Genomic DNA, 288358 nt, shown 5'->3' on the forward strand with positions numbered 1-288358 from the left:
CAAGACCTAAAAATATGGGACCAAGCAGCACAAATTAAGAATTTTTTTTTCAAATATATTAGTTAAGTGCTTTCCTGGATAGATTGTGGCAGTGGTGTAATGCAAAATGATTGCCCCGTCCTGCAGAATGTGATGTAGGGCCCCTGAATCTCTCACATTTCACAAATATTCGTTGACCTTCGGCTGAATATGGTGCCCCCAGAAGGGTTAGGGCCCACCCTGCATGGAAGTGACTACATGGTCCTATGTTATACCCCTGGATCATGTCAGTCTGCCCAGCTTTGAAAGCTGCCCCCTGCCTGACATTTAATAAGGGAAATTCTGTGTGCCATTCTGGCTCTGCCTGTGTGCACCAAATCTTACATTCCAACAGACCAGATACAGGCGGGAGATTGCCAATTTTTAAAGCCAAAATTGCTTTACTTTAACTTTCCTCCTAAATCTGCCCCCACTTCAGTGCCAGTCAATGGAGAAAATAAATCCCTCCATTAGGTTTTAAAAATGTCCCCCTCTCTTGTTTCTATGCTGCCCTAGAGCATTACAGTGTACGCAGTTTTAGCTATTTTGCTAGGCAGGTCTTCTTTGAATCCTGTTGACTGTTCACCCTCAGACCCTACTGATAAGAAGGTGGACGCCAGCCTGAAATGTTTTTATGGGGCTGCTAATGTCGCACTATGGGCAGCCTACTATGCTGCATTAACCTCTCAGTCCTTAGTAAAGGATTTCAGTTCTCTGGCAGAAATGAGGCAAGGAGTGGATGTATCAGATATTTTTTTCCCCCAAGCCATTTTTAAAATTATTTTTCAAAGGTTAAAACATTATATGGGACTATAACATGTCCGTACGAAACAAACTTAGCAGCCAGTATGGAACCACCAACCACCCGCCTCTCCACCAGTAGATAATTGACACACACCTACTACCCCCCACCCCCAACCAGTGTCCCAGTCTCTCCGCGCCTCAGTCCACCCCTGTCTGTAAATCCACTGGACCCGCACTAAGTTCCATCCTTCTCCCAGGCCCCCCAGATCTTCTCTAATTTGTGCATCCACCCAGGACTCTCATATATCATTCCCTCCTTTACCCTGCACAGTTCTATTCGCTCCCCTACTCTGCCAACCCTGGGCAGTACAGGTTGCCCCGATGTCTTGCTATGTCCCTCTTAGCCACTATGTAGCCCAGATTGACCAAAAGCCTAGAGTACAATGAGACCTCTGAGTCTGTCCAGGCCCCCAACAACACTAGTTGCGGTCCGTAGTAAGGGCACCTCCACGGTCTCCACCAGGGCTGCCGTTATCCCCTCCCAGACGGGACGAAGAATCGGGTAGTCCTTGAGTGTATGTAATAAAGTGCCCCGCCGACCACATTGCAGAAGAAAACTATTGTCCACAGCTCTCCCTATTTTATGTATCAGGACCCAGGTTTAATATGTCCTGTGTAGGATTTTCAGTTGTATAAAATGAAAGTTGTCCCGAATGGCCCCCTGCATGGGAACTGTAGGGCATTCCTCTAGCCCTCGTTCTCCAGCTCCCCCCAAGTCAGCCTGCCAACGTTCCCATAAGTGCGTGCGCTCCCTCAGTTTGTTCATTCTCACCGCAGCATATGTGAGGGAGATAGCCATAATGGTCAGATGACCATCCAGCAGTTATAACTCCAGTGGGGGGAGTCTTCCTTCGTATCGTCCTCTCTGGGCATTCGAGCGTGTCTTTATTGCAAATATTTAAATACTTGAGAGGGGGCCATATCGTAGTCTGCCTGCAAATGCACAAACAAAATGATCCCAACCTTTGGCATCCTAAACGTCCTCCAGGGCCTAGAGACCGATCAAGTCCCATTTCTTGAACCCTGACAAGTTCAGAACAGGGTGGAGTCATGTGCCCACCAACATCAGGGTGCGCGTAGTCAGACAACGTTCCCATCCCATCTCTCTCGTCAGTTTCTGCCAAACCCATATGATTGTGGCAGTGGCCGAAGTTCCACTCTGTGGCAGTTGCCCCCCGTATAACACATGCAGATAACCCCCTGGTACCAGTACCTCCTGGTCCATACGGGACTTGGGCTCCAACAGAGGGGCGTATGCCCATTCATTACCAGTCTGCACTTGCGCTGCCTCATAATACCTTCGGACATTCGGGAGTGCTATGCCCCCCACACCCCTGTAAAAAAAAACATCTCCACAAGGTGGACATCGCTATTCTCACCGGGCCATCCTACCAGCGGAGGCATCTCAAAAGCTCATCCATGGCCTAGAAGGTGTTCGGAATACGTAGGTGAACAGTGGCAGTGCGATCATCTTAAAAAATGTCGCCCTACCCAGAAGCAAGGGCGGTAGGGCCCTCCAGTACTTTATGTCTTCCCTAGTCTATACAGGAGGGGACCCACATTATCCATGTAATGTCCTCACCCTCACTGAAGATCCATATGCTCAAGTACGGTAAATGCAGTTGTTCTACATGCAATGGCAAGGGGAGACTGCTTCCTGACTACCATCCTCCTAATGGGAATATCAGGGATTTCTCCCAATTCATTATTTGTCCTGAATAAGTGCCGTAAGTCGCAAAGATATCCCCAAAGTGCGTCAACAGGACCTCCGGGTCCAAGATATACAACAGAATGTCATCTGCGTACAGAGAGATGCTATCCTCCTACGAATCGCTCCAGCACCAGCCGCAGCCCCACACCTGAGCGTCCACCCTGATGCATTCTGATAGTGCCTCTATGGCGATGGCGAACAACAACGATGAGAGGGGGAAGCCCTGACACCTGACCCTCCCAATTGAAAAATCCCAGGAGAGGATCCTGTTAACCTTCATCATAGCCTTGGGGCAGGTGTACAGGAGGCAGATCCACCTCAGAAACTGACGTCTGAATCCCATCTTCCCCATAATAATGAACAAGAAGGGCCAATAAATGGAGTCAAAAGCCTTACGCACATCTAAGGAATCTATTGAAAGAGGGTCCCCCAGCCCACCCACTGCTACAGTTTTGTTATCGAGACGACGGAGGTTCAGCTTAGTCGACCAGTGATGGATAACCCATTTTGGTCCAGGTGGATTAGGTCTGAAATTACAACCTGCAATCTATTTAGCCTTATATGCCTCCCATTGAATCAGCGCATTTGTCTCAGAGTTGTCCTTTAAGTAGTGTTCAATTCCCTTATCAAGACTGGCCACCACTTCCTTGATTAACAGGCACCAGGCCCCTCTACCTGGCCATCACTAAAGTAACACTCAGCAGCAAAATCCCCCATACCTGAAATTCCATTATTGGAAACCTATGAAGAGTCAGTAGGACCATCAAAAAATAATTGCGGCACAAGTGAGTGGATTGGGCCCCAGAATAATAACCCACCGTGCAAGTACGGCCATATGTCTCCCATCACCATGGCCTTTTCAAATCACCCAGTCTTCCTGCATGGAGGTTGTGGGACCACGAAGGATGAGACTTATCCAAATGGGGATGCATTGTGATACTGAAGTCCTCCCCAATAATAGTGAACCTCTGTGGGAGATCTCAGAGTAGGTCGCCTAGGAGCCGCAAGGATCCACCTAGATCCCCAGAGGGACAAAAATGTTAATCAACACTAATGATTCTCCTCCCATGTGCCCGTGACCACTGTGTAGCGGTCAAGGCTGTCGGAGTGCATCCTAGTCACCTGAAATGGGAGGGACTTCTCCCCTCTAGATTCTGCCGTGCAGCCAGAGTATCCCACAACTACCTATCGTCCCCTACCCAGGGGGGGCGCAGTGGACTCCTTTAAGTGCTTTTCATGTAGAAACACAACATTCGCCGCATATCGCGTGAATGCTTTGGCTACTAGTACCCTCTTGATTGCGCAACCCAGCCCATTAACAATCCATTGAGGAAATGAAGGGCATCTGCATTGCATGGTTTCTCTGTGTATCGCACATATGGGATTTGGTCTCTCAGGAGGAGAGCGCGCCCAGATCCGCACCCCGGTTCCCACCCCAGCTGCATGCACAAAAACAAAAACCACAGCAATCCAACTCCCCACTGACCCTACCATCCCATGCTGTGGTCTTGAAACAGGCCACCATGCCAGTGCACAATATGTCTGTCGCCCAACACACACAAAAATACATAGCCACATGAAATGCAATCTTCAGACCCACACTATTGTGCGGTTGTCCAGTCGGCCCATCTCCGACCCACCAGAATTTTCATTCTTACCTGTCCTGCTTCTCCAATGCCTCCGCCCCCATGCTGATTCCATCAGCTGGGTCTGAGTCTCTCCTTGTGCCCACAAGCCCAGCAAACATCCCATTCCCACCCCGCTCCCCAGCAAGCCCTGTCACACTTTTTCCTTCAAAGTCATCGGAATACCTTTGGGGGGGAGGGGGCAGATTACCATCTGCATCACAAACCAGTGTCTCCTCTGATTAATCCCCCATATCGGTCTCTGTGACACTCCACCGGTTGGCAATCTGCAGGGAGGCTTGACAGAGATCAGCCACCATACCATCCTCGCTCTGTTCGTCAACGCTTGCTCCTTTGATGGAGTGGTTGGCGACCTCGTCTGTCGTGCCTTCCATCGTTGGTTCCGTTCCTGACATCGCAGGATCTGAAACTGTTCCTCCTACGCTGGTGGCTGGTATCCTCTCATTTCCAACCAGTCCCATACGGCATCTGCCACCAAGAACAATTGAGTTTCTTCCTGATCCACAATCGGAAGCTTCGCCTGGAATAGGAGAGTATAAAGGAGGTTTAACTTGCAGAGGTGTATCCTAATCGCCTGGAAGGATTCCCGCTGACGCTGGACTGTTGTTGTGTAGTCAGGGAAGATGTTCACCTGTGCGCCGTCCACGGTCCAGGTACTTTTGCCACCTGTAGCATGGCATCCTGAAAGTTCATCAACCGGGCCACAACTGTGACTAAGAAGGGGATCCTGTAGACAGTTTTAACTCATTACCTTCCCAATCTACACTAACAAACACCAGCTCTGCTGTAATCAGGCGTCGAAGCACACCTAGGATGCACTTGGCACCCTAGGTGGGAACCCAATGATGAAGCATGCCACCAACTAGATTGGTGGGTAAGGATTCTTTTAAAACCTATAGGTTTTGTCCACACAAATGGTTTTGAATGAGTAAACTTTTCTTGAGCCCGTTCTTTTTGTTGTATCGTATTGATTAGAGGAGAGGGACGAGCACTTTCACTCCTCGCTCTTTTCCTATTTAAAGATCTCAGAGAATATAGACACTTTTGCATGCATGTATGAAACACCTAAATGGGATTTGGATGGCCTATTCTATCTTGCAATTCACACCTTCCCTCTTTTTCTAAAACAACTAACTGATTTGTAAATAGAATAGGAAGTGCCTGGTGGTATACACTTAAAGGGAGAGTATTGCATTTCATGTTGGCGTGTGTTTTCTTTTTCTATCAGGTGACAGGATCTCCTAGTAATGGTGATTCATAATGGAACTCCGTTAATTTATTATCCTGGATTTTGCGGAAAGAAAATTGGTTCTGATTTCCCTGTCCTATCTGTTTTTTGATAGATCTTTATCCTGCCCCATGGCCACCTTTTGAAGCACAGCCATGTTGTGTGGTCCTGAAGAAGGTGGTTGGATATTATTAATGCCCACACCGTAACTTACGTTGACCATTCTTAAAAAAAGTAATCCCAGCTCTTAACGCTGCAATTGATAAAAATCAATATTGTTTTCCTCGTTGTTGTCTGTCCTATGTATGTGTAGAATGCTGGGTCACGGAATGAATGTAATGTATGATAGGGTGTGACCTTGGGTGAGTGCATGAATAAGTGGAGTGAGATGTGGGGGACTATTTTAACTTTTTGTAACACATAACAGTCATTTTTTCATTGCAAAAACAAGAGTGTAATCTTAGAAGGAAATTTTGAAATACACATGTAGACTTTTGTATAAGATGTGCTTACTAAGACCAATAAATATGAAAAAAATATCAGGGATCAATAAACATGGTCAGTAAAAAGATTCTGTATGTTAGCATAAAATTATTTGGAGAACCAAACCAATAGCATTTGTAAGATATATAAGAAGAAATACAGGTCAAGTGTGAATATTCTATTGTTTAGTTAGGAGAGAGGGAGCACAGGTAGTCCTGGTTGCTCCGGCATGGGCCCACTCTTCTTGGTTTCCTCTTCTGGTGAGGATGAGGATGGACAGAGAGAGGTTGCTGCCTAGGAGACCATCTCCTCTTATCGTCTTGATGCTTCAGAGGAGTACCTGGTTCGTCTGAAAATTGATTGACGGTTTGAGACTGAGAGGTCAGGGTTGATGGCTCTGGGCTGTTCTGCTGCTGTTTCCTCCTCTGTTTAAGGTGCCAGGAGACCTTCCACTCGGGCCTCCTATGCTAGACACTAGGTTTTCTTTGGGAAATTAGGTGGGAAGCAGCAGATTGGGCATATATCTGCTTCTCTCCCTCAGATCCTTTAGTTTCTACAGCATGGATTCTCCTTGGGGCTTTCTTCTTCCACTCTGAAGCTGCAATAGGCGGTAAACGGGTCCTTTTGGGCTCCTTGGAGTAATCTGCTAGATTCCCAGGGCCTTGTCCAGAAAACGTTTAAGAGGATTTCCAACATTCTTTCTAGACGTTCACCTGTGTGTACTTCGTGGGAGTTGCTTATTCTGCTGCAGACTTTATGTTATCCACCATTTGAGTCTCTTCTTTCCATTGACCTCATGTCCCGTACCTTGAAAGTGTTTTTTTCTGGTGGGCATTAGTTCAGGCAAGAGACTGGGCAAACTGGGGTCTCTTTCATGTAGAGCCCCTTTTCTGCGGATCTTTGAAGATTGGTTGGTTTTGAGACTGGGTCCTGGTTTTATTCCCAATGTTAATTATCTGCCTTTCATGCCTGGCGGGAGGTTATTCTGCCTGTCTTTTGTCCTGATCCTCAGTCTCCTGAGCAGGTTAGTCTTCATGCCCTGGAAGTCCAAAGAGCTGTTTTGATTTATCTGCAGAGGATTGAGGGTTTCCATCAGGATTCCTCTTTGTTTGTGAATTTAGGCCATGCCAGATAAGGTTGCAAACCTACCACACAAACTTTGAGCAAATGGGTTCATTCTCCTATTGCTTTGGCGTATTCTCCATTTGGTGTCCCATCTCCATTATGGGTTCAGGGCAGGTTGACTACGGGATTAGCAGTTTCTCTGGCTGAGCGTAACAGGGCATCCCTGGGCGATATTTGTAGGGCAGCCACCTGGGTGTTCCCATCTACATTTATTAAACACTAAAGAGTCACTCAGGGTCCTGCACCAGGGGATCTCTTTGGATCTAAGGTCTTGTCCGTGGTGAAGTAAATGTATCTTTCCTTTCGATAATGAAGGTTATTTCTGCATTACTTGAGTTGCCCTGGCTTTAGGATAGCTTTGGAATTTACATCTCACGTAGTAAGGAAGCTAAGCGAGAGGGAGGAGGAGGTAATGCTTCGATTACTTACCGGTAAGTGCCTTACTTCGAGCCCTTCTCTCGCTCGGCTTCCTTACACACTCCCTCCTGCTCTGTCGGTCTAGCCCAACTGGTTTTGGTGGAGCTTGTTGACGATACAGGAGATAAGGTGGGCCTTTTATTATCGTGGAGAAGTGTGGCTCAGGGGTTAGAGGCGGCAGACCCGGAAGCTGAGATCGGCCCTGGACCAGGGTTCAATTCCCCGCCTCGGCGGGTCTTGGGCTCAAAAATTCCACGGACACGATAATTCTCGCTCCGGTGCCTTCTCAACTCACGGGTTCACACTCTGCGACTCTGGGCAATAGCTTGCTTAATCTCCACAACGGCCCCTCGCGGCGGGATGCCTGGCTTTCACCTTGTGGATACCCTGCCGGGGTATCTCACAGGGGAATACCAGGACGGGTTCCCTAAGCAAGCGCCGGGAAACCCTTTGTGGGTAGCTGTGCGCTATATAAGCTCAAATACATATAAGCTCAAATACATTAGATTAAGAGGTTGTTGGGGAGGCAAGGGAGGTCTCACGTAGTAAGGAAGCCAAGCGAGAAAAGGACTCGGAGTCATGTAATTACCGGTAAGTAATCAAAGCATTACTTGGCATGCTGTCACATGGCATGCTCTAAGGCAGTAATACTCAAATTACAGCCCGGGGGCCGCATGCGGCCCTCCTGGCCTTCACATGGGGCCTGCAGGTTAACAGCAGCACTGAGCTGCAGTTTCTCGACTCAGCACTAAAGTTGAGAAATGTGTTAAATAAAGGGGCAATATGAGAATAACAAGGGCCCCCTGATTGAGAAATAATATAATTCCTAGGACAGGGAAAAGCAATTTGTATATAACAATCCTAGGCAATCACAATGACAATATGGGAGGAAAGGTTGCAAAAAAGGAGGACTTACAAAAATACATTATAAAAAACCTATTTTGTATTTTAATACACATTCATATTACCATCGTAAATCATACATGTTCATTTCAGAAAAATAATAATTATACAATGAAATTAAAAACTAGTATTATACTTAACAAATGAACAAGAAATCAACTTAAAAACATTTGATTTAAAAAGATTGGCAATTAATATTAAATAAAGGGGCACACATTAATTTACAGCTTAACTGAAGTTAAAGGAATTAATAATGGTATCATGCACCACTTACATTTAGGAACACCTTCATTTTTAGAGACATGTTGCAACTGTAAAAATCTGATAGTCTTCAAAATTCAAAAAGTGTATTTCATTAGCATGCAGAAGTGTTTTGTCTTAGTACTTTAGATTATATCTGTGCAATGAGATTTTTTTTCTTAAAAGTGATAGTTTGCAAAAATTAATTAAAAAAAACATTCATGCTTCCCCTCCACCCAGGCAACACTTAAAATAGTGAACTAAGAGGCAAGTCAGTTATGTATACCCTCTGAGCGGCCTGGGTTCCTATTATAAATGGATAACATTACAGTATAGCAAATAAACGCAAAAGAAGGTTTCGCACAGTGCGCATCCTGAAGTCATGTATTTGAGGTCCTCTTATATGTGATAAAAAAGAGGGCTAAGTGAAATAAAACAATTGTCTAGGATCCCACAACTTGAGCAAGTGGGGAAGCTGGCATTGATCCCAGGATTTCTTGCTTCATAATGTGCAATTCAGCCTTTATATGTACATGCTTTGCTTCCCCTATGCCCACCTTAACCCCCCTTCCTCACCTGCCATCAATGCGGCCCTCAATCACACAATACGCAAACTTTTTGGCCCCCTGAAAAATGTTTGTGAGTACCCATGCTCTAGGGCAAGGCGGCTGATGACATCTACCCCTCAAAACATAGTTTATGGAGATTTATTAAGACAGAAACAAGAGTTGTCCATTGACCACTATGTTGCAAGTAGAATATTTTATATTAAAATGAAGTGGTTTGGAGAGACTGGCACATGTCTGAGGCTACCTCAAGGATGTCACTGGAGTACACTAGAGTTGCTATTTGAGTGCTTATTACATTAGATGCCCTTGGAACAGAGCCAATAAAATCTTAAATATACAGGAACGTCTGAGTACAAAGGACATGGTGTGATGCCATGGCTGGTACAGCAAGTCATGGACTTTTGTATTTACAATAGGAATACAGGGTGGCACTTTTAGTATGGGCACACATACACATATTGTGAAGATACAGGCGATAAAAGACACAGACTCCTAGTAGCATTAAGTTGTGAAGAAACAGGGACACAAACATGTTTCCTGGACATGAAGAGATTAAGGGTCAGATGTATGAAGCCTTTTTGCAGTCATGGGGCCTGCATTTGGCAAAATCACAGGGATTGCATCATTTAAAGAGGTTTCTTCATATATACTAAGCCAATTTTGTAATTCTGTAAGTGCTTACTGTGTCGCAAACTGGGTTTAGAAATGCATACCGTATGGCAATTTGGGAGGGGTGTGTTTAGGGCGTCCATTCCAAATTGTGATTTTGAATGCTATGTATCAATGGTACCTTTCTCCCAGCTCAACAAAGTCCTTAACGTTTAATGGGGCGTGCTGGTAATACTTCCAGATTACCAGGAACTCTGCAACTCTTTGAGAATCTTTGGCTCAGTGGGTGCTGAGGACGTTCGCCTGTTCTGGGTCTACTTCTATTCCTCCCACTGAGACACTGTGGTTGAAGTGCTTGGAGCATCACAACTTGAATCTCTCAAGAGACAGCGTAGGCAAGGATCCTACCAGAGTTCCAGGACTTTCCACATCCATTGCTCATGATTTTTTGTAAACAGTTCTATCAAATCACACCCATACCTTTTTTTACAGGTTATAGTTTCAGGCAGTGTAGTAGCCTTTAGCCCTTTTCGCATCACAAGACCAGGCGTACTTAAGTGTGAATTATTATTAAATGAAAGCAGGAGTTTCAATAGATTAAAAATAAAAATCCCAAAAGAGAAAAAGATAATAGTGCAGTAGGACATTTATTTGAAGATGGGCCGCGGTGTGTGGGGTAGGTGAAAGCGCCAAACATGATTAAATATTGTGTAGTATAAAGTCGTCAGCACTTTTTTAATGTAATATGTTATAGATGTCTTTACTACCCATGTAGTGACAATGTGGTACTTAATATACCGTAGAATAAAAATGTATTTGACATGGTTTCCGTCCTCTGATGTTCTTGTCGACTTTGTTCAGGATGTTGCTGATTGCTGTAATTTCCATTCATAGTGCAAAAGTATTTACGCCTTGTCTTCGGGTGGTACCTGTGCTTTACATGAGCAGGTGCTATCAGGTACTCAGGTAATTACACTTCGTTAATTTGGAAGGGATAGTACCAGCACCTCTCAGAACTGCTCCAATGCTTTTGAAGGTAGAGTAGCAGAACTTCTCAGCTGCACACAGATACTCTGGGACAGGGAGTACCTACACTTCTATATTTCCATTTCCAGCACTGGGTGGTACTCTACCCTGAGTGTGGGAGAGGGTCCCACTGGCCCGCCACTGCTGTAGGAATATATGACGTTACAAGGCAAACATTTACAACACATGCTTTTACAACGCAGTTTTTACATCACAACTACCATGACATCGCATGATTTTACAACGCATGCCATCACTATGCATTTTTTAAAACTACCATTACAAGGCATTCCATTACAACACATACCATTACAACGCATAATACTTTTAGGGTAACAGTAGGGTAAGTGTTGGATAGTGTAGGGGTAGAAATTACTATTACTACTCCAGTGAGTGCAACAGTCGGGTAAGTGTTGGCTAGCGAAGGGGTAAAAATTACTATTCCCATCTACCCCAAAACCCATACTCACCCTAAAAGAAAAACACCATTACTTACCTTATAACGCGCTGTAATGACATTCGTTATAATGGTATGCATTGTAATGGCATGTGTTGTAGTGATATGCTCTATAATGCATGTGTTGTAATCGCATGCGGTTTAACCCCTCCCCTGCTGGTGACTGAACCACTCCGTCATCAGCCGCGGTCGCGCTGTGCTGATGACGGAGCGGTTCTGTCACGGCCCGCTCGGCACGGCTGCGCGGCGCGGATTCCACGCCTGCGCTGACCGTTCTATTGAGCGTCATGAGCAAAGCGCAACCGCGGCTGGTGACGGAGCGGTTCCGTCACCAGCATGCGCCAGCCGCGCGGCCGCCCATCCTCCCTTAGCACTGCGGCGGAATAGCCGCCGCAGTGAAGGGGTTAAAGGCAGCTGCGTTGTTAAAGCAGTGCGATTTAATGACTGTGTTGTAATGGATGTTTTCCCTGCTATAGTGGCTTGTTGGTGTCGAGTCCATCAAAAGCTGGCCTCACTGTTGAAATTCGCGGGAAAAGTTATCCTCCATTCTCTTCACTTTATCAAGGCCAGAGCTCAGATTTTCAGTGTGCCCACTCAAGAAGGGGCATATTTATGAGATGCTTTGGACCTCATGTCCCTTCTAGGTGTGGGGAGTGTAAGTGAAGTAACTCACGTGGGCGCAGATAAGTTGTGAGGTACGTTTATTTGAAAGAAGATATGTGCCTCCATTCTCGGCTCAGTGAACGGCAACTCCACTCCCAAATGACCTCACACCAACATTCTATTTGAACTTCTAGCCAACATTCTAAACGGCTCCTATGTTTAGAACACTCTAAGAGGATGGGAGGAAGTGGGGGGAGAGGAAGGTACCAATTGTATGAACATTTACAGTAAGCTTCACAGAATTGACTCCTGGGATTGGCAAAAAAAAGTTAGCAATATTCAGTAGGGAGTGACCCATACTATTCAGTTTCCAATGCTCCTATTTTATCTTACTCGGGAGGGAGGTTCTGAAAAGGGCAAAGGTAAACCCTATGCGTCTGGAATTTACATCCAAGGCACTCATGAACATTGGCACTCGTTATTCAGCCTCGGATTTCAGACTTGATGATACTGCTGGAAAAGAACCCAGTGGCACAGACACACCTGAGCCATTGGAAGGAAATAACACTACATGTTCCAGGCATTGGCTGGAACCTCATTCCACCCATGAAACTATTTAATGGTATAAACCAGATAAAGGCTAGAAATTGTCTCCAGTGGGGGCAGTATGCCCCTCTTAAATAGTTCAAAAATACAGAAAATAAATAGATACAGGTGAATTTGCCCTAGAACTTTTGGTATAGACTGGCCCTTTCCATGTACAGTTGCATTGAACTATGCAGTTTGGCATTTCCACCCATGAGGGGTACAGTCCTAAAATCTGGCACACCTGCTTGGTACAACATAGGCATCACCGTGGTGGTTCTCGTATGATTTCTAGAGGAAGCACAAACTCACACACAAACGTCCATGGGAAAAATAGGATTTAATGTCAAGTCAACTAAATTTAGCAAACACAACAGGAGTAAATTACCAATTGTAAAGGCAGAGGGGTGCCTAGGGGTCTGTGGCCGCTTGACGTGCCGTGGGAGCTAGTTATGGAGGAAAGGTATTATGACATTCTGTAAGGGCTAGCCTTGGGGACAGGAGGCAGACCTATTGCAACAGATAGTCTCAGGGCTTTAAGTGGGCCGGGTCCCTCTGGGTCTCAGACCCGGTAGCAATTTAGAGGCATTGAAACAGGCTCCTATCAGGCCCTATATTTATGTCCTTACCTTTACTGGTAAAAACACGAACAATTTCTGAACAAATGTGAAATCCATGTCAATGGTTTAGTTCCTGTTTATATTTCACGTTTTACTTAATTTTGCACTCCATACGCGTGTTAGCTATTTCCAGTCTTGTATGGAGCGTATACTTTGAACTGATTCGCCTCGAGGTGTTTATAACAGGCCACGATTGAGAGCTCTGGAGTGGAGGCTGAAGGCAGTGCGAGTTTCTTACAGTGCCTGTCAGAGTCAAAAAGAAGTTCAGAATACATGGTCATCCATTCCTTAGCCTCTTCACTGAGCACTCCATTGACAAAGTCAGTAGTCCTGGTTGGGTTTAGGTGTATGTGAATTGTTGTGTAATATATCTGGGACTGGGTGCAATAACAGAAAGCTCATAGAGACACCAATATGCCGGTCTGGTGGCACACTATGGAAATCACAAAAATGCAGTTTACGTTTTAAGCTTCGACTTTAACAACACACACTTTTTAAAACCCAGATACATTGGGGGTATGGAGGGCTGGGCTGGTTGGGGACATATGTGATAGCTAGTCCAGCGTGAAGGCGAAGGACCAAGACCCCTGACAGGAAGCGCTGTACTTTATGGACTACAGGGGGCGCTGTGACAGTGACCCTTGCATCATGCTGTCTGATGCCGTTCATGTCCAGCATCGGTTGAGCCTGGACGCCAGCTGCCCTTCACCTGTTTCCCATTCCTGTGCCCTCTCCCGCCACCACACCCTCACCTACCCCTTCCTGTACCATTATCCCCACCCCGCCCTCATACTCCGGATATTTCATTAAAAAAATAAAACTCCGAGGGAACCTTGGTAATTCCCACTGTAGGCTAAGCGGTGATGGGAAACAAAGGGGGGAGGAAAGGGAGGGACAGGAAAGAGGAAGGGAGGGAAGAGGAGCCGCTTCTGCGGCTGATGGGGACTGATGCCAGCTTCCTACCCCTCCACCCACCTCACTCCAGCTGCCCCTATACCTCCCCCCTTCAAACAAAGAGAATCTGGAAAGGGGAACCGCAGAGCTGCCCCCTCCCTCCGGAGCGCACCTTTCTCTCTGCGCACTTCATGTTCCCACGCGCGCAGCAATTCACCTTGGTGGGGGAGGGGGAAGGGTGGTTATTTTAGGGTTTGTGAAAAAAGGTTGGGTCTCCTAACCCAGCTTCAGGTCCCCCTCCCTCCTCCTGCGCAGGAGGAGGGGGTGAGGGCATCAGAGGTCTGGAATGAGGAACCGCTCCCGCCTGTACTCCCCCTGGGGGGGCTGCCAGCCAAGGACAAAGGGAGAGATACCGGATCTACCCTCTCCTTTCACAGTGCCCCATTCATCGGCACCCCCACAACGCCCCCACCGAGCTCCCCACTTCCAAACACCTGAAAACAAGGGCCATGGGGCTGAAATCAAGGTAAATGGATATCCGTGTCTCCCCGACAGAAACAGGTTCTGCCACTTTGGAAGGTAACGCAGATCCCCCGCCTTCGTCCATCTGCCTCATTAATGCCCCCGCCCGTCTAGGGTTACCATTTGACCACATATTCCAGAGTTAGGCTTTCTTTGAATTTTTTTTCTTTTGCATTCTGGTAGATTAGAATACAATTTATTTATTTGTAGAAAAAGGGCTACAACTCCCATAATGCTTCACGTTATTCAATGAACGCTCTGGAAATGGTTATGTGGCATCTGGTGACATGGAATAAGTGCCGAATCATATTGTACGTTCAGTGCCTTCCCCCACATGACTGTTTCACCTCCTCCAGATGTTTTCCTAGCTACGCCCCCGCCCCCCGGCAGTCTAATTCACTAGTCTCTGCCCTAGTGGTATTTTAATGCCCTCCATAGCCCTAGCAGTGAACCATTTCGTGTTCAAGACCCCGAATCTTAGTTGATTTGCAGATGTCGCCTGTCCTAGCAGTCTGGCTGCTCCCCACCTGTCTCCGCCACCCCACCTGTTTCTTCCATGCCCTCCCCCACCTTTCGCCGCGCCCTTCCCATCTGTCTCTTTCAGCAGTCAGTTCCCCTTGTGCGGTAATAGCACCAGTGACCTCCCACCCATTGAAGCGACAGAAGCAGAGCGCTTCTTTGTGGTGTGCAGTCGAACAGCGCCCACAAGTGGTGCGATGGAGGCAGAGCACCCTTAGTTTGTGGCTGGAGTGTGGCCACGGTAGCAGCAGAGCACCCCCTTGTGGAGCTAAATCAACACACGCAGCCAGATGCTCTGAAAGTAGGGTTGACACCTGGCCCTGTGTTTTTTTACTGACATGATCACCAGTATATTTATGTTCTGGCTAGTGCAAAAATCAAGAACATCACATAAACCCGACATTTCCCGCTATATCAATACATACTTCAAGCAGTGATCCATAACTGATAATTAAAGTTAAAAAAAAAACTCATAAAAGCAAAGAGAACAGAAACAGAATACAAATGATTTTTTTTTAATGAAGTTCTATTTAATTATAATGTCCGGTCCTTTGGAGAGTATTAAAAAGGCAACAAAGAGCCTGTATTTTTCCATATTAATGGTCCTACCTTACCGCAGCCAAAGTTCCACTTTTAAGACTAGAAAGTTACTTAATGTGGAATTGCAGCACTGAAGCGCCCTCTTGTGGTGCCATAGAAAATAGAGCGCGCTCTTAACAAAACAGGAGAAACAGAAGTGTGTGATGTCAGGAGGGAGGCATGGTCGGCTGAAGATAAGAAGGGGTCCATTTGAAACTCACAAGGAGGGCCAAGAAACGCCTAGTCCCCTCTCCCTTTTAATCAGAACCCTGTATAAAGCAATCATTATTTGGCAGTGCTACAAGAATTTCAAATTTGCTTCCTCTTAATCTCTGCTTGCTTCACAAGTTTCAAAAAGGAACTTAAACTCCTCTTGTTCCGTAGACATGTTGATTCAGGATCTGAAGCCTCTTAGATTTCCACTAGCCTCTTAATTCCCAGCTTGCTGACCCACATGTGACAGTGAGGTGACTGTGACTCTGGAGTGTTCTCACTCTCCATCTTACACAATTTGTTACCCCAGTTTTTAGGACGAGCTATTTACAGCTCTGACATATTGTAGGGGAAACAAACTCTTTGACCAAGCAGATTCCAAGCGGATTACGTCCAGTTCATGTCGTGCACTCGTGTGAGACGCCCGTGCACAAAACCCATCAGCCTCGCTCCCATTCGTCAAACCCATCAGCCTCGCAGCACCAGACTTCACGTGCACTTCATGTTATCCAGTCGTGTGAGACGCGCGTAGCCTCGCACCCATTTGCTCCCAAGGAATACCTTCCGCCCCCCCCCCCCACCTCACAAACCACCATTTGTCACACGCATCAGACCCGCCACAGCGAGAGCTTCAGACTTCAAAGGAATGCTCTCCCCCGCCCCCCTCTGCGCAATGCCAGTTGTCGCTCTTACACAACCAGACATCAAAGGCTGCTGCTCCCCCGCCCACCCACCCCCACACAGCAATGCCGCATCCAACAAGCGCAGCCTCTGCTCCTCTTCCAAAACAAATAAAACCAGTGAGTGCAGAACTTCATCAGTTCCCGACAAGAATGCTTGGCGTGTTCATTCCACTTAAGGCCCTGCCTGTACCTCTCCGACCATTATCGGGTGCTGCTTACTCTTTCGCTCTCCTGCTGCCCGTCTTCTCACGTGCCCTCTCCCTTGTCCCCTGTGTTTCTTGTGCGCACACTTTAAATGTGAAAGCATCTGGTTTCACTGGTTGACGAGCCTCTATGAGGGCTTTTAACAACTTACTTTCTTCCCTAATTTAAGTGATTGCTTTATAAAGTTCCATGTGCCGTTATATTGATTTTCACTTCACGCTTTGTTTTTATAAACATAAACCTTAGCTTAGTGCAACTCTGACAGCACGACTCTTCTCATTTAGGTGTGTTCTTTTTAACAATCTCGGCATTCACTTACTGTTGTTCCACACACCTCTATTATTTTGGAAACCTAAACTGCATTAGAGCTATTGAATGATGTTCAGAGAAAATACACAGGTTTGCTCACCTGTAACTGTTCGGAGTTATGCTTTTGTTTTGTAAAGCATAGATTTGGTATCCTTAAGCGTCATGTTCACCTACAGTACAGTTTGAATACTTTGTTTGATGCATATTGTTCTGTCTACTGCTCATGAATAACCACTTTAAATAATTCAGAGACATTCAAATATTTAAACCATATCACGTTGATACCTGCTGTTAATATGAGATGCCGGTTAATTTTCTCTCATATATCGTAGGACAAAAAGAAACAGGCATTGAAAATCACTTAATCAGAATGTGTCCGTCTGTAATGCAACTGGTGCTCATGTAAAGCGCTCTGATTACCTTTGGGTCGAGTATTCTGCATCTCCATGCCAACCCTTCTTTCACCCCTCTTCTCTCCTTTCTCTTTCCTACCCTCTATCTATCCTCCTTATTAGCTTCCCACAGCATCACTCAACGCCACAGCATCACTCAGCACCACCCAACGCAACAGCACCACTCAACGCCACAGAACCACTCAACACCACAGCACCACTCAACGCCACAGCACCACTAACTGCCACAGCATCACTCAGCGCCACAGCATCACTCAGCGCCACAGCATCACTCAGCGCCACAGCATCACTGCAGGTAAGGTGCAGATGTTCTTTCAAATGCAAGTGTTAATACCCCACTGAGCGCCCCCCTCCTGGACACAACACAGTGACGAGAGCGCTATTCACCTCCACTTGAGAACCCTTCAGCTGCTGACAGACAATACCAGGGGACGGAGGGACCCTGGAGCCTTGGAGTCCAGAAGGTGATGCCCTGCTGTCCCTCCCCACCCACATGCCTAGCTATATACCAGTGGTCTTCAAACTTTTTAATGCTGCGCCCCAGTAAAGTAATAACATTCATCGGCCCCCCTTCAGATTTTTCACAATTATTCTATTAAACTGGCAATGTTTAAATGTGTTTCGACTTATTTAAACACAAGACATATTTTTACATAGCAGTTAAATTCTGTTACCATTTTTCCCAGCTAGGATATATATGACAAAAGAAGCTAGTGAGGGCCAATTACAGAGTGGATTACTGCCACAAATGTTTCCCACAGCTTAAAACAAAGCACTGCTATCAGTATAATGCTTCATTTGGCCAGAGCTTGGCGCCCCTCCGATCACTTGAGGCCCCCCTAGGGGGCCCACCCCCCAGTTTGAAGACCTTTGCTCATTCAAGGAGGAGGAGCCCCACTAGACTCTGGGGCTTCTGGGTGAAGTGCCCTGACAACGCAACTACCAGGAAGGCACCTACCGTGGAGTGGTAAAGGCGGAGCATCAACATGTGGCATGCCAGCTAGAGAAGAGCACCAGGCAGTATGGATGGAGTGCAGCGCTCTCTTGTGGTTTAACAGAGTCATAACGCCAAATAAGAGCTTTGGAATCACCATATCCCATCAAACAACACTCACAAGCTTCTGCTAGGACACCTTTGTGGCAGATTGGCAACATAGCATCCCATATGGCTCAGTGGAATGAGAGTACTTCCCTCATGATGCAGAAGAGCACCCTCTTGTGGCTCAGGAGCAGCAGTGCAGCACCGAACAGCTATTATTCAGTAGCAAAGGAGCTCTTATGGACGACAGAAGTGGAGCTCTCTATGTGTAGGTAGGGGGAAACAGGAGAGTTCACCACCTGCTGCAGTGTATCTGAAAGCTTCTGCGTGTCAACAAGCACTGGCAAAGCCAATAGGTTGCGCCTTTGCAAGAGTTATCGGCTTTGCCAATTTTTTAGCAATGTTGTACACCAGAGTGGCTGCTGTCCAGGATGGCTAAAGGTTAATGGGGTAAAGGAGAGTGGCATGGAGTGTCCAAAAGTGGAGTAGAGTGGAGTGTTATGGAGTGGCGTAGAGTGACGTGGAGTGGCGTGCAGTAGTCAAGTCAAGTCAAGTCATAACATTTATATAGCGCACTACATACCCAGAGGGTTTCAAGGCGCTTAGGAAGGGGAGGAGGATTATTTGTCAAATATCCACGTTTTAAGCTGCTTTCTGAACGCTAGGTGATTCTGGGTGAGGCGAAGGTAAGCTGGGAGTGAGTTCCATGTTTTGGCAGCCAGGTATGAGAAGGATCTGCCTCCCATGGAGGTCTTGTTGATGCGAGGTACAGTGGCGAAGGCTTGGCTGGAAGAGCGAAGTTGGCGGGAGGGGTTATAAAAGGACAGTCGAGAGTTGAGGCACTCTGGTCCGATGTCGTAGAGTGATTTGTGTGCGTGGGTAAGCAGTCGGAAAGTAATCCTCTTATTGACGGGTAGCCAGTGGAGGTCTTTAAGGTGACCAGAGATGTGTTCGTTGCGTGGGATGTCTAATATGAGCCTGGCTGAGGCGTTTTGGATTCGTTGTAGTTTCTTCTGGAGTTTTGCGGTAGTACCTGCGTAGAGGGTGTTTCCGTAGTCCAGTCGGCTCGTGACCAGAGCGTGGGTGACTGTTTTCCTTGTTTCGGAGGGGATCCAGCGAAATGTTTTTCTGAGCATGCGAAGAATGTTAAAGCAGGAAGAGGATACGGCGCTGACTTGTCTGTTCATTGAGAGTGAAGAATCCAGGATGACGCCTAGGTTCCGTGCGTGGTCTGTCGGGGTGGGTGCTTTTCCGAGGGCTTCCGGCCACCAAGAGTCGTCCCATGCGGAGGGGGATTTACCTAAGATGAGGACTTCTGTTTTGTCTGAGTTCAGTTTCAGACGGCTTTGTTTCATCCATTCGGCGACTTCTTTCATTCCCTCGTGTATGTTAGTTTTGGCGGTGCTGGGGTCCTTGGTGAGAGATAGGATCAGTTGAGTGTCATCCGCGTAAGAGATGATGTTGAGGTTGTGTTGGCGGGCGATGGCCGCGAGGGGGCTCATGTATACGTTGAAGAGGGTGGGACTGAGTGAGGATCCTTGTGGTACGCCGCAGATGATTTCAGAGGCCTCGGACTTGAATGGTGGGAGGCGGACTCTCTGGGTTCTTCCGGTGAGGAACGAGGTGATCCATTCCAGTGCCTTTCCTTGGATTCCGATGTTTCTGAGGCGTTGTAAAAGGGTGCTGTGGCAGACTGTGTCGAAGGCTGCAGAGAGGTCGAGGAGGATGAGGGCGACTGTGTCTCCATTGTCCAGTAGAGTTCGAATGTCGTCTGTTGCTGCGATGAGGGCGGTCTCAGTGCTGTGTTTGGCTCGGAAGCCAGATTGTGAGGGGTCGAGTGATTTGTTGGCTTCGAGGAAGGTGGCGAGCTGGTTGTTGACAGCTTTCTCGATGACTTTGGCCGGGAATGGAAGAAGCGAGATGGGGCGGTAGTTTTTGAGTTCGGTGGGGTCTGCTGTTGGTTTTTTCAGAAGGGCGGTGAGTTCAGCGTGTTTCCAGTCTTCTGGGGAGTTGAGTGACATGGAGAGGAGCAAAGTGGAGTGTCATGGCGTAGTGTACAGTGTTGTGGAGCATCGTGGAGGGAGTAAAGTGTTCTAGACTAGAAGGGCGTAGAGTTGAGTGAAGTAGATAGAGTACAGTGTCAGACTTGAGTAGAGTGTTGTAAAGTGGAGTTGCATAGAGTGTCGTGGAGTGACATAGAGAGTATTGTGTAGAGTGGAGTAGGGTGTTGTAGAGTAGAGTGGCATAGAGTGGAGCACATTGTCATAGAGTCGAGTGGCATGGAGTAGAGTGGAGTGGAGTAGTGTGACATAGAATAGAGTGGAGTAAAGTGGCATGGAGTGGCGTAGAGGGAGTTGCGTAGAGCATCATAGAGTGGAGTAGTATCATAGAATAGGATAGAGTTGAGTAGAGTGCTGTAGAGTGGATTGGCATAGAGTGTAGTAGAATGTCAGTGGAGCAGAGGATCATAGAGTGAAGTGTCGTGGAGTGGAGTGTCGTAGAGTGGAAGAGAGTGGCGTAAAGTACTGTGGCACAGAGAAGATTGGCATAGAGTGCAGTGGCGTAGAGGGCATTTGTTTTTAGTAAAGTGGTGTAGAGTGCATTGGCGTAGAGTGCAGTGGCATAGAGAAGAGTGGTGTAGAGTAGATTACAGTGGCTTAGAGTGCAATGGCATAGAGTGGAGTGGCATAGAGTGAAGTGGCAAAGAGTGGACTAGTGCAGGGTAGAGTGGAGTAGTGCATGGTAGAGTGCAGTTGTGCAGAGTGCAGTGGCGTAGAATGCAGTAGAGTGGCGTAGAGTTGAGTGGTTCAGAGTAAAGTGCAGTGGCATAGAGTGCAGTCACGCAGAGTAGAGTGTCAAAGTGCAGGGTCATAGAGTGGTGCAGAGAGTAGTGACGTAGAGTACAGTGATGAAGAGTCTAATAGAGTGGGGTACAGTGCAGTGCTGCAGATTAGAATTGAATAGAGTAGAGTGCAGTGACGTAGAGTACAGTGGCGTAGCATACAGTGGCGTTGAGTGCAGTGGCACAGAGTAGAATGTTGTAAAGAATCTAGATGTAAAGAGCAGTGGTGCAAAGTAGTTGCTGTAGCTGCAGTGGAGTAGGGTGCATTGGTTTTGAGTAAAGTGATGTAGAGTACATTTACATACAGTGCAGTGGTTTAGAGTACAGTGGCATAGTGTAGTCTGAGGAGCAGCAGAGTGGCTCAGCATAGAGTGCAGTGGCGTGGAGTAGAGTGGCGTAGAGGACAGTGGCATGGTGGAGTGCAGTAGCGTAGAATAGATTATTTCAAAATAGAGTAGAGTGGTGCAGGGTAGAGTGTAGTGGTGCAGGGTAGAGCGCAGTGTTATAGAGTAGAGTGGTGTAGAGTAGATTGCAGTGGCATAGAGTGCAATGGCATAGAGTGGAGTGGCGTAGAGAGAAGTGGCAAAGAGTGGACTGGTGCAGGATAGAGTGGAGTAGTGCATGGTAGGGTGCAGTGGCATAGAGTGCAGTAGAATGGCGTAGAGTTGAGTGGTTCAGAGTAAAGTGCAATGGCATAGAGTGCAGTGGCATAGAGTGCAGTCATGCAGAGTAGAGTGTCAAAGTGCAGGGTCATAGAGTGGTGCAGAGAGCAGTGACGTAGAGTACAGTGGTGAAGAAGAGTATAATAGAGTGGGGTACAGTGCAGAGTTGCAGATTAGAATTGAATGGAGTAGAGTGCAGTGATGTAGAGTACAGTGGCGTAGCATACAGTAGCATTGAGTTCAGTGGCATAGATTCGAATGTTGTAGAGAATATAGGTGTAAAGAGCAGTGGTGCAATGTAGTTGGTGTAGCTGTAGTGGAGTAGGGTGCATTGGTTTTGAGTAAAGTGGTGTAGAGTACATTGATGTACAGTGCAGTGGTTTAGAGTACAGTGACATAGGGTAGGCTGAAGAGCAGTAGAGTGGCGCAGCATAGAGTTCAGTGGCGTGGAGTAGAGTGGCGTACAGGACAGTGGCATGGTGGAGTGCAGTAGTGTAGAATAGATTGTTTCAGAATAGAGTAGAGTGGCGCAGGGTAGAGTGTAGTGGTGCAGGGTAGAGCTCAGTGTTATAGAGTAGAGTGGTGCAGCGCTGATTGCAGTGGCGTAGAGTGGAATGGTGCAGGGTGGAGTAAAGAGGCATATAGTGCAGTGGTACAGAGTACATTGTTTCAGAGTAGAGTGAAGTGGTGTGGAGTGGTGCAGGTTAGAGTGAAGTGGCATAGGGCCAGATGTAGGTAAGTAACATTTACCGATTCTTAATTACCGAAAATTACCGAATTTTACCGATTCGGTAATTAAGAATCAGTAAATGTGAGGAGTGGGTATGTAGGGAATCCAGATGTTCCCTTTTACCGAATCAGTAAAAGTCGGTATTTACCGATTCGGTAAATACCGAATCGGTAAAGCCTATTGATTCCTATGGGCTTCAAAGCCCATAGGAATCAATAGGCTTTACCGATTCGGTATTTACCGAATCGGTAAATACCGAATTTCACAAGGGTGCAGGGGGTGTCACTTTGACACCCCCTGGCACCCCCTAAACAGGATTGGGTGCCATGTGGCAGGCATACAAGCCCTAGGGGCAGGTCTGCCTGCCACATGGCATAGGTGTGCATGCACACCGGAATCGGTATTTTACCCTGAAGTTGGATTTCATGGTAAAATACCGATTCGTTAAGGCCTTTGGAACTCAGAAGAGTCCCACCTACATATGGAATTTACAGAATCAGTAAAATTACCGATTCAGTATTTTACCGATTCGGTAATTTTACCGATTCTGTAAATGTAGATTTACCTACATGTGGCCTTGGATTTAGGCCCCTACATACCGATTGGCCATTTACCGGTCGGTAAATGGCCTGAAATGGCCACCTACATCGGGCCCATAGAGTGCAGTGTCAAAGAGTGTAGTGGTGCACAGTATATTAGAGTGGTGTAGAGTGCATCAGAGTAGAGTGCAGTAGAGTGGTGTAGAGTGCAGTGGCATAGAGTAAAGTAGTGCAAAGTAGAGTAGTATAGAGTAGAGTGGCATAGAGTAGAGTGGCCTAGAGTAGTTTGGTACAGAGTGCAGTGGCAGAGTGCATTGGTGTAGACTGTGCAGTGGCGTAGAATGGTGCAGAGTAAAGTGACAGAGTGCAATGGTGTAGAGTGACATAGAGTATAGTTGCATACAGTGCAGGGTGCAGAGTAGATTGGCATACAGTGCAGTGACGTAAAGTGTATTAAAGTGTATTGGGTTTGAGAGAAGTGGTATAGAGAGCATTGGTTTAGAGTGCAGTGGCATAGAGTGCAGCTGTGTCGAATAGATTGATGCAGAATGGAGTGGTGCAGAGTGGAACACACTGACATAGACTGCAGTGGCATAGACTAGATTGTTGAGTAGAATAAAGTGGAGTAGAGTGCAGTGTCGTAGAGTAGAGTGCAGTGGTGCAGAGTTGATTCAAGTGATTTAGAGTGGATTGGCGTAGAGCACAGAGGCAAAGAGTGGAGCGATGCAGAGTAGAGTGGCGTAGAGTTCAGTGGCGGAGAGAGCAGTGTTGCATAGTAGAGTGATGTAGAGTGAAGTGGCAGAGAGTGGATTGGTGCACAGTAGAGTGAAGTGGTGCAGGGTACAGTGCAGTGGCATAGAGTGGAGAGATGCAGAGTATAGTGGTATAGAGTGCATTGGCAAAAAGTAGAGTGGTGCAGTGATATAGAGTGAAGCGGTATAGAGTGCAGTGGCATAGATTGCAGTGGAGTAGAGAGTAGTCATGCAAAGTGCAGTGGCATAGAGTAGTGCAGAGTAGACTGGGGCAGAGAGCAGTGACATAGAGTATAGTGGTGCAGAGCAGAATCATCGAGTGGCGTAGAGTGCAGTGATGTAAGTAACAATGGTGTAGAGTGACGTAACATGCAGTGGCATAGAGTAGAATGTTGTAGAGTATAGTAGGAAAAAGTGCAGTATTGCAAGGTAGCTGGCATAGGTGCAGTGGCGTAGGGTGCATTAGTTTTGAGTAAAGTGGTGTAGAGTGAACTGTGTAGAGTGCAGTGGTTTAGAGTAGAGTGGCGTAGCATAGAATACAGTGGCATAGATTCGAGTGGTGTGCAGTGACAGAGTGCAGTGGGGTAGAGAATATTGTTGTGGTATTCCTCATAAGCATGGTTCTCTGGTAATTACAGCTGTGTCCTGAACAGGCACAGCTGTGGGGGAGTCACTATGATGTCATGTGCTGTGGGTTTCTATGGTGACGGAATGTGATTACTTGAATGTTCCTGTCAGTTGGAAGAAGCCCTGCTGATGGATGGATGGGATCTTCTGTTATTAAAGGATCTTCAATCTACAACTGCTTCCTCTATTACTTTGTGCCTCAACAACTCCTGGCAAAGTGATATCTTGAACTGTTACACTTTGGCGGCTTGGTAGATGAACGCATACCTGATCAATTCATGGTGGGTTGCATCATTGAAAAAGTGCATGATGAACTTTGGCTGAAAGACGATCCATCATTAGATGAAGTTTTGGTCAATGCGAAAAAGGTTGAGCATTTAATGGAGTGCTTTGGGGCCATAAAGAAAGCAAATGAGAAAGATGTTGCAAATGTCCATGTCATCAAAGAAAAGAGTAAAGAAAGTATAAGAAAGAAAGAAGATGATATGGCCAAGGTTATTGCTAACATAAGGAGGTGTTACAGATGTGACAAAGTTGGGCATTTAGCTAATGACAGAAATTGTCCTGCCCTAAAAGCAGTCTTTACCAAGTGTAAAAAGAAGGGACATTTCATGGTTGCATGCAAAGCTAAGATTGCAAAACCAAAATGTAAAATAAGTGTCTGTTGAAGTTGATTCTGTGCAAGATGAGGGTGATACTGACTTTGTCGGTGTTCAAATTGTGTTGCAAGTTCATGGGGATGCTATGATTAAATGCTCACCTGTGGATACCATTAGGGTTCACAGTGAGACTACCAATGTCCTTTTTGAATCTGGGGCAAAAATAACCATTGTTTCAAACACTTTTTTATCAAAAGTCTCTTCTTGGTAAGGTAAAATTATATCAACCTGATATCAAGCCATGCGCCTAGGGTGGACAGCCTATCAAATTGAAAGGTTTCTTTGATGGGGTCATTGAATACAAACAGAGGTTAATTTCAGGGAAAATGTACGTTTCTCAGAAAGGCGACCGCGTCATAAGTTGGTCACATCAAAGTGATTTGGGAGTTATCTTGGATCCTAGTGGTCCTGTTCCCATTCCTTTAAAAAACAGAGATGATGTGTGACCTGATGGAGTTCCAGATGATTCTGATTTGGTTGTGCGGATGAAGTGTGAGTTCCCTCAGGTGGTAAAAAAGGAATTGTGATGCCTGGTATATTATTAACATGAGATACGGTTGGTAGCCCATGCACAACCTGTTCACTGTAAGGTGAGAAATGGTACCATTGCTGTTCGTGATGAAATTGAAAAACTTAAGGAAGGTGGTATCATAGAGGAGGTTGAGGGCACCAAATGGCTGGCTGCTGTCGTTGCTACCAGGAAGGCCAATGGTAGCCTTCGCCTCTGTGTGGATTTGAGACACCTCAACATGTGCGTTATCGCTGATAAGTATCCACTGTCGAACATAACTAAACTTGTTCTTTTGCTAGGTGATGCTTCTGTTTTTAGTACCATCAATCTCACCTCAGCATACCACCAGATAAAATTGAAAGAGTCGTCATGGGATTTGACGGCTTTTGTGACTCCCTTTGGCACTTTCAGGTTTGTTAGACTCCCTTTTGGCCTTGTCTCAGCTGCCTCCATTTTTCAAAGAGTCATGGAACGAGTCCTCAAAGGTATTCGTGGTGTCTGTGTATACCAGGACGACATCTTGGTATTTGGTATAGGTGTGGCTGATCATGAGAGATGTTTTGAGCAGGCTGACCATGGCTAATCTCACCACTAAAGCAGAAAAATGTAAGTTTGGCGCAAGGATGGTCGACTACTTGGGTCACACCATTTCTGGTGATGGTGTGTTTCCTAAAGCAGAGTTGGTTGACACCATTTCCAAGATGGTTTCACCTACTTCACAAGAAGAATTAATGAAGTTTCTGGTTATGTTAGAGTTTTATGGCAAGTTTCTTAAAAACTTTGCTGACATGAGTGTCAACATGAGGAGCCGCTTGAGAAAAGGAATTGCTTTACTTGGGATGAGGCATGTGAGGAAGAATTCATCAATCTCAAACATTTCTGAGTGCTGCAATGAAACGAAAGCGTTTTGATACAAAAACGTTGTCTTTTGTCACCACTGATGCCAGCTTAAAGGGCCATGGTGCTGTTTTACAACAGAAGGGAGAAAATGGCTTTAATACCATTATGTTTATCGCTAATGGCCTAAAAGATGCTTAATCATGGTACTCTGTGATTGAGAGGGAGTCCTTGGCTGTGCATTGGGCTGTCAAGAAACTCAAAAAGTTATTGTGGGGATCGGAGTTTATGGTAAGAACTGACCACAAGCTACTTATTGAAGTCTTTGCAAAGAAGGGTCTGGATCTGGTTTCCAGTAGAATCAACAAGTGGGTACTTGCACTCCAAGAGTTTGTTTTCCACCTGGAGTGGCTTCCTGGGGTGAGGAACACAGTGGCTGATACCCTCTCCAGGTTGGTCTCCGTAGAGCATGAAGTGCCTAATGATGGGGAGTGTCCTGATGATGAAACCAATTTTTTGTGTCTGGTTGATTGCAAAACAATTTCAAAGGATATGTGGCATAATGCGCTATCGTTGGATGCTGTTCTCAAGGAAGTGATGTGTTTGTTGCAGTGTGGTTGGAACACAAAGAAAGCTAGTACTGCTGGGTGTGAATCCTTTTGGAAGGTTAAGGATGAATTGAGTGTCATTAAGGTTTCGCTTTTTAGAGGAACCAAGTTGATTCCTCCAGCAAAACTGAGGGAAGAGCTTATGTAAATGTAAATGTAAATGTATTTGAGCTTATATAGCGCACAGCTACCCACAAAGGGTTTCCCGGCGCTTGCTTAGGGAACCCGTCCTGGTATTCCCCTGTGAGATAACCCCGGCAGGGTATCCACAAGGTGAAAGCCAGGCATCCCGCCGCGAGGGGCCGTTGTGGAGATTAAGCAAGCTATTGCCCAGAGTCGCAGAGTGTGAACCCGTGAGTTGAGAAGGCACCGGAGCGAGAATTATCGAGTCCGTGGAATTTGTTTTTGAGCCCAAGACCCGCCGAGGCGGGGAATTGAACCCTGGTCCAGGGCCGATCTCAGCTTCCGGGTCTGCCGCCTCTAACCCCTGAGCCACACTTCTCCACAATTATTGAACTTGCTCATGTGTCTCACTAGGGAATGTCCAAATGCAAAGAAAAGCTTTGCTGCTCCTACTGGAGGCCTGCATGGATAAGAGGATTGAGAGACTGGTCAGAGAATGTTCGTTGTGTGCACTCTGTGATAAGAACAAACAAACTCGGATTTAACTCATGGAGATTAGGAAATTGCCTGAAGGTCCCTGGTGTGAGATTGCATTAGATATTTTGGGACCAATTCATGGTGAAGGCTTGCAGAGATTTGTCATTGTTCTTATTGACATGTTCTCCAGGTGGCCAGAAGTCTGTATTTCAAATTCCATTGATAGCAAAGATGTAATCAAATTCTTAGATCTTCTTTTTGGTCGTGAGGGGTTTCCTCGCACGATCCTCACTGACAATGATGTGCAGTTAGTTTCCAAAGAGATGAGTAAGTTTATTTCTGAGAGATCTATTAATCACATGAGGTCTGTATCATCCAGAGACAAATTGGATGGTGGAAAGGCTGAACAGGGTTCTTAAGGAAACAATCTCTTTGGTTAAATCTAATTAGCTTAACTGGAAGGAAGAATTGCTTAAGCAGATTGAGATGTATAGGTTCACCACTCATTGCACTACGGGGAAAACACCTTTTCAGCTCTTTAGAGGTAGGTTACCAAACATGTTTGTGGAACCTCCCTGGGCCAATTAATTTGAATGTGCAATTGGCAAAGCTTGTTGTGATGATGATAATTGGGGCTTGAGGAAAGTGAAGAAGATTGAGCAGAGGAAGAAATACTATGATGATAAACATTCTGTGAAAAAGCTTAATGTGCAGGTTTGGGATATGGTCATGGTCAAACGCCAAGGTTTGGATGGTGCTATGAAATATTCTAAACCCATTCTTGTTGTCAAGACCTTCAACAATGCTGTACGCAGGCAAGATCACCGTATCTGGAATATGAACAGGAGTGCTGTACACAAAGCGGCTGATGGTGATGCAAATAACCTACTTGAGTCATAGGGCATTGTTGTTGAAAGAAAGTCTGGCAGAGTGGTTAAAAACCAAAGCATTTGGAAGACTTTGTCTGACCTCCATTGTGGGTGTTATTATTTTAGGTATTAATCTTATTCAACATGTACTATTCTCTTGATGTTTTTTGTTTTTCTTGGTTTTCAGAGGAGTGAGGAGTGTGGTATTCCTCATAAGCATGGTTCTCGGATAATCACAGCTGTGTCCTGAACAGGCACACCTGTGGGAGAGTCACTATGATGTCATGTACTGTGGATTTCTATGGTGATGGAATGTAATTACTTGAATGTACTTGTCAGTTGGAAGCAGCCCTGCTGATGAATGGCTGGGATCTTCTGTTATTAAAGGATCTTCAATCTACAACTGATTTCTTTGTTACTTTCTGCCTCAACAACTCTTGGCAAAGTGATATCTTGAATTGTTACAATTGTTTCAGAGTAGAGTGGAGTGGTGCAGGGTAGAGTATAGTGGTGCAGGGTAGAGTGCAGTGGCATAGAGTAGTGGTATAGAGTGCAGTGGCATAGAGCGGAGTGGTGCAGCGTGGAGTAGAGTTGCGTACAGTGCAGTGCATTAGAGTGCAGTGGCATAGAGTAGATTGTTTCAGAGTAGAGTGAAGTGGCGTAGAGTGGAGTGGTCCAGGGTAGACTGGAGGGGTATAGTATAGTGGCGTAGAGTGCATTGGTGTAGAGTGCAGTGTTTCAGACTGGAGTGGCATAGAATGGTGTGGTGCAGGTTGGAGTTGACTAGACTGGAGTGGTGTAGAGTGCAGTGGTGAAGAGTGCAGTGGTGTGTAGTACAGTGGGGTAGAGTGCACTGACATAGAGCTGAGTGGTATAGATTAGAGTGGCATAGAGTGAATCAGGTAGAGTGCAGTGTCAGAATGCAGTGCGGCACAGTAGATTAGAGTGGCATCCAGGGTATTGGCGTAGAGTGCAGTAGAATGTGTAGAGAGATGCAGAGTAGAGTGCAGAGGCATAGAGTAGAGTTGCAAAGTGTAGAGTGGTGCAGAGTAAAAGTGGCGCAGAGTAGAGAGGCATAGAATAGAGTGGCATTGAGTTCAGTGGCAGAGAGATCAGTGCTGCAGAGTAGAGTGTCGTAGAGTGCAAGGAAGTGGAGTGCAGTGGCGTACAGTGGTGTAGAGTAAAGTGATGTAGAGTGGAAAGGTGTAGAGTAGAGTGGCATACATTGCAGTGGCACTGAGCAGAGTATAGTAGCGCACAGAGCAGTAGTGGAGAGCACATTGGCATATAGTGCAGTGATGCAGAGGGTATTGGTTTTGATTAAAGTGGTGGAGAGTGCAGTGGCGCACAGTGCAGTGATGCCTTGTGGAGTGGCGCAGCATGGAGTGGCATAAAGTGGAGTGACGCAGACTAGAATAGAGTGTTGTAGACTGTAGTGGCATAGATTAGATTGTTTCAGAGTAGAGTGAAGTGGCATAGAGTGCAGGGGTTATAGAGTAGAGTGGCGTAGTTAGTGTCAGTGGTGGATAACATTAGAGTGGCTCAGAGTGGATTGGTGTAGAGTGCAGTGGTGTAGTGTGGAGCCATGCAGAGTTCACGGGCATAGAGTTCAGTGGCATAGATTTGCATAAAGTAGAGTGGCAGAGAGTGCAGTGTTGCAGAGTATGCTGTCGTAGAGTGCAGTGGTTTATAGTAGAGTGGCGTAGAGTGCAGTGGCGTAGAGTGTAGTGGTGCAGAGTAGAATAGAGTGCAGTGACAGAGTACAATGGTGTAGACTGCAGTGGTGCAGAGTTGATTGGCGTAAAGTGCATTGGTTTTAAGTAAAGTGGTATAGAGTGCATTGGCATAGAGTGTAGTGGCGTAGAGTGGTGCAGAGTAGAGTGGAGTGGTGCTGAGTGCAGTGGCACCCAGTGCAGTAGCGTAGAGTAGATTGTGAAGTGGTGCAGAGTAGATTAGAGTGGCATAGAGGGTACTGGCAGAGAGTGCACTGGCGTACCTTGGAATGGTACAGAGTACAGTGCATTGGTGTAGAGCGTAGTGGCATAGAGTGCAGTGTTGCATAGTAGTGTGGCGCAGAGTTGTGTAGAGTGCAGTGGCCAAGAGTGCTGTTGTGCATAGTAGAGTAGTGTGGGGTAGAGTGCACTGGCATAGAGTAGAGTGGAATGGTGTAGAAAAGTGAAGAGTTGAGTGGTGCAGTGAAGAGTGCAGTGACACAGTGTGGAGTGGAGTGGCGTAGGTTGGAGTTGAGTGGTGCAGAATAGAGTGCAGTGGCATGGAGTGGTGCAGAGTAGAGAGGAGCGGGGTAACGTGGAGTATGCATGGGATGGTACCGTACTGTCATTACAGACAAGACATTTTCAATTGAAATGACCATTACATCCGCACTCACATACAGTTTTGCTGATAAAGGTTTACAGCAAACAAACGATACTGTGAGGAAATGGCATCACCCAATGTACTCATTTGATCCTCAGCACAGTTCATTTACAGACATTTACATTTTGTTGTGTGTTAGCAAAAAAAATAACATCCTATTTAAAGCCAATGCAATTTCACCTTGAGACTTGCCCATTTTGGCATTGAGGGTTTTGTTTTCTTTCACTTTCATGTGCTTTGCCATGAAAGCAAGTGTCTCATGATGTGAATATTTATCAATAACTCTGATTCTGTCTCCTAAAGAAACCTATAAGCGCACTCTAATGTATAAACTGAATAATTTAAAACATTTGTCATAGGGGCTGCAATTAATTTGAGTGTAGATTGTTGTAATGCAGCATATGCTTGCCTGGCTTCCAATGCAATGCACAGACACCAGTTAGTACTGAACACTGCCATTCAACAGATCTTTTCCCTGAGGAAACAAGAAGATGACCCCTCATACAGACACGCTTTACAGTAGATCTCTGTTAAACAGCATGTTCTGTTCAAAGTGTTTTGCTTGACTTTGAAATGCATCTCTAACCTGGCACCCGCCTGTCTAGCTGCAGCAGTTCATTCTATGCCCAACCCGTTCTTTAAGAATCTCTAATGATCTGCTTGTAGCAATTCCTCCTTTCAATCTGCCATCAAAGGGAGGCTGTTGCTTTTCTGTTCTTGCCGCCAAACCATGGACTAGCCTTTCCCAACAACTTAAAATATGGAGCAGTCCTTCTGAGACATTTAACCCGTTCGCTGCTTCTGTCGGCCAACGGCCGTCGCGAGGTCTACCTCCTTAGTACTGTGCACGTCCGTTGGCCGACACGGCCCCTCCCACTCTTCGAAACCGCCGCATCACGGCGGAATTTCTGCAGCGGTAAAGGGGTTAAAAAACATTCTTGTTATAAAAATCCTTATTGCTCCCACACTTTTGTCTCTGAGAGGTCGCTGACCAGTGCTTAAAAACCTTATGCACTATATAAATGTAGTTAGTTAGGCATGGATGTCGATTCACCAAAATCACAGGGGTAGCGGAAGAGACATCACATACACTTTGACCTTAAAAATGTCACAGGAAGTGACATCATATGACTTTTGACCCTGAATCATCCCAAGAAGTGATGTCACACAACCCTAATCCTGATGAAATCACACTATTTAACATTACTGAAGTTACATAATAATTGCACAATGAATATTCTTTATTCTTCTAGGGGAGAACAGCCATAGGTTCCGAAAAAAGCAATCACTTAATATTCAAGTCCTTTCATGGCGTGCCTAGCTAATGAAACCTGACGGTCCTCATTATGCTTTCAAAATGTCCTATGGGTGCCCCTTATGTCAAAAATTACCTCCATTGCTAGAACCAGCATTTTGTTATGGTATACCCTTTTGCCCAAACATTACAATATGCCAGTGCCGGAATTTTCCTAATACTGCTTCCCTCGCACTATAGACGCCCCTTATGTCAAAGGTTATGTCTAATATGTTGTGGACCACATTCTGTCATGGATGGCCCCATGACCTCGCCACAGTTGTCTTCCCATATGTCAAGAATTCCCTCCAATGTGCCATCACCAGCAATTTGCCATAGGTGCTACCTATGCCAAGGATTTCCTCCTGTAAACAGGCATTTTTTCATGGGTGCCCCATGCCAAAATGTATTTATAGTGTGCCAGCACTAGCATTTTGCTGAGGATATCCCATATACAAGTATTGTCTCCAGTATGCCAGTGCCAACATTTTGCCAAGGGTGCTTCTATACATCAAGACGCATGCCAGGCCCAACAGCAGATCTGCAAGCATAACAACACAGGTTCACTTACTCACCCTCATTCTCTCAATGGCACTCAGTTGCACTCATTCATTTTCGCCTAGTCTCTTGCTCTTACTCTCACCCTGAATCACTCATTCACAATCTCTCTGACTGACTTATACTTGCTCACTCATTTTCACACACACACTCTCACATGCAAACATACATGCTCACACATATACACACCCTCTCACACAAACTCACTCTAACCCACATACATGTACACAACATACATGTAAAGCCATTTAATTTTTCTTACCTCAGACTTTCAGATGCCAGTGAAAGTCCAGATCTTGCTGCTCCATGTTTTGCTACAATAATAGTGAATAATAAACTATTACTCACTATTAATGTAATAAAAATGAGCTGAAAACAAGATTAGCGCCTGACTCTGATAATGCGAGACACCCATGCGTTCTTGTCAATGATTTTGCCACCTCTGAGGCCAGGGGTTGCAAAGGCAGTGTCAGTGGTAGAAAGGGGCAAGCTAGGAGTTGCAACTGCAAACCCTGGGGACCCCTAAATGACGTCCATGTAATTAGGTAGACATCTTTCACTATGGAGCCCGTGGATTCTTTTTTTACCTCACATGTTCCTCAGTGGCATTCTTGGCAGACTGATGCAGCCCTGCAGACATCTCAAGAAGTGTCTTGTGGATTGTGCAGAGGGGCCTTCTTGCTGTCCATCAAGGTGTCATCTGTGCCTGTCAGATAGTGCTTCATGTTCTCTGCATGATCACTCAAGGGCCTCATGCTGTTTTGGATTTCTTGGAGGTCAGGATGAATGGCATCGGTCACACAGTCTAGGATCCTGGCTGTATGGGTTTGACACTCTGTGATTCTGTAGGATCTCATCCTCCTTGTCAAGTACACCATGCCTGTGTTGACATACAGGTTGTGTCTTTGGCCTTTGCAGAGGCGGTCATGGTTTGGTTGATGTTCCCATGACCCATGCTGTCAGTAGTTACCTGTGGTGGTACTTCAGTAACATCTTCTAGCAGCTCCATCATGGTCATCATTACGGCATGACAATGGGTGGTTCTGTGTCATGGTGACATCTAGGGGTTGTGTCGCATCATCTGCTGTTGTGGGTCCGCTTTAGCAGAAGGAGACCATGCATCAACAGGAAATGCTGGTATGTCATGCACATCATGATTAGGAGAATACACTTTTAGTCGTGTCCTGAATCGTATGATATGTAAAGAGAGGCGTGGACATGGTGAGCAATGCAATGGTCGTTTGCCATTAAATATTTGATTAATACTAGAAGTTACATTCCATGTATACAAAAGACTACACCACTGGTGCTATGCTCTTTCCTTATGCACTGCCAGGGTGTGTGTCAAGGCACATGCAGTGCTCTGTATCTGTTGTTTGGCTATGCATAGCTCAGTCTTCTATATCTTTTGAGCGATCTCGTCAAACTCAGACAGATTCTCCAACTGTGTCTTACTCCTCAGACATTTATGTAGCTGCTTGGTTCCTTAAACTGACAACAACATACACCTGAGTGTGCACCGGGTGAGGTGAGGCCAATACCACATATAGGACAGGTGTGCCAAATTCACCATGCCTGTATGGAGGTAATATGAGAATTATATATTAATTATTGTTTTTACACATGCAGTAGCTGAATATGGTCCTGAAGAAAGCTGGGGTCAGTGACCCATGAGGCTGAAACTAGTCGATTGATTTTTCATTCAAGAGCAGCGGCATATTTGTTTTCACGCCACCACTGCAACTATTTTATTAGGTTTGGGAGAGAAACCTAGAATGAAGAACCTTTTCTCCTACATATCCTTTTTAAATCACACTATCACATGCACTGCACTTTCTTTGTTTTCTTTCTCCATCACACAGCCAGTAGACTTGGTGTATAACAATTGGATGACAAAGGTGTTGACTTGAGTACCATTGATATTTCATACACCGGTTATAGATATCCATACGGATTTTGTACCCCTATCACTCCCTTTTGCATCAAGAGTGTTGAGTGCAGAGGGACAACAAGATATCCACATGATGACACTGGCCACAGGGGGCAGTTGATGGAGATATGGTTAGTCCGTACTGGTCTCTATATTGGTCATCATATAGATCTACATTGATGGTATATGGTCCGAATGAGGCATGTGATTGTCTTCTCGGTACCCTTACTAACATTATAAGGCACACGCTTGACTTAGGCTCCCTTTCTTTTCTATATTAGTGTGGACCACCAGATTTGTATGTAGTTTGATTAGTTGAGTTGGGGATTGAATCTGGTTTCTGTGGTCGGTAAACATTCCCTTAGACCCTTGTCCTTTGTGGATGTGTTGTTAATAACAACATGATTTGCACATGTGTGACACATTACAGTCACAGTATGTGACATTTCACAGGGGTTGTGGGACCTATGTTCAGTATGATTCGCCTCTCTCCTACACCTAACTTTCTCTTTGATAGGAGTGGGCAGGCCAGGGGTTGAATAATATGTTTTGAGGGGATAGGTCCTCCATTGTAGACTTGTTAAGCAACAATTTATGGTGATCTGGAGTTCTCCACATCCCTAAATAAAAGGGGATTCATTTAAATAGTGTTGGGATGTCAATGCTGCACAACAATGTCCACCAAGGGTGCTGTCCATTAACTATCTACTTCTCTAGGACCCAGTGTAAAGGGATCATAATCTCCTCCCTTTTATTTCCTCATCGCCAAATGATGGGAGAGTGTCAGGTTCCTGTTGAGAAGAACCACTGAAATCCCTGGCTGTCATTAAACCACTATGAATTTGGAAAATTGGATAACACACCATCTGTAGGAATCAAAGAGTGAGAAAGAAACACCAGGCTGAAGCTCACTCTGGGGATGGATGGATCATCACAGACTGGGAAGAGCATTGGACACACTCGATGCGGGTGGGATGGTACTTCGTTGCACCGGCTCTAGGGCAAACAGGAGACCACAGGTAAGAAAACGGTATAAACCTGATCGAACTATGTAACAGTATGAGCAAAGTGAGCTTTCTGGATATGGTAGTGGATGTTACTATGACGGGTCCTGCAAAGCTTAGCTCAGGTTAATTCCCATGGGCCAAAACCGCCAATGGTCCTACTACCATGCCTGATGTACGCTAATGAACTAGTGTTACTCGGCCGAACAAGGATCGGCCTTCAAAGGCTTTTTGCGTCACAGCTTTATATTCTACAGCCAATGCAATGGAAATGAATCTAAAGAAATAAAAAATAATGACTCTGGGAAAACTGGTGTGTAGCCCTCATGAGTGGCCCCTGGGCTCGGACAGTGTAGAGGAGGTAAGAGAGTGCCAGTACCTGGGCATGCTTCTTGAAGGGTGGCCAACTGGCATGGGTGCAAATTCAGGATAGTGAGTGTAAAAATTCAGGACAAAGGGTCAAAATTCAGGACACAGGGTACGTTTTTACAGACACATCAGAGGAGGTTGTGCAATAGTATATAGGAAAGTAAATAGACAAGCACTTAAGTATAAGTAAATGTGCAGGTCTTTTTGTGGTAACAAAACCGCCGCCCCACCCCACCTTTCCAGCTCCTAGAGAAAACACCCATCAAGAACTCCACCCGTGCTGTAGTTCCTAAAGCAAGGGTTGGGCAGGGTTCACTCTGCTCCTGCACATAGGCATTCTGAAAAAGTGGAAGGCATGAGTCGTGCATGATGCACAGTGCCTGGACGTGAGGCGACTGTGACATGGTGTTGTTTCCAGAGCTTTAAGTGGGATGAAAAAACTAGGGGGTCTTTCCAAAAGGTTGTTTGATGTAATTAAGGACGTGGCTTAAAACACCTAAGCTAAAGATCTGTGCTTAGTATAATATGCCGCCTGATTGGTATTTTTGTTGCTTCTGTCATTGCATCCAGATATATAATACAATAAGTAATGTTACACCTAGAACAGTACCTCTAACCACTACTGCACCCCTAAGAGCTTCTCTAAACGCTGCAGCGAGACTCATCACTGGGTCAAAAAAACACTCGCATATCTCCCCTGACTTGAAATCTCTGAACTGGCTGCCTTTTGAAGCCAGAATACATCTGAAAATCGCCTGCATGACACACAAGGCTCTACACCTGAGCTCACCGGATACCTCACCCAGAAGCTGACAATCTCTGGCGGCTCTAGAAACACTAGAGGCACAAACAATCTTCTGCTAAAACCTCGAAGATTCCGGAAGGAAAAAACTTATAAACGCTCCTTCTCAGGAATGGCACCCAGGATCTGGAACTCACTCCCTCCTGAAACCAGGCTCATATCATCCATCACACTCTTTAAGAAAGAAGTAAAAGCTATCCTCATGGCTAAATACACCTGAGCTATTGACGTCAAGGATAGACGTTGGTTTCTAAGTAGCTGCACCGATATGTATTATCTGGTCGATCCCTGCGATTATTTGTATTACTTGTGTTGTGGATTTACCTATCGGCCTATGCTTTCACTTTTTTGTACCACTTGCATTATTGACGTAACTGTTCTACTGTGCTTCCTCCTATGATTACCCCTCCCCACTTATTACCTACAATTACGTCATATCTAATGGCTTTTATGTATGCTCTGTAAAGCGCTCTGATATCTGCAAAGATCTGGTTCGCGCTATATAAAACGTTCAAAATAAATAAATAAATAAATAAATAAATGTTACACCTACAATAAGCCAGAACTATTGGCTTTGTCAATGGTTGTTAGTTGCATAAAATAAAAAGCAGTAACCATGGCTTACTTAAATATAATATTGAAAATGCGTCAGTTCTAAAATAAAGACACTCTGAAAGAACTATAATCCTTTCCTTTGAACTTCTTTCACTGACTTCCTTTGATGAACTGGATTCTCACATAGCAGCAGCATGGGCGTTTTTGCACTTACATGTGACAGAATGCCCTGCCCTAGACCGAGACTGGTGGAGGAGGCCACCACATGCTGTACCAGCCCAGACTGGCCCATTGACATTCTGTATGTGACAATCAGCTGCAGACAGAAAGACAATGGGCAGGGTGGGGCTGCTCTGGTGCTCAGAGGAGTGCGAGGCGGCCCCATCAGGAAGCTGAGGCCTTTCGTAGTGAAACAGCTCTGTTCCCTGAAAGGCCCAAAATTACGGACAAAAGGCGTCCGTAAAAGGGATCCTCACGGACAACAGGGATGTGAGATCCAATTTACAGAAGGTCCGTGAAACTTACAGACGGTTGGTCACCCTAGCTTCTCGACAGACACGGCTCCTTCAAACATCATCTGGAGCTTATGCGCCATAAATCAACAGCTTTCACAGAAGCCTTCAGGCGCATAAAGGCAGCCATAGCATTTTCCACATATCTCCCCCTCTAAAAATAATCCAGGCTAAATGTTTCCAACCATTTTCTGTGAAGCCTTAAGGGGTAGAGACGCTCTACACTTGTATAAAGCCATCACCAAACTCTTCAAGTCAGTCTACTCCCTGCTAGGACACTTGTCCCCAGCCCAGCTGCATTTTGAATTTGGCCTAATTAAGCAACTGATAGCAAGTCAAGGTGCTTTCATCAAACTCTGCTTCAAGATAAAACAAGCCAACAGTGGGTCTCTGAATTTTAATTTCTGGGCAGAAATCATCTGTAGAGCCCACTCTCCGGCTAGAGACTACCTCAACAACTCTGTAGCAGTCCTTGGCCTTGCAGGCCAATGGAAGACAACTTCCACCTTCTCTCAAATCAAAGCCTTGGTAAATAAGACAGTCAAAGCAAACTCGCTACTGGCAGACAAAGATGCATTTGCATTGAGGCGCCACGCCTGGCTCATAATAGCCTCTTATACCAAGCTAGCACCGCAACCGTACTTGGGCGCCGCCATCAAAGCCAGATTAAAACATCGTCCCTAACCTACTAGCTGGGCTGTCTTCCATGCGACCTGCGACCATGGAAGTGAACCGGCGCAAAGGAGCTTTGTCGACTCTGTGGAAAAGCTCCAGAGACCGTGGTTCGCCAAATCTGTATTTACGAGACAAACATAAACAAGCATTTACAATGCAATGGTCTCGGCAATATTAAAGGTAGAGCTATTGGCATTGCTCATGACATTTTTTTTGGGGTGTTTTAAAAAAAAATCATAAATAAATGGCATTGTCATTTACATTGCCGATAGCGTAATCGTTAAATAAATGGCCTTGTCATTTACAATGCCAATAGCTTAATCGCTCGCAAATGCATGACCTATTGCATTTTACACCCACACAGAGCCACACATGCAAAGCCACCCACACACACATAGTCACCCACACAATCTGCATTCTGAATCTGCACTCTGCACTCTGAATCTGCACTCTGAATCTGCACTCTGCACTCTGCACTCTGAATCTGCACTCTGAATCTGCACTCTGAATCTGCACTCTGAATCTGCATTCTGAATCTGCATTCTGCACTCTGCACCTGCACTCTGAATCTGCACTCTGAATCTGCACTCTGAATCTGCATTCTGCACTCTGAATCTGCACTCTGAATCTGCATTCTGCACTCTGCACTCTGAATCTGCACTCTGAATCTGCACTCTGAATCTGCATTCTGCACTCTGCACCTGCACTCTGCACCAGAACTCTGAATCTGCATTCTGCACTCTGCACCTGCACTCTGAATCTGCACTCTGAATCTGCACTCTGAATCTGCACTCTGCACTCTGCACCTGCACTCTGAATCTGCACTCTGAATCTGCACTCTGAATCTGCACTCTGAATCTGCTCTCTGAATCTGCACTCTGAATATGCACTCTGAATCTGCATTCTGCACTCTGAATCTGCACTCTGCACTCTGAATCTGCACTCTGCACTCTGAATCTGCACTCTGCACTCTGAATCTGCACTCTGCACTCTGAATCTGCACTCTGCACTCTGAATCTGCCCTCTGCCCTCTGCCCTCTGCCCTCTGCCCTCTGCACTCTGCACTCTGAATCTGCACTCTGAATCTGCACTCTGAATTTACATTGCCGATAGCGTAATCGTTAAATAAATGGCCTTGTCATTTACAATGCCAATAGCTTAATCGCTCGCAAATGCATGACCTATTGCATTTTACACCCACACAGAGCCACACACGCGAAGCCACCCACACACACATAGTCACCCACACAATCTGCATTCTGAATCTGCACTCTGCACTCTGAATCTGCACTCTGAATCTGCACTCTGAATCTGCATTCTGCACTCTGCACTCTGAATCTGCACTCTGAATCTGCACTCTGCACTCTGAATCTGCACTCTGAATCTGCACTCTGAATCTGCACTCTGCCCTCTGCCCTCTGAATCTGCCCTCTGCCCTCTGCCCTCTGAATCTGCCCTCTGCCCTCTGCCCTCTGAATCTGCACTCTGAATCTGCCCTCTGCCCTCTGCCCTCGCACTCTGAATCTGCACTCTGAACTCTGCACTCTGCACTCTGCACTCTGCAAGAAGCTGAAGACCTGGCTTTTCGAGTAGTCCCACAAGGCTCCAGGTGTGTCTAGACTCGCAGCTGCTCAGCGCCAGGATATCGTCCCAGGTGATACTGCACTCTACGAATCTGCATAACACAACTTAACATAACAATCATGGGCTTGTCAACAGCGGAGTAGCAAGGGTGCCATAGGGCCCACTGGAACCATGGAACATGAGCCCTCTGATCCCGTGCCGAGAAGTAAAAGCATCCATAATTGTGAAGCGGTGTGACCCTCACAGCCCTGGACCCTGGTGCCACTGCACTTGCTGTACTATGGATCGCTACACCTCTGCTTGTCAAAATGTGTTTGAATGCCTAATGAACTTTAAAAACAAATAAACTGCTTGGGGGCGAGGGGGGGGGGGGGGGTTGCAGATGCTCCTACCAGTTGTCCCTTTTAGTTATTAAATAAATGTGGCAATAAGTCTCACTTTTGATACACAATTTCAAAATAGTCCTCTCAGAATGTTGCCTTTTAAATCACCATCTCAATTTTGGGTCTAGGCTCTAGAGCTGGAAGTGGGAAACTGAGTCCTGAAAAGCCTAGATTTCATCTGGTTATAGTATACCTGTTGGAGTGTCACCAGTAGGTCCACTGAGCCGCACTCCATGCATTCTGTGGCCACAAGATAGCCCAGCGGGTTTAGCTGCTACTGCAGAGACTGTTGTACAACTAACACACAGTAAGAAGGGAGGCAGCACAGTCCCTTTGAGAAGGCATAGTCTCTTTCACCCATCCCATCCAGAGTGATAGTTTTGTGGACGCGTATGTCTGGAGACCACTGGACCTGAAGGCGGGGGTGTCCAATGCGGGCCCAGGAGGGTTGATTGAAACTGTTCTTGGAAGCCTACCTACAATTGTACCCACTACCTCTGACTATGTAAATTAGTTCACTTGAATTTCCCTGTATGTAGTTCTCTTTATATGTATAGCCTGAAAATCTGTCATAGATATGGCCCTCTGGTTCCCTATTTGGACACCCCTGCTGCAAGGGTATAAGCAGAGAGAACAAGGTGGCCGGCAGACCTCTTCGCTGCCACTTACAGCTTTCAGCAATGACTACTGTGTACTTAAGGATGTGAACTGCGTAGCAAAGAGGTGCCTCATGACGTAAAGCTACTTTATTTATTTGAGATTTTTATATAGCGCTAGCTCGACCCGAAGGCATCAGAGCGCTTTACAACAGAAAATGTTCACATCAAAGATAACAAGTCTGTTCAGAGCATTGCTGTTTATGAACATGTAGAATTTGAAAAGAGGTGGGCAGGGTGGGGTATTAAAGAGCAGAACCTATTGTGTTTTAAATTTTACAAAGTCGTTTTTAGGTCGAGCGTAGCGATGGACCTCCATGTATACTTTAGTATACATATATGGGGACACGAGTCGGAGGTGCGCATTTTCCGACTTGGATTTGGCCTCGTGGGCGCGCTTTTGCTGCTGGCTGTTTGCTGTGAATGTGTGCGAGCGCGACTCTGCCATGCGCCTTGGAAACCGAAACCTAAGAGCCGCGGGACGTGAGCTGTCTATGGTAGAAGCTCACGCGCGCGGCTCTTAGGTTTCGTTTTGACTTGTTAATTTAAGGTGTGCGTTATAAGTAGTTAATTGAAGTTGAAAGACTTAAAAACGTATTTTTGCCACGTCTTTGACCCCCACCACCTCTAGCTCACTGATCCCGCCCCCATTGCTCGCAGCATCACAGCTCACTGTTTGCACGCTGATGCAAAGCTAGACACCAACCAGCCCAAAACGCTGGTGCAGACATATCCTAAATTAGCCCTTCACATGCTCACTTTATGTGCTCGCCATTGTAGCATGAATTTTCAACCGACTGAGACCCTTGTGCATAACGCTTGCTCTAGCGACATCTTGTGGCAAATTGGTTTAATGCACTCAAATGATTATTCACTCCAGCCACTTGCTTTCGGGGCGCGAGCTCGTAAGATCTACTTGCTATAAGCCAGGCTGAAGTTAAACAAGCATATTAATTAGGATTTTGGTTGTAAGCACAGGCCTTAGTTTAAAATGTTTTAGAGATTTTGCAGGAAGATATCAACCTCTGGAGCCTCGCAGTAATCACGGCTTATGGTCCTGAAACCAACAACAAATAATATCAATGATGCAAAATATATTAAAGGGGTCACAGAATTTTGAAATAAATACGTTTTTATGAATATTGAACGGCACAACAGCTTCCCCCTCCACCTGAGAGAAAACACTGACCATACCAGCCCAGGAGATTAATGAAAGGTACAAAGTGCACACACACCGCACCCACACACATACTCTGCACCCTCACACACACACACTCTGCACCCTCACACACTCTGCACCCTCACACACAGCTTATCTGTTATTTTCTTCATTTATTAGAAAGTTTACTCCCTTTAAGATCTGAACACAGCTGCCTGGTCCTGTTTATGGCTAATAGATCATGTCTGTAGCCACACTGCACCCTCACACACACCGCACCCTCACACACCGCACACTTACACACCGCAACCTTACACACACTGCACCCTCACACACACTGCACCCTCACAGACCATGCACCCTCACACACCGCACCCTCGCACACACTATTCCCTCACGCACAAACTGCACCCTCACACACACACTGCACCTTCACACACCGCAGCCTCACATACCGCACCCTTACACACCGCACCCTCACACACATTGAACACTCACACACTGCACACTCACACACCACACACACACACCGCACCCACACCCACACACACACACACACCGCACACACACACCGCACCCACACACACACCGCACCCACACACGCACCCACACACACCGCACCCACACACACCGCACCCACACACACCGCACCCACACACACTCTGCGCCCTCACACACTCTGCGCCCTCACACACTCTGCGCCCTCACACACTATGCACCCTCACACACACTGCACCCTCACACACAGCTTATTTGTTATTTTCTTCATTCATTGGAAAGTTTGCTCCCTTTAAGATCTGAGCACAGCTGCCTGGTCCTGTTTATGGCTGATAGATCATGTCTATAGCCACACTGCACCCTCACACACACTGCACCCTCACACACACTGCACCCTCACACCACACCCTCACACACACTGCACCCTCACACACACTGCACCCTCACACACTGCACCCTCACACACTGCACCCTCACACATTGCACCCTCACACACTGCACCCTCACACACTGCACCCTCACACACTGCACCCTCACACACCGCACCCTCACACACCGCCCCCCCCCCACACACACCGCACCCTCACACACACCGCACCCTCACACACACCGCACCCTCACACACACCGCACCCTCACACACACCGCACCCTCACACACCGCACCCACACACACCGCACCCACACACACACCGCACCCTCACACAACGCACCCATACACACACACTGCACCCTCACACACACTACCCCCTCACATGCCACACCGTCACACCCCGCACACACCGCACCCTCACACCCCGCACCCTCACACCCCGCACCCTCACACACCGCACCCTCACACACCGCACCCTCACACACCGCACCCGAACACACACACTGCACCCGAACACACACACCGCACCCGAACACACACACTGCACCCGAACACACACACTGCACCCGAACACACACACTGCACCCGCACACACACTGCACCCGCACACACACTGCACCCTGACACACACTGCACCCTGACACACACTGCACCTGCACACACACTGCACCCTGACACACACTGCACCCTGACACACACTGCACCCTGACACACACTGCACCCTCACACGCCGCACCCTCACACGCCGCACCCTCACACGCCGCACCCTCACACGCCGCACCCTCACACGCCGCACCCTCACACGCCGCACCCTCACACGCCGCACCCGCACACACACTGCACCCGCACACACACTGCACCCGCACACACACTGCACCCGCACACACACTGCACCCGCACACACTCTGCACCCTCACACACACTGCACCCTCACACACTCTGCACCCTCACACACTCTGCACCCTCACACACTCTGCACCCTCACACACTCTGCACCCTCACACACTCTGCACCCTCACACACTCTGCACCCTCACACACTCTGCACCCTCACACACTCTGCAATGGAACATACACTCCAAATACCACTCAGTGCCACATAATTATATGCAACATAATTGCACACCTCATACTTACACTCTACTCAATGCAACATAAATTCACTTTATCTGTCTATCTATCTATCGCCCTCCCTCTATCTATCGCCCTCCCTCTATCTATCTATCGCACTTACTCTATCTATCGCACTCACTCTATCTAGCTAGCGCATCACTACAGCATCACTCAGGGCCACCACAGCATCACTCAGGGCCACCACAACATCACTATGCGCTACCACAGCATCACTGAATGCCACAGCATCACTCGTCACCACCACAACATCACTGAGCGCCACCACAGCATCAATATGTGCAACCATTCAACAACAACTGGTTCAAATATGTTCTCTCAATGTTTCAAGCTTTATTACAAATGTCACAAAAAGATGTTAATATTTCACTTCTGTTCTTGGATTTCCGTCACAATAAAATACAATGAACATAATCGTTAAATATTTACAAAAGCTATTGCCATTATAAATTACAATAACTTTTATTTAAGTATTAATTCTTAAAAAAATTAAAAGCCATTTTTATTTGTAATATCAATACATGTAGGTCACGTAAATACAACACATATTGCATTACAAATGCTATAGGTGTCACATTTGCGAAAGTTAAAACTATTGCCATTGTAAATGACAAAGCTATTAATTTCGCTATTTTCAAAACCAACACATAAATAAAAAATTTGTCATTTACAGTACCAATAGCTCAAACTTTCCTAATGCGAGACCTATTGCATTGCAAATGCTTGTTTTTAAAGATACCTAAAGAATTTAAGATTGGTCAATCTGGGATGGAACTCCTGCCCAAGCCTCTTTTACCTTGGAAACATTTTTTTAATGTTGTTCAGTGATTTTACCTTGCATTTGTTGTTTGGTGACAAGACATTGGTTTTAATTTGTAGATGAATTCGCACAATATAACTCAAATCCAATGTTCATCACTGCATGTGGTGCAACGTCATCCAGTGGGAGCCATTTGTTAACTGGGCAACTGGAACTCCTCTCTGAGAAATACAAGGCCCAAGAGAGGGAAAGAACCTGAGGGTCAACTGAGGGTTAAAAGAACGCGATCTTGGGAGACATGACTCCAACATGGCGTCACTGCCGATGCATTGTTTTCATGGCCGTGTGTGTGTGAAGTGACAACGGGCAGGAGATGGGGCGCCCCTCCTCCCGCCGCCTGGGCCCGAGGGAGGGCGCTCGCCAGCCGGGAGCCCCGGGTCGCCACTCCCTCCAAGCGAAGCCGAGATGCCCAGATAACTCCCGAGGGTTGTTGTGTCAACACCGTGTGTGAGAGGAACCAGTTGAGGAGATTGGGCGGTTGCTGGGACTACAAGCCACAAACAGACGTAGATAGGCGGGCACGTGCTGGGGGGTGTGGGGGGGCAGTAACCACCAACACCGGTGACGTCACGAGGAGACTCTCCCCCTGGAAACAGAAAGTAACGCAGGAGTGTCACGCAAAAAAATCTTTAAAAAGATGTGCCTCAGATGAGCTTTCTGTGCAAATAAATATGCTTCTGTTGGGGGGAGGTGTGTCTTCCAGGGAAGGAACTCCCTGGACTTTTATGTACGTCGACACTCTCAGAGATGGAGTTTGCAAAGAGAGCGCCCTGGGCGAAAGCAAATCTGGCCCCTGCCCACCTGCCGCTTTCAATTGAGGGTGTGTTGGAAAATGGGATGGGGGGGTTGGGGGGGTGAGCGGGAGAACTTGTCCCACTCACCTCCCCCCTCCCGTCTTGTCCCGGACAAGAGTGAGCAGGTAGGAGAAAGAAAACACACCAAATGTAAAGCTGTGCACGGAGCCCAGACCTTAGCAACGGCGCTGGCAAAGACAGTTACGTCACGAGAGTATTATGGGCTGCCTGTGCCACTGACGGGTGTAGGGAACGGGGCGGACATGGAGCTCTTGGCTGTTGGGGAGCGAGTGTTTGCTGCGGAGGCACTGCTCGAGCGTCGGGTGTGGAAGTGTCAGACGCGTGTGCATTTATGAGCGATGGTGGTTGCACACACATGCGACAACTTCTCAGTACATGGAAAACCAAACCTGTCTCAGTGGCAGCAGCAGAGGCGAGGACTCTGCGACTTCTTGGGGCGGCGGTCATTGCGAAATGGCATGAAGAAAAGCGCCGCCATTTTCAGATTCGGGGGCGTGTTTTTTGCGCCCTGAGTGACAGACGACGTCACAGGGCTAAAGAATGCAAAAAATCACGCCCCCGAATCCGAAAAAGACGGAGCTTCTTTGGAGGGACGGCTCTCTCCTCCAATGGCTGGCCTCCTTTTAGGAAGCCAGCCAATGGAGATGAGACGAAAAGAGAGGTGGGATAAAGGAGCCACTCTAAGTAGCATTAATTCTCCTGACTTCCGGTCTTGGCCTTCGGCCAAGCCTACAGTCCCTCGACCTAAAAAACGAAGAACCCTTTTAAGACCAGCTTGGATCGAGAGGAGCTTATGTCGCTGCAGACCTGCGATTATAGTTTGCTTTTAACTCAACTGACTTCCAGTTCTGCTGCAGGCTCACAAAACATCTGATCAGACTTGATCAAAAGATCAACCATCTAACTGAATCTACGACCTATACAGCTACTCAAGTGCCTTTATCAAGCTCTGCACACGTCTTGCTTTTACACCTGTGTTGCAACGCCACTCAAACACTTACGGACAGCTTAAGCTCAACTGCTGCACTTTCTATCCTACAGACAATCCATCACAACATGCACTTTTTCGCTGTAACATCTTGCACTATGTCTTTTTACATTAAAACTGCTTTTTTTTAAAACATCATGGGTAACTGTTTATGCTTTTGTCCCAACAAGGTTTTATCAAACTGGTTTTATATATGCAATAGTTTTAATTAACTGTGCACGTTAATACATACAACTGAAACTGAGTCTTCCACAGACCAGCACACCAGATAGGAGTCACTGGATGCCACTGCAAACCAGCAAGGAGCTGAGGAAGGGAAGAGGAGAAGATTACCCAAGGTTATCAAGCACAACAACCAAAATTAGAGGGCACCTAACGCAAAGGAACCCAAAAGGGAAAAAGCAACAAATGTTAGGGACGGGTAAGCGATTGTGAATGGAACAAAATGGAAAGTCACAACAAGTAACAACATTGTTATGATTAGGTTCCTTGTTACCCTTCTCTTCCTTTAATCTTTCTTCTCGTTGCCCTGTTCTATATTCCCCTGCCTGCCTCATTTATAGTCTGTTTCCCCTGACCCACTTTTAGAATATTGGTGTTCTGAGATGTTTTTCCTAAAGTTATTGTAAGCAACTGCTTTTCCTGTTTGATACTTGATGGGCCTCAATTTCACAATTAATTTAGAAGTTCCTTCTCTTGGCAGCAGCATTTGAAGATTGGAGAGGCAACCAGACGACCACCAACACCTCTTAAAGTACCCACTTTTGGACATTAATTTTCCTGTTGACTGTACTGGAAGCGACGTTCCCTCTCAGTGGTGTAAATGGGCTGGCCTCCTTGTTTGCCCTAGAAGTGAAGTGTGGATGGACAGTGTTATCCTTGCCTGTGACTGGTCTCAGTCACCATCACTACAGCCACACTCCACCCAGGTTGCGCTACCTTGCCCCAGCCAACTTCCTCAGGACAACAGGCTTGCCACAAGGCTTTTCAATGACAGAAACTGAAGCGGTACTTACCCTCACGCCAGCCGTGCTTCTCCTCGCCTCTACGCTGCGCTGCCTGTGCTGCCTCTCATTGGCTCACTCTTTGGGTGGGCAAGCTACAGGGACTGCAGGAGTGATGGAACAAGATCCATCCAGAATCCAGCCTGTGACCGCCGAACCGTCCCTAACGCAGTCCCTGGACCATTCTGCCAGCGAGCATCTATGGGGCCTGCTGCCACTTCAGGCCCTGCAGCAAGGTGTGTTCCCACGTGCTGGGGAACCCCTAATTTAAGGAAAGCTCTGGAAAGCACCAAGAGAGTTGAACATACAGTTGAATACATGCAAGAAAATGGAGTCCAGCAGAAGCAACCAGTTTATGGTGTAAAAGACTGAAATTGGAATTAAAAGGTTGGCAAAGGGTTGTAGTCTGGAATACTGAGTAGGGAATATTGTTATACCGTAATATCATAGCCAAAATATTGAAGGCAAACATATTGAAAGGTAAGTGCATATAGTGAAGTATGGCGTTCCTATTCTTAACTCTGGAATTAGGTATGAAAAATCTATACTTACCTGTCGAAAGTTGATCAAACTGGTGTGGGGTTGGTCACCAGTCTGGGCACACGCTGTCCAAGGTTGGAGTGAAACCTAACCTATATCGACTTGGTTGAAGCGATAAAGAAAGCCCCCCAGCCCCAGAAAACACAGATGAAGAATGATCCTTTTTAAGGATCATGGAATTCTTCTTTACATTTGTCCAGGGTTTCACCAATATTGTTTAAACTCCAAGATCGTATTAATGTCTTTAAAACGGACACAACCAGGGACAAAATCAGCACATCCCTGGTTGGGTTTGAACCAGATGTTTGAGGATGATATGGGCAATGTTATGATTAAGGTAGGAATCCACCAGATCAAGTACAAAGCCGGGAACGATAAAGACTAGCAGAAGTAATGCTAGTCAGGAACCCGAAACCCAAGGTAGTAAAGCATCTTTTTTCACTCTGCGCGCGAAATTAAATTTATCTGGGTAAGTCGTAATATAGTGCGACTTGAAAACAGACAGGCATGGGATATGGATAGAATCTGCTTTGTATATTCTAAACAAAATTGGAGAGCAAAGGGATTTTATCCACCTTGGTGGACGGAAGGGTACTCCCGATCCCCAGGTTAGGTAACTGTATAACAAAATAAGGAGTACCACCAAAGATAAGGCTAGAAACCGATATCGGTGGGATGAGACTCTAATGTAGAAAAAGAAGAAGTCCTTCTTTGTTTTTAAGGAACCCCTCACTCACCGACCTGGTCGGTGACATGCTTCATCATCGGGGCCACCTTGACAGCCGAGTGCCGTCAAGGTGTGCTGCAACACCTGGGATACAGTGGAGCGGGTATGTGAGTGATGAATGTAAAGAAAAAAAGTCAGTGAGTTAAAAATTGTCCTGGTATGACTTATCCAAAGATTATTTATTCTAAGACTACTGGACAATGCTAAAAACAGTGTATGTCGATACAATGAAGGCTTAATTAGGACCAAATGTATCTGTGATATGTGTTAGCTCTACATGTTTCAAACCAACAAGGGGATTTACTGGTTTTTCTTCAGGACCAAAAAATAAAAATAAAAAGGAATTGGGTGGTCAGGGTACACTAACACCCTGCCATACCTGCAACCCTTTTTGGACCCAAATAACAATTTGCTATGAGGGTGAAAAAATTTAACCCAGAGGTGGTTACATTAAAATGCAGAAAACTCCTCAATGGGGGATAATTGGCTGCACGGGGATTGAGGGGAGAGGTCACAAAGCTCGAAACATATTAGTTTCTGATGTTCAACATCGACCATCAACCTATGTCGCCCCTCCGCGCACTCTGCTTTGCCCAAAATGTGAAACCCTCAAGCCAAGAAGAGGGTGAGAAGAACACCAGTCATGGGGAAAAAGGTGCATAAATGGAGGTCCCTGCGGATAAGGCAACCAGAGAATTGGTTAAAGGATTTAATTTAGCATAAAGTCCCCACTTCTCTAGGTTACACCTTGTGCTGTAGTTATTCCTAATTATGGTTCTCAACTGATGTTGCTTAGTTTCACCCTTTAATGTGTGGCACATGCTTGTTACCAATTTTACGTATTGTCTCGTTTATTGTGTTTCATATGAGAGGGAAATGTGTTTAGAGTCACCCCTTCCTTCTTCCTCCCATTGCCCTCTTATGTACCCTCCTCTTTCCCGCCTCACCTGTGGTCCATTCCCCCAGCTCACATTTAGAATGTTAATGTTCTATAGTGTGTTTCTAAAGTGAGTGTCAGCAACTATGTTACCCGTTTGGCCCTTTCTAGTGCGACCTTTCACAATACATTTCGAGGTCACTATTGATCCTCTTTTTAGGTCTCGCCCTGGAATTCGCATCCGAAGGATGCGTCCAGGGTCGGAGACTTATAGTTATCGGACACGGGGGAATGAGGACAAGAAACTGTCACGAGCTTTTGAAGGCAGATTTGGGTGCGCGAACGCGCACGTTCCGTCCTGCGCCGCGCTGTGCACTTCCCTCCCATACTCCCAGCAAGTCAGCCTAACGCGCATGCATGCACACACAAGCGCACACGCACTTACACTTACACAGACACGCAGGCACCCAGACAGGCAACCCCCTCCCCCCCCCCACAGTCACACACGCATACACACAGACTCCAAGACACATACACACACACACGCACGCTCACACACATACACAGCCCGCCGCCGCACTCGCGCGCGCGCACACACATGCCCCCCGCCCTCGCAGCCCAGCAACAAGGCGAAGCCCCACTCACCGGCTTCCTTGGTGCAGCGGCTCTCACCGGCAGCAGGACTCTTCCTCCCTTCTTCGGCACCGGGGCGCAGGGTAGGCTCCTGCCTGCTCCGGTGCTCCAAACAATCGCGGCTCTTCCGTGGGAGGCGGGGTAGGCTCCCGCCCTCCTACTTCCTGTTTCCGGTTGTCCCGCCCGGCCTGCCTGACTTCCTGGTCGCAGGCCGGCGGCGGACTGCAGCACGCGCTTAAGTTATGTCAACAATCACAGATCCTGCTGTCATGCTTGGCCCGAGGTTAGTATCAGCCTCATATTTAAGGGCGTGTGGAGAAAATGTTGTGAATTATTAATAGAGGTTAAGAAATTTACATATTGGTGCCCTCCAGGTTGGTAGTTTAACCTATTGAAGCTTCTCCGGAGGCGCACCAAAATGTGAGAGTTGGAAGAATCAATTGTTCGTATGCATGGACAGCCGAGACTCAGTTTGAGGATGTTTCTAGATGACTGTGGATTGTATCTTATTAATGCGCTACGATATGCTTGTTTTAGAAGTCCACATGTTCTGCTTTTGAAGTACCTACTTTTTCCTGTCATGTTTGAGCTTGAGTTTGAGTTCTCATCCTGCTACAGAAACGAGAGCTTAGACACTTAAGCAGTGTAAACAGAATGTGGCTATGTTGTATATTATGTATAAACAAATGCAGTTGTAATAACCACTTGGAGGGAATCTCCAAGCTCTGACAACTGTGAGTGATGTTGCAAACCCAAGTTATGTCATTACTTTTATGTAAAATGCTGGGGCACCCCAGAAGGGGTCCCAGTGAAGAGCTAGATTGTCAAAGCTTTAAAAAAGGACAAGACCTCCCAAATTCTTCTCAGCAAAAAGACTGAGGGTTGGCCCAGGCACAGTGAAAGAGCACCCCGTTCCCACCCTCAGATTAAATCTAAATGTAAGGTTTTTGTGGGAATAGGACATGGTGTGAGAGGCTGAATATCTGGTACTAGCCCAGTCTTGTTGCTGGTTGTCCTCAGCTGGTTAGAGCTCCCCACACTGAGACCCCCCTCACACATTTGTGGATGGAGTCACAGAGAGCCTGGGCGGTATCCATCTTGGCAGCAGGTGTGTTCAGGATCTCACACTGATCTCGTATTATTGCGCTCTCTGATACACTGAAAATAATTTCCCAAAAGTTCTTTAGAAAAGTTTAAGCTATAGCCATTATAAATTACAATAACTTTTATTTAAGTATTAGTTATTTAAAAAAATTAAACGCCATTGTTATTTGTAATATCAATACATCTAAGTCATGTAAATACAAAACATATTGCATTACAAATGCTATAGGTATCACATTTGCGAAAGTTATAACTATTGGCATTGTAAATGACAAAGCTATTAATTTAGGTATTTAAAAAAAAAACATAAATAAAAACTTTGCCATTTACAATACCAATAGCTCAAACTTTCCTAATGCGAGACCTATTGCATTGCAAATGCTTGTTTCTTGGACTTTTGTTCATGTTGTCTGGCAATGTCTTCATGTTAAAGAAGCCTCACCTACTGTCACTGCCCCAAGTGCTCCGGAAGTGAACTATACACCAGGAAGTGAACATCGAATCGTGTCAGTCAGCCTACATGTGGTTCTCTGACCTTGCTCAGCCTGAAACCTGCCAGAGTCCTAGAAAAAAGAATCAATTAAGTTATAAAAAAAACTTGACAAGACTACAATAGGCTCAGCAGTGCAATGAGGCTGGCTCCACCTGACCAGTACCACATGCAATCCAGGAGGTAGGTTTTAGATCCTCCTCAAGAGACCTGACATCTAATGCTAGTTTACCACTGTTTAAACATATGTTAGTACTAGGCTCTTTAGAAAAAATCTGAACAGGGTTCCCAACACAGTGTTATTTCCCTGGGGAGGGCAGTCCCTGGTCCTCACCATTTGAGCCAACACACCCAAGGTGTGGTTTATGGAGCAAGCTGGAAATATTGAAATCAGAAAATGTAGGTTTTATGTTCATGTTTTTGTTGATGTTTCATCCATAGGCAGATTGTGCTTGGCAACCATTTGAAGCTCATTAGATAAGCAGGCAACATAGTGCAGCACTATGTTAACCATCATTGAACATGCTAGATGATTGTTTCAAATGAAAATGTGTGATTTCATCCGTAAAAAGACTTCTCCAAGTTGAACACTCACCGCTTATGTATATGGTTAACAGAATGTTAGAAGTTTTAATCCCAACAAGCCGTGTTTAGCCATCCATGTTTCCAAGGTTACTACATTGATTCCCATAAACTGATTTCTGGGAACATCTCTTTTTTATATCGCTTAGAAATTGCATTGAGTGACAGTCAAAATTCTTTATTCGGCTCTACTGAGCAACAAAAGTCACATCATAAATAGAAATACACAATAATTAATAAATAATTAAAAAGTCAAGAAAAAAGTGCTATTAAAATAGATTATGAAGCCTTCAATAAAATCACAGACATCACTTAAACAGTATAGGAGCAGCAAAATACAATAACATTTTCAAGATTTAGAACTGTATCTCAAATACCTTTCGATGTAGTTCAAGACAGCAATAATGACAATTTCATTTCCCATACATTGCGAGTAAGACAAAGCAGCTGTGTGGGATCTAGAATCCAGAGTACGCAGTACGGGGCGTAGGAACTGCCTGTTTTGGTAAGAATAAAGTGTACAAAATAAAATAAAGTGCAGAGTGCTTTGTTCGGGTGGGACTTCACAATGGCATGGGGGAATGAAGAAAACCAGGTGCCTTTGGTGGGAAAGGCTACCCTGAAGTGTATAGTTTGGAGTCGGAACCTTGTCAGTAAAAACATAAACTGGTTTCAGGTAACATCTCTCTCCTATAGCGCTTGGAAATTGTATTGAGAGCTATACAAAAAAATTGGAATTATTACTATTTTTTTCTAAACGCGGTCTGTTCTCTTACATTATGATCATGATCGAGCTGTGTGGAATTATGAAACATTCAAGATATCCCTTAGTGGTGGAAATTGGATTCCTGATGGTAGAAATCTGTAGTTTCCTTTTTTCACTGCCAGTAAAACTGATCACACTCAGTCTCTATGACCATCTCCTTGACTGGCCATTAACTCAAGTAGACTAATGTAAAGATTTTCAGTCAGTTCCATGCTAGTTTCTGGTTGCACTGCAGTCTTTTAATCTCATTTACCATGTATTGCAGGCAGGCGTCTTGCAAGCAGCTCTTGCTCATTGTGCGAGGAGGATTGTAGTATGGCCCCTTGAGGCTTTTCAGCTTGCTCACGCCTGACTCACATATAACCCATTGTTTGCAGCTTCCTGGTAAACACATCAGAATGCTTGCGTGGAGCCTCTAATCTATCCCTGGGTAATATCAAGCTGAAACAAGTATTGGCTAAGCCAGTAGGTCTGGCGTCACCGGCCAGTCTTTTGACTTTGTCAATGCTTGTTTTGCCTAGTCATAGTTTTGTAAAACTTTATTGTTAGTGGAACTACTGAGGCTTGTCATGGCAGCCTCACAACGGTGGTACATGCATTTGATGTGTTATCGAAATTAGACTACGGCAGCACTACACTGATTGGTCTCCTGATAACTTCACTTGCACCACTGAAGGGTACATTGAATGCAGCAGCTAGACTCATCACTGGATCAAACAAAGGGATCATATCACCCCCGACCTTCAATCACTGAAATGGCTCCCCTTTGAGGCCAGAATTCTTCCCAAAATTGCCTGTGTGGCCCACAAAGCGTTGCACCACAACACCCCCTCCTACTTGGGCCAGAAACCGACCCTATTGAGTGGAAACAGACCCTCCAGAAATACTAGTTAGGTCTCGCGACCTATCGATGTGCGCAAGCGCATCGAGCGGAGCGAGAATTCAAGTGGCGAAAACATCGTCAAACCAAAGGGCTTTCAGCCCCGCGGTTTTCATGCAGTTCACGTGTACATGCACGCGCATCGCATGCAAGCCCAGCCTCTCGCAAGCCCAGCCTCTCGCATTCCCAGGCTCTCCCGCCCCCATCCGGCATCAGGCTTCTCCTCCCCTAGCAGCACTCCTCCCACACCAGCAACTCCCCCCTCCCACACCAACACCTCCCCTCTCTCTCCCCGCAAACACAGCCTTGCCCTCTCCCACACCAGCACCTTCCCCCCTCCCACACCAGAACTTCCCCTCTCTCTCCACGCAATCACAGCCTTTCCCTAGCAGCACTCCTCCCACACCAGCACCTCCCCCACCAGCACCTCCCCCCTCCCACACCAGCACCTCCCCTCTCTCTCCACGCAATCACAGCCTTGCCGCACTGCCGAGCCTGTCCCAACAACACAACCCAGCTCCGTCACATGGCTTGCCTGTCCCAACAACACAACCCAGCTCCGTCACATGGCTTCTGCTTTGCTCTTCTTCCACCACCTCTCCTAACCACTGCTTCTTGGCGCTCGATACATCTCGCCACCCGACCCCCTCTCCTACCATTCCTAGCTACCCCACTTTCGCTCTCCTCGCACACCCCACCACTTCTCCAACCCCTGCCCCAAAACCACCGCTCCCACTTTCCACTAACCCCGCACTCTAAAAATGAGAAAGCCTGCTCCCCGCTTGAAACGGAGTATCGAACGCAATAAGTAAAATGTCAGCTCGGCTTAGCGAAATGCCTCGGCCAAAAAAAACAAGCAAGCACCGTCTTCCGAGGTCATTTGGAGCCGCAACGGTAACAGCTTTACAACAAGCGTCCTAGGTTGTTTTTAATTGTCTCCCCTTTCTCCAACAGCAGTAATTCTTGTTTATATTAGGAGGACGCTTTCCGCGCAGCAGAAGCGCGCCATACTTCGGGGTCACGTGCTTAACCCCGGCGCATGGTTACAATGCAGGAGTCCCTCTTTGTTTTCATTAATGTGTAGCGCTCCTAACCACTGCTTCTTGGCGCTCGATACATCTCGCCACCCGACCCCCTCTCCTACCATTCCTAGCTACCCCACTTTCGCTCTCCTCGCACACCCCACCACTTCTCCAACCCCTGCCCCAAAACCACCGCTCCCACTTTCCACTAACCCCGCACTCTAAAAATGAGAAAGCCTGCTCCCCGCTTGAAACGGAGTATTGAACGCAATAAGTAAAATGTCAGCTCGGCTTAGCGAAATGCCTCGGCCAAAAAAAACAAGCAAGCACCGTCTTCCGAGGTCATTTGGAGCCGCAACGGTAACAGCTGTACAACAAGCGTCCTAGGTTGTTTTTAATTGTCTCCCCTTTCTCCAACAGCAGTAATTCTTGTTTATATTAGGAGGACGCTTTCAATCGCACATCCCAAACAAACCAACGTTGGGGTCAAGTAACAAATTCCAACAAACAGTCAGTAACAAAGTAACTGTGCACACATGGTATCCTGCAGCCTGCTACCAATAGGGTGTAAGCTGATTCATGAACTAGAAAGTTCACAATCCAACAACACAAAACAAATGATACCGAAGCGTACACAAAGTGTAGTCTATGTGGTTACATGAAGAGTTGTTACAAAATTGGTTCATAAGCTCCATTAGTTTATTTCCAAATTGTCCAAAATTTTCACACAGATCTTGATTCTGAATTTGTACAACATCTGCAGCCGGTACCTGTTTCATCTAAACTCAACTTTTTCAAGGCTGCAATGATTAACAAGCACTGGCGTTGCCAATAGGTCTCGCAATAGGAAAGTTGGAGCTATTGGTTTTGTAAATGACAAAGCCCTTTATGTTTTTAAAATGAAAACAAAAATAAAAGGCATTGTTATTTGCAATTGTAATAGCTCCAACTTTCCTACTGCGAGACCTATTGGCAACGCCAGTGCTTGTTCCTTAAGCCACAAAAACAACAAAAAATACAATTGATCCTTCTCTGGAATTGCCATAAAAATGTAGAACTCTCTCCCTACTGAAACCAGATGCAACCCATCCACATCCTTCTTCAGGAAAGAAGTGCAAATCTTAATATCCAGCAAACTTCTCTATCACTGAGAACCCGCCTCTTTCGCCCCTTGACTGATTCCTCCCGACTATTTGTCCGCTGCCTCCTGTCACACTGGAATATATTTCAAGCCTGGACTTATGCTATACTATGTACTCCTATTTCTCTGTTCATCATTAATGCATGGATATATGTGTGTATATATTGTACTTTTTATCTAGTGCCATATCATTCATCCTGTCCTATCCCATGTTTTTGTACACTATCTGTAAAACGCTCTGTCACCCAAAAGGGTCTTATTCACGCTATATAAAACTCCAAAAGAAATAAAGAAATAAAAATATAGAAATCAGCTAAAAGCACAAAAAATGTTAGGTCTTGAAAAGCACACATTGCCGTAGAAGTCCCTGGCGCGGAAGGGAACTCATTTTAGTGTGGATGTGCTCCTTGTCACCTACAATGAAGTTATCCAGTGGAGAAAGTGGGCTGACCCACTGCCCCATGGTTTATGCTATAGTGGGCGGGAACAAATGTGAATGACGTAAGAACAGACTAGTTGATGAAAAGGGCTGGGTGAAAACTCCTATTAGTAAATATATTCTATATATCAATTGACTAAAATCAAAAGGTCTTGGTTAACGGCAAACCTAAATTGTTTACCTTTGGAAAAGTACAAAAGTCTGCCTGCTCGACAGTCTGAATTACTATTCCTTCATTCCGTGGACATTTTAGGCAGCCATAATGTAAAGTCCATGGTAAAGGGCCAATTCAGAAGCTGCATTTTGTAGTTGTTTAGTAGTACTGCAATAGTACCTCTAAAGTAGTACAAAATGCTTTTCACAAACCCATGAGTGTAAAGCTCCACCTCTGGTATCTTTTCAATGGGGAGATCCTCGTAGATGTAAGTTTACTATTTAGCAGTAAATGTGAAAGTGACCAGTGGGAGTGACTGAACAGGGGGGCAGCTTACTACTACATGGGAAGAGTTTAATGAGAAGAAAGAAGGTATTTAAGGTGGGTAAATAAAGGGCTTATAGAGGGACATTCACCCATCTACAAAAGAATAAGCCCACTGCTAGTCAGGAATTGCATTTCTAAATGTTCTTCAGCCAAAAAGGAACTCAAAACAGTAGTAATTACTCCATCTCAGAGCTGGAGTAAGTCAAGCAGCACACTTGGCCAATCACTTGCACTGCAACACACTCCTGAAGATAAGGGTGGTAGGAAATTAAAATAAAATTCAATATCAAATAATGTTTAATTAAATTGAAATATTTAAAATAGTTAAATATAAATAAATATAAGTGAATATTGAAAATATCTAAAACAACATGTATTGTTTAATTATAAAATATTTGAACACACTTTTTGAATTTATAAATTAATATGACATTCATTGTATTAAAATAAAATTAAATTACTTTGAATTATTTGCAAAAATCACTCTATAAAATCATTAATGCACTATAAAAATGTAATGTATTTACTGTATTTGGGAATGTATTTTTTCATTTAAACCAGAAAATATGTTTTATTAAATTTAACATATTTAAATTAAATAAAGATTTTAATCAAAATTAAGTCAACAGAACTGTAGAGTTTTTTATTTTGATTTACATTTAAAATAAATATGACATGTATTCACATTGATATTGAACAAAAAAGTATTTTTACTTTTCTTCCAATTTAAATAAACGCTTTTACTTTTCTCTACCATACGGAGATTTTACAGTCAGGGGAAAATGTTGCCTCACACATAATGAAAACTATATGGGGTCTGCATGTATGAAACATTTGACTGTATCATTGTATGGGCCTCAAGCTAACAGAATAGGCGAGAAAGTAAACAGAATTGTAAAAGAGACTATTATGTTGGCAATGAGATCAGGTTTGGATGTTTTTAAGATGATGAGATGTTTCTGTTAATATTACATCACACCTCAGTCTAATACAGAGACAACTGTTAAGAATGAAAAAGCCAGTGCCGAAGTTGCCTTTGAACTGGTTCCAAAAACGTGTGGCAATTGTAATTCAGTTAATATGCAGGCAATGGGAAAGAGAGGAGGAGTTCTCAGGAGAAGAGAAGATGTACATCCGATTTGAATCATCATGTCAAGTTTAGTCATTTTGAAGTTAGTGATTATATTAAAATGCGCCCAGCTACAACTGACTAAACACATAGACAAGTTTGATCTCCTCAATGCTCATCAGTCAGGCTTCCGTGCAGGGCACAGTACCGAAACAGCCATGACTCACATTGTGGACGACGCCCTCCAAATCCTAGACCAAAATGATACCTGCCTCCTCATACTTCTGGATCTCTCCTCAGCATTCGACACAGTTAAACATGAGAACTTACTCGAACTGCTAAACACAAGAATGGGCATATCAGGGACTGTTCTCAAGTGGTTCACCTCCTTTCTACACAACCGCTCACAAAGATTCAAAAGCAACAACCTGATGTCCTCTCCGGTACCTGTATAGCTAGGCGTCCCCCAAGGATCCTCCCTCTCCCCAACACTGTTCAACCTAGTTATGGAACCGCTCACTACTCTGTTACAGACATCCAACGTTTACTTTCACATGTATGCCGACGACACCCAACTCTATCTCAAAATACAATCCCCCAAGGACATCGTGCTTCTGAACACCACGATCAGAAACACCCAATCCTGGCTTGCAGAGAATCACCTCAAACTCAATGCTCTGAAGACTGAGTTCCTCCTAATCTCACCTCCTGCAAAAATCTCTACGGCTCAAGCATGGCTTAAGCACTTAACGGCTTTAAATGTACAACCTACCGTCGTAGACTCAGCAAAATCCTTAGGCATAACACTTGACGCCAATCTCAACATGCAGCAGCACATCAGCAAGGCAACCAAAGGAGCGAACTTCCAAATCAATACCTTGAGAAAACTTAAAGCCTTCCTTCCAGCCAAAGACTTCCAAACTGCAGTACAAGCTATAGTCATACCGCACATAGAATACGGAAGCACCGCCCTCTGCGGGCTCCCCCTAACTACAACGGCACCCCTAAGAGCGTCCCTTAATGCTGCAGCGAGACTCATCACTGGCTCCAAAAAACACTCGCATATTTCCCCTGACTTTAAATCCCTGAACTGGCTACCTTTTGAAGCCAGAATACATCTGAAAATCGCCTGCATGACTCACAAGGCTGTACACATGAACTCACCCGCCTACCTCACTCAAAAGCTGACTATCTCGGGTGGATCTAAAACTACTAGAAGCACAAACAATCTTTTGCTGAAACCTCGAAGATTCAGGAAGGAAAAAACCTATAAACGGTCCTTCTCAGGAATGGCACCCAGGATCTGGAACTCACTCCCTCCGGAAACGAGGCTCATCTCCTCCAACAAACTGTTTAAGAAAGAAGTAAAAGCGATCCTCATGGCTAAATACACATGATCTATTATCCTGTAGCGCTCATGAATCCGCTCCGTAATACCTGCCTGACCCCTTGGTCTACCGGTACTACTTGTATCATGACTTATTTGATTGTATATGTTCCCTCTTTGTATTTTGATGTATTGTTAATGCACCTGTCTGACCTTGCACACTGTACCTACACCTCCTCAACCATCCCTATTTTTTGTACTACTGATGCACCTCAACCTTCCCTACTTTTGTACTACTGATGCACCTGTGTGACTTTACATCCTGCACGCATCTACCTCAACTATGCCCACCTTGATGTTATCTCCAAAAACACTTGTAGCACGCTTAAACAAGTATATGCTTATTTTTGTACTTTTATATTATTGGCGCAACTGTTTGACTATGCACCCTGTACTACCTCACCTATTATCTACCTCCGGTTTTTTGACCTACTTATGTAACTATGCACCTTGTACCTAACTACCTCAACTATTACATGCTATTACTCCATACCCTACCTTGTAAAGCGCTCTGATATCTGCAAAGATCTTGTTCGCGCTATATAAAACTTTCAAATAAATAAAATAAATAAATATTAAAGTACGAAAACCTGAATAAAATACAATTCCTAGTTTTATCCAATACCCAGGGTGCCCAATATGTCAAAGGGATTAATTCAAGTTTTCATCAGAAAGTGGTGGGGCGAGAGAAGCGTTGCGAAAATCAAGAATAAAGGCAGTCTATCTAGATGCGATAGAGAACGAGAGAGGGGTGCTAATTCCAGCACTGTGAATGGTGATGTAATTGGTTTGAAAGTGGTGTGTGATGCTGTAGTGGCTGGCCATTCTCTGGATACAGACTTAGGCTTAGTGGTTGGGGTAGATAATGACATGAGTGGTGAGATGTGAAAAGTCAACATGTCGCTGATGATAGTGAAGCAACAACTGCAACTGTTAGATGACAGCTGTGAATAATAAAGACCTGATTTAGAGTTTTGGGGACAGGGTACTTCGTCACAAACACGAAGGAGAACCCGGCCAAGCAAACTTTCGGCCCCTCCACTCTGTATTGAATTGGGCAGCATGCCAGTTTTCCCGTGTCTGTGCTCTGCTACCTCCTCCGTTGGAAACCTTACTCTTGGAATAGAGGATGTCTCTCTAAGGCCATCAGACCAACCACTCAATTTAAAGTGTATGGTGTGTTGTTCTTTTTTCTGGCTGTCACTGTGCAAGAAAGTCTGGTGGTCACAAACAGAAAGAAAAATAACTCCCTCAACTTGGGATAAAACTCTCAGTGTATCAGGGTCATTATTTCTTTCTTTTTCAAAAACAAACTCAGTCTTTGGGTATTTATTTTTTAACTAGATGGCAGACACGCTCCAAACCTTCAGTACCTTCACTGGAGCCAACGAGGTGAGGACATCTGTGAATGCACAAATATCACACCTGGGCCGGTGATGATCACTAAATGGTGGTGAATGCAATGCCATCACCTCATCCTGATGACAGGGTACAACTGATATACTCGAAAACAAGTCCAACGTTTCCAGATCAAAGCAATTCTGAAACTTAGAGAAGGACGTCTACCAAAATAACTTGATGTTTATGTCATGTAGGGGAGAGGTGTGGTGCCACAGCCAGGGCGACTGATGCTGGGGATCAAGGTTCTGGCTCCGGCGGCAGGGGACTGCCCAGCACCATGCGACTTAGCTCGCTTAATCTTCCCAACGGCGCCGAGATGCACCTTCGGGGGTGATTTGTGCGCTATACAAGTACTGGATTTACATTTACATGTATTGAACTTAGTTCATTATTTATCATCATAGTTTTCATTATGTAACTTCTATATATGGATCTGGAGGGGCTACATCTTTAGATATCTATTGGTAGTTGATCTTTTGCTACACATTGTAAGTATGGTGTTGAGTTCCAGGGAGTTGGGGAGAGGAGTTGGCTAGGGTGGTTGACCTTGAATCTGGGGAACTGGGTTCGAGTCTCGACAATGACGCTGAACATCCTGTGATTCTGGCAAATCACTTAATCTCCCCGTGCCTAACAAAAATGAATGTGTCCTCATGTAATACAATTGGTGCTATGTAAGGCGCTCTGATACCCGATTCGGGTCAAGTTCGCGCTATATAAAACTCTGTAAAATAAAAGAATACAAAATAAGTTCTATGTTCTTTTCACTCTTGCAGTCATCTGGGTTTTGGTGCTGTGATTTTCTGGTTGGCAGCTAGAGAGTGGTGGACTCAGATATTGGACCTTCATGGTTGCGATCTGTCTTTATTCAAATAGAACTTAATACTTATACTTTATTCACTACCACTCCACAACAGAGCCCCAAAACACATAAAAATAGCAAACTGAACTACCAGTCTCCGGAGCTCCATTGCATGTATCAGACACAAAGTCAGGATATTAATGACAGTAGAAGAAGATGGAGATAAAAAGTGCAATGAGAAAGGAATAACTTACATAATGGAGCAACAATGTGTGCAATAAACCGCATACATGATGCCGAAGCAACTAAATAAGAAAACTCAAGGTGACACAAAGAAGCAAAACATGTATCAATTCAGATTGACAGAATTCAATCAAATGCAGAACTTTGATTGGTCAGGTGAACATGCAGCCCTCATGCTCAAATGGTAGCAAGCAGTGGGTAGCAAGATAACAAGGCTGGAAAACTATTTAAAGGGAACTGTGAAGACTGATGATAAAGTAACATGGTCATTGCTACTTCACCAAGCAGGATATGAACAGCGTAAACAGTTTAGATCACTGACTAACACAGGCACTACCTATGCAATTACACTGGCAGCCTCAACTATTTTGAATCACTAATAGACCCTAAATATGAATGATTTGTTAAAAGAAGTCATTCGGAGAGAAAAAGAATCAACCAATGCATCCCATGCCAGACAGAGAGCTAGCAATCATGTGTATACCCGAAGAAAGTGATGAAATCAGACCAAAACTTATACAAAACTTCCAATTCACAAACCCTCCACAACTCAAGCTATAGGAATTGTCAATCCCACTGGGGAGATCCCAAAAACTGTCAGAAGCAATAGGTTCAGATATGAAATCAGACAGACTCAACACACACATCAAAACAGAACCTTCCCAAAAAGATGCAGAAATAAGAGTCTGAGAAGAGGACACGTGCAAAACAGACCTCAATGTGTATACTGTGGAAATGCATACACACAAACACACTCTGCACATGCCCAGAAAAACATAAAAAATGCTCCATATGTAGTGTGTTGAACGATTTGGCGGAAGACTGCCAATCCATAGGCACTGGTGATCCAACATATGTGTCACACTACAAGGCGCCGGCACATTCCTCAGGCATCAAATAGCAGAACAAGCATGCATTCTATTAACCATGAGGGTAAAATGAAGTACACCTGATACGTTTTTGAAAGAATATGTGTGCTTACTCTCTGGAATGGATTGTGAAGGCCAAAGTAATAACAATTCATTTTTGGATACACATTGCGCTCCAACACAGGATTCACTGATGGCCATCACAAGGAAAATCCAAGCAGTCTGACATGTTCAGCAACCGCCTTGATATTAGGCTACCAATCTGCAGAATCCAGTGAACACCACATCAAACAGTCCACAACCAAATGGCGGAACCAGGGGAGTAGCTTCAGGGTGATGTTTGGGGTGTGACACCCCTCAAATAAATGCCTTCTCAGCTTGGCAGTTGGACTGGGGAGAGGCCCTGAGTAGGGTCCGCTATGTCTGTTTTGGTTTTTCTCATTGTCTTTGTTTCACTAAGAGGTTTTAACTTGTTCATATTTGGATCAGCAACTGTAACGTATGTATAGTTACCAGTTTACCAAAAAAGTATTACATTTGCACCCATATGAGTATTCCTTGAATGGATGCAAAGGTACTACTTTTTGGAATTCATATACGTTGGTGATAGTAGGCTTGGAAAGCTGTGCCAGTCTCAGGTCTCCTGGCATACTACTGGCAATTAGTGGGATGAATGCTTGTAAATAGTCTAACCACTGGCAATCACTCAGGGTAGGATTCCAAATTATTGTTTTTCGGCCACTGTGTCACACAGACAGAGGGCATGATTCAGGGTTTTATTGGCGCAGTAAAGCCAGACCGGGATGGGTGCAGATTTTACATCTGCCACCCTGCCTTTACTCTGCCAATAAAATGTTGAGATGTCTGCAAAACCAGCAGACATTTCCATACTCTAGCATTAATAGCCTTTATGGCAGTTCCCATCAATGTAGGAAATGTTTGACGGGCAGCTCCGTCCAACATAATGGCTGTCTGTCAAACTTTTTCAAAACAATTTATTTTTCGAAAACAAACTCCTAAAGTGGGAGTTTCTATCTGAAAAATAAAAACACTAAAGAGTTCCACAACATGGGAGGTAGGTTCCATGGTGTAGGGGTTATTTTTAATGTGTATTGTTTTACTCTATCTTACCATCTGGATATACTGGGCAGTAAAACATAGTTAAAACAAGCATTTGCAATGCAATAGGTCTCGCATTATTAAAGTTAGAGCTATTGGCATTGTAAATGGCAATACCTTTTATTTATGTTTTTGCTTTTAAAACATAAATAAAAGGCATTGTCATTTACAATGCTAATAGCTTAAACTTTTTCAAAAGTGAGACTATTGCATTGCAAATGCTTGTTTAAAGGACGCCCCAGACACTTCTTCCCCAACCTACCAACCTTCAGCGATAGGACAAAACTGCAAGCTTATCTTAGCAAGTCCATACCTGAATACAGCGTTCTTGGAAGAGCAGCACATCCGCTGCTCAGGATCGACCTAAAAAGTCTCTGTTTTAATAGCATTATACAATATGCTCGGGTATACAGGAAAGAGCTGGCAGTGTTGGATAGTTGTCAGGGGCTATTTATTTGTTTTTGTGTTAAGCGCTACACATTTAGCAAGTCCATACCTGAATACAGCGTGCTTCGAAGAGCAGCACATGCGCTGCTCAGGATTGACCAAAAAAGTCTCTGTTTTAATAGCATTATACAATATGCTCGGGTATACAGGAAAGAGCTGGCAGTGTTGGATAGTTGTCAGGGGCTATTCATTCGTTTTTGTGTTAAGCGCTACACATGGAACATTGTTTAATGTAATTGTTACCTAGTGTTAATTTGTCCTTTTTTTCAGTGACTTTGTGTGCATGCGTGCGTGTGCATATATGTATGTGTGTGTGCGTGTGTTTATGTGTTTGGGTTTGTTTGTGTGTGTTTGTATGTACGTATGTGTGTGTGTATGTATGTGTGTGTGTGTATGTATGTGTGTATGTATGTATGTATGTATGTGTGTGTGTGTGTTTCTCTGCAGATTATAGGTTCACATCTCTGCTGGGCAGCCTCTGCCTTTCATCCTTTGGTGTCATTCTCCCTCTGACACGTCATTGGTTTCACACGAGTCTCACTGTGGTGAGAGTGCTGCAGGAGAGTATCAGGGGTTCTGGGTCTCTGGATGACAGTTTGTGTGGAATAATCTTTTTACTAGAAAAGTGCTTTAGACCGATGACCCCAGAGCCTGCTCCCTTCCAGTGTGTGGTGAGATTTTTAGGATGTGGGGGCTCTGAAACGACAAGTTTTATAGCGCTTGGGAGTGCTGTATTCACCTGCCTAGCGCCATAGCTGCCAAGGTTTCAGATTGCTATGTGTGACATATTCATAATTTCAGTGTAATTATGAGTGACATTTCAATGACTGTGAGTGACACTTGCTCCGTCCCCACTGACTAGTGTCACCCGACTATCACCAGCGCGGCCCAAACATAGCATGCCAAGTTTTTAGTACACACGAGTAACATTTCTGTTTTCAAGACAGGTATAAGTGATTTTCACATATCCTGTGCAACACCTTTAGTGATACCTTATAAAGAGCAGTGGTTTAAGAAAATGTATGGTACAAAACGAAAAAATTTTTTTTTAGTAAGTGCAGTGTGGTACCTGGATTAAATACACCACTCACACCTGACGTGATTTGTGAAGTTGCCCTGACCCTTTCCAACCATACCATACCATACTTTCCTGTAAAATCTTTTAGTAGCATCTAATAAAATTCAGCTGGTAATCTATACCAAATAACAGCTGTCTTATCTCAGTGTCGGCCTGTATATACCCTTTTGATCTGTAAGTTAGAAATACATTTTGTTGTAAAAAAATGTTGCACTAGTTTGGTATTTCAATTCAGTTTCACAATTGATACCCATTACCTAAATTAATGACAGCAGTTTTGCGATCTCTGAAAAACTTAGCTGCCATCTGCCAGTGAGCACGCTGCACATTTATCACTGCTCCCAACCAAATTGTTACTGCTGGCTGGCCACATCCTCACGCTGGGTTGTATTGTCTCCCAGGTTCTACAGTACATATGTCACAAGCCTCGACTGGGGCTGTTGACAGCTTGGGCTGGTCAAGGTCAAACTTAAACGCTTGTACTGTCTGCTAACCGAAAAAGGCCCGGGATCGGGAGGATAAACAAACGCTGTGCCCCCGTTCCTGAAACAATATGTGATCGGAGGGCAAGAGTTGTGAAGCGTTTTTTTACAACAATCTGAGGTAAATCTGTGGGGGCTTAGGAAGGCATGGGCCCAGCAGGCTGCAAACCAATACCCTCCACCATGACCCTCCCCACAACACTGTAAGGGTCGGTTCAGATGGCACAAAGACTGCGGATGGCGGCGCTGCAATGAAAAACAAACATGCCGCCCGGCGTCATTCTGTCTATCTGAGGCCAATCTGTGAAGTGTGTGACACTGGTGGTTAACACCGACAAACAGGGTAGTAAGTGGCTGAAACTACTGTCTACTTACAGTGATGGTTTTCACCCAGAAGCGTGATTGGCACGTCAGTGACTCGCACTGCAATTGGGCTGCTGGGTGCTCATGCCACGAGTGAGCTACCCCTACGGCAGACTTCTGTCCAGGCTGCTGCTGCTGTCCTCACGGAGTCCTGGCAGCCGGCGCTGTAAACCGACAGTGACGCCGGTCAGTCATGGCTTTCCATTAACCCGTCCACTGCACTTATTCCCTCTGCCGGCTTGGAAATTCTAACTGAAGAATGAATGCTGCGGCGGCCTGATTATAATGGCCTACAGCACTGAGTAGTGTGTGGCCGGGCCATCACGTGCGAGCAAAAGCGCCACCGCCCCATAATTTGCGGCCGCCTTGGCGCCTTAAGTAATTAAATTCTGGAGGGAGCCTACCCCTCGTGTGTCCCCCCGCATCACCGCCGCAGCCCGGTACAAACCGAACATTGCCGCCGGCCTGCGACCAGGAAGTCAGGCAGAACGGGTGGGACAACCGGAAACAGGAAGTAGGAGGGCGGGAGCCTACCTTGCCTCCCACGGAAGAGCCGCAGCTGTTTTGAGCACCGGAGCAGGCAGGAGCCTACCCTGCGCCCCGGTGCCGAAGGAGGGAGGAAGAGTCCTGCTGCCGGGCCCTGCAGCTGCCGATGAGAGGAGAGCCGCCGCACCAAGGAAGCCGGTGAGTGGGGCTTCGCCTTGTTGCTGAGCTGCGAGGGCGGGGCATGTGTGTGTGCGCGTGCGGCGGCGGGGGGCTGTGTATGTGTGTGAGCGTGCATGCGTGTGTGTATGTGTCTTGGAGTCTGTGTGACTGTGGGGGGGGAGGGGGTGTGTGTGAGCGAGTGTCTGTCTGTCTGTGTGTGTATATGCGCGCGCATGTGCACGGCGCGGGACGGACGTGCGCGTTCGCGCACCCAAATCTGGCAGCAAAAGCTCGTAACACCCTCTTGTCCCTCATTCCCCGAGACGGGCAACTAAAAGCCTCCAGCTGGACGCATCCTTCGGATGCAGTACCAGCGAGACATAAAAATAAAAAGCCATCTGCCCATCCACTCTTAACAGGATGGACAGTCAGAAGTGTACCTCTGATGAACCCTACTCAGTCCGCTTACTGTGCTCAAAATCAGGAGGAGACAGAGTACCCTGTCAAACAAACTCTAAAGAAGCCCCAGAGGCCTACATAATACAAACCAGGACTGCCCCTGCTTCTCATGGGATCAGCCATCCCGACCTTGGTTATCTCACACATACACCTTGCATATCATTGCCTTTTTAGTTGGGAAATTTGAGATTCACGCCACCTGAATCTCATTGACTAAGCTACACCCCTGATAACCACTTACTTCAGATACAAGAGATTGAATATCAGAATATCTAGCACTGCAGAGGCATTCGAGAACAGCATCTGATACGTCCTAACTAGCCTAGTAGTGGGAGCCATAATTGACAGCATCAACATATTGGTCCATGCAACTTTCTACGACAGCCAAACCATTTGCTTTGAGCAATACAACAGATACGGAAAGATTGAGGCCTCATGCACAACTGGCAGAAGTGTGAATTATTAAGGCCTATTATTGCAATTTATAGATAATGCTTCTCAAGCACTGATGTGGCATCAACGCCCACCAAAGTGAGCAATGTCCCACACCTTAGACCATCTCAGAATCAAGGAGCTTTCTTGGAATGGTCCACTACAGGGGGAGATTTTCTTAAAGATTTGGCCACAATGACATACCCCATTCCAGAACTGCTGCTGACTCAAGTACTTTTGGTGTGGAGGACAAAGCAAACAAGTGTGTTCCTAACCATAAAAAATGCACCGTCAACCTCCATGAAATGAGGTACTTTGACAAAAACTAGCAAACTGAACTAGCCGCGGACACCAGGCCACCAGGTTAGGGACAGTCCTTCTACAATTATGACAAAGAAAAGCACTACTTTCACAAAGAGAAGAAAGCAACTTCTTCACAGTGGTATTGCCATTTCCAACGTTACCCCTATTGGTGGTGTGTTTCATATGTCTGTCAAATATAAATCACTCAATCCACTATTGTAGGGATCAGCAATGAAACCACCACCACCACACATACATTGAAAAAAACAATAGTTTCAGGTAGTATACAAGCTAGGAATACAGTATTATCAGGCAGCCTCTTATGTCATTAAAGACTGACAACAAAGATAGAAGCATCCAAAGCTGCAGAGGCCAAAGAAATCATTAGAACTTCAAAAGAAGGGTCTCAACAACTGCCCATGTCACTTGAGGTTAATAAAGGAATCAAAGCGTATGGCTACCTCTAATTGACAAGGTAAGTCACCTAGAATAACTTGTGGCGAACTCTAAGTCAGTGCCTTCGCCAACCACACTTCATGCCATCAACACACTGACAATATACAAACAGATCTCTATTTATCGACCAATGGGATACTTCTACAAGGCTAGTAACACCACCATCTCAAAAAGGTTGTGGAAGGCCTGATCAAGAGCTATAGCTCAGGCAGAGCGGGCCACCATCTTCAATAATAACCAATCAGACATCACCTATTATCCGGGCCAGAGACATTGCATTTAGTAGACCCCCAATGGAAAATACTGCCTGGTATTTGGGGATGACTTTACAAAATACCCACAGGTCGAATTTGTCAGCTCCGTAGTTGCTGAAGAAGTCATTCCAAAATATGACATTATATCCTCCTTGGCAAAAACTTTAGATGGACAACGGTCCACCTTTCCAAGGAAGGGAAGTAGCTGAACAACTGGCTTCTCTTGCCATAAAACATATCAAGATCATTCCCATGAAGGCTTCATGAGGGACAAGTCGAATACTTTATGAGAACAAAGGATAAACTGGCACATGCATCAAGCTATTTTACGATTGCAAACGTTGCGAATCGCAAAAAAGCCTGTTTGCAATCGCAAAATAGGCCTTTGCAATGCATCAACACAATTCTGCAAAATGTCAGATAATTGCAATTTTGCGAGTACCCAAATTGTGATTCCTTAATTATGAGTCGCAATTAAAGAATGGCAAAGCTATGGAAGTAAATTTGCAACTACCGATTTCCATGAAAATCACAATTTTGCAATCGCAATTTACCGAATTTTACAGGCAGGGGGTAAACAAGTGAAAACAATCCCTGCAGGTGCAGAACATTAGCAAAGTATTTAATCAGGCCCAGGAGGCCTCAGAATGTTTCACAATAGCAGCGCTCTACGTCATGGCGAGGAGGATGAGGATGTTACGAGCAGCAGCACAGAAAAGAAGGAGATTACAGGAGCGCATTTTTAGAGTGCACATAACATTGCTGGGGCAGACTGAAGAGGAGATCTATTACAAGTACAGGCTAAAGGCTGTCGTCATCCATGATCTGATTGCAGAATTGGATCCCCTACTGAAGCGCCAGACTCACAGGACACATGCCATTCTCACTCATGTGCAGGTCCTATGTTCCCTGCACTTACTAGCATCAGGCAGCTTCCAAGGTGTAGTAGCTGTAGCTGGAGGGGTCTCAAAAAGTTCCCTGTAATGTTTCTTTAATGCATTCCTTCAGGCCATGTTGACAAGGATACACCACCACATTAGCTTCTCCTAATCCCCCAAGATTTGCTTAAGACTAAACTAGAGTTCTATCAGGTAGCCCGGTTTCCCCATGTAATAGGTTGCATAGATGGGACTCATGTTGCCTTTTGTCCACTATAAGTGAATGAGTACATCTTTATGAACCGCAAATCCTATTACTCACTGAATATCCAAGTAGTCTTCAATGCCAATAATATCCTCACTGACATTGACACAATACCTGGGCAGCAAAGATGACTCGTCATATTTAGACACAGTGGCATACACACTCGTCTCCTTGAGGTGAATTTGGAGAAGGACATCTTCTTGGTAAACATATGTAAAATTTTCGCTGACACTATGGCCTAATGGAAATGCATATCTGTTACTAACGGTTTGCTTACTACCCTGTAGGTGACAGCGCATACGCTGTGCACAACTACATCCTGACACCATACCTCAACCCAACTACCCCAAGTGAGCAGCGATATAAAGCAGCGCTCATTGCAACACGAAACGTCATAGAGCACACCTTTGGCAAGCTGAAAAGTAGGTTTTGCAGTCTCCACAAGACTGGCGGGGCGTTGCAGTACCGACCAGACACCTGCTTCAGAATTGTGGCTACATGTGCCATGTTGCACGACATCGCTACTAGGAGAGGCATACCCCTGAAACTGTCAGATAGCGATTCTGTGGAGGACAACCAGCCAGGGCAACCACTACGAGCAGCAGCTGGCGCAAGCTTAGCACGCACTCCCAAACCCTTTCGGTGGCCTCATTCACGTCCCTCATGGAGGCTTCGGGAAGGTCTGGTACTCTTAGTGATGCGCCTCCTGGATGTTGTCACTGGCACCAACAGACCACTGTGGCTGGACACCTCCTCACTCCCCCCTCCCCCTGTTGCACTGCTGCCCCCAGCAGAGGCCATCTGTATTTGCTCTACAGCATTGTGACCTGGACCAGTGCCCTGGCCACATCCCCACAACAATGGCACATTTCGAGCTGCATGGCCACAGACCGACGGGACCGCAGAGCTGTGTTGTTGCTCAGGCGGTTGTTGGATCTCGTGTAGCCATCTAGGTGCACTAATAATTGGCGATGTCTTTTTGTTTGGGAATACCTGGTCCTCCTGCATCACCCTGCATAGCTCCTGCATGGACTCTTTGGACTGCCTAATACCGTCCACCACTGCTGTAGTCAGCTCTTTGACACAGTCTCTCATTTCTGCCATGTTGTTTGCCATTTTGCTAAGTTGTGCCTGCATTGGTCTCATGTGTCTTGTCTGCAGGCGCTGCACCCTCAGCATCTGGCTCGCCAGCCCACCCCAGACATTTGGACTTTCGTCCTCTTGTGATGTCCTCTGTGCTCTTGACCTACGCCTCCGGCTCTGGTTAGTGCTGCGCCGGACCTGTGACTGGGATCTTGTCATGGCTGTACCTCCAGGCTGGGATGTCTAGGTAACATGATCGCTCTCTTCCTCAAGATCCATGGCTTATAAAAGTGGTGGGGCTGTGGACCTGCGTCTCGTGGGTGCAGGGTCTGTGGTCTGTGGGGCCACAGGTGTTTCCACATCTGCCTCAGCCAGAGTCTCCTGTGTGTCTCTGCCTTCACTTTCCTCCATGCTGCATCTGTGATGTTAAACAGTGCAATTTTTTGTTATTCTTAAATGAATGTAGGGTCACATTCAGCATTTTTTTGTCTCATTAAATGACTATGTGACACACAGTGTTCACGTGTTTTACTCCCTAGTTATAATTGCCTACCAACTTGCCTTCCCTACCTGTTACTCCCATAATGCATCTGGGTGTTGCACGTAAAATGTGGACTGGAGTTTAATTCTGAACACTAGAGCTGAACTGGCCTGATGTTTCACAATTTATATTCTGCTTTAAATGGACATTTGCATGCATCTTACCTTGTGAAAGACTTGCTGCTGCTGAGTTGTCCAACTGCGTCACTCTGACTAAAGCTTCAGGCTGGAGTGTGTACTCGACTAGGTAGTCCAGGGGTATGTTCCCAGGCAGTGTTGCACTCCCCCCTCCAGTCTTCTTTGCCTCATTGAGCCTCTCCGATATCCTCTCCTAGGCACGGCTGCGCAGGTCATACCAACTTTTTTTAAGTTTGTCGGTATTGCAGTGGGTGACCCCCACTGCGTTAACTTATGATTGTATCCTGAGCCATTTTTTTTCCTCTTCTCTGACTCAGGGACATGGAGCGATAGTTTTCCAAACACCTTATCATAGCCCCTCACAACCTCCCCTATGAGGATTTCTATCTCCTTCTCACTAAATTTGATTTTTCTTTTTCTTGTAGCTGCTTTCTTCCCTGCTGCTCCTGATGCAATTTTTTGCCACAGAACAGTATTTGCAAGGCACAGATATGTAACTCCAGCTGTACTACTGCACTCTGCCTCCTCCTCTAACTCTCTCAATGCACTGAAAACAGCATGGGATGCATCACTTTCTGATTGTGATGTCATTAACATGCACCAAATGCGACGCACAATTTGCGATTTAGCTAATAGCGATTTCGCTATTTGCGATTACACTAATAGCGATATTGCAGATTGCGATTTCTTTATTAGCGATTCGGTACTATGTAATCGCTATTTGCAATTGCGAATATTACCGATTCGCAACTTTTTACAGAAAAACTTTCATGCATTGGATTTAGCGGTTTCATATTAGCGATTCCTTAAAAATCACTATTAAGGATTTGCTAAATCCAAGTTTGATGCATGTGCACGAAAGTGATTTGTATTGCTCATGTAGAAGGCACATGCCTGAAGAGTCCCTTTGACCATAATTATGAGTGTCCAATTAAATTGCGATCTGTTCCCAAACAGCAATTACAATTGGTATGATGTTTATTGCACCCGCTAATTACCAAATGCAATAAAGATAGTACCATTTGTCAGACGTGCCATAGTTAAACATGGAGAAAGGACTGGGTTTTCACTGGGACATGTACATTTTGGTGCAGCAACCACCAAAATCTGCATCTTATTCAGCAAACACTCAGAATATGCAATAAGTATTGCCTCTGATAAAATACGAATGCATTGGTGTTGGATTTTATCTGATAGAAACTTCTAGACACACATTCCTTACCTCAGAATATTCCCCAGATGTTAGAATCGATCTGAAAGGTTTTTGTGATTAGCACCCCTGTATGCAGGAAGGTGGTGTTGTTCGACTCAGTGGGGCATGATTGGTGTTGTCCATGCTGGAAGTGATGTGCGTGGTGCCTATATAGGTGCCACCCCAGCACGCTGACGCCAATTCTTTTCTTTCCGCACCAGTCAGCACAGATCTCGTGAAGCTCTACGCCTAGTCACTTTTTGACTGACCTTTTGTCGAAGATTTTTGAGACTTTTTTCTCTTAGAGAGCAGGATGTCCACCAGAAAGACAAGTTTTAAGCCATGCGGTGCCTGTCATCAGCACATGTCGGTGATTGACCTGCATTTGGTTTGTCTCTGATGTCTTGGGAGAGACCACAAAGCCAAGACATGCAGGGACTGAAATGCCAGGCACCCTAAGGCACTGAGAGAAGTGCCCCTCAAGCTCCTTGCCACCCCTCTGCAATGCTCTAGGTCTTGGGCCTGAGGAAGTTACAGGGATTGTTTTTGAAGTCGTACCAAGCGAATTTTGTCCTACTCCAAGCCATTGGGGAAGTCAGGTAACTTTCACAAGAAGAAAAAGAAGTCAAAGAGATCTTCAACTTCACAGCGCAAGTCTTTGGACGAGCCACTGGACTGTCAGCACTCAAGCCCTAGCTCAGTTGTGGAACCTGCGCCTGGGCCGTCTCCATGCCTCCCTGAATTTCTGGGAGCCGGAGCGATCCCCTGCCTAACGTAAGGAATTTTATGAGGCCATGCGCCCCATTTTTGGCTGCCTGACCACCCTTGAGGGCCCTTGGGCCCCACAAGTCTGGGAGGGGCCTCTACTGGTCTTCCGCCAGCAGGTTTGCCCTCAGCGCTAGTCTGACCCCAAGAGTCCATGGATGGATCAGGAGCCATGATGGGCGAGCGACCTTGACCTTCCCCGGCGCCCGCTCCAGTGCTGATGTCCCTAGCGCAACCAACACCCAGTGATGGCACCTCCCCATCATCATTTCTGGCTACGATACAGAGCAGACAGTTGGTGTAAAACACCGGCTCCAGCGTCGACCAGCGGTAGCCTCCCCATATTGGAGCTAGTGGCTTATTCATGTGACAGGCCTGGATTAGGTGATTATTGGGAGGGGTCTATGGACCCTTATGGATACCAGACATTAAAAGAACAAGAGGTCATCTGGTATAAGGATCTGACTGGACCCCTCCCCAGACACTGGCCTGATCTCTTTCCCTACTATGGCCACGGAGAAGGGTGCCTCATTTGCAATTGGTGTGTTGAGGGTGGTCGAGGTCCCGGACTTTACACTACTCTCAGCAGTCAAGACGAACGTCTTGACAGAAATGCTTCAGCCAAGTGTTACTCCCATCAAACCATTGCTTCCTTTCAAAGAAGCCATTACTGACATCCTACTCGGAGCCTGGTCCAACCCTGCACAGGGGCTCCTGTGTGTAGGACAATCGCCCTGCCACAGGGGACCCCAGCTTCCTAACCCAGCACCCCACCTCAAAGAGCTTGGTGGTCCAGGCCTCCACCTCCAAAGTCAGATGCTGATGAATTCCCTACCACTCTATTGGATAGGGAATCCAAAAGGTTAGATACCTATGGGAAAAGATGCTCTCTTCTGCCAGCCTGCCACTGCAGTTGGTAAACACTGTGTGCCTATTGGGCCGATACTCCCATACAATCTGGGACTTGGTTGCACAAGTGCTGCCCATGGTCCCAGAGGTGGCCTGAGTCATACTATTTCAAGCAATTGCTGAGTGGAGGGATGCAGTCAAGTTCAATTTAGATGTGAGCTGGACATAACACACTCACTGAGCAGCGCAATTTCATTGTGGGTGGCCCTTAGGCACCACAGCTGGTTGAGTACCACTGGCTTTTTGGGGGATCTCCAAGCTGCTCTCATGCACATGCCCTTTGATCGTTCTTGGTTCTTCTGAAAGAAGGCAGACTCAGAGGAGGAGTGGTTAAAGGACAGCATAGCTACAACTATTTCTATGACCACTCGTCAACCCCAGTCAGCCTTATGCCCATTTCGTGGCCACAAAGGGGCTTTCAAAAGCATCTCTACACACCCATCCACCACAGCCAGCACATTTCACAACCTTTTTGTGGCCGAGGGCCCGGTTGCCACAGACCACGTGGGACAGGTAGCCAGAAGTTGAGCCAGTTGACCACCCCCCAGCAGCCGCAGCCTCCAAACCCTTTTACTGTGCCCTCAGACCCTCATGAGCATCCAGTGGGTGGCAGGATTCACAATAACCTGTACCACTGGAGGTCAATAGCATCTGACTGTTGGGTTTTGCAGCCCGTCCAAAGGAGCCACACCCTCCCATTTGTGACCACTCCTGCACCCATTCAACCTACTTATGACAAGCAGACGGATGACCACCTCTCTGTGCTCTGTCAGGAAGTGTTAGCTTTCTTTGCCATAGAAACTAATGAGGAGGTGCCGGCATCAGAAGTAGGTCATGGTTGCTAATCACACTACTTTCTGGTTCCCAAGAAAGGCGCAGATTTTTGTCCTATTCTAGTCTGGCACCTTCTCAATCTCTTCATGAAAAAGGAGAAATTAAAGATACTCACTCTTGCACAAGTCCTGTCTGCCTTAGACCCAGGCAACTGGATGGTATTGCTGGACTTGCATGGCGCTTATTTTCACATCCCTGTTCTGCCTGACCACAGGCATTACCTATGATTCACGGTTGGCCAAGAGCACTTTCAGTTTGCCGTGCTTCCCTTTGGCCTTACTAGCACCCCTACGGTGTTCACGAAAGTGATGGTGGTGCTTGCAACTCACCTCCAGAGGTTAGGGGGTTCAGTCTTCCTCTACCTTTACAGTCAAACAACAAACATTGGTGACTTGGCATGAGTGACTGCACATCTATTAGAAGTCATGGACTGTAGTAGGAAGCACAGTGCCAATGAGTAAACAGTATTCACATGGTGCCATCGTGATAAGTACCTAGTCACCTTAGGTACTGGTTAACAAACCACACAATGTGTGCTTGCACTGTCCAAAGCAAAACCAAGCACTCAAGCACACAAAAGTTCCATCATTGGAAGTCTAACTTGTTTCAAGTGATAGGCCGTTGATAAAGAATAAATCCAGTCCACTGAAGTCTAACTCTTCCTTTACTTCAAATCCAGGATTACAGACTAGGAGATCCAAAACACCACAGCCGACGAGTGTTTTGTCCTCCTGTACTTTTTCAAGGCTAAACAGCATAGAGTAACTATGAGTATTGAAGTCTCCTCACAGCTTCCGTTTAATTACAAAGTGTGTTCGCCTGTGTGACAAACCTTTTCCAAAATATCCCAGTCATGAACATCTAAGCCATAGAAACGCCGTGTACCTTGACAGTTGGCTGTTGAAGGCGGGCTCGACACAGGCAGTCGCCTCCCACCTCCAGACTATGGCGAACCTTGTACATTCACTGAGGCTCACTATCAATGTGCCAAAGTCACACCTGACTCCCTCTCAGACTCTCCCTTTCATCTGAGCTGCTCAGGACACAGTGCAGTTTCGGGCTTATCCTACCAAGAGGCAAGTCAAGGATATTCAGGTTATGATACCAATGTTTCAGCCTCTATCCTGGATTTCGGTGAGACTGACTCTGAGGCTGCTGGTCCTCTAAGCCTCCTGTTTCTACTAGAAACACATGCCCGTTAGCATATGAGGGTGCTCTGCTATGGGACCTGAAGTTCCAGTGGGTGCAGAATCGGGGAAATCCTTCCAACATGGTCCAGATTTCAGAGGGTACTGCAAAAGAACAGCAGTGGGGGCTAATGAAACATGACTGGGTCACTGGCTGACCCTCCTCCCTTCCACAATCAGAGGTGACTTTAGTGACAGATGCGTTACTCCTGGGCTGGAGCAGCCATCTGGTAGGGATGGAGATCACAGGACTCTGGTGTCCAGCAGAATCCGAGCTCCACATCAATCTATTGGAGCTTTGGGTGATCTGATTAGCACTGAAAGCCTTTCTTCCTTCAATCAGGGGAAGCCTGGTCCAAGTGCTCAATGACAACACCACTGCCATGGTGTATTGTAACAAACAGGGTGGTGTGGGGATGTGGATCCTTTGCTAAAGGGCCTTGCACCTCTGGACTTGGCTGGAACACTAGATTATATCCCTAGTGGTTCAAAACCTGGAGGGGTCTCTGAAAGCCACTGGGGACGAACTCTGTTGTTGATGCTTAGCGGATCACAAATGGCATCTCCATCTGGAGGTGGCACAAGGTCTCTTCCAAGAGTGGGGAGAGCCTTGGTTAGATCTGTTCGCCTCTGTTGAGAAAGCGCAAAGTCAGCAGTTTTGGGTGATGGAGTTTCCAAGGCTGCCCTTGTTTGGTGATGATTTTCATCCTGAGTGGAGATCCGGTCTTCTGTATGCCTTTTCATCAATACCACTCCTGCCCAGAGTTCTAAAGAAGATCAGGAACAACCAGCCCAAAGTCATTCTTGTAATCTTGGAACAAGTAGTCACAGATAGCTATAGGGAAGACTGGCCGTCACCTACCCTTCCGGTCTTTGGGCAGACTTTCCCTTTATCTCTTATTCCATCTTTCCCCTCGTCCACTCCCTTCTCACTCCCCCTCTCCTCCGTCCCTCTCTTCTTGTTTCACATGATCTCTACCCTGACAGCGGAGTCCGAGCATTTTGTCCGACGCCCGGTGGAGCTGCTGTGTTCAGTTAATGAGGATATCGTCCTTGGTTCATCCCCTGACCATCACCTGCCTAGCCGGACCTTGGGCGCAGTTTCTCCCCTTCTCCCCCACCCCCCCATATCGTATTTCTGGCGCTCTGCTTTCTCCTCATCGTCATCTTTCTGTCCAGCTTTTGGACCGATACCCATTGGAGTCTCCTAGAGAGCTATAGACGAGGCTGGCTTTGGATTATCTCCCTGGCCGTCTCCTACCCACTCGGTCTTTGGGCTGACTTTCCCTTTATTTCTTTTCAGTCTTCTCCCTCGTCCTCTCCCCTCTCACTCCATCTCTCCCCTTCCCCTATCTATTTGTTTCTCCGGACATTGGACACAGTTCTTCCTTGTCTCCCTGCTATGGCTCCTTCCTCTCCTCCTTTCCTATAAATTCTCTTAACCTTGTTGTTTACTGTACCTTACTACGCTATTGTAACAGATGTAATTTGTAACACAATGTTCCTCTGTTATAGCGTTCTGATACCTACGGGTCTAGCCAGTGCTTTTCCTTTTGATGTACCTTCTAATCGTTCCCCTGATTATGCGCTCTGATACCCCTGGGTCTAGATAATGCTTTATAACCTTAACAAATCAAATAAACTAAAAACTGTTTTTTCGGGGCGTGGCTAGCGGCCGAACATGGCGGCAGCATAGAGGACTAGCTCCGGCAGGGAAGCGGCCTCTCAGACTATCCGTACTATAATCCGTGGCTGAATCAGACCTCAGACGGAGGCACCGAACGCCCGGGACCGGGCGGGACTGGCGGCGAGCACCCGGACGAAAATCGGAGGCCGGACGGCGGAGTTACCGTCGATTGTCGGTGTGATCGAAACACAGGCCTGAATCCGGGGAAACCAGTGACGAGTGCAGCCGACCGGAAGTGCGACCTGACCGGCAACGAAGGACCGGAAGTGGTCGGGACTGGGGAAGAATCCCGCAAAACGACCAGCGAGCAGGGTCTTTGTCCTGGGAAGCGACGTGAGCCAGAGCAGGGGGCTGTACACTGCCGGAGGGGCGAAGGGACTATCCGGTGACTGATTTCGCAGCAGTAACCCTGAGACACCGGGACGATATTGTACGGCCGGAAAGAGCGGACCATCTGGTACGGCAAGTATACTGTGGCGATAACCCCCATCCACACTGGGGCTCTTCCCTTGATCGGACTACAGGCCGCATCATATTGGTGGCCGCTCCCTTTCCTCCTGATCCCTTCGTTCCGAAGGCCTGAGCTACAACTAAGAGGACATTATGGCGGGAAAGGGCTCTAAAGGCGGCACGACCCAAACCCGTATCGAACGGTACACTAATGATAAAACCGCGTCCCCTCCGGCAGATGGACGGCACACCTCCCCGAAAACGGCGGACAACATGGGGACGAAGAAGGCGACCCTGGATGATGTAATGAGAGCACTCACGCAGGTCCAGATGACGGTGGGCTCCATCTCGACCGAAATAACTCTCATTCGGGCAGATCTCCACAAAATGGCCGAAAAAGTGGGGTCGCTTGAGCTGGTCACGAAATCGCTGGTGGAGGACGTGTCAGAACTCCAGACGGCTATGGAGGCGGTTGTCGCAGAGAACAAACTCCTAAAGGACAAGCTGGACGACCAGGAAGGGTGCTCCAGAAGAAATAATATACGAATTCTCGGAGTTCCGGAATCGGAAGGTACAAGAGCAACGGATCTTTATGTGGAGGACCTCATCAAATCGCACCTTCAACCCAAAGGAATATCAGCATTCTTCTCAGTCGAAAGGGCACACAGAGTCCTGGGCGGCCAGCCTAAACCAGGGGCATCCCCCAGACCGATCCTGGCGAGACTGTTTAATTTTCGTGATCGGGATGCCATCCTCCAAGCAGCGCGGGTTTCCCCACCTGTAAAGATTCAGAACTCCACATTGGCATTCTTCCCGGACTACACGGCGGAGGTGGCCAGAAGGCGAAAAACGTTTCTGGACGTAAAGAAGGAACTCAGGAAACGAGAGATTCAATACTCCATGATCTTTCCGGCTAAACTGCGGGTGGTGGCGGAGAACAGGACATGGTTTTTTGATAACCCAGAAACTGCCCGGGACTGGCTGGATGGCTGGCGTCCTGCCTCTCAATCTCGCCGCCCGGGACGAACTAAAAATGGCCAACAATTGAAGGATCGTGACGACGTCCGGGAGGAAGACTTAGACAACGACAGAAGCTCGCCGATGAGAGACAATGTTGATGCAGACCAGGAGGTGGATATATAACAACATGGCAGGTATGAGACATTCTTGATATGGGACTGCCGCCGGGACTGCCATGGACACTGGGCCGAAGGCCTCTGCAGAGGGTATGAGGGGTCGCTGTTTCCGGAGTATTCCTCACCCCCAACGAGCAAGTAACCTTGTGTTTTTATCTGGGTGGGTTTAAGCACTCTGCTAAGTTGGGGTGGCGGGCAGTTTCGAGTCCGTGTGGCAGGGAAGCAGGGCGGGTGGGAGTTCGGGGTATGGGGGGGTTTCTAAGGTTTATTAGTTTGTATTGTTTGGCTCTACTGTTTACAATGTCAATCATTATAGTCACATTATGCCGAATTTCACACACCGGGCATACCGGTACTGATCTGACGACACTAAATTCGTTCCAGCATGTGGATGGAGGCACATGGGGGATGGGTTTCCATCGGACACACTACTGCCTCGCCCTATGGGTCCTTGTTTGTATTCACAATCTCGCGATGGCAGGACCACCACAGCCCAGTAACGTTACGGACGGTCCCGAGGTAGGGCCTGTGCCACCGCTACAAATAATGTCGTGGAATGTCAGGGGTTTGGGAGACAAGGTGAAGAGAGGGTTGGTTCTCCAGAGTATTAGGAGGTTAAATTGCGACCTGGTACTTCTCCAAGAGACGCATTTAGTGGGTGCAGCTAGCAGGGCCTTAGATAGGCGAGGATACCGCATGGTCACACATTCAGATTTCACTTCGGGGTCCCGAGGGACAGGCATCTTAGTGAAGAAGGCGTCACGATTCATACAACAGGCTACTAAGACAGATGGCTATGGCCGCTTTGCTGCGGTCTGTGGGCAGTGGGAAGGCGTCTCCATTAATGTGGTGTCCGTGTATATCCCGCCAGCACTACATTCATCGGCACTTCCGGATCTGGGAAAGTTCCTTCTAGAACTCCCGGACGGAGACCTAGTGGTGGGAGGAGACTTTAATGCACTGGCTCATGTCACACAGGATAGGTTCCCGAATCGAACGAACTCCACAGGCCCGACCAGATTCAGTGAATTCATGGAGGCACAGGGATTGGTTGACATATGGCGGCATCTACACCCCGAGGATCGGCAGTACTCTTACTATTCGGCCACACACGATTGCCTGTCCCGTATTGACTATTTTCTTACACTGGGGGGTGGCCGACTCACAATCAATGATGTACAGATAAGACCCCGGGGTATATCAGATCACTCCCCCTTGACCATAACCATGTCCTGCACAGCGACAGCGCGTAAGAGAATTTATCCAATCTACCCTGGCTATCTCAAAATTCCTCCTGTCCGCAAAGCCTTAAAAAAAGCAACTAAACACTACTTTACTGAAAATGCCGGTTCAGTGTCTTCCCCGACGACCCTGTGGGAAGCATACAAAACAGTGTTGAGAGGGCAGGTGATTGCGACGATCACAAACCATAAACGCACACAGAAACAGGAACTACTAGCACTAGAATTGAAAGTAGAACAGGCTAATGCGGCCCATATGGCACTTCCATCGGAAGACACACGCCACTCACTCCACCTCTGCCAACAGCAACATGACGATCTTCGCAGACGGAGGACACTGGAAAATATTGAGACGACTGCGCATAGGGTCTATGATATAGGTGACAAGGCCAACAAATTGTTGGCCTGGTTGGATAAAAAAAGTGAAGGCAGTAGACACATTCTACAATTACAGGATCCGGAGGGGACATATCATACACGCCCCTCTGAGATCATAGACATCTTAGCAGGCCACTTCCAAGCAGTCTATACTACAAGAGAGGTGGTCACGGTTGAAGCGGCAGTGATGGCGCTTCAAGATGTAGAGGTTGAGACGCTATCGCCGGAGGCGGTGTCTGAATTGGAGGCAGACCTCACGGAGGAGGAGCTTCGAATGGCAATTGGTGCGCTACACACGGGTAAGGCGCTGGGCCCTAACGGGATACCGATTGAGTGGTTCCAAGCAATGTCAGACACCCTGAGCTCGCCGCTATTGGCCATGTTGGTAGAGTGTCGAGAAACGGGGGTTCTGCCCTTGGATCAACGACAGGCGACTATAGTGACCATTCCAAAGCCGGGCAAACCGCCCACAGACTGTGCATCGTATCGCCCAATCTCGCTTCTCAACGCAGAAGCAAAAATTCTGGCGAAATTGATTGCGAATAGACTGACCCCGCATTTAAAACACCTGATCCACCCGGATCAGTCAGGCTTCATGCCACATAGAAGCACGGCGTTAAACCTCCGGCGTGTGCATGGAGCATTGGCCCGCGCCCATTTGCTACAGGAGCCGGCAGTCATTCTGTCACTAGATGCCAGAATGGCTTTTGATATGGTAGAGTGGCAATATTTATTCGCAGTCCTGGTTGGCCCCAAATTTCTCTCCTGGATTAAACTCCTGTACACGGACCCGGTTGCTCATATAGCAGCCAATGGCCACATCTCCCGAGCGATCCCTCTGGCCAGAGGGACGCGTCAGGGCTGTCCGTTATCCCCTCTACTATTTGCACTGGTGTTGGAACCGCTCGCTACTGTTATTAGGACCACGCCACCGCTGAAAGGAATAACGTGGGGTGACGCCTGGGAAGATAGAATATCCTTATATGCTGATGACATGCTGATTTATCTATCTAACCCAGAGGCGAGTGTCCCAATACTGTTAGCAATTTGTGATAAGCATGGTTTGACCTCCGGATATACGATCAATTGGACAAAGTCAGTCCTTTACGTACTGAAAGGTCCTGCATCGCTCCTCCCCGAAAACTGCCCGTTGGTAGTAGCCGATACTTCCTTTAAATATCTGGGCATACACGTAACCGGTGACGCGGGTGTATTTTACGATCAGAACCTGGCACCCCCGCTCACTCGCCTGAAGGCGGATGTCCGTCACTGGAAAGCCTTGCCTCTCACGCTGCTGGGGCGCGCAGCATTGTTTAAGATGATGGCACTCCCGCGCCTCTTATATGTACTAGAGAATACCCCAGATATGATCTCGCCTTCATACTTCCGAAAAGTGACAGCAGTAGTGACCGATCTGTTATGGGGAGAACGTCCGCCCAGGATAGCACATGTTAAGCTCAATCGTGGGTGGTATGACGGAGGGATAGCTTTGCCAAACATGCAGCTTTATTATTGGGCGTCACCGCTCAAAGTAATTAATCAATGGATCCACGCCCCGCATGACGACCCGGCGTATCTAGCAGATAGGGCGCAGTTAGGAACACATAGTTTACTGGCCCCACTGTATAATCCAAGCCTACTAAAGCGATTGCTCGGTCCAACCAAACACACAGTAACAATATGGTATAGGGCGCTCACACGGCTCAAATGGAGGGGAGTCATTACCAAGCTTACTTCACTATGGGACACTAAACAATTAGGCTGTCTTAGGTCCAGTAAAGGTTTTACCCAATGGGATAATATCGGAATCTCAACGGTGGGGGACCTATGGACCACTGCAGGGGTGATCCCTTTCCTGCAACTGCAGCAACAATATGCATTAGGCCCCACTGAAACCTACAGATACATACAAATAAGACACGCACTAATGGTAGTACTTGAGCCAGGATCCACTGTTCCAGAGTCCTCACCCTTGGAAGACCGACTTCTCACAGACTTCATGCAAACACGCGCTACCTCTCTTACATACCGCAAGTTACTAAACAACCTCCCAGACCCCTTACAATGATTGAAAGAGAAATGGGAAACTGAATTGGGTGCCATGGACGAGACAGATTGGAATGCCGCACTAGCGTCACCAAGGGAGGCAGGGGTTTCAGCCCGGTTTAGGCTCATACAACTTAAAATACTGCATAGAGTGTACTACACCAGGACCTCTCTTCATAAAATGCACAGGGCGGAAACCCCATATTGTCTTAGGGGGTGTGGGGAGGAGGGAACACTACTGCATACACTGTGGGAATGTCCGGCCATATCGAGTTACTGGCAGCAAGTCATGCGAACCATTTCCCAGACCCTTGATACTTCCTTAACACCGGAACCACGAATGTGCTTGCTGAATATATGGGAGGGGACTGATTTGACACTCCGGCAACAACAGTGGGTCACTATTGGAACTATGGTGGCCAAACGTGACACTGCACAGAGGTGGGGGGTGGCGGAAACACCTACTCTAGCACTGTGGTGTAGGACGATGGATAAACTGATGTTGACCGAACGCACAGTGTATAAACTGAGAGCTAACCCCAACAAGTGGAACAAGGTATGGGAAACATGGAACAGATATAGGGGGGATTTATGTGAGCCACTGCCGGAAGATGAGGGCGACAGCTCAGACGATGAAGAGGAGATGGATGAATGAGATAGAGGGAACTGTATAGAAGTGGGTGGAGGGATAGGATTTGTCTGATGGGGACTTTACTTCGTTTGGTGCTCGGAGAGGGAAGGGTACTAGCCTGGGAACCTGGAATCGGCAACTGACATTGAACTTAATTGTGATGTTTCACTGTGACTATACATTAAGTAAGAGTCTATTTTTTCTGTTCTTGTTAATTTATAGCAAAAAATAACATAAAAGTAAGATTTCACGTATTCTGTCATGTATCCTCATTGCACTTTGCATCATGCCAAACATTTGCTGCCGGACCGGAAGGTTGTCGGCTAAATAGCTGTGTAACAGTACGGAACAGTGATTGACTGCGAAATATTTTCTTGTGAAATGATGTACTGACATTGTATTGATGGCAAATTTCAATAAAATCTTACACCAAAAAAAAAAAAAACTGTTTTTTCCTGAACGCTGAGACCTGAGCTACATGGCTGAGGACCGGTGGTGCTGCTTGACAGCTAATGAGGAGATTGGCCCTGGTTTCCCCCTTGACCGTCACCTACCCAGCCGGACATTGGGCATTGTTCCTCCTCGTCTCCCCGCTATTACTCCTTCCTCCCCTCCCTCCTACGAATTATTGAAACATTGTTTATGTGTACTGTAACTTACTATGCTCTTGTTTCTGATGTAACTTGTAACGCACCAATCCTAAATGTAAAGCGCTCTGATACCCTCTTGGGTCAAGTTCGCGCTATATAAAACTTTATAAATAAATAAATAAAATAAACATGGACCTCATTTAGAAAACAATCTGCTGCGACACAGAAGTTTCTGTGTGTATTAATCTGTATACACATTCCAACTAAACTATTTTGTCACAGAAATATTCATGTCTTGACTTAATCAACATTATTTCAAACAGAGAGAAGCCAGTATCTCGGAGTGCACTTCGATTCAGACGAACTGAGGTTTTTTTATTTTTTAGGAAAAACAAGTATGCAATCTATGACATTTGTCAAAGAAATTTTTGGTGATCAAATATATTTCTCCAAACAAAGAGAAGTGAGGCCCAGGTGAAAGAAAACCAAAACCAAACCAAAAGGAAACAAGGTGGTGAAAAATATGAATGGCAATGGTATATTGGTTATTATATCAAAGAGATAGCCAATTATATTCAGTACAATGAGAGGCACAGAGGAGTTTGTCAGTGTGCCATTTATACAAAGGTACAGTTTGTCTTTGAAATTGTGTTGACCGCGTTTTGACCCTAAATCCAGTACAAGGGTCTGATGAAGACTGTGATGACCTGGGGACTAAGGAAATGCAAGAGATTATAAGGCTAAATAACTGAATATGTTAATTGGTGGACACAAAAAGAGCGGGAAAATATAAGACAATACATACTGGGTAATTGGGTAGAAGGTTCAGTCCAACCAGTTGGGGACCAACGTGGGCAGGGGAACATCCTTTACGACGCGGATGTTACCCCGCAGTACCGTTACAACGCGTATTTTAGAACGCAAGTCGTAACCACGACTTGCGCTGGATGGCGCTAAAGGACAAGGAATAGTAGATTTACTATTCCAACACCTTCCCTACTGTACGTAGGCTGGTGTTGGAATAGTAAATTAAACTATTCCTAAGTCCGCACCCCTACAGCGCAAGTCGTGGTAAAATGAATAATTAACTAGTTACAAAAGGCAATGCTGATAAAGTGCGAAGAAGCTAAACTAGGAGAGTGCATGGGAATTTAAATTAAGGCTCATCGTGATTTTTCACAGGGTTCAGCATAGATGGGCAATTGCTTGTTTGGTGAGTAGCCTTGTTAATTTGAAAAGGAGGATACAATTTTGTAGCACTATCCAGTATTGCATGTTAAACGAGGGATACTAAGTGAAGGGGGTATTATCTCACTGTGTTTAGGATTGGAAGTTTCCAAATGAATTGTTCCATGTCCTGCCTCGGTTCCCCCTGCCTGTACCTCTTGTGCCTGGCCTAAATAACTATTTGGGCCTTGATTATTGGAATCCTCACTGGTTGGTACTCCTAGGTCGTCAGAGCTTTCAGTGCTCCCTTTGAGCCACTACACAACTGTAAAATCAGTTTTCTCACCAGAAAAACGTCCTTCCTGTTGGCAATACCATCAGCCTAGAGGGTCAGTAAGTTAAAGGCACTTTTTACACATCCTCCATATCACAACATCTACCCAGACCAGCTGGTCCTTTGAACTAGAGCATCCTTTCTACTGAAGATCGTAACTCCCTTTAATGTAGCCAATCCATCACTATGCCTACCTTTTATGCTAAGCCTCACCCCTCTAAAGAAGAGGAAAGACTCCATCGGCCCCAAAAAGTGAGTTGTCCTCATACATTGACCGGACAGAAGAGTTCCTAATGAGACGATCAACTCTTTGTTGGATACATCAGAGGAAAGAAAGGGAAGGCAAGCAGAAATGGAGCACGATGGATAGTGCTCTGCATCAAGATCAGCTACGCATTGGCAAAAAACAACCCATCTGAGGCTTGTGAGCTCATTCTACCAGAGCCAAGGGTGTGACCACTGCCTTAGCTCGTGAAGTTCCTGTCCCGGATATCTGTCAGGCAGCAACATCGACTTCCCTGCACATGTTTACAAAGCACTACTGTCTGGACAGCCAGGTCCAGCATGACGGTCACTTTGCCTATTCGGTCCTGCAGGACTTCTTAGTTTAGTCCATAATGCAGCCCCCACTTCGGGAGAGGTATTGCTTTGGTAGAGGAATCTGCAGCTCGAAGTCTCTATCAAATTAACAAGTTACTTACCTTCATTAACGCCTTATCTGGTAGAAACGCTATCTAGCCGCAGATTCCTAACCGACCCACCCATCTTCCACACTGTGTGAACGGATTTCAGAGTTAAGGATTGTTCCCCTTTTAAGGGCCCTAGCTTAAAGCACCAGTGGTCAGTGTTCCTTGTTGCTCTGCACTTCTGGCATGGAAAGTTGCAGAAAGAAGCTGATGTCAGTGCGCTGGGATAGCTCCTATCTCACTTCAGGTGCATTCAACGCCGATGATGCCATGCGGAGCCAAATGATGGCACCTACCGGCCTGCAGGGGTACTGCTCACCAAAAGTTTCTGAATCCAGTGTGACGCCTTAGGGGATATTCTATGGCAAGGAATCTGCGGCTTAATGGAGCCTCTACCAGATAAGGCCTTACCAAAGGTAAGTCACATCAAAGTGCTGGGCTACTCGTAATGAGCGCCATACACATGTTAATATTGTAACAGTTCTCATTCTACCACTCACTGCTTCCTAACAAGCTTGTGCCTGTGGCACATCATGGTTGACTTCTTCCATGACCACCCTTCCTGGAATCCCCTTTCACCTTTAATATGGAGCATATATGCAAAATGTGCAGAACGGAACGTAAAGGTAACTGAAAAGTAAAATGCTACACCCAGTGAGCTACATGTCAGGAACAAGACACTGGCGAAGGATTGTCACCTCTTATCAATGGGGAATGAATCACTTGTACCTGTGTAACCAGGGTCAGGTTTTCATACCATCTCTTAAAAACCCTCATTCATGTACATAGGCCGTCTGGTGGTATATCTTGATTCTCCGCCTGGTTACAAACTTGACAGCATCATCTTTGGGTTTGTTTGTGATATGCTATCCTCCACCCGCAGGAAGACCTGCTGGGTATAGCAGTAGTGATCAGAGATAAAAAGAAGGGGCTCTCAAGCGAGGGGAGTTTAAAATGTCCACAATGCCTGAACTGCAGCTTTATTCTGTTCGGTATGTGGAGAACTGTATAAACAGTGCGGTGCATAAGTAGACAAGTTACTGGTCTAATGCACTCTTGTGTCCATGTGTGTGGTTGACATGTTTCAGCCCCATTTAACTGCCCTGACGGGTCGGGGAGATTTCTTCAGGACTTAGGAATGTTAAGGCTGAGCAATGTCACAGCCTGGGTGAGTGTCTCATTCGCTGACCATGTTAAAGTAAGTCATTGGCCAATAAGTACCTTTAACTGTTTTGAGGAACAGGGGAGAAGAAAAGAAAAGAGATTGGGTCACCGTTCCATTTGTGAAAATATGTTGCAACAAAAGTGGTGAAAATATTTAAATAGTGATGCGTGCTGTCCTGTTGCTAATGTGTTCTAAATATGAGAATGCAACTAATATAATGGTTAAAAAGAATAAAAACGTTTTGAAAACTAAGTACACATAGTCATAAGGAAAAATGATGCAATTCGTATGTCGGCATCATCAATGATAAGCATTTCAGAAATGGCAAATCTCTACCCCCACTGATACTGATATAATGCAAGGCGTGCTAGGGAGTAAGCAGCTCTGCATGTTTGAATGTGTTGGCCGTACTGGTACAAAATGATTATGCATAGAAATAAAATATCGTAATGGGCCTAGTGGTTAGTGTCTTTTGGTTGTAGGAGGTACACAATGCCATTTTTAAGGTACTGTGCCTCAAGTAATGCCAGAGTATCATGGTTTCAACAGAGACCAGATTGGTTAGGCACCGTATGTAGGAGGTCATACATTGTTCTGACTATCGTCATTGAACGCTTGCTTAAGCTAGGCATGCGCCTGATGCCTGGCTTTGGCTCAGCTCAAGGTCCTCTAGGACCCTCAAGACCAAAACCATCCAAGCTTTCATATGACTTCTGCCTGCCACACACGCTCTACCCTCATATGGCAAGAATTGAAAACAAAGCATAAACATTTGAAGTTAAAATGAGAAAAAAAGAGATACACCTCTAGTGGCTGAATTGTAAAATGTGAAACCAAAAAACCTAAGATCAATCCTGGTTCCCCGCTTGACCATACTGTGGGATCTCAAGCAAATATATTACTTCAACTAGCCTCCTTTTTCCTCGGTTAAAACATATGACAAAACCTTTAAATACGGTGCTGTCTGGATATGTGATGTACAAAAACCTTTTGTGTTTGATTTATTAAGGGACCATCTCTCAGGGAAGCCAGGAAGGGTTTTGCAGCGGTCGAAGCGCCTTGGGACCCTCCGGGTAAGTAGTGCGCTATATAAATGCCTATACATACATATATACATACATACATACATACATACATGTGTCTTCATCTACAAAAAAAATAGCACAGATAACAAGTAACTTGCCTCTTTATCCACAAATGGCATCATAACCCGTGCACAAGAATGTTTATAAGATCATGTTAAAATTCTAACACTTTCAATAATAAATAATCAGATGTGCTAATGTGAAACACATCTTTTCGTGTGTCAAATAAGTAAACATCTTCAATTTGGGAGAGAGTTCACATCTTTTTACATGAAGTCTGTTCTATTGCATAATTTACATGGCAAATATTTTCTGTCTCCTGCGGGGGGGGTTTCCCTTTGCTCGGCTTTCTATGTTAATTTGTTAGCTCGCCCAATAAATAAATAAATAAACATCTAGAATACATCCACGCTCAGTCCTCTCGTGAATGGGGCTTTAATAAACAAGCCATCTACAAAGAAGACGGACAAGGGGAATTATGGACGCCCATTTGTGAGCTGTACTACACTAAGCGCCATCTTTCAATTGTATACTTAGCAGTTAGACTGTGAAGATTGTTAAAAAAACTAAAATATATCTCTTTATTTTGTAAAATATATCAAGTAAAATAGCAACGAAAGTAAAAACGTAAATTATTTAATAATATATGATGTTTTATAGCAATGAATCACGTTATAAATGCTTCTCTTTTGTAGATCATATAGCCATCTGTTCCTTTTACGTTTTTGTTTCTGATTTCTCTTTCATACCTCACTTCTTTTTTTCGAGAATATTGTTTTTGTTTGTTGGAAACGTTCCTTTACTTTTGTTATATTTTGTGGTGTGGTGGGGTGGGGTGGGGTAGAGGCTGATGAATATAGAGCATTCGTAGGGCTGAAGTGTCCTACCTCTGTGTTCACGACCCTTCGCTGTAGTCTTGTTTCTGCGTCTCGCGCGCTGACGTTGCTCGCTCTGCTGGTTCCGGTTACTGTCAGCACTGTGTGTGAGCGGTTTACGAAACCGGAGAGAAATGGAGCCCGCGGGGCAGGGTAAGAGGGTCACGGGATGTTTTAAGGGGAAGGAATGGGGATGTGAGAATGAGATGGTGGCATATAATCTTAAACTGTGGGCAATTGGAAATACGGGCATGAATATGGGGGAGATCGATACGTTGCCAGGATGGGAAAGGCAGGGGAGCGGGTGTGGATGACGGGAAAGGGCGAGCCTATGGAATATGATGAATTTACATGCTAGGTGTGGCGAAAGTACAACGTCATGGGGTAGGAGATCATACATTCGAGCGATAGGAGCAGTGTTAGGGTTGAGGGGGTGAAAGAGAGTGGAGGAATGTGGGTGACAGGTGGAGTAGAAGTAATAGGGAGGAGGGGAGTAATGGAGTGTGGGGGAGAGGATAGGGCGAGTGACGGGGAATGGGAGAACAATCTAAGAAAAGGGAGAGCTGACTGGAATGAATGACTGACCTATTTGAGGAATTAAATATGATTTAACTTATTACACGGCCCGATTGTCCCGTTTACGTGATTCCCGTGTGCATATGTAATAGCGGCCAAGCAAGAGTGCCATGGGCCCGAATGCATGGGACGAAAAGCTGTCCGTAATAGTTCGTTAGTACAGCAGTGCTGTTTATAAAACATTCATATTTGTACATTTTAAACTAGTTAAAGTTGGTGAACTTGGCTGGCAGACTCAATGCTGATGTCATCCTGTTTGTAAAGTAGACTCAAGTTCATGGAACTATCTGCTCTATTTAACCTCCAGTTTGTTAGGCGTAATTTCGACGTATCATCCCATCAACACCATCATGTCATACTACCACTATTTTTTTTTGTCCTCATACATGCCACCAGAAAATGCTTGCTCTAGACAGGATCTCTCTCTGTGCCTTTCACACACATAAAACTTGGTTTCCGCCCCTGGGGAGTGTGTGCGGCATACAGAGGTAGGCTGTCTCCTTGTCCAACTCCCGTTAACCTCGATGGACCGTCCTAGAAACCAGGGAGGTCCGGACCACAAACCTCTGGCATAATCATTGGACTGCAGTTATTTCCTGGACCAGAGCTCTAGTGCAGACCAGATTTTATTAGCACTCTCACCGCCACCGCCGCAAGCCATGTCTGACTGGCTGACCATCATGATATTTTTTAGACAATCAGCAAATCTAGGTGGGGCTTCCGCCTTCCACTCTCTACATATTTCTCTCCTGGCGATGACGACCACATAGAACAGAAATTGTGAAGCCATATCATTCATCGAGTACCCTGGTGGTAAGCCAAAAAAGACCAATCTAGGACAGCATGTGATTGGCGTTAACAAAACCTCATCTAAGAAACCGCAAACTGCAGCCCAATAACTAGCAATCTTTGGGCAGTCTAAAAACATACGTTGATCATCCGCTGCCGGGAATTTGCATCTTGGACAATCGTAGATCTCAGCTGTTATCTTGGATAATTTGGTCCGTGTCCAATATTCCCTATAGGCTGTAAACAGATGATTTCTTCTGAGATTAGCTGGTTTAATTATCTTCTGAGACATAGCGAATGCATCGGTCCAGATACTCTGTAACTCTTCTGCAATCCCAGTAAAAACATTGCCCCAAAGATTCGCCAATTCAGAGTCCAAGCTGTCTTTTACTCCCACAAGTGTCCTGTACCAGAAGGAGACCTCCCTTTTCCAGCTTCTCCCTCTCCCTCCCAATAAGATCTAGAAACGGGGTATCCTCTCCAGTCCCCCACGCTTGTCTTGCCCACCAGGCAGACAACTGATAATACTTAAATCTTGTAAGGGACCCATTAGTTAAATTAAAAAAAAGGACTCCCAATCCATCAGCCTAGTATTAATACTAAGTCGCCCCACGTTCTAAAACCGGCTGCTTTGAGTAGTAGTGACAATTGATCTAAAAGACATTCCAGGGTGCCAGGGGAGTCCCAAATTGGGGCTTGTAAGTTATAGTAAGGTATCCCTTACTATATTATAGTGGTAGTATTTCATACTACCACTATTGACAGTACTTTGCATTGTCCTATCTATGCATGGACTTTTCCGCTTTTTCTCTTTGGTTGCACTTCCTTTTTGATATCTTATTTTATGTAGAACCCTCCAGGTTCTGAGGTGCAGTTGATCGAGCCCAGATTTCTCTTCATGCCCATTGTTCTTCTTGGAAGCTTAACATTGGTTTATCAGAAATAATTAGTTGGCTATATAACACAACCACAGCGTGAGTTTCATCTTCTCATGCTCACCTTGATGTGCATAAAGCAAGACTTCTGTAAGGAGGTTGCTGAATATGAAACTATTTTTAAACATTTTACATAGTTTGTAATAGTACTTTTAAGAATTGTATATTTTGGTACTTTGTTAATACCAGAGTACTAACTGTTGGGGCTGATGTCCTGGTGTGGCAGTCATTAATTTTGCTGTCTTGAAAAAAGGATGTGAAAGGGAGGGGGTGGTTACAAATCCAGAGATTCCGTTTTATTTTGCAGATTTCAACTTGCTGTCCTTTGGTGCACAGCATACAATAAAAATACAAGCTATGAAATAAATATGCGTAAAAGTTTGCAAATAGACGATTAATTGACATTTGGTGTTTAACAATGGAGGAAAAATATTCAGAGGCTCATGGTAAGGTGACGGTGCTCAGGTCTGGCTTCAAAACACTTGTTAGTTTGAGTTTCACTGATAAGTTTTTGGATTGCTCACTCTTGGTTTAAAGAGGAGTTAAGAATTAGGTTAGGACTAGTGAGAGAGTACAAGATCTTCAGAGATTTGGGAAGCTGTCTCTTTCTACAGACAATATTAATTCAGTTGTGCGCTGGCTCCAGTTCTGTGTTCCAGATTATTTTTTAGAACTTCTGATTTTGCGACTAGTGTTTCCTTGGCTCCACATTTTTCTTTAACCAACCAAGAATATTTGCCCCACTTCCCAATTGTGTCTGCTAATTTTTTTGTTGAGGCCTTTGGAAAAGGCGTTGTACTCATGCCAGTAGTTTATTTGGGACTGCTATATGTCACGTTTTCCATGTTTGTGGTGTGGGAACCCAGTGAAGATACTTTCTCTCGCAGGGAGTACTAAAGTGATCTGGAAAACCTTATATACAGTATGCTTCCATCTTGTGTGTGGAATTTCTGCCCTGTCATGATACATTTCAGGTTTTGCAAACTCATAAGTACAGTAGTGGGATCATGCACAAACATTATTCCAATGTTGGCAGTGCTCTGAACGAAACATTGATGGAGCTGTGGTAGCACTATAGGAAGTTGACCTTTTTTGGACTATAACTGCAAGATTAAAAGTATTGTTATAATTGCTTGCTTTGGCTTAGATGTGCTGCTCAAGTGACTTGAAGTATTTTTTCTGCTTAACTCCTGCAGTCTTGCAAATTTCTGTCTTTTGGATTCTATTAGTGGGTGGTATTTCCTAACCCACTGTGTTAAGTTCAGTGTTGGTTGTCCACCTCTTTCTCGCTGTCTGCTGCTCTTTGTGCCTCCACCAGCCCATCCAAGGCGTCGTAGTGTACTTGCTTCTGTGGTCAACAGGGCATAGTGAGCATCTCAGTATTCCTGGGGAATGGTTAAAAGTATAGCTATATCTGCATGTCTTTTTCAAAGTTTTCCTGTCACAAATGTTCTTCTGCTTTTTTCATCCTTAGTTTGATTTCCTTAATTTGTCTTCCCTTACCTTGGAAGAAAAAATCCTCATCGGTCTCCTTGGAATTTTCCTCTTCTATTATGATTCACTATTTTAACTGTCTTACCACTTCACCTTGCCAACTGTTCGGTTTACAATTTGATGTTTGATTGACTGCTACCTTCAGGGCTATATAAGGACCACAAAAGACAGCCATGTGGCTATGAAACCTCTTGAGAGAGACTGAAAGAAAGTTGTTCTTGTCATCAAGTCCAATTTGTTCCAAGAACAACCATCTACGTCCCCCAGCCCCAGTAGAAAAATATTGAGCTACATGCACACAAACTATACCTATATGAAAATCTGTAGGCAACCTTTTTCTGCTAAATACATTGAATTCCTGTTCCACTTAACGGATAAAGTCAAAGGCATCATGGAAAATATCACATCCAATTTAACCAACAATAGTATACCTCATAACTAGAACACCTAGGATTCCTTCTTCACAATCACCAAAAACCAACACTGCAAGGTGCGAAATTCACCATTTACTACCCATAAATATTATCATCATAGCTGCTGGAATTATGCAATTTTGGGGCTGCAGCGTTTACTGCATAATTATGGAAGTCTGTATTTGTCACTTAATCCATCATCTGCTGCATAATCTGCAGATTTTAACTTAAAAGATGTCTAGGTCAAATGGATCAAAAGTACTTAAAACACAGTGAAATCTGTTTCTGTGCAGTGGAAGGCCCTTTCCAAAGTGTGACTGGTCATCTTTGTGTTACTTATTACTGTATTTGGGACTTAAACTGGTACTACTGAGGAGAAACGTTGCCCAGACAGTGTTAACATGTTTAAAAATGACAAAATAATGAACTAATACTATTGCAAAATGTACCTCATTACCCACATAGCATGCCTTTTTATTGCTGCATAATTTAGTCTTATTTAAACCTACACATGTCTCTAGAAAACAATCAAAAGGTGCGTTGCTAACCAATTTATTTGATTCCCCTCCTCCCAGTAGCCAATCAATCTGGTTTCTGTACTAACTTCTGCCCTGAAACAGCCCCTCTTAATATGCTGGGGGACATGGTCCCTCAATCCAGCAATATGTTTTTGACTAATAAATCTACTTGAAACCTTCCTCTGTCTTTGACACTGTCAACCTGCGCTCAGGCTTGTCAATAATTGAAATTTGGATGTCCTACAACTTTCTGATAAATCCACTAGAATGTGGACTTCTAGCTACCAGGCCTAGACAGAAAAACAACTTCAACCCCTCACCCGTTGACAGACTAAATGTAATAAAAATGCTTCTTCCCTTCCTCAGTAAAATCAGTGTGCTTTACTCTAGACTCCTCCCTGCCACTATGCTCTCACATTAACTTAGTAGCAAAAATTGCCAAGTATAATCTTCACTCACTAAGAAAAAAATCTGACTCGTGCCTTCCCCGCCTTAAAAGTGCAACTACCCTTTCTCATTTCTTGTCTTCACTCTGGTAAAACGTATTGGCATGATACTTCAGTCCATACGGGCATCTCTAAAAGCAGTGGTACTCTCCATGGCTAGCCGTCCAGCATACCCAAATAAATTTGATCACATCTAACCAATTTGAAGAGACCAGCACTAGTTACTCTTGGGAGCCAAAAATGAATGTAAGTTTTAGTGTCCTGGTTATTATGAGTCACTTTATCTAAAGGATACTCCCTATTTAACAGACCTGCTCACCATTTGAGGAGGTCTAAGATGATGTTGAAGCAAGGCCTTGTTTCGCCCTGAAATCTACAAGTTCGTATCCAACTAATTCAAATCATAGAATCAGACTTTGTTGTGGACGGCTACGTGCTGAATTTCTCTGGCACCTCATTGAAAAAAACACAGCTTGCTCACGAAATACTTGGAACACTCAGATTTTCAGGTTATTACAGACTTATTTAGTTACTCTTTTCAGCTCTCACTATTGTGTTCTATGCTCTTAAATCTACAATGATATCATTCTTCTCTACCATAATTAGATACTCTTTCTCTCTTTTCCTTATGCAGTCCTTTTTATGTTCGATATAAAACACTGTAATACCAACATTACACAGCAACAATATATAGAAAATGACGTAAAAAATGTAATGGATGCTGAAGCTGCTTCAGAGGTAGCATGGATATAGGAGTAATTACTTGGGTGAGTGCAGTCAACAGTTTGTACATTATCTTACTAATATTTCTTTTAAAAGTTATAAACCCCTTGAAACCTCTTGTGAAATAAAAATACCTCTACTTTTATTTACAGCTAAAGAACAACCTAGTATGAATTCACTGGGAATTGTCCAAATAAAAAGAGCTGGAATTGGCAGTACAGCCTTGCAAGTGCTGTATCTACAGCTGATTCAATTTTTGTCAATCGGAGATCACCTCTACGTTCCTTTAGAAATAATGTGTTTAAAAATAAAAAAGAAGTGTGTGTGTGTGTGGCAACAATGCACATTCGGGAGCCTAGCATGAGGTCATAAATCTCTTGGAACAACACAAAACACATCTGTGGTTTCCATGAAGGGCCTTCTTTTGCTGTGGCTCATTTTAGGGGTGCACTGCATGAAAAGGCACGTTGTGGCATTTTGTGTTGCTGATAGTTTGTGGATGTATGGGTTTGCTTTTGTCACAAAGCTCCTAGTACTGTTAGCCACCACTGCTTTATGTGTATATAGATTTCTGATTGAATTTTGGACTCCTGTGAGCTCACGGCCATTTCATCTGCTGGTTTTTATGACTGTGGGTTGTATGCTTGGATTTTCCATTGCGAGGGTTTATGACCGTATTAGCCACTGCTCCTTTTTGGGATGTGTAATATATGTTTGGGTTTTCAGCCACTTAGGTTCAAGTTTTAGTTTTCTGCTCCAGCTCTTTGTTTTTATTTTATTGGTCATTGCATACACAGACTTAGAAGTCATTACTTCATTCACGTTCATTAAGCATCTGTGACAAATGAAGTAAGTTATATCCTGGACACTATCTGCCAGTGCTTGTGCTCGTCTGTGGTCTCAACGGTGCCTTTGAGGGACAGTCCCTCGGGAGAGTAAAAGGTCCTGCCCCAGTAAGTAGGGCAGTGGGGTTGCGTCACAGCTGCCCTTACAACAGTTCTCGGATGTACGTCAGCACCTGTTTTCCCAGTGCGCTTCGAGGGGTCTTGTGAGTGAGCTGACTGATATTTGCTGTAGGCCTTGGCAGCACCTCACCTTTAATGTGGCACACGTGATAGAAGTTGTACTGCCAAATGGGGCTCAGAAGGGCATCCCTAAAGGAATAGCACCTAGCTTGTTTGTTAAACGGGACGATAATGGTGCACCCAGAGGGCGTGGGTGACGGGCAGTGACGGCCGTGCCTTGTTTTCATCTGCAGAACAGGAGATTACTGTCCCTAATCCCTTTACCCAGATGTTTGGTCTGCGTATGCTGGCATGTCTGTGCATGTGGCCGGGCTGGGAGGTGGGTTTGTGGTGATTCCTGCCAGGGCGTGTTAGCTGCAGGCCTTCTCCCCCTAACGTCCGCGCAGCCTGTGCTCGGCAGGCGCCTTCCAGCTGCCTTTTAAGCGTGGTCCCCCGAGGCCTGCGGGAGCGGTGGCGGCGAGACTCGGTATGTACGGGGCGTGGCGCATACCTGCGCGGTTTCATCACCCGCTCGCTCCCTCGGGCGGGCCTGTTGTGCTTGACCCGCAGGTATCCTTGTGTTTCCTACGCCCTCCTGCCTCTTGTGGAGGCCTCGAAGCGCTTCAGAACGGCCGGGCGTCTTGTGGGCCGCGCCCCCGGTGCATGAATGGGAGAAGGTGCTGGTTGAGGTGCCGTGACGTACTGTGCCCACAGGCCGGCTTCAGACCTGTGCTCGGGCGCAGGTAGAATTCAGGCCGCGCCGGTCACCCTCCTCAGCAGCTGAGGTGGAGCTCGACGCCTCGGGGCCGCTCTTCTGGCTTTCCTGCTCGGTAGGTAGCACACTTGGCAAGTGGGAAATGATATGTTTTCCAAGAAAATGTCGGCATGGTTTACCCGGAGACCCCTACCTGTTGAACGGGCTATATATATATAATGCGTTTCGGAAAAACGAGCTGTTTCCCAGTTGGGCGTGCCCGTGACGTAGGGTATAACATGGAGCAGATCATTAGTCTGGTGGAAGTGTTTCTAGTAAAAGGCTGAAGAATCCCAGCCGGCTTCTCGCGTTATCAGAAGCTTTGACAATGCCAGCACGTCTGACTTTAAAGCAATGTGGTATGGTGATGTGAAGCATTAAATGTAGATAGCATGGGGATGGATATGTATTTGTGTGAAAGCAAATAACTGTACACTAATGTTGCTGTGGGTTAAAAGGTTAGTTGACAAATGCACTGTCAAGCCAGGCGTAAAAATCCATGTATTTTAATGACTGCCCTCTTTCCCTCTGTGCTGCTCCCAGAGAACAGTACCATAAATGATCTAGTTATCATTCTAAGGCACTGTTGCAGTTACAGCATTACAATGTCATGTGTGTGCCACTGAAAGGTCAAGCTCAGGCATTTGGAGAAATATAATGATAACAATTGTTTGGAGGACAAGCACGTTTTTGTGGACTCAAATGCCCGCTGCTCAATCAAAACATGTATTCCTGGCTCCCAACATGTTGTCACAGCCAAAGCCCCTCTCTAGTGATGCCCACATAATTGTCTGGCGACAGCTACATTGTCAAACCAGACGTTAAAAAGGCAGGTAGAGTAGGTAACGTTCTTGCAGGAGCATAGTGTTCAACGCTTGAGCAGCAGGAATTTTGCAGAGTGGTTAAGGTTAAAGCAAGGAGACAGCTGAGACTAGCATTCCCGATACTTTTTTGCACCCACAGGCTCAGGTATACCTCTCTGTTTCTCTGTGTTGCCAGCCCTGGAGCAATTCTTTGTTCAACCGCATTTCAATAGCTAATTTGGTTAGGTCTGTAAACTGGCAGTTAAACTTGCTCCCCCGGTTGGCCAGAGACAGCTCACACATATTTAAAGGTACACTTTTGCACAGTTTTCTGTTGGCTTCATGGATAAGCCCTTACAGTTACTGATAGTTCTGTGAACTAGGGAAGAATGACTGCGTGATCAGTATCTAAGATTACACAGTTAAGTAATTTAGGAACAAACAATTTTAATGTTGGTCAGTTGATTCCACTGCTGACCGTAACCACACAACCTCTGTTTTTTGTGTGCACTGTCTTTTTGTGTAATAGGAATGTACTCCTTATTTTCCAAACATGGACAGTATCCGAACAGGCTTCTCCACAGCAGATTGAGACTTGGGTTATTGAAGGAATAAGATTGATTCATGGGTCCTTTCAAGGAACTTATTCTCTTTGTTGCTGAAATGAGAAGGTTCTATAATCAGTGGCATGTTTTTGCTGGTTAAAGGTTTGGTTGTAGATTCAGAATCAATTGTGTTGGAGGTTTTTACCCTGGCGAGCTTATCTCAGACTGTGAGATGGTCATAGTGGCCCAAGGTTAGGTGTTATTTATGTTACAGAACTTCCAATTAGTGCTCTTGCTTCGAAATAACCTTGTAGATAGAATCATTCACATGTGCACCACCACAAAGCCACAGCACTGTTCGTTCGCCAGTTCGAATCCCCTCCGAAGTGATAAAGATGTCTTTAAATTGAAATCCTATATACCATTCTAAAACGTTTTTTTTTTTAAACCAGCCCATTAATTCAATGGGGTTCCCCAATAAATCAAAGGACCTGGGTGTCAATTGGTATAAAACAGTGGTCCTCGATATATCTTCAAATATCAATGAATGTATTACTCGTTATTCATATATTAAGGAAATTAATCCACAGCAAAAGACAGGAAATATCGCTATTTGCAAGGCCAGTATTACATATCAGTATGTTGTACCCAACATCTATCAATCCAAAAGACAACCAATCTCTTTCATCAGTAAATGTATATCAAATTTATTTACAACATTCATAAAAAAAAATTGGATAATGGAGAAAGAAGGTCTGCAAGAATGCAGTAAGAACAAAAGAGGTGCTCAAGTGAATTGAAAAGGAAGGAAGGCTCAAGAAGCAAGGATCAAGTTTTATATACAATTCTGTTCGATGAACAAAATACAAGGGCCTACCCACACACTTTTATATACAATGATGGTTTAACCAAGGAGGGGAGGGAACATCAAAGATAAGGTGTAGGCCTCAAAACATGGGGTAAAAACCGTCAACGTTTCGACCCTGGCGCAATAAGGGGAAGTTTAATGCCTCTGCTGCGGGTCTTCTTCAGGACTGGAGGGGGGGGGGGGGTGTAGAACAACAGGAAGGACCAAAAACTGATAAGCCGGTCTCGTCCCAACACTATATGAATGAGGGCAAGCCGTCAATGGTGTGCGCAAGGTTAATCCATTATTTTGGTTCAAGATGTATATTCCATTCAAAATAGGGAACTAATTCCAATATTAATCCAAGCTGTTATGCAAGATAGGAGCGAGGTCAGAAGGAGGCGGTACTATTTTTGCCCCAGCGTCCTTTTAGAATGTAACTGTTCAATTATCAGTTAACGGAGCCGCAATCAAATCGGAGGGGCCACAGGAGAGCCAGCGTCTTCCCAAGAGTATCTGGCGCGTCTGCATACTCGACGGTTTTTACCCCCATGTTTTGAGGTCTACACCTTATCTTTGATGTTCCCTCCCCTCCTTGGTTAAACCATCATTGTATATAAAATTGTGTGGGTAGGCCCTTGTATTTTGTTCAACGAACAGAATTGTATATACAACTTGATCCTTGCTTCTTGAGCCTTCCTTCCTTTTCAATTCACTTGAGCACCTCTTTTGTTCTTACTGCATTCTTGCAGTCCTTCTTTCTCCATTATCCAATTGTTTTTTATGAATGTTGTAAATAAATTTGATATATATTTACTGACGAAAGAGATTGGTTGTCTTTTGGTTTGATAGATGTTGGGTACAACATACTGATATGTAATACTGGCCTTGCAAATAGCGATATTTCCTGTCTTTTGCTGTGGATTAATTTCCTTAATATATGAATAACGAGTAATACATTCATTGCTATTTGAAGATATATCGAGGACCACTGTTGTTTTATACTACTTTTTTAAACCAGCAGCTTCAGAATCGCTCCGCGTTTATGCAGGTGTTGAGGTAGTCTAATATTGGTAGAATCTTCTAGTGTATATTGAGGGGCCCCAGAAAAGTTCAGTTTTTTGGGGACTCTCTTGGCAGCACAGCTGTCTTCACATCTTGTGGGATCAACCGAAATCGCCTTAGCAACGCTACTGAGAGTTATGCTTTGGCTCTGCCCCAACCATGTTGGTTAACTCGAGTACAGTATTTGAGCTGTACTTTAGCCATTACACCAAAAACAATAACAAGTCAACCTGCTGAAATGTATCATGGAAAAATGTTTGGGGGGGAAAAAGGCAAAACATTTGCAATTTGCTGTGTTGGAAATAGATTCTGTTGTATGTTGTTTTCTTGTTGAAAAGTAGGACTAAGCGGCATTTACCAAGTATTTTAAATACCTTAACCTACCGTAATGGTTTTTTATCACCTGTAGTAAATACCCCACCCTGTCCAGCCCAACTTGTAATGACAGCTGAAGAGTACACCTCTGGTGCTCAAGCACAACCTAGAAATACTACCCAAATAGTCCACTTGGGAAGCACTTTTCATCCAAGCAATCAAATGGAGTAGCATGTTTGCCATTAGCAAATGCACTTTAGGGCCTCATTACGATATCAAGTGTTGCATATATGCAAGTACAATGGACAGCACAGCTTCTGTTTGTACTGAGCAGATGCTGCTGGTATAACTTGAGGAATTCTCACTTATCTTCTTGGCTGAGAACTGCCAACTCTGAGGCCTATGCACATGGCAGCAAGCCTGTTAAAATATTACAATGGCTTGGTGAGAAAATCTGTAAAATATGCACTTGCTGGCAATACGTTTGAGCTTGATCATTGCAACTTAGCCTTTCATTCTTTTTAGGTTGATAAACTAAGTAACACTGACTTGGTCAAAGACAGCTGAACTTACCTACAGTGCCACAGAACCACAAGACTGTCACTAAGCTCTATGTAAAATGAGCATTGACAAAGGGGATAGGGTTGACATAATATGAGAAGAGCACTTGTGCATGCCTGTTGCTCGTGCCTTAGCACATTAACCCCTCCCATGCTGGTGACGAACCCCAGCCGTCACGCCCGCAGTGGGCGTGTGCTGATGACGGCTGGTGTTCGTCACGGCCCCGCCCTGTTCTTTTGTTTATCGCACAGCGATAAAATCGCGGCCGCAGCGAAGGAGTTAGAGTCAGATAGTTTGACTCTTGTCAATTCTTGTTGTGTTTGGTGGGAGTTGAGTTTTTATTGAGTCTCTTAAGTTTTTATCCTTTGCATCTAGAGTTCGGTGATGTTTGTGCCAACACGTGAAACATGTCTACAAAAGGATGGGAAAAAGGTTTACATCAATTAATGCATTAGCAATAAATGCCATTACGATACAACTGCTGCAGCTCTGTCCTCCAGGGCTGAGGCATGGTCAGAGTTCAGTTAAATCACATGTACCAACATGTAGCAAAGAGCAAGCCCAGGATTGCAGAACTGTAAATACTTTTCAGACCCTTTGTTTACTCCTAGCAGTCTTTTCAGAAGCTGTTAGATAGCTTCTTCAGTTCATTGCTTCTACTAGTAATATTAATGAGACCAGCTATGAGTGAGTAAAAAGTGGATAAATATTACTGTACCCCTAATCAGGGGAGTGAGCAAACTACCTAGTTCTTGAAAGACGTCCCTCACAGAAGAGTTTGGAAAAACGCCTTTAAATGTAAAAATAAATAAATAAATAAAATAAAATAAAAAAAAGCTTAGTCGCGGCTCCCACCTGAGACTTGCAGTTCGACGCCTGATTTCGGTGGAGCTATATTTGTTTGGGGGGGGGGGGAGGGGTGTGTCTTTACTTCAAATGAGACGAGAGAGTGAATTAAAATTGTCTTCTGGGTTACCTACCAACGTGGTGTCTTTTTAATTTAAATTTTATTTTTTTAAGTAATGGTACTCTTAGCCAAGAGGAATATCAGTGGTGGATGTATGGCAAGGAATTTGTGACCTCTCACATCCTTCATAAAGGTAAACATGTTTCAGTCATAATGTCTATGCTGCCCCAGAGGGTCCATATGGCTTTCCTCAGGGCCAAGATTGCGTGCGCGCTAAGGCATGCAATAGTTTCTCAGTGCGTAACTTAGGATTTCTGAATTACTCCTTCTGAGTTTCACTGTGAAATAAAAAGAGATGCATCATTTTGTACTTTAGTAGACAATACAAATAAGGGCCAAAGGCTAAGTACTCACTGTGCTCTTACGCCATCATGCAAACAGTCCCATCATAAACTGAACTACCGTGTCCTTGAATTGAAATGGCACCATGTTGTTGTATGTGGTTCTGTATTAACTCTCATGCAGACTAATGAAACGTGCAGGTGGTATCCTTCAGTGTGATGCTTTCTGTGCAGTGCCTGATGACTTAACATGCACTGCATTATGTCGGCAGGCACGATGTCTGTGACATGCATCGCTTATAATAACAAGCCACATACATAGAAATTAAACAGTGATGTTATTTGTATTTTGTTTGCCACGGATGTTGCTGCGATGTTTGCAGACATGTCTTGATTTTTTTTGTAGTCATGCCAATAAAACATAAATTACATGGGCATGTTATTAAGTAAACCGCAGTGGCTGGGTTACAGTTATATTTTCTGATATGCCAAACTACCTGTCGACAAGCATGTTAACAAAGTCTTTATAATATATTGCAATACGTGTGGTTATCACTGTTATAACATTAAACACACGCCTGATTACTAAAAGCTTTGCAGGCCACAGACATTGCCGTGCCTATACATACCAGTGCATGTTGTTTTCACCTGGCACTGCGCAAAAACAGCATGATGCATGCTCCAATCCCTGCTGCTTTGTGTACACATCTCCATTTAATTTCTGTTTATAAGCCTTGTTATTATAAGTGATGCTTGCCACAGACAAGTCACGCCTGCTGATATATAGCTGTGCATGTTGAGTCACCAGGCACTGCACAGAAAGTATCACGAAGCAGGATAAGTTTGAATAGTCCGCATCCAAGTTAATGCAGAACCATGTACAGTAGCACGCTGCCGTTTCAGTTTGAGACACGATTGTTCCGTTTATGATAGGACTGTTTGCCAGATGGCGTAAGTGCGCTGAGTGCTTATCCTTTGACCCTTGTTTGTATTGTCTACTGAAGTACAAAATGTGTCGCTCTCTTTTTAATTCATACAGTACCTCAAATGTAGTAATTCATAAATCCGTAAGTTACGCTCTATAAAACGATTGCTTGCCTTAGCGCGCACGCAATCTTGGTCCTGAGGAAAGCCATACTGACCCCTTCTGGCGGCATAGACATTATGGCTGAAACATGTCGACCTTTATGAAGGAAGTGAAATGTCACTAATTCCTTGCCACAAATCAACCAAATATTTTAATCCTAGTCTAAGGGAAACATTATTCAAAAATTTTTATAAAAAAATATACACCATGTTGGTGAGCAACCCAGAAGACAATTTTAATTCACTCCCTCGTCTCATTAGAGGTAAAGAAATGCCCGCTAAAAAAGCGAATTGAAGCACACCTTTGACGTGCCAAGTGTCTTGGGTGGGACCCCGATGATGAAGCATGCCACCGCCTAGGATGGTGGGTGAGGGGTCTTTTACAAAAAAAATAACGAAAGCAGTTTTTTTTCATGCTGTGTGTGAGGAACATTCATTTATTTACTTATTTATTTAGTTTGGAGATTTATAAAGCACAGTCATGACCTGTCCGGGTACATCTTTAAGGAACTTGGTAGCTTGCTCGCTCCTCTTTGATTATTGATTTGGGAAGGTGAGCAAGCTCTCACGTCTCACTCTCCTCTTTGTTAGCCTTTCTAGTAGTAATGAATGCCGGAACCCTCAAGACCATAGATCAGGACATTTGATGACGGGCTAGCCCATCCTTGTCAACACAGACTGGGGACACATTGCAGTGGTGGTGAAAGTAGGCAAAGGTGTCCAACGAAAAGGTTGCACTTCAAAGGTACTCAAGTAAGAGTTCTTATGCAGTTGGGCTACTTGGTCCTTGTTAGTGTGCTTTAAGACCGAAAAACATAATTACGAGATAATCACTCAAACTATGGGAGAGTGCATGGGCCAGAAATGAAACCTATTCACACTGTCTCTGCAACATATGACATTTGTGCAGGTTGGGGCTGTCGAAGGATCATTGAATGTATCTGGCGAGGTGATGATCAAAAAATACTATATCTTTGCCTGAAAACTCAGAATGACTCTATTGCATCAGCAGTACCGCTGACACTAGATTTGCTCACTTTTGAAGAGTGCACATTTAGAGTGTCGTGGTGTTGTAGGTGTGCTCTATTTAAGGACGCAGCTTTCCAGTTAAAACCTGGAAAGCACTCAGTTTCCATAATTATGTATGGCTTTGTTTATTGCGATATAAGTTTTGGTTAGATTCTTCCCACAGCTATTTTATTACAACAGGATTAACTTGGATCTGTTCTTAAATCACATTTGATCTAGACAGTTGAAATAGTAGTGAAATGCTCTTAAGAGGTTATGAAGTTACATAATACCTGGTTAAATGTCACTTATGGTCATTGTCTTCACTCTGCATATTCACCATCTTTTGTGTCAAAGACGTGCCTTTAAAATTGAGTTGTCATAGGCATATTAAATTACATTACGAGCTGTTTAATAGATAATGTCCCATAATATATGTGAAATTTAATAAGAAATGTTACTTACTTAACGTGAGTCTAGCTCAGCAAATGCTCCAAATCATAACCCCTGGATCCGACTACAAAGTAGTGCTTTATATTATTCGCTGCTAGAAAAAAAATAAAGTCCAAGGTGACTTTGCACTTAGAAACAGTTTAGGAGGTATTTCTTTCATTGTGGCTCTTTTCTTAAAGTACGAGCAAAGAGGCATTTTCGTGACGGTCCATACCGGTAGCTGCAGTGCGGCAAAAAGCATGTTTGCTTTCCTTTAATATGAATGTTTTAATTGTTTGGGTCACTTCAACCTCGTTCCCACTCCTAAAATCTAATGGCGAAATCTGTTGTCTGATCAATATATGTATTTCTACAGTACTCGGTGACTAGTTGGACTCACAAGTTTTGCGTGTAGAGGAGTCTGTTGTATGCAATCTTAACACGTGTTCACAGAAGTAGCAGTTTGTCAAGTGACTTAACAGCACTGCTGCCTTTTACACCAATATGTTTTATTCGTGAGATGGTAGCTTTGCTTCATTTGTTGAACATAGAGTAGTGAATAACTTCATTGTGCGATTGCCTCTTCATTGATTCGCTTAGTTCAAGGCCATACTGTTTATGGGCACACAGGCGCACTGTCCTTTCCAGCATAACACCACGTTTGAAAACATTTCCTTTTAGCAGACGGAATGCAGCATCTGATAAGCTGTAGGAGTACCGCCTATTACTTTTTACGTCACTGATGGTTACCAGAAGACCCATAGGAGGTGAAACATGTCTCTTCCTGAAGGCACGGTTTAGTGTTCCTTCATTATTCCTGGATATTTTCTGTTTTATTGATGAACAGTCACAAATATTTCTATCCGAGAAAAAAAAGTGCGAGAGGCCTGCATCATTTGTGTTGACACCACTTTAGGTGGTGAAGATATTTGTAGATTGTGGATGGAGATGCATACAGTGGATGATATAAAAATTGCTAACAAAATACACTTTGAGTTTATCACTACACTACCGTTAATTTGCTGATCCCTTTGCCTTGCTTGGCCACTGGCGGGTTTGTGCTCAGTATGGACTTCTGCTATTTTTGTTTCCCCTTGAAGAAGGTGCTCTTTTATGGCAGCCTTGAAGAGAAGAAACAGGCTTGAAGAGAAGAAACAGGGTGTTTGCTTTGATTTTGTTGGCAAGTGAGAGCAAGTAAAAGGTAGCTAAAAGGCTGAATGATTGCTATGTGGATCTAGTTCATGGTAATTCGGGGTTGTTAAGTAGGTTATGGTTAGTAGAGCGCAAGTTGCATACAGCTGTGATTTGAGAGAGAGTAGAACCCCATTAATATTCTTCAATATTAGTGTTACAGTAGTCATGCAATTTATTAATTGATGAATAAAAGCGAAAATCAAAATGTTGTCAAATTATATACTAAAATAAAACCAATAGTAAATATTTTTTTTTTTAAATGTTGTACGTGTCACTCAAATTTCACAAACCAGCATCAACCCTGGGGGGTGTGGCAATTCAGACTAATCTTTACAACATCTTTACAACGTTTGATACCATGTGCTATGAACATAAGCAGCAACTAAAGCTTTCTCTTGCTTCATAAATGCTTATAAGAGAAAATCAGATGTAATTAATCTGGCCTTTATTGGCACAGCATCATCTCCATCCTGCTGGCCTTTAAAGGCACAGCATCATCTCCATCCTGCTCTCAAATGAAGACCATAAACTTATAATATCCTCCGTGGGGAATAAGAAAAATCATAGCCTGGTTATTTCATTCTGTAACCTTTAAGAGAAAGCAGAGGGTCGGCACTTTTTTTTATAGAGAAATTCCGGTAAGAATTCAATATAGCCTAGATTCCATTTCTTCAGGTAGTCCATAGGATGTCTTGCACTGCAACAGTTTTAGTAGGACCATGTATCAGTCCATTTAGGCTACCTGCTTATGACCCTGCGTGGGAATAAGCTTACCTCCTATAACTTTGAGAATGCGGTCAGCTATGGGATTCAACATTTTTGTTATTTTAAAGACTGAAGGCATCATATAATGAAATAGAATACGTCTTGTCAGAGACTGATTAAAATCTGGTTATGCATGTGTCATTGAGCCAAACACCTAAATAAAGGCTGTTCGTAAAATCTCCCTTTTTCAAGACTCATATGTACCTTTGCATGAAATTGCCTGCAATTTTATACCAGTATTCTAATCACCTACTTATTTCAAATATCATACCAGACAAATCCAGGTCTGGTTAAAAATAGAAAAATGGCAAGATCATCCTCTTGTTGCAAAATTTTGAATATGCACCTCCCCATTTTTTTGTGAAAACTTGTTGCCTAGTGCTGAGCTTGCCTAGTTCAGCCGCATACAGGCTAAACAGCAGAGAAGCTTACATGCACCCCTGCTTTTATCCTTTATTTATTGGCATAGTGTCTAAACTGTAGTGACCCTGCACACTCACATCCTTTCATAGAGTGACCTAAATTGCTTTTAATGGACTATGTGCAGTGCCCCATGATGAACGCTTTGTCCACACTGGCTTTATCATAATCCATAAAGCATGCTTGTAGGAAGACCCCTGATAGATTAGGGGAAATGAAGAAAAATATCCTTAGTTACATGGATTCTAAGGCTATTTTGATTAGAAAGGTTAAACACCTTTTTAGGTCTCACCTACTAAGTTCTGATGTGGAGCATTCCAAAACTTACATTGGTCTTTGGGACCCCCTAATATTTAGCTTTGGTTGGCTCTGTTGTCAGTCTTGTATGCTTTCTTCTTTGCCTGTGCTTGTTTTATTTACCGTTCCAAGATGCCGGGTACCAATCTTGGCTCGGAAAATTTAGAAAAGCAGGCTGGTAGAAAATAGCAGCTGCCCAAGCCCCCCCAGTCCCCCCACCCCCACGAAAAAAAAGCAAAAACCTATTTTGATGACCACGATTTAGGGGTGGGGAGCAGAGGACCAGCTGGTTGTAGGGAGAAGTAAATATGGAAGAAGCCACGGATGGGGTGATGTTTAGGCTGATCATTATAAAGAATAAATAAATGAAAAAGCAAACAAAAGCCAGGCATGAGGTGTAAAGGGAGCAACTCTTAGAGCGCAGGGTAACTGGGTGGTGTTTTAAGGGGAAGCAGCACATTCAGTCAAGTGTTTTAAGCTTACTTAACTGCCTTCTTACAATTGTGGCGTTTGTGTCATATTTCAGATGCCTCAGGCCCCCTCTCCGACTTAACCTCATGCGTGCTAGCGGAATTCCGCTCGCACGCTGAGATTTTCTAAAACGCATGTTACGTGACGAGCTGGGCGAGCCCAGCTCGTCATCAGCGTGGAAGGGGTTAAGATATTATACCCACTACTTCTTTTAAAGTTGTGGATCAGGCAGCTCACAGGCCCAGTGTTAGGCTATGGCTCCCATCTCTCATTACACCCCTTCAACTCCACTTGATATAGTGGGATAAGTCCTTTCATATACTGATACTCATATTAACTCTCCTTGCACTGCTTTAAACTCTTAACTCTGGGAAAGATGCCTAATTAGTCTGCGTTGATTCTGCATGCACCCAGTCGCCCCCTGGTACCTAGTATCACAAGGTCTGTTGGCTGGCATCACCACGCTCCGTTCCACACTCCTTTTTAGGTCTCGCCTATTCTATCCCACAGGGATAAATGTGTGAGGCGTGCGGCAGTGTGAGGCGTGCGGCAGTGTGAGGCGTGCGGCAGTGGGAGTGGGAGGCGTGCGGCACACTGCCGCACGCCTCACACTGCCGCACGCCTCACACTGCCGCACGCCTCACACTGCCGCACGCCTCACACTGCCGCACGCCTCACACTGTTGCACGCCTCACACTGCTGCGAGACCTATTGCATTGCAAATGCTTGTTTACCTTTGTGTTCTAACCCTCCTAATAGTGTGTGGTTCTCCAAGTTGAATAGCTACGTATGTTCTTCCCTTAACCTTTTCACCCTCTGTTAATGTAGAGGCAGACTATATAGTGAGACTTGTCTTCTTGCTGCTGTTGCTCCCCATGGACACTTCGAGAGGTGTGGGAAAGAATGTGAAGCACAAAAAAGAATGTGACACCCTGCACACCTATTTTTTATCTGTACTTAGTTTTTCAAGGTTCATTCTTAATCCTTGTGTGAAAAAACGGTGCTGCCACTCAAACTGACTGGCTCTGGTCAGTGGCAAACTATACAAACAAACAGATACTGTTTGGGAATGGTGCACTTTTCACATGCCCCTAATGGGTGCAAATATCTGAAACATCATTGTCCTTATACACATCTGCTTTTCACAAAGAAATAGCTGAAAATGTTTCCCAAATACAATGTTCCTGAAGAAGTTTGTTGTGTCCACAAAAACAAAAGTTCTGTTTCTTCAAGACGTTGTCTTTTAATAACACGCTTCTTGATTTTTCTGCACATTACATCATGTACATGTATTGATCACAGCATCATATCCAGTCACTCCCAATGCATTTCGGTGTAAAATACCTTTGTTAGGGGAATACTGTAATTGAAACCAACAAAAGCATAAATTATACAATTATAAACCTATATTGCGGGATGTCCACGACCAACCCCGTGTTCATGCTGACATGGTGTGATTTTGTCAAAATGAAACCAAAGTCAAAATCAGTGCTGCCATAACTGTGCTCCTACCATGCAAACAAAGTAGTGTACGACCTGCATTCCAAACTGCCCGATATCACTAAGGAGCCTGTTGACAACCGTAACCCAACATGCCATGTTCTCACTGAAACTATAAATGTTCATACCCGAACAGGTAAACCGTATGCATACCACTGTGTTCGTTGTGCTAAAATTCCTGTCTAAAGAAAACTGGATCATGTCAGTATTAAATAAACCTGACTCTCGTCGATACCTTGCCTACAGATGTCTGCCTACCTTTTTAATCACCGGAAAAGCCCTCTAACACTTCGCTGCTCGACCGTTGTGCACCCTCGTGTCCACTCGCTTTGTAACTCTGCAAATAACAGTAAAATAACATAACTATCCGCTCTTGAAACCATGTCACACTACGTAGCGCTCTTTACCACCACGCGACAACTTCCGCTTACCTAACTCCAAATGCACTAGAACCGGCATCCATAAGACTCGGACACCATGCTCCAAACTTCCTGCCTCATATGAACAGCCACCTCCTTCGTAATAAAAACTGAAAGCGGACTACGGAGGGAAAATGACAGGCGCCATCTTGGAGTGGGTAAACCGAATCTATGTACCGTATTTTCCGGCGTATAGGACGACCCGGCGTATAAGACGACCCCCTACTTTTCTGGATAAAATGTAGGTTTCATGCTATACTCACCGTATAAGACTACCCCCACTTCCAGCGCAGTACTGTATTGCCGACGGGAACTTTCTACAGTCCCCTTTCAATGCCCATGAACTGAGGAGATGACGTACGATACTGACGCTCCTCTCCTTCCGATGAACGGGAGATTTATGGCCACATCAGAAGGAGAGAGAGACGCCAGATCAGCGCATGTGCCCGCTGTAGCTCTACATTGAATACGCAGTTCGAAAATACTGAGCCTGCTCCCATCGGCACTACAAGACTGTAAGAGACTGTACATTTTTTTATTCATGTACCGTAACTTAACTTAAAGTTTGCTTTTGTAGTTTGTTTTGTTGTAATTTTCTCCTCGTGTATCATTACTGGACTGTTGTGAAGCGCTCTTCGGGTAAAGTCTGCGCTATATAACATTTCTTCCGGTAAATAAAGTACAGCTAGAGGGGATTGTAGTATGACTCACATACTGTACTGTAAGCACAAATATAAGGGGGATCAGTAGCAGGGCCCTACGGCACAGGGAGTGTGAAGCAAGAGCCCAGAGGCCATATTGGAGAGCTCGTGGGTGCTGACTTGGTTCTACTTGATTTTTTCTCGATATTCAAAGTCGGTGGAGCGTTGCTTCCACTCCTAAAAATTTGGTACCCGGCGTATAAGACGACCCCCGACTTTGGAGAACATTTTAAGGGGTTAAAAAGTCGTCTTATACGCCGGAAAATACGGTATGTAATGAAGAGTATTCAAAAACGCTCTGCGTGGTGCACAAGATACTACCAGTGACCAGTGTAACACTGTTATCTTACCATCTAGGTTGAAGCCTGATGAAGTATATACTGAAGGTGCTTTTATACAATAGGTACCTATGCTAAAATGTTAAGGGTTACCCAAGACCCCATTTGTATAACAATATGGTGTGATGCATACAGTTGTTCATAGTCATAACTACACTATTTGCTAATCCTGCCCTTACATTCTAGCTCATAAAAATATCAAGATTTGTTTGGTTTATATTTTGACAAAATTACATTACAAAACCAAGTACAGCAACTCATTGGTACACATCACGTCATAAAAAACATATCATTTCTATTTTTTCATTAAGACCACATGGTTCAAGCGTTTTCAAACTACGGAGCCAATAAGTTTCTCTTTGAGACAATTGGCGGTTGGTGTCAACATGTAACCTTTCATCAATACTTTCCAACACTGTGAATCGTAATTGTGGTATGGAATGCTGTCTCTCTTTCCAGTGCATAGCCAGATTAGTCTTGGGGTTACAGTTTCTGATCATGCTCTTATTCCGCATCACGGAACATAAGAGCATGATCAGAAAGTATTGATGAAAGGTTACATGTTGACACCAACCGCCAATTGTCTCAAGGAGAAACCTATTGGATCCGTAGTTTGAATACGCTTGAACCATGTGGTCTTAATGACAAAATAGAAATGATATGTTTTTTATGACTTGATGTGTACCAATGAGTTGCTGTACTTGGTTTTGTAATGTAATTTTGTCAAAATATAAACCAAACAAATCTTGCTATTTTAATGAGCTAGAATGTAAGGGCAGGTTTAGCAAATAGTGTAGTTATGACTATGAACAACTGTATGCATCACACCATATTGTTATACAAATGGGGTCTTGGGTAACCCTTAACATTTTAGCATAGGTACCTATTGTATAAAAGCACCTTCAGTATATACTTCATCAGGCTTCAACCTAGATGGTAAGATAACAGTGTTACACTGGTCACTGGTAGTATCTTGTGCACCACACAGAGCGTTTTTGTATACACTTCATTACAGTATAGATTCGGTTTACCCACTCCAAGATGGCGCCTGTCATTTTCCGTCCGTAGTCTGCTTTCAGTTTTCATTACGAAGGAGGTGGCTGTTCATATGAGGCAGGAAGTTTGGAGCATGGTGTCCGAGTTGTATGGATGCCGGTTCGAGTGCATTTGGAGTTAGGTAAGCGGCAGTTGTCGCGTGGTGGTAAAGAGCGCTACGTAGTGTGACATGGTTTCAAGAGCGGATAGTTATGTTATTTTACTGTTATTTGCAGAGTTACAAAGCGAGTGGACACGAGGGTGCACAACGGTCGAGCAGCGAAGTGTTAGAGGGCTTTTCCGGTGATTAAAAAGGTAGGCAGACATCTGTAGGCAAGGTATCGACGAGAGTCGGGTTTATTTAATACTGACATGATCCCGTTTTCTTTAGACAGGAATTTTAGCACAACGAACACATACGGTTTACCTGTTCGGGTATGAACATTTATAGTTTCAGTGAGAACATGGCATGTTGGGTTACGGTTGTCAACAGGCTCCTTAGTGATATCGGGCAGTTTGGAATGCAGGTCGTACACTACTTTGTTTGCATGGTAGGAGCACAGTTATGGCAGCACTGATTTTGACTTTGGTTTCATTTTGACAAAATCACACCATGTCAGCATGAACACGGGGTTGGTCGTGGACATCCCGCAATATAGGTTTATGATTGCATAACTTATGCTTTTGTTGGTTTCAATTACAGTATTCCCCTGACGAAGGTATTTTGCACCGAAATGCATTGGGAATGACTGGATATGATGCTGTGATCAATACATGTACATGATGTAATGTGCAGAAAAATCAAGCAAGAAGCGTGTTATTAAAAGACAACGTCTTCAAGAAACAGAACTTTTGTTTTTGTGGACACAACAAACTTCTTCAGGAATATTGTATTTGGGGAAAAAATTTCAGCTATTTCTTTGTAAAAAGCAGATGTGTATAAGGACAATGATGTTTCAGATATTTGCACCCATTAGGGGCATGTGAAAAGTGCGCCATTCCCAAACAGTATCTGTTTGTTTGTAAAGAATGTGAAGCGGCAGAGGGCACTCCATGTAACAATTCAGGCTGAAATCATGAATGCTTTAACCAGGCTTGGGTACATGAGGGTACAGTGGTTGTCCTGTAAACTGCTTACAGGAATACATATGCATGAGATTACAGTGGTACTCCTGTGGACTATCACAGTACCCTCATGCTCCCAGCCTGGTTAAAGCGTTCATGTTTACAGCCTCCATTTTATACTTTGAGTGTGCCTTCCCGCTTCACATTCTTTTCTCAGGCCCCCCCACCGAGACATTTCTAGTAATATGAGGGAGGGTCAGTTCAGTTGTTACAGTCTGCATGGTATTCCTGGCCTTCTCCAGCCCCCCATGGCTATATAATACTTGTGGGGCACTTGGGTTGACAGAGCCAGTATTGCACTTATTCTGCCACCTTCTACTAAGTTAATGTTGTGAGACGCGCAGTAGGAACCTGCATTTTAATCTAAAATCCCCTTAAAATTCTGGGTCCCATTACGTGCGGTCCAACATTTCTCTGTCCCTCTACTCCCCATGGCCACATTGTGGAACATATTGGCTCACAGACTGTGCGTTGTGCTGCTTGTCAGCTGCTTACTTCTGTCCATGTCCCGCTTCTCCCTTGTGACAGATATCAACCTTAACTCTCCCAACAAAGGTCTGCTTGCTGACACTATGACGGATGTTCCAGTGGATGCTGGTGGTGCTGCTGGTGACCCTATGAGTCCTCCCCTTCCTGAAGGACTGACTGAAGCCGAAGCTGAAGAGCTAAAGAATGAGCTGTGCAAGGTAAAGTCATACTATGGTCCCTGTCAAACTGTGGTGGCACTTAGCCTCTTTTGATTCAGTGTCTAGGAACAGTATCCACTGTAAAAAAAAAAAAATAGTGACCTTAAAAATCTTACTCTGATGCAGGGTAATGCATCGTAAGATCTTGAACCATTAGTTTTCTCTAACTTCAGTGATGCCACGTTCAGTAAAATGCAAATACCAAAATTGCCTTGTTTCTAGACTACCTTTTTGCCTTGGTCTATATAAATTTGAATTTCAGTATTGCCTTCTTGCCAGACTATCCTTGGGCCATGTAAGCACTTTGGTTGAATATTTCACTTTTCGTGAGCAGCATCTCTGGAGGCAGACATTAAGCTCTTATGATCACCCATTCAGATTGGATACTGCTGTCACCTACATGTTATATGGACTTACAGGCGATCCTATAGGTGACGCATTATGCATATTTACAGACTGCTCTGAAGATGCTGTTAAACTGGGTGTTCCACACTCTTTGATTTTATGTACACCTTTGTGTGATACTCTGAGAGCCTCAGCTACAGGAGTGCATGCAAATGAAAGCTTGCCCTGTTTGGTTTTTTTGTCAATCCTGCTAATGTCTCATTGAGCACCACATAAGGGAACGGTGTTGATGAATTTAAGTTTACCCTGTCTGTACAACTAAGACCGTTTTTCTCACCATTGGTTGTCATGTTCCCTCTGCAAAATCTCCTTCGGCCCCACGCTCTCCCCAATTTCATTTATGGGTATAATATTCCTTAAATGAGGAAGTGTAAACAAATTGTGCTCCTAACAATGTTGAGGAATTCTCTATTGTTTCCCAGCAGTTTAGTTGTGTGTGTTTTTGGGTTTTGGGCGAGGAGGGGTTCAGGAGTGAAAAACAGACCTTTCCTTTCAGGCAGTTGTGTCTTTCTGCCCAAAAGTCACAACTTCTATTGAGAATTAGGCAGCTCATCTCTGAATTCCTCATACTAACTTTGGCCAAGCTAAATCATTGCATTGCACGGTCTGCAATCTATCCTTATTCACTTGTGCACAGTCTGCTGTCATTCCATGATTTCCTGGCTTGTTCGGGCCAATACATAACACTGCGATCCTCATCACTGGAAACGTCTGCATTTGTGACCTTTTCATCAAATGCTCAACACTGGTTGCAACTCTGGTGCTGGAATGTGTTGTTCAGGCAGACTATGCTCTATAGACATCTGCAACAACTGTTTCGAAGTCTGTGTGCTAAATAAAAAATCTTTATTCCCCCCCCCCTTTTTAGGTCTCGCCTGAGACAGCGCATGCGCCGTCTCTTCGAGACATTTAGTAAGTAGTATTTAAAAGTGCCACAAGAGGCTTTTGTTGGCCTACAGCTTGCGTTCACGAGCACGTGCACATCTGCCATCTGTGTTTTTATTGCTGTAATCAGGCTCCTCTGCTTGCACTTCCCCCTTCCTCCCCCCCCCTCCTGGTCCGCTTCATTTGTGTCTTCTAGCTATGAATCGTGCTCCTCTGCTCGCACTCCCCCCTTCCTTCTCCCCCCTCCTCTTCGTCAGATTCATTTGTGTCTTCTTTCACTGTGAATGCTCCTGCTTCCACCAGGCACACACACCATCAGTTGTCGGTGCACGCTTTCACCAGGCACACACACCACCAGCTGTCAGTGCACGCTTCCACCAGGCACACTCACCACTAGCCGTCAGTGCACGCTTCCACCAGGCACACACACCACCAGCTGTCAGTGCACGCTAGCACCAGGCACACACACCACTAGCCGTCAGTGCACGCTTCCACCAGGATCACACACACACCCACCCGCCAGTGTACGCTTCCACCAGGCACACACACCACCATCCGTCAGTGCACGCTTCCACCAGGCACACACACCACTAGCCGTCGGTACACGCTTTCACCAGGCACACACTACCAGCCGGCACACACTACCAGCCGTCAGTGCACGCTTCGACCTGGCACACGCACCACCAGCAGTCCGTGCACGCTTCGACCTGGCACACGCACCACCAGCCGTCAGTGCACGCTTCCACCAGGCACACACACCACCAGCAGTCCGTGCACGCTTCCACCAGGCACACACACCACCAGCCGTCAGTGCACGCTTCCTCCAGGCACACACCACCAGCCGTCAGTGCATGATTCCACCGGGCAAACACACCACCAGCCGTCAGTGCATGCTTCCACCGGGCAAACACACCACCAGCCGTCAGTGCATGCTTCCACCGGGCACACACATCACCAGCCGTCAGTGCATGCTTCCACCGGGCACACACATCACCAGCCGTCAGTGCATGCTTCCACCGGGCACACACACCACCAGCCGTCAGTGCACGCTTCCACCAGGCGCACACACCACCAGCCGTCAGTGCACTCTTTCACCGGGCACATACACCACCAGCCGTCAGTGCACGCTTTCACCAGGCACATACACCACCAGCCGCCAGTGCACGCTTTTACCGGGCACACACACACCAACAGCCGTCAGTGCACGCTTCTGCCAGGCAGACACACCGCCAGCCATCAGTGCACTCTTCCACCAGGCACATACACCACCAGCCGTCAGTGCACGCTTTCACCGGGCACATACACCACCAGCCGTCAGTGCATGCTTTCACCGGGCACACACACCACCAGCGCACTCTTCCACCAGGCACACACACCACCAGCCGTCAGTGTACACTTTCACCAGGCACACACACCACCAGCCATCAGTGTACGCCTAAAGCCAGGCACACACAACACCCGCCGTCAATGCACACTTTCAACGGGCAAACACACCACCAGCCGTCATTGCACGCTTTCCCCGGGCACTCACACCACCAGCCGTCCGTTCACGCTTCCACCAGGCACACACACTACCAGCCGTCAGTGCCCGCTTTCACCGGGCACACACACCACCAGCCATCGGTGCACGCTTTCACCAGTCACACGCCACCAGCTGTCGGTGCAGCAGGCAGGCTCTTCTCAGAGTTTCTTGGTAAATATGTGTTCGATGCCTTGGAGGGAGTGGGTCGAGTATCCTTAAACCATGCTGAGTATGCAGGTGCAGTGCATGAACTCCTGTGTGAGTGAGTCATGCTGCCTGGGGCTCACTCACTCCACACTTTTAAATTGCGCCTGCGCCAGGCTTTTTCTCATTTGCAAAGTTCGGCGCATGCGCACAGCTAGGCAGCCCCCACACCCCTGGGAATGACTGCTTCCTACAACCAGAATGGAAACAACATTCAGAGCAATGAAAACAAGTTCATTTGATGCAAAGAACGGTTAACAAAAACCATGCCCAGCTATATTGTAGATCTGGCAACTTAAACAAAACAGCAACAAAAAACAAACCAGTATTGGCATAGCCAATAGGTCTCGCTTTTTGGACCTTATAAGTATTTAGTTATGCAGCAGAATTTCCTTGGTGTAACAACACCAACTGTTGCATGGCTAAACACTTATAAGGTCCCAAGTGCGAGACCTATTGGCTATGCCAATGCTTGTTTACATATTTGCTTAGCTGTACAGGAGGGAGACGCTGTTGGGGCCATCAAGTTAAACTCTCCTACATTTCCATTGCGGTAGGTTTAGGGAGGGCCTGTTAGTGAATGAGACACTGAGGCGTTCTTCTGAGCCCCTGCACGGACCAACTGAGTATTTGGATTTGATTTAAGCTTAGAGTGCCCCCATTGTGGAGGAGACCATAAAGACACCAGAATCAAATATCTTACCCCTGAATTGAGAGACCCTGAGGTTAAAGCCCACTTTCAGCCTAGGCTTATATTCTTCCTCTATAATAAATTATCCCATAAATGAGCATGGGTTGTTTGAAACCATTGGAGGCCTTGTTACTGGAACTTCTTTTAGTGAGACCCTAACATTTTGGATGCCTCTTTAGGTTCTTAAAAAGTTGGGCCTAAAGCCAACTCTATCCCCCCCTGCCCACTGAGATCTTTACTGTCGCACAGAACCCAAAGAGACTGCTCTAACACATTTTCTGTCTTAACAAGTTCGTTGTATGTCATGTTAGTTAAAAATGTCTATGAATTTGGAACTGTTTTAATCCTGCATTCTTTAATAGCACGCTGCACTTAAACATTATAAGAGTTTCAATGTTGCACTTTCTACTTTGCTCCAGTTGTGAGCATTGTTTTGTGGTTCGAATTATTCTTAATATAATGCCCTGATTATCTGCCTTCTTGGCGGTGGGTAGGGTGACGTTTTGGGGCCTTCCCGTTTGAGGCCATTTACATGCCGACATTCCTGCCGCTGGGTTAGAGGTGTAGTTGCTCTTTGGGAGGCGGTGCTTAAGGGGGACAAGAGGGTTATGAGTGTGCTCGCGTCGTTGATGTGCGCAGTGGGTGCAGCGCTAGTGTGCCAAAGGCAAGCCCGTCTGTGCCCGTTCAAATCCGTTCTGCTACCAGCAGGTATTCTGTCGGGTAGCAGTCAGTTGACAGGCTTCTACAGAGAACGTGGAGGTAAGACACCCTCCTGAGATAATGTAGTCGGCCTCGATCAAATTGACGGCCCTTTCTCTTGCGTTTGTTGTAAAGTCAGATTTGCTGGCATACGAGACAGTCACCCATGATAATCTCAGAGTCCCCTTACACGATATATCTCTTTCTGTTGGTGGGCTCATTAATGAACGGTCGCTTCCCAAACGCTCCCAAGAGATGCAGGACCTTATTAGCTACTGCCATCTTGATTTCATGGTCAGTGCTGTGTCCATGCTCAAAGCATGGTTGAATCTTGATATTGTAGCCACGCTCCTCCTTCGCAACACCATTCTTGGGCAGGATAGACCTTTGGGGAAATGTGGGGGGAAAGCCATTATTATTTATCGTCCGCCTGGTTCATGCTCTGGTTTCCTGCAATGCTTTGCAGTGTCTTAACAATCGCCCCCACAGCCACTTCCAATCGACAGCCAGCGGTTGCGTCTTTAAACACACGCAAGGGGAGCAGATCACTGGTTATAAGTTGACAAATCGTTTAGTCTTAGCTCCCAGCCCTCATAGGAGAGTTGTTGAATGACTTAAGTTCATTCAACCAGTGAATACTGGGGGCGGTCGATTTAGCTCTCTTAGCCCGACCCAGTAGAAAACGTGGTGCTGTTTCATCACGGTGGTTCACGCCCTCACTTGCAAACAAAACGCTCACTTATAAGCAAAAGAAGCACACATGGCGATTGGCCTATAAACCGGACGATCGGATCAAATTTAAAACTGCCTTGGAAATCTACTGTAAATCGATAAGAGAGGCAAAAAAAAGTTTTATCCTTCTCAGGCTAAGCTTGCCAATTTTGATCCTAGGAAATTCTTTCAAATTCCTAAAGCCTTGTCAAGAGAGATTCTCCCTAGCAATTCCTCTGTAACAAATTGTCTAATTTAAAATAAATGTTAAAAATCCAAAAAGGCTCTTTACAAATTAGACCGGAGACTACTCATCCTCTAGAGACCACTCGGGTAGAGCACTCACAAATTTTTGCTAGTGGACTTTTAGCCCATCTCCCATGTAAAATCGAAACAGGCTACTCTCAGCTGTAAATCTGGCTTGCTGTGAGACCGCTGCCCACCTGCAATTCTCCAGAAGGCAATTGGAAGTGGTCAATCGGGTCATTAACCACATTTTGAACAACCCTCTATCTTCAGAAGCAGTACCAGAGCCCTGGAAAGTGGCAGGGATAAAAACCCATAACAAAAAAAATGTTAGCTGATCCATCAATCTTTACGAATTTCTGGGCTATATTACTTCTTCCCGTGCTTAAAATGTCTGGAAAAACTAGTAAATGAACAACTGATGACTTTTCTAGAAAAATGGAAGGCTCTTAACCCCTTTTAATCCGGCTTTAGATTTGAACATGCGACAGAATCAGCTCTTCGAGACTATAAAAATGATGTTGTATGGCGGACATAATGCTGTCCTGATCCTGTTAGATCTTTCAGCAGCATTCAATGCCATCACTCATTCAATGCGCCTTTACATGTTCTTGGAAATTAGCATTGTCTTCAATGCCTGGTCATGGTTCCAATCTTTTCTTGCAAACAGAAAACAAATGGTATCCATTGGACATTTCTCATCTGAGGATAAAGCCTTCCCTTTTGGCGTCTTGCAGGGCTCCTCACTCAGCTCTTCGTTGTTTAACCTGTACATGGCCCCTTTCATATCCATTATTCGCTCATTTGGTATTTTAGAAACCTCTTTCCAGCTGTATTACTCACTACCTTTGCTCTTTCGTTATTGGTTTGCATACCTGAAAAATGAAAAGAGTGTATGACAAAACTGAACTTAAAATAACTACCTTAAAGAAGAATGCAGCACTCCGTGGTGGAACACTGTATCCAGAGATATTGGGGAGATTGTAGCCAATAAGTTTGGTACCTTCCATGGGGCAAATGGTTTTCCCACATGGATTCCAGAAAGTAGATATGAATGTTGAAGACTATGTTGATAGAGTGAAGACTGTGGTAGGGACGCAGATTAGAAACAAGGGGACAGCCCACTCTAGTATTTTTGGCTGTGGACCTAGATATGAGGTGAGAATTCTTGCTGTAGTTAATGTCTAGGACCACTTGTAATAAAAGGAACTACTCTTCCGGATAGAGCACCTAAGACAATGAAGAAGAGCGAGCACATGAAGTTATGGCTTGATAGTTTCAGCCCTCCAGGCTAGAAATGAAATTAAAATGGAGTGACTGTTCTTGAACCCACGACTGAGAGATGCCTTATTGGAATCTTTCCAGTACCATGAGATGAGGTGAACTAGATTATCTGACGCTTGTTTTTTTGTCTGTAAGTTAGTGTGTCTCCTGTAATGTACCTTAAGTCTTTCTCTGCTGCCCTAAAAAATATGAAACTGAGTCAAAAACATTGAGTTTGATGCCACCTCCAACTGCCATACGAGGCTAGTAGAAGAACACTCAATCAGAACTGCGGCTCCAATGCAGTATATCCTTCATCGTGGTCTCTGATAAGACACTTGGGGACTCTGAGAAGAAACTTTTCAACAAACGAACTTGATCACATGACGACCGGAACAATCAACCCTGTGATATAGTAATAGAAAAAAAAAAAAAGGACTTGTGATAAATCCAAGCCGGGGCATATTGGAGTAGGCTAAACACCTAGAAAACAATTAAATGAGTAATTCATGCAAGCTCCAATAAATAACACAAGCATTTGCAATGCAATAGGTCTCGCATTAGGAAAGTTTGAGCTATTGGTATTGTAAATGAATTTTTTTTTTATTTATATTTTGTTTTTGAAAATAACTAAATTAATAGCTTTGTCATTTACAATGCCAATAGTTATAACTTTCGCAAATGTGACACCTATAGCATTTGTAATGCAATATGTGTTGTATTTACGTGACTTACATGTATTGATATTACAAATAACAATGGCTTTTAATTTTTTTTTAATAATTAAATAAAAGTTATAGTAATTTATAATGGCAATAGCTTAAAGTTTTGTAAATAACTTTTGTGAAGATTATGTTCAGTGTATTTTATTGTGACGAAATTCCAAGAACAGAAGTGAAATATTAACATGTTTTTGTTACATTTGTAATAAAGCTTCAAACATTGAGAGAGCATATTTGAACCAGGTGGTGTTGAATGGTCGCAGAGATTGATGATGTGGTGGCGCTGAGTGATGTTGTGATGGCAAACGAGTGATGCTGTGGCGTTCAGTGATGCTGTGGTAGCACATAGTGATTTTGTGAGGGTGAGGGGGTGTGAGGGTGAGGGGTGTGTGAGGATGTGTGTGAGGGTGAGAGGGTGTGTGCGGATTTGTGTGAGGGTGAGGGTGGGTGAGGGTGAGTGAGGGTTTGTGAGGGGGTGTGAGGGTGTGTGAGGGTGTGTGAGGGTGTGTGAGGGTGAGGGAGGGTGAGTGAGGGTGTGGGTGTGTGAGGGTGAGGGCGTGTGAGGGTGAGGGCGCCCATTGGCATCCAGTTTCTGATGCCTCCCGTGCACCTGCACTATACATGTACAAAAGCTACACATTACACAGTTTTGCCACCCAGCTGCATCACTCATCTATCACCAGCGTCCAGGCCCTGATCGCCAAGCGCTCGGAAACCCCGTCTTAGGCGCTACACAAATACCTCGAACACAGGGCTGCTTGTATACAAGCAGAACTATATAGCCGGGAGGGTAAATTTTCTTGAGCCAATGCTCTTAAACTAATAAAAAATAAGTACACGCTCCAAGAAATAAATTCAACGTTCAAAACGAATACAAGAACTCATCACTGTTCTCCTAGCAAAACGGCACAGATTGGTCAAGATGAGGCACCTGGATTCAGCCCAACCGCTGCCCACACGGATCAGTGCAAGTTCTTTGTGTGTTTTATGGTTACGTTGGAAACTAATAGGCACAAAACGACAATCTAAGGGCGTCTTTCTGTAGAGTCGGGTCTGGCTCGATCACTCACTCCCAGGGCTCCGTGGGTTCTCCGTTCACACCGTAGGCCCGCCGCCACCCCCTCTGTTGAAGTCTTATAGAAAGAGGACGCGGGACCCACCTGTGTACTCTGGCAGCGCCTGGTCCGCAGCAGGAAGGAGGCGCTAGGGTCCTGGCAGCCCGCGTCCTCCGCGTCCTCCGCGCCGAGCCGCAGCCGGCTCCAGAGCTGGAATGACGGAGCTGGGAATCACACACTCACCTGCGCCGCTGCAACGCCCTGAGCAGGTACACAGCAGTCAGTGCGAGCCAGGCGCAGCGAGAAGGTGCAGCCGCCCAGGAGGCGTCACAACGGGGAGTGGTAAGCCAGCCGGTTGAGCAGCTCGGAGTGTTCATGCACCGACCGCGGGGATCTGCATCGGACCTGAAGGCCACCTGTCTCAGCCGGCAGGATGGGGTTACCTCTGGGACCGGGCACATGAGACAGTATCAGAGCGCACAACTTGAGTGGGGGAGGTGGCGGGCTGCTCTCTGGGCGAACCACAACCAGTTGTGTTCTGTGCTGGGACTGAGGCACGTCAGCCGCTGCCCGGACAATACCAGAGCACAGGGACATAGGTATCCGTGTAGCAGGTGTAGGGACGCCGGGGCAGACAGTAGAAAGGGCCACAGTCACCGTAAAAAGGAACCTGTTGCAGGAAGTGGAGTGAGGCGCTGCTTCTAACTTCCGGCCACACATTTCTCCGGACGCTGTACGCCCGCTCCCCACCCTGGGGCAGCCAAGGGCCGTGCGGGGTGTTATGGTGTCTCTTGAAAGGTTGTTTTATATCCTACAAATATACCTGTTATTTTTTTTTACATAACCGCGTTATTGTAAATATAAAAACACTAATCAAAGGAGCCCTCGCATCAAAGTCCCCCAGACCAGCCCCCGCAAAAAGAACCATTTGTGGAAAAATAGATTCCCGTGATGCCTTCACATGTGGTATTCTCATTTGAAACGCTAAACGTGAACAACTCAATCGAAACCAGTTCATATTAAGGAGTGCCGCCGCGCTGCCCGCGGCGACCCGGAAGCTCTTGGACGGCCGGCGAATCCGGTCGCGGCCGACCGGAAGTCCCGCCTCCCGAGGTCCGCGAGCCCGATTGAGAAGAGGAGACGAGACGCGCCGCGCCGTGAGGAGCCCGCCGGAAGAGCGCAGTCGGTGAGTGGGCCCCAGGGCTGAAGTGAAGTGCGTGCGTGCCTGTGTGTATGCCTGGGAGGGGTGGGGGAAGTGTGTGCGCGCGTGTGTGCGTGTGTGCGCATGCGTGACTGTGTGTGATTGAGAGAGAATGCGAGGTAGGGGATAGTGTGCCTGTATGTGTGCCTGTATGTGTGTCGTATGCCTGCGTGTGCATGCGCGCGCCTGTGTGTGTGTGTGTGTGTGTGCGTGCAGAGGGGTGGGGGCTGCCTGTGTCTGTGTGTGAGCAAGGGATTTGCTTCGCGCATGTGCAGCTACCAGACGCTCGCTCCCGAGGTGAAATCTGACCTCGTCAAAGCGCGCGTCTGGTAGCTGTCCACATTCCTAAATACGGGCCACAATAGGTCTGAAGCAGACACCCTCAATGCTCACGCATTGAGCGTAGGTCTGCTCGACCTAACAAGTCAAAAAATATATGCCTGAGATAATGAGTTACTCACCCTCCAAGACAGTTACGAGTCATTTCAAGATATGTAATATAAAAAAGTAAAAATAAATGTGAATGTGTAAAACAATTGAGTAGCTGAATCAAGCACCCACTCGAATATCATCGGTGTACTACACAGTTACATAGATCGAAATAGATTTTACATCAAAATGAAAACAGGGTTGCATAATGTAATCTGTGTAATTGCAAACTGAAGAATAACTCTAAAGGTTATCAAAATCACCCTATCAGTATGGAAGCCCTATTGTAAATCCGTATTTGAAAAGCGCAAATTACTTACCCTTACGGGTCTCAAGGCGCTGGGGGCCGTCGTGGGAATTGAGCGAGCTATTGTCCAGAGTCACATGGTGCTGAACTGCCGCTGGAGCCGGGGATCGAACCTGGAACCCAGTGGTCCACAGTCAGCTACCCTGGCTGCTGCACTACACCTCTCCACAAAGAACAATTGATAGACAGAATGCAGAACAATGTCATACATTCACCCCAGTACAGCGATCAGGGCCTAAATCCATAATTTGTTTGCTCACCATGCCATTCCAGTTTGGACCCAGCCATATGCAAATCAGTTCTGACCCCGTGCCCAATGGGACTAGTCCAACCCGAACTGCCAGGCCAGGTCCTCCCTGGACTGGAAACAAACATCCAAGGACCGGTTTCGGGCTTTCAGCCCTCATCAGCCAGGATAGCTTCCCATCTGAATACAGCTCAAGTGGGCCCACATAGGCGATCTTGACTAACAATACCAATTATTGAAGTAAAATATCTATCTATCCCCGAATCTTTAGTATGGAAACGGACACCGACACGGGGGTAGCATTTTTTCCTCCCCGCCGGGGCGCTGTCGGTGGAGCACAGGCGCTGGAAGAGAGGTCCCCCCGTGCAGCACACCACCCGGCACCCTCTGCTTCGTCCGTGAAGGAGTTCTGAGGCCCAACCGGGCAAGGGGCGTCCTCACCAGGGCTCAGTTAATGCAGGTCAGGCCCAGCGAGAGGCCGACATGGTGGGACCCATGATGGTGGCCGGACGGACTGCTAGGAAGAGGAGCCTCGGCTCCTCGTACCTCTGGTGTGGGTCCTGGTCCTCTCTGCCAAGGCCTGCCGGCCGCTGAGTGCAGTGCAGGTCAGCTGTCTGGTCGCCCCTAGAGAACACAGGATCGGGAGCTCCAAAATGGCAGCCTTGCCTCTGGCGGCCGGAGCGCTCTTTGCCGGTGACGCTCCTACCTCTGTCTGCCGACCTGGCGAAGTATTGGGTCTCCAGTCGATCGCTCAAGCTCTCTCCTGATCCAGCACCCCAGGCTGGGTCGCCCCCAAGGCTGTAGTGCCGCTTTTAAGGCTAAATTCACCGGCGGCGGCCCGGAGCTCCCACGGCTTGCGTCTCACTCCATCGATAACAAGACCACACCCTTGCAGTTAAATTTTTTAGCGCAGGTGATTGTTCCCAGTGCCAACTTGCCAGCCAAAAGGCACTATCCACTTGAGAACCGAGCTGAGGGAGAGTTTACTCTGTGCTCAAGAAAACCTGCTCTGGGCAGAACAGGAGAGAATGTGCCCTGCAAATAGCTAAATAGACTTTATGCAGTCCAGTGATACTTTACAAAAGGCCAAGTGACAGTCTAGGAGGTTATGTTGAAGTTACATTGGGAGCTTTTTTTACATTTGTTTTACACACTCTGAAGTCTACTGACCACAGGAGTTCAGAGATTTAGATAGGTACCCAATTTTGTAGTCCTGACTGGTCCACTAACTCTTTTCTTGTATGATATAGAAATGTTTGAAGGGGAAAAGATGAGCTTAATTGATCATGCAGCAGCTAACTCTTCTGTGTGCTTGTGCGTCTGACATTCTGACTGATCATGTCAGTAAAGCCCAGCATTGATCTATAGGTTACATTCATATACTGCTGCTAAGGGTTACTCTCCTACAAACATTGAAGCAACAGTTACGTTTTTCCACCTCTGCAATAAAGGGTTTCCCTGTCACGCTACCAGGTCTGCTCAGTGCCTCTGGAACATGGAGATCTGCCAGCAAGCTTCCGTGTTCCTTCCTCCCTTTATGGAAAAAAAACCGGAATGACAAAAAAAACTACCATTCCCTAGATTTTGTTATCTGCAAGTTAAAAAAAGATTAACGATTTCACTTCTGAGTCAGCCAGCATTCATTTATTTTTCAGAGTAAGGAGCTGCTTTTGTGGTATGCTCCTGAACCTGGGAATCTAGCTTGCACCATCCGAACTTGGGCAGTGGAACTTGTCTGACTAACTGCTCATTACATGATGGATCTTGTGATGTAGAATTCACCAACGCAAGCTCTTCTAAGGTTTCATATCTCTTAACTATAGATCCCCTGTCTTGTAATATACAGAGCAAATTGCAAATTACTGTGGCTTAATGCTCAAATGGTAAAATACTGCCCCCAAGTTTTGATTGGCTGTGGTCTGCAGGAATTGTAATATCCTTCTATGGCATAAGAGAACATTTCCCATTTTAAGTGGACACCCATTTCTCAATGTGCCTTCTGCTATTGATGAGAGATTATGTGTGCAGTCACCAGAAAACTACCCCCCCTTAAATGAAAAGTCACTTACTGAAGATACTTGTTGCGTGTCTGTGTGTGACTGGCTGTCCTACAGTTCACAGGTTTGAGTCTGCTGGGATGGGACTCAGCCTTTAACCCTTCCAAGGATGAGTATAACATTACATTTGGTTCTAATAACAATGACAAACGCTGATTGCAGGTGCTAAATGAACAAGCATTGTTTTCATGTGTTAATTTTTATGGACCTTTTAATTACTTCAGGAATAATCTGTTAAACTGGAAGGGATTACATTTGGAGTCCTATTTTTAAAAAAAAATTGCTTTTACATTGGCATTGGATTATTAATGTAGTTTTGGACCAATGTTCACTGGGGATATTGCTGTACCTACTCGTATCTGCCTTTTTTGTTCCTTACCTGACCTTGTCCAGTACTGTTATTATTCCCACGTGTTTGTTGCCTGCACCCTCCCTTTATTTCTTTCTATTTTATTTTTTAGCCTAATTTTGTCATTTTTTAACCACCCCCCTTTGTGCCCCACCATCTGCCCAAAAGTTTTAAGACCAAAATTAACAGACACCACTACATTGACAAAACCAATGGCTTTTTTTTGGTGTTTTGGTGTGCAGTGACACTGGTTTCTCATACGCACAAGAAGGCAACCAGAGCAGCAGCAGTGTAAGTTTCCCTCACTCTCATAACTATTAAGTCATAGCTTTGTAAGTAGCAGTGTATCCTTCACTCTTACAAAATTACTAAATGGGGCAGTTAATCCAAGTGCACAGCATTTGTGCTGTGGGCACAAAGGAAGGGAAGCGCAAAGTGGGCACACTGGCAAAGTAAGGGAGAATGCCTGAAAGGTGAAGTAGGATGTCGACATAGACAGTGTCAGTCAGTCAGTCAAAAATACTTTTATTTGATCTCGTTAAAAATCATAAAAGAATGGAGAAAGTTCAATGATACAAACATGTAAAAAAAAAAAAAAAGAAACAAGGTTACTTAATTGGATAAAATGTTGAGGGTTAAAAAGGAGCTAACAGAAAAGAAATGAAAACACAATGCTGTCATGACCTGAATAATCGTCCATAGAAAATACATTAAGTAAAACTTTCATGTTAAAAGAAGTTTTGAACAGAGAGAGGCGATGCTGTACACCGGGGACCCAGAATTTGTGTTAATGCAGGGGATGAACAAGGGTCCAAGTGGTCTAAACTGAACCACTCCAGTTCATTCTTGTTTGTTGTCTAATTCTTTGTTGCCATTTTCCAAAGCATAATGGCTTTGCAAGAAAGTTCAATGGAGTGGCCTCCAAGACAATGTATAACTGCCACTCTGCATGTCCGTAGCTCATTTTTTTTCAGCAACTTGCGGAGGACCCTTTTCCGAATTTCTAGTAGTGTAGGGCAGATGCATAGTAGGTGTAAGAGGCTCTCTTCTCCTTGTCCGCAACAGCCGGCATTCTTTTGTTGACCATACTTGTTTCCATTTTGGGGTTAGGTCCTTCGTAGGGAATGACCCCAGTCGTAGCATGGTCAGATAGTGTTTTTTATGTTGTGAAAAATGGTCTAACAAGTATGGTTGTGGTTTGAGCGACTGGTAAGAACTAATCACTGCCCAAGCGTGTTTTTTCTTTGAGAATGCAGTTTTATCCATTAGCTGTGAAATTTGTTTGGTTGCGCTGTTTACTGCCTTTTTGAAGCCAGAAAAAGGGGTGTTTGTATGCCATACCCCTTCGAGGTGTAAGTCCTTGAGTGAACCTTTTAGGACCGTGACGATGGAATTATTTAACATCGCTTGCTTTTCGATTTCTTCCCAGCAGGAGTGGGCTAATGTGTTATCTTCTGCTTGCCTCATCCGCCAGTAGTATTTAATGACCGCCCCTTGTCTGGCTGGTTTCTGATTTTTTTAACCCGTATTCCAGTCGAATCTGGGCTTGAGAAATGTGCTGGGGGATTAAGAACAACCTCTTGAAGAAGCTTGATTGGGCTTGATTAAGGGCGGCTGCGTCTATTGTATGCATTATTTCTGACCCGTATGATATGGTTGGTATAAATTTGGCTGCGATTACCTTCAACACATGGCCTGTTGAGCTGCCTTTTAATTTCCTTTGTAAGGTTTTAAAGGCGTAGAGAAGTTGTTTTGCTTTCGTTCTCACTTGATTCAGCTGGTGTTTGAAGTTAAGGTTTTGGTCAAGTTGAAACCCTAGATATTTGTAAGATTCCACCTGGGTTATTGGTTTGTCACCCAGGTTCCAGATGAATTTGCCTTTTGACCCTTTTTTATGATGTTTTGAGAAGCACAGCACCTTAGTTTTCTTGCGATTGATTGTTAATTGGGATGCAATGGTGTATGCTCCTAGTTGGGTCATTGATCGTTGAAGGCCTATCGGTGTTTGTGATAGAAGGACGATATCATCTGCGTATTGAAGGCTGGTGATTGGTATTTTGCCCAGTTTTGGGGGGTCGGTTTGGACTTGTTGAAGGTATTTCTCGAGGTCGGCGGTGTAGATGTTAAAGAGGCAGGGGGCCAGCACGCACCCCTGTTTCAGCCCGTTTTTAGTTTGGATCTTCCTTGTTATGCTGCACCCGTCTCCTTTTTTGATTTGGACCCATGTATCCGAGTAAAGGTTGATAATTGCATCCAAAAGTTTTGTTGGTGCGCCCAAGCTTTGCATTTTGGCCCATAGCTTTGCCCTCTGTACTTTATCAAATGCTGCTTTAAGGTCAATAAAGCAGGCATAGAGGGAGCGGGATTTGGCCATGGCTTGATTGGCAAGGAGTGTGACCGCAGAGATGTTGGTGAGGGTGCCCATTCCAGGCCGGAATCCTGTTTGTGTGTTTGGCATCAAGTTTGTGTGGCTCACCCAGTCTTCTAACTCTGCCAGCAGGTTGGAGGCGTAGATTTTGGCTTCGACATCGATGAGTGCGATCAATCTGTAATTGGCAGGATCTGAACGTGGACCAGATTTATGTATAGGATTAAGGATGCTTCCTCTCCAGGAGTCTGGGATCGTACCTGACAATAGTGCATGTGTGAATAATGGAGTAAGGATATCAGACCAGAATAAGGGATCATGCCGGAATAATGCGTTAGGCAATCCGTTAGGTCCTGGGGCTCCTTCAGGCCTTAGATTTTTTATGGTTTTAAGGACCCGATCTTGGGAAATCTGCAGAGGTGGTTCTGACAGTTCGATTGTTGGTGTATCATCAACTGTTTCTGCAGTGGGGATTTCCTGATTTGTAGCTCCTGAGGGTAGGGTGTCATTATATGTTTGCTCGATGTGTGCTTTCCAAGTGTCCTCCATTACGTCAGAGTTGAAGTGCCTGTTCTTGCCGTTCGATAGCTGGTTGACTATATCCCAGAAGAGCTTAGAGTCTTTTTGGTTGCTGGCATGGAGGAGTTTTGCCCAGAGTTCTTCTCTGAAGGCTTTCTTGGCTGCCTTGGAGTCTCTTTTGAGGTCTTTTCTTGCTTTTGATATTAGTGAGAGAATGTCCTGAGTAGATTCTGGGCCTCGAGTTCGCAGATGCCTTAGATGTTTATTCAATTGGTTTTTTTGTTTCCTTAAACTGGTGGTGAACCACCCTATCCCTTCTGGTCTGCCTGGTTTGCGGCCATTTTTTGAGAAATCTTTGTTTAGGTCTTGAGCAAAGATTTCCCAAGCCTTTATGCATGATGGATTGACTTTAAAACTCTCCGAAAGGGTTATGCATGTGGCCATGATGTCACCGATATTTTCCTTTTTCCAAATTAGACGTTTCAAATTGTAACATTTTGTGAATTGGGACATCTCTTTGTCTTTTGCGGGGTCGGCCATATTTACGAGTAAAGTGAAGGTTTGTGGGTGATGATCGCTTTCTGACCTATCTTTTATTTCAAAGTTTGTGATGTGGGGAAGAAGGTCTAGGTTTGATAATGAATAGTCAATGATGGAGCATGTTCTCTGCGTTACTCGGGTATATGCTTGGTGGCTCTCTGATGTCACTTGTCGGTTTAACACGCCCAATGATCTTTCTTCCAACAGAGAGGCACATCTGTTACCATGTGTGTCACGTTGTTTGCTAGGTGGAACATGGCCTGTTGGGCTATCTTTCCTTAGATTTTGTAATTTCATGTTGAAATCTCCTGATAAAATTATGTTGGAGTGTGGGTGAGCCAGTTTTAATGTATCCAGTGTTGCTGCTAGAGTGTCAATATTCAATCTCTTTTGTTTGGATGATGGGTGGATGTATATATTCAATATTAGTAGGCTACAGAAGGTCGGGGCTGTTAATTTGATACATAGCATCCATGTTGTATCTAAATCTACTTCCGTGGCCTGCCAGGAGATGTGGGTCGAGACATAGATTGAAAGCCCTCCTTTAGCTCTACCATATTTCGAGTCCTTCTGGGCCGGGTTAAGATATTCTTTGTAACCTACTATTGGTGAAGGATTTGTTTGCCATGTCTCTTGGAGAAGAATTAAATCGTGTTTTTTGAGAAATTCCATGAAGTCTGGATCTTCTAGTTTTGAGCTCAGGCCATTTATGTTCCAAGAGCAAATGTTGTCTGTTATTTTTGCTTTGAAAGGGTTTGTTCATGCCGTGCATTGGCGGGTTCCAGCTGGGTTCTGTTTCCTTTGCCCTGTGTGTTTTCCTGCTTCAGGATGAACGAAGGTTATGGTTATTTTCCTCCCGTCTTGATCTTTGCCAATTCTTGGGCTTTGGTGTTCTGGGCCTTTCGCACCTCTCAACAAGCTCTCTGATGACTTTAGTTGTTGAAGTGGGGTAGGATAGCGGGCGGGCGTTGGTTTTGTTAGTTCTATACCCCATTTGGCAAATAAAACCAGCTGCTGCCAGATTTGCTCTGTGATGGAGTTATCAGTAAAGCTTACTATGGTGATTTCTCGACCGGATGGGTCGGGATTAGGGCTGAATTCGACGCTTTCAAGGTTCTCCGTCTCAATATGACGCAGGGACGGGAGTGCTTTGAGCAGTTTTAGTATTACGCTTCTATTAAGGATGTCATGGGTTCCCCTCGATTCGAAATGAGGGATGAAATGCAGCTTTTTGTAGTAACAGTTATTGCTGTCGGAAAGGACCAGCTCTGTGTGATGGCTTTTTTTAAGTTCATTTCCCTCTGAGGGTTGTCCCGCAGTGGACGGGCGAGGATTCTGAGTGTTGCATGCGGTGTTTAGAGGAGGTATTTCATTGTTTGTTGCAGTGGTTGGAACACTGCTTTCCCTGTGAATCCTGTATATTTTGTCGGCGGTGCACCCATCCTTGCTGTCTCCCTCATTAGGCCAAATTACGTCATTTGAGCTGGTTTTGACGGTTTCTAATGTGACTAATGTGTTGCGTCTGGTAGTGTTTGTTGGGATTTGAGTGGGCTGTGATGTTACATGCCGATTCACTACCTTTTCTATGGGTTTGAATATGCTATATACGTTTGCTGGCTGCGAGTGTTCCATTTTTGGTTGCTTTTGAATTGTTGTGTTGGTAGGCTTATTGGTAGATAGAACTGTGTCGACCACCAGGCTTGCTTTCTCTGTGTTTGTTGTTGGTGTATCGTCTTCGCTTTGGGTAACATTTTGCTCCGTTGTGGTACTGATTATGGTTGGTGCATGTCTTGTTTGTTTTCCCTTTCTTGACTTTCTTAGTCGTTTCCTCTCCCGCTTTGATAGTGGGGCTTTAGTAATTGCTTCTTTTGCGAGTGGGTTGTTGCAAAGATCAACTGATGGGCTGATCGAGACGGCTACATTTTCAGAAACGGTTTTTAACTGTAATGTTTTTGTGCTTTCGGGTGTTAGAGCACTGTTGAGCCCCCCTGCTTTTACATTGTGCTCTTTTGGGGGACTTGGGTAAACCTGATCCATTTCCTGCTGGGTTTCTCTGAATTTCTTTGTTGGTGGATTAGTCTGTGCTGAGATGTCCCTGACGGCCCCCAGTAGTTCGGACATTAGATTTGGAACTACGGCTAGTTGGTCTATGATTTGCGTGCAATGGCAATGGTTTGTTAGGTAGCATGTTTCTCGGTCTTGCTGCACCCGCTCTATCATTTCATTTAGGTTTTGCAGCTTTTGTTCCACCCCCTGTACGTAGATAGCTAGAATGTTTAACAGGCCAACTTGGGTGTCTAATTTGTCTGCGTGATAGGTCATGGCTTTGCCGATAGTGTCCAAAGTGTTTAACAAATGGGACCAGACTGCAGAGGGTGGTGAGCTGGCTGCCTGTACCGGTGAAGGTGTATACTCTGGAGGCAAGGAAACCTGAGAGGCTGGAATTTCGTGTACTATCTCCCTATTTTGCGACTGCGGCATCATGGGAGAATTTTCGAGATTTTTTAGACTAAGAAATATGTCATCTTGTTGCCTTGAGGGCGGTGATTTTATACTACTTTGATAGACAGATTCCGGTGAATAATGTTTGTTGGTTATTGCTTTGACCGGGTCGTCTGTGAGTAGGGCCGGCGACAGCATGTGTGTGGTACCGAAGGGGCTTAGAGGGCTTAGAGGGCCCGTGCTTGTCTGATGTGTTGAGATAGCTTCTTTGTTACCGTTAAGACCATTATGGCTTGGTAACAGTTGTTGTTGCCCCTTCGGCTGTGATACTAGGATGAGCGGCTGATGATGTATTTCTGCTTCTATGGCGTTGACTTTATGGATGTGACCACATAGACAGTGTTCTTGTGGTGGGCATGGACACACTATGAAAAAAGCAAATATGGCGGGGTCAGGTTTGGTGCTTGAGGATGAATAGTTGAATGAGTCATTGAAAATAGGGTAGTGAAAAAGCCAAAAGATGAGGCAGTGATGTAGGAGAAGGCGGAGCATGGGTATCAGGCAGAGCTAAGAGGGAGAGTGTTGCAGGCAGAGGAGCTGTACAAGGATATGGGCAGAGGGGCGTGAAGGTGGCATGTCTGGAGGAATGGAAAACGGGTATTGAGGTCACAGAGTAGGTTGCTCATAAACTTGACACAGAATTTAAAGGCAGTATGAAGCATGGTCACAGAGGCTCAGTAGGCCAGAGGAGCTCATGTGAGGGTGCATAAGATGAGCATAACTTTACAACTACAGGGCCAAAAAAAGACACAGAAGGTCCACAGTCAAATGGACATGCACAGGGAGAAAAGGGTTTAGGATGTCACATTTGGGCACACGCATAGAGTCTCGGATGATAATGATGGTATAGCGAGAGGCAGTGGGAAGTGCAGATTAGGGCAAAAGGATGATGGGTGTGTTGGCACTGGGGAGTATTGTTAGGGTTGCCCAGGAACTGACATTCTGGCACACAGCCTAGGGCCACAGACAAGGGTAACACAACAGGGGATAGCATTAGATGAAGAGAACATTGTGGCTCTTGAAAGAAAATTATTACTTTGTTGGCAACGCAATCCATTGGTATTCTGGGCAGCCACAGAGATGGTTAGAGGTCACCGGGTGGACTGATGGGGGAATCATGGACATCAGAAGACACGAAAGGTGGCGGTCACTCAGAGTACATTTTAATTTGCAGAATAGCCCACATTTTTTTCCCCATCACAAGCAAGGTGCCTAACGCCATAATCAGTGATGGTTGAAACAGTGATCGATACATGCTAATGGGATTTGAAATGAGACCCATGATACACACAGATCTTTAGGGCAAGCTCACGGGTTAAGTCAAGAACTTTAGAAGTAGATTGCAGAACAAAGACACAAGCTCTGAGCTAGGGAACACCAGCTTCATATATTACTCCTCCTTTATCGCTAAAAAATAAAATTTCTCCTTCCTCTGTGATTCTTTGTTTACAGTTTACTTCTGCAGTCTGATTTTCTAGGTCTAACATAAAAGTGGCTGACAGGAACACCCATCAAAACAACATGCTGTGGTGACAGTCACCCCAAGCGTGCATCCTCTGGGTCTGGACATGCGTCCTTGATAAAGACAGTGAGATACGATTGTTGTAAAATCCCTGGTTTGGTGCACACCCGGATAGATTTCCTAAGTCCAAGTGGATATTGCGTATCTCGCTCCCTTCAGAGAGAAGGAAAACAGACGCATGCCTCTTACTGTTTTCTAAATTGAGTGTTAGGAGTCAAACAACCCTGACAGCGAAAATCTTTTTCTGCAGGTGTTATATGTGTTCGAGGCATATGGGCTGCAGATGGTACATTTATGAATAGATCGCCATCTGGTGTTGGGCTCAAATGATTGCACTTGTTTTTCTCTTGGAGAAGTCTTTTGTCGTCACGAGACCGATGACTCCTCCCTTGGGTGCTAGTGCGCATGGGCATCGGCTCCATCCTTAGATTGTTTTTTTCCGCCATTGGGTTCGGATGAGGATCGAAGCGCTCCGGATCGACTTCGAGAAAAGTTATATTTCGGCGCGTATTCCCTTTCCAATTCAACGGTATTGTTATCGAGCGCGAATTCATTTCCGTTTCGACGTCAACAACAAAAATTTCCAACTTCTACGTCTACGAGACCGGGAGGCCTATCTCGACGTATTCCAACCCGGAGTCCATGGAAAGGACTCCATTCAAAAGATGTCAAACGTGTGGTGCTAAGTTCCCACACAAGGACCTACACGAGGTGTGCAACCTCTATTTATCACCTGAACACAAATCCAGGGACTGTGAAGCCTGCGCAGCATTCTCCTCCAAGTTGACGATTAGAAACCGTCGAGCCCGAAGACACGAGGTGTCGAGAATGCAGTCAGAGGCAATCCCGGAGCTGTTTGAGGCCCAGCACCCCGAAGAGGGAGAAGAAGAAGAAGATGAGGACGAGTCTGGGTCAGGAGTGGATGAGTCTGACGTCCAAGAAATCGACGATCATCAAACCGGGAGGGACGGCGTCCCCTTACCAAAAAACCGACCCGCTTGGTGTCGACCCCGCCTTCGAGCCCGGTCAGACTACCGAAAAAAGTTTCAGACGCCCCGCCCTCGGGCTCGGCAACGAAACAGAAACCGAAACACTCGGGCCCCCCACCATGTCGAATCCGAGAAGCGGTCGACATCGACACCGAAGCTCCATACCAAGGAAAGCTTGCAGTCGAAACATTCCATGTCGAAACCGAAAAATGCTTCGACGTCGAAGACTTCCTCAACACTGAAAAGATCGTATTCGAGCAAAATCTCGGTGCCGAAAATACAAAACACTGACAGTCAGAAGCAAAAGCACCTTTCGGAACCAAAAACTTCAGTACCGACACAGGAGCATCAGACCGATCCAAACAAAAGACTTTGTTTATCGATCCACAAACTGGCAAGGTGGTGACAAAACTACCTATAAAGAGGAAGAATGAACAGTTGGACGACAAAGCTCCTCCTCCTAAAAAGGTGGTGACAAAACTACCTAAAAAGAGGAAGAATGAACAGTTGGACGACAAAGCTCCTCCTCCTAAAAAGAGAACAATGGGGACAAATACAACCACCGCCCTCGCCCAGACCCCCCCCCCCTGTCCCCTCAACCTAATCACACACCCTCTTCTCCTCTTCCTCACACTCTGCCAGCTATTTCTCCACCTTCTACACCACGACCATCTACACCTCAAATAGATGTAGAAAGTGACACAGGGGAGGGAGAACTTCCTAGGGATGCCGACACTGTCCCAGAAGACGCAGACCCATGGGAAGATTATAACGCAGGGTCAGATAATGATAATGACCCTGAACTGTATCCCTCAAAACCTTCACCACCTGATGATAATACAGGTTTCGCACAGTTAATTAATAGGGCTGCAAAATACCACAAGGTAGACTTACATACGGAACCTCAAATAGAGGATTTTTTTTTAGAAACACTACCTGCTGCACAAAGAACATCAGGAAAACTACCAATGCTTAAGAGTCTACTCAATCACACATGAGACATATTCAAAGATCCAGTGAGGGCTAGGGTATTAAACCCAAGAATAAACAAGCATTGGAAATGCAATAGGGCTCGCATTAGAAATGTTTGAGCTATTGGTCTTATAAATGATTTTTTTTTTATTTGTGTTTTTTTTTAAATAGCTAAATTAATAGCTTTGTCATTTACAATGCCAATAGTTATAACTTTCGCAAATGTGACACCTATAGCATTTGTAATGCAACATGTTTTGTATTTACGTGACTTAGATGTATTGATATTACAAATAACAATGGCTTTTAATTTTTGAAAATAATACTTAAATAATTTATTTAATTTGTAATGGCAATAGCTTAAACTTTTGTAAATAACTTTTCTGAAGATTATGTTCAGTGTTTTTTATTGTGACAAATTCAAGAACAGAAGTGAAATATTAACATCTTTTTGTGATTTGTAATAAAGCGTGAAAGCTTGAAACATTGAAAGAACATATTTGAACCAGTGATGCTGTGGTTGCGCGGAGTGATGCTGTGGTTGCGCTGAGTGATGCTGTGGTTGCGCTGAGTGATGCTGTGGTTGCGCTGAGTGATGCTGTGGTTGCGCTGAGTGATGCTGTGGTTGCGCTGAGTGATGCTGTGGTTGCGCTGAGTGATGCTGTGGTTGCGCTGAGTGATGCTGTGGTTGCGCTGAGTGGTGTGTGCATCTGTGGAGCTGTTTGGGGGGTGCATTGGTGGAGCTTAGTTGGAGCATCGGCGGAGCTGTGTGGTGGGTGCCTCGGCGGAGCTGTGTGGTGGGTGCATTGGCGGAGCTGTGTGGTGGGTGCATTGGCGGAGCTGTGTGGTGGGTGCATCGGCGGAGCTGTGTGGTGGGTGCATCGGCGGAGCTGTGTGGTGGGTGCATCGGCGGAGCTGTATGGTGGGTGCCTCGGTGGAGCTGTGTGTTGGGGCATCGGTGGAGCTGTGTGTTGGGGGCATCGGTGGAGCTGTGTGTTGGGGGCATCTGTAGAGCTCTGTGGTGGGGGCATCGGTGGAGCTGTGTGGTGGGTGCATCTGTGGAGCTGTGTGGTGGGTGCATCTGTGGAGCTGTGTGGTGGGTGCCTCGGTGGAGCTGTGTGGTGGGTGCCTCGGTGGAGCTGTGTGGTGGGTGCATCGGTGGAGCTGTGTGGTGGGTGCCTCGGTGGAGCTGTGTGGTGGGTGCATGGGTGGAGCTGTGTGGTGGGTGCCTCGGTGGAGCTGTGTGGTGGGTGCATGGGTGGAGCTGTGTGGTGGGTGCATGGGTGGAGCTGTGTGGTGGGTGCATGGGTGGAGCTGTGTGGTGGGTGCCTCTGTGGAGCTGTGTGGTGGGTGCATCGGTGGAGCTGTGTGGTGGGTGCCTCGGTGGAGCTGTGTGGTGGGTGCCTCGGTGGAGCTGTGTGGTGGGTGCCTCGGTGGAGCTGTGTGGTGGGTGCATAGGTGGAGCTGTGTGGTGGGTGCATAGGTGGAGCTGTGTGGTGGGTGCCTCGGTGGAGCTGTGTGGTGGGTGCCTCGGTGGAGCTGTGTGGTGGGTGCCTCGGTGGAGCTGTGTGGTGGGTGCCTCGGTGGAGCTGTGTGGTGGGTGCATCGGTGGAGCTGTGTGGTGGGTGCATCGGTGGAGCTGTGTGGTGGGGGCATCTGTGGAGCTCTGTGGTGAGTGCATCGGTGGAGCTGTTTCGGTGGAGCTGTGTGGTGGTTGCATCGGTGGAGCTGTGTGGTGGTTGCATCGGTGGAGCTGTGTGGTGGTTGCATCGGTGGAGCTGTGTGGTGGTTGCATCGGTGGAGCTGTGTGGTGGGTGCATCGGTGGAGCTGTGTGGTGGGTGCATCGGTGGAGCTGTGTGGTGGGTGCATCGGTGGAGCTGTGTGGTGGGTGCATCGGTGGAGCTGTGTGGTGGGTGCATAGGTGGAGCTGTGTGGTGGGTGCCTCGGTGGAGCTGTGTGGTGGGTGCCTCGGTGGAGCTGTGTGGTGGGTGCATCGGTGGAGCTGTGTAGGTGGAGCTGTGTGGTGGGTGCCTTGGTGGAGCTGTATGGTGGGTGCCTTGGTGGAGCTGTGTGGTGGGTGCCTTGGTGGAGCTGTGTGGTGGGTGCATCGATGGAGCTGTGTGGTGGGTGCCTCTGTGGAGCTGTGTAGTGGGTGCATTGGTGGAGCTGTGTCAGTGGAGCTGTGTGGTGGGTGCATCGGTGGAGCTGTGTGGTGGGTGCCTTGGTGGAGCTGTGTGGTGGGTGCATCGATGGAGCTGTGTGGTGGGTGCCTCTGTGGAGCTGTGTGGTGGGTGCCTCGGTGGAGCTGTGGGGTGGGTGCCTCGGTGGAGCTGTGGGGTGGGTGCCTCGGTGGAGCTGTGGGGTGGGTGCCTCGGTGGAGCTGTGGGGTGGGTGCCTCGGTGGAGCTGTGTTGTGGGTGCCTCGGTGGAACTGTGTGGTGGGTGCATCGGTGGAGCTGTGTAGGTGGAGCTGTGTGGTGGGTGCCTCAGTGGAGCTGTATGGTGGGTGCCTCGGTGGAGCTGTGTGGTGGGTGCCTCGGTGGAGCTGTGTGGTGGGTGCATCGGTGGAGCTGTGTGGTGGGTGCATCGGTGGAGCTGTGTGGTGGGTGCATCGGTGGAGCTGTGTGGTGGGTGCATCGGTGGAGCTGTGTGGTGGGTGCATCGGTGGAGCTGTGTGGTGGGTGGAGCTGTGATGCAAAATGGAAGAGGCTGTTGGGGTAAGCCTTACAGGTTAGGCAGGCGGAGTGAGTAAGAGACAGGCAGCAGTAAAGAAGACTCCCCAAGACGTTTCTCTCTTTTGGCAACACTTTGTTGGCCGAGGCACCGCTCCACTCCGGATTTAATACCCATCTCTCATTCTGAAGTTAGTTGATAAACCTTGTTTATGCACCTGTACACTTGGCTGAAGACGAGCACCATCCAAAATGCACAGGTAGATATCCACATTTATCACTTAATTCCAAGCAGAGGCAGTCTACAGGATAAATATGGTGAATGTACGGCCTGACTCTTATCTCTTCCCCAACCTCTTGAATTTATGAGCAGGAGCCAGCAAGAGGTCTGCAGTCCGAGACTCAGTGCTTGCCTCGAAATCCTCGAAATCTGAATAATAAGGGAGAAAATGTATAGCAGACGTTCCACCAACCTTGATTTCCTAAACAACAATACTATTGAGCCATGTACTATGATATCATCTCATCAAAACAATACACGGCTCAAGGCATGGGAGGACCTCAGGCGCTCATTACAAGTGCCCTGCTGTCGGAAGCCATAATTATCGAACCCAATAAAATCTTGTGCCAATATGTTTAGCATTTATTTGGTATAATAATGGTCATCTACTCTAGGTCTTTCCCTGAGGCGTAACAAGTAGATTTTGAGACTCGGAGCACCAAAACCAACAGGTCTCTGCATTTTCCTCGCAATTTCATTTGGCAGGTTTGACCTGTCAAAGTACCTGGGAAAAATTGTGGGTGTGTGGTTTGCACCAAAACGCATCATTCACGTATGTGCAGTGAAAGGAGTTACCACACATACTGGAATTTAAAGCGCCTCATTAGAGAACTAAATATCAACCGATGGCAGGGAATTTAAACAAACATACCATCAATCACCCAGCCAACCCCTTTGAAAGAGGGAAACAGATACCACGCTGTCCATAACCTTGCTATCTAATGTATTTTCGTGTCGGAAAAAAGAAACGGATTGAAAGATTTCAGATAAGTTACATAACTTCCCTATTATGTGCAGACATCTTTGTTACATACCATGAGTCTACAATCATGAGAAAGAAAATGGGTCAGGAAGTTTCTCATTCTGAAGTGCAAAATCAAAGTCTCTTGCGCGACCTCCTCCCACATACATAACCTCTATGTCGAGCAACAAACTGCAGCTTCCCGGTACATTCCATTCGTTCCTCTAGTTGGAAAAGCTTTCTCAAAGTTTCTTTTGATCATCGGAACCCAGTCAGCAAAATACAACAAGTTAAACAAGTTATAAAAGGAGACTAAACAAAGTACGGCCGGCAGGCCGTGAATAATTAGGGGCTGACAAATGCGCTGGGAGGGCTGCCTTTGATGTGGTAATGCGAGGCAGGCAGGCAGGCGGCCGGTGGCATTGTGCACGCGCTTCATGCACTGCAAGGAATCGCCAGTGGTGGTTAAACACTGGATAAACCCCTATAGAGCTTGCCAGCTGTGCGCATGCGCACAGCAGGCGAGCCCTAAAAATATAAGGCAGCACCAAAGGACCCAATATTTATCAAAGGACAAGTACCTCTGGACTCGCTAGTAGTCTCAAATGCTCGCAAGAGAGCGAACTCATTAACTACAGGAGAAGCTGCTCCTCCTGACAAGGAGTCCAAGTTAATAGATGCCTCTGGCAAAAGAGTAGCATCCCAAGCGGCAAACAACTGGCGCATAGCTAATATACAAGCGCTACTTGCACGTTATGATAGGGCTCATTATGATGAGTTAGAAAAACTCATTACACATCTCCCTAAGGAACATCAAAAAAGGGCAGATCAGCTCATACAAGAAGGGAAGATAATAACGAACACTTCCATTAAGTGCGCCTTAGACGCAGCAGACACTGCAGCAAGATCCATAAACACCAGTATCATGTTAAGAAGACCTGCATGGCTCAGAGTCTCAGGGTTCAAACAAGAGGTACAAACATCCTTATTGAACCAACCTTTTGATGAGAAAACACTTTTCGGCTCGGGTACTGATGAGACGTTAGAAAAGATGAAAAAGAACACAGAAACGGCTAAATCAATGGGAGCATTGCAACAGCCAACTCAAAGGGGTTCCTTTCGTAGGTCCACCTATAGAGGCGGATCAAAGAATACAGGCACAAGCCAGCAATCCACCTCTTTTACACCAACATCACCCAGAGGTAATTCTAGAGGCAGTTACAGAGGTAACAACAACAAGGGTAGAGGTCGCGGAAATAACAACAACCGCAACTCTCCTACCCCAAAACAGTGACTTCATACAGCTCCCCCCAGACAATATAACACCGGTCGGGGAACATCTATCACAGTTCCTACCTGTCTGGGAAAACATCACATCAGACAGGTGGGTGAGACAAATTATCCAACATGGTTATTGCCTAGAACTCACAGCTACCCCACCAAACATCCCCCCCAAACAGCGTCCAATGAGTCAAGATCATCTAACATTGTTAAAACAGGAAGTACTATCACTGCTGCAAAAGCATGCCTTAGAGAAGGTTCCACAACATCAACAGGGAACAGGGGTATACTCTCTATACTTCCTAATTCCCCAAAAAGACGGGTCTCGAAGGCCAATACTAGACCTCAGACCGCTCAATGCATACATAAATTCGGAACATTTCCACATGGTCACGCTCCAACAAGTACTTCCTTTACTGAAGAAAGGGGACTTTCTTTCTACCCTGGATCTAAAAGACGCTTACTTTTATATCCCAATTCACAAAGCCCACAGGAAATACCTCTGGTTTGTTGTAGAAGGACAACATTATCAGTTCAAAGTCCTTCCGTTTGGGGTCACAACAGCACCAAGGGTGTTCACAAAATGCCTAGCGGTGGTTGCAGCTCACCTAAGAAGACAACAAATACATGTCTTCCCTTACTTGAACGACTGGCTAATAAAGGCCAAGTCACAAAAAGAATGTCTTCAAAACACACAAAAGATAATTCAGTTGCTGCACCAGCTAGGGTTTACGGTGAACTACACAAAATCCCACCTGCAACCAAACAAAGTTCAACAATATCTAGGGGCTACTATAGACACAGAAACAGCCAGAGTATATCCCAATCCAGTCAGGATTCAAACAATGCTCACATTGATTCAAAGATTTCAACCACAACACTCACTAACAGCTCGAGTGTTCATGCAACTATTAGGGATGATGTCCTCTTGCATACTGCTAATACCAAATGCCAGACTACAAATGCGTCCGCTGCAAGAATGTCTAGCAACACAGTGGAATCAGGCTCAAGGTCAGATTACAGATCTGGTGTTGGTAGACGACCGCACACATCGCTCTCTGAAGTGGTGGAACACAACAAACATTTCCAAGGGGCGGTCGTTCCTAGAACCAATTCCACAAGTGATCCTAACAGCGGATGCATCGCTCACCGGATGGGGAGCGCATATGGAGAAATATACAGTACAGGGAAGATGGACTGTACAGCAAAAAAGACTGCACATCAATCATCCAGAACTACTAGCAGTGTTTCTAGCATTAAAAGCTTTTCAATGCAGATACTCAACAAAGCAGTCCTGATGAGAACAGACAACATGACAGCAATGTATTATATTCAAAAACAGGGGGGGACACACTCTCTACAACTATCCAGACTAGCGCAGGAGATATGGAGATGGGCCATTCCTCAAAACATCTATCTGTTAGCCGAACACCTACCAGGAGTTCAAAATCAGATAGCAGACATCTTAAACAGAGAGTCAGAACAAATACACGAATGGGAACTGCACGACCAAATACTGCAGCCATTCTTCCAAAGATGGGGACAACCAGAGATAGATCTCTTTGCCACTCATCAGAACGCAAAATGCCAAAGCTTTGCATCCAGGTACCCACACCACCTGTCGCAGGGCAATGCATTATGGATAAATTGGTCCAACAAATTTGCATACGCTTTTCCCCCTCTCCCACTAATTCCATTAGTGGTTCGAAAACTACAACAACATTCAATGACCATGATACTAGTGGCACGCACGTGGGCACGACAACCGTGGTTCACCACGCTCCTGCAACTATCACAGGTGCCACATCAAAAGTTAAGAATATTACCCATGCACCTTACACAGACCCATGGAGAAATAATGCACCCAGATCCCAAACAATTGAACCTAGCGATCTGGCTCCTGAGGTCATAGAATTTGGATACTTAAATTTACCTTCAAACTGTATGGAAATCATTAAGCAAGCAAGACATCCTACCACCAGAGCATGCTATGCAGCAAAGTGGAAAAGGTTTGTTGTATACTGTAACAGTAACAACATCAACCCTCTGGACGCATCCACAAAAAATATTATTTGCTACTTACTACACTTACAGCAATGTAACCTTGCTTATACCTCCATTAGAGTACATCTTGCAGCTATAGCAGCGTACCTGCAAAACAGGCAACATCTATCCCTGTTTAGAGTGCCAGCAATAAAAGCCTTCATTGAAGGCCTCAAAAGAGTCATTCCACCAAGACTACCGCCTTCCCCGGTTTGGAATCTCAACATAGTACTCACCAGACTAATGGGACCACCTTTCGAACCTATGCATAGGTGTGAAATACAATTCCTTACATGGAAGGTGGCCTTCCTTATAGCCATTACCTCCCTCAGAAGAGTGAGTGAATTACAGGCGTTCACAATACAAGAACCATTCCTACAGTTACACCAAAATAAAGTGGTTCTTTCAGCATTCCACATCAATCAACCAGTGGAACTACCAGTCTTCTTTCCAAAACCACAGACTGTAGCAGAAAGGGCCCTACATACATTAGATGTCAAAAGGGCAATATTGTGTTACAAAGAAAGAACACAAACTTTCAGGAAAACCAAACAACTATTTATAGCGTTTTCGCCAAAACAAAAGGGCAATCCTATCTCTAAAGCAGGCATTGCTAGGTGGATTGTAAAATGTATACAAATCTATACTACTATTATAAAGAGAGAACTGTGTCCTTTGAGCCAGGTGAACTCGAAAAGCACACCCCCAATCACAACACCCAATACAGCGTTGGAAAGGGGAGGTCCAGGAGATGGGCATAGGCTATAGAAAACCACACCATATACATTAGGGGGGGACGTTAGGGGAAAAGTAGTCCATATGGGCGTATGGATACAGTGATTGCGCGCGGCGTTCGGCGTCGTCACAACGCTTGCGAGAGGTGCAATGGCGTGTGGGCGTGACGTCACGTCAACGCGACGTTCGCTGTCTTTCCAAGACCACAGACTGTAGCAGAAAGGGCCCTACATACATTAGATGTCAAAAGGGCAATATTGTGTTACAAAGAAAGAACACAAACTTTCAGGAAAACCAAACCACTATTTATAGCGTTTTCGCCAAAACAAAAGGGCAATCCTATCTCTAAAGCAGGCATTGCTAGGTGGATTGTAAAATGTATACAAATCTATACTACTATTATAAAGAGAGAACTGTGTCCTTTGAGCCAGGTGAACTCGAAAAGCACACCCCCAATCACAACACCCAATACAGCGTTGGAAAGGGGAGGTCCAGGAGATGGGCATAGGCTATAGAAAACCACACCATATACATTAGGGGGGGACGTTAGGGGAAAAGTAGTCCATATGGGCGTATGGATACAGTGATTGCGCGCGGCGTTCGGCGTCGTCACAACGCTTGCGAGAGGTGCAATGGCGTGTGGGCGTGACGTCACGTCAACGCGACGTTCGCTGTCCGGACCGGAGCGCAGGAAGGAGCAAGGGAACAAAACAAGACATGCGGGGAGGAGCGGTGGCACGGGACCGACGCACAACATTGGAGTTCCCAGCGCGGGGAGGAGCGGCGATGCTGGTGGGAGCGCAGGAAGGAGCAAGGGACACACACCCGACATGCGGGGGTGAGCGGCGGCGCGGGAGCTGGTATGTACGCTCTGCTGCTCCCGCTAATGGCCGCTCTGCTGCACGTCTCCTGCAGTGGTGCGACCCCCAGCCCCTTCTGCCCCGGACAACGTCTGGGCGGGCTGCTAGTATGTTACATAAAAGCAAAAAGGACATTAACTGTTCCTCCTAGAGCTCATTCTACACGTAAACTAGGGATTCTTAGGAAACATTCCCCTAGATGACATATGCAAAGCAGCAATTTGGGCTACACCGCATACCTTCACAAAACACTACTGTGTTGATGTGCAGGCAACACAACAGGCTAGAGTGGGCCAGGCTGTACTAAAAACTTTATTTCAAACTGTTGCAACAGACACTGGTGACCACCGCTAGGGAGGTAACTGCTGTATAGTCTATTCATAAATGTACCATCTGCAGCCCATATGCCTCGAACGGAATATGCAACTTACCAGTATGCATCTGTTCTCGGCATAGAGGACTGCAGAGTGGTAGATGCCCTCCCTGCCTCCCCGGAAACCTGTGTCTGTTCCAACATTATCTTATTTAGACACTTACATGGGCATCTTTCTGTATTCTATCATACTACTCCATTTAACCCTACTATGGCAAAACAACCTAAGGATGGAGCCGATGCCCATGCGCACTAGCACCCAAGGGAGGAGTCATTGGTCTCGTGACGACAAAAGACTTCTCCAAGAGAAAAACAAGTGCAATCATCCGAGCCCAACACCAGATGGCGATCTATTCATAAATGTACCATTCTGCAGCCCTCTATGCCAAGAACAGATGCATACTGGTAAGTAGCATATTCCATATTTGCGAACCCTCACTCCAGTCCACGGAAACAGTAGTCGCACAGCTGTTGTGACATATTTAAAGGTTATTTATCATGTGAAATTAGTATATACGCCTTGTGTATCAGAATGATGGAAATTGTTATGGTAAACTCAGAAGTCATATTGTAGAGAGAGTCCAGGGTACTCCAATGTCTGCCCTGGAGGACCGGACCCATGCCAGATTTTTAAGATAACTATATTCATCTAAATGTAAATATGCAAAAATCTGGCACAAATCCGGCCCTCCGGGACCAACATTGGAGAACCCGGATAGACAAACCAAAAGCATTTTACATCCCAAATCCCTACAAACTGCAAGGAATTGGTCTAATCTCTACCTAATACCTGTATCTATATAGTAACAGCCTCAGAATTCTTATAAAACCTACATGATTAACTTTCTCCCGAACTAAAGTATGTCAAACCATGCACCTAATCATGCATACCTTAAACAGCCTTTGGGTCTGCAGTCAGATAATGGCCATTCAGCATCTCCCTCATGTCCCTCCCAAAGTCCTACGTCTCTTTATGCCTTTCTTCCCAGGTATGCTGTGTGAAGAGGGAGAGGAGTTGTACAGTCTTTCGTACCTGCATTGTACTGTGACTCAGTCAGATACGCCTTTGAAAGTCAAGCAAATGTATCCAACTTTGCTTCCTCCCACATTTACTCAGTGCAAGGCCAGGTGGCTTGGCACGGTCTCAAACCACATAGCTCTCTGGACAACAGAATAGAGGATTCAGCTGCACTGCGTTTTTGTTAGTGTGACTGTCAACCAGCTACTAAAATATGGCTTTATCGCTTCCACTCTCAGCCATCCACACCATTCAAAGCATTAGTTACTTAGGCTTTTAGCCTTGCACATACACACTCACTCTAAGGAGTTAGTCAGTCTGATATTTGCCAAAGAATGATGCCCGATTTGTATGTAATTTTTGTGTTTTCACGAATGTTTACTGCCCATAACAGAAGCTAACTGATCTTTCCTCATGGGCTAATGCCTTAAAATGCGGCCAGTGTTTCATATCTGGTCCTGTTTTCATAGTAGTCAACGTTGAAAAAGGAAGGTGGATCACAGTTTGTTAATGGGATTTGATTAGCTTTCGTTCCAAGACGCTAACACCCAAGAAACCTAATTCATAGCAAAGTAAGCACTCTTTGAAGCTTGTTAAAACTAAAACACATGTTGGGAAGCTTAAATTCCAACTAATATATAATGCAACGTAGCAAGCAGTATAGTAAAAGAGTCAGACAATTTTCATTTACACTGACCAGGGCTTTCACTAGAAAGGTCGGTTGAAACAGAACATAAGGAGAACATGTGGAGAAGTGTGGCTCACTGGTTAGAAGCGGCAGACACTGAAGCAGAGATCAGGCCCGGGACCAGGGTTCAATTCCCGACGCGGCAGGGTCTTGGGCTTAATGTCCGCGGACTCGATAATTCTCTCGCCTCGGCGCCTACTCTAATCATGGGTCCCACGCTGCAACTCTGGGCAATAGCTTGCTTAATCTCCACAACGGCCCCTACAACGCTGGGATGCCTGGCTTCACCTTGGGGGTGCCCAGGAGGGGCATCTCACAGGGAGAGCCAGGAAGGGTTCCACAGCGTTATACAGTGCCGGGACGCCCCGTTGCTGGGGCAGCTGTGCAATTTACAAGTATACTACATTTACATTTACATATCATTCATACACACAATACTAGGTTCATTATTCTACTGAATTCCTGCTTCCACTTAACCTGGTTCGCAACCGAGGTTGCACTTTATAATATTTCAATGTGCAAATGTACAACCTTGCGCTACACGGCTTCCGGGCCTACTTGAACCATGAAAATTAGCAAACCTATTCAATGCTACTTGAAGATTCAAGCCGCTGTAAAACATCCATATTTGATGATTATTGAACATTGTTGTGTTCTTAACCATAGGCACAATCAATAATACTGTAATACATAGAAGTAAGAGAATGATACAAATGGGATTTCATTTTACACTCTTTTCTCAACTTCCTGTCTAAGGCTGTCTTTCTCATAATACCAGTGCAATATCGTGCTCCTTTTTTATACCATCGAAACTTGTTTGTTTTTTTTCCTTTTAAAAATGCCCTGTTTTGGCTGAAGAGGGGGAAATTGAAGATTCTTCTAAAGTGGATGACATACAAAAAGGGAAGGAATTTACAGCTTTGTAAAGGTTACACATCATTGTCTTGGGTCAGGGCAGAGAGCTATTCAAGGTACCCTAATAAAACCACAAAGTTTGGCATACCCATTGAAGTGATCGAGTGCAGCCTCTCAAGCTTTCTTTACAGGTTACAAGAATGCACTTTTACTCAGACACAGGACATGGGAATCGCTTATCAGCAAATTTTGCATCTTGTTTAAGGACCTAAATAAGCTTTATTGATGTAGTGCTAATTAAGTACTATTCTGCTGAACTTTTAGAGCAGTTTGTTTTTGTGGTTTTATAGGGAGGCTGTCTTTGTTTATTTTTATATCACCAGGTTTTGGTACTTTTCTGTGCTAAAGTGGTGTTGCTGTGTTCTCATCCTGTACAGTAGCTTGTACTGTAGCGTGTACTGGTAATTGTAACCAGCCTTTTGTGTGAGTCCAGAGGCAGGATCACCTAAAGAGAGTAGGATTGCTCTCTTGAGAAGCTGGAAAAGTCCTGGGTTTTCGGTAGTGAGGGGTTTCTGTGTAAATCAACATATTGAGAAACTAGATCTTATTTAAACACCTATTTTACTACTGTATGCTGGAAACATTCCTTTTTAAAAAAACATTTTTTTTTAAGTAGTGTTGGCTCTGGAAACTTTTACTCAGTGGTTTGTAGGTGACCAGGAGTCCAACTCACCCACTAACTAGTGCCCTGCTTCAACATGGTGGCACTCCAAAAGAACACTTTCTGGATCTGTAAAAGAACAGAAGAGGGCTGGGCCTGTTATCTGTGACCTGATATTAGCCTTGAAGGATTGGACCTGCTCCCTCTTGTATCCCGGACAAAGACTTGGATCACAAGGGTCATATGGCTGACCTCCTGGTCAACTTACAGGGGTACCATAGACTGCAAGAGGCTTTTTTCCTGGAAGTACCCAGCTAACCAGTGGCAACTTGACCTGTTCTGGACCTTGCTGTTGGCTTCTGCCTGACAACCTGGAAACCTCTACGTGCCCTTCCCTGATGTCCCGGGGCCTTGAGAGTGTGCTCCTTTATTTGTTGGGCACCAGAAGAAAGTTTGGAACCTTTGCGCCTAGTGCTCCATCGCTGTTGGCCTCAAATCACACCTAGGTCCTGGGCTACCTCTTCCACAGGCTATCATTGGTGCTTTGTAGGGCTATTTCTACTTAGAATGTTTAAAATTCATATCTCTGGTTCTACTTATTTGATTTTTATCAGTTGGATTTCAATTTGTTCATGACATTTTTCTCTTTTCTAATTAGGATTAGCATTTTTATTGTTTGGGTTTTTGGTTTTTATTGCTGTTTCGATACTGCATAAATACTTACACTTATTGCCTTAAATGAAGCATGTCTGCCCTGTGCTATGACTCCCATGGGGCTGAGGTCAGGTTAATTTAGTGGCTTCAAGGGTTCACCCTGACCAGAGTCGATTATTCCTGTAGGTGGACAATCTACCACCCCAGATAATAATGTTGCAGTTTCTTAGAGTGCTCAGTTTACTGACTTGGAAGGTTGAGTTACCATTACTGGTATTGAAGTTCATGACACGGGTTGTGTGAAATGGTGTAATTATTTAGGAAATTACATAATCATTTCACAAAATTACTCTTTTCAAGCTGTATGTTGGTAGGCGTCTTCAGTGACTTGTTCGTGCAAATGCATACTTTTCATTAAAAAAAAGTCTTGCGAGATACTAGCAGAAGAAGAAAATCTCTCAGCTGGATATTTTCTGGGCAAAATACCATAAGCTTGCAAACATTTTTTTGGGGAAAGTTCAGCGTGAAATTTCCTAAATTTCACATAATGCAAAGATTTCGCCTGTGTAGTTAAAATTGCCCTATGTAGTTAAAATATCTTCCAGGCCTCCCCGTGCCCTTCTGGTCACTGCAGATAACCAGTGGCGAGTGGTACTTCAGAGTAATTTGTTCTGGTAATGATTGGAGCATTGTAATCCTGAACCTTTATCAACATTCTCATAAACTCCAGCTGCCTTTACACACTTCTTTAAACTGAGGGATCTCTCCTGTTTACTGTGTAAGCCATGGGCCATGCTGCATGGCTTTGTAAAGACTCTGCTCTGCCTTCATCAAATGTGTGCACATTGCATGAATCCTGTTTGAATGTAACACATAATCTGTGAATGCCTCTACATGAGGTTCTGAGTTGCTGAGGTTCTTATAATATCAGATGTAGGTTACTTCAAGTTCCTTTTGCTCAATTGTTCTGTGGCCTGTGAAACTATTTTAGTCCCTTAAATAGGTGTGAAAAAATATATTTAGCGTCTTTTTCCAATGATTGAGTAAATGCTAAGCACAAACTAACCATCTACTCCAGAACTAGTTTATGATGCATTGAACCCTTGTTGTGAAGCTTTGACAGTAACTGTCTGCCGTGCAGCTGATCTGTAGATTGATGCAAGACTTTGGATACCAGCGCTTATCATGTGTAGTCCTTTGTTACCTAATTAATGTAACACACTCTTTTTGTCCCACTCTGAACGAATACTTAGTCTTCCTTTTACTACATGGCTCACTATAAATATTTACTAATGTATTCTTCATACCTCAAGCACTTGGAGTGCAATTCTTGCACATGGTAAAGATGTTTCCTGTCTACAGCTCACATAACTTCCTTCTGGAAGACATCGGCATAACCCTCTGCCATTTCACATATGTGAAGTGGCCTGCAGTACTCCTTGGTAGTTCGGTATCCTCATTTGAGTGTGTGTTTTTCTTGTGTTTCTGATAGGTGGAAGAGGAGATCTCCACGTTGCGCCAGGTGCTAGCAGCTAAAGAGAGGCACGCCTGGGACCTGAAGAAGAAGCTGGGTCAGACGCCTCTTAACCAACTGAAGCAGAACTTCACCAAGGGTCTTCATGACGTGCAGATGTCCAACGCGTGGGTCTTATCTTCTGAGCTGCTGTGTTATGTGCTTTAAAATGTTCAAATGTGTAGGGCAACAGATGTTTAAATGCCACAGGTTATTCCCACCATGCTGTGACTTGCCCGTTGGGCTTAGGGTATGTCAGTCATAGTTGTTCAATGCCCTGCTTGCGCGCAAGCTACCAAACACCCTCTTGTCCAAACACTGCAGGAAACTTGAGAGCAAGCCTCTGGCATTGAGCTCCTTTACTGATTTTAGTGATTTTCAAGGGAACGTTGACTGCTTGAAGTATAAAGGTTACTAATATGAGGATGGTGGCTGGGGAAGAGCAGTCATGTAGTAACGTAATGCTTTTGGTTTTGCTACAAGTGGTGCTTTTCTTCACCATTTCGCATGAACCCGCATTCCTCTATCACTTACAAAGTCTTCATATTAATGGGGAAATAATGTTCCACCGATGGCAATCTATATTGAAAGAGGATACTCCACGGACTATTATTGCTCAATTTTTTTTAAGTACACTTACCGATTTTTTTGTTTTTTTTGGACATTTTTTATTGTCCAAGAAACCACAAATTCGGGGGGAAATGTTCAAGTCTCAATCATGAATCGCAAGTGTTTTGTTTTTACGTGTAATGCTCAATTTAAACTGTGCTCACTTGTCTAACATTTGTGCTGCCAGCAGCTTAGGTGGGGCATTTCCTCTCATTTTAGTCTGCCATATACTTTGTGACAAAAGGTCCTGCAGGCCCTGATCTCTTGCTGAGCTGACATCGCAGATTACCCACCGTGCATCTGAAAACTACTGAACATGTTGCTGAGCAGAGGTCCTTTTGACTTCCTGCTTCCGAGAACTATGAATAAAAATGAAATGCACATAAGGCATCTTGTTTTTTTTTATAAATGAAACTTCTGATCAATAGTAATCTCTCTTAATTACTCTTTGACTCACTTTCATGCCCAGTCTTCTGAGCTGATATTCACTGACTTTCGACTTTACTTTCTTCTTAGCAGGAGTGACATTAATGGAGTTTAATTTAAGCAGAGTATTCTTAATTGGTTCTCTTCTCAACATTTTTTTCCAGTGGCCAGTCATTTCATGTTAACACTTTTCTTTCTAGCTATGTGAAAACGTCAGAGACGCTGGGGGCGTGGAATGAGAAAGTAACAAAATCTGATGCGTGAGTTCTACATCTGCCTGGCTTGGTATCCTTGTAGAGTGCAAGCGAGCTGCTACCTGGACTGTGGCTGCAGAATGGCAGGAGTTTGACTTTTTGCTTAATACTAACCGCACGTGCAATAACCAAACTTAGCACACATACTTATTCAGTCAGTAATGAGTCTCCGGCTAAGCTTTTATGCCCAGTACTCTTGTGCCTGAGATGTCAAGACTTCCTACTGCCTTTTGGTTTTATGAAGTTTATTATATTAATTTCCCTACTGCACCTTTAGCTGAGGCAATTTTCTTTGGCATTATTTTGACATGACTTCATGGTGGCGAGCAGGAAAGATTCAGAGACTCTATCTCACCTGCCTCATCTTCCAGTATTTGGTGATTGAATCCATAGTCTCTGCCACAACCAGAATAAATGCCCATTTTGTGGGCAATGGACTGTGGGTGCAGTAGGAGGAGAATGTCAGTACATAGGTTCTGGTAGAAGGAACCGAGCCTAAAAGGTTGCCCCTTTCTGCATTGCATTCTAGTCTCTAACTCCTTTGTTTACTGCCTTCTTGCTTCCCCTACTGCACCCATTACCAGTAGGTGGGATGTAAGTAAATTAAGGATCTTCCTTGTTCAGTAGCTGTAGTGCATTGCGTACAGGGGTGGGACACGCAGGGCAGTAACTCTGGTGTCCACCACCCTTTAGTGCAGTTCCCAAGACACTGCCATCACCTTCCAGTGATGGAGTAGGCACAATTCCATCATTGCAGCAATAAAGGTAAAAAAATCTTTTGATACTGCATGAAACTAGTCAGAGGGAAAGGATTGTTTGCCTGTGACTCGCGCCACCTTAAGGCACGTTTTTAGTCTATATTGGTTCCTTTTTTTCCTGGGAAGAGGGTAGAATAGGGATTGCAGCTTTTTCATAGACCCACCTTCCATGTGTTTGGTGATGTTTGCCTTCCATTTGAACTAGGCTTGGTACAGTTTCTCTTTGTATATGCAGTGCACTATAAAACATAGAAGGTACTGGCATTGTACCTGGATGCTTTCAAGGTGTGTTCATCCAGGAACTGTTACAGAAACAAGAATTTGTGTGATATACATTTTGTCTGGCACGGATTAAAGATTGGCAGAGGAAATTGGTTTTAAATTTCTTGTTAAATGGTAGCCAACCGTGTTCTACATTTTTGTGAAAGTTTGTTCAGAGAATTGTTCACTTGGTAGCCAGAATATGTCCATCCCTGCAGTTTTCCAGAATTTTCAGACTATGCAGCAACTGGAATGTGAGTGTACTTTCAATAGGTTGTCTGTGGTGGAAGAGAGGTTGCTAGAGTTACATCTTAATTCTGTGAATGTTAACTTCTATTAGTGGCTTTGTAGCACTCTTGTTGTCAGTTGCTTGCGGTGTAGGGGAGGAAGAGTTCTTTGAGCTGAATCCAGTGTTTTAGCATAATGTTATCAGGAAAGCGTGGACCTCCTCAAATATTTTTAACTTGAGGTGAAATTCTTCCCTTTGTGTAGAGTCTGTTTGTCTAGTACCTTCAAACAGAAGTGGTAGTTTAGGAACATGACCGTCTTGCCTTTCTCCTTCCTGACGTACTCATTACAGCTCAGTTTCTCCTTCTCCCACGTGAGTTTTGTGTTTTGTTCAGTGTGAAAGAAAGTTTAATGTCTATAAGGGACTCGTAGATGGAATGTGCCAAAATGACTTCCCATGTTTCATTCTTTAAGTGTTTCTTAACACTTTAACAGAGGTACGATTTACCGCGGTGTGCTGAAGATTTTAAAAACCCACTTTACATGACGAGCTCAGCTAGTCATCAGGATACGTGCGCCGTAGCGGATGACGAGCTGAGCTCGTCATCAGCAGCAAAGGGGTTAAAGTTTGTAGTTTTGCATCTTTTGACTTTACAGTCTTCATTTGTGGTTGAGATAAACTGATTAAAATTAAGAAGCCGATTTCTCCTGGACCGCACTATTTGAATATGGACTATTTGCATTATGGATATTTTTATTTGAAGTTGTGTTTGGGAACACTGGTTCCTTCTTTACCCTCTCTGCAGGTGTCCAATGTGGACCAGGACAGCCCTATTTAGGGTCTTGAGGCTCGCATGTGTGCGATGACCAGAGTAATCACCTTTATAGATGTATAGTACAGACCATTTCAGTTCTGTGCATGGGAACGTGGAGCCAGATGTACTAACCTATTTTGTGGTCGCATACAGTCTTTGCGCCTGCAAAATAAGGTTTGCTTTTACATGAATCCCATTTCACAAGTCTGTAAACTTTCACAGACTCCTAAAATGGGATTCCGAATGGTTACCGAATCGCAATTTGTATGGGCGTTTTTCCTTCCAAATTTTGATTAGTTCACAAAAACCAATACAATACATGGTAGGGACACTGAATCATAATTGCAGAGAGAGATAACATGTATACGTAACTATCACAGAATTAAGAAGTTATGTTCATAGTAGGCTGATCATATACATATATATACATGATCGGGGGAAAAACAAAGGTTACAGGGACGTAGTTGGGCTCAAATTTCACTAGTACAAAACCAGTGAAATTCAGCAGTTGTATTTACCGGACCTAACTATAAATTACGCCCCCGCAATGCATTGCTTATGACTTCTCTGTTACACCACTGATGACATGGTCAGTGACATCACTGGTGACATTATCCAGTGAGTGTAAGTATTTTCCAAGAGTTTGATTGTTAAAAATATATACTACAAAAGTTAAATTAGTATACTAGGTGTACTACTAATGAGTGATACTACTACTAACATAAATTGTCTGAGTGGCTTTGTGACTGTGTATCCGTGTGTGTGTGACTGTAATGGGGTGTGCGTATGGGTGAATAAATGGGTGTGTGATTAGCTGTGTAGAGCTTGGCTTTGTAAATGGCTGTATGGGTGAGTGAGTACGTGGGTGCCAGTCGCTCTATGGGTGAGCGAGTGGCTGTATGGATGGGTGAGTGGATGTGGGAGTGACTAAGAGTGATTGGGTGTCTGAGTTGCTGTATGAGTGAGTGAAAGTGTGTAAGTGGCTGTATGGGTGAGAGAGTGGCTGTTTGAGTGGGTGCTTGCTTAATTGAGTTGGTGTTTGAGTAGCTGTGTTGGAGAGCAAGTGTCTGAATGGCTGTATGGGAGAATGAGCGGATGTGAGTGCTTGTATGGATGTGTGAATGGGTTTGTAAGTGGACATGTGGGTGTGTGAGTGACTGTTGAGAGACTATGAATGAGTGGGTATGTGAATGGCTATATGGGTGAGAATGTGGCTGTATGAGTGACTGTATGGATGACTGGTTGTGTGAATACTTGAATGGGTATGTGAGTGGTTGTGTGGGTATGTGAGTGTGTGTGTGGGAGGTTGTATAGGGGTTTGAGTGGGTGTGAGTGGTTCTGTGGATGAAGTCATCAGTGATGCCATTTGATATGTCATCAGTGATGTCACTGACCATATCTGAGTAATGTAATATGTGAGGTAATGTAATATGTGAGGTCATAAACAGTACATTGCGGGGGAGTAAGTTATATTTAGCTAAGGTAACTATAACTGCTTAATATCACTGATTTTGTGTGAGTGAAATTTGAGCCTAAATATAATGCCCCTGTAACTTTTTTCCCCAGTGAATTTCTTATTTTTTATTAATTCTTTACTGTAACCTTTGGTGTTTTTTTAAAGTAAATTTCTATGTTTTTAAAAATGTTGATTTCCTAACTGTAACACTACCCTTTGAGTACATGAGTGTCTGAATAGGTCTGTTAGTGGCTGCTTAGGTGTCTGGGTGTGTGTGTGTGTGTGTGTGTGTGTGTGTGTCTGAGTTGGTCTGTGAGTCCGTGGATGAGTCTGAGTGGGTCTGTGAGGGAGTGTGTGAGCCAGAGTAGGCCTGTGACTGGGTCAGAGTGGGTGTGTAAGGTGGTCTGTGAGTGGGTGCTGGTGTCGGAGTTGGTGTCTGCGTGAGTGCATGAGTCTGAGTGGGTTTGTGAGTGGGTGCATGTGTGTGTCATTGGGTCTGTAAGTGAGTGCCATTGAATCTATAAGTGAGTGTGTTAGTCAGAGTGGGTCTGTGAGTGTGTGTGTGTGTGTCCGACTGCTCTCTGTATTGCCATCTGTTTTGCCTTTCCTGCCTTTTTTTTACCCTATGTTTTGCCTTTTCTGCTCATTGTTTTTGCCCTCTGTTTTGCCTTTTCTGCTTGTTTTTTTTGGCCTCGTTTTGCCTCGTTTTTTATTCCCCAGGGCCCACCATAATTCAACGGGGTAGGGGGCCGAGAGGCCTTCCTCCCCAGGCCTATTTAAGCCCTGGGGATCCCATCCACTAGGGCCCGTCCGAAATTCAGTGGGGGACAGGGACAGCTTTAGGGTGGAGCGACTGGTGAAGCCGCGTCTAACGCTAAGTTTGGGGGAGGGGGCGCTGTGGTGTCAAGAGATAACTTATCGGTTTAAAAGTACCTGCTGCAGAATTCCTTGTGTCCACCAGATTTTAGACAACAATAAAAATGCCAAGATCAGGCTGGTGATTAATGTTCCTGCTGACACGAGATCAGAGTTTTGTCTAGTGGCAGTTTCTATTCATGATAAAGCATCTCAGAGGGTTAATATGCCTGCAGCAAAGAACGTTTACCATGCATATCACATTTTTTGTGTGGCTAGCTCAGTGGGTTACTGCTTAGAAGGGGGGGGGGTTGTCTCATCGGGCGGCACCAGTGTTAATGCGTGCCCTATTGGGGGCAAGCTGCCCCCTCTCCCTGCGCTGATTTCACCCTGGGGACCCCATCCTCCTGCGCCTGGCCTTAATGCAGTGGGGTCCTGGGGACAAGCCATGTGTCTCTGGGTGTCCTGGTCTTAGCCAGGGAACCCAGTGTGCATGATGGGGACGGTGGTGGGAGCCTCAAGGTCCCCGCAGTCTCAACTGACTCCTGTGGGAGCCAGCATTGCTGCTGCACACAGGAGGCTGCTGTAAATGCAGTTTCCTCTGTGCAGGAGCAATAGTTTTATCTCTTTGTCTATTGGCAGGGAAAGAGATGAAACCTCCGCTTCCAGAAGGTGGAACTGGAGTGTTTGCTTTTGCTTGGCGGGAGCTGTCCGCTTCCGGCAAGCATAACTAAACAGCTATGTCCTTGGAGTAGGTACCTCGGGACAAAGCAGGAGTTGGCCCGGGGTGGGGGGAGGGGGGGGGGGGGGTGGCATTCACCAGGGCCATATATGGCTCCAGAAAGGGGGCCATGCGCCCCCTCCCTCCTTTGTTGTTCACCGAAGAGGTGGTGGGAGGTCTGTGTGACCCGGCACAATTATTCTACTCGCCCCGGGAGGAGGGTAGGGTGGTGGCCCCTTATGCCCCCTCCTTTTTTTTTTTTTTTTTTTTTTTTTATCAAATGCCCTTGGGATCTGGCCCACCTGGGGGCCCATTTCAAAACAATCATGTGAGCCCCTGCGTGGTTCTCTTCTTCCCCCTGCTAATTTGGGAAATTTTGCTGCAATATTTTTTGTTTTAAAAAAAATCAAAAAAGCTTTTTTGCAAGACGAAGGTTGAGAGCCAGGGTATTCCTGCCTTGCCTCATTTTATTTTTTTCTCAGTTTTCTTTTTGGGACTCGGCTGAAGCAGGAGTTTGTCATCATTTGGAAAGACTTTGCGATCCCAGATAAACAAATGTGAATTTCCCATAATAGCTCCCAAACTACTGAATGGATTTACATCAAATAACAAAAAGCGTAATCTGCGAACCAAAAGCTACCTCTGCCAAATTTTGTGTAATTCTGTCCAGCAGTTCGGGCTGAAGAGGCTATGGGAAACGCACCTTTTTTTTTTTTTAACTACCACCCCACCTGCTTTTTTTTTTTTTTTTGGGGCCCTGCTTGCCGCATCACCCCCAAAACTGTCCACGTGCAACAAGAATCACCGGCACACTTTTTAAGGAAAATGTCACGAAGATTCATTAAATTACTCCAAGATATAGCCAATCAAAAAACTATTTTCCTGTAGCAAACATCCATATCCCCTCAAAACTCGAAGAAGAAAAGAACGGGTACAGACCACAGGTTGGCTCGTGAAATTAAGGTGCTGTTTTATTCTCACCACAACTACCTTTGCATGACTCGTTTCGACCGGGTCACCCCAGTCTTGATCACGTGTGTGTGTGTGTGTATATATATATATATATATATATATATATATATATATATATATTAGTCAGACTGCGCAAAGAGGAAGACATCATAAAAAAGAGGAAGGCATACAAATTTCAACGAGATAAGACTGACTACCAACAGGGCCGTATCTTTACTTTCGCGAAGAAATTTAACGCCATGAAAGCCTCAGACTTCATCTGTACTTCCCACTGTCCCAATGCTCCAACCAGCGTCTTCGCTATCGGATCTCAGCTCACTACCCGACAGTGAGTCAGACACTGAGCACAGCAGGAATGCTTCACGCTTGGGGTTTACCAGATTTTCCCTGGCGCAAGAGGTGGACGGCTTGCGTCAGGACTGGTGAGAAGCCTTGCGACCCAGAAGGCCAAACTTGAACAGCGCAAAAGAAACCACCAAAGGCGCAGAAAACGCAGACAAGCAGGCCTCAAATGGCAAACCCAAAAGATGAAATTACACCAACTGGAGATGGAACAACAAAATATGAACCTGTCTCACTGTAATGAAGAGCACAGCACTTCTGACCCGTCTGTTCTCAATCTCACTAATACTGCCTTAAGCCAAGCTGAACTACGAATCCTTTCGCTTGGTCTAACCTTTAGCCCAGCCAGTAACTTTAATTATGCAAAGACCAGGATTGATCTTTACAAGTATACTCGCAAATTAAAGTTACAGAAATTTTTGATGTGCAATAAGTTCCATCCCAAACCCAACTCAACACCAACCGCAGACATGCCACCAGGACTGTTTGTTAATGATTTAGATCTGTTGCAAGACCTACAACATCTCCACAATGAAATTCCTAGCTTTGGCAGATCAGAAGAACATCTAGTCTTAAATATCCCTGGTAATACCAAATTCAAACCTAAATCTACCTTCACCCCTCTAATGTTGCACGATAACATTGACGTTTTCCATGAACTCTCCATCTCGGAAATTAAAAAACTTTATGCAACTACCCTACGAGAAAAGCGTAAATACTCCGCACAAAATAGCTGCTATTTCCAACTTGTCAAAAAGCTACAGGAGGATGATAACATCATAACCCGCCAATCAGACAAAGGGGGAAACGTAGTTCTGTGGCCTCGATCATTATACATGGAGGAAGCCTACAACCAGTTGAATGATCCTCACTGCTACAACTGCTGTGGTGTGGTCACCGTTAAAAAAGCTCAAATGGAATTTTATTCACAACTGATGGCCTGGAGAAGCTCTGGGTTACTGAGTCTAGACGAACTGAAGTTTCTCAAGAATGAGCATCCAGTAACTCCCGTTTTCTACCTTCTCCCCAAAGTCCATAAGAACCCTGAAAAACCACCTGGCAGGCACATCATCTCTGCGCGCAATGGATTTTTGCAAAACACCACTGTGTATATTGACGCTTTTCTACAAGAACATGTCAAGGCCTTGCCATCCTATGTACAGGACACAGGTGACTTTTTAAGGAAACTAGATGGCCTGACATGGGACTCTGAATATTGGCTGATAAGATTGGATGTTTCATCCTTATATACCAGCATTCACCACCTTGACGGTTTAAAGGCAGTACAACACTATTTGGGGACGAGGCCTATCCATATGTTTGACCACAACAAAATGTTGGTTGCCATGATTTCCTACTGTTTGCACAATAATTTCTTCATGTTCTGTAATCACTATTTTCAGTAGGTCTGGGGTGTAGCCATGGGGGCCTCCATGGTGTACATCACAACATCTTTTTAGAACATGTGGTGTAATGGTACCACTATATCGATGATATTTAAAGTGCTTGATTTTGGTAATTCGGTGTAAAATTTAGGGCAATTCATGACTCGCTGTTTCCATCACACAACTAAATAGTTTTCCTGAGAAATATTGAAGAAGGTAAGAACATGGCAAACTCTGGTGTTTTTGGAAGGCATTTGAAGATCAGCTTAGCTACAATGTTAGGGGTGGAATTTTGGAATATGGGGTATTTTTCCAATGGTTTGTAATCTATGAATAATGTGCAGTATAGCCATAGTGCTCCAATCAGTAGTTTCTGTGGTTCAGTGTGCCAGCTTCACACCTTAGAACTCTTCAGAAATTATTTATTAATGTGGCTAGCCCAGTCCCCTGGTTATGCAGCCTACCGAGGATTTATGGTGGCTTTATTTCTCAAAGAGCTTGGGGATGAGTGGTGTCCTTCATTAATTGGGATTGAAGACATGCTCACAGGTCTTTCTTAATAGAAAATGTATCGCGGTCTAGACTTTCATACTCCACTTTTATGTTTGACGGTGGGGTTACTGTTACAATAATTCTCTGGCACAGGAAGCAAAAACTCCTTCAGAACATCATATTAAGGTTCATTTGGTTTATTTTGGGTAATTTGTGATGTCCTTTCAGCCGAAGCTCTGGTGCTGTGCAGCAGGCACTTTGACCCAAAGTGCTTTACACTAGTGACTTCAAGAATAGTCACAGCTGAAGCTACTCCGGAATAGCTGCTGACATCCACATTTCCTTCTTGGAAATAGCTCCTGCAGACCTTTTTAAGGTGACATCAAGTTATGGTCCGTATGCACCAGCCAACTGTGATATTAATCAGAAGCCCTTACTCTTTCTTGAGTAGGATACTTTTAAAGTTAATAATAAACAAGGTTCTGTTTTAGAAACCAGCATGGCTGCTCAAGCCAGCAAACAAACTGATTCATGCCCACAGCAGTGCTCCCTCTTTAAATGAAGATACCCATAAGTTTCCATCTTCACCACCCTGAAATTTCTGAAGGAAGTGTTAGCCACAGATGGCCCAGGATCTGGACACTATCCTTTCCTTTGTGGGAATCCAAATCTTTCCTGCACTTGCCTGCCTTCATCTTGAATTTACCTTAATTATGTTCCTTTTTTGATGTCCACAGTGGCTGGTGGGCAGCATATGAAAGAGGTGATGTTTCGATCTGTGGATAGCCTTGAAAGAGGTGATGTTTCTATCTGTGGTAGCCCCCTTGGCTACCATTGTCTCTAACTCCCCCATTTTGTCCCATTGTGTTTATAGATATGTGTCAGCCACCAGCACACTGGAGGAATGGAATGAGAAAGTTGCCCAGTCAGAAGCGTGAGTGTCTGTCTTGGTAAAACCAGCTTCTTTCAGCCACTCTGGCTACTACAACTAACTTCATGTTTTGGGCTCAGTGGTTCCATTTATTTTCCGGGCTGCACAACACAAAATGATGACTGAGGGAAACATTTTGTGACTACTCCCATCACAACAGGGAATTTACCAGCAGCAGGGCAGGCTGAATTTTTGTTTACCATCCTTTGAATATTCTCATGCTGATTCTGGTCTGTTACTCCCCCAAGCTGCTTCCCCCTTCGGTGGATTGTTTTTCGTATCTATTGCACAGATATCACAATTATCTAGGCGTGAAATGAGCAGACCTCTGTATGCATGTAAATCCATATATATTCTTTATTGCCTTAAAACAAAGCTCATTAACTACTGGAGTAGTTAGGTGTCCAAAACCAAGTGCTTGTTGTCATTTTGTTCGTTACACACATCCCTGTTGCCATCTGGCAAAAGCTTGATAAATGACATTAGTGGGGGGTATTAAAATGGCTGTAGGAACATTAATCAAGCATAGTACACGAAATGGAAGACTGAAAATTCATCACATGCAAACCAGTTATATAGAAACACTGATGCTAGGACTTCAACTTTGTTGTATACATACACCAAATTGTAAAGTCTAGTTTTTTCCATAGTTTTATTAGAATTTGTCCTTCATAACAATGTGATCTTTGCATAACAAGTTAATGTAAAATGGGTAGCCTTGCAGTGTGCTACACACACTTTGATTAGAAATACATGTAGGCGAATTTTTAAAAGTAATGAATAATTCAAAAATATGTATCCTGATGTAGACTTTACCGACTATGGGCCTGATTACGAGTTTGGTGGACAGGGTTACTCTGTCACAAATGTGACGGATATCCCGTCCGCCGTATTACAATTCCATTATATCCTGTAGAACTTGTATTGCGGTGAACAAGATATCCATCACGGTTGCGATGGAGTAACCCATCCGTCAAACTCTTAATCAGGCGCTATATGGTCAAAACACTTTCATACTTGTAAAATGCTGAATGAACATTTGATTTTCTGTTGACAACTGATATGCTCCTTACAGAGTCAGTTAAGATCAGTCGCAAAAGATTGTGGACCTTTGAAATATGTAACTTTTTCACAGATTACATGGTTGTGCACAAAGTGACTTTCATGCTTACTGCGGCATTGCATATTGCCCTCCTAAAAGTCACTCTATCACCTATGATCAGCTGGGGTGACTGTGCCTTTGACGCTTTTGAAACATTCAAAAGATTTGTTTTGTTTTTTAAGTTGTGTAATGTTTTTATCACTTACACTTGAAATTATTTAAAATATTTAGTTGTCTTTTTTTGTGTATTTGTTGTTGATGTTTTATTATTGTTCTGGAGTTTTTTTTCTTGGTGGCCTTGGCAGTTCAGGCACAACCTAAAACGGCAAAGCAAGGTCTTTGTAATTGCAAAAGGACTTTGTGGTTGAATGTTGGGAGGTATGCAGGTAAATGTTGAGGTAGGAACAGAACTTTTTTGAGTATAGTTATTGAAAGCTGAACTACAGCTTGTACTTGCCAGTGATGTGTGTAAGGAAAGTGATAGTTGAGATTAAAGTGGATCAGTGGAGTTGAATGCGGGTAACCTTTATATACAGTTTAGGAAATGGGAGCCAATTTTATAAAGATGAGTTTAGGTTCTTCTACTGAGCACCGTAAGGAGCAGAATTTAGCTGAACTTTTATCATGAGCATGCGTAATTTACTGTTTAGATCAGTTCCTGTGTCAGGAAATCTGCAACTCAAGAGCTTCCTGCCCAGACAAATGCATATATCTTAATTCTTCATATATCTGAACCCTGAAGACTTTGCTTCCAGAAATCCCTTGGAGGATTTCCTTGTTCACTGTCCTGCTTTCCCTTGGTCCCTTCTCGCAGAGTCCTGGTTGAGCTTAGGTTTTCTACACACTACCAACTACAGTGATCCATGTGTAGTGGGCCAGTAAAGTGACAATTTGTTCAGGATATCATTTGCCTTACTTGAAATCTCCAGCTCATTTGTTGCAGTGCGTGCCTTTTCATTCAATTGCATGGGCTTCTCCTTTCCTCACTCTTGAAGCAAAGGATGCTGATTGAAGGTCACAGATTATGGAATAAACACTGCCTTCCTATATAAGGAACATATGTCCTTTTCTTGTATGTTCTGCTATGTTTGATGGCCTTTAAACGGATCCCTGCAAGGCCCTCCATTCTCTGAGGTGGTTGGTTACAGTTATAGGAGGAGGGCAGGATTTAAATCAGGACACTTCTTTCCTAAAACAAAACCTTTCACCACTTAGTGCTATCATGGTCGCCAGTTTGAACTAGACGCTTGCCTTTTATTAATGTTTGTATTCATGGTTTGAATGGCTTTGTCTACTCTGCACCTGCACGTTTACTGTAATATACAAACCAAGTTGCAGGAAAATAGGAGGCCAGAAACAAAACACTAGTCTACTCGTCCTACAGCCAGTAAGATGCAGGATCACATCTCCCTGATGCAACTTAAGGGTAGAGTGGGGTATGCTATAGATGAAGTGTCTGTGTGTCCCTATACCTATCCATTTGCTTTTGGTGTGTGATGTACACATCTATTGTTTTATGTTCCTGGACATAAAATCTCAAAGGCTTCTGCCCACACTTTCCTTTTCTTTTTGTTTGACGGAGCCAGTGGCATGCACCAATCTATGTAATAGGTGGCTTCTCTTATTTTCGGCTGAGCAAAGCTGATATATTTCCCATAGTTGTTATGATGGGAGATGAGATGCATCTATAGGCTTGCTCGCTCTCGGAGGTCTGTTACTAACACTTATCCTAGCTGGACTGCCGTTTCAATCTGTGGTGGATGTGAGAAGGTGGCTTGCACTCTTTGAGACCTGGGGTATTTAGAGCTGGATGGTGGTGAATCTATTATTTTTCATTCATAACATGCTAATCTTATTTCTTTCATTTCCCCCCTGGTTGTTTCTGGGATTTACTCTGTGACCAGGTGACAAGCAAGTTTCATGTGATGTGGGTCTTGACCCTATTAAGCATTTCTTTTGGTACCTTAGTTGTGCGCTGATCCAAAATGTGAAATATATTATTATACAAAATTTAGACCAATATATTAATTGGAAATGAGAAACTGAAGCTCTGGTTCAACTCCCTCCCCATCACACAAACACTTGCTTGTCATCTCTTTACTGGAAACTCACTAGAGTGCACTCAGAGTTCTGTTTCTTTTCTCATTGCAGGTACAAGAAGACCTCGGAAACACTGTCACAGGCGGGACAGAAGACCTCTGCTGCACTTTCTACTGTGGGCACTGCCATCACCAGGAAACTTGGTGATATGAGGTAGGCCTCTCAGAAACCTGAAGTCTTTTTTCCCACCTTCAGACTGAGGTGTACATAGATTGTTTTTTTTTTTAACATCCTACCTGGGAGTCTTCCAGTACAGAGATCAGAGTGGGAGGCTTTTGATGCGTGGCCCAATGTAGCACCAGAAAATATTTTACAAAGTATCTGGGAAGCTTGGTAGCATTGGGGTGCTAGTGTCCATGGTGAGCAAACACTGCAAAGGCAGTAGCGGCAATTGAGGCCTGATTCAGTAGACTCCTTGACTCTCTCAGGACTAAGGGGAGTTGTAGAACTGCAGACCTGTGTCTCAAATACCCCTAACACTGAAGCTTGTCTGAATTAAAAGCTGTGCTGAGAAGGCTTACAGTCATTAAGCTAAGATGGTAGAAATCTAAAATGTAGCCATGGAGAGCCGCTCTGCATCAATAGCGAACAGTAGAAGTGGAAGTTAGTATTTCTTTTCTTGAAGATATAGGGGTTTGAGTATACAGGAAATTGTGTGTCTGTAATGAAAGGCAGTAACTTTGGAGTAAATGACTAATGTTTGTGTGTACTAGTTCTCATTCACGCTCGAACATGGATGATGTGGGCATATACTTGAAATGTGGAGCTATTCTCATTGTTTCTCTGTATACCTTTGTAGTGGATACATTTCATAGAAATGTGCTTCTTACAAAGGATTTGTTGCAGAATTTCAGCTGTGGGCTAACGGTGTATGCAAAGCCATAACAGCAAGGAATAGGGTAAAAAAGTACTTTCCCTCTGCCTGTGACCTAAATTGATGGTGTAATGATCATAACGTTTAATTCCTATATATTTGGAACACCCCCCCCCCCCTATGTTATTTCTCCACTCCTATATTTTGCATACAGACACTGAGTGTGTGATAATGATGGTACCCTAGTTGTGTGATGAATTGCTAACACTATCATTGGCTGGAATGCAGACTGACGACCGCACTCTTGGGCAGGAGGCCCATCCTTCAGCTGGAGGGACCTGGGTGGTAAGCATTGGCAGAAATCTCTGATCACAGGTAGCCTTACTCTCTGTAACGTCTGTCTATCCCCATGACCCACAAGATGTTCCTACAATCTTTCCCCCGCACCTGTTTAGTTATGTGCAAACTTTTAGTGGCTTTTGCCCATCTGACGCAGTCATTTGAGAGCATCTCTTACCACTGTTTGAATAGAACCTATTCCTCACTGGTGCCATATGTATGATTTATCTTCGTGCATCTTCCACAGCCTTTGTACCGTCTGCAGGCTTCCCTGTGCCACGTGTGATCAGAGATGCTTGGGTTTGCTGTGATGTGTGGCCTCTTCGGAGTATGTCCACACTCTCTATTTTTCATCCTATTACAGAGCCAAAATAACTTCTTTACACTGGGGCAATATTTGCACTTATGTACTCCTGTTAGATTCTGGTTTTTGTAGCTTTCTTTAAATGGTTCTGCCTCTGGCCTTGTTTGTTTTTCGTGTGGGATAGTGCCCTACCTACTAGATGTTTTTCAGATAGATGTGGTCTTACAAGCTCCTGTGTGGCCTGTCGAAAGGTATCCTATTCCTGTGTGCTCCCACTGATGCTATCACACACTCCTTGTTTTACTGTTTCGGTATGACTTCCACTGTGGAAAAGATCTTCTCATTCCTGTGTTTTTGTCATTGGATTCATGCTCCGTCTCCTGTCTGGATAAAGCCACCAATGCGTGTGCGCACATGCATGTGCACCTAGATATCTTCTCTGTGAGATAAAAATTCTTCCACATCGGCTCCACCTGTAGATTGTCGTTTCCCCAACCTGTGTGATCTGACTTTCTATTATGTTGTGTTTTTTCTTCAGAGTGATAAACTTGCCTTGTGGGCAAGGTCCTCCCATTTCTCTGTCTTTCTTATATGGCCTTCGCCACCCACTGTTTTCTCCTGTTCCAGGTGAACTTTCATTCCTGTGTAATTCTCATACAGGTTTCAGCCTTGCGCCCTGTTTCTTATTTTTTGTGGCACAACATCCTCTTTTTTTCCCCCCTGCAGACTCACCCTTCCAAATTTACATCGGTGTGTTGGCTGTGTGTGTTCAGCTTCCCACTTCTGTGTCCTACACAGTTGCTTGTTTTACCTTCTCCGACTTATGGGTGTTGGTCTTTGAAATGTTCGGTATGCAAGAGCGTATGTTATCACATTTATTAATGGATTCACAACCATTTAATCCCAGTTTCCATTGGGGAAGGACACTGAATTGTGTGCACTTGTAAGGCTTTGTTTCGCATGGATATAAGGTTAGGTTGTGTCCAGTGTTCCCCACACCCTCCTTCCCCCACCCAATAGATAGGACAGTGGTGCCGAACTGCACAACGTCTAGATCTGGAAGTTGGTGTTTGAAGAGATTGGAAATAAGTTCCATTATTCCATTTCCCATTCCCATGAGCCACTGAATACACATTGCCTTTCTATGCTTTTATAAACATACTAGCAAGCAGATGCACATATTCTACATTATTTGCTTGGCAATTTACAATCCCCAGCGGATTGCATCCTTCCACACTGCGCTGAACTAGCGGAGTTCGCATGCTGTATTTTGCAGTTTAAGACTAACTAAAAAAGCACCTTGACTTCAAACGTCCCTAATTATTGAGGAATACAAATTAAAGGACACTTTACTCAGTGATTTTTAAGTGCAAATCTACTCTTTTCATGCCGATTCTAAAGATGTGTTTTTGAGGCAATGTATTTCTTGTCCTCTGGGTGGTGTCTAGTACTCCACGAATATTCAACTCCCTGGGTGGATACTGGAGAATAAGGGAAACATTTGATTATGTTAAAAAGTTTGTTGTAGCCCAGCAGGTAGAAGACCTACTAATCTGAGACTTTTGCACTGTGTGTTGGCTCCCACGTCTCATAATGGGAAGGGTCTTTTGCCTGCCCTAGTCATATAAAAAAAGATATGAAAAACAGTGGTTTTGCTTCTTCTCCTCTGAATAATACTGACATGGCATTAAGTCGCCCTTCGGTAGATTTTATTCAATTGTTCATCATTCCCAAATATTACCAATAAACGTTGCTGTGGGGTATATCTATGAATATGCAACTGTGCAACTTAGCATCACTTGTGTTTACAGGCATAAGCATGCATTTACTTTCTATTTTGTCATCACACCTGTTAGGCATCTTCTGCCCTGACGGTTCTTGCCCATTACATATTCATTGCAGACATGCTAAAAAAATTAGGGGTTTCCATGTTCTGCTTTTATGAAAATACAGATTTTTGGTGGTGGAATACTTTGATTCTACCAACACACTTTTTACAAAGATACTACAGTAGGATAAGTTTCACTTTGGGTTACAGGGCCAATTTTACGTACATTTTAGAGAGTCCATTAAAACCATATTTATGCACAAATGTCTTGATGAATAATGTGAATGTTACTCTTCGTTCAGTCCAAGATGAAGAGATATTAGGAGATGTGAAATGGCAAAACAGAAGCAAATAGTAAAGTCATGAAAGGCAGCAATAAATGTTGTGTGTCCCTGGAAAGCAAATTTTCCCAGGAGCCCATTGTAAACCCTGATAATTGATCAGCAAAAAACTGTCATGGGTGGCCCTTCTGTGGGTCATCGTTCAATGTAATTGTTTAACTTAACACTCCCTTTCAAAGTTAGTCAGGATGCCTTGCTGACTCGATGAAAACTCAGTCAATAAGTCTCTCTTATGAGAATTGGTGATATTGCTGATGCAAATATTTTGCAATACCATGCCGCCAAGAATGGAATTCGCTGAGAGATGATTGTCATGGTTGCAGCCGGGCCAAGTATTCTGACCTGTCTTTCCTAAGTGCTACATATTAATCTGTCCAGGAGAACAGATCTACTATGCCAGATGGAGGGGATGGTCCTTTGATCTTGGTCCGTAATCACTGCGTTTATTGTATCGCGTAAGGATTTATATCGCATTCTCTTAATCCTCTTTCAGAATTGTTAATGGATGGCGGTACTCTTTCAGATGGAAAATATGCCAATTTAGAAGCATTTGTAGGTGATTCTTTATTCTTGGGGTATTTTACTCCATCTTGACTTAATGTGAAATCAAATCTCCAGTACTTTTTGGATACACTTTGCCAGCTATCAGAGACTATCACAGGAAGCTGGATGAACTTGACTGACACACACACACACACTCTCATACACACACTCACACTCCCTTTTCTGGCTTTTCACAGTCATTTTTCTGTTTTTGCTTCTTACTTGTAAGATTCGAGCTAAACAGTCTTTATCCTTGCACGAGTAGCTTGTTTTAAGTTACTGGAAAGCCAAATGCTGGTTTTAGGTTCTTTAGGGACCATCTCTACAAAGGTTTGCAAGAGTAAATGCTGCTGCAAGTGTAGGTGACATCCCTCACTCATGTGGTAAACTATTCAGATACTCTATCTGATGTTTCCTGCTTAGCATGTAAATGTGTAGCAGGTACTGTGCTTACAGAGAATGTGTTAAAATATTTCTGCACAATATGTACCATCTATAAATGAACACAGTCCTGTTCCTTTTCGAGAATGTACCTCAAATAGAACATTGTGATCATCATTTAATAGGCCTCATTGTAGGCAGCCTCCAGAAAACAGGTACCTTTTAGAGATGACAAACACCTACAGTTAGAATGTGTTAGAAGATCCTACATTGAGATAACAGGGAATGTCTTAGTATGTGAATCTGTAAAGAATACCCATATTGTACAAGTGCGTTATTTTTTCTACTGCACTTTGTCTGCCATTTGAGATGCAACAGAACTGGAGATATAATAATTTTTTATGTTGATAGGTTGAGGCATGACATGAATGAAGATGTGTTTAAAGTGAGCTTTACTAGACATGACACTATTACTGGGAGGCATGTTTATATTTAAAATGTGACTAAAACATCACCTACACCGAGTACGTCATAGGAAAGGCCAGCTTTCCCCATGGCTCAATAGAAGTACTTCCTTGTATTTTGGGCACTATAGAGATTCTTATGGTACAAAGCTGTGATTTTATCACCAGTCCCATTAAATGGCTTTCAGTTAGATAAAGATAGCGTGATTGGAATTTTGGATCCCGACGACTTGTTTAGATGAGAAGGAAAAGCTCTGTACAGTGATTTCAGTTAGTGTAGCACCTCGGTTTGAGATAGGTAGTCTGCATGAAGGTAAAGGGAAGCATATGGCCTGCTGTTAATATTCAAGCGTGGAATGGCTGCAAGCCTTATCAACTTTAACTGTTTCCATATGGGCAAATAGTGTCTTTTAAATGCATGCTGCCCCTATCCGTGACATGGAGAACTGCTAACCTCTCTGCTTTGTTTCTGTCTCTGCATTATGAGTTCAATTGCATGGATTATTGCTTGCTTTCTTTAAGTTATTGCCAGATTTTGTCAAGTTACTTGTTCCACTCTTTTCAGAAAATAGCCCTTTGTTGTCAAATGTGCTGTGGGTTGGCCATTGCTGCATGTCTGTGTTCTCAAGGCCAGTGTTGATGCATGTTTTGATTTACCAACATGTGGTGTGTCTGGGGTATCTTATGTTTTGGTGTTTGTCTAGTAAGGATATGGTTCACCATCAGTGTTTGTCTATTGCTGCATGTAGAGCAGGCCTGCAAAGAATTTTGAATCATGTCTTCTTGTCTATACCTCCCTGTTTTTGCCACCTCTTTCCTGCACATGGTAATGCTTCGGGTAAATGGTGTGCTTGCTGTCTAGATAACGTACATCTGTCAAGGGGTTTATCCTGCATGCTTGTCAGGCTGGGTGTGTATTTTTATTGCACACTTATTTGGAGTGGTGGGTTCTTTGTTGTGTTTTTTTTGTTGGGCTGGGGTGTATTTTGAGAGTTGCTGGTTCTCTGTTGATGTCATAGTCTCTAACCTACTTGTGTCTGTGTTCTGCTGGTGCATTTAGAGGCGTACTTGTTCGCTTATGGGATTTTTCCCTTTCTCTGTTCCACATGTGGGGTGGTCTGGGGTTGTTTTAGATGTGTGCTTGCTCTCAATGTGTGGTTTGGCAAGGTTCTTCATCCAACATTTTAAGACTTGTTGTAAGTGTAACTATAGGAGTAATTTCAAGAAATGTATCTGTCCTGCCATTGAGACTGGTTAAACATATACTTATTGTCTAGTCTGCATCCTGCATGTGGATGTTCTAGAAATGGGCAGGTTGCTGTGTATTTTTCATAATTGTTTGAGGAGATGAAATGTCTTCAAGTGGCTGCCTGGGGTGGATGTGCTTGTCTCCTTGCTGTCAAGTATGCTTTGTGATTCATACTGGGCATCTTTGGGTAGATTTGTACTTGTTTGATGTCTAGTCTTTTGGTCTGCTAAAATCACATTTTGCATGGGGAAGCCTGGGCTGGATGTGATGTGATGTGCTTTGTGTCTGGTCATTGGTCTTGTCCCATGCTGTATGTATGGCAGCCTTAACATGGATTTGTGTGTTAGCTGTCTATTTGTAGTGGGCTGTGGCCGCACCATACTGAATGTTTTTGGGGTAGGTTGGATCGTAATTGGGGAACTTATGTTGCTGCATTGTGTGGACTGAAATATTTCTTTCTCTTTTTTGCTGCTGCCTTTCTGCTTTGATCTTTTCCAGGGCTCATCCCTTCTCACATTCCTTTAGGTAAGGCATTCCGGACCTATTTTTCAGAAGAGTGACTCACTCTGTTTATCATTCATTCCCTCTGGACATTCCTGAACTCTGAGTGTCTTCGCTCTCAGCAGAAGGGTTGTGCTGTCTGCCTTGCTCTAATGTCGCCTGTTTTGCCTGCTTCCCTGTAATACGCAGTTGACTTCCTCTAAAGCAGGTATTCAAGTTAGTGACTAGAAAAGGTCTTCTCCTTTTCCGTTCGTACTGTAGGAAATTGCTTCTGTGGGTGTATGAAGAAAGGTATAGGATTTGTGTTACAAGCTGCCCTTGAAGAGACTCGAGAAACCTATTCACATTATACACTTATTTTATTTGTACTCCATTACCTTGCAGATTCTGCACATTTAATCTTCCTTAGTATCAGATGGAGTGGTTACATAGCTTGGCTAGCATGGGAAGATGGGAAACGTATCAGTGTACTGGTGGCGCTGTAATCATTGGTTGTGGATGGTTTGTGGGTATTACACGTAACCAGCATGCACCCAGCACCACGGTTCAGCCATTTTCACATAAAGTGTACTTGGGCGGTAGCTGTGTGTTTTCTTTACTTAACATACAATGGAGTTCTCTATATAAGATCACCAGAAAGAGCTCCGACATTGGAGCTCATCCAGCTGTAACTTGACATATTGGCTGTGAGAGCAAAAGACCCTATGATGAAGCATGCCACCTCGGTGAGTGAGTGTCTTGCGGTCTAATAATATGGATACTGAGCAAAATATGATTGAACCTCACACTAGAACAGAGACATATTTATTTTTCTGCCACTGTTCTTAATGAGTGGTGAGTAGTGAGGACCGTATGAGACCCTCTTACTCCCCCCTCCATTACTTGTGCTGTGGATATAATATCCAAATGTGAATGATCCGAAGCCTCTCTTTCTCAGTTACACCATAGGCTATCAGTCTCTAAAATAATTTAGATCCAGTAATATTATGGTATTGCTTTAGTGTGTAAATTAACTTGTTTGTAAAATACCTTCAATTTTATTGTCTAATTCTGTGACGTTATTACCTGAAGTCAAGAGTTGTGATTTGGCACTTTAACCGCTACCATGCGGCGCACATTTCCCCGTTGTGCGGGCGAATTCTACGCATGCGCAAATCGGACTGCCCCCAGCCGTCCGACACACACACCCCCGTGATGTCAGACGGCCGGTGGCCATTCGCACAGAAGAGGTTAATTGTTTTATGCAGCACTTATTTAGGGATAACTGCAGAATGAGGTCTAGCAAAGTTCAGTATATAATAGGTTGTACATTATTGGCTTTTTGTAGGGCGATATATCTTGCTTTTTGCAAAGTGTAGGAATTTCTACTTAATTTCCTAAACCGTAGCACGTTCCACGTTGTCCTATAGCCCTTGCTCGCCCTAGCAATAGGTCTGATTTTTGTTCTCTTTTCTCATTGAGTCTCTTGGTTCCAACTTACCACTTCAGCTCAGACCTCAACTCCATTCTTGGATTGGTAAAAAGCCTCTTCAATTCTTTGGAAGGTGCTAGTGTCCACCATTCCCCCTCTCTTAAACATTAACAATCCTGTCATTCAAAAATGAACGGTTTGGCATGAAGACTCTCGGGAGTATTTATGGATTTGAAGTGATGCTGAGATATTCATCTATATAGTGGTGAAGCACGAAGGGACTGGTGAGGTCAAAGTAAGTCGAGAACCAAACATGGGTGTGAGCAAAGACAACTAAACAATGGCTTTGGTTCAAAGGACATTGTACTACAAGGGGCCTGAAGCCATTAGCCATAGGTGGTTTGTCCCAAAATCGAATTTTGGTACAGTTTGAATCAGTAGACTGCCTCAGTATGCAAACACTTTCAAACTATAACAGACATCAAGCTGCAATACTATTGTTATTTGTACCTTTGCTTCCCTTCACTCTCTTCTAGAAAAGTATAGATGAGAGTTGCTGTGAACTGTGTTGAGCTGTGTTCCCCTACAACATTTACACACCTCTCTGTGCCTCCATAGACTTACTTTAATGGCTCCATAGGCAGCTCTGCATCATGTTGGCAGAAGTTTGGAATCGGAAGCAAAGACAGGAGGAAGGAAAATAAAGGATTGGAGAAATCGTAGTGTAAGGTCAAGTTTCTTCCCACTGTAGTTATAAAGACCGCACCAAAGGCACCTGGATGTCTGCTCTTTGTCCTCATGACCCACTTATTTGTTGCTTATGCTCGAAGTTTAGCCGCTGTACCTGCAAGTCCTGTGGCACTTAAGATCAGAACCTCTGCATTTTAAAAGGATGATCTTTGTGACTTTGGTCAAATTGCTAAAAGATACCAAGAGATGGAGAAAACATTTTTACTATGTAGTGGTGAACATCCACTCGTGAGTCATTAGTTGTATTTCTTGGAGAACAACTTACCTTTTTCCCATATCCCGTTCACCCACCTAGGATTCTTCTGCTGGGCCTCGACCTTCCTTCTCTTCCAAAAAAGGAAGTAGTTTTGAAGATCTGGTAGAATCTCAGTTTTAAAGAGGTACCCCAGACATCGCTATAATGTGACATACCAGAAAATTTTCTTTAAGTAAACCCTCAAGCCCTCTGGGGACCTTGTTAAGTACATTATTTGATTCAAAACCATGGCTTTCTATCTATAAATGGATGATTTGACCTCAGATCTTCCATCTGCAGTACTCCAGAATATCGGACTGGCTGGGGGTCTTAAGTGTTTTGCTGCGTCTTTCCTTGATTGTCACTGTACCAGAAGTAATTATCCAATTCTATAACTTTAGGATCTTCTATGGTACCCTGGCCCCTCGTGCTTCTCCTTTTCAAGAACAAGCTGTTGTACCAAGCTTTCATGTGTACCCACTACTGTATAAGCACTACCAGGCATTGAAGTACATCTTTGCTTTTGGCAGTGACGTTTGTGTTATTCATTCCATGAGGGAATCGGAGTTGGGATCAGACTGCTTTGATTGTGCAGGGCTTTACCCTGCCAAAGACACAGGCTTGACAACTTTGTGGTGCCCCAAAGCTAGGCATACCTGGCTCTTATTTCCCATCAGCTGGATATGCCAGTCTCACTTCTACATTGACAGTGTTGCTGCATTTATTTGAGTCTGTCTTGAAAGCTTCTCAAGATGAGCTTCGCTATTTCAATTTGAGCCTGCACACTCCAGATCCAAAGTAATGCACCTTCCACCCAACCTCATATTTCGTTGCAGCAATATTGGTGCATTAATGTTGGTTATTATTGTGATGAGCTATTTCAATATATACAACTGATTCCAAAGTACTGTAGAAAATGGACTGTTTAGCCATTCATACATATTTTAATTAGATATTGGCTACCTTAGCACAGGCTTATGGTGTCAAATGTGGTAATGTGCACTGTATGGAGGTGACAGTACTTCTAGGTTTTTCAACATACCCTGTGTTTCTACGATTAAGTAGTTGGTAAGAATGTGTGTTCGAGGTATGTGTGCTGTAGATACACATGCTTTGCATACTCCTGCCATCTAGTCTTGGGTCTGGATGTTTGCAAGTTGTTTTTCTTCGAAGAAGTCTTTCCTAGTCACGAGGTAAGGTGACTCCTCCTTGCGGTGATAGTGCGCGTGGGCATCGTCTCCATTGTGTGTTTTCTTTCCGCCATCTGGTTTGGACATTTATTGGTGCGCTATGGTTCGAAACAGTTCTTCGTGTTCCCCTCGGTGCGTAATCCACTCTACCATCAACGGTATTGTCATTGTACATGTTTTCCTCCCTCCACGTATCCATTAGATCGGAAAGACACTAATCTTTGGTCGGAAACATCGTGGACTCCCTTCGGGCCTGGCCACGTCGATCCACCCCTCTGCTGATGGAATGGCCCCAGTTTCATTTCTGTCCAACTCCAGGTACCCTTACAACTTGTGCTCATCACCAGAGCATAAACGATCTTCCACCAAACATAAGGCTTTGGCACCACCTCTGCCTTTGGGCCTTAGTCTGTACCGAGACGATGTTTCTGACGCCCCGCCCTCGGGCTTGGCACCGAAACAAGAGTTCAAGCCTTCCGGCTTGGGATTGAGCTGAGACAGATCACCTTCGGACCACAAACATTCTGCTCCGAAAGACCAATCTTGTTAGGAGCCAAAATCCTCTGCTTCGAAGGACTACCGGTTCTGCACTGAAAATGATGGCGTTGAAATCGAAAGAAGATGTTTCAGATTCCCAGAACTGATCTTAGATATTATGAATGAGACTAGATCCAAAGCAGAAAAAGCTTAAATCAATCCAGACATGACACATACTGGCCAAAACTCCTTCCACGAGGAACGTCAGTTCAGAGGACACTGGATACAAGATCCCTCTTAAGAAGAAGAAGAAGCACATTCCTACAAGTCCTATCCATCCTACTTTGCCATCCCCTCCACCATCTTCACCTTTACCAGTACTGCCAGGCTCAGATCCATTCCACATAACACCACAGGGGTCTCCTCATACACAGCCTGATTTAGGAGATGGAGATGATGATGATGATGACCATGTTCCTTTGCTAACAGATCCATGAGATGATTATAATATTGATTCATCCATAGAGAATGGTCCAGACCTATACCCTGCAAAACCTTCACCTCCAGACAATAATGTTTCCTATCCAAAGCTAATTTCCAGAGCAGCAGCATATCATGGCGTTACACTGCACAAAGAGGCTTTAGATGACGACCTTTTATTTGAAACACTAGGGTCTTCGCACAGAGTTAGTCCGTCACCCTATGTTAAAAGGCATGATGAGACATGCAGATGAGATTTGTAAGGGCCCTGTTCGTGCACATATTTTAACACCCAGGTTGATGAAAAATATTAACCATCACCCTCTGACCTGTTTTTATTAAAGGACAACTCCCTCTAGATGCTGTAGTAGTTTCCAACTCTCTCAAAAGAGCAAACTTGGAGACCTCTGGAGATGCACCTCCCCAAGATAAAGAATCTAAGCTTATTGATTCATCTTTTAAAAGGGTAGTTGCTCAAGCCGCTAATCACTGGCGCATTGCCAGCACGCATGGCCTACTTGCTAGGTATTACAGGGCACAGTGGGATGAGATGGAAGGCCTACTTCAGTACTTCCCAGAAGAGCACAGGAAAAAGGCACAAGATCTAGTTCAAGAAGGAAACTCATTTCTAACTCTTCTATTAGCTATGACCTTTGATGCTGCAGACACTGCAGCTAGAGAAGTTAATACCAGCATTCTCTTACGTCGGCATGGCTAGCTTAGAATTTCAGATTTTAAACCAGAAGTCCATCACTCTATTTTAAATACTCCTTTTGGACCTCAGGTTGATGAAGCTTTACAAAAGATGAAAAAAGACACTGACATGGCAAAATCCATAGAAGCACTTCAGACTCCTTCAACCAGAAGCTCCTTTTGCCGCTCATTCTATAGAGCCGGGTCTAAAAGTACATCCTCTGACCCTAATGCTTCCTCATATAAGTCCAACACGTAACCCTCTTCCGAAAGAGGCTTCTATAGAGGAGGGTACAGAGGAGCCATTTTAAAGGTAGGGTATAAGAGCAAGCCAACTCTCAACTCCCCTTCCCCCAATAAGCAGTGACTTGCCTACACTTCCCCCGATCATGTAACACTAGTCGGGGTAGGACTAAAACAATTTCTCCCCGTTTGACCATCCATAACCTCAGACAAATGGGTTTTAGACATTATCCAATATGGTTATTGCCTGGAGCTCACCAGGAATCCACCCAATATTCCACCTTGCACTCACAAACTCGTCAGAGCACCTGCAGCTTCTCAAACAAGAGGAACAAGCGCTTTTAACAAAAGGAGCTATAGAACCAGTACCAAGGTTCAGGGGTGGCTCCTTAAGACACATTTTGGATGCAAGGACGTTAAATCTGTACATACTTTCAGAACATTTCCTCATGGTCACGCTTCAACAAGTCCTTCCACTACTACAGCAAGGTGATTTTATGTCCTCACTGGACCTAAAAGATGCATACTTTTAATAATCCGGTTTACCCAACTCATCGCAAATACCTCTGTTTGTGATAGCAGGAAAACACGATCAGTTCAAGGTACTCCCGTTCGGAGTAACTACTGCTCCCATAGTCAGCGGCATAACACAGGCACCCGCAGTCCCCAAGGTGCCGGGGTGGGGGGGCCTCAGCTTAATACTCTGGTTGGCGAGCTCCTGATTTAACCTTCAGAGGGCCTGTCTACGAACCGTGCAGGGGGACCCCCTCATGTTATTTGCACCAGTGCCCAAAGTGTTCACAAAATGTCTAGCAGTGGTGGCGGCACATCTCAAAAGACAACAGCTTCATGTCTTCCCATATCAGGATGACTGTCTCATCAAAGCCATCACACACCAAAAGTGTCTACACCACACTCAGACTACTACATTAGACCTACTCCACCAATTGGGTTTCACTGTCAATGTGCAGAAGTCTCCCCTTCAACCTTCACAAATGCAGTCCTATCTGGGAGCGACTATAAACACTTGCAGAGCTCTACCCTTTCCCAATGTAGCCAGAATTCAAAATATTCAATCTCCGCTAATACAGTTTCAGGCCAATCACTACTTAGCAGTCAGGACTTTCATGCAATTGCTAGGGATAATGGCATCATGCATTGCAATAGTGCCTCATGCAAGATTGCACATGCATCCTCTACAAGATTTCTTAGTACATCAGTGGAATCCGTCTCGGGGTCAATTAACAGATCTAGTGTTGCTAAACAGCCACGCCCATCATTCTCTGCAGTGCTGGAACACACCAAACTTATCAAAAGGGCGGTCCTTCATGGACCCTGTTCGACAGATCCTGCTAACAGCAGATGCATCCCTCACAGGTTGGGGTGCCCAGCTTCACAATTCAAGGTTTAGAACAATAGATACAAAGCTCTGCACCTCAACTATCTAGAGCTTCTAGCTGTATATCTAGCACTGAAAGCTTTAGAGCCTCACCTCGTAGGGAAAGTTCTCCTAGACCGCACGAACAATAGGACCGCTATGTACTATGTACAAAAACAGTGGGGAACCCCTTCTCTGTAACTGTCACGCCTCTCTCAGACCACTTGGTGTTGGCCAATTCATCACAGAGTTCATCTTCTGGCAGAGCACCTCCCAGGAGTGGACATTCAGATTGCCAACCTCCTAAGCAGCAGGCAGCAACAAATACTCAAGTGGAACTTCATCCCTAGGTTCTCCTTCCATTCTTTCAACAATGGGGATTCAACACAAATAAATCTGTTCGCAACAGTGGACAACTCCAAATGCCCAAATTTCGCCTCCAGATTCCCACACACTCTAACTAAAGGCAATGCCCTATGGATGAATTGGTCAGAGACATTTGCCTACGCTTTTTCACCTCTCCCTCGCCTTCCATTTCTGGTTCGCAAGCTCAGGCAAACTTCTCTCACACTGATTCTAGTAGCTCCTACTTGGGCTTGTCAACCGTGGTTTACAACACTTTTAGAACTGTCAGTAGTTCCACATCAAAAGCTGCATCTCAATTTCAGTCTTCTCACGCAGAACCATGGAGAAGTCAGACACCCAAATTCCAAAAAGCTCAATTAAGCGATTTGGCTCCTGAAGTCATATAATTTGGCTATTTCAACTTGCCACCAGAATGTATGACCATTCTTAAAGAAGCTAGAAAGCCTACTACCAGAGCATGCTATGCAGAAAAATGGAAAAGATTAGTTATATATTGTACTAACAATATTGATCCTCTAGATGCATCTACTCAAAATATCATTTGTTACCTTCTGCATTTACAGTGCGCTGGTCCAGCCTACACTTCCATTCGCTTGCATCTTGCAGCAGTAACAACATATATTCGCAAAACAGACATCATCTCTCTTTGTTCAAGGTTCCAGTAATTAAAGCCTTTATGGAGGGCCTTAAGAGAATAATACCACCCAGGGTACCTCCAGCACCAGTTTGGAATATGAACATTGTGCTTACATGGCTCATGAGTCTGCCTTTTGAGCCATTACACAACTGTCTGCTACAGTTTCTTTCATGGAAAGTGGCCTTCCTCATTGCTGTCACTTCATTGAGGAGAGTTGGTGAGCTACAGGCCTTAACCTTAGACAGAGTAGTTCTTCGTACCAACCTAAAATTCCTTCCCAAAGTTTGTGGAGTTGCCTGTATTCTTTCCTAAACCTGATTTGGCAGCAGAAATGATTTTCACAAAACAATTGTTTGTTACATTTGCTACATCTCCCAAACGCAGTCCGATTTTCTAAATCTGGTATTGCAAGATGAATTGTTAAATGTATTCTAACCTGCTACACTAAAGCTAAGCAAACTTTATCTATACCTCCTAGAGCGCATTCCCCTCGTAAAATAGAAGCGTCTATGGCCTTTTTAGGTAACATCCGAGGGCTCGAAAAATCATAACAATTTTACTAGACCTGCAGGTCTAGTAACTTTAATAATCTACTCGACCTAATAGTAATGTACTTGACCCATGAACTCATATAAAATTGTGTGATACTAGGCAAATATTTTGTTTTATGGAGCCACCTTTTTCTTTATCACATAAGAGAGCACATTCCAATATGCAAGTTCACTATCTCTGCTGTACAAAAAAGAATTGAGCCCACATACAGGGTACACATGATTCCTGGCTTGCCTCTTACTTTTTCTGACATTGTGGTGGATAGAGGCTTTGCCTTATTTACAAGGCAGCGTTTAGTCACTTAACGGAACTTAACGCCACCTTGTAAATAAGGCACCCTTTAACGCTCTACGTAGCATGAAAGGGGTGGGCAATGGGTGATGCGGTGGGCGTTCCACCGCAACACCCATTGATTTTGACGCTGACCCATATTTACAAGGGTGGCGTAAATATGGGGCAGCGCCGAAATTAAGACCAGGGAAAACCTGATCTTACCCTGGCGCAACGAGGAGAAATGTTTCCTTTTTCCCCCGTTTTGGCTGTTTCCATGTGTGCTGCACAGCAAAATGCCAGGCAAGGGGGGGCCTGCGTTGCAGGGGAAGATTGTATATCTGCAGGAAGGTGTCCCTTCCTGCACATAAACAATCATTAAAAAAAAAATTAAGCATTAAGCAGCACACATAGAAGTTACAATACACCATTTCAGATTGTTTATGTACAGGAAGGGACCGAAACCGGTCCTAGGATGCTTGTTTACAGTCCAGGGAGGACCTGGCCTGGCAGTTCGTGCTGGACTGTTCCCATTGGGTGCAGGGTCAAGACTTATTTGCATATGGCTGGGTCCAAACTGGAATGGCATGGTCAGCAAAAAAAACGATGGATTTAGACCCAGATCTCTGTAAAATGTATGACATTGTTCTGCATTCTGCCATCAATTGTTGTTTTTGCATTTGTCACCCCGAATGGGACGGGTATGCCCAGATGTGGGTCCTGTGCTCTCCATGCCACTTGACTCAAGCTATCCTAGCTGAAGAAGGGTGAAACCCAGAAACTGGTCCAGGGATGCTTGTTTCCAGTCCGGGGAGGACCTGGCCTGGCAGTACGGGCTGGACTGTTCCCATCGGGCGCAGGGTCAACACTGATTTGCATATGGCAGGGTCCATACTGGAATGGCATGGTAAGCAAAAAACGATGGATTTAGGCCCAAATCTCTGTACTAGGGTGAATGTATGACATTGTTCTGCATTCTGCCCATCAATTGTTGTTTTTTGTATGAACAATCTGCAGCACCACACACTTTTACCAAACACTACTGTGTGGATGCGTTAGCAGGTCTACAAGCCAATGTAGGGCAAGCAGTGCTAAATACACTTTTCCAAACAGCTACAACCTCCACCGGTTAGCCACCACTTTGGGAGAATACTGCTATACAGTCTATGCAAAGCATGTGTATCTACAGCACACATGCGTCGAACAGATTATGCTACTTACTCTGTAAGCATCTGTTCCTGGCATGTAGAGCTTTACGTTCACATGCCCCCTCCCACCTCCACGGGCAGTTGAAGATGTTGCAGTTTTATTTACATTACATACACAAGGATATCTCTGTACTACACTTACTTACTCCATTCTCACCCTCTTGTGGAAAAACAATCTAACAATGGAGTCGATGCCCATGCGCACTATCACCGAAAGGATGAATCGCCTTACCTTGTGACTAGGAAAGACTTCTTTTAAGAAAAACCACTTACAAACATACGGACCCAACACGAGATGGCAGGAGTATGCAAAGCATGTAAATCTACAGCTCTACTTGCCAAGAACAGATGCTTACTGGATAATTAGCATAATCCATTTACCTTTTGACTTGGTGGGTGTATCCTTCTTGTCAGTCGCCTAACCTTTTTGTTTAGAAATGGCAGTTTTGCAAATGACAACGTTTATGGTGCATAGTCACGCACCATTCAAGTTGCACTGACACGTAAACGAAAGTCACAACTATTTCTGACAAGTATCCAAGTTTATTCAAAATTAATCCATGTTCAATCAGTTTATTACAATATACTTGATTTCATGAATCTCTGTACAGGCAACGAGACTCCACAATTATAATGCTGGAGATATGCCGACCCAAGCCTTTATCTACAGCATGTCAGAAATCACATTTCACTTTAAACGGGCATGCATATATTCCCCCAGTGCATTTCGAGCTACCAGCTCTTTGTCAGGGGTAACTGCATTATGAAACTAGCTTTTACAATGCAATGGTCTCGGCAGCATTAAAGGTAGAGCTATTGGCATTGCTCATCATTTTTTTTTTTTTATCATAAATAAATGGCATTGTCATTTACATTGCCAATAGCTTCATCACGTACATATGCGAGACCTATTGCATTAGCACCCACACACACAGTAAGTAGTAGAGTGAGAAGTCGATAGCGAGTAGGAGAGAGTTATTAGTAAAGAGTATTAGAGAGCGCCACAGAGCTGAGTGAATAATAACAGCTGTGAGCACCTGCCTGAGGTGCATTATCGGAGCTATGTGAATAACTGCGTCAGCCCCGTGCCCGAGGTGCATCATCAGAGCTGTGTAAATAACTGTGTCAGCCCTGTGCGTGAGGTGCATTATCAGAGCTGTGTGAATAACTGCAACAGTCCTGTGCCCGAGGTGCAACATCAGAGCTGTGTGAATAACTGCGTCAGCCCCGTGCCCGAGGTGCATCATCAGAGCTGTGTGAATAACTGTGTCAGCCCCGTGGCCGAGGTGAATCATAAGAGCTGTGTGAATAACTGCGTCATCCCCGTGGTGCATAATCAGAGCTGTGTGAATAACTGCGTCAGCCCCGTGCCCGAGGTGCATCATCAGAGCTGTGTGAATAACTGAGTCAGTCCCGTGCTGAGCTCCACTGCAGCCGATACTTGCATCCAGAAACTTACCTCTCTGTGCACCTACCCCCACCAAAATATTAACTAAAAGTGAAGCCCTGCACTCACACACCCCCAAAACAGCATTGCTCATTTAGAAGACGGACACACATTGAATTTCGAGCTTCTTCTGCGTTGATGCTAATTTCTATAAATTACTATTGAATTCTTGTTTTCTACTCCCAGTTTGATAGACCACCATCAATCACGTTGACCCAGATCGCTGTCCCCGGATAACCCCCATGTCGTCGCTTTCCCTGTGCCACCCGGCCTGAGCCTCCTCTGCAGTTACCTGGGGTGAGGCGTCGCTCCCCAACGAAGGGCAGAGGCTGTGATGTTCCATGAGGCTGTTCCTCGCCGTGGGACATCAGACCACACCGCTGCGGGGAATGTCCCCCAGGGGACCCAGGCAGCGGGCGCACCTCCTGCGCTTAGGGTACTGGGACTGGTGGCTAAGCAGGGCCTCGAACTCCATGGGCCGCTTCAGAGTGGCACCGCACGCCATGCTGCCTTCCGTGAAGCCGGCCAGGAAGAGAGCAGTTATCGGCGCGCGGCGGAGACGCTGGTGCCGTGAGCGTGCCTGCGATCAAATCTGCCCGTGGCCAGCTCTTGTCGCTCCCTCTCCCATTCACAATGCTGCGCGCGTGCTCAGCTCTTGTCTCGTTGGATTTTTCTCGGCTGAAACGATCGCTATAGTTCTCTGGCGAGAACGCGCTTTGTGCGTTTCTAGCCGAGACCTAAAAATCATAACAAAATCATATAATAATTTTTCTTATATAAAACCTAAACGTCAAAAAATCAAGTCCCCAGCTCAATCCCATCATAACTTGTTGCGACCAATTATCCCTCGAGACCTATATGTGATTTAAACCAGATCTTACTGAACATTATAAGTTAATACAATTGTGAAAACAACCAAAATCCTGTGAATGTCCAGTGCACCATGTGTGACTCAAAATCTGTGTTTAAATCTGTTGTATACAGCTTAACATCAACAAATAATTTTAAACTCTAGTTTAAAAACATTTTCTTCATCTTACAACACCACCACCAGCAGAGTAGCGGCTTAACCTCCCGCCTACGAAACCACCAGAATTAACCGACTAACGAACTGAACTAAACGCAATGGAGTGCTTCCATCACTTTATTTGAGTTTGCCATTTCTGATGTTATCTCATAAGATTCTTTGTTCCTCAAATACCTTTTAATAAAGAAGATTCACATGAAGAAGGCACTGGTGCAGTAATTCACTAAACCCTTTATAGACTCTGGCCCTACCCACGGATCATTGAGCGTATTATTACTTCCAGTTTCCTTCAATGCCATTGACAGATTCAACATTGATCCACCCACTAATGGTGAACTAGATTTTCTTTAAAAATAAAATTAAGGCTTCTTGATTGTCCTTAGTTTACAGATCCTGCCCAAGGTCAACCCAGGCGAAACAGGCTCTGAAGTGGCCTTGGTAACTTGTAGGGGATGGAACAACCAGATAAAATAATGATAGCTTTACTTAAATTGGTAATATCCTTGCTTTGTCAAAATAACTTTTCTGTGGATGCCACCGAAGCATGTTCCCTTCTACTGAAGTTGTTTTTTGTTGCACCTCCTTCACTAATTCTGCAGCCATCTCCTTTATTCCTATGTTTTACAAATTCCGTGAAACAAGCCCTGCATTCTTAATTAGAGCTATTGATTCTTTGAAGACTCTTTACAGAGTTGTTTTGCTTTCTTTAGCTTCGTTGATATACGCTTTTGTAGGCGGATGCACTGATAAGTTTCCCTTTATATATTGGCAACATTGGAGACTCGCTGACTGGTCTGACTCTGGGAGGTGGTAAGTCTTCCAAAAAAGGCTGAAGTTTGGACAGCTGACTATCCAGAAAGATCTTCTATTCTATAAAGTTGGAATCTGCCACTATAACTATGGCCACATGTTACAGAAAGAAACCGATGGGCTAGAGATTATTATCGGGTATTGGTGCCTGCTAAGACACTGGACCTGCTGTGATGTAGCTACACTGCCGTCTTCCTTTTACATGATGTGATAGAAGCCCTAATGGTGAGGGTTGGCCCAGGAGATAGTAATTTGTATACTTCATGAAACCTTAGCGATCACTTATCTAAAACTGAAATGTCTGAAAAGTTTTGGCCACGTCTCTGGTAAGCTGACCTATCTGGTGTTTTATACCCGTGTTGTTACTCCTCTTTGTTCAGATGCGATGCCATATGTACCATAGCGTTCTTGGTACTACCACACTCTAGTTATCTCTCCTACCAATTGTTTTTGTGGCCAACCTCTCCTAATTTAGTTTTCCTGCCTGGAGTTCCCTGCTCGCCATGGTACCACTCCTCTCATTTTGTCTGCCCTGTCTTCAGTGGTCCCTTTATTCATCAGGAATTTCAAAGGCCGGAGGGCTCATCTCTCCTCTGTTAATCTGTGCTGTGATTGCTGTCTATCTATACTGATATTTTCCCACCTTGTTAATGTGTTCTTACTGGTATTCCAAAGCTTTCTACTCTGTTTGTCTTGTCGCTGGCATTCCTCATAACATAACCCGTGTGGTGCAATGTAGTGGTCCTTGCATTACTTCTCCCTGCTTGTGTGTCCTGCAAGGTGTTTTCTTATTCATTTCAACTGTTTGCTTTCTGATGGCTTTTTTTCTCTCTCTTCATCCTCTCTTGCTGTCCTAACATTTCTCCACTGCACATAAGCGGCCTGGAGTTCCTTCATTGTGCTCTAGATTGTGTGTATTTAATCTGCGTTCTATCCTTGGGGGTCCTGGGAGTCCACTTGTCTGTCTATCCTGCTCTATGCAGTTCTTGCATCTGATAATGATCTGCTGGGTGCTTGCTTTAATGTAATAACTTCTGTGACTTGATTGTTAACTTTACTTCTCTACCCTCTTAATGCTTCCAAGTAGCAGCTACTCCATACGCCATTCGATAAGCATGCCGGCAATGAGGTAAAGTAACTGTCTCCCCATAAAATCTTATTTCAGCATGTTCCAGACTGAGTAACGGGTGTCGTAGAAACTTTCCCTCTCCTGTTACATCTTCGTTTGTTCTTTTGTTATAGTGTGATGCATGTCTTGCTAGGAAATAGCTGTTAGTGAGTGTCTAATAGCTGCTCAATGTTATTGGTTCTAAGTATATAAGCAGTTTTTGTGTGTGGAACTGTGGTGAGACATGCTTTGTGGTAATTAGAAGCTCCCAGCTTAAAGGAGCCGAACATTTTCATGGCCTATAATAATCTAGTGACCTATTTAACCATATGTAGATTATGCAGAATGCCAGCTCTCAGATTGCACATAAAAAGAGACACTAATGCATGTTTGTGCTCTTTTTCAACTGGAGTATCAACTGTACAATTGTAGCTTGCATTTTCCCTTACCGAATGTTCACTGCTGCGCTCTTATGATGTCCATAAGAGAAGTGACCTCCCTAGTTTTTTCGGTGTATCTAAAATTGCTGCCTGCTCTAATGGGATTGCTATCCCTGCCCAGCTTACAGAGCATATGTTTGGAAATATATTTTACATGTCGACTTAAATGTTTGCCTTTTAAATTCTACATAGAATCTCAGCCTAGTCTCCAGGTAGTTACGGTTACATGCAGGGGTGCAAGTCGAGAACTACTTGCAACCTCCCTAGGAGTTAAGATTTTTGATTGATGTTTAATGCAAGATGTTAGTATTTCAAGGCTTAAGTAAATTATGTCGTTAGGGGTCGAATGACCACCTAATGAGAATCCATGTCTTGCCAGCCCTGAGTGGAAGGGGAGGTTTGCTAAAGAAGTTGCCCAGGCCTTGGACAAACTTTTTATGACTGTAACCTGATTTGTACTACTGCTGGTCTTCGTGGGAGGAAGCCTCATGTGTCTTTTTTCCTTCGTTTTCTTTATAGGAATTCTCAAACGTTTAAGTCTTTTGAAGATCGAGTTGGCTCGCTGAAGGTAAGACAATGAGTTTGTAGTCTGGGTTGAGTCAATACTGTCTTTTCTGCTAGGTGCGATTGTGTTGTATGAGGATGAACAGCTCTTGTAGCAGATGACTGCGTTCGATTTAGTCCCCTCAAGGGAAGTAATGGGAGGACCTTGATCTTGTCTTGATATCCAGAACAGAGTCCGGCAAGGATGCATCCTTGCTCCTACCCTGTTTTCTTTATATCTAAATAATGTGGTCACTTATTTAGAGGATGAACAAAATGACGCCCTTCAACTGGCTTGTTGTAAGATTCCCCTTTTATTATTTGTTGATGACACCTTTCTGATGTCGAAGAACTCTAGTGGCCTACAACACTTGGTGGATAAGTTTGAGGATTTTAGCTCCGAATGAGGACTGGTGATTAACCATGCTAAAACGAAGTTTATTGCTGTTAGCCTTCATAAATCCTGAGATGCCCTCATCTTAGTCATCCTGGCTCTTGTCATCTCCAGGATCGACTTCGCTAACATTCTATACGTAGTGATTCCCTCTTATCAGCTCCAGAGGTTACAACTGATACAAAATCAGGCCGCCCGCTTAGTATTCCATCAGCCAAAGCACCAGCACGTTTCACCACTACTTCGGAGTCTTCATTGGCTTCCGGTGGCCAAACGTTGCACCTTCAAACTTGGATGCACTATCTTCAAAGCCCTTCACAATCTTGCACCTGCTTTCATTTCATCCAACCTTAAGCGGTATATACCAACTCGCTATCTACGCTCTTCTGCTGATAATCTCTTGTGTATCCCCCAAATTCAACGCAAGAAACACGGTGGTCTCCGTTTTTCTTTCTTAGCCCCCACCTTTTGGAATTCCCTCCCTTCCTCCTTTCGTCACTGTCTCCCCTATGAATGCTTTCGTAGGACACTGAAGACGTTCCTTTGTACAGCAGCATATGAGTGAAACTCCTGCCCGTGACCGCCGTATCTGTTATGAGCGCCAAGAAACCGTTTCGGTGAACGTGCGCAGTACAAGAATTTTTAACATAACATAACAGGGGCTCTGATGCTGGTGAGCAGTTCGTTTGACAAGGTAGCCCAGTTTGTTTACTTCGGAATCAAGTTCACTAGATCTATGTTATGGCTGCCCCATGTTCAGAAGAGCAGCTTGAATCTAACTCCGCTCTCTGTTGCCATTTTAAGACTATTGGTTTTTCAGAGTAAGGCGTCTTTCCCCTGCGTTAAAGGTGTATAGGGCCAAGGTTGAGGGTAGTGCTCGGCATGGGCTGAAGTATGGGGAAATGCAAATTTGGCTGCGCTTGGGGTGGCTAAGAATATGTTCCTGAGAGCCCTAACTAACCTTCCAAAAAACACCCTCTTAATACCATTCCAAGAGGACATGGGCATCGAGCCTATGACCCACCAGGCCCTACTTACACTGCTATTGTATTTGGCGGAAGTTGAAATATTTATTGGGCCGTGAGGATTATTACAGAGCTCTACAGGACGTGGCTTCCCTGGATAATTCCGGTAAAATTAAGTGGATAACCAATGTTACATGGGCAGAATAGTTTTAATCAGATGCTCATAAGATTATAATTGTATTTATTGTACTGTGATTTTAAATCAAGAACAATACAATGAGTTTTTGTAAACAAATCAGTAATGTATCTAATAAGAACTATCAAAATCTTGCAAAATGTGTACTTAATAGTTGTGGTCCAGATAAGTACATATATTAATACAAATCAAATGTTCCCAATACAAAATAAAAACTTTGCTCTGAAAGTTATAGTTATAAACTTTAGGCCTGTCTGACGCTATTGCAATGATTAGGAATAACAACGGACCAGTACAACATATTAAAAGCTATAAAATAGTGCTTCTGCCCTGAGATACATTTCCGGGTATCGGTATAGGTGATTGGACAATGCATGGTGCTGTATCCAATTGCTTAACGGGGTTATGTAAATTTGTTGATTTGACTCATGTGTATTTATCATATACATTTATTTGGATTTGGCCAGTACATATGTATCATTTACATAAAGTGCTTCAATCTCTGAAATATATTTTGCAAGCACAGGGCCCCTAATCTAAGAAGGCCTTCAATACATACCTGTGTCTATTGTCCAAGTTCATGCGCTTGTTATTTTAGATAAAAGTGAACCCCAAATCTTGTCAATTTTTTTTGAAGATACGTCCAACGTATCATAATAACATTTGTCTCATCTAATAATTGTCCTAATTTCTGTGTCCCAGCAGGTATTTTTGTCCTTCCATTTTTTCGCTGTTATTATCTGGGCTACTAAGGTGCCAAGAAACAGTAGATAATCCAATTTAAACCATTTGTTTTTAAATGTTAAGGGCAGTTTAGGTGTTAATATTAAGTGTCGCCCAGCTAACCGCCTCTGCCTTAACCAGTTCTGAACATCATGCTAGATATCTTGCAGAGAAAGTCTTATTCTTTGATGTTTTAATTTGATTGTTACGGCTTAAACAGTTTTTACTTGCCCCTGGGGTTCATCAGTGGATTTGGAGTGTAATACAACTCGAACAAAGTAGAACAGAACGACTGTTGGAGATTGCTCTCCTGCAGAGTGTATGCATCACAGATTTATTCAGCCTTACTAACAGTCCCATCTATTGCTACACGTTTCCATTTATCGTCTATCGGCAAATATCATGAAAACGTGAAAGTAGTGCTTCATAAATGTTGAAAAAATTATCAGTCTGAACAATTTTAATGAAATTAATTTAACCCATAATAGATCATCAGTTGTCTAAGTGACTTAATAGGCAATTTCCTAAGCAAGATCTTTGGGCTTTGTCATTTTTGCCATATCCAAATAGTGGATAGCGATATGTAGATATGTTATGTACAAAACAGCCGGAATATAGGAATACGCCCTGACCTATTTCTGGCTGCTGATAAAATGATATTGTTAATCTTCTAATGACTTTTCTTGTAGGCACTTCCAACGCCATTGTCTACATATAGTGAAGCTCCTAATAAGCAATGCTTACATCACAATTTCTAAGTCATGCCTGACCTGAACCAACCAGAAAACGGGCAGTTAAGGAGTGGGTGCAGTGCGTTACTGCCCCTCGATAAAAGGCATATTGGTTCTACCTCCGCTCTCATAAGCTGCTATTTGCATGTCAAATTCCTCTAGATCAGGCCTTTTCCTCCGGAGTATGAACGCAAGGCATAATATGGCATCCATTGGTGCGTGTACATATAGATCAAATAAAGGGTGAGTAAATTTATTTAGCAGAGGAGGAGTGAAGCAAGTTGATCTTTCCACTACATGAGACGAGGTCTCTATGAACGGATAGACAACTGGGGACAAGTTTAAGCAGTAGCAATGTTGCAGATAAACCCCACTCGTGATCACGAGCAAGCACTCCAGTTACAATCATTGGTTGTCTGTTTTGCATCAGCAAACAACATCTGATTGTCATTCTGAACCACCCAACACTCCCCCCTCTCTCACACCCACACAACCCAGATCTTTCCCCCACCACTGTCTTATCTACTTAAAACAAAGTTCCGTCCCTTGGAAGGAAGTCACTCAAAACTTTCCCAAAAACATCAACAGTGAAGTCACTGGCCTACTTTTCGTCAAAATGACAATTCCTTGTGAGGCTAAGGGGGCAAGCTACACAAGCAATGTCCGCTTTGGTAGTTTATGGCAATATATGTGTAAGAACACACCAAAATTAAACAGGCTTTTGTATGTCCCCTGCAGTAACTGCAGAGCGGGAGCCTTAATGCTTCTGCCCTGTTGTTCAGTGGCACGGCAAACACCTCTGCCCCACCCCCCAACTTCAAAACATATATCCTGCCCTGTAACATGCAGTACAGTAGAAAAGTGGTCACAATAGCGACAATTTCAGAACAAAAAGATGAAAGCATTCACAGGATCACATTCAAGAGCTCAATAGATGCTGTTTATTCTCAAAACATCAATTGATTGTTAAACACATCACAATTGTCTATGCATTTGAAAAAATGGTGCTCAGATTGGGGGGAGAGAATAAAGTGCTCAGGAGGATAAATGTGTGATTGCGAGGGTTGTAAAAGAGGGAAAGGGAATGTGCCATATATACATTATATTTACATGATGAAACCTGTCCAGCATATGACAGGCAAATTACTACAACATAAACACATAGCAGTGTGAGGACGCTGATAACAAATCTATCGTCAAAGCTGGTCTTAAAAGGAGCAAAAGTCAACGTTTCGACCCCTTCCAATAATCAAGGCTGTTAAGTCCTTAGGAGGAGGTTTTCATCAGGACAGAGAAGGGGAGCACCAGATCTGGAAATAGCGAGGGAAATCCGGCTGGAAAATGCTGTGGATGGGCTCCTTAAAGCTCTAAAATGTGAATAAAGGTGCAGTTGAGCACCTTAGCATGACCGTCCAGAACACATATGGCGGTGGGTCAAAAGATCCCACAGTGTCACAGGACAATCCTTGGGTGATAAACGTCCGGGAATCTAATGCCTCACATAAATAAATCTCCGTCTGGGTCAGGAAGAACTGGTCACACGCAGCTTACATACAGCCAGAGATAAACTGTTCAAATCAGGCATTCTCCTCATACATGCACCCTAAGATTAATACCAACAGCAAAGTCCTTAATAATTCAAGTAGCCCTGCCTGCACAAAGGAGACATCCCTGCACATCATTAGCCAAAGAATTGTGCCGTAAAGTTCTTATCTCGAAAAGATATGAGATTAAATCAGGTGATTCATAAAATGGTTGCACAAAAAGCAGCATAAAGTTCTGTTGGCAAAGTCTTCAAATTGCTCAGTTGATTAGCTTGTACACTGTGCAGCCACAGGTGTCAAATCATGACATGCAGTGCTTAATTTGATCTGGTGGTTTCTGGTGCTCAGTACTGGCACTTAATCATCACAACTAGTGTTTTTCATGAGCACCAGTTAAGGACCCATCATTTACTGGGCGATTAGGTGATTTGCCCAGAATCACAGGATGTTGAGCCGATGCAGAGACTCGAACCTAGTTCTCCAGCGCTGAATTCGGCAGCTCTGGCCATTCTGTAGTAGGGGATCTCTGTGGATAGTCATAATCTAGTGAATAGTCCCGCTCATGTGCGGGGACCTCGGAGCAATCAAAAATAATCTCTTAAGCTGTCTTCTGTGCAGTCCTGCATAGACACTTAAGAGAGAATTAAAGACAAATAATGCAGCCTATACCTGCAAGGCTACACTGTGCAGTACTTCAACTAGAAATGCAAAGGATATTCCACCAATATCATATTCAGCACAGTCTGCCAAGTTTCAACCATAGAGAAACTTCCCCCTTCACAAAATCCTTGGAATGATGGAGAGGAAGGGATGGACAGACAAGCCCCCCATAGGCTGCCATGTGGCTTAAAAAGGGATACCGGGCCTTTAAAGAAACTTTCCAGAACTTTCGGTATCCCAGAATGCACCGCAACTCCCTCCACTTTCAGTTCTTTTTTCCGGCTCCTGCTAGCAGGACCCTGGAGCATTGAGCTCTCCCTTTTTGGGTGTTTTGTGTTATTTTTTGCACTTTTCAAGTGTTTAGAATGTTTCACTCGACGTGTTTTTGTTCCTTCTTCCTTTTGCTGGAGTTTTCTGGTGAGTTTGGCCACTCTTTTGTCAGATATGCCTTCCTTATTTGACAAATGCCCTGAGTGTGCCAAGAAGAAGGCCAAATCTGATCCACACAGGGTGTGTATCCTCTGTCTCCCTTCTTCTCATGTCCCTGCGGATTGTGAGATCTGCCAGCAGTTCTCCAACAGGACCCTGAAGGACAGGGAGAAGACTCAGCTCCGAGGACTGGAGACCGCAAGATCAAGGTGGGTCTGGGCATGGAGAGGCCTCTTCCTCTGCCCATACTTCGGCCTCTGGGGGGCTCCCCAGGAAAGAGAAGGCCAGAAAACGACCCGGGTCTCCATCGACAGCATCGACGTCGAGAGGGATGACCACCGTCTCTCCCAGTCTCCCCAGGGCTCTGGGTCAAAGTGACGTCGCCGTTAGACGTCGAGGGGAGTGACGTCGAGACCTCGGACGAGGTCGACGTCGAGGACCGCTTCGTCGTCGAGACGCCATCGATGTCGTGAAGGGTCTGGAAGGCACCGGTGCTCGCCGTTGAGGCGACACCGCCGTTCGGCGTCTACTCGACGTTCGTCGTTGAGACGAAGATCATCAACGTCGAGAAGACGATCGACGCCGAGACGCTAGACGTCGAAGAGGTCAGGGTTGAGAGGGAGAAAATTGATGTCCATGGGGCGTTCTAAGACCAGGACTGAGTCCCAGGGCTCTGTAGTCCGCCTTTCCTCGGCTTCCACGAGCCCACGGTCGCGGCGGCGCCGTCGCTCGTCCATGAGGAGGTCTGCCTCTAGGTCACCCCCATCAAGGCCGGCGCAGAGAAGGAGAGTGGTAGCGTCTCCGGGCTATGAGTACTCCCAGACCTTTTCGCCCTCATGGCCTAGGATGCCTACGCCTCCCGCGTTGCCCATGGACCCTCCTCCGCGTAATCCTACGCCTCCACCGCCTCCTCCCCCTCCTCATAAACCTCCTCCTCCTCCTCCTCCTCCTCCTCCGCCAAGGTCTCTCTCTTTGCCTCCTCTCCCGACACCACCTACGGGGCTTCCACGTCCTAGGCTCCCTCCTTTACGGCCAGTGGACAAACCGAGGCCAAGGAGGTTGAGATCCCACTCCAGGCGGAGGGACAGATCCAGAAGTGACCGTCATTCTTCCACACGGTCCAGATGGTGCCACAGGATGGACAGGTCTAGGTCCCGCCACACGGACTCGTCCAGTGCCTGGGACTATTAACCTACTTTGTCCGACTCCCCTCGGACGAGGGTGTCTCCAGTAGACGACATCGACTCCTTCCAAGACCGGGCCTTATGGGAGTCCCTGGAGCAGTTCCTGGAACACCTTCCCAAAGATAGAAGGGAGGATTTCCAAGAGATCATTATTGAGGGGATGATGGTCTCCAACCAGGTGATAAGCTCGGCTGCGGATTCCTCGCTCTTGGCAGCCCACGGGTACTGCCATGGGATCAACCTGCGACGCCACGCCTGGCTGCGTCTAACGTCACTGAAGCCAGAGGCGCAGCAGAGGGTCGCCAACCTACCGTTTTCAGGAGCGACTCTGTTCGGCAAACATGCGGATGAGGAGATGGCCCGCATGAAGGCGGAGGCTGAAACACAGACGGCTGTCGGGTTGGAGAGGCCGAAGGAACACTGGAAGACCTTCCGCCCGTTCCAAAGGCGTTATGGTGCGCAGGGCAGAGGGCAAGGTCAGCAGGCTGGGCTGCAGCAACAGCAGCAGCAGTACCAGCGGCGGCCATTCCAAAAGCGCTAGAGGGGCAGAGGTGGTCAGCAGTCCTCCTCCGTGAACTAGGGCCTGGCCGGGTTTAAGGCCTGAGGTGCTACTTCCCCCTCTTCCGTTACCCACTCTGGTGGGGGGAAGCATACAAAATTACTTGGCAGAGTTAAGAAAAATTACTCTGGACAAGTGGGTGCTGAATATTGTTTGCAATGGATACAGTCTTCGTTTTCTCAGCCCGCCTCCAGCGATTACACCGTTTTGCTCGCAGTTCCAACTGCGCGAGCTCCAGCCGGAGGCGGATACCCTGTTACGAAAAAGGGCGATAGAAGTCGTCCCTCTGTCTCAAAGGGGAAAGGGTCTTTACTCACGCTTCTTTCTGGTACGCAAGAAAGACAAGAACGAGTTCAGTCACATTCTGGATTTGCGACAAGCAAACAAATGGATTCGCAGGGAAAAGTTTTGCATGCTGTCTTTGCACCAGATTTACCCTCAGCTGCAAAGGGGAGACTGGCTTTGCGCAATGGATCTGCAGGATGCGTACTTCCAAGTGCCCATTGCGCGGAAACACCGGAAGTATCAATACACAGTGCTCACGTTTGGACTGAAGTCTGCGCCCAGGACAGTGCATGGCAGTGGTGGCGGCACACCTGAGAAAGGACAAGGTGTTTGTTTACCCTTACCTGGACGATTGGTTGATCAAAGCCTCCACCTTCCAGGAAGCGCAATTGCACTTCAACAGGACGGCCGTTCTGTTGACCCAGCTGGGGTTGCACATAAACCGGTCCAGTGCCTACAGTACTTGGGAGCCTCCATCAATACGCTGTCAGCAAGCGTGTCTCCTTCAGAGGAGAGACGCTTATCGATCCTTCAGAAGGCTCAGGCTCTCATGGCTGTTCCATCTACGACAGTGAGGACTGTGTCTTCTCTACTGGGGTCGATGGCCTCTTGTATCTTCCTCACTCCACATGCACGCCTACACATGCGGTCGCTGCAGAAATGTCTGGAGGATCAGTGGGACCAGAGGCGAGGGAACTGGGACGACAGGATACAACTGTCTCTGCACGCTCAGCAGTCCCTGAGATGGTGGTGTTCAGCAGAAAACCTCCTCAAGGGGGTTCCGTTCCACAAGGACATTCCCACTCAAACTATCATGACGGATGCTTCTCTCCACGGCTGGGGAGCGCATTCCGGACAGTTACAGATCCAAGGAACGTGGTCCCCGATGGAGTCCACGTACCACATCAATTTGCTGGAACTCAGAGCTGTTCATTTGGCACTGAAGGACTTTCATCCGTCCTTCCGGACCAACTCTCTGCTTGTACAGACGGACAATACGACCACGATGTATTACCTCAACAAGCAGGGGGGCTCAAGATCGCGCGCACTGTCGCAGGAAGCGCATGCAGCGCAGGCGATCTGGCACTGGCTGCTAGCCAGAGGACTGACCATAACGGCTACCCATCTGCCAGGTGTGCAGAATGCTCAGGCGGACGCACTCAGCAGACTGATCCAGGAAAACCATGAGTGGGTTATAAACGACGAAGTGCTCGAAGATGTCTTCGCCTGGTGGGGCACTCCAGACGTGGATCTGTTTGCCACCACCAACAATTTATTTTATTAAACTTATAATGCGCACAGCTACCCACAATGGGTTTCACGGCGCTAGGGACAGACTGAAGAAGAACTAGCAGAGTGACATTTCAATAAGAGGAACCTCCGACATTACTGCTGAAAGAGCCAGGTTTTAAGACCCTTACGAAAACGGAGAAGATTACATTCCGTTTTTAGGGTCACGGGTAGGGCATTCCACATCTTAGGACCCAAATGTGAGAAAGAACGACCTCCCATTTTAGCCAACCTGAATCTGGGAATGGAAAAATCTCCATTTCCAGAGGATCGTAATTCACGGCTAGGCTTATAAGCCTGAACTAAGCCTTGTAGATATGTGGGAGCTAAGCCATGTTTAATTTTAAAAAGATGACACAAGGCTTTAGATTTAATTTGGCTAGGGATTTTAAACCAGTGAAGGTCGTGGAGTGCTGGTAGAGCAGAAACTCTCCTTGGAACATTTCGGAGAAGCCGAGCAGCCGCGGTCTGAGCAACTTGGAGTTTTTTAGTTGGTTTCTGGTCGGCTCCAAGATAAAGAACGTTACCGTAGTCCAGGCGTGGGATCACAAGTGCCTGGACCACGGTTCTCTGTGTCGAAGAAGGTAGCATCCACAAAATCTTCTGAAGCCATTTCAAGATGACAAAACACATTGAGGCTACCTTCACGGCCTGCTGTCTCATAGTAAGATCCTCATCAATGAGAAACCCGAGGTTGCGTACTACAACCATGGGCAAAGGGATGGAACCCATATCAGTAGGCCAATGATGGGGGCCCCATAGGTCCTTACCCTTGCCCAATATCACAACCTTGGTCTTGTCACCGTTAAGCTTCAAAAAATTTCTCTTCATCCATTCAAAGACTCGAGTCAGACCCACTTTCAGTGCTGAGATGTCATTGCACTCCTTGTTGGAAAGGGAGAAAATAATTTGGGTATCATCGGCGTAGGAATATAAAGTGAGACCAGCTTCTTCAATGATGGTTGCTAAAGGTCTGACATAGATATTAAATAATAGGGGACTGAGTATTGACCCCTGAGGAACTCCATACACCGACGAACAAATTTTAGAGGAGGCAGAGACAGAAAAGACCTGGAAAGTGCGACCACTTAGGAAGGAGGCTAGCCAGGCAAGAGCAGAACCCTCCACTCCCAGGAACCGTAGAGTTTCAATGAGGATGGAATGCGACAGTGTCAAACGCTGCACTTAGATCAAGTAAAATAAGGGCAGATGTTTCACCATGATCGGCACTGTGTCGCAAACTCTCGGTCACCCCCAGTAGAGTGGTTTCAGTAGAATGATGTGCTCTAAAACCTGACTGGGATGGATGTAGAAATCCCGAGCTCTCCACCAAATGGGTTAGTTGAGTGTTAATATGCCTCTCCAGGATCTTAGAAAGAATAGGGAGCAATGAGATAGGCCTGAAGTTGGAGAAATTGGCTACATCTGCTCCAGCCTTCTTCAACAAAGGGACAATCATGGCATGCTTCCATTCCTGCGGAACAGTGGATTCCAGTAGCGACCGGTTAAGAAGTTGCATTAATACACGGCGTGGGCTGAGGTCCAATTGTTTTAGGAGTTTGGCCGGTAATGGGTCGCGTGGAGAGCCAGATTTAATGCTATTAAGGCAGGAAGAGAAGGAGATGTCATCAAACAGCCAGTTAGTGAGTTTGATCGAAGAAGAAGGCAGAATCACAGAAGTCAATACGGGTCCAGATGACAATGTATCATCAGAATCCAAACGATTAAGTGATTCATAACAACAGCAAATGCCGAGACTTCGCATCCAGGTATTACCAGCAGGGGACTCTGGGGAATGCGTTATGGATCAAATGGTCGAACAGCTTTCTGTACGCTTTTCCGCCCATTCCTATGTATCCAGCGGTGCTCATCAAGCTGTCCCAGCCCAGGGCACGGATGATCCTCATTGCTCCGGAATGGCCCAGACAGTGGTGGTTCACGGACCTGCTTCACTAGTCTCTCCTTCCTCACATACGGCTGCCGTGCCGGCCGGACCTGCTCACGAAGTTGGGGGGGCAGATGGTGCACCCCAACCTCATGTCTTTGAGTTTGGCGGCATGGCTCCTGAGATAGTGCAATATGGCCATTTGAATCTTCCTGAAGATTGTATGGACATACTGAAGGAGGCTAAGCATCCTTCCACTAGGACTTCCTATGCTTACAAGTGGAAGAGGTTCTGCATCTGGTGCACGTGCAAGAACTATGATCTGACGACATGCAAGGAAGATGTCATCCTTCCATACCTCTTGCATTTGGCGCAGTCTGGCCTTAATTTCCATTCTATTAAGGTTCATCTTGCTGCGCTGACTACCTACAGGAAATTCCCTTCACAGACATCCTTCTTCCAGATTCCTGTGATAAAGTATTTTTTGGAAGGCTTGAAGAAAGTGTTTCCTCCTGTTCGGCTTCCTTCGCCTTCGTGGGAGCTGAATGTGGTGCTGTCCAGGTTGATGAAGGAGCCTTTTGAATCTATTCAGAAGGCTTCGCTGCAGCACCTGTCCTGGAAGGCGGCGTTCCTCGTGGCCATTACATCGGCCCGCAGGGTGAGTGAAATTCAGGCAATGTGTTGCCAGGAACCTTGTACTGTATTTCATGCTGCTAAGGTTGTGATGCGTACTCACCCTAAGTTCCTTCCTAAGGTGATTTCTAATTTTCATGTTAACCAGACTATAACTTTACCTACGTTTTTTCAGAATCCTTCCACTCCAGCGGAAAGGTCTCTTCATTCCCTGGATGTCAGAAGAGTGTTGAAATTCTATCTGGATAAAACCAAGGATATTCGTAGGTCAGACCAATTGTTCATCAACTATGGGTCGGTCAGGACTGGTCTTGCTACCTCTAAACAGTCCATCTCTAGGTGGATTGTGTCCTGTATCCAGTTAGACCTTAGGGGGTAAGCCTAAGGCTCATTCCACCAGGGGCAAAGCGGCTACAACAGCGTTGCTCCGTGATGTTCCCATTGCAGACATCTGCAGGGCTGCCACGTGGCAGTCGGTCCATACCTTTGCTAAGCACTACTGTCTGGACTCCGATGCCAGAGCAGATGCTCAGGTTGGGCAGGCTTCGTTACGAAATCTGTTTGCACAGTAGTGGTGTTGTCTTTTTCCTCCACCGCCGGTTTGGTTGTGGGGATGAGCTTGCCATTCTACTCACTAGATTATGACTATACACAGAGATCCCCTACTACAGAAAGAGTAGTTTCTTACCTGTAACTCCAGTTCTGTAGTAGGGGTATCTCTGTTATAGTCATAAGCGCCCGCCCTCCTCCCGGGTGGAGAAAAGGATGAAATACTGAATGCTACAGGTCTAGCTTCATACACCTCCAAAGAGAACTGAAAGTGGAGGGAGTTGCTGTACATTCTGGGATACCGAGAGTTCTGGAAAGTTTCCTTAAAGGCACGGTATCCCTTTTTAAGCCACATAATGGCAGCCTATGGGGGCTTGTCTGTCCATCCCTTCCTCTCTATCATTCCAAGGATTTTGTGAAGGGGTAAGTTTCTCTATGGGTGAAACTTGGCAGACTGTGCTGCATATGATATTGGTGGAATATCCTTTGCATTTCTAGTTGAAGTACTGGACAGTCTAGCCTTGCAGGTATAGGCTGCATTATTTGTCTTTAATTCTCTCTTAAGTGTCTATGCAGGACTGCACAGAAGACAGTTTAAGAGATTATTTTTGATTGCTCCGGGGTCCCCGCACATGAGCGGGACTATTCACTAGATTATGACTATAACAGAGATACCCCTATTACAGAACTTGAGTTACAGGTAAGAAACTACTCCTTACGTAACATCCTCCCCACACTTTACGGGTAAGTAGTTGGTTCTATTTTAGGGGGCTGACTTATGAAGAGAAATGATTTTCACAAAATCCTGTGTGAAGTTCTACAACACTAAACAGGAGAGAGTAGAAGAGGCAGTGAAGCAACAAGGCAGGAGAGGTTATAGGGGAACAATCAAAGTTCACGACTCTAGAAGAACAAAAAAAAGGTACCTCTATCCCAGCATGTACCATGGAAGGACACTACTAAAGCAATTAATCACAATCTGGTGCATGCTTCATCGAAGGGACTAACACATGAAGAGAAAGTGAAACTGGCGCGCACTGACTAAAGAGAAGCTAAGAAAGTAGTTATGATAACCCCAATGGTATGTAATGAACGAGTTCTAAGCCCCCTTTAAGTTTAAGTTAACAAAAGACCTCTTAACTGACAGCTCTGGGAAGATCTAAAAAGACTAAAGGGTGGCTGCAGCTCACCAAAGGATTTCATATTATCCTCCTCTAAATGCTCTCCAATAGGTGCGATTTCCCGCCCTTCATCCTAAATCCTTCTTTTAATCAAGCCGGAATTATTGCAGTGTCCCAGACACAGGTCCTCTCTCTCAACTCGAGGATCTTGAATTTCTTAACAATTATCAAAAGTATTCCAAGCAGATTAACATTTACTCAGACCCTCACTTTTCTTCAAGGATCTGGGATGTCCAAACGAAAATGAAAATCCACATACCTCATGTTGTCCGACCATTACATCCAGAATAGAATTATCCGTATTGCCTGACCATACTGCGCTAATTAGTCTATGTACATACCACAAGGGTGCTGCTATATAGTTCTGCTCTACACCTGGCAACACCCAGCCTTCATGAAACAGAATTGTGCTGCTCACTCAACTACTATTCAACACCCATATATATTATAATGTGGAACAGTTAAGTACATTTATTTAGACAGATCACATGATGTTAACTAAAAAAATGCATTGAAGTAGTACAATATGGACTCTTTTAGTGAAAATTGTGATCTTTCCAGGTACTATATTGCTTCTTAATTTGTTATAGTAAGTGGATGTATTTTTTTCTTGTACAGATTGCACTGTCCATACTGCTTTGTATTTGCAGGACTGTTAAGGATAGAAATTCTTTTGTCTTGATGTAGACTGTTTGCAGCAATTTTAAATAGAAGAAATTCTGTTTTAGAATTATTATTATTGTAGCCCGAGATGGTGTAAAATTGGTTTAGAAGATTTAAAGCACATTGGTCCCCTATGAGTCTAGGTGCAAGGCCACATCATCTGCATATATCTTAATATTCCACCTGCTCTCCTCCAGGAGAATACTACTAACTTCTGAATCAGGCCATATCTTTGCGTTGAAAGGTTCAATAAAAGAGGACATAATAGAGAAAATGGGTCGGCACCACTGCATGGTCAACACTCTCACAAAAATTACATCTGGTAGAATAAAAGAGAAGGCACCGTACACCATTATAATCCTGTATGTATGTATGTATGTGTGTGTATGACATGTTGTATAGCTGTTAGAGGAGAGCTTCTTAAGGGACGAGAACCCTCATCCACCCGAGGAAGACTTGTTTCATCATGGTTTTCCCTCCTCACACCCGGACTGCAAGGTCCCTGTTCTGGGATACAACTTCCCAACCGGGAGGAGAGGAGGTATTTTGAAAATGAGCGATGTTAGAGGGTCAGTGAGGGGCGGAGTGCAATTAAAATTGTGAGAAACTGTCTCCAGAGAGTCAAATCAACTGTATTTGATGGTCCTTTAGGACAGGGTTAAAGGGAGAGGACTCAGGGGATTTAATCAAATATGCTACTGTAGATTGGTCAACATGTTTTTGTCCATGGTTGACCCCTATGGGGTTTAGGAGCATTCATCAGGACCTGGAAAATTAATCACTCTGCTAAAAAGAAATTAGCAGTAATTCAGGATAAATTGGCCACAAAAAGGGTCAGCCTGGTGGGGAAGGCAATGACCCATATGAGCTCTGGGTCCACTGTCTTTCCGGAAGAAAATATGAACAATGCGGCCATCAATATTAAAAGACAAAGGAAAAGCTCTCATGACAAACCGTATTAGACAACTATGTATGGTCTCAGCTCATGCTGTTGATCAGCATGATTAATCATGGTGCCACCCAGTGAGTACTGTACTTTAATTGTACTTTAATTGTCTTACCTGCAGTGAGAAGAAGAGGGTCCCCTCTCCAGCCACTGGGTATGCCTCTCTTGCAAAACTAAAATGAAATCAGGCAAAAAAAATGGAATGGCAGGGAAACCAACACATTAACTGAACTGAGGTGGCATGCCCATTATGTCCAAAAACGTTAAGAGAAACACCCTGTTTACCAAGTTGAATGCTTTCTCATATGTTTAAAAAAGCAACTATGCCTTCTCTGAATTCATATGCAAGATCAAAGATTGTCTCTGTCCGTGTTCAAAGCCCTTGTGATTTGGAACTTTGCCAGTCATTTTATACAGGGTATGATCAAGCAGGGCATGGAGAGAGATGTTGGGGTCTAAAAGCGTTGCTCCAGCTCATACAGAATACAGAAAATGTGCTTGCCCTCTCATAGTACAGTGAAGGCAATGGTAACACACTGGGATGACTATAAATCCAGGCATTCACCCCCCTTCCACTCCCCCCACGGCCAAACTGAAGTGGAACTGGCAGTACATCAGCATCCCACCACAGGGTAGTGCCCCGGATTTAGACTAAAGACATGCGCAGTCTTGAGAAGTCTATGAAACTGCTGACCACTGAGTGTTGATGTACCCCGACCCCACAGGCTCCCTCATTAAATCGATCTTACAGGGTTGTACGCAGAGAAGGGACAAAGTACTCAATTGGTGAATGACCTGGGGGGGGCTTCTAGGATCAGCATTTTCGCCAATAGTCTGAGATAGTAAAGGCCCCATTAAACTGACAAAAGGGGCACAAGCCGCACCGGGGAAGAACCCCAATGCCTGGGTGTACATGAGCATGCCCAATGAAGTACCAACAAAAGTTAAATCTGCTATTAGAAGGTAAAACAGCCTCAGCACTTGCTGTGTAGAAGAAACTGAATAACTGTCGGAGATGAAGCAAAAAGACTTAGTTGTGACGTGTTATACAGAGTGATAAGTAAACTGACACCTCTTAGAACAGGCCAGTGGCATTGCAACCTCAATAAAAGAGGCAGCGCGGTGAGGGGAGCGCACACGTATCCTGGAAAGTGGTGTAGCACAAAGAGGCTCCACAGACTCAACACGCTACTGGAATGCAGTGCCAAAGAATAGAGGCAAGATAGAACTCAAAGTGAAGGACATGTTGGTGCAACTAGCGACGACAATGTACTGAAACATGTTTTTTTTTTAAATCACCAGAGCTCCTGGAGTGACTCCACCAGTCAACAGGGTTTCCTGACATCGTGCTCGTCTTCCATTATCATCCTAGTTTTTAAAAAAGGCCAGAGAGGGGAACCACATTGCTACAGGCCGATATCTTTAATTGACACTGCTGTAAAAATATTAGGGAGAGTGATTTTAACTAAGTTAGTGGACTTGTTGAACGAGAATGGTGTTTTAACAAACCTCCAATATGGTTTTAGACAAGGAAGGTGTACACTGGACCAGTGTTTAAATTTACACTTATTCGCAGGGAAATACACATTGGCCAAAGCGGGGACATTACAGCTGGCCTTCATGGACCTTTCCCCCGCATTCGATCTGGTAAATAGATCAAAGCTATGGTCCATTCTGATAGATATGGGAATAGATCAATGTTTAGTTCACTTCTTGGCTGACTTACATAGGGTTCTCTCCGCAAGGGTGAGAGTCAACCAAGAAGGTAATTGCACAAAACACTTTAGGTCCGAAAGAGGCGTCCGTCAGGTCTGCATTTTAGCTCCATTGCTTTTTACTCAGGATATAAACAATTTAGGAAAGATTTTAGATTCCGCCAGCTTATACATACTGCGAATAGGGGACAGGGTTATCCCTGTGCTCCTATACATGGATGATGCTGTATTATTGGCCCGTACAGATGTAGGGCTTCAGAGGCTTTTGGACTTTTTTTGGGCCTTTATGAAATCATTGGACCTAGTAGTTAACATAGCTAAATCCCATACAATGACTAAGAGTTGGAGACCAAGGAAGCCAAAAACCATCTATTGTGAAGGTGCAGAGCGGTCTAGGGTGACCTTTTCACCTATCTGGGTGTACTATTTGCGAGATGGGCTTGTGGATCCCCCAACAGAAAGCTAAAAAAAAACGTGATGGCAAGGTCTATGGGTGCCGTTCATGGTTTTGCTCAGCGATTGGTGGGCCAGGCCAATCGCATCCATGCTTAATATCTATAGGTCTAAATGTATAACCATTGCAATGTATGGATCTGTCATTTGGGGTTACAAGTCGGTTAAGGGGTTACAGACAGTCAAAAATAGGTTTCTACGCACTCTTTTGTAGGTCTCCCAAACTACCTCTACTTTTGTAATACATCAAGAGTTAGGTGTTAGTTATGTATCAGATTGGCTGAGGCTGACACCTGTGGTTTGTTGGTTTAAGACCTGGATTAATCCAGAATTCACTTTAAATCATGAGATCATTAGGGATTGTGTCTCAATGGAGCGAGTTAGCTGTATCCCGTGGCCACAACATGTTAAGCAAATCTTATATAAACTAGGGCGTCCAGATCTTTGATTTTCCGGTCAAAATAAGAAAAGAGGATTTGGTGTGGGTAAAAACACATTTTTAGGTCTCGCAGACGTAAAAAGCAGGCGTAAGCCTGCTGTCTGCGAGACATCTTTTGCTGGCGTGTTAGAAGGAATGTGAGACGGAGCTCAAGCACGAGCGTCGCTGTCTCAGATTCCTCCTCGGGGGCGCGCACGGCACCACACACGCATGCGCATACACAGACTCAATCACACACAGTCACGCATGCGCTCACACATTCCCACACGCACACACTCACCCCCCTCCCCCCTCAGGCATACACACAGGCAGGCAGGCAGGCAGGCACGCGCACACACACACACACACACACACACACCCCCCTCCCCCACCACCACCACCACTCCTCACGGGGCTCACACGCACACACACACACGCACGCGCGCGCGCACACACACATATACACATATCCCCCCTCCACTCACCGTGCTCGAGTCGCCTCGCTGAGCTCCTTTTCTCCACATGCGGGGCACTTCTGTGGATCTTCACGCTACCTCGGCGCTCTCCCTCCATGATGGGAGCCCGCATCAACGCGCAACACCGGCCTCTTCCGGCCGCGTCACAGGCCCCGCCCATGTCACGGGCAAGGATGCCTGACTTCCTGGTTTCGCCCCCGCCAGCAACTCTGCTTCCTGAAAGCGTGCAGCAACCTAGACCGGTAACTTGGGATTGCGGGCAAATTACTTGTTTTTTTCATGTGTTGTGTGCAGATGTGTTTCACAGTAGATGTTGTATTTGTACGTTTGTTGGGTGGCCGTGATACTTCAGTTTTCTGGCAGGCTTGCATGGTTGCTATACTCGCTATACTTGTTACCGACTTAAGGCAGAAGCAGCTGCATTATTTACTGGGTTGAGCTTGCATGAAGACTTGTGTGTGGGCATGCGATAATTGAAGACAAATGCATCCGTTTCACGGTGAAGCAACTTGGTGTGCGCTGAGCCGCGATCTCATAACCCAAGCTCGGCTTGTTACTATTGCAGTGGGACTTCGTGCCAATTTGCTCTACTACTGTTTACTGATTGTGGTCTTTACAACTCCAAATAGTGGGCATGTCATATCTTAAAGTTACATTTTTTTTACTCTATTTGTACATTTAGCACGTTTCCGGTGTTGTCGGTATTGCTGCTGCTTGTGGTGTCCATCGAACTGCAGTTTGATTGAAGGTGCGCTCTCTTTGTGCACCAAGTCAACAAACTATGCAGCTGCTCGTACAATATACATTCCGCTCCTACACGTAGTTTGTTCAGAAATAACCCTCCACTAGCACCGTGCCTGACCCCACTGTGTTGCACAAAAACACCAAGGGCACCAGCGGCTTAGCACGTTTTTAGTGTTGTCGGTATTGCTACTGCTTGTTTTGATTTGGGACTTAGCACTGCAAGCCCCCACGATTACACTGATGAATTGAGGCTCGTGTCTCCCATGGCTGAGTCATTACAACCACTTGTCGTGACGTCAGTCCTCAGTGGGGGCCAGTGGTGCAATGGATAACACGTCTGACTACGGGTCAGAAGATTCCAGGTTCGACTCCTGGCTGGCTCGGTGTTAAAACTGTATTTTAGAGTCTAAACCTTAATTTGTAAAGAGACACGTTTTTTACTCAAGTCCGGCCTTGAAGCTATACGTACATGTCGTATTTATTTTATGGCAAAATAAATTGTGACATAAAGAAGGAGTCATTGTCATCTAACTTTAGGTCACTTAACGTCATAAAAGTTTAATCGGCGAGAGACAGTTCAATCTCGCAGCAAGCAGTTCAGCAGTAAAACAATTAAGTAGACTTTCACAGGTGCCTCAACATCTTTAAAATAGCAAAAAGGTGTATGTAGACACAGTTGATTTGCTTGATCGGTAAACAGTTGTAGACATGTTAAAAACAATACCTGTGCATTCCATAAATGGTGAGTTAGGACGTGGCAGTAGGAAGGTGATGTGTCATGAGGGGTGAAGTCTCACAGTCCACTTATACATTTCCTTTTTTGGTCTGGCTTGACAGCTCAGATGTAGCTGACCTTAATTGTTACTTCAGAGAGGGACTGGGGCTCCATCCAGATGGTGGCTGAAGAACAGCTCTTGGGTGGGAAAAGGCTGTGTGTGTCCACAGAAAGACTGCTTACACTCCAATCAGTTGTGATGCTTTTTTTCTTCTATAAAGCTGCTTGAGCGGCCGGTTCTTTTGCCCGCCAGATAAGGCTCAGTAGCACGCAGGAGATGGAGCTGTTTCTCCCTCTAGGTCAAACACATGCTTCTGTGATACTATTAAATAACAGCTTTTGTAGTCCTAGCCCCCCCACTCCCTTTCCTTACAATCAGAAGAGTGAAGGTGTGTATTAGAGATCGGCAGTGTATGCCTGGGGCTATGCTAATCTACATGCATTTTAGGTACTTTAACTTGGCAGTCCTTGAAAGAATGGTGTTTTTTTTTCTTTATTATTGCTTTCTTATTCTTCTGCCTTTCTGTGATTGCTGGCGATAAAAGTGATATGCTGTGATGCCTGTATCTTGAAGAGTAACATGCTTTGATAATTATTAGCACAATGCCCTCACACTCGTGAGAGGAGGGTGACTGCAGTGCGAATGTTGAGTGATTTGTTGGTGAGAGGTGTATGAGTGGTGTGTAAGTGCAGGGTGAGTGGTCTGAGAAAGTGCGGGGTGAGTGGTGGATGAGTGCAGAATGAGGCGTGCGTGCGTATGAGTACAATGTGAGAGGACTGTGAGTGCAGGATGAGAGACTTGTGAGTCTGTAGGGTGAGCAGTGTGTGAATGTGTAGGGTGAGCAGTGTGTGAGTGTGCAGCGTGAGCTGTGGGTGAGTGTGCAGGGTGAACATTGTGTGAGTGTGCAGGGTGAGCACAGCACCCTCACACACACTGCACCCTCACACACACTGCAAACACTGCACCTTCACACACTGCACTCTCACACACTGCACCCTCACACACTGCACCCTCACACACTGCACCCTCACACACTGCACCCTCACACACACTGCACCCTCACACACACTGCACCCTCACACACCCTGCACCCTCATACACCCCGCACCCTCATACACCCCGCACCCTCATACACCCTGCACCCTCATACACCCTGCACCCTCATACACCCTGCACCCTTACACTCTGCACCCTTACACTCTGCACCCTCACTCTGTACCCTCACACTCTGTACCCTCACACTCTGTACCCTCACACTCTGTACCCTCACACTCTGTACCCTCACACTCTGTACCCTCACACTCTGCACCCTCACACTCTGCACCCTCACACACTCTGCAATGGAACATACAAACTAAATACTACTCAGTGCCACATAATTACATGCCCCATAATTACACTGCACTCAATGCAACATACACTCCAAATACCACTCAGTGCCACATAATTACATGCCACATAATTACACTGCACTCAATGGAACATACACTCCAAATACCACTCAGTGCCACATAATTACACGCCACATTATTACACTGTACTCAATGCAGCATACACTCCAAATTCCACTCAGTGCCACATAACTACACACCACATAATTACACAGTACTCAATGCAACATACGCTCCAAATACCACTCAGTACCACATAATTATATGCTACATAATTACACTGCACTCAATGCAACATACACTCCAAACAATACCACTCAGTGCCACATAATTACACGCCACACAATTACACTCTACTGAATACAACATACACTCCACACAACACCACTCAGTGCCACATAATTATATGCAACATAATTGCACTGCACTCAATGCAACATACACTCCAAATACCACTCAGTGCCACATAATTATACGCCACATAATTACACTGCACTCAATGCAACATACACTCCAAATACCACTCTATCTATCGCCCTCCCTCTACTATCGCCCTCACTCTATCTATCTATCACACTCATTCTTTCTATCTATCGCATCACCACAGCATCACTCAGCACCACCACAGCATCACTCAGGGGCACCACAACATCACTATGCACTACCACAGCATCACTGAACGCCACAGCATCACTCGCCGCCATCACAACATCACTCAGCACCACCACAGCATCAATCTGTGCAACCATTCAACAACAACTGGTTCAAATATGTTCTCTCAATGTTTCAAGCTTTATTACAAATGTCACAAAAAGATGTTAATATTTCACTTCTGTTCTTGAATTTTTGTCACAATAAAATACAATGAACATAATCTTCACAAAAGTTATTTACAAAAGCTATTACCATTATAAATTACAATAACTTTTATTTAAGTATTAATTATTTAAAAAATTAAAACCCATTATTATTTGTAATATCAATACATCTAAGTTACGTAAATACAACACATATTGCATTACAAATTCTATAGGTGTCACATTTGCGAAAGCTAAAAATTTTGGCATTGTAAATGACAAAGCTATTAATTTCGCTATTTTCAAAACCAACACATAAATAAAAAAAATTCATTTACAATACCAATAGCTCAAACTTTCCTAATGCGAGACCTATTGCATTGCAAATGCTTGTTTAGATTTGTCGGTTGTGAGAGAGGGACGACTGAGTTAACGGAACCCTCAGCAAAAGCCTATCTTTTGCTAAAAACCTCTCCCCAGATAGAACCTATATGACAGTTGTCACTAAGCCCTTGCATTACCTGCTTTTAACTAGGTTTTGTTTTAACTTGATTCTTTTTTTTAGGTCTCGCCCCTCAATGCGCATGCGCATTGAGCGAGACTATAGGGGCTTAAATAAGCTTTACCTAGACCTGCGATTGACTGGCGATTTGATGCTGTGCCCGTGGCTTTTAGGTCAATGCGCAAAGCGCATTGACCTAAAATGCGCGTGCACAGCATCAGATCGCCATCTGTTTCCCAGCAGCACTCCTCCCACACCTTTGAAGTGAAGCTTAGCTTCACTTCAAAGGCCCCTGCTGCTTATCACCCTCCTCGCCGCTCTCCCCGCTCGGCCCCCTCCCCTGCCCGCCGTGTCGCATTTCTCCTCCCCCCCTCCCCTTCTCTGTCTTCCCTCCATCTTGTTTCATGTGGATTTGCAGATGTGTAGGTAATAACACCCTCTGTCGACCACTGGATCTATCTTGTGTTACGGTGGTACTCTTAGTCTGGAGTTGACTGTTTTTATTTCGCTACACTTATAGCATTTCCTCGTGAGTTGCCCATCCACTTCAATTGTATTTTTCTTGTTAACGATTGTGTCTCGTTGATATGTAGTGTTTTAAGTAACTTTCATTTAGTCAGGAAATTCTCCAGCATTTCTAGAACAGATGATGGTCTACTTGCGTAATGTGTTCGTTATTTTTTCCACGCGAGGACGCTTGCCGGGAATATTTCTGTTCTTGGTATTTACTTGGTTTGCTGGATGTGGCACTGTCACCGGAAACCCCCCTCATTGTTTACCAGACTGTACCAGGAAATACCACGCACCGTTGCCGTGCACTCTTCACCTTCGGAGTTTCCCTTTTATAGCTGCTCCTTTTGCGCGCTAAGTGTAGATTTGTGAAATCTTGGTAATCCACTTTGCGAGTGTCTGTCTCAGAGTTGCCAAGCTCCTCGGCCCTCTACCCTTGCCAGTACAGGATAGTTCTTTCAAGGCTCGCAAGCATGGCTGTCCCAAAGGAAGGGCAACCGCCTCTGCCCCGCGCTATTCTGGGGCTATCCCCTCCTGTTGTATGTAACGCGCATTTATGATTTATAACAATAAAAAGCATCCCTGACATTTTTTGTTGTTGTGCAGCTAACTCGGCAACACCACTAGATGGCGCAATAAATACTGTGGTGAGTAGAATCCCTCCTTGGAACTGGAACTGAAGAGTGACCCGCAACATTTTGTTGCTCCTAGCACCATAAAAACTTCTCGCATGCATATGTACAAGGACTCCTGAAGCAGATTCTGAAATTGGGAAAACACTTGTTACAAGTGATAGTTAGCATTTTGTGGTTTGACGTGCAGCTTGTACCATCCATTGGGAGTCTATTTAGGGCTTTGCTTCAGGAACCTTCACCCTTTGGCTTGGGACATCATTCGCATCTAGGATCATGCCACGGGAAATGTTTAAATCACACCTTTATATTGGCTGTTGTGTGTATCCTTCCGCCTCCACTGGAATGCAAGTAGGTCTATTTCTCATCTGAAAACTACACTCTCATCACACATTTAATTCGTTATCATCCGTGCATTGTATGTGCAAATGATGTATTTAAAATGATTTTGCCCTACTGCAGGCGTCTATGTAACCACTTGAATCCGAGTGCTAAAGCTGCTGACTTTGCATGTACTTGCTTATTCAGGTCTAGCCAACTAAATGGCGGCATGGTGTGTTTAGGTCCGGGCGTATTAAACATTTAGAATGCATTCGTCTCCTAATGAACAGTGCAGCAGAGTCACATAGATAGTTCAGATAGACAGGGCTCCATTCGAGGGTAGACGGGCTCGAGTCGAGAGTGGACACCGTCTACTTTCAATTATCAGAGGGTAGACGCCGTCTGCCCTACTGCAGAGCTGGACGCTTTCAGTGGCGTGCGGAGGTCCTTCCGTACTTCTCCCGGAAGTCACAGGAAAAGGCTCTCTTCTCTCTCTCTCCCTCTCTCTCTCCACTCCCTCTCCTCTACCTCATTCACTCTCTTCCTCCCTCTCTCTCCCTCCCCTCACTCTCTCACTCTCCCTCTCCCTCTCTCCGTCTACCTCTCTCCCTTTCCCTCACTTTCCTCTCTCCTCTCTCACCCTCTCCTTCTCACTCTCTCCTCTCTCTCTCTCTTTACCTTCCCCCTGCTCTCCTTTTTCTCCCCATCTCCCCCTCTGCTTGCTCTCCTCTCTCTCCCTCCCCTCTCTCTCCCCTCCGTCCTTTGCTCTCGTCCTCCCCCTCTCTTCTTACCCTCCCTCTCTCCCTCTACCCTCTCTCCCTCTACCCTCTCTCCCTCTACCCTCTCTCCCTCTACCCTCTCTCCCTTTCCCTCTCTCCCTTTCCCTCTCTCCCTTTCCCTCTCTCCCTTTCCCTCTCTCCCTTTCCCTCTCTCCCTTTCCCTCTCTCCCTTTCCCTCTCTCCCTTTCCCTCACTTCCCTCTCCCTCTCCCTCTCTTCCCTCTCCTCTCTCTCCGTCTCTCTCTCCTCTCTCTCCGTCTCTCTTTCCTCTCTCTCCTCTCTCCCCCTCTCTCTCTCCTCTCTCCCCCTCTCTCTCTCCTCTCTCCCTCTCTTTACCCTCTCCCTGCTCTCCTTTTTCTCCCTCTCCCCATCTCCCACTCAGCACCACCACAGCATCACTGGTTCAAATATGTTCTTTCAATTTTTCAAGCTTTATTACGATGTTAATATTTCACTTCTGTTCTTGGATTTTCGTCCAAAACCTGATTGCTTCTAAAATCCAAACAATTCCTTCAATAGTTCCTTGGTCATTAGTTGAATCAATCAAAAAATATATGCAAAACAGAATTCCAAATCCAAACCAAATAGGGTATAGACAAATCTTTTTATGAATTAGTTGCATTCATAGATACCCTGTTACAATTAATAGCAAATCGAGTATGTTCACAGGACGGCGCTTCAAAATCAAGTGAGCGTGATACTACGTGCGCAGTGACATATTGTGCAATGCTGACATAAAATTAGTGACTTTATGTACAAGTGAGCGAAGGGGAGGGGGGAGAAAGGGATATTTGGCCACTGTAGCTCTCAATTGAAGTTATTCCTGTATGCCACTTCTATTAGCTTGTGTTAAGGCATACTCTCCGCTGGTCCAATGGCTTACGCCGTCGACGTTTTGACCCTATTAAAGCCCAGTTTGAGGGTCAATGCTGGTCTTCATCAGGACTGGGGGGCAGGAAAGCGGGGGGAGCCGCCTCTGGGGACCACGTGTGGATGTACCCAGGTTTTACTTGTGAAGTAATCTCGTATTGTAAAAGGCAGCAGAGTCTGGCTTTCTTGAAGATAGATTCTCTAATTAGCGGAGGTGAGGAGCGTAGGCATCAGGCAGGCCAGCTAGCCTGTGCAGAGCGGGGACAAATCCAGGATCCAAGGGCCACGCACCCACAGGCAGCCAATCAGACAGGCGAGCCACCTCACGGCACCCGCACTGGACAGCACCTTCAACTAGAGGCCAGGAAACAGGGGTGGCCCTGGGTGAGAGGCAGCTCCCAACCGGCGAATGGATCAAGTGGGTCAGGGTCCCTAGGCAGGCCCCCACCCCTTCTGGGCAAGCCTCCTCTTCGTGTGGGTCTCCTACTCCGTGTCCGTCAAGGAGGGGGGTGTGCAGGAAAGGCACCTCAACGTGCGCCTGTGGCCCTCACCCCCGCGGCTCGCAGCCCAATTCGGCCCTCTCTCTGCCGTCAGTCTGAGAGGAGGCCCCAGCGGGGACTGTGGGTCCGCGTAAATGAGGCTCTGGTTCACCTCGCGCCCGCCTCGACAGCTGAAGGACGAGGCCTCTTGGAGGCTAGGTGGATCCCCAGCGCGGAGCAACTCCGCCATGCACAGCCACCACAGGATCAGCCTGAGATCGGTCCCCGGCACGGAGAGCCAGGCGTTACTCCACGGGCTCCACCTGGGTGAAGGGCGAGCCAATCATCACTCGTCCCCTCGCCTCCACGCAGTCGAGAGGCCACTGGCAGAGGGCCACAATCACTGACCCTGCCACTCCGTGGTGCAAGACAGAAGGCTCAGGGCGTGGCTCCGGACATCTGTGGATCACTACCAGTTTGCAGGGCTGCTAATAGTCTCCATTTGGCCCAGATTGTGGATGGATATCGAGGGTTGGGCTCGCCGGGACGTTAAAGTGCGTCTGCCATGTTGGCCTCCTTGGCCACGCCCCCAGTCATGCACTATCTTTACTAACATACAAAAGATTGAAGCCTTGTTTTCTCGACTATTCTTACCCAGTAGAGTGCTTAGTTTATGGCTGCAATTACTTTTGGGCACCAACACTCTTGTTACTTCTTTGAGCTGCCCAATCCACAGACTGGATTCTGCCTGGGTCTGCAGCCTTGCTTTCTTCTTTCATCTCGTGTTGTGTCCAGAGCTTCCTCTGCAAAGATATGGGCATGCCGAGGTGGCAACAATGCAGACACTTTTACTTTACATGTGCAGGTACATCAATTGTAATTGTAATTGCATTTATATAGCGCTTACTACCCCATACGAGGCGTCAACGCGCATTTTTCGGGGTGTAGCACGCTACTATACAAGTATCAATTTACATTACATTTACTCTGGGACCCATAGAGGATTAGTGTTGAATTAGTATAGTGAAACATGTAAGTACATTTTAAGTAGTGGATACGTTAATCCGTTATTTGGATTTGGAATAATAGCAGAAGGATAGAGGAGGGAAAAAAGGTTTGTATTTATATAGCCTTTGTTACCCCTGATGGGGTGTTGAAACATGCTATTCAGGAAGCCCATAAAGGATTAGTGGTGAATTAATATGGTGAAATATGAAAGTCATTTTAGTGGTGGATATTAGTCAGTTATTTAGAGTGAGAAGGATAGCGGAGGGATAAAAGGGGAAGAAAGGTTTGCATTCATATAGCACTTGTTACCCCTAGTGGATGTTGAAGCGCTTTTCTGGCGAGTAGCACGTCACTCTGGAACTCATAAAGCATTAGTGTTGAAAATTAGAATAGTATAATATGAAGTAATTTGAGTAGTGGGTATGTTATTCAGTTATTTGGGTAGAGACGGGTAGGTAGCGGGATAGTGAAGGGAAAGAGGTTTGTATATAACGCTCGCTACCCCTGATGGGGTTTTGAAACGCAAGTAGCACGCTACTCTGGAACCCATCAGGATTAGTGTTGAATTAGTATGGTGAAACATGAGAGTAATTTTAGTGATGGATATGTTAGTCATTTATTTGGATTGAGAAGGGTTGGGGAGGGATAGAAAAGAGGGAAGAGTTTAGAAAGGTTTGTTTTGGTGGATCTGTATATTAAAAAGAGGTGTATGGTGATGCAAGGAGGGGTAGAGTAGGAGAGAGTCTAGAAAGGGTTATTTTGGGGATCATTGAAGTGGACATTTGTTGCTAGCAGACCGTTTGCAGATTGTAAGCAGCAAGTGACAATGAAAAAACTTTACCACTCGGTACACTCACATGCCAGTCCTAAAGATTCAGTGTAAGTGGTGACATATCGCAGGATTCTTTAGAGGTGAAATCTGCGTTGTTCTTGAAAGAGCTGCTAAAACTGTTAGCTGTGCCCGAAAGTAGGGCTGTGGTACGCTCCCATCCGTGTCTTTCTAAAGATCCTTTTTTCCTTTCACTTAAATCAAGGAAGTGATTTAACAAAGTTCTTTGCAAATCCTCAGGGTGGGCTTGAAAGAGTTTACCCTACTTTTGAAGGTCCGCACCATTAGATCGATTATATTGGCAAAACTAAGTAAATGCCCCAACAAAAACTCAAGAGTTGATTGTAAATTTCACTCGACCTCATAAGGTCAAAGCTATCTAAAGAAATCTAGTTTAGCAGGCTAGATTGTGTAAATATTAAGCTTTAATTTTTACATTCGTTACCAGTTTTTCTGGTAGAGAATGTCTAACAGCAGATTTCTCACCGACCCTCCCACCCCCCTGTTCTGTCAACTGGTCTCTTTACTTAAAAGTGATTCCAGTTTAAGAATCTGCACACTGGTCTAAACAAATCTGATTGGCTCCGCATCGACAGGCACAAAGTTTCAAGGAAGTAACAGATGTCCGCGCACATTGTTGGCGCCTGTATAGGTCCACGCATGTCACATCCGGCGTGGAGCTGTCAGTGTGAAGCCATCAGCACCACCTGCTACTGCGCGCAGGGGTAATGCTGAAGGTTTTCCAGATCCAGTCTGACGCCTGGGGATGTGTTCAAAAGCTGAGGAATATGTGGTTAGCTTGTCTTTACCTGAAAGAGCGTTATCAAAGTTAAGTAACTTAATCTTTACTGGCCATCTGACAAGTGGGCAAACGTGCTACCTGTACACACTTTTACTAAGCATTTTTGTGATAATACTCAGCAAAAACTATATTAACTACTTTTTTCACTACTGCTTCTAAAACTTTCCGTCAACTACAGGCAATGAGGGTACTGCTTTACAGTCTATGCACATCTTGTGTCCTACAACACCACATTCTGTAACTAAAACATTTGCATAATTAGTTTGCAGTGTGTGGTGCAGATTCATAGGCAATCCTTCTACCACCCCACTGTCCTGAAATAGATATGGCAAAAATTGATAAGTACACCAGACACCAGTATTTCGATGGTCAAAATAAACCAGTCTAAAGTGGAGTCTTTCTCTCAAGTCCTTCTCCGCTCTTGAGCGGGAGATGTTGACTTGATCATGAGTCATTCCAGGTATGCTCAAAACAGTAAATAAGACCGAAGAAAAACAAGTTGCGTTCTTCCGAACCAAGCACTAGATGACAGTAGAGTGCGTAGCAGCGTCAACATTGTATGAGCTTGAACCCCACTAAAACAGAACTCCTATATATTGCACATGGTACCTGATCTGTAGTAGACTTACACTGTCTGTGATGGATCCTCTCCCGTCCCTGCCTCTTTATAAGGATTCTGACCTTGCCTAGGAAAGACAGGCAGCAAAGATAGCAGTTTTATTTTTCAGCTGAAAATGTTGGATACATCTTACTTTCCTCAAAAACTTATTCCATATCCCTGTAAATAATGCCCTTTTTCAATAACGATTTGACTCCTGTCTTGCCACACCCGGAAATATCCTTCACCTCCACCTAATTCAAAATGAAACCGCCCAGCTAAATAATGGTGCCCTAAAATTAAAACATCTCCCCCATCTCAAGACAGCTGCACTTTTTGCCTAAACTGGAGTCCTTTTAGGGCAATGTTTATTGTCCAGAAAGGTCTCCTTAGCTCGCTTGATTTTCTGGCCTACAAATTATTTCAGCATAAAACCCTCTATCATTAACATCCACTCAACTGATTCCATTATGTCCCCAAAGCCAGAACGGTTGTCATCAGTGATGGATATTTTTCCATTACGGCAGCAAAAACATTGACAACTCTCCTGCTAGCTTTACATAGCAAACACGCTCTATTCCATTCCAGGAAACCATTACAACTCATCTATTTAATTTATGTACTGAGCAGTTAGTCATGGTAGAAACTCCGGTGAATGTGAGCCATCTTAGTACCACGAATAGAAAGGGAAACACTGTCGGGTGCAAGCATTTATTCATCACCAAGGACAAGAGGATACACATTGTGAGGCATGTATTGTTATATTTCAGCTCTTTTGATTAGTGCCCCTAAAATATTATGAAGCCAGATTATAAATTGACATCTTCCAGAACTTGCCTTTTAATCCTCATCTTTTTTTTCTCTCTGCAGTCTAAAGTGGTTGGCGGGACACAGAATGGTGCAGACGGCCTGCAGTCTCCGACAGGATCTGGAGAGAAATCCCCACAGGACAACGCTCCGTTTTAACTCCAGTGGCGCACAAATTCCTTTGCACAGTCTCGCACCAGACAAATGAAGGCTCCTGCCACAGGAAGTCTGTGCAAGAACCTGAAGGGACACACACCCCACATAAAGTTCAGTTCAGTCCCCTCTCTGTGCATATTCATTGCTGCTGGATTCTATCCTAAATCCCATTTTTGTACTGTTCCTACCTTTACACTAACCTTTCTAGGGACCCTGGATCACTGTGCTAACCTCCTCCGAGGACGCTGTGATGGGCACACTGCTAACCTCCAAAGCAGGTGTACCTTAACGGGCCCTCCGCTAACTGCCTCTAGGCGTGTATGGTAGACCCACTACTAAACAGCATATGTGGTGTCATGGAGGACTCACCATTAACCTACATCGGAGGTGCAGAAACTAGCCCACACCTAACCTACACAGACCCTATGCTTCAAATCTTCTCTTCCTGAGCGCCAGAAAGCCTGAGAAAAAAATGAGCTGGTTCACGTAGACACTAGTGGAGGGATTGACATTGAAAGACGTGAAGCTGTAGTAAAGGAAAGAGAAAGAGTAGGTAAACGTTACATTAGTTATTTTAAATTAATGGAAGCATCACATTGCTTTTTGTCCGGTTGTCCTGTTTCTAGCACTTCCTAACACACGTGAGTGAAAAGGATTGGATTAATGCATGAATTGAGTTGTGATGCAGTTTAGGAATTGGTAATCTTGTACTCTTGGTTACTGACTGTAAGGTGCGATGTGTGGTATGGGTAAAACATTCCCAGCCACATATAAGGCTTGCTCACATTGCAAGAAAAGGCTTCCGGAGCTCCATGTTCTGTGTGCAAGGACCCTGAAATCTGTGTCTGACTATAGCCTTCCTGTGTTAGGAGTTCCCCATCCGTACCCATGCTAATTCCCACCCAGTCCACAACCATGGGTAGCTAATGTCTCACAAGTAGTGTTATAGTGACCCCACTGGAGGTTAGCAGCTATGTATGTTCTCATGCTGTCACCCCAGCTTTAACAAAAGCATTAGTAATGTGTTAAGATTTTTTTTTCTCCACATTTTTTAATGTAACCGAGCTTAGAGAATTGATAGCTGAAACCAAGGATTTTAAAGCTGCAATTAGGGGATTGTATCCATGGACACAAATGAGAACATAAGCCTTACATTACCGTACGCTTTACAGGTTTCCTATATGTTTCTTTTTAAATATAATATATATAAATATGTACGTATAGAAATTTGTGAGGGTCCTGCGTTTTGTTTGTTAGCTCTGTCAGAATTTGTCATAGTTGCAGCAGGGTTCTGCTCTATATGGGTGTTTATAATACTAAGGAGAATGTTCCTACTTTCAGGATGTGCTTTAACTTCCTCCAAACATTGTAATACAAGATTCAGATTTCAAAAGTAAATAAAAAACTTATTTTCCCTAGTCAGAAAAATAAGAATACTCTTTGCAGCGGCAAAGACCTCCCTGAGTTTTGGAGGAAGTGTAACCCATGGAAGGGTTTTTGTATTATCAAGCTGAAATGTCCTATCGAAGAATTGTTTTGCAGAAACAGTCGGTTTGAATTATGTAAGATGTTCCTCAATCAGTTTTTGGCTGCTTTTGGAATGCTGGCCTCTTACATTATCGAAATATTGACATCTTCAGAGTGGGTGAGCGAATATTCCATTGGGTTACATGATGTAGTTCGTCTTCCACTGTAGAGGACAATAAACGATGCTCAAAGCCCTTCTTACACTGCAGAATAAACTTGCCTAGTGACCGTTTCCCATCGTATATCCTTGTGACTACAGCTTGGTGGAACATCTTTGGCAGTCAGGACCCGCTTCCCTGTTCCAAGTCAATTGCTGATGGGAACAGTCTTACTTCCCACAGCGCCACCTCGGGTGGTTTCTGGAAGCTTCATTGGGTTTCATTGTTATGCACGGTATGGCATCAAGATGCACTGTGGTGCTCCCTATCAGATTGATATTTGCTTATGTAGGTAGGGTCTTTGTGTGTAATTGAAGGTTGGTGGCTTGATTTATCAGATCTGATTGGAAACGGGAGCATGCTCCCTCACTCTACAGCACTGTCAAGGCTGCAATCATTTTACAGACAAAAAAGTGCATTTGTTTATTCGTTGCGGCTTGGTTTTCTGCATCCAACCAGCCCTTCCACAAGCTGAATGTGCCACATTACTAAATGGTTATTTTTTTCCAAAAATCTGACTCAGGATAATGAAGGAAAGCCACCTTCTTTCTGCCCTAGCCTCTCTAAATAATTATTTGCGCACGCACCCACCCCAAACAAATCTTTGCCGTTATTTCATTGAGGGAGATTGGGAAAAAACCCAGTGTCTGGGATATAAAGTATAGACTAGAATTTCAGCTATATTTGCCTGATTTGTTTCTCACACTGGTTTTGTAACTGCCAATAATAAAGAAACCTTTATTGCATTACAAGCTGTGCTGTGTCTGACTGAGTCTCTTTTCAGAAGTCTGTTGTCCTACAGTGACGGATATTTGAGTTGCCCAATGGGCCTCTGCCTAGCTCGATTTAAAGAATTTTTTTGTTACAGTGATGAAATTCAGTGATAGTTAGTCTTTCCATCTATACGCTTGAAAGGATTTGCACACAAAATAGGCCACTTTGTGTTAACTCACTAAAGCAAGTACAGAGTGGTACCTTCTAAAGCACACCTGCTGCTTCATGAGAAGAGTCCTGGCGCTAAAGGAACATATGAGTAAGCACATAATCTACAATTCCCGAAACAAAATAGTCTTCAAATGAGCTTTAAACTGGCTTTCAATGTGAGTAGTACAGAGGTAAAGAGTTCTAATTCCGTGCTAGAAAGGAAAAAGATCTAGCTCCTGAATGTGCTTTCCGTACTTTAAGAGCTAAAAGCAAGTGGTGCTTTGCAGAACGCAATGCACTTGTAGGTGAGTATTTTATTAACCTGTTCTTAATGTACTGTAGGCCATACTTGTGGAATGCTCTGAAGATGATCAAAAGAGTTTTGAATTTAATTCTAAATTGGATTGAAAGCCAATGCAATTGCTTTTCACATGTCCCTATAGAATGTTTTTTTGAAATGTTTAACGCAAGCCGGGCAGCTGCATTCTGAACGTGTTGAAGCCCTGTAATCAGTTCTTAAGATGCTCGCAGATAGAGGACATTGGCTTAGTCTGTTCTGGAAGCAATCGAGGCATGAATAATTCCTTTTTAAGTGTCTAAAGACAGATTTTAATAACGTTCCAAAGATTTTAGGACACCAAAACACGTGGCAGTTGTGGCATTGACTTGAGGTTTAAAAGATAATGCAGTTTGTAGTATCACCCTAAGATTCCTGACAACTGTTGAGGGGGTGGGTGCTTGCCCCAAATTGGTGGGCTAGAGTCTGGTAGTATCAACTGAGCAAGGGAGTACCAAATACTAACATTTTAGCTATGTCAGAATTGAGTTGCAGACTGCATTTGTTCATGCAGTCGGCAACAGCAGCTAGACAGCCCTGAAAATCATTATTTATTTATTTATTTATTTATTTATTGACATTTATTGAGCGCGGCGAATACCCGTAGGCGTCTCGGCGCTGACTTAAGGGATGGATCAGTGTTTAAGGAGACCTTACAAAAAGTAGAACTATTGGTCAAATAACCAAGTCTTAAGTTGTTTGCGAAATATGAAGAGGGAAGGGCTAGTCCTAATGTGAGGAGAAAGGGTGTTCCAGAGTCTGGGGGCGGCAACCAGAAAGCGCCTGTCACCCCAAGTGACTGTTCTAGTACGAGGCACTACTAGGTGATTGTGATGAGAGGAGCGAAGGGAACGGGTTGGGATATAGTGATGAAGATTATGTTTAAGGAAGTGGGGGCCTTGGTTATTGAGTGCCTTGTAAAGAATACACAATGATTTAAATTTGATACGGCTGCGTATCGTATATTATTTCGTGTGCCTTCTCAACCTGATGTTCCCTTTCTTCTACACTGCCCTGGTATAATGTGCAAGTGCCTGCCCCTTCCATTCCTGTTCATAATTTGAACATCAATATTGATGCCAATTTCTCCTTAAACAGATTAACAGAAGATCCTAAATCTGTTTTAGGCCGCTTCAAATTTTGAAAATACTCTTTACTTTTATGCACTGTGCAGGCCATCACTTGACCGTAGGAAACACTTTTCTTCTGTCTAGGTTGGATTAAGGTAATGCTATATACTTCTCTGCTTCAGACTGCCTCATCAGCTTTAGCTTATTCAATAACTTATCAAACACACTCCCAAATCATCACTTATCAGCAATTTATTGAAACAACTTAATTGGTTAAACGTTCAAAATAAGGCCATTTTCAAAATCCATACCGATCCTCCATAAAGCAGTTATCCAAGATTCTTCAGAATTCCTTGCCAATAATTTTTCATTCCATGTCCCTACCCGAGCATTACTTTCAACCCAACAAATTGTGCTTGTTGCTGCTAGAACATGCACTGCTACTTATGTTGATGATGCCTTTTCAGTTGCCACCATTAGGTCCTTGAACTCCCTGCTCCACTCTTTGAGTGGAGTTTATCCTCCTTTAGTTTAGGAAACATTTGAAAACCTTGTTATTTTTATATTCTTTATTCGATTCCAAGCTTAAGTGTAATAGCCAATTGTTTTTACTTCATGCCAGGATGCTTCAGCAATGTGTGCTTTCTAATTTTCATCCACAGACCAGAGTTGAAAAAGGTGGATCATTCAGTCTTAATTTAGCAACCTAGGGATAGCAATTGCCTACAAGAGTGACACCCTGTTTTAAGGAACTTGTCCCTCATCAAGTTATTCCGTGGTTATTGACCTTTAATAATGTTGTCAATTGTCATCCAACAGTGTCTAGAATTAGAGTGCCAGTTAGTGTGGTATGTCTGTAACACCAACAATTATGGTTTCCCTTTAGAAATTATGAAGCTTAAGGTAGAGTTCATCCAGTCTTCTGCCATCCTCTGAATTCTTAACTATTTTTATAGGTAATTTATTTAATGTAGACTTGAGGATCATCTACATATGACTGCATCTTCACTAAAGTGTTGTCAAAGGTAACTATTGATGCAATGTAGACGTTAAATAATGCTGGTAACAAAGTTGATCCTTGAAAGGCTCCAGGGGTTGGAAAAGCGTGTTGAGAGATGAACAGATCTAGCAGCACCTCTTGAGATTGGTGGAATAAAAAGGAGCAAAACAAACTAAGGGTGTTTCAATCCACACCAAGCTGACCTGGACCAATAGGATGAGATGATCTATGGGCTTGAGGGCATTACTAAATGGCAGTCAACCCTATGTCTACAAACTGAGACCGTCATTCCATAATCCAATTAAGGCACTTTTAAGATTGTTAATGCCATTCCTAGGATGATAGCCTGGTTGAAGAGAGGGAAACAACTGGTTCGAGGCATTTGTGCTGTAGATACGCAGGCTTTGCTTACTCCTGCTATCTAGTGTTGGGTCCAGATGTTTGTAAGTTGTTTTCCTTCAAAGTAGTCTTTTCCAGTCACGTGATAAGGTGACTCCTCCTTTCGGTGATAGTGCACACGGGCATGGACTCCTTTGTTAATGTTTTTTTTCTGCCATCGGGGTCAGAAGTATATTGCTGTACTCCGATTTAAAACCGTTAATCGGGATCCCTTTGGTTTGCAATTCACTCTACCCTCGTCGGTATTGTTTTGGATTTCATTACCATCTTCTGCATGTTGAAGAACTTCATACCTTTCATTATCCATAAAAATCTCAGACCTCGGCCTTTGGGCCTAGATTTTCTCCGGTTTCCACTCGAAGATCCTGCATCCAGTCTTCTGTTGATAAAACGGACACAATTACAATTCAGTCCTAGGTGCCATTCTAAATACCTGCGCACAGATCTTTATTAGGTCTGTAACCTTTGTCTCTCTCTAGAGCATAAAGATGAAGACTGTGAAGCGTGTAGGTCGTTCTGTTAGAAAAAGTCTGTCTGAGACCGTCGCGCTGGATGCAGAGACATGCAGCGACAGTCTACAGAAGAAACTCCTGATATCTTCGGCGGAGGTGCCAAACAAGAAGAGATTGAGGCACCGGCGGTGGAAGAGGCCTTTTCCGTTCAGGACTCTGATTCAGAGTTGGAGATCAAACTCAAGTCCCACGACGTTCTATCTGGACAGGGTGCCTTGAGTAAAAAACCCTCTTTGCCCACGAAACCCACTCCAATCAATCCAAAGGCTTCAGGGCCACCACAGCCATCAGGCCATGGTAGGCACTGACCCTCTGATTTCAACACCCCGCCTTTCGGCTCAGGATCCAAACAGACAGTCAAGCCTTCCGGTTCAGGCTCAAACCGAGATCATACCCCTCCATGTCAAAACATTCGGCATCGAAATATAAAAATGGCACATCCTGCTTGGCACCGAAAGACAAAGATGCTCCTATGAAGCCACTGGAGCCGATTCTGGAGAAAATGCAACACAAGCTGGATCCCAAACAGAAGATAATCCACATTAGTCCTAAAACTGGACACATTACCACTACCCCAGTGACACCACCTCCAACAAGCATTTGCAATGGAATATGTCCTGCATTAACGCGAGTTTCAACTATTGACATTGCAAATAACTGCTTTTTATTTTTGTTTTCATTTTTAAAACATTAATAAAAGGCATTGTCATTTACAGTGCCAATAGCTTAAACTTGCGTAAATGCGAGACCTATTGCATTGCAAATGCTTGTTCAATACAGAAAGTACTAAGTGTCACTTGGCGTAAGCGTGGAGCTACTGGGCTTTTACAGTGTAAACTCATACGTTCCTTCCATCATCTTTTATTGTGGTAAATGAACTGCACAGAAGCTCAGTGTTCCTGGTACATTAGAGTGGCAGTTCATGTGTTGACGCTAGAAAGAAAACTAGACTTCCTCAACAGCCGCCTCAACTTGTACGCCCCCAAACGCCAGCTTCGATCGACCAGCCAAGCCCTCGCGGCCGTCCCCCGCATCCGAAGAGCCACCACAGGGGGAAGGTCCTTCTCCTACCTCGCCGCCAAGACTTGGAACTCCCTCCCGACCCACATCCGCCTGACCCAGGACCACCTCGCCTTCAGGAAGCAGCTCAAGACCTGGCTGTTCGAGCAGTAGCGGACCCCCTCCCCCCTAGCGCCTTGAGACCCTCTGGGTGAGTAGTGCGCTATACAAATGCCTTGATTGATTGAGATTTCTATGTACAGAGTCCTACTGGTGAGAAAAGAGCCCTTTTAAACATATTCCTTCCAGCTCCACCTTGCTTTGTGTCCCAAGTCACAGACCCACCCTGATTTATTTACAGACACAACAGAAGACGGGTAGATTCCGAAAACACTCCAGAGAGCTGAAAAACGCACCCACACGACTCGTGCTCAGTAACTGCCACATATCTGAGGGTCACACCCAAGATGTTAGTGTTCACTGCTGAGCTTCTTCTGTTCCAGATTTGGAAGGCGATCAGCTTTTCCCACCATGCAGCTACATCCTGGTCGGGCGAGGGGAGCCGGGACTTATGTTTGACTCAACTGCCTGCCATATATCCAAACAAGCTGCTTCTGCGGGGCTAGCTGGAGGAAAGAACAGATGCTAAGCAGGAAAGTGCACAGCCCTGGAGCTGGGCATCTCGAGGCAGCTCCTTGGGATGCCGCCATGTCATCACTTCAGAAGCTGACCACAAGCCTGGAAGCACAACCCATTCCGGGAAAATCTGTCTCCCCTTGTGACTGCCAGGCTGCCTGTAAGAGTGAAACACTGAACTCCCCAAAGCAGCCATCAATGGTTGCCCCGTAGTGGCTGGCTGGGCAGGCCAAGAGAAGGTCAGAGACTAGACAAGCCCGCAGAGGCAGTAAGTAACATAAGAGGCAAGTCCGATATGTGACTGACACCTTCAGGGTCTGCGACAAGCCACTCCACTCCACCTCTGGAAGAGCATCGAGTGGTGCTATAAATATCTTAACTCTACTGAATTCAGCGACCTCCAAAGGATGAAAGGTACGGTCACCCAGCTGCAGGCTCGATAGATGTCAGCAGCAAACACCTAACTTGTGGAGCTATCTAACCATCTAGTTAAATCAAGCGCTGTACCTTGGTGCGCCCCTCTTCTAGTACTTGATCAGCCTGACTGGCAAGGAAGCATCCGCACCCCTTTGCCCACGGCGACTGGCACTTCACAACCCAGGCCCAAGCTCTGTGTGGCCGGACTAACACCTTCAGGGGCAGCTGCGCCCACCCCCACCCCAAGGCCAGGGCTATTCCTGAAAGAGGAGCCTCAGACTGCCGAACTCTAGTCCAGGAAGTGACAATGTGACCTGGATACAGGGTGGGGAGAAGGGAAGACGTGTGCAGAGCACCCCGCAGCAGCTGCGGCACCTCGAGGACACTAGCAAGGGCAGCTGGTGCCAGAATGGTGGGGGCAGGGAAACTAGATGCAACGCCTGACCCGACGTCTTTCCACGGCCATGATCCCTCCTTCCAGCTGTCTCAACAGTAGGCACCCACTACCTGCCTACTCCATCACAGAGACAGCTCCTGCGCTCACACAACTGCAGGTGCCCACAACACCATGCCTGCGGAGACGCCTCTCTGCCACTCCCTCCTGCCTCAACAGAAGGGACTCGGTGCTTCACACCAGACTACCTTGCTACAGCAGACGCTTCCTGCCACTCCCGCACCACCATAGACCCAGCTCACAGCACTCTCAGCTGTCTTACAGAGCAGAGATTCAAAGCCAAAATGAATGAAAACATGTGCTGACTTGGGCCTACAGCTCAATGCTAGTTCATGGTGCCCATGTCATACATGATATTTAAGCAGTACCGCCCCACGGAGACTAGTTGACCATGGCATCGCTTGGGTCTGTTTATCTAGGACCACATCAAAATCCTGCACAGTGTAGTCCCAAGGCTGTTTATCCAACTTTAGAGGCGAGGTGGTAGGGAAGCTTCTGCTTAGTGCTACGCATGGTGGTAATCCACATCTGAACTGCATGCATATTCCAGTTTGCGCACAGCCCTAGTGCAAAGTGACAACCATTTTTTTTATTTTATTTTACTCTTCAGGGTGTTGTACTAATGTGGGTGGTCGCATTTCTACATGGAAGTTAAAAGCGCTGTGAGAAAAGAAATCCTTGTGAGTTCATGCGAGTGCTGAACAAACTAATTTGTGACAAGGAGCAGCGCCTAGAAGACCCAAGAACACAGGCAAGCTGGCCCAGTCTTGTAGTGCGGGCTTTCTTTTTCTTTTTCTGCGAAGAAAGTCTGCAACTGAACTAAACCACTCGGACTGTTTTTCATGTTTGCAGCCGGAACAATAATGGGAGGTTCAAATCGGAAACAGAACTACTGGCAACATAAGACAAAGCGCTTCTAACTTTAAAAAAATCCAAATATTTTCACTTTCCCATAACAAAGTAATGGCGACACATTGGACGGCCCGCGGCGCCCGAGGGAGATGGCGACAGCAGGACGCGGCACCGCCTGGGGTCCCTAAACAAGCTGTTGCCATTGTGAACAAAATATAGTGCCTACCGACTAATTAAGGAGACAGTGTAACGCCGCAAGTAAACAATCCAGTCTGGATGGGCCATCCAAAAAGGAGACCGGACGGTAACAAAGAAACCTTATTTTCAATCAGAGGCCAGAGTTTACCATAAACGATGACGCCAGCCAATAAGAATGATGGGCGGGGCTTAAACCCCATTCTGAAATCTCGTCGATTACAAGAAGCCTCGCAGAGCTAGCAGCGCATGCGCGCTGCAACGCAGGTCTGTGAGACCTAACAAGGAAGATAGACACAGAGTATAAAATACCTCTGAAAAAGAAAAAGGACATAGCGACGAGTCTTATTAATATTATTCAAACCACTCCACCACCTGTCATACCACCATCAGACCCATTACACATTTCACCTCCAGACTCCGATCCAGACACCTGACCCATAGGATTACTAGAACATTGATCCACCGGGAGACACAGGTCCTGATCTGTATCCAGCCAAATCTTCCCCTCCTGATGAGAATAACACATATCAAAAGTTAATTGCCAGAGCAGCCACTTCTCATGGGGTCACTTTACATAAAGAAGACCGAGAAGATTATTTCCTTTTTGAAACTTTAGGAAATACACACTGAATATCTCAGTCTTTGCTCATGTTAAAGGGCATGATGAGGCATATGGACAAAATCTTTAAAGATCCTGTTAGGTCACTTATCCTCACACCTAGAATAGATAAAAAATACAAAGCTCCTCCATCTGACCCTGTATGTATTGAGGGTCAGTTGCCTTTGGACTCCTTGGTAGTTTCATACGCACATAAAAGAGCAGTGTCACAAAGCGAGTAGCTGCTCAATCAGCCAGTCTTTGGATAAAAGCTAATACTCGAGGACTGTTAGCTAGGGCTGATAGGGCTCATTGTGATGAAATGGAAGAATTATTAGACAAGAAAAAAGGCCAAGAAATAGTGCGAGAATGCAAGCTTATTTCTAATTCATCCTATAGATGTGCTTTAGATGCTGCAGATACTGCAGCTAGAGGACTTGATACTAGCCTTTAGGGCATGTATGTGCGCCTCATGTGCACACATACATATTTCAGGGATGCAACACTGTCCTTTTGGCACCCTTGCAACCTTGAATTTGCATTCTCAATTTGCGATTCTCTAATTGGTAATTGCAAATTGAGAATGTCTTCCTATTCATCCCTATGGGCCTCCTAGCCCATAGGAATGAATGGGAAGGTATTCCTTATTTGCGAATCTCAATTCGCGATTCGCAAATAAGGAATATGTAGGATTCTCAAAATATTTAGTGAATCCTACATACATTGCATTTTGCGATTCTCAAATTTCGATTCTCTAAAAATCGCAATTTGAGCATCTTAGAAGTCTTTTTTGATACATATGCCCCCATATCTCGACAAACAGACCAGGTGCCTGTGGCTAGTTGTGACCCAGTGTCTTCACAACATTTTAACTGTTACCATTGAGTGAAGAGGCCCAACTGAACCAGAAGGTGGTTAAAGGGACAAATACTGATTATAGACAGATTATTCTCCCTCTGTCCCCAAAACAGAGTCCAGCTGGATGCACGACTCCAGTTAACTGGACTGCACCTTCTCAACCGGCAGATGTGTCATCCACCACACCACTGAGAGCCTCTTGAGGCATTTTTTTGAGTGGGCCCCTTGAATGGGGGCTTGGCTTTTGGGTGTAGAAAATGTTAGAATGTTAGGTATTTACGTTTTTAACCTAGGGGCTTTTGATTATTTTGGGGGGGGTCACATGTTTAAATTAGTAGCATTTCTTGGCACCACAGGTTCCCAGATCAAAGTAGCCTCACAATACCAGCATTCTTAAGTATATCCCGTTAATAACTCTTCTGGAGGACTAATCGCCCATATGTACAAATGGATTTTGTATTTCCTAACAGTCCGAATCGCTATTTCGGACTATTGGAAATTCACAGTGGTGCAAAATGCGATTTCTTCCTGGTAGAAATCGCATTTTGGGATTCGCAAAAATAGGAAATCACAAATAGGGATTTCCTATTTGAGAATCAGAAACCTCATGTACAAAGCATCTCCTAATACCGAGTAGTTTCAAAGATCGCATTTAGGAAAAATGCAATTACCATTAAATTTGATCTGATGGTAGCCAGGTGCAAATTTTTCTTTTTTTTTTTATTTAAAAGGTACCCGGATCATTCCCAATGGCGGCTTTGAATATCCTGGCAAGAAGGATGAGGATTTTTTGCGGAGAAGAGGAAGAGGAGAAGTATTATCTGCTTTTTCTGTGTAAATGTTTTCATAGGGAAACAGCAATTACAAATCGGTCTTCACCTCCAAGCCTTTACCACATATATTTCTACACCAAATTAAAGAGAGTGGCTCTTTATAAACCCGAAGGGAATAGAGCTCAAATACTGCAAGTAAAAAACAAAAGTTCCCTTGGGGTATACTTACTATTCAAATACTGAAATGCTCAACACTTTCCTCATACATACTTCGCATGACACCAGTGGTAACAACCATAATGAAACTTTTGCAAAGGTAGACATATAAGCTCAACAACATAGCATTCTATAAAAAAAGACTGTTTTATTAATAAAAAAACAATAAAATCACATTAATTTAGTGCACGATGTACATCACATATATATAAAAGAACAATTAATAAAAACCCATGTGCATAACGTTTGTGAACAAAGATACAGGAGAAATGTGTAAACAAAGACAGCCCCCTATGTCTTTTGGATAGTCAATTCATAAACGTTTGGATCAACTGGGAGTTAGAGTATCCTATTTCTCCGGAAGGGTTGACCAATCAGAATTTGACTTCGCAAAAAGAGCGTCAACACGTTTCGGCAGTATAATTCATTTAATAACCGCCTTCTTCAGGACATTAACTAATGAATTTCTCCTTGCAAATAAAAACAGTATCACCTATTATGAAAAAACATTGTTTTATAAAACTATTCAAAAATGCATAATTTAAAACAGTTGAGAGTACACAATTAATAAACAGCAAAAAATCAGGATCTATATATGGCCACCAAAGTACATCTAATTTCCTCTCTTAGTCACCCATTATTTTTAAACAGTACTATGAACCACCCTCAGTGTGGTGACTAGACATCCATTTATAACACATTTTTAAAAAAGGAGAATTTTTACAAAATGGGGAGATAACAACCTAATCACATTTGCAACTGTTTCATCATAGTTCTGAAAACCTATCACTCCTCGTGCACACTGTAGCATTCATACGTCATCAAACATGATATAAAGGTCTCACCTATGCCTCAGCATATGGACGAAGAGAATTTTTGTGCAGCGCTCGCTTCAATAATTCAGAGCTGCTGGAATACACTGTCAATATCAGAGAGATTATTAAAGATAAAATAGAGGGAAACCCCCCCCTAAAAGTGGCACACTTGATTCTTCAAATGAGTGCCAAAAAGACTGATTATTCTAGTGATCATTAGGTTATGTAACACATACCTGCTGAACTTGGTATTCAATATGCGGGCTCACGTTCTGGAAAGATGCACTTTCCCACTTCAGGGACAATATAACTTCTAAAATGCCTGAAAGGACATGTATATATCTATTTGGTATATTCCCTCTAGTTTACCATCACTACATATATTTCTACTACAACCTGCCTTTACAATGCATACCATTACCACAACAAAATTAAGTATTTTGCTGGCAACTGAATTTTATATGTATGTATGATGCAGCAAGGCCGTTTTTAGGGATTAGGGTGGGGATTGGGTTTTTGGTGGCAAGGGAATTTTTAGTATAGGTTTGGGATTTTGGGTGGAGCTGCATATACATGCACATACATACATCAATACATCAATACATACATACATACATACATACCCATCCTACTGGTGGTTGCCAGTAAGTAGTTATAGTCTGGACCTTGTTTCCATAGGAAGAGCGTTTTATTTCTTTTGCCAAAACTTTGGTGCCCTTTGTCGAATCCTCACAATTTTTTTAAAATTAGTACGCTGTTCAATTCAGCTGCTGTCTTGAACGTTTTGGAATGATCTGTCAAGCAGGGGCTGAGAAAACTGGGTGAGGGTCCCAAAATGTGTTTTCTCCCGTGCAAATTCCCACAAGGATTTTAGACAGAACTACAGCCCGAACTGCTGAACAGACTTGCTCCACATTTGACAGAAAGGTAGCTGTTGGCTCAGAAAGCGACCTTTTTGTGAATTGGTGTACAACCTTTTGGTAGTTTTTGAGATATTAAAAGAAATCCAAATTTGGATATATAGGTACGCGGATCCTCTGAGGATCCGACAGTCCCTGGGCTGAAATCTAAATGGCTGCCAACACTTCAACAATGAAGTGTCGGCAGCCTTCTTGGAACTCAGCTTCAGCAGAGTCTCACCAAAAAAGTTTTAAAAAGAAAAGAGGGCAGGGTAGGAATTCCCTCATCCTCTAACTGGGATCCCACAGTGACCACAGTGAGCAGGACGGCTGGTTGGCATTTACATTTGTTCGGTGCCCTACTCTTCTCGGCTTTAGCTATGTCTCTCTCTTACTCGCCAGAGACCCTCTTAAATCTCCGTCCTCCAGTAGGTCGCTGCCACTTTGTCTTTCCTGGCTGCCGTGCCCTCAGAAAAGGTTGCACTGAATGCGGATGGCGCTTTCCTATACACAATAAGCCGAAACTGATCCATCAACCGATCACTACCACTTGCCTACTCCTTAACACACGTTCCCTAGGCTGCCATGCGCTGGATATTTGGAATTTGCTCGATAACTCTAATCTATCCTGCCTTTTTCTCACTGAGACTTGGCTTAGTGACACCTCGGCCCCTGACTTAGTCAATGCTATCCCACCTAATTATTCCATCATTAGGAGGGACAGAACATCTGGGCGCGGGGGTGGTGTGGCCATCATAGTTAACAACCAGCTGCACTGCACCACCTTCCCGATTGACAATATTCAGGATACCGAGGCGCTCGGCTTCACACTTCAGTTGTCTCCCTACCAGGCATGTACCGGCATTCTCGTTTATAGAACTCCCGGTCCCTTAGGCTCTTTCCTGGATGAATTACAGGTAGCACTTTCAGTCCCATGTCTTAAATCGGAACATTGTTTACTTCTAGGCGACCTAAACATACACATGGATGAGGCCACAAATCCTGACACAATGAAACTCATGGAGGTCACAACAGCATTAGGACTTATACCTTTCATTCATGATCCTACGCATAATAAGGGCCATATTCTGGACCAAGTTTTTTCTACCGTCTCTATTAATGTACTTGCTCCACAGCCAGTATTATGGTCGGATCACTACTTAATCTCCTTTTTCCTACTAGGTGCCCCTCCCCCTAGACCAAATCCCACTACCTCTGCTAAACGACTTTCTAGGCCTTTTCATCTGCTCTCTAACGAGATGCTACTACAGGCCATGTCATGCTCACCCTGCACCCTGTCAGGTAATGTGGAAATCGATCTAGCTCATTTTACTGAATGGCTTACGACTACACTGGTGGATCTCGTGCCCGAGAAAGCCGCTAAACCCGGAAACAAACGGCCTTCCGCCCCTTGGTTCACCTCTCAGCTTAGAGAAGCCCGCCAAAACTGCAAGAGAGCAGAAAGAGCCTGGAGGAAAGACTACAATCCTCTTGAGAAAGAAAAATTTAAAAACTTAACTAGATCCTACCACAAGATGATTTGGAGTGGAAAAAAATCTTATCTTGAACGTCGGATAGACGAATCTGAAAACTCCTGTAAGGAAATCTTTAAAATTGTTAAGGATTTTACTTCTCCGTCCCTAGGCATCTCTGCTCAGTCTCACTCAGAACCTTGGCTGACTGAACTGGCACATTATTTTGTAGATAAAATAACATCTATCCAAGCCTCTCTTGCTATTTACTCTAAACAGCCTCAGGATGCTGCTCTTGGTGCCCTCTCCTCTTCACAACCCACCCTCTGGGAATTCCCGCAGCTGAGCCTTGCTGCTTCATTAGACCATCTGACAGGTTTGAAGTCGGGCTCTCCTCTAGATCCCTGCCCGGTCTCTTGCCTCAACAAAATAGCCCCTGTGCTAAATGGCCCCATCAATTCCATTCTTAATTCCTCACTGTCTTCTGGTGTAGTCCCCCAGGCTTGGAAGAGTGCTCTCATCCTTCCACTCATAAAAAAACCAACCTTGGATCCCATCATACATGCCAACTACAGGCCTATCTCTCTCCTCCCCGCTCTGGCGAAGGTGGCGGAAAGACATGTGCACAGATCAATCTCTGATTTCATCGAGAATAACAATCTGTTGCACAATACTCAATCTGGGTTTCGTGCGAATTACAGCACATAGACCGCGTTACTTGAAGTCACCACCGCCATTAGAGAGGTCTTGGATACCGGAGGAAAGGCCATGTTGGTTATGTTGGACCTGTCGACGGCGTTCGACACCGTTCCCCATGATACCCTCCTAATTCGACTCTGGGATTGTGGTCTACGGGGGACGGTGTGGAACTGGCTTAAATCATTTCTAGCCAGCCGCCGACAAACGATCTGGGCGCCACCTCACTCCGCAGCTATGGCACCTCTGGAAGTGGGGGTCCCTCAGGGGTCTATTCTTAGCCCCCTGCTCTTTAACATCTTTCTGGCCCCCCTTGCAGAGGTTGCGGAGTTGTTTGGCGCTCAGATCGTGTCTTACGCTGACGACACCCAGCTCTTGTTCACATACAACAAGAGTGAGGTGTTCGATGGGATCCGCATCAGAGGCTGCCTAGAAGCAGTCTTTGATTGGTTCAAAAGACACGGCTTAAAATGCAACTCCGATAAATCGGAGCTGCTCTTTTTTGGGTGTGTCTCTGAACCAAACTGGAAAAATTGGTGGTCACAAGACCTGTTTCCACCTGCTAATGCTAGTACCAAGGCTAAAAATCTAGGTATCATTGTTGACAATGAGTTAACCTTCGGGCCTCAAATATCATGTCTTTCGGGGAAATGTTTCGGGATCCTTCGGATGCTCAGGAAATTTCTCCCCTTGATTTCTATTAACCATCGAAGGGTCATTGTTCAAGCACTTGTTGGGTCGCGTTTAGACTATGCCAATGCCCTCTATCTAGGACTCCCTAAATATCTTGTGAGGAGACTTCAAGTAGTCCAAAATTCAGCTGCCAGGGCTATTTATGGACTCCCTAGACGAGCTAGTGCATCTGACTTGTTGAAGGAACTGCACTGGCTTCCTATAGCCAAGAGGGTTCTTTTCAAAAGCCTGACGCTGACCTACAAGGCCCTTCATGACTCAGGCCCTAGGTACATTAGGAAACGCCTTGCTCTTTACAAGCCGATCAGAGCTTTGCGATCTGCCTCCTTGTCTAAAATGGTCGTTCCGTCCAAGCGATCCAGACAAGGGGGGCGCTCTTTTCATTACCTGGCCCCGTGCGCCTGGAATGAGCTTCCTATTTCTCTCAGACAGGCCCCTAGTCTGTTGTCTTTCAGAAAGGCATTAAAAACCTGGCTTTTTACCAGTTAACTTCGCTGTTCCTTATATTCTGCAGTTATGTTTCCTCTCCCTAAAGGACTTCTTCGCCAAAGCGCCGGGACACTCCTACTGGAGTAGCCGTTGCGCTATAGAAGAATCCAATTAACATAACATAACATAACCACAGCAGGGACAAAACAATTTTTTTTAATTTTGCTGCTCAAACGCGATGGAGATGGACAAGGTCTCCCGTTCTTGTACACATTATAGCAGGGGCATGGGGGCAGTTAAAAAAAGAAAGAAAAGAAGCAGGCGCCCACCCCTCCAAGGTCTTATTTTGCCCCGGGGACCACCACCTCCTTATGTTTTAGCGGGGTCGGCGGACACCTCCGCTCATTCCCCGGGACAATTGATAAAATTAGGCAGGGGCAGGACAGACTTCCCGCCCCCATGGAGACACCCCCCCCCCTCCCAGGGCTAGTATTAAAAATTACCTGTGGTGCCACATGGGCCCCCAGCTCAGGGGACTACCTCCTCCTTGGGGCCATTTCCTTTTTTCTTAAAAAAAGGGAGGGGGGCTGCGTGGCCCACCTCCTGAGCCATATACAGCCCTGGGACCAGCCTGTGGAGATGAACAGAGGGGGGGGGGGGCACGCAGCCGCCTCTCCTAGAGCCTATAATGGCTCTGGGGACCACCACTCTCCCAGGGCAGTTATTGCTATGTTCCAGGTTACTCATCCCAGGGCATAGCTGTTTGCTTTTACTTGGCAGGAGCGGTGACTGGTCCTTGCAATCAAAAGCAAACACTCCTGTTCCAGCGCGAGGAAACTGTTCAAGTTCTCTCGCCTGATGGAAGCGGAGGTTTCATCTCTTTCCCTGCCCACAGACATGTGGCCAGGGAAAGAGATTAAAGATTGCTCTTGCACGCGCAGAGCTGCATTTCCTGCTGCTCCTACCGTGCAAGAACAATGCCAGCTTCCCCAGGTGGGGAGTTGGTTGGGACTGCGGGGGCCTTGAAGCTCCCGCCCTGAGTTCCAGGCTGAGGAGAAAGAGGCAAAATAAAGATAAGTAAAAGGCAGAATAAAGGTAATAAAGTGGCAGAATAAAGGTGAGAAATTAGCTGAGAGAGGCAAAATAAAGGTGGGAAATGAGCAGAAAGGCAGAATAAATGTCAGCAACAAGCAGAAAGAGGCAAGATGAAGCTGGGAAACGAGCAACAAGAGGCAGAATAAAGGTGAGAAATAAGCAGCAAGAGGCAGAATAAAGGTGAGAAACAAGCAGATAGAGGGAAAATAAAGGTCAGAAACGAGGCAAAATAGAATACAGAAAGAGTAGAAAGAAGCAGAACAGATTTCAGCAATGAGCAGAAAGAGGCAAAGTAAAGGTTAGAAACGAACAGAGGCAGAATAGAGGTCCGCACCTAGTAGAAAGAGGCTAAATGTCACAAATGAGCAGCAAGAGGCTGTTCAAAAGTCCGAAATGAGCAGAAAACGGCAGAGTAAATGTCATAAACTAGCAGAAAGAGGCAGAACAAAAGTCAGAAATGCGCAGAAAACGGCAGAGTCAAGGTTATAAACTAGCAGAAAGAGGCAGAATAAAGGTCAGAAAATAGAAGAAAGAGACAGAACAATTACCAGGAGGAGGCAAAATAAGGGTAGGGTTGGAAACGATCAGAAAGAGGCAGAATGAAGGTTGGCAACAAGCAGAAAGGCAAGATAAAGGTCAGAAACTAGAAGAAAGAGGCAAAATAGAGGTCGGAAACTAACAGAAAGAAGCAAAATAAGGGTCAGCAACGAGCAGAAAGGTGAAATAAAGGTCAGAAATGAGCCAAAGGAGCCAAAATAGAGGTCAGAAAGAGGCGAGGTAAAGGTCAGAAATGAGCAAAAAGAGCCAAAATAGAGGTCGGAAACTAATGGAAAGCAGCCAAATAAGGGTCAGCAACGAGCAGAAAGAGGTGAAATAAAGGTCAGAAATGAGCCAAAGGAGGCAAAATAGAGGTCAGAAAGAGGCGAGGTAAAGGTCAGAAATGAGCATTGGCCCATCATACTTGGGCTAATGTAAATTGTTCTCTTGTTCTGCAATATCTAACATCTGATACTTGTTAAAATGAAATGCTTAAATGAATTTGTTGGGTTGTTTCTGATTCAATGTACATATGCAATAGATTTTTAAGGTCTTACAAGCTGTCATCTATAGTCATTTGGAGTTTGTGATACAAGCCCATCTATGGGCAAGATTGTGATTAGTTTTGCGGTTGCAAAATACTATCATTGAGCCCATTCAGGGCTATAATTCAAGGACTAATATGTTTTCATTTCATCCTTTAACTATAGTGATGTAATGAAATGATTATAATTGTAAACATCCACTCGATTGCGGTTTGAATGTTTATTGTAATTATACGTTCTAAGATGGCGGGACTGTATTGACTATCATGTCCCTCTTCTATGTTCATGAAACACTGATGACGCAGACAGCTTGAGTAATATTTAAAAATGGCCGCGGTGTGTTATGTGGTGCAATAGAGAATGGCTAAGTGCCGAAACGCGTCTTGCTGGTGCTTGAAGGTTTCAATAAAATGCTGGAAACCTCCCCCTCGTGAGTGCTTTCTTCTTTCTTGGCGGCTAGATTTACCGCATTTTCGGAAGGATCTTGGGAGCTCATATATATCTTCTCCCATGCACTCCAGTTAGGAGAAGCAAGCCACACCAATGAAGTTACTTTATGTAATTTATGATGATTTAGTAGAAAGCGTCTTTTCCGTGATATGACTTGTAAATATGGCTACTATAGCCTATTCATTTGAGTATTGCTTTCTCTTTTTAATCCTATGTAGGGAGTATCTATTATCCCACTTGAATGCTCACGTATCTCAATGTAGAATTCATAATTTTGTTTCAAATCTGCTGAAATAGAACTCCTCTCCAGCTAACAGTGTGTTAAATGGATGAATCATACATACATTGTATATATTTATTAGGAGTGATTACTTGTAGTAAGGAGTCGGGGTTAATGATTTATGAATTTGGTTACTACAGCCAATGATTGAAGTTTGGTTTCTTCTTAATGGTCTTTGAAAAACACATTGATGTCCTATTTGGGTTTCTTTATATTTCATTACAATTGTAAAAATGTGCCCATCTCCAACTAACACCAATGTATTTAGGAAACTGGCAATGTGCTCTTTGTTTATTCATTATATTTACAATATTATTGTTCATTCCATAAGCATGGCTAATAAGGTTTGTTTTTTACACTAATGAATTTTCAAACTGTTTAAGCAAAAGTCTTTCCGTCATGTCTATAATGTTGGTAGCCCTTTAAATACTTTCTGATCGCAAATACATGTCAAGTAATCAAGACTGAGTTTGGTCGAAACGCATTGTTTCCCTCATTCTGCCAAGTAAAATTACATGAAGTAACTTCATTGGTGTGGCTCATTTTTACTTACCGGAGTGAGACGTGGTGGGAGCAGAGAAATTTACATGGCCGCCACACGAGCCCCGGTCCGGAAGGGGAGCACTTCAGCATCTGTGTGTGCTTTGCAGATATATGTATGTATATGTGTGTGTATATATATATATATATATCTATCTCTCTCGAACGTCGGGCGGAACATAGAGTACCCTTCCTTTCGAGTCGGGGCTTTGGTGGCGGACACCACCGCCGTAATATTCCACAGGAAAGCGAATTTCGTGAAAAGAAATCACATGAGCCCACTCGGTCAGCTGTAGCAGTTTATTCTCGTACAGCAGACAAGGACGACTCGTTTCGACCACGTCTGTGGTCTTGGTCACATGACCACCACCTCCATTGTGTTTATTTTTAAAGGTACGTGCACATCAAGTTTTTTTACAGACATAAACTAAATGTTGCAGCACAAAAGTTGTGATAAACATAAAATGTGAAAACAGACGCAGCTGTTTAATAGCTAGAAAATAATATTGGAAATCCATTCCGCAAAATAAAGTTTCAAGAGCAATTCATGGTGAATGTTTATGTGCGTTAGACACCTTATTATTGCCACAAAACACACGCGCCTCTGCCTGCATATGATTAAGACTCATTGGAGTTGAAACGCGTTATGCTTGTCCTGTCTCAAATAAATGACTGAAACAAGCACAGTTGGTGTGGCCTGTCTCACGTTGCGGAGAGGCGCTCGTGTTTTGTGGCATTAATAAGGTGTCTGACATACCTATATATAGACTCTCCATTTGTTAGGATATATATATATATATATATATATATATATATATATATATATATATATACACTCTCATGCATCAAAAAGTTCATATACCACGCTCTCAGGACACAACGAGGTAGTCATCAATTCCAAACAGTGCTGTTTATTCCATAACACGTTTCGCCGACAAACGGCTTGATCATGTGAAATACTGCTGTGAAAACATAGGTATATAACGTGAAATCAACATGGGCATAGACAGAGGACTTGCATTGTATCGAAAGTCATGCATTCTCATGATTGTAGTAAAGCATCGTCATTTTTTGCATATATTGTTCAAAATTAGTCATAATCTTCATTTATATACATTATACAGAGACTCAACTCTTATAAAAACGTTTTTACCCCTATGTATATATCGGTAGGGGTTGCACGTATAAAGTGTAAATTCTCTCAATGGTAAAATACTAGATTGAGAGTCAAACACAATGACAAATTTCTATTTTAATGTTAGATGGGGTTCAATTACATGTAGATTCCGTTAAGAAGTCTGTGCCTCAGGGTATAACGTGACTCCACCCCCCTCACACTAAATGCGTGAGGGAACCCATTGTCCGTGGTATAAATAAATAAATGCTTTCAATGCCACCCGTGGTAAAACCGAGAAGAGGACAGGTATTGTCAAGTGCCTGATTATCCTACACAGTCCGCAATAAGAAGTCCATTTACCATCCACGTTTCAGCTAAGTTTCCCAGCGTGATAGTACCCATGTGACAAGGAGCCAGAGAAGGGGAGAAGTCCCGTGAAGTGAAGGTGAAATTGGCCCCCTCTTTTGCTCCTGAAACAAAATAAATACACAACATGATTAAAATCAAAGTTACATTTTTTTCTATATTGTAAACATAGGACTAAAAACATCATAAAGGATAGGAAGATTACGGAAAAAACGTACATAGATACATGACTGTATAATGATTAGTTCTTGAGGTGCACGGCTAACTCTTCATCCTGATTCAAACCCCCAGGGGCCTTAGTCTGGAAGTCAATAATAAGTCTAGACTCCCTCTGTCGTAATTTTAGAACTCTGTTCCCCCCCTCTGGTTCTTCACGATCTGTTCTAAAATAATGAAACTCAGGTCCTTGACAATAGAGTAATGTTATCTAAAATGTCGTGCCACCGGGTATTTCTGGTCAAAATTAATGATGGCTCTTGTGTGTTCTAGTATCTGTTTTTTTTGCCATACACGTTGTGCTGCCAATGTACCATTTGTTGCATGTGCAAACAATTGCATATACAACAAATGTAGAACTGCAAGTGAGGAAGGGCACAATCTTTTTATTGACTCCATTGTAAGAAATCTCCTTAACTGATTTGCTATTGGAACAAGCTTTACAGTGCCCGCATGGGAAAAAGCCATCCAAACCATGTATACTAGTTGGTGGATACGATGTAATATCACTTCGGACCAACATGTCACGGATGCTCATGCCCCGTCAGTATGTGATACTAGGTCTAATAGGTACCTCCTTGCTTATGACATTGTCTGTTTTGAGTATATCCCAATTTTTTGTTATTTTCTTAATGTCTTGGGAATCTGTGCTGTAGGTGAGGATAAGTCTGGTAACATACTCTTCCTCCTTCCTTTACTCTTGTCAGAGATGGTGTCTGACCTTTCAATTGTGTTGGCTCTGTCTTTCGCCCTTTTGAGTACCCAATTCGGGTAACCCCTTTCTCTAAATCTGTTCAAGATAATTTCACTTTCTTCCGTACATGCACTGCAAGTATTGCAATAACGTTTGGCCCTCAGCAGTTCCCCAAACGGAATACTCCATTTGAGGTTGTCAGGATGACTGCTGAGGGCATGCAAGATACTGTTCCCCGCAGTTGCCTTGCAAAAGAGAGAAGTATGTACTTTATTGTTCTCAATCTCAAGTTTGACATCAAGATATTCATAGGTTGTCACACTCTTAGTACCACTGAGGACAATATTCAAGGCATTACAATTCAATTTGTCAATAAAAATGTCTGCCTCCTCAACTGTGCCCTTCCATACAATAAAAAGGTCATTGATATACCTAAGCCACATCGATGCCTTCTTGAAATCTTGTTGTAAGGTGGGATCAGATCGAATGTCCTTTTCCCATTTGCCAAGGAACAAATTAGCAGACCTTGGCGAAAAGCAAGAGCCCATGGCCGAGCTGCTAACTTGTCTGAAAAGTTCACCATTAAATAAGAAGATATTGTTCTGTAGACAATATTTCACCTTACCTAGCAGCATACGTGTATGTTCTCTGAATTTTATATGTCTGCCTTTCAGAAATTCCTCATAGGCTTCTAAGCCCTGGTCGTGGTCAATGATGGTGTACAGACTCTGCACATCCAAAGTTATAAGTACAGAGCCTGTCTCCCATTGTTAGTTCTCGATCTTGTGCAAAAAATCTTTTGTGTCCCTAACATAACTCCCTAATTTCATCACAAATTCCCTCAGGAAATGGTCAATATATTTGGACACCTTTTCAGAAACACTCCCCCGTGAGGACACGATAGGTCTCCCTGGAGGTCTAGTGGCGTTCTTGTGTACCTTGGGTAATAGGTAAAGGACAGGAAGAACAGGAAAGTCTCATTTCAAATACTCAAATTCTTCCCATGTTAAAATACCCTTCTCTTTCCACTCAAACAATGAGTCCCATAGGTCACTTCTGTTATAACGTTCCATTTCTATTGACTCATAGAACTTGGTATCAGACAGTTGTCTATTGGCTTCCTCTATATACATTTCTCTGTCCAAGACAACAATATTCCCCCCTTTGTCTGCAAGGCGAATAATAATCATATCTTCCATCAGCAAGTTATTTGCCTGTCTTTGTTTGTAGGTCAAATTCTGATCACCTTTATGCCTGTTTTTCTGTTGTTTATGTCTCCGTTCATTAAGGTTTTTGTTGACACACTCATGAAATGTCTCGATTATCACGTGGCAAAATCGGTACGAAGCTAGATTTGGAATTTCGTACTAGCTGCTGCATCCATACATGTATCCAACTCTTAAAGCAGTTGTGTAGTACTGCATGAGGTTCCCTCCTCTATATCATTGATACCGAGTTCCATGATGGTGTCTAGTGTTTCACTGTCTCCGATATCAAAACTGTATACATTGGAAATGTCAGATATATTACTGGCAATGTCAGCTGAGCCACCTTTTAATTTATGCCACTATATATATTTTTTTTATACGTAATGTTTTTTTACAACTCATATGCCTTTAACAAAATTACAATAATGTAAATATTTTACAAGTAAGTATTAACCCTTTTTCTCTATGTATGTATTTTATAAAGTAATCCTGGGCGCTACACTCCACTCCACCGGTGGAATTTTGCCACTACGCACTCCGCTTGGAACGCGAAGTTTGACAAAACTCCGCTATCCGCCGGTGGAACAGATATTACTGGCGCGTCATCATCATCTCTCTTAATTTTAACAGTGTACTTATTGTCTTTACCAGTAAACTCTCTTTAACAGCAATGTAAGAGACACATATGTTTTCCAGCTCTTGTAGCAGTGGAATCGATGCTTGGGGTCTTTACTAGGGACAGTGCAAATCTTCCAAAAAATATGTGGAAATCTTCAAAGAAACTTAACTTTCAGTGAGACAAAAATAATAAAATCAGTACACAAATCCAAAGAAATGTTCGATGCATCTGTAAATATGTATATCAATATTTACAATTTAATGCAGATAATTTTGCGCACACTGCTAATGTTTTTTTCACATTTGTTAATGATTGGAAAGCACACTATTTTGCATAAGGAATCTCTGCCCATAAACATCTCTGATTGAGGCGCCCCTTTTTGTGCACATTGGTATCAAAGTCTCTGCAGTTGCAAGACACATCTCATAAGCCAGCTTATTTGCATTTGCAATCAATAGAGCATTATGGACTGTGTTGTAAAGAGCCGCTGTGGTGGGCCGGTCTTTGTGGGAAATATAGTCCCTGGAAGGGGATGATGGAAGTCACCTGCCTGGTGCACGCAGAGCCGCTAGGAACTGGAAGATAGCGCAGTAGCTGGAGCAATTGTGCTGTGAGCACTAGGCTGGGAGGAGGATGCAGAGCCGCTAGGAACTGGAAGATAGCGCAGTAGCTGGAGCAATTGTGCTGTGAGCACTAGGCTGGGAGGAGGATGCATGGGGTCCACAGGTAAGGCATTGGTGGTGAATGACCTTCAATCTATGGGGAGGGAGGGCATGGGCTACAGCAGGCTTGTCAGGCTACTCTGCAACGCCTGCTTGGTGCCTGTTTCAGGTGGGCGAGGCATGGCAAGATTTGTGCGCTGGTGTTCACACTGTAGTTCATGTCTGTGTATTCCGTCAGCTGCTTGCAGGTAATGTACTTTCTTGCCCAATATAAACAGCAATGTGTTTGAAACTAGTAATGGGTCACCCAATAGCCCATTTCCTGACTGAGAGCACATAGATGTCGAGGCTCTAAGCCAGTTGATGAAGCGGTGCCGCTTGAATCCACGTTTTTAGAAGAGGTACCTTTATACCTTTGTGATACAACATATTTTATAAACCATGTTGAATCATTGGATTTCGAGACAGGCGTGCACACATTAGTTACATTAGACGTGGTGTCATTGTACACTCAGATACCACAAGAGGATGGCGTATTAGCAATTGAGACCTTCTTGGAGAAAAGATCAAAACCAGGTAGAGTCCCAAAAGAATTGATCATGTGTTTGGCGAACTTTGCCCTTTGAAAAAACGACTTTAAATTCAGTGGTGACTTTTATTTCCAGATAAAAGGAACAGCGATGGGTTGTCCCTTTGTTCCTGAGCGGGCAGTGTTGTATATGGCTAAAATTGAAGAGAAATTCATCTACAACAACTACCCATTTGGTGAATATATCTCAAATTGGCTCCGCTACATTGATGATATCCTCATGGTATGGACTGGAAACATAGATTACTTGCTTCAATTTCATGGATGGCTCAATGCAAGGACAGACAACATCAAATGTAGTCTCAATTATAACTTTCAAAGAATGACATTTGTGGATGTCGAAGTATATGTGTTTGATGGAAGTTTGGTTACTACGTTACACAACAAAACAACCGACAGGAATAAGGCACTTCACTATACTAGCCACCATCCCAGAAGCTTACATGATAATTTACCCTACGGTCAATTTTTAAGGATCAAAAGAAACTTTTCTTACAAAGAATACACCATTCATGCTAACAATTTGACAGATTGAAAGATCGAGGTTATCCAAGAAAACTGTTAAAGAATGCCATGAAGAGAGCATGGTGGACACTACGAGAAACCCTCTTAGAGAAGAGGGAGAAGCCAGTATTAGACCAAATAGTATGTGTGACCACATTCTGTCCAAACACGAACCTTCTGAAGTGAGTAATCCACCAAAACTGGCACCTGGTTCAAAATCTGGACTGTGTTTTACATACCCTCCCTTGTTTGCCCTAAAAAAGAAAGCGGTATAGCAAACCAAATAGTCTGTGCCGCATTACCCAAAGTTCAAACAAAGAGTACATTGTACGAACAACTATGTTTGCCACCAGTCACAGGACACCACAAGTGTGATACCTGTGTATGTTGTGATCAAACAATTGAAGGTACATTGTTTACACATAAGAATGTTAACTGTAATGTGAAAAGATGATTCAGTCGGAGCCAGGCCGGTTTGACAATGTCCCACAGTATCTTGAAAGAATCAAGCCAAAGGCTAGTCACGTCCTGGGCCACAAAGGAGCTCCCCCAGAGCTTGTTGGCCAGTTGAAATTTGCCATCAATCTCCTCTAGAATTGTGTGGTACCAAAAGGAGATCTCCTTCTTAGCAGGGATTTTATTAAGGAGTTGGAGCTCAAGATGGTTACCTCCACCTACTGGGAATCTACTCTTAGTTATGGAGTGAGCCCAGCTGACTATCTGCAGTCATTTAAATCTTGAAAGGTCTGAGCCAATCCTATCTTTAGGAGATTCCCATGGTAAAAGAACTCCTTCTACAAACAGATTGCCCCATACTTTCACCCCTGCCTCCCTCATGGGTAAAGCAAGACTATCCTTAAGCCAACTCTGGCCCCCCGGTGAATCCCAGAGAGGTGCTTTACTCGAGAAATACCCCAGCAGGACGGAACTACGCAATTTAAACCATGTTTTAGCCATACCTTGTAAAACTTTCAATTTTATTTTCTTAAAAAATTTGGGGTCCCCGAATTTAAACAGAAATCCCTCCTGTGAAAGACTTGCCCCACTAAGCATAGCTCTGAACATGCAGCCTATCCAGATGTTAGTGGGCATCTTCAATAGCATGCGAGAATGGATAAATTGAAATGCCCATGCATACAGTTGAAGATCAGGGGCTGCTAAACCTCCCTTCGGCGGCTTCGTTTTTTCCAGTCAATCTTAGGTATGTGTTGTGCCCAAATAAATGAATTAATGTCGCTCTGCAACTTCAATAAAAGTGAGGGTTCAAAGTATAAGGGAATAATATTAAACAAAAAAATGACTTTAGGTAAAATGGACATTTTTATAAGATTAACTCTTCCCAGAATGGACAACGGTGGTATGGACCATGTTCTCATAAGTTTCCTACAGTCTTTTCCTACTGCCCAAAAATTTGTTTCGGCAATTTTATTAACATCCTGAACAATAGTGATACCAAGGTACCTCATTTTTGAGCTAGACTGTACTCCCTCCACTGACTCCTCATTATTCCAGATTATAATCTCTGTTTAGGAGGCATTAATCTCATATCGAGAGATCTCTCCAAAATCCTGATCAAGTTTAATCACCGATGGAAGGGCTGTAGACAATTCCGAGGAGAAGATCAGATTGTCATCCGCGTACAGGGCTACCTTCTTCTCCCATTCCCCATACCTGAAGGATTCGATGTTAAAATCATCCCTCCGTTTTTGGGCGAAAGGTTCAATATATAGATCAAATAATAGAAGGGAGAGTGGGCAGCCCTGACTTGTTCCCCTTGTGATGTTAAACGGGCCTATTATTCACCACAGACGATTTAAAAATGTTCTAAAGATATGTCCGTATCTTGTATGATTTGTGGAGAAATTGCTGCCCGGACTTGCATATGTTTTTTGATTGTCCTATCTTATTTTCTTTTTGGGATTCTATAAGTAGTTCACTGTCAATTTCTCTCGATCGGCAAATCGTTATGAATCCGGTACATGTAATTTTCGGTCTGATAGACGGAGTCACGGGTCCAGCCAAAAATCTTCTGTTCTATTCCATCCTTTTGGCCAGAAGAGAAATTTGCAAATAGTGGAAAGACTCAACACCACCTTCCTTACAGGACTGGCAGACATCAGTATTGCAAGTTTCTAGACTAGACCTAATGAGATCAGGCAATCGAAATAAGATAGCCTTTTGGCATCTTCTGAGGTGGGGTCAACAGTGAGGCTTTGGACGGGTTTTTTTTCCCCCCCCCGGTCCAATGATTAAGCTGCCCTCGCCTTCACCCATGGTTTATCTTGATTCATCAGGTTGTGTCCTGATCAGGGCGAGGATTGGGGCATCCCCTTGGTAGACGGTATCCATGTGGTCTCACTTTATGCAGACGACTTGCTTCTATATATTAAAGCTCTTACACATGTGCCTTAAGCACTAACGGACACCTTATGCACCTTTGTAGCCCTTTCAGGACTCTCGGTTAACTCTGGTAAATCCGGGGTGTACTCCTTTAGCCCAGACATGCAGGAATGCGAGGTGCGACTCTGCAGAGTGCAGCTGGCCTGGCACACTACCACATTCAGATATTTGGGTATCCATATCTACCGGTCCCCTGCGGATGTGTTAGAGGGTAACCTGGTTAGGGCCATCTCTTCCCTGCAAGCACAAATAACCTTTTGGAAAACGCTTCCCCTCAATGTACCCAGCCGGGTAACCCTAACGAAAATGATTGTACTACCTAGGCTACTATACTATTATTCCAATATACCGGTATACGTCCCAAACCGCATCTTTTGAGAATTGAAAACCATGGTCAGAGCACTCATTTGGAACACCGGCAGACCCAGAGTGGCGCTGACGAAACTTTATACACCGGTGGCATCGGGGGGACTAGCGGTTCCCAACCAGGAACTCTACTACCTGGCAGCGCAACTGCAGTGGGTGGTTGGTTGGCTGAGTGGGAAGTACCTGACTGACACGACCTCCGATACTTCAACCCTGACCCATACACAGGTCCTTACACTGTTTCATCCCCTAGCCAAATTACCTCGCCCGACGCAGTTACATTTAGCAGAAGCTCACAAGTGCTATATGCGTAGCTTGCGGCTCACACGGGCGGTGACGCCCTATACCCCTGCACTCCCTCTGTTGGGCACCCCCAAAGATGGAGGGATTGTAACCGCGTCCACCCTGGAACGATGGGAACAGGTCGAGATAGACACGATGGCTGAACTATACACGGATGGCGCTCTGCTTCCATTCGATATATTGGCGGCGACCACGGACCTACCGGCAGGGCAGTTCCTGTTACACACATCTTTGATACCACGTACACAAAGGCCTGGGGATATATGACCGAGGAACCACAGACACACTTGTTGGTGCAATATTTGCACGTCATGGGAAATGGACCCCATGTGATACATTGGTTAGCACAAGCACTATTGTCGCACACAACTCGCACCATCCAACCACTGAGAGACAAATGGGCAGCAGATAGGGGCAGAGACTGGACAGACAAGGAATGGGAGAGAATACTCGAGGGATCCATTATTATCCCACGCAACTCGAGTTTCAAGATCATCCAATTTTGCATAATACATAGAGCGTATTTGTCACCGGACAAAATTAACCAATATTTTGCAATAGACACGTCAATATGTCCGCGCTGCTCACTAACAAATGAGAATATCCTGCATATGCTTTGGACCTGTCCCAGGCTGCTGGCATACTGGCACGGCATAACGTTGCTGTTAACGAAAGGGGCCGGCGTGGAGCTGCCACACACATGGGAGGCATGTTTGCTGGGCTTATTTAAAAGAATGAAACATACTAAAGTCCACACCAGGTTTTGGGGTCTGGGGCTTGTCACCGCCAAGAGGCTTATCACCAAACATTGGAAGAGCAGGGACCCACCACAAATCCAACATTGGTGCACCTCCTTCAATAACTGGGCGGCAGCGGAAAGCGCAACCCTTCACAGGGAGGAGACAGCGAGACTGAGAGCTATCCCAATAGCACAACCTTGGGATGACATTTTAAAAACCTTTCACCAGGCGTGTCTTGAGCAGGGAGTTACATAGACGCCTGTTTGGTTGAGCGTCATTGGGATGACAGATGAGAAGGAAGGTAGTGCACCCAGGAGAGGTGACCTGATTTCAGCAGACTAGCATGTCACGCACACGACACAAGATACCGATCGCACGCCACCGATAAGTAAATCTGACCCGCCCCCCTACACGTAAGACTGGATACAGATACTCCACCATAACCACGCTGAAGATAAATCCACCCACCCCCACATTGCAACCCCCATACTTTGGAGCAATAACGTGCATACATCGACACATATGAACACATTACCTGCTTATACACCCTTTTAGACCTACCCCAGAACAGCGCCTTTGGTATTCTTTTTCCCTTTTATTGTTATCGACCCTTTTCATTATTTAACCTATATATTCATTCTCCCCCCCCCCCCCCCCCACCCCCCCAGTTGACCAAGTTAGCGGTGTCCCGACGAGCTCATTAATGGACACGATAGTTAAACAGTTTGAAAACCACCATATTGAACGTTACACGTTTGTTCCTCAAATGGTTAGCAACACACATACCTATATTTGAGGGACCACTCCACATAACGGGTCTCCTGGACATGATAAGAGAAGAGAGGAACCGTCACACATGAATGACACCGGGCCCTAGCTGGCACACATATGTGAAATACACCATATTTATAACCGATCCAGGCGACGACCTGCCCCCTTTTTTGAAACCCCACTGGGCACACATTTACCGCACACGATGGGCCATGGCTCTGTGACATGCACCATCGATTCAGTTCCTAGGCGCCATCTTCCTTTTAACTGATGACTTATAGCTCTGTGGAGATGGGAAACACTCTTTGGTATAAAGTACTACAAGGAACTGTTATATGATCTATGTATACCTTTTCTCCTTCCCGCATCAACATCTATGATATGAGACAACTGTAATGTATAATATTGTTGCTGTGCATGATCAATGTCGTGACTTGAAAGGATGACTTCTCATTTACCCTCCTCAACTTTGTATTGTGACTATAAGTCGAAATCTCAATAAAAATATTCCACAAAAAAATCAGGTTGTGTCCTGATTGTGGGCTATATGTTTTGCAATGCAGCTTACCTTTTGGTCTCTGTACGAAGGTCTTGGTGGGCATGACACTACTATTGGCGTAGCCTATTCGATCTAAGGCTCTGTCACCCAGTTCTCTGAGTTAGTGTGTCACTCCCTTTTAAACTTTAACGGTATGACCAGGGTAGTAAATGAGGACAAAAAAAGAATGTTAACTGGAAGCACAACACGTTTACCAACTTTAAAACAAAGAACGTTGTCTATGGTATCTTGTGTCCCTGTCCCAAACTTTATATTGGGGAACCAATAAAGAGGAATGCCATAGGGTCATACAACATAAATCTAGGATCTGAAAATATGTGCAGACTGCCCCCTTAATAAACCATTGGACGAACAACAACCATTCAGGGGGGTGACTTGGACCGTAAACTAATTCTATATTGTCACGCCCCGTTTTTTCAAACTATATAGCCATCACAGCCATCTTGACAAGCAGTTCCAAATGGTATATACAAGAATGGATTACCCTGGTAATTGTACTAAAAACTCTGTGGTTCCTGAGGAAATTGTTGAGAAGCATCTACTTCGGGTGTTAGAGAATTTCTGGAATATGAAAAACTTGACAGAGTCCATATCGTTTTGGGAGACATATGATTACATTTTTGTAACAAGGTCCCGGTAACTTTAATATGTGAAATAGCACTAATTTGCATTGGTTCGATTTAATTCACGTTGGTATATATTCACCTTCCCAGCACTAGAGAAGAATTCGTTTGGACCAGATCCCAAATTAAAACTTCTTTTTACTCTTATAAGTCCACACAATAAGATTTTAGCTTTGCATGAATCCTGTGGGCATTGTTGTAACAGGAGAAACAGCAGGACCATTCTAAAACTAGAACTACCAGAAATCAATGAGTCACACCTTTGGACGTGAGTCATGTGACCTCTATACGAAGACAACTCGCATATCTGAGGGAGTACGCGAACAGACAGCTACAGTCATGAACGTTGGGTGGAAAGGAAGGAAGCCGCCCAGGGTGGAACAGCAGAGACTGAGGTTAACTATCTTGACAGAGGTTGCTTAGCAGCGATGGCAGCAGCACAATAGAGAAATTTAAGGTTGTCTAATCGGAGTGAAGTGCTGAACTTAAACCCAAACTTAAATTATTGAAACGATGTGAAGCCATGGTTGTACAGCTCATGCAAAAGAAAAAAATAGCCGAATTTGGTGACCTTTAACGAAAAAAGTATTGGAATCTGGACGATTACAAACAGAGAACTGTTATTGCATGTTTGATTGAGTTTTGCACACGTAAGAGACAGTTTTCAAAAAGTCTCTACGAAGGAAGATTCATGGGCCTATGTGGTTGTTATAATAAAGAAAGAAAGATGGATTAATATATCACAGATGGCATTCATCTAATAAGCATAAAATACACCTGCAAACGAGACGGCTCGTTTTAATCTCACATTTATCTTCTTCCCCGTGTAGATTCGCATGTCGAACAAACACGGCAGTGTCCATCTCTTTTAAAGGATTAAACAATGCATGTGATCTTTGAAAGCAATTAGGATGACCATGTATTTAATGATAAGCTAGGCAAATCTTTCCTAACCAATGGACTTCTCTTTTCTTAAAGACACTGGTCCAAGACCTATCATCTTAAAAGAATTCTTGTAGGAATGGGCATCTTATGAGATACAAGTAAGTCAACACACTGCTGCCTTCCAGCATCAGCAACTGGCTTTTCATAAAGAGCAAACTGAGGACTGACTTTTTCTTTTGTTTTTTCTCTTTTTTTCTATATTAAGAGTTTGGGTATTGATTGAATAGAACATGTAAGAAATTATCTGATTCGCTACAGAACAGATGAGATTGGTTGATCGCATAAATTAGGTAATTCTTCTTCTGTTAATAAAATGAGATTCTTTTTGAAGCTGGCGCACAAATATGGTGCCCATAAGTTCTTGTTAGTGACCTCATTCTTTAGATGGAAACAAGAGCTTAATTCTCTTTTTCTTTCTTCTTATAGTTTTTTTGTCCTGAAGAGAACCCCTGAAAGTGGGGTTCGAAACGCGTCAACCGTGTTTTTTCAAACAGTGACACAAAAAGTGATCACCCCAAACTGTTTCCAAATGTTAAAAGATTGACCTAAAAACAAATGTAATCAACTTTTAAACAGTTTAAGGATTTTTGTATATAATTCACTGTTTGAGCAGCCCAAAATATAAGGTTAAAAAACTGTGAATAATGTCTGGGCTAGTTTGTCATGTAATTTTTATGTGTCAAATGTCTTGTCTTTGTCTTGGATTATGTGTTATATAATGTGTTTTGCAAAAAGGTTTGTTCAACTGTTTGATTTTCATTCGAAATTTGTGATATTGTATCATAAGTGTTTCTTGAATTGTGTGGCTGTGGTGTCTTGTAATGTTATATATATATATATTTTTTTAACTGTACAATTGGAGTAAAAAAGAAATAAGAAAAATTTTCTATAAACAGAATTAAGAATATTGAAACAGAGGTTTCTGGTTCACATTGAGTTCTTCATCTGTGTCCCATCAAAGAATTGAGTAAAGAATGATCAGTATTAGCGAGTTGGTTGTTGTTGCTTGAACCCACGGGTGACTGGACGGTAGTTGTAGGCCAGAGAGTCCCACGAGGTGTCCCAAGGTACTTGCCCCAAATCTGAATCCAATTTTTAAACTACTGGAAGAGGTGCTCTCGGAGACCTCCCTCATTCATTTTGCATGCGAAATCCAGCTGTGTCGTATGAGGTGCTTGCAGTACAATGCGCAGCTTCCGACATTGTCAGCAGCTAATCCCCCCGTAATCTGTCTGTTTAAGGAGTAACTTGAACCGAGTTAATCCTTTAATTTCTCCCGCTTCAGTATGTTTCCCTTCATTAAGTAGATACTCCGCCAATTTGCAGAACTCCATGAAATTCTGCTGAGTTTTCTGGTAACTCCGCGGTATTCCACAGAGTGATACTACTCGAGCTACGCCCAGGCTTAATATAAATGGCTTATACTTACCTGTAAAAAAACACACATTTTCGTTGTAATGGCATGTGTGGTAAAGGCATAGTTGCAGTAAAAACTAACGTGGTAATGGCATGCTTGCTTCTATCATACAAAATTATTCAGTTAACAAACACAATTCGGCTAGCAAAGCTGTATCCCGCATTAAACCTCATTTTGCGGAAGAGGTCCTTGGTGTGCTTGACTCTTGCTTCAGTGCGGTTTGTCAGGGCATCTTTTTTTGTGTATTTGAGTCGCTGGTGATATTTGTTTAGGGAGGACTTGAAAGTGGCTCAACCTGTGGTGTCTCCCCTAGTGCGCCATCTTCTTTTCAGTTTTTTGCAGTTGCGTTTCATTGTCCTGAGTTCTATTATGCACCTGCTGGCTTGTTTGGTGGCTCTGCAGGTGCTAGCTTTTTTGATGTGGGGTGGGGGGGGGGGGGGGGGGGGGGGGGGAGGACTAGGTTGGCAGCGTTGGTGATCCAGGTAGTGAAGTTCTGGACTTCTCGTTCCAGGTTGGTTGTGAGGTCGGGCTGGGTGGTGTTGAGGGCGTCCATCCATTAGGTGTGTGTTCCTTTGCTCCAGCTTCTGAATGGGCCCTGGGGGGGGTAGAGCTGGTGGCACTGCATGGTAATCCTGTGATGGTGAAGTGGACAATGGAGTGGTCAGTCCAGGTGAGTTCTGTGGCATGGCTATATTTGACTATGTCGCTGGCTGTGAAAATCAGGTCCAGTGTTTGGAGTCGGTGACCGGCTGGGTCAGGCCGATGTTGTTCATGCGTGCTAAGAGGTTGGTGGAATTATTGTACGTGAGGTCATCCAGGTGGAATTTGAGGTTCCTGAGGAAGATGTAGTGCTTGGAACTGGTGGCTACTGTGGCGATTAAGTCAGTGATGGTGTCACAGAAACTGGTGTGTGGTCCTAGGGTTTGTAGACGAGGATGCCTCTGATGGTGGTTCTGTTGCCAGTGTGGATTTGATAATTGAGGTGGTCCATGGTCTGTGTGGTGTCCTCGGTGGTGGTACATCAGATTGTTTCTTTGTTGCTGATGGGGAAGCCGCCTTCGAATTTTCATTGGTTCGGGTGTGTCATTTTGTAGCCGTTAGGCATAGCGGTGGTGATGTTACGGACGGAGGAGGGGTTGAGCCAGGTTTCTGTGATGAAAATCGTGTCAGGGGCGAGGGTGGTGATGGTATCCCAGACTTTGGTGGTGTGTTTGCAGAGAGATCGGGTGTTAGGCAGGATGCATCAGAAAGGTTCTGGGTGGGGTTTGAGGTCTGCGAATTGGGAGTGGTGCAGGTATCTGTGAAAGCAGGAGGTCCTGAGTTGCAGGTGAAGAAACAGTGGCAGGTGAACAGCCTTGCCACTGAGTGAGGAAAAGTGAGGCAGTAGTTGTTGTGGTGTCCAAGGTCCAGGGCTCCGAGTTCTGCAGCAAAGTATCTGTGGGTGGTCGGACGACCAGGGTTCCTGGTGCTGGGAGCAGTCCAGGCGCAGACGGGCTTGCCTTCGGCACCTGCCACCTAACCTTTTAACCAACACCACTATTTTTCTAAAGCTCTTTGCTTCCACTAACAGACCTACTTATTCCCATGTTATTTATGTGTAATGCTTTACATTGCCATACAACATTCTTGTAAATCCGAGCCTATTGGCATTGACAATGCTTGTTTTTACTGTTGAGTTCCATGATACTACCACAAGCATTGCCTCCAGCATACATAAATGAGTGCAATCTCCAATACCTTGCATAATACCCTTATAGTGTGCCTTTACAAATCTGTCCGGATTTGCAAATGAGGCCACTATTTTAGCTATGCGGTTCGCTAAGGGGGGGCATTTTATACTGGTGCGCAAGCCGAGTTTTTGTCCTAGTCGTGCTTTGATTATTTGAGATGTACTTGGCTAAATCTTGTGTTACTATTGACCCGGTAAGGCTTAGCTCTTGCTCGGCTTGTGGTTTTGCATGTTGTGTTAATAACGCCACTTCATCTAATTCCATCTGGGATGTAGCTTCTATTTCAGCAGCCCTAATAAATGCGCGATCAATGTGCAAACATACCTCGGAGATCTTTTCTTTGTTAGAAGATGGTACCTTGGACTTGCTATTTATTACGGAGACTTGGTTGGACGGGTCAAGTGCTCCTGACATCGAATTAGCTATTCCCAGAGGGTTTAAAATCCGAAGGAAGGATAGGGCTAGTGGTAGAGGTGGAGGGTTAGCTATTATTTTTAGAGATTCTTGGGTGCTTAGTGTGGAAGATTCAGATAATCTCGCGGAAGGCGAGATTATGAATTTTTCGTTGATTTTGTCCCCACATTTCACAGTGGGTGGCTCCCTCATATATCGACCCCCAGGCCCCTCGGGACGGTTTCCTAAAGCTCTTCTGGAAACTCTCGTTCCCAGAGCGGTAAGGTTTTCTCGTTTTCTACTGCTCGGAGATTTAAATATTCATGTAGACTGTCAGGAACGTCAAGAAAGTAAGCTTCTATCTGACTCCTTTGACCTGGCCTCTCTAACCCAATGGGTCTCCTCCCCTACACATACAGGCGGCCATATTTTAGATGTCATTTGCTCTAACTTTCCGCTGAAGGTTGAGGCTCCCCAAATATTAACTTGGACGGATCATCAGCTTATCAGATTTTCATGGTCGGCTATGAAAGACTCACCTAAAGCCTCCATGATTATGCGCCCCCAAAGATCAATGTAGTTAAATTTTCTGACTGGCTTGATCAGAATAGGACCTTTTTGGGAGGTGAATTAGATTCCGCTGTGCAGGTCTTTGATAGGTGGATTCGAGCGGCCTTGTCCGTCTCATCGAAGGTGACTGATCCTGGTAGAATTAGGACGACCCCTTCCCAACCTTGGTATTCACCCCATCTACGCACCAGTAAACTAGTCTGCAAAAAACTGGAGCGTGCATGGAGGGTGGCTAATTGCCCACAAGCAAAGGCAGCTTACCGCTCTGCTCAGCGTGAATATTATGCTAACATCAAACTGGCTAAAACTGAATATTTTGCCAGAAGAATTGAGAGGGCGAATAACAACAGCCGCAAAAATTTTTCCATAGTAAAAAGTTTCCTTTCTCCCAGTGCCGAACAAATTTCAATGAAACCCTCTACTGAATGGTGCGAAAGTCTCTCCTCCTTTTTCCTGACTAAAATAGCGAAAATCCAGCAAAGTCTTAGAGCAATTGGTGGAGGGTGTTTGATGGCTGTCAATGTTGGATCTAAGGTTGAACCTACTCACACCATGGAGAGCTTTGCTCCACCTTCTGTGGATGACACCTTAGTGGCAATTAAATCGTTAAAATCTGGTGCCCCTGGTGATATTTGCCCGGCCAGGGTGTTGGCCGAAGTGGCAAAAGTAGTGGCACCTGAGATTGCTCAAATAATGTGCCTATCTTTTACAACAGCTAGGGTTCCTAACGAATGGAAACAGGCTAAGCTGCTTCCTCTGTTAAAGAAGACAGGTGCAGATCCAACTGTGCCTAGTAACTACAGACCCATATCTCTACTCCCAGCTATGGCTAAAATCGGGGAGAAACTTGCATTTGCTCAACTGAATGCCTTTGTAGAATCCTCAGAGGTTTTACATCTTGCTCAGTCTGGCTTCCGGGCAGCTTATAGCACGGAGTCTGCTCTGGTGGAGATTACTGAGGCAATCGGGGAGTGTTTGGATAGCGGCGGCAGAGCGGCTCTGATTTTATTAGACCTCTCTGCCGCGTTTGATACTGTCCCACACTCACTCCTCCTGACTCGCTTGGCTGAGATTGGTGTACTGGGTTCAGCATTGGAATGGGTGAAGTCTTTTTTATCGGACAGGTCTCAGCAGGTCTGGATCCCTCCTTTTTCATCCTCAATTAGGCCACTCACTACTGGAGTTCCTCAGGGTTCTACATTGAGTCCCCTGCTTTTTAATATATACCTTACTCCTCTTATTGTGTTGGCCGAACAAATGGGAGCAAAAATCATAGCGTACGCAGATGATACGCAGCTTCTATTTACCTGGCAGGATTCAGCAACTAATACAGAGATTGTCCGTTTGTGCCTTTCTGCTGTGTTTAACTGGTTAGCAGTGGCACAGCTGAAGTGCAACGAAGACAAGACTGAAATTTTGCTGTATGGCCAATTCCCTCCCAATTTTAGAGAACTCCTGTGGCCTCCTTATTTTCCCCAGCCAGGCTCAGTTACTATCTCGGCAAAGAATTTGGGAGTCTGGTTTGGAGAAGATCTGAGATTCGAGGCACACATAAAAAAACTCACAGGGGTGTGCTTCGGATCCCTTAAAGCCATGAGAAAGCTCTTTCCTTATTTGCCATCTTCTGCAAGAGAGTCGGTTGCGAGGGCTTTAATTTTATCCGGGCTCGATTACGCCAACTCTCTATTTAGCGGTACTCCAGCCTTCCTAGTGGCCCGACTGCAGATTATCCAAAATGCGACGGCACGTTTGCTGTGCAAAATTCCAAGTAGATAAAGCATGCGAGCACATTTGAAGGAACTTCATTGGTTGCCGATCGTGCAACGGATAACTTTTAAAATCCTTACCTTAGCCTTCAAAGCAGTCAATGACATGGGGCCTTCTTATCTGAGAAAAAGATTTAGCCGCTATGTACCCACGCGGACGTTGCGCTCATCGGATTGTAATTTCCTGAGGGTGCCCCGCTTTCAGCGAGTACGCCTGGGAGGCTACTCGCTTGCGGTTGTCGCAGCTCGGACATGGAACACTTTACCCCTTCCTTTGAGATCAATTGAAAATTTCGTCTCTTTTAAGAAAGCATTAAAAACGTATCTTTTTAGAATTGCCCATTAGTTTCTCTCTTTTGTTTCTGATGGCCACTTGCTTGTTTTTCTTTCTCGCGCCAGGATACTCTGGTAGTAATAGAGCGCGTTATAAAACAGCTAAATTAATAAATAAAATATTCAGAGTAATCTGTGACCATTATGGTTCATATGTGTAAATTTGGCAATTTCCCTTGAGGAAATCGCAATTTAGTGATTTCCTAATAGCAAATGAAAATCCATTGGAATTGCTATTAGGAAATTTCAGATTACATGCATTCTGTTTTGTGATTCCCAAATAGCGATTTCTACAGATTCGCTATTTGGGAATCACAAAATCAGAATTTCGTACATATGAGCCGTTCGTTTCTTCTGGATGCTTCTACTTGCCTATCTGCAGATTCCTCATCTTTTGAATATGCCAGGCGTCAGTCAGCTTGCTGAACTTTTCAATAGCTCTCTCACCTCAGCACTGCATGCGGCACCTCGTGACATCACTGGAGCCATAAAGCCCGCTTGCATGTTTATGTCAGTTCCCTTTTTTCTGTGTCATCGATGCATTCCGGAGCTCTTCCACTCTCCTCGGAGAATATTTATTTATTTGATGTTTGCTTGATTCTTGTTTCAATTAGGTGCAGTTTTCCACTGGTATTTCGCTGCCAAAATGTTCAGGATCCAAACCTTGTTGGAGCTGCAGTGGTCAAATGTCCTTCACGAATACTCATGAAATTGATCAGTTTTGCCTTAAGTACCTCGAGTCCAACCATGACGTCAGGGCCTGCGAATCCTACCAGAAAATGCATCCAAGGGCACTCACGGAGTGTGAGGCAAAGATTTTTTTGTGAGAGCAAGAGATGAACATTGGGGTTGTCAAAAATCCTGCCCAAAATCCAAGGCCTCTTGGCCACCATCTTTATAATCTTCAAAATGGAAACACAAGAAGAAGAAAATGAAAGAATATCAAGGCCTGTCCTCTCAAACAAGTCGCAGAGACAACTGACGTCGTCTCAACCTACATTGGATCAAGACCGCCCCACCAATAGACTCCGAGAACCTGACACCTGTGGCTCAGACAGACTCTGTGCTGGTTCCAGACACGGGACCATCTGCAGCGTCGATAGTAAGGCCCCACCCAGACCCTTCATCCAGAACCAAAGTTCCCAACACCTGGGATGGATCCATCTACATTTTTTAAATAAATCAATTATAAAGTGTTTACACTGATACAATCTGCACAAATAAGACTGTTGAACATTGCACTGCCCTGTCTTGCATACCCCTTCACCCCTTGGTAATACTCATACAGTGTGTATTTCAAGGACGTTATCTCTGTGCCTGGGTCCCCCTCCCCCTCGCTCTTCTGTTGTACATAGATTGCCCCTATAGGTATTCCAAACCATCCAGATCTTCTCCCATTTCCTAGGGAAACCCCAACTTTAATGGGCCACCTGTTCTGCCATCTTACGCCAGTCCATATCACCTTTCCTCGTCTCCATAGCTGGTGGCTTAGCAGATCCCCAAGCTTTTACGATGTTCCTCTTTGCCACCACGAGACCTACGATCATCCATGCCCTGCGTGTCCTAGTGGCATCAGTCTTCTTGCCTCAAAATACATTGCTTAGCTGATGCACTCCCCCCCCCCCCCGCCCTCTCAGTATTTCTGTATAAGCGGGCATTGCCAATGAATGTGGAAGAAGGTACCCGTCTGCCTGTTTCCATGCAGGCCTTTGTCACCTCTTGTCCTCCCCACCCGTACCATCATTCTTCTAGTCTAGTAGGAGCAATGACAAATTCAGACCTGGATTAATCGAAATCTGGAACGTATGGCCATCTCTTTGCGGACTGCCAGGGCCATTTCCTATTCACCATCCTCAAAGCCTCCTAAATCACGCTCCCATTTCCCCTGTAACTGTTGTAAAACAACCGAAGAGTGATTAAGCAGCATTTTAAATGTCAGGGCGGTGGTCTTCTGAGACATAAAGTCATCTAGCAGTTTATCCTCTAAGGTTGTGGATTCTGGTAGGTCTGTTCTTTTTTAAGGATTGTTTTCAGTGTGTGTCTAACTTGCCGATATCTGTAGACTTCTCCGGGTGTCAATTATAATCCTGTCGTAGCTCAGACCAGGTGATGACCTCTCTCTGTTTCCAAAGATCACCCACTTTGGAGATCCCTATCGATCCCACTCATCAAATCCCGTCTGGCCCACAGAGAGTTGAGTATATCTGCTTCCCATAGCAGTCACCTATATGACCTTGCCCTTCCACCCCGGAAGTGCAGTGGCCTTCTTCCAGAGCTGTACTACTGTCCATGAGGGGTGTGGCCAGTCCCTCCTCTCTGTACCTCCATATAAGGCCTTTGGATAGCCTTGCTGTCCTATCCATACAGAACACTGTCTCTGACAGTGGGAGAAAGGCTCAGTAGTTAATCGTGCTAAGTTGTGCCACCCAGTAATATTTCTGAATGTCGGGCATCGCAAAACCCTCATCGCACCAACTCCATATTAACTTGTATAAGGCTATACGTGTTGAACCCCCACTTCATAACAGTGCTTGCATCTCATTCTCAATTACCCTTAAGTAGTAGGTGGGCACCTCATAGGGAGTATTTTGCAGGGTGTATCGGAAGTGAGGTAGCGCCATCAGTTTGAACAGGGCAGCTCTGCCCAATAACAAGAGCATCAATGCCTTCCAGTGTTTCACGTCGTCTCAGTCTCTCTAACACCAGGGTTACATTTTTCTGAAGAAAGGGAGAGGTGTCCGAGGTGATGCAGATCCCCAAGTACCGGAAGCCCGTCAGATCTACTATTAATGGTATAGCCAGAGCATCTACCGAACGTCGTGAGGATCTACATCAATCTGGCCAGGGTCTTTTTTGGGTCAGTCGCATACAGTAGGACAGCGTCTGCATATAATGATATTTTGTCTTTCTAGTGCATGCCCTTCGCCAATGGGTTTTGCCAATTCAAGCCGCCAATGAGGGACAGGGCGAAGGTTAACAGTGAGAGGCAGCAACCTTGCCGGGAGCCTGTCAGAAGTTTGTATTCTCTAGAGTGGCTTTCGTTCACCTTGGCCTGTGCCATAGGGCCAGTGTTGAGAAGCCAAAACCACTGCGTAAATTTCGGGCAGAATCACAGTTTTACCAGCACAGCAAATATGCTGTGCCGAATGTCATCTTGGCATCCAGTGGCCGCATCAATGCTGGCTCTCTAAGATTAGCAGGTTGCCTCCGCACCCCATGAAGGTACCAGATATTTAGGGTATAAATCCAAATTGATCCAGGTGGACTAGTGATTGATTCACTTAGATCAGGCATCTTGCTAATAGGTCCATCTAATTGCATTTTTTAATGTTTTATTCAATTGAGTCCTGGTCCCCCCATCTTTCCTGGTGTGCCTGCTGGCCCTATTGGTGCAATTACATATGCACTGAGTGGAATTCACTGAGTGGAACCTGGTGGCAGCTGGTTCGCGGATGCTGCGGTGTTCGTGGGCTCGCTGATTATTTTACTTTTGCCGAATTTTAAAAACTGTTACTTTTTGGTATTCTCTTACCTGGCTTCTGCTTCCTAACTACCATCACCGCTCCCCTAGCCCCGGTCCGGCACGACTGAGTGCCGCTTGATCCGGAGGGCTGACGGGGTTGCGGCCGCCATCTTGGCGGGGCAGACCAGTTCCTAGGGCAGCGCTCTAGTTTTCACGCTCCCAGGCCTCATAAGCGACACCCCATGCGCACGCGCAATGGACGCGCGCAACGGACGCGCCGGCGGCGCGCCGAAGGCGCGCCAAAGGCAAGCCCGTCTGCGCCCGTCTGCGCCCGTCCGCGGCCGGCCGGGGCAAGGGGCACCTTACTATGCCCAATTTTTATCCTATTCCTCTGACGAACTCCACACTTACCAAAACTATGGTTCTCTTAGTGCTGCCGCAGTGTCCACCATCCACCCGGCCCCAGTCTGTCCCCCTCACCGCCCCCATACACCCTCCCACCTTACCCTTGCCCCAACCCTTATCAGAACCTGACCAGCCCTCAAGTCCAGGAGTCGCTATTTCGGCTTATCTCTTAAACACTAGATCTGCCGTGAAACATCAACTAGAACTCTTCTGGATTGCCACAACCCGGATCTGTTATTTTTGACGGAAACCTGGTTCTGTCCTGATTCCCTTCCTAACATCCTGGCATCACTTCCCTCCACTTATTATGCCCTACGGGCTGACCGACCACCGGGCAGAGCCGGTGGAGGAGTTGCTGTGATTGTTCGGTCGGACTTTCATTTTCAAATCCTCTCCTGTCCGTTTATCAAGGGAACTGAGTGCTTGGTGATGCGCTCAGCGTCTTTTCAAACCCCCATTACCTGCGTCCTTTTTTACAGTCCTCCTGGCCCCGCCCCTCACTTTCTAACTGAGTTTGAGGAGCTACTGGCCAGGTTAACAGTTAACAACTCCTCTGTTTTGGTCCTTGGAGACTTTAACTTTTGGCCCTCTGATCCCGCAGAAGATGCAGCATCTAGGAATTTTACAGACTCCCTCCTTAGTCTAAATTTTATCTCTCACGTATCCGCCCCCACTCATTCAAAGGGCCACGCTCTAGATCAAATCTGGTCCTTGAATATTCCGGTTTCCCCCCTCATCATTACACCTTGTTTGTGGTCCGATCACTTCTTGATCTCGTTTACCTTAGACCTTCACCGACCCAAACGCCCAGCCCTTCCCAGGAACATCTGGGCCCGCAACCGGAACAAGGCCGATATTCCTGCCCTCTGTCTCACTCTTCAGAACTCTTACCCGGCCTTGGAGGAACTCTCCCCGTCATCTCAGGTCACCACTATTAACGACTGGCTTTCCAGGTCCTGTAATCAGGTAGCTCCCCTGAAACGCGTTACTGTGAAACGCGCCCACAATGTGAACAAATGGTTCACTGATGAACTCAAGGGAAAGAAGCTAGCTGCCCGCCAGGCGGAACGCGCATGGAGACGCTCTTACTGCCCAATTTTAAAAGCTCACTATTCACTCCTGCTCAATGCATACAAAAAGGCAATACTCTCAGCCAAGACCGACTACTTTTCCGACAAAATACTTTCATCAGGAAACCAGTCCAGAGAAATTTTCTCCACCGTACATGAGTTGGCCTTGTCAGACAGAACCTCCCTAAAACCTTCCCCCTCTCAAGCCCTCTGCGACTCCCTAAACAACTACTTTGTGGAGAAAATCGCAGTCATTAAAGCCAACATACCCCCCCCCCCCCCTCACTCCCTCTGGCCCCTGAACCCCCTCCCAATAGGTTCTATCTAGACCACATCACTCAACTGACTGGAGAGACTCTATCTTCTCTAGCGGTGAAAGTCAAATCTGGCTCCCCCTCAGATGTTTGTCCAGTGCTCATCTTGAGAGAAATCTTTCGGGCTTGCCCTTCTCCTCCCGTGACTTTTTTGAACGACTCTCTTGAGAACGGTATAGTCCCAAAGCCTCATAAATCAGCCACAATCATTCCCCTTCTGAAAAAACCCGGAGCTGACCCTGCATCCCTGACTAATTACCGTCCCATCTCCCTCCTCCCTTACCTGGGAAAAATCTTGGAGTGCCACGTCGCCACTGTCCTCAGCTCATTTGTGGAGGACAGCGGCTACCTGGCCTCCTGCCAGGCTGGATTCCGCCCTCGCCCTTCTACCGAGAAGGTCGTGGTTTCGGTCCTGGACAGCCTCATGGAGGGAATGGACGGGGCCAGCCTCAGGCCTTGGTCCTCCTTGATTTGTCCACTGCCTTTGACACGGTTGATCACTCCATCCTTCTCACCCGTGTCAAGGCAGCGGGCATCAGGGGGCCTCCCCTGGCTTGGCTCACCTCCTTCCTGAGGGACCGTACCCAGGCCGTCCATCTTGAAGGGTTTTCTTCTCCCCCACGTAAGGTGCAGTGTGGTGTTCCCCAAGGTTCTTCCCTTTCTCCTCTCTTATTTAATCTCTACATTCTCCCTCTTATCTTTGCTCTACAGAGAGGTCACCGTCTTTAACTATGCGGATGACCTCCAGCTGATCTTTAACCTTTCACACTCTCCTGAATCTATTTCTAATTTCCAATCAATCATGATTTTCATCAGGGACTGGATGAACTTCAACCACCTTAAACTCAATCCAGACAAAACCGAGTTGGTTTTGACTGGTGGAGCATCCAGTCCCTGGACTTCTATGTTTTGGCCCCCTTCACTTGGTTCCTCCCCTTCACCTTCTTATTCTGTTAAAACACTTGGGATCACGTTAAATCAGAATCTAACTTTGCACACTCTGATCAGTATGGTGGTGTTCTCCTGCTTTTTCACCCTTCGTGCGATCAGGAAAATATCTAGATTCTTCTCTCTTCCTGCTCTCAAACTCATCGTGATGGCAATGGTCTTATCACGGCTGGACTACGGAAACATCCTGTACAACGGCGTCCCCGCTTATGCTCTTCGACGCCTACAGCTGGTACAGAACCAGGCGGCACGCCTTATTTATGGCCTCCCTAAATTCCACCATGCCACCTCTGTACTAAAGAACTTGCACTGGTTGCCCATTAGGGAGAGGGCTCTTTTCAAACTGGGCTGCACTGCGTTCCAGGCCTGAGCTGGAACTGCCCCAGCCTTCATAAATTCGCCAATCTCCAGCTACACACCTGCTAGAGAGCTCCGCTCCTCTTCCCAGTCCCTTCTCTCCGTCCCTCGCTTCAGGAAGATGGTGATATGGGGGGGGGGGGGGGGGGTGAAGTTTGCGGTCCTTGGCCCTACCTTTTACCACTCCCTCCCTCCCAATGTCCGATCTATTCCACTTTATTCCGACTTCCGTAAGGCCTTAAAAACCTACCTTTTCCTGCAAGCATTCCCAGCCTAGTCCTTCCACAGCTGTTATTTGGGTTCAATAAGTCCGTAGCACCAAGAAACCGCTAGGTAAAAGCGCGCTTTACAAATGTTTTTAAATTCAAATTCAAATTCAAATTCAAATGGCAACTCCATACCAACCAGTGCCCTTTATTCTATTTCTACCTCTTCTACAAGTATCCTAGGTGTACCTGACTCCAGCATTGGGTCTGGCGCCAAGGTTGACACTGAGATCATTGCTTCCGACTTCTTCGGCGCTGGAAATTAACATCTCCCTTGCTCAATGATCGACTCCCTCGGTGCAACAAATGACGCCGCAGTGCAGCAGATGGCACCAGTGCTACCACACATGACTCCAACTCAGTCCACAACTCCTAAATTGCAACGGTTTTCTGCAAATACCTCAAGTGGAGGACCTTCCTATATTGCCCCAATGCTCCAGAAGGGAGGTTCAAAGATCAGAAGAGAGAAGATGCCTCTCCGAGGTCACTGACCCTCAAGAAGGTATAGAAGGCTGTGATGAGGGAGAACGTAAGACTGGCTGTACCCAGATCTTGAGGGCTTAAAGGGTGCAAGTGGTTTTGAATCCTCCTGGTAATGGGAGTGCTCTTTCAACACACTTATCCCGCTGCCAGAAGTGACCTCATACCACACTATACATAATCAGGGCAGCCGGCATTCTTTTCCTACAGCTCCCATCCACTGATGTCAAGCCTAATCTCCTCATGGAGGTCTTGCATGCCTCCTCTCAGACAGCAGAACCCCTCCTGTTGAACCAAGCCCTCAAGGAATCCATTTCAGCTATATGGGAAAATACGAGCCCTTCAACAGTGGTGTCAAGAACAATTACTAGAGATATAATCTCGCACCCAAAGATCCAGACTTCCTCTTGGCTCATCCATCCCCAGAGAGTCTAGTTATGCAGGATTCTTGTTCATCTAAGAGGTCTCCTGGAATTTTCCCCTCAACACCATCTGAATCGGAAGTTGAGGAAAACAGAGCAGTCTGCCAAGAAAATGTTCTTGGATTTTCTTGGCGGGGAGCATGGCACCTAAATCCCTAAATGCCACTTGCCTGTTGGGCAGATATGTACACACCCTTCATGACTCTAGACAGGCAGTCATTCCGAACCTACCAGAATATCTCCACTCTTGTTTTACTGAAGTTATTGAGGATGGTCAAGCAGCGGCTAAACAGGGGGTCTGATAGGTCTGGACACAGCTCATTCATTGGCACTGGCCATGTGGACATCAATCTTCTTAAGACATCATGTGTGGTTACACCACTCCAGTTTCTCACAGGATGTCCAGACCACGATAATGGACCTGCCATTTGATGGATCCAGCCACTTTTGCACTAAAGAAGACTGCGATGGAGAGGTTAAAGGGACAGCAAGACTACAGCCAGATCCCTCAGCCGGCAGACAAAGATAAGGGATTATTGATAATTCAAGACGTTTTGAGGCTTTAGGTGAGGTTTTCTGTTTGGGGCAATAGGCAACATGGTTCTCAGCAGCAACGATAACAGATAAACCTCCTCTAAAAGCAATATGGTGAATGTGGCAGGGGAAGATATTGTGCCCTACCATTTCCTACCTCATCTTCCCCAGCCACTGCAGGGAAGCATCTCTAATTCCTTCTTACCCAAACACAATCATCCCTTTACTGGGTGGGTGTTAACCTTTCCACAAACCTGGAGAACCATTACTTAAGACCCTTGGGTCTTACAGATTGTTGTAAGGGTAGGGCATACTGCCTTTCCATAGTCACCTCCCATTCCTTCCTGACTGGAGGTACTTTCTCCTCCTTCAACAGGAGGTTCAGTCTTTACTCCTTAGGGTGCTTTGGAATTGGTCCCAAAATAGGAACTGGGTCAAGGATGTTACTCTCAATACTCCTTGATACCCTTAGGATGGTGGTCCTTGTCCAAACCTAGACCTCACGTTTTTTAACTGGTTCCACAAAAAAGAAATCAGAAGATTGGGTGTTGTCTAATGACCTGCAGGATGCTTACTTCCACATCCTGCACTCGCACAGGAAGTTCCTTCGCTTCATAGTCTGATCTGAACACTATTGGTCCTTACATTTGGCTTCACTTCTGCACTTCAAGTCTTCACAAAGGTGATGGCAGTGGTTGCACAACATCTCAGGCAGGAGGGAATCCCAATATTCCCTTACATGAATGACTGGCTCATCAACGTCAGTTCACAGAAATGGTGTCTTGCCACTTGCAGGCAAGAACAAAACTGTTGTTTGACCTGAGCTTTTCAATCAAAAGCCCAAATCTCACCTAGTTCCCTCTGAATGTATCCTGTTGATAGGGGCAGTGCCGGACACCACATGGAATCAAGCCTTCTCTCCTCCTCAGAAGGTTTGAAATATTCAGGCTATGATTCTGATGTTTCAGGGCAAAGGAATCCTTCCAGTCCTGACTATCTTATACCTTCTCACTTTGTTAGCCTTGTGTGTTCAGTTGGTCACCCATGCATGCTGACACATGAGGGCCCTCAAGTGAAGCCTCCACAGGCCGGTGTTGCAACACAACTGAGCTCTACAAGCCTGTATCAAATCTCCAGTGATGACGCAGTAGATCTACAATGATGGGGCGTGAGGTGCAATCTTTCTCAAGGAAAGCTGTTACACCCTGACCCCTCTTCGGTGCCAACAGTGATCATGTATGCGACCCCTGTAGGGTGGGGGGGGGCTGGAGATCAGAGGTCTCTGGCAACCAGAAGAACATATGTTGCACATGTTTGTGTTGCAGGAGAAACATTTGGCTCTTGAGGCCCTTCTCCCTTCCCTTTGCACTCTACCAGTCAAGATCTTACAGACAATACGACTATGATGTGGTACATCAACAAGCAAGGTGGCATGAGGTTACATCTTCTCAGCAGAGACGCTCTAAGACTCTGGTTTTGGGCTCAGGACCATCAGATTTGCATAGTGGCAAATCAAGTGGTTGGAGATCTGTGCATCAGAGAGGACAATCTCAGCGGGTGCTATCTCATTGATCACGAAAGGCATCTTCATCTGGATGTAGACCAGATCATCTTCCAGCTATGGGGGAAATCCTGAGATAGACCAGTTTACTGCTCAGAAGAAATCTCACTACCTGAAATTCCGTGGCCTCCAGAAACGGATAGAGGGAGCATTGGGGGAGGGATTCCTCTTGAAATGGACCTTATGCTTCTCTCTGTGCTTTCTCTTATATCATTCACTCCTCACTTCTTGAGGAAGATTTGCCTTTACCAGGCCCAAGTGAGTCTAATCGCCCCAGACTGGCCGCGAAGGGTGTGGTATGAAGACCACATTCACCTCTCCCTGTGCCCTTCGCTCCATCCCCTTCATGGTGTAGACTTCCTCGTGCAGTCTCAGGGGCAGATTCTAGACAATGGCCTCCAGAGACTTCACCTACATGCCTGGACATTGAGTGGGGCAACCCAAGTTATTTTTCATTACCCCCTGAAGTGGTGAATGTAATTTTATGTTCAAGAAGACACTCCAAAAAAAGCAGTCTATTATGGCAGATAGGCAAACTTTGGTAAATAGTGTACAGAATAATCCACAGATCCTTTTAAAGCTCATCTGTCAGATTATCAGTTTTGCTCTTTTGCTAGCCCAGGTAGTCATGTGTCTTAGTTAGGCCCAAGGAGAAACGCTGCCATTTTAAACATGTACACGTTTCCTAAGTTGCCTTCTCTTTCAATCAATGATTTTTAACATGCATTTTCATGCGTGACAATGCAGGATTAGTTTCTCTGAAATTACATTGCTACCAACTCCTCTTAGTAAGAACATTATCACTACACCTTGAACATCTCATACAAGGTCTGAACATACATTGTGCAAATGTTTGTCCATGGGGCAACGCAGCTATCTATAGAGCATAAACAATGGCGGCCTAGCTAAAGGTCTCTGCTCGGAGCAAGGATGCTTTTTGTAATAAATAAAGAAGCATTTCTGGGTTTTGCACAGAGGAGTACTTGCTGTCATTGCGAGGTCACTACATGCTGAAACCTTAGCCCAGCTGCTTCCTGATCCCTCCTCGCAGAGGGATGTACAACTTGCAACCAAAGCGGTGACCTACATTCTTTCCCCTCAGATAAGGTGGTGGATCATCCAATAGGAGATTCTTGGCAAAACGCATACACACCCTAGGCACTTATGTTAGGAAACGCATAGTAGGCGTATGCTCGCTATAAATATTTATTGTTTTATATGCTCGCATATATGCATTGTTTAGCAAGATGGTGAAACTTTTCATTCTCTTCACTGTCCTTATACTGCTAATTACTCTTATCTGCTTCTGTCTATGGATCATTGCAGCACATATTTTGTATACAAGAATCATAATGGTTCAATAAATATTGAAAAACGCCCTTATGTGTATTGCTTGTATATTTCTCTGTGAGAAAGAAAGCGTGAGTGAAAGGGTTCTAGATCAACTACCACGATTCCTGGGAGGGATCAGGGTTGTCATGTTCTGTGGTTGCCAGAACCATTTGCTACCTGTCTAGGTTTAGGGGTTCATATGGTGGCACTGTGAGCTAGCTGGTCTTTAAGAAAACATCCTCAGGGTGCTTAGAAACAGTCTGACACCATCCCATAGTTTATGTTGCCCAACAAACGCACAGTTCCTACTGGAAAGTGAAAATGGCATGACCAGGAGGGCTGCACCGTTGCTACTATAAATGTTTGTCAGCCTTTTTGGCTTTCTTATGCCTTCCACATTAACTACCACTCTTTAAATCTTCCCTTGTTCTAAGATTCCTCAAAGGTCTCACAAAGAGGTACCCACCTCCTCCCATTATTATACAACGATGGGGTCTCAGTTTGGTTCTTACTTACCTAACGTTTTCCCCTTTTGAACCTTTACACAGTTGTCCCTTAGTTTACTGACATATAAGACTGTTTTCCTAAGTTCTATAACTTCAGCAAAACTATTTAGCAAATTACAAGCCTCTGGTGTAAAAACACCTTTCGCCTCCTCCTTCCCTGACAAGCTGACGTTCAGAGCTAGTGCTGCCTTCCTGCCTAAAGTAGTCATCCCTGTCAACTTAGGGCAACTCATTACCCTTGCCACCTTCTATCCTCCTCTATATCCAACTAAAAGAGGAGGAAAGGCTCCACCATGATCCCAAGAGAGCAGTCCGCTTCTACCACGATAGGATACACAAGTTCAGACAGGATGATCAACTCTGTGGCATATGCTGGAAAGAGAAGGAGCAATGCAGTCACAAACAAACTCTTTCATGGTGGGTGATCCTGCGCATCATGAGCTGCTATGCCGTGGCGCACAAGGATCATCCAGAAGGTATTCAAGCTCATTATACCAGAGCAAAGCCCTACCTGGGCACTGGTGAAAGGAGCCAGTGGCAGGTATTTGGAAAGGTGCAACTTGGTCATCCCTATAAAATTTTGCGAAAAATTATTACGATTTTCAGCTGAGGAGGGATGGTCACTTTGCTCGTTCAGCTCTACAGGTCTGTTTGGTATAACCTTGGATGTGGGACTGTTTTTCGGAATCTATTCAAAAGGTGAGGAATCTGCTGGTAGAAGCCTCCATCAGAAGAACAAGTTACTTACCTACAGCAACAGGTTTTATTGTGGGTACTGTTTATACCTGCAGATTTTTCACCAACCAACCCACTTTCCCATTCCATGGGTCTATATACTAATTGTCCTGTTCTTAAATACGATCCCTATTATGAAAATTGCATCTGCCTGAAGAAGATGGTTGTATTATCCGTTCGCCTCGAAGTTGCACTAAACAAATGGGGGTAAAGCGACATCAGAAGGCTGGTGGTGGTGCTTTATGGCTCCAATGACTTCACAAGATGTCACATCTAGTGCTGAGGTGGAGCGGGCGCCCCTACAGGCTTGGGAGATCTATCAAACAGTTTCCGGATCCATGCTGACAACTAGGATGTTCAAAATGTGAGGAATCTGCAGGCACATACAGTATCCAAAGGTAAGTAACTTGTTCTTTAAGTTTACTGTTTTACCAGTTATTAATGCCTTTTTAAAATTTTATTTTAACTGACTGCAACACCAAAGTTAAGTGTTATCAACACGGACAAAAAGAAAGTGTTGGTTTTCGCCTTCAAGCCTCGATATGGTCTGCCGCCTGGTGGCCCGAAATCTGCGGTCCCCTTCCTGTTCCAGTGAAGATGGCCAAAAATCTGGGAGTCCTTTTTGATGAGGGCCTGTCTTTTGATACCCAGGTGAACCGTACAATCAGTACTTGCTTCTATATTCTTAAAACTCTGAAGAAAGTGCTGCCGTACATTCCCTCGGAGCAACATCAGCCCACCATAATTGCACTAGTTCCCACTCGATTAGACTACTGCACTGCATTATAGCTCAGTGCCCGTATAGACTCTCTGAATAATCTTCAGGAGGTGCAAAACGCTGCGGCAAGACTAATTCTTAACATCCCTAAACAACAGTCCGCCAGGGAAGGAATCCGTGCCTTGCATTGGTTTCCGTTCAGGAAGTGCATCACCTTCAAGGCTCTGAACGTGGCGTACAAAGCTGTGCATTGTACAGGCTCATCACATCTCAAAACCTTGTTCCATTGGTAGACTCCAGGCAGAACCTTGATCATCTACTCAGAAAAAACTTGTCTCTCCTAGATTTCGTAGGTCCAAACTGGGGGGCGCTCATTTTCTGTGGCGACAGCTAAACTCTGGAATTCTTTACCCCCTTCTACCACCATGGCAAATTCACTCCAGACCTTCAGGAAGCTTTTAAAGACCTGGCTCTTTGCCTCTTAGCTGGTTGGTGCTAGTCTTTCTTCCGTCTCGCCCAGCGCCTTGACACCGTCTGGTTTTAGTGTGATTTATAAATATTCATCCTATCCTTAATCCAAAATAAATGTTACACGTTTTGTGAGTTTCGAAACCCCTCCATATCCTTCAGTAAAACATGACTGTTTGTTTTACTAACCTGAGAGAGTCAAGTCCTAAAAAAGCACGTGCTGCCCTTTTAAGTGGAGTATGATGGTATTTTGGCCAGGAGACACCAGTTGTAAACAATGGTATCTACATAGGAAAGGCCGAAGTACCTCTGGCAGTCACATTCTCCAGGAAAATGCTTAATTAGAGCTACTAAATTGGTTGCAGAAAATGAGAAGGTCCTTAACTTGTATTCCAAGCTTCACACAACTACCGAGGTATGAAACTTTGGACGTGTATGATATGAACAAATTTCACCCACTTGACTCCTTTCATAAAATCCCTCTGGCACAAACGTTGGCAACATTGCCTCAACTCCGCTTCTGCTGCCTTCATTAAGGCACTTTGTGTAAAGTCTTCCTCTCTACATTTCAGAGTTCACCTATATAGATGGTGTCCGACACTGACTACAGAAACTTACGGTTAAGGCCCAACAGTCTACAAAGATTTTTCCATGCTCGTGATCTCAGATCTCATGTCAATGGATTTAGTTTCTATGAGCTTTCTCTCAGAATAGCCTATTCACCAAATATAAGCCACTTTAAAAGGAGGCCTCAAGCCCTGATACAATGGTTTCAAAGGCATTTGGACATTGTGGCCTCCTGCATTTACATGGGTCCAGTGGATGGGTTAGTAATGAGTGCCATCAACTAGCAGTTGGTTGGAGACCTAACTACTAGAACCATAGTCCAAGAAATTCATCATGGTCAAGATTTTGGGTCCTTTCCATATGTGTTTCAGCAATTCAAAATGTCCTCAAGACAATCCCTGTGACTGCCACCACCTTGGTTTAAGATAAAAATGCACTTAGTTTGGAAATGCTACGGTGCCCTTTTGGTACGATCTGAATACCCGTCGAATGCTGTCAGTAATTTATTGAATAAGCAATGATGAACACATTCTTTGGCAGTTAGCTGGTAGATAGTTCTAAAAATCTTCGGCATAGTAATTCAATGGAGAGGGGAAGAAGAGACGTCCATGTGAGTATGCTAGTTTGATTGCAACATGAAAGGCAGATGAATCAGGGCTTCGGTCCATCTTCTGCATGTGAGAATTTCTTCAGATCGATCCTTTTGTGATGGTGGACAACAGTGCTAAATTTGAGCTGGTGTTTTCCCGTGCTTGGTGCTGGCACTTAATTGTCAACACCAGCGCTTGTTACAATCTGCCACAAGGTGGTGCTAACTAGCTAATTTAGAGGTGACCACAACAACTGTTAATTATTCATTAAATATACATTAAAAATTACTATTACCTGCAGCCCAAACCATTCTTATAGCTGTGAGGGCCCTGAAATAGTCCAAATTCTCACACTTGTAGTATTGTGATGGTTAGTAGTTGTGTTGTTACAAATATTGGCAGCATGCCAGGGGCAATGTGCGGTGCAAGCTGTGGTTTGACGCCTAACGAGACCCCTGGCATGTTTTAATTTTTTGTTTTTTTTTATTTTATTATTTTTTTTACAAATTAAGCTCTGTGGACAATAACAAAGTCCCTCCCTACTGGGAGCAGGAAGTGACTGGCACTTTGCTTTAGCTTCAGTGTCAGTGCTCTCAATGCAAAGCCCCTCATAAACACCTGCACAGCTCAATGTGTATACAGAAAAAAGTACAGACAGTAACACAACATGATTAAATAACTAAATCTCGAGGGAGGCAAGATTAAGTCAAACTTAAAATAAGAGAGGAACTAGATCGCTGACATGCATTGCCTTAACATTTTTAACACTCATTGTTCATAAATCAATTTATGTTTTTGGCATTAAAGTTGTTAACGACATGAAGATTGGGCCAATTTTAATGTAATGCAGCAGATTACTGTCTATTGTAAGGACATATCTCATCTTTGCACTTGACTCTGATATTTGTATCGACTTCATAAGGGAAGAAGAACCCTGGCCTGCTCATCTTTTGCATCCATTACACGGGGGAACAAATGCTGCATCTCCACTTCTAATGGAGCCAGCGATGTGTAGCCAGGGCCTTGGGTGTCACAGTGGGGGAGATTATGGTGGCGAGGGGGTCTTAAAGCAAAATACATAATAGAAGATTAGCATTTTAACACTTACCATTACTGAGGACAAGGCTCCAAAACACACGGTCCTATGTGTGACGAATGGGAAAGGGTGGTGCTAACTAGCTAATTTAGAGGTGACCACAACAACTGTTAATTATTCATTAAATATACATTAAAAATTACTATTACCTGCAGCCCAAACCATTCTTATAGCTGTGGGGGCCTGAAATAGTCCAAATTCTCACACTTGTAGTATTGTGATGGTTAGTAGTTGTGTTGTTACAAATATTGGCAGCATGCCAGGGGCAATGTGCGGTGCAAGCTGTGGTTTGACGCCTAACGAGACCCCTGGAATGTTTTAATTTTAATTGTATTTTTATTTTATTATTTATTACAAATTAAGCACTGTGGACAGTCCCTCCCTACTGGGAGCAGGAACGATTTTCCATGTGATGCTCTCCATCTAGGTTCTTTGGTACTTTCACTTTTGCTCACCTGCCTTATTCAGAGGTCTCTCAAGAACTTAGCAAAAACGCCCCTCATTCTTAGAAAGGAAGATTTGACCCACAGGTTTCCAAGCCTTGCAAGAACTAATCATTCTCTCCCTCTCTGCTGCCACTGAGCTAGAGAGCCTGGTTCCTGAGTAACTAGGTCATGCTCACTTGGATCTGTCAGAAGCAAATACTGCTGTTTGTGCTGGAAGGGAGGACTTCACTGGGCAAAATTCAAGAACAAATACCTTCATGTTTGCAACTGGAAGTTCTTAAACTCTCTATAGGCGACCGTAAACAACGTCAACATATTTTGTTAGACCCATTCCAGGATCCTAGAACCCGCGCAACCCCCCTAAACATGATCCTTCAGCTGTCAAAACCTGCAGATATTTTCCCACCGGAAGATGAGGCAGATAGGGGGAAATTAAATTCCCATTTCTGTATGCTACTTCCTAACATAGATTAGCTCCATGGTGACATCATGATTTGGTCCTCAATTCTTTAAAGCAGTAACCATTTTAGACAACGTTGTTTTCTGTCAGTGACTTCTCGGAATGTAAAACAGCCTTATAAGTTGATATCACGTGACATGAAGGGTTGGTGAGCTATACATTCTGTAAATGAACATGACTTGCCTTCAAATAGTGACAAACAGCCACATGTTATTTGCAGTTTGATTATCTCGGGATGCTAAAAAAGTACTGAGATAATTAAATCAATACAACAAAGAAATTGAGATTGAAATTAAACTGAAGCAATAATACCTAAATAGATAAGTGGAAAAAAGTAGTTAATAGGTAAAGCAGGGGAGTACAAGGGATTAGGAGATAGTAGTGGCGGTTGCAGACATTTGAAAGTGGTGAGACGTAAAAGTTTGGTAAGACTTTTATGTAGTGAGCGACGTGGGCAAACTTAATGGACAAATATGGAGCCCAGGCTCAATCCTCCAGAAGAAGGATTTAAAAAAAAAAAAGATCTGCAGATCTTCGACCACCTTTCTTTCCTTTCAGCACCCTCTTTGGACTCTTCCCCGAATGCACTTCCTTGCATCTCCCGCTCTTCACCCCATACACTGCAATCACTCACATTTAAGCAATTTATTTTACTTTTGCCCTGTAAATATTTTGCCATCTGTGCACCCCTTCACACAATTGCAATGACAACTGGAATACATGACCCTTGTTCTGTGTGCTCTTCAGAGAGGCCAATCCTCTGACTGGCACTCTTTGTTTTAGCTTCAGCCTCAGAGCTCTCAATAAAAAGCCCCTCATAAACTCCTGCACAGCTCAAAGTGTGTACAGAAAAAAATACAGACAGAAACACAACATCATTAAATAGCTAAATCTCGAGGGAGGCAAGATTAAGTAAAACTTAAAATTAGAGAGGAACTAGATCGCTGACATGCATTGCCTTAACATTTTTAACACTCATTGTTCATAAATCAATCCATGTTTTTGGTATTAAAGTTGTTAACGGCATGAAGATTGGGCCAATTTTATTGTCATAAAGCAGATTACTGTCTATTGTAAGGACATATCTCATCTTGACTCTGATATTTGTATCAACTTCATAAGGGAAGAAGAACCCCGGCCTGCTCATCTTTTGCATCCATTTCACGGGGGAACAAATGCTGCATCTCCACTTCTAATGGAGCCACTGATGTGCAATATTGCATGTACAAATTTAATAACATGATATTTGATAAAATTGATGCATAATTATACAAAAAAGATAAAAGGATTAGTGGCATATAACTATATGCATATTTTCAATCAAATGAATAGTTCATTGGAAATAAAAGATAGATGGTTTCCTGTTTTTTGTCGACGCGTTTCGACACTTGTGTGCCTTCCTCAGGACTGTACCATCACACTGTAAAAAGATTTTTAAATGATTTTACAATATTGTATTACTATGTACATAACAATTAGTGCCAAGATTTTTCTAACATGTGCTCATAGTTGGTTATTTTCATAGTTGATAATACCGACTTTTATCATATCCTAAACAATTTGATACATCTGCCCAAAAGCTGAGTACAGTACATCATTAGAGACTCATTTTAATGAATGTTATCTTACTAAAGACAACATACTGTTCATTTCTATCTATTCACAGTATCGTATATATGATATTAATGTCTCACTCCAAACAATGAGAGCAGATAAAGAAAGAAAAGAGAAAAGAGAAAAAGATGCACAGATGGCATAGATATATGGCCTACTAGAGTAGAGAGAACACGGAAGGTATGGATATATGACCCCTTCCAGATATGATTATATGGATCTAACTTTAGATGTTGCACGCTGTTCTATGTAAAGAATGTTGTTTATAACAGGTTAATACATGGCATAGCAATATATAGCATCGCTATGAGGGTAAGGTTATACTGTGTTTCACCTATATTTCTATTACTATTCTACTTTGGCCATAGTTGTAACATTTATAGTTTTGGAGAAAAGCTTACCTATTATAAGCACAAGAACATATTTGAAGCGAAGAGGATAATAATCAATTTGCCATCTAGGTCAGTTTGCGGATTGATAGAGAACCTGCATAGTGAAAACATTATTTCTTTAGTGTGCGTTTTTAGTTGAGCCAGTTAAGATAGGGTACCTTCTAGTTGTGAGAGCATTTACCTGATTATTGACCGGTGCTCAGAATTGATAGAATATTCAGATAAATAGCTCGGATAATTTCCTTCATATACTAGGCTACTTCTTATCGCCTCGCTGGGACAAACAAGAATGATTTGATTACTTGCACAGTAATAATATTTGGTGTTAATAAAAAGATGGAATACATAGTAAATAACAATATTCTTTCATAAAGGCATCCATTTCTTGCTTCCCAACCCTCTGTTTATATATATATGCTTATTGAGGTAGTTCTCGTGTGCGTTGATTCCTAAGCCGTGTGTATAGTTTCACTATATGCCTGGCTATGGGTCGCCCATCTGTAATAAGTATGAAGTGAGCATTGGCTATGGGCTCATAAAAATATAATGCGCTTTAACATGATGAGCGCGACTATCATATTTACCTATTAGTAATAGATTACTAATAGGTACTCATAGCGATGTAAATCAAATAGAGTAAATAGGCATTACATAAATGTACAGATAAACACCTTTATATTTATTTAGTAACAAGCAGCATATAGAACAAAACAGGTTACCTCAATAAGCATATATATAAACAGAGGGTTGGGAAGCAAGAAATGGATGCCTTTATGAAAGAATATTGTTATTTACTATGTATTCCATCTTTTTATTAACACAAAATATTATTACTGTGCAAGTAATCAAATCATTCTTGTTTGTCCCAGCGAGGCGATAAGAAGTAGCCTAGTATATGAAGGAAATTATCCGAGCTATTTATCTGAATATTCTATCAATTCTGAGCACCGGTCAATAATCAGGTAAATGCTCTCACAACTAGAAGGTACCCTATCTTAACTGGCTCAACTAAAAACGCACACTAAAGAAATAATGTTTTCACTATGCAGGTTCTCTATCAATCCGCAAACTGACCTAGATGGCAAATTGATTATTATCCTCTTCGCTTCAAATATGTTCTTGTGCTTATAATAGGTAAGCTTTTCTCCAAAACTATAAATGTTACAACTATGGCCAAAGTAGAATAGTAATAGAAATATAGGTGAAACACAGTATAACCTTACCCTCATAGCGATGCTATATATTGCTATGCCACGTATTAACCTGTTATAAACAACATTCTTTACATAGAACAGCGTGCAACATCTAAAGTTAGATCCATATAATCATATCTGGAAGGGGTCATATATCCATACCTTCCGTGTTCTCTCTACTCTAGTAGGCCATATATCTATGCCATCTGTGCATCTTTTTCTCTTTTCTCTTTTCTTTCTTTATCTGCTCTCATTGTTTGGAGTGAGACATTAATATCATATATACGATACTGTGAATAGATAGAAATGAACAGTATGTTGTCTTTAGTAAGATAACATTCATTAAAATGAGTCTCTAATGATGTACTGTACTCAGCTTTTGGGCAGATGTATCAAATTGCTTAGGATATGATAAAAGTCGGTATTATCAACTATGAAAATAACCAACTATGAGCACATGTTAGAAAAATCTTGGCACTAATTGTTATGTACATAGTAATACAATATTGTAAAATCATTTTAAAATCTTTTTACAGTGTGATGGTACAGTCCTGAGGAAGGCACACAAGTGTCGAAACGCGTCGACAAAAAACAGGAAACCATCTATCTTTTATATCCAATGAACTATTCATTTGATTGAAAATATGCATATAGTTATATGCCACTAATCCTTTTATCTTTTTTGTATAATTATGCATCAATTTTATCAAATATCATGTTATTAAATTTGTATCTTTATATGTACATGCAATGGTGTAGTATCTTTCTCTAAATATGTACTGATTTATTTCTTCATGTGTTAGTTGGTTCAGGAAATTTGCCTGGGTAATTTTTCTCACACTTGTTCTATGCCCTGACCCAGGAATTCAATCCGTATCAGGGGGTCCTTTGTTACTTCACGCCACTGATGTGCAGCCAGGGCCTTGGGTGTCACAGTAGGGGGAGATTAGGGTGGCGAGGGGGTCTCAAAGCAAAATAATAGAAGATTAGCATTTTAACACTTACCATTACTGAGGACAAGGCTCCAAAACACACGATAATATGTGTGACGAATGGGAAAGGGTGGGATCTATGCCTGTGAGTGACAGATGGCTGCTCTCATGCAGGGAGGGAGATTCCAATGTCCCAAACTAGGACACTGACAGCGTCACTGGCCTATAGAGAATACTGCCATAGACTACAATCGCAATGAATCATTATGCAGGGCTTTAGAACAGTAAGCCCTGTGTCGTGCGTCCCAGTTCAGAAAGTTTATTTACTGCCTGGCCTCAGTCTCCTGATTCAGAGTGGGGCAGGCAGCCTGGGACAGACAACCCAGACTTAAATACATTTATTTGTTCAGAGATACGATTGTATCACTAAATAAAACAATTGTATCTCTAAATAATTGGATCTTTTTAATATTTGTACAGGAATGTAAAGGAAATAATTTGGGGGGGGGGGCTCAGCCCCAGGGTCCTAATGGAGAATCCGTCCATGGGAGGCAGTTTAAAAAAAAGAATTAATGGGGTGTGCCTGTTAACTAATTAAATGGGGAGATTGGAGGGTTACAGTTCGGTCCCCTAAAATTAAAAATATATAAAACATTTATTTATATCATAATTTTTGGCTGCATATATTGCACAAAATGTAGTGATATAAAACCCATATTTCTTAGGGAATCAGCCATGAATTATGGGAAACATTCCACAGTTCAATGCGCATTGTGTTCTATTAATGAGAGACCCTAAATCGCTAGGCACAGCCTTGTCGTTCTCAGGACCACTAGGATTACGTGACAATGTTATCTAATTTATGCAGCAAAAAGGGGAAACTATATCGCACATTCATTTTCAATATTATTTTCACCCATTTGTGCTGGAAATCTTTTTGAGGGTGAACACTATACTTGCATAAACTCGCAAGGCTTCACCATTATAGTTTTTTGAGCCAACAATTTATTTATTAGAGGTAAACATATGATTCAGAAAAGGGGGTGGTGATGAACAGAGTGTCTGAATTAAGCAGACCACTCTTACCCAGTCCAAAGATCAGGGCCTGATCCATCACCGTTATTTATCTCACTGCACCATCCCAGCTCAGAACCTGGCTATATGCAAATCAGTCTGTCCCTGGCCCAGTGCATCATGGGAACAGGGCAGACTAAACTACCAAGCCAATTCTTCACCAGAAAGGAGACAAGCTACCGGGGACCGGTTTCTGGCATTTCAGCCTTCTTCGGCCCGGCTTGCTTGAATCCTGATGGTGCAGTGAGAAAGGGACTCATGTCTGAGTATACCCTGCCACACCTCTGTCTGTCCCTCACCACCCCTTGTTGTAAATATTTTTGTCCACCCTAAGCGTGGAAGGGTATTCTCAGATGTGAGACCCTTGCTCATTGCACCATCAGGATTCAAGCAAACCGGGCCGAAGACGGCTGTAATGCCAGAAACCGGTCCCCGGGAGCTTGTTTCCTTCCCAGTGTAAGAATTGGCTTTTGTAGTTTGGTTTGCCCTGTTCCCATCATGCACTGGGACAGGAACAGACTAATTTGCATACAGCCAGGTTCTGAAACTGGGATGGTGCAGTGAGCTAAAAAACGGTGTTGGATCTAGCCCTGATCTCTTGACTGGGTGAGGGCTTTCTGCTTAATTCAGAGACTCTGTCCCTCACCACCCCTTGTTGTAAATATTAGAGGTAAACATAAACATTTTAATCAAACTCGGAGTCCATTGTTAGCTACACTTCAGCTATCACAAAATAAACATATTAATACAGAAAGGTTAACATGTAATATGGTCCTTTACTGCCATCTTGTGGTTATGATGACATTTACAAGCAACTCTACATTCTACCTCGTGGTTTATGATGTCACCAGAACCACTCGATAGCTGTTTGTTTAATATCCTCTAATATAGTTATCTATTATTTATTCTGCTTGATCTGGACCTCGACCATTACTGATTCACTCTGTTTGTTTATGCAATGATATTGTGTTCTCTTTTTGCTTAAATACGTGTTTCTGCAACTAAAAGTGTGGTACTCATGAAACTGAGCTAGGGGCGTGGCTAGTTGGCGGGGTTAGAGGCCGAGCAAGACATGATGATACAAAAACAGTTCTATTGAGTATTCATTTTGCCCTTGCATTTCCCTGGATAGTGGTCTCAAACTTTCCATATGTGCAGATTAACATCTAAAACCCTGAATGTGCTGAGCCATCAACAGTACTTTTAGCACTTTCAGACTAATAATCAATGTCCTCTAGGGCCAGAGAGACTCTGGCACACTTACATTGGTTGCGGGACAGAACAAAACATGTGAGAAATGTATCAATCCAAACAAATATGGTAACTCGTTAAACAAAATGAAGGCTAAACGCCAAATGTTCATGTTTCCTTGTTTTGCAATATTTGCAGCTTCTTAATATCATAATAATTCTTATGTTCCTACTTGCTTGCATTTGGCGCAATCCTTTTATATTCAAGAGTGCACATATACAAACAAGCATTCTGCGCATCAAATACGTCCCGATTCTGTTCCTCTCAAACATACACTACCTGTCTTCACATCTCAAACCTCGAGATCCCTTCCACACTCCTCTCTCTCCAGTTTTGTAACTAATTCTGACCCACTCTCTTTACCCCTACTGTATCCTATCACTCTTTCTACCATACTGTTTCTATTTCTAATCTGCCCTCTCCGCGCCTCTCTACCTCTTTCTGTAGCTGTCTGGATCTCTAACATATCTCTATCTGCGCTTACTCCTTCTGCCTCTCTATGTTTCCATACTTTAAACTCTGCTCCTTCCCCTTCACTCTTCACCCTCACTCACCCCCATTTTCCCTCCCCTCGGCAGAAGGCCCCCCGGCTGGAGAGCTTGCAGTGGCAAACAGTGAGCACTACAGGGTCCCGAACATATGCAGAGTCCAGCAGGGTAGAGGTCAGGGGTAGAACAATACTGGCCTCCAATGGAAAGGTCAGTTGAACTCCAACCACGGGCACCAGGGAGGTCACCACCTCTTCCCTGCCCATCATGGACTCCATTTCCCAGCCGACGGGCGGGGTAAGGGGTTCATTTGCAGGGGGCAAGTGAGAGAGGAGAAAGACAATCAGACCACACTGGGAGGCCAATGTGTGAAAAGTGCCCTTTGTACCTGCGTTCCCCCACGGCTACTCATGCACAGGCCCTCACCAATGTCCCAAACACTAACAAGACGACCCAGTGGCAGGCCTCCAATAGGTCATTCCGGCAGCTTGCCACAACTGAATAATACAGACAGACGGCAACGGGCAACATGCTGCCAAAAAAAGTCACTCAGCTGGCCCTCGGGCACCAGTCCAGTGCCCACCTTATCAGTCCGAGCCTGCGTACCGGTACTCTCCTTGACAGTGGAGAAGTGCGGGTCCTCTGTTTGGTAAAAATGAAAAGCGCCGGTACTCGGTACCAGCCTATGTAAAGCACTGATGTAGATACAAAAACAGTATGGCCTAAGCCATACGTACCGCAATAAGCTGAAGACGTGGCTCTTCAACTAATTCTCTGGGACTGACTCCCTACACCCTCAGTCCCAGGCCTTTTCGCATTCTTGAGTGCCTGGATACCATACCCGGCGATTAGCAGCGCTATACAAATCTATGTAACATAACAACATACATACACATGTGAAGAGTGTAATAAGTTCTATATTGCGCTTGTTGTGGGAGTGGGTGGATATCCTGACAGATCTGAGGCTCTCTCGACTGGGTCTTGGCTTCTCACCACACAACAATGGTAATAAATAGCATTTGGCACAGCAAATCTTCAGATGTACTAAATATATGTAATAAAGATTTTTTAAAACGCTTGAAGATTGCACAATGCTGCCACCTAAAGGCGAAAACGAAATTAACTGTGGATGAAGAGGAGAGAATTCATCAAATGTTAATACAAAAACAAATGGAAAACAGGGATTTAACATTAATCACGTTATAATTATTCTCTCTAGATTAATCACAGTGTAATTTATTTTTATAAAAATGAACACATGGAACCTGACAAAATGGTGTGGAGAAGAATCACCTCTGTTAATTTGAATGCTTTATCAGAATTTAATCTAACTCATGAAATAATTGTTCTGCTATTCAATGAAGACTTTCTTGAGGGAAATGCGCACAACTTGATTGTCACTAAGGCTCTTAATAACACTTAGAAATAGCGGGTACATTTAGGAAGTGCTTTTATATTTTCATTGACTTGCCCTGTGCAACAAAGTAGTAAAGTGGAATATTACTAAATGGGCCATTATATGCACCTCCAAAGCCTATGACACCTCAAGTGTGGGGTTCTCCCTATAACCCTCAAAGTATGGGAGACAAAATCAAAATAAAGCATGAAGTGCTCCCTGGGGGTTAGATCAATGGGTCGATCAATAGAGGCCATTAGAGACTTATATCTACGTAGGTCACTAACGGACTTCACTTTCACCTATGCAGGGACGAGTTCCTCTATAGATGCGATACCACCAGTTTACCTGAATAGGAGAATTGGATGTTAAAGACTTTTGCCCTTGGACTAGTCCTGAAGAAGCCTAACTTAAGAAATACGTGGGTCTGAAACGTGTCAACATTTTCCTAAGGAAGCCCCACCCACCGCACAGCCAGCAACATAGTACTTTGGATACTGGATGACAGCATTAAGGACTATATTGATATGGGTCCAATAAATCATCTCATTGGCTTCCATTCTTTGAACCAGGACTTAACACAGGCACTGGTCCATATGAATTCAAAATGCAAGGATGCCGTGTGATTAATGGTACAGTAGGAGACCATCTATATCAGTGGTTTGTTCACAGCAATGCTAAGCATTTGTAAAAATGTTGATGATTGTTGTATCATGAGTATTGATGCAGTTGAATTGGTTGTACAAGTGGGATTTTTCAAAATGCACCACTTGGGATTTATTGAAAAACACCTGATGATTTTGTATAGGTATATTTCTAGATATCCTTTTACAATTTGTTTAAAAAACTGCATGTGTGAATGAGAGTATTTGGTATATCAAGAAATCTGTTGATATTTAGGGGAATGGTGAATGGTCAGAACATGGGCATTGGTGATTGAATGGCCAATTATTCTTGCCCTTTAGATCTCTACACTACATTTTCATCTATCTATCCTCCAGGGAGTACTTCATACTATCTGCCAGATTCATGAAATCCAAAATCTGCGAATTCTAAATTGCGATTAATACCGAATCGCAATTTAGAATTCGCATAATGGGATTCATGTAAAACTGCGACAAAATATAGCGAATCGCATCCGGTCGCAAAAGCCGATAGCGATTGTCCGAAATCGCAGTAAAATTGCAAAATCCGTCCATTTTCGTGTTGGAATTGCGATCTCGCAATTAGCGAGATCGCAAATTGCGATCTCGCTAATAGCGAGATCGCAAAAACGGGACGTCGCATTTCGAGCACAGTGATGACATCACAACCAGGAAGCAGGCAGTTCCCTCCCCCATTGAGAACACTGAGGCAGACATTGAAGCAGCACCACTCAGAGCTCCTCTCAAACCACCTCCAGTTTTGGAATTTTGGATACTGCAGACTGCAGCTATGGCACAGGAAGTAGCAGCAGGGCCCAGTGACACAGGGCGAAAGCGCAAGATCAAGTTCTCAGAGCAGGAGCTGAAGCATCTTATCGATGGAGTCTGCAAAGACCACGATAAACTTTTCGGCAAGGACTCCAGGAGGGTGCCTGAGGCCGAGAAACGGCGACTGTGGCTGCGCATCCGCGCCAGAGTGAACGCAGTAGGAGTCACACAGAGGTCCATAGACAACCTCAAAAGGAGGTGGTACGACTTCCGAGGTCGTGCCAAGGAGAGGGTGGCTGAGAGGCTGGGTGAGCGCCTTGCAACTGGAGGGGGAGAGCCTACAGTCCCTCCCAACACCCCATTGGAGGATCGTGTGGAGGACACACTGCAGCCTGAGGCATGTGTTGGGGTTATCCGTCTGGACTCATCCCGACCCACCCAAGACAGCCAAGGTAAATGCCATGTGACTGCGACCCTGTCCTCTAACAATGGCCATGACCCTATAGCCTCCCATAATCAACCCCAGTCATGCAGCCCATGCACATCAGAACATCCCTATTCCATTGTGGGACATGTAGTCTGACCACAATGTACAAAAACTCCCATGCAGCCAGACATGTCCCAATGTACGCAATGCAACAGCCAGTCAGGGAATGGTAGCCAGCATGCATGTAGCAACTGCACATGTCAAAGATACATGTAATTAATCTACGTCCACTTTCCATCACAGGTGGCGCAGATAACACCAGCAGCGACAGCGAGAGGCTGCAGATAGATGACACACCAGAGGAGCCTGAGGGTGAGGAAGAGGGAACATCCACACAACCAGCTCCATCTGGCCAAGCACCAGTGCCAGCATACGTACCACCACCTGGAACGCCAGCTACATCAGACACACCACCATTGCCAGCAGCAAGACCCATTCCAGTGGCACCATCAACATCAGGTGCTGCAAGACCTGTGACACAACGCACACCCACTGTGCCCAGCCAGCACAGCAGGCATGTCAGGGAGCGGCGGCAGAGTACACCACGCACCGGCAGGAGGGGGATGGCTGTGCATGTGCCAGGGCTCTCTATTAAGCGCCGCATGCTGCGCGTGCACCAATTGGAGGCACGACACCTAGGTGCTACACACCTGTAGCTGCACAACACAGGCAGGAATGTTGCCAATCTGTCTGATCGCATTGACCAGATGTCCACTGCCATGGGGGCAAACACTGCGGCTATGATCAACCAGCGCAACCTCACCCGCCGCCACCGCCAGCTACTCACACGCCTCTCGGCGTACATGCGTTCAAATTACGTGATAGGAAATGCCACCTCCCAGCTGTCCCGTAGGTCTGTGGCAATGCAGCTGCAGAGTAGCAGAAAAATGACCGTAAACATTGCTTTTCCGTATCGCATATAGTGGTCGCTTAAATGTAGAGCAAATGTTTTCGACACATTCTTGAGGTCCTGAAATAATTGTATGTTAATTACCGTGGATGAAATGTTGGCCAATTTGCGGATTGGAGACCCACAGTTCAATTCTTGTCTTTGATGACTGATGGCGTGCTTTAGTATTTTGATATACCATTTGGCTTTCCAATGTCTCCAGCGTGCACTATTAAAATGTTAATGCATGCGTTCTTTAAAGGTTGCAAATGAGTTTTAGGACAGCATTTCAATCTTAAGTAACAATAAACATGTACTGAAGATATCTCAAAGCATCACCTGATGTACGACCTGTAGAATTTCAGATATGGAACACTCACTCAAGCTCTCTAAAGTGGGAGCGGATCACGCAAAACTGATGTAATTTAACTGCACCATTAATCCAATCTGGAAGTACCCAGATCCCAAGGACAGGTACCAATTGATTTGATTATTTGAGAATTTCTAAACTTAATTAAAAAAAGATCACTGGCAGTGTGCACTAGAGGTTGTGACCAGCCAGACTGTCACTCAGGAAATTAGTTTTGAAAAGTATACAGGCACTAGATTAACTCTTTCCTGAACTGTTGGGGGTGCTTGCAGCATTCACTTCTAAACAAGCAATGCATATAGCATATGTAAATAAATTGATGATATATGGTGTTACTGCAGTGGACAGCAGTTAAGGGAGAGCTGTAGTGATGGATTGAGTAGTTTGTCAGACACTACTTTTCCTAAAGTGATCTATGGTTTTAATAATGAATGTCAAAACACACAAGATGATGGACGGAATGTTGCACAATGGCAAAACATTCACCCCCAGTCACAGATCTGGGTGTAATCCATTGTTATTTTGCTCACCAAGCCACCCCAGTTCAGACATTGCCATATGCAAATCAGTCTTGACCCTGTGCCTCATGGGAACAGTCCAGCCCGAACTGCCAGGCCATGTCTTCCCTGGACCGGAATCAAGCACACTAGGACCGGTTTCTGGCTATCAGCCGTCTTCAGCCAGGATAGCTTGACTCCAGTGGTGTAGTGAGCACGGGACCCACGTCTGGGCATACCCTACCCACATAGGGTGAACAGCAAAACACACAAGATGATGGACGGAATGTTGCACAATAGCAAAACATTCATCCCCAGTCATAGATCTGGATTTAATCCATCGTTATTTTGCTCACCAAGCCACCCCAGTTCAGACATGGCCATATGCAAATCAGTCTTGACCCTGTGCCTCATGGGAACAGCCCAGTCCGAACTGCCAAGACATGTCTTCCCTGGACCAGAATCAAGCATCCTAGGACAGGTTTCTTGCTGTCAGCCGTCTTCAGCCAGGATAGCTTGACTCCAGTGGCCTAGTGAGCCAGGGACCCACGTCTGGGCATACCCTTCCCACATAGGCTGAACAGCAAAACACACAAGATGATGGACGGAATGTTGCACAATGGCAAAACATTCACCCCTAATCACAGATCTGGGCTTAATCCATCGTTATGTTGCTCACCAAGCCACCCCAGTTCAGACATGGCCATATGCAAATCAGGCTTGACCCTGTGCCTCATGGGAACAGTCCAGCCCAAACTGCCAAGCCATGTCTTCCCTGGACCGGAATGAAGCATCCTAGGACCGGTTTCTGGCTATCAGCCGTCTTCAGCCAGGATAGCTTGACTCCAGTGGCTTAGTGAGCACGGGACCCACGTCTGGGCATACCCTTCCCACATAGGGTGAACAGCAAAACACACAAGATGATGGGCGGAATTTTGCACTATGGCAAAACATTCACACCAGTCAGGGAAGACATGGCTTGGCAGTTCGGTCTGGACTGTTCCCATGCGGCACAGTGTCAAGACTGATTTGCATATGGCCATGTCTGAACTGGGGTGGCTTGGTGAGCAAAATAACGATGGATAAAACCCAGATCTGTGAATGGGGGTGAATGTTTTGCCATTGTGCAACATTCCGTCCATCATCTTGCTGGTTTTGCTGCAATAATGAATGTGGCTCAAATAGAGTACCAAGCAAAAGATTAACCTACAGACTTGTAGCTACCAACTGTTGAAGGAGGGGTTTGACCAGAAGGTAAAACTGGTTGCCAAGGAAGCCTGATTCTAAGGCTGGTCTCTTCTCCAGCCTTTTCAAGGCAGACATTGCAAACTGAACAGCAAACGATGAGCTGGCAAAATGTGTCCTCAGCTTCAGGGCACCATACCCAGCTCTGCCATCTTGTATTCACCCATATGTGTATTCGTAAAGTGCACTATTCCCCATGAGTATAATCTGTCCCTGAACATTTACATGGAAATTTAATTGGTCTGAATGGTGTCTGTGCAATTCTCTGTTGAGTATTTTTGTTATGATAAGTCACAAACCATTCTGCATTTAGATGATGGGTGGGGTTATCAAATAAGATGTAATGAATGTAAATGATGGTGTGGGAGGGGTGTATCTTTAGTTCCACGTGTTCTGGTAAACCGTCCGACACGCAGAGGGATGATCCTTCCATAGGGATATGGGTGGAGACAATAAACGGACAGTCTCTGCCCTGAGCCATCACTAGGTATGTGGAAGAACTGGATGAGTGCAAAGCATGCAGCTCTGTGAACTTGCCATAACAAGATCCTATGGTGTAGAGTGTGTCATGTGATGATGGGTTGAGCCCCTGGCAATGGATATGGAATCTAGACCTATAGTGAACCATTCATTAGTTACAATAGGGAAGTAAAGTACCTGAGCAGACTGGAAAACTACCACCCTCCACTCAAAGAGAAATAGGGCGAGTGGTTAATGTTAGAAACACCAAAATCAGACTTGTGGCCTCCCTCTACCTACATTCTTTTAGCTCGCCTGTTGTCTCTTGATTCGGTGGGGCGCACAACTGTTCTGTTGACATTGGTAGGTTTTAGTTTAATTTTGAGGGAGCATTTGGGGTATAGCTTTTATTAAATGTAACTGTGTACTTTGGTGTGGCACTCACCTTGCCATTGTTTGTGATTGAAGTGTTCAGAAGAACTCAGTACTGCACTAAGGAGTAACAACCACATCACACACAGTACCCAGTAGTCTTGGGGTACAAGGTCACAGAGGGAAAATTCACAGTATGGTCCAGAAATGGGAAATAAGACTGTATAATGCCGCTAATCACAGATTTTAGGGACTTTAATCCTTAAATCCATCACCTAGGGGAGGGAATGGTAGAGACCACATGGACAGAAAGGGTCGGAACCTTTTAGGGCTTCAGAGCAGTTCCATATTACTAAATAGGCAAAGTAGGGACCGGCCTATGTGCCCCATTCCTTTTAGGGTCCCGCGACAATGGATCAAAATATTATTGATTTGATCTTGAAAGATAATTACAATAAAGCTTTTTTAAATATTGTTTGC

At 44.8% G+C, this 288358-nt stretch overlaps 1 protein-coding gene across 24 annotated transcripts; it reads left to right on the forward strand.

The window, feature by feature from the left end:
* The first annotated feature begins 90853 nt into the window (after positions 1 to 90853).
* Positions 90854 to 220236, forward strand: TPD52L2 (TPD52 like 2). Of its 24 annotated transcripts, none has more exons than XM_086932766.1 (10): positions 90915 to 91044; positions 115274 to 115404; positions 152164 to 152312; positions 153420 to 153479; positions 165943 to 166044; positions 166994 to 167050; positions 172653 to 172679; positions 186917 to 186958; positions 187897 to 187945; positions 217707 to 220236. In XM_086932766.1, exons 1-10 carry the CDS (start codon positions 91026 to 91028, stop codon positions 217800 to 217802), a joined length of 732 nt encoding a protein of 243 aa, XP_086788892.1. In that variant the 5' UTR covers positions 90915 to 91025; the 3' UTR covers positions 217803 to 220236. The 24 variants fall into 24 exon arrangements, with proteins under 24 accessions (XP_086788907.1, XP_086788892.1, XP_086788891.1 ...); XM_086932765.1 differs by lacking the exon at positions 153420 to 153479 and adding an exon at positions 162633 to 162692; XM_086932763.1 differs by having other exon boundaries at positions 90920 to 91044; positions 115247 to 115404.
* Positions 220237 to 288358: the final 68122 nt, after the last annotated feature.

This window comes from Lissotriton vulgaris, chromosome 7 (genome assembly GCF_964263255.1).
Source record: "Lissotriton vulgaris chromosome 7, aLisVul1.2, whole genome shotgun sequence".
Taxonomy (NCBI): domain Eukaryota; kingdom Metazoa; phylum Chordata; class Amphibia; order Caudata; family Salamandridae; genus Lissotriton; species Lissotriton vulgaris.

Coding starts and splice junctions, on each gene's coding strand:
- TPD52L2 (XM_086932763.1), top strand. Junction 167,051..172,652: donor CAGCTGGAGGGACCTGGGTG/GTAAGCATTGGC, acceptor GATCTTTTCCAG/GGCTCATCCCTTCTCACATT. Junction 186,959..187,896: donor ATAAGCATGCCGGCAATGAG/GTAAAGTAACTG, acceptor TTTTCTTTATAG/GAATTCTCAAACGTTTAAGT.